Genomic DNA, 233035 nt, shown 5'->3' with positions numbered 1-233035 from the left:
CCAAGCAGGGAGCTGGACCTGGGCCTCTATCCCAGGACCCCAGGATCATGAGCTGAAGGTAGACGCTTAACTGACTTAGCCACCCAGAAGTCCTGGTCTCTTCAGACTTTTCTTTCATGGTTCAGTTCTGGTAAGTTACAGGTTTGTAGGAATTTATCCATTTCTGCTAGGTCGTCTAGTTTGTTGGCATATAATTGCTCATAATAATACTTGTGTGGTATCAGTTGTAATGTTTTTTATCATTTGTACTTTTAGTTGAGTCCTCCCCCACCCCCTCCTTGGTTAATGTAGCCCAAGGTTTTGTTTATCTTTTCAAAAAACCAAGCTGTTAGTTCCATTGATCTTTTCTGCTGTTTTTTTAGTCTCTAGTTCATTTATTTCTGCTCTGATCTTTGTATTTCCTTCCTTCTGCTAGTTTTGGGCTTAGTTTTTCTTGTTGTAGTTCCTTGAGTTTTTTTTTTTTTTCCCCTAAAGATTTTATTTATGTATTTGACTGACAGAAATCACAAGTAGACAGAGAGGCAGGCAGAGAGAGAGGGGGAAGCAGGCTCCCTGCTGAGCAGAGAGCCCGATGCGGGGCTCAATTCCAGGACCCTGAGATCATGACCTGAGCAGAAGGCAGCGGCTTAACCCACTGAGCCACCCAGTTGGTCTTTCTTGTTTCTTAGTGTAGGTATTTACTGCTGTCAACAGCTTTCTTAGAAGAGCATTAGCGGCATCCCATAAAGGTTGGTATATTTCCCTTTTCATTTGTCTCAAGATATTTTTTATTACTCTTTCTTTGACCCATTTGTTGGGCAAGAACATGTTGTTTAATTTCTGTGTATTTGTGTATTTCCAGCTTTATTCTTATAATTGATTTCTAGTTTTATATGATTGTGGTTGATACGATTTCAGTCTCCTTAAATTTCTTGACTGACTTTGTGGCCCAGCCGTATGATCTATCCTGGAGAATGTTCCGTGCGTGCTTGAGAAGAATGTGTAGTCTGCTCCTGTTGGATGTGTGAAAATTAATAAAGGGAAATCTTACTTAGAATGGCATTGGGAAGCCCTGTCAGGGGAGCTTTCCCACACATGAATTGTCTGTCACAGCTTACTTCATTCCTATGCCAGAAAAAGTTCACTTGATTGCTCCAGCAGGGGAAGGAAGATTTTCTAGCCCAGCAACAACCTAGCCAATGAGAAACTACCACAGTTCAGACAGTAAGTAACCATCAGCACCCTAAATTTCGTTCAAAGCAGCCCCCCAACTTCCTCCTTTTTCTCTATAAAGTAAGGTTTTTCTCCGTTGTTCTGCAGACTCTGCCTGTGGTTTGCTTGCGTGTTCTGAATTGCCATTCCTCAGCTATTCCTGAAGAAACTCATTTTACTGGTAAAAAGAACTTGCTATTTTATTTATCAAGTTCATGTTACTTGGTGCTCAGAAGTGGGATCTGAAGGAGATGAACGCCTGCGGAAGGAACAAGCCTCAGAGCCGTGTGCGATACACACTCGAGCCCTTGGTGCTCCCTGCTTCTCTGACTCCTCTTTTTTCTTTCCGTTGGGTAAATCCCCTCCCAGATTCAAGCTCCCTCCCTTGGTTGAGCTGACTTTATTTGGCATCTGGTTTGGTTTTTATGAAGGCACTCCCCACCCCGACCTGGTGAGCACTCTTTGGTTTCTGTTAGCCCTCTTTTGGTTCGCTGCACCTTCTTGGTAATTGACCCGTCCTGGTCCAAAGGGGGAAACACACGATTCCCGGTGTTTCAGAGCAGCTCTTAGAAAACAGGGTCCCTTGAAGGTAAGACACTTTAGGGAATCTAAAGGCATGATGGGTTTGCCCTAGCCCTTGGACCAGGCTCTTGGCCTCTGTGGAAAAATAGGCAAACTTTTGGATAATTTGGAATTGTAGTGGCCATTCTCGGAAACTTTGACTTAGATAAATCCACCTTAAGGGGTACCCTTATAGAGAGAGGATCCCAACCCTCTCAGAGACAATGGGGTGCATTCTTTGGTATGCAGAAGCTTTTGAACAACAAAATGATTTTTTTAAAAACCTCTCTAAGAAGGATTCTTAACAGCATGCAAATAGAAGGCCAAGCAAACGTCGGCCATCTAAGCAGGTCACCTTTCCGTGATCTGTCTGCCTGAAACCTAGCTTGGGTGCAGCCATTCTTTGAGTTTTGTACTTGAGACATGATTAAGGTTAAGGTTTTTGTTTTTTATTTTATTTTTTAAAAAATATTTTTATTTATTTGACAGAGCACAAGCAGGGGGAGCAGGAGAGGGAGAAGCAGACTCCCCACTGAGCAGGGTGCCTGCTGTGGGGGCTTGATCTGGGGACCCCAGAATCATGACCTGAGCTAAAAGCAGATGCCCAGACAACTGAGCCACCCAAGTGCCACTGCTTTTTTTTTTTTTTTTTTTAAACAAAAGCTCTTAAGTACTCTGTTTGTCTGTTTATGTATGTCTACATATGTCTGTATTTTTCTATTTACAGGTAGTATTGCCAAAATTAATTTGTAAAGAGCTCCATTTGATTGGCTTAAAGAAAAACAAGTGCATATATAAATTAAGTAAACTAACCCAGATGTCTCTTGGGTTCACACGTTCCCAGATAATCAGTAAATAAAAGCTAATTTGTTGATTTAATGAAGACAAACATGTCTTAGAATTATCAACATTGACTATAATGCAGACATAGAACTTTTATTCTACCTGGGTTTATTAGTCAGTATTTATGCTATCTCTATTGCAAAATCTGTCAGCAAGAAAATTTATTTAAATGGTGGCTGGCATTGTCTGATATCTCATGAAGTTTTTGTGAGCTAAACATGTGGGAACAACATGACTAGAAGAACGAAATGAGATAAGAGTTTTTAGGTGTAGTAATTATGTTTTTATGGCTTGTGTGGTTGAAAATAGCTTCCCCAGATCTTTTTGGGTAACTTTAAATTTGAGAGTTTTGCTGAGTTAAGTTAAATGATGGAATTTCTTTAGGTATCTGGGTAATTTTTTAAACAAGGTAAAATACTAAAACACTAATGAACATAGATGATCCACTTTTGGCTTCTTATTACAGAGAAACTAAAGGTATTTGAGTCTATTAGTAAACACACTTTATGCCACTCTGAGAAAGTGTTTTATGAGAAAAACACATGGTTCTAAAAATGATAAAATGTATTTATAAATCTGCTAGTCCGTAATTGCTTACATTTTCGTGTTTGCTATGAATTAAGGATTCTGAGCGTTAAGAATTCTAAATACCTGTAAAAATACAACTGTTAGAAACAATAAGCATGAAGGAAAACAACTATAAATGAAAGTCTTGCAGAGAAAGTAGGATATGTGTTTTTGGTAAAAGAAGGTATGAGGAATGGACATGTATTTTGTTGAGGAAAATGAAAATTATTTTCTCCTAAAGGAAAGCTGGCTGTTTCGGAAAGGGAAAGAAAAGAGCAAAGGGCAAACCGAAGTGGACAAGGAGAGTTGGAGAAGGTTTGTGGAAAAGGGGTCTCGGGAAAAATATTTTATATGTAATCAAGCTGACTAAGATTACAATGAATTCATTTAAAAATGAGTTTTAAGGGGAGCCTGAATGGCTTAGTTGGTTAAGCGTCTGCCTTTGGCTCAGGTCATGATTCCAGGGTCCTGGGATCGGGTCCCACGTCGGGCTCCCTGCTCTGTGGGGAGCCTGCTTCTCCTCCTCCCTCTGCCTGCCACTTCCCCTGTTTATGCTCTCTCTCTCTCTCAAATGGATAAATGGAATCTTAGAATTTTTTAAAAAAGGAGTTTTTGTGGTTTTTTTTTAAGATTTTATTTATTTATTTGACAGAGATCACAAGTAGGCAGAGAGGCAGGCAGAGAGAGAGAGGAGGAAGCAGGCTCCCTGCTGAGCAGAGAGCCCGATGCGGGGCTCGATCCCAGGACCCTGGGATCATGACCTGAGCCGAAGGCAGAGGCTTTAACCCACTGAGCCACCCAGGCGCCCCTAAAAAAGGAGTTTTGATAAATCAAAAGTATCCTGGTGTTCGGTGGTGGCTCAGTCAGTTTAGTGTTGTACTCTTGGTTTTGGCTCGGGGGTTAATCTCATGGTTGGTGAGATCAAGCCCCGTATAGGTCTCCATGCTCAGTGGGAATCTGCTTGGATATTCTCTCCCTTCGCCCATTCCCTTGCGCACTTGCTCACCCTCTTTCTCTCTCTCTCTCAAATAAATCTTTTGAAAAATAAAAATCAAAAGTATCCTGGTACATAGTTAACAATTTGTGGGGTTTTTTTAAAAGATTTTATTTATTTATTTGACAGAGATCACAAGTAGGCAGAGAGGCAGGCAGAGAGCGAGGAGGAAGCAGGCTCCCTGCAGAGCAGAGAGCCCAACATGGGGCTCAAACCTAGGACCCCGGGATCATGACCCGAGCTGAAGGCAGAGGTTTTTAACCCACTGAGCCACCCAGGCGCCCCATTTGTGGGGTTTTGACTGTTAAAAGGAAAAGCTTTCTTACACTATTGGTCTCTCTCTCTTTTTTATTTATAGTTGACATATAGTATAGTATTGGTTTCAGGAATAGAATTTAGTGATTCATCACTTTCATATAACACCCAGGGCTCATCCCAACCAGTGCCCTCCTTAATACCCATCATCCATTTCGCCCATCCCCCTACCAACATTCCCTCCAGCAACACTCAGTTTGTTCCTGCAGTTAAGGGTCTCTTAAGATTTGCCTCCTTCTCTGTTTTTTTATCTTGTTTTTCCTTCCTTTCCCCTATATTCATCTGTTGTGTTTCTTAAATGCCGCATATGAGTGAAATCATATGATATTTGTCTTTCCCTGATTTCGCTTAGCATGGTACACCCTAGTTCCATCCATGTCATTGCACATGGCAAGATTTCATTTTTTTTTTTTTAAGATTTTATTTATTTATTTGAGAGAGAGAGAAAGAGGAACAGCGTGAGTGGGGAGAGGGTCTGAGAGAGAACCAGGCAGGGAGCCTGATGTGGGACACGATTCCAGAACTCCGGATTGTGACCTGAGTAGAAGGCAATTGCTTAACCAGCTGAGCCATCCAGGTGTCCCAGATTTCATTCTTCTACATTCTTCTACAATATTTCATTGTATATATACCACAATTTATTTTTTAAGGTGGAGGGGCAGGATTGCAGCAAAGGGCAAGAGAGAGAGACTCTTAAGTAGGCCCCGTACCCAGCATGGAGCCCAACACAGGGCTCCATCTCACAAACCTGAGATCATGACCTGAGCCGAAATCAAGAGTCAGACGCTCAACCAACTGAGCCACCCCAGTGCCCCCATATACCATATCTTTGTTGTCTGCTCATTGATTGATAGACATTTGGGCCCGTTCCATAATTTGGCTATTGTTGATAGTGCTGTTATAAACATTGGGGTGCATGTGCCCCTCGAATCTGCATTTTTTATTCTTCGGATAAATACCTGGTGCAATTGCTGAGTCATAAGGTAGCTCTATTTTTAACTTTTTGAGGAAACTCCATACTGTTTTCTGGAGTGGCTACCAGTTTGCATTCCTACCAGCAGTGCAAAAGTGTTCGCAGCCTCGCCAATATCTGTTTCCTGACTTGTTAATTTTAGCCATTCTGACGGGCGTGAGGTGGTATCTCATTGCGGTTTTGACTTGCATTTCCCTGATGCCAAGTGATGTGGAACACCCCTTCATGGGTCGTAGTCTTTTGTGTGTGTCTTTTTTGGAGAACCGTCTGTTCATGTCTTCTGCCCATTTTTTTAACTGGATTATTTTATTTTTTGGGTGTTGATTTTGATGAGTTTTTGATAGATTCTGGATACTAGCCCTTTATCCATTATGTCATTTGCAGATATCTTCTCCCATTCTGTTGGTTGTCTTTTGGTTTTGTTGACTGTTTCCTTGGCTGTGCAGAAGCGTTTTATCTTGATGAGGTCCCAATAGATCAGTTTTGCTTCTGTTTCCCTAGCCTCCAGAGATGTGTCTAATAAGTTGCTGCAGCCGAGGTCAGAGAGGTGGCTGCTTGTTTTCTCCTCTAGGATTTTGATGGTTTCCTGTCTCCCATTTAGGTCTTTGAATTTACTGTTGCGTGTGGTGTAAGAAAATGGTCCAGTTTCATTCTTCTGCATGTGTCTGTCCAATTTTCCCAACACCATTTGTTGAAGAGACTGTCTTTTTTCCTTTGGACATTCTTTCCTGCTTTGTCAAAGATTAGTTGACTATAGAGTTGAGGGTCCATTTCTGGGCTCTCTGTTCTGTTCCATGGATCTATGTGTATTTGTGCCAGTACCATGCTGTCTCGATGATTACAGCTTTGTAATAGAGCTTGAAGTCTGGGATTGTGAGGCCTCCCACTTTGCTTTTCTTTTTCAACATTAGTTGGCTATTCAGGGTCTTTTCTGGTTCCATACAAATTTTAGGTTTGTTTGTTGTAGGTCTGTGAAAAACGCTGGTGTTTTGTTTTGTTTTGTTTTAAAGATTTTATTTATTTATTTGACAGAGAGAGATCACAAGTAGGCAGAGAGGCAGGCAGAGAGAGAGATAGAGGGAAGCAGGCTCCCTGCTGAGCAGAGAGTCCGATGCAGGGCTCAATCCCAGGACCCTGAGATCATAACCTGAGCCGAAGGCAGCGGCTTTACCCACTGAGCCACCCAGGCGCCCAACGCTGGTGTTCTTTTAATCAGGATTGTGTTGGAAGTGTAGACCGCTAGGGGTAGTATAGACACCTTAACAAAATTTGTTCTTCCAATTCATGAGCATGGAATGCTTTTCATCTCCTTGTATCATCTTCAATTTATTTCATAAGTGTTCTATAGTTTTCAGTGTACAGGTCTTAAACCTCTTTGGTTAGGTTTTTTTCCGAGGTATGTTATGGTTTTTGGTACAATTGTAAATGGGATTGATTCCTTGATTTCTCTTTCTGCTACTTCATTATTGGTGTATAGAAATGGAACAGATCTGCCCATTGATTTTATATCCTGTGACTTTACTGAATTCATATATGAGTTCTAGCAATTTTTTTTTTGTGGAGTCTTTGGGGTTTTCTGCATAGAATATCATGTCATCTGTGAAGAGTGAAAGTTTTACTTCTTTCTTGACCATTTGGATGCCTTTTACTTCCTTCTGTTGACTGATTGCTGAGACTTGGACTTCTATCACCATGCTGAACAACTGTGGTACGTTATCGATCTGTTCTTTTTTTTTTTTTTTTTTTTTTTATTCATTTATTTGACACAGAGAGATCACAAGTAGGCAGAGGGGCAGGCAGAGAAAGAGGAGGAAGCAGGCTTCCTGCTGAACACAGAGCCCGATGGCGGGGCTCGATCTCCGGACCCTGGGATCATGACCTAAGCCGAAGGCAGAGGCTTTAACACACCAAGCCACCCAGGCGCCCTTGATCTGTTCTTTTTTTAATACTTTTTTTTTTTAAGGATTTTATTTATTTATTTGACAGACAAGAGATCATAAGTAGGCAGAGAGGCAGACAGAGAGAGGAGGAAGCAGGCTCCATGCTGAGCAGAGAGCCCGACGTGAGGCTCGATCCTTGGACCCTGGGATCATGACCCAAGCCGAAGGCAGGGGCTTTAACCCACTGAGCCACCCAGGCACCCCTTGATCTGTTCTTAATAAGAAATTGTAAACAAAGTTTCTTTGCTTTTAATTTAATCTGCCTAGGAAACAAAGGTTGTGTGTTTTATCTTTTTTTTTTTCCCCCTTTCTGGAAGTCACTTGACTTTTTAATTTATTATTATTATTTTTTTTGACAATTTCTTCCCAAATTTTTATTTAAATTCTAGTTAGTTAACATATAATGTGAAAATGGTTTCAGGAGTAGAATTCTATGATTCATCACTTAATATATTCACAGCCAGTGCTCATCATCACAGGTGCCCTCCCTAGCACCCATCACCCATCTAGCCCGTCTCTCACCCTCTGTTTTATCTTGATCAGATCGTTGATTACTTAGAAAAGCTGAGTGTTCTCTATTCAAAAAAAGTTCCAACTTTTGCAGCTGTGTGATCTATATTTATACTTGGAATCTTTTTGTCAGTTTAGGTAAGTAGATAATTAAGTATTGTTTTTTAATTTTCTTTTGTTAATAACCTTGTAATAACCTTTTGTTATTCTTGACAAACTTCTCAAAATTAAAATTTTTAATGAAAATTTTTTTGGCCTCAAACTCATGATAAGACTTTCTAGTGGGTCCCTGGAACATCTCAAAATGTTCTCTGTTTATAAAAACAGATCTTACTCTAACTAGGCTTATTTGATATGTTAAATTACATGGGAAGCATTGTCTAATTAGGAATACTAAGACTTCTTTAGTTTGTGTTTGTATAGTTGTGTGTTAATATGTGTGTTCCAAAAATTACATGAAACTTTAAAATTCTGGTATGTCCTGGTACAGTTTTATCCACCATTTTTTAAAAAATTTTATTTATTTGACAGAGATCACAAGAAGACAGAGAGGCAGGCAGAGGGGGAGGGGGAAGCAGGCTCCCTGCGGAGCAGTGAGCCCGATATGGGGCTCGATCCCAGGACCCTGGGATCATGACCCGAGCCGAAGGCAGAGGCTTAACCCACTGAGCCACCCAGGTGCCCCTATCCACCATTATTTTAAAATGTATGTCACGATAAAGAAGATATGGAGTGTGTGTACACACACACACACACACACACAGAATAGAATATTAGTCATCAAAAAATGAAATCTTGCCATTTACAACAATGTGGATGGAACTAGAGAGTATTATGCTAAGTGAAATAAGTCAATCAAAGAAAGACAGTTATACAATTTCACTCACATGGAATTTAGGAAACAAAACAGGATTATAGGGGAAGGGAGGGAAAAAAACAAGACATAGAGAAGGTAGAAAAAACATAAGAGACTCTTAACCATAGGAAACAAACTGAGGGTTACTGGAGGGGAGAGGGGGGAGGGTTGGGGTAACTGGGGGATGGGCATTAAGAAGGGCCCTTGATGGAATGAGTACTGGGTGTTCTGTACAACTGATGAATCACTGAACTCTACCTCTGAAATTAGTAATACACTGTATGTTAATTAATTGAATTTTTTAAAAATAGGAACTGATTTGTCAAATGCATTAATACTAGCATTAATAGTAACTAATTTGTCAAAAGCTTTAATAACTAGTTAAAATAAATGTATGCCACAAAATGAAGCAAATGTACTTGTCAGTTGCATCACTGGTCTCTTTGGTGTGTGTATGTGAACTCTTACAGATCTTCAGTTGTGGCCATTTTTAAGTCTTTTGTCCTTTACAGTTGTTGTTTTAATCTGATGCTTTTACGACACATTTCTACAAAAGTGTTTCATCTTCAAAGAGATTCATGACAAAGGAATTGGACAGGTGCTCTAGAATACAGGTTTTCAATTACTTTAAGACCATAACATTGAACTGGGTAAGAATTTCTCAAACTCTAAAGGAAAACTAATGGCTTTAATGCTTTCTTTTCTAGATTTAAAAGATCCTCCCCGCTTCCCCTTCTCCTTTTAAGCTGTCTGTAACTTAAAATAATTTGTACCGATGATTGAAGCATTTTTTTTAAAAGGTTTTATTTATTTATTTGACAGAGATCACAGGTAGGCAGAGAGGCAGGCAGAGAGAGAGAGAGAGGAGGAAGCAGGCTCCCCGCTGAGCAGAGAGCCCTGCTCCCAGGACCCTGGAGATCATGACCTGAGCCGATGGCAGAGGCTTAACCCACTGAGCCACCCAGGCGCCCGTCCGTCCGTCCGTCCTTCCTTCCTCTTTCTTTCTTTCTTTCTTTCTTTCTCTCTTTCTTTTTAAAAAGATTTTATTTATTTATTTGACAGAGAGAGACAGTGAGAGAGGGAACACAAGCAGGCTTCACACTGAATAGGGAGCCCAATATAGGACTCGATCCCAGGTCCCTGTTATCATGACCTGAGCCAAAGGCAGACGCTTAATGACTGAGTCACCCAGGCACCTGTTTATCTTTTTTTCTTTACCTGATCTATCCAGAGTTTTGGAACTCATATTAAATAGTCGCCTTTTTCACGACAATATATTTGCATCAGCTCAGTGAGAATCTGTTCTTTCTGTATCAGGATGTCTAGTACACCTAGTCCCCTGCTTCCTTTGATCCACAGTTGGTAAAAAGGGATTTTTTTTGCAAAAGCCCAAACAAAGCCATGGGGAATAATAGCACTTTAGTGGGACAATCTTCCACCGTGTGCTCTTGGTAGATGAAAGCATTGTCATCATCTGCAGGCCAGAGACATTTGTCATTAGAAAGATATCTCCAGAAAGACACTTCAACCCCATGGATGGGCCCTGTCAGGGACTGTTAATCAACCCTTGTGCTGGCAGACTTCTCGGAACATGTCCTTGGATCCAGGTATCCCATCTAAGCAAGTGCCAAACCCTGAGTGGGCACACACTGTCTGGTGACCTGAAAGTAAAGGTTCCGGAAGCTGCAACAGACGCTAAAGGCGACCGCTTTCCCAAGGTGAGCAGACCAGGCCTGTATGCCTTTTTCTTGCTGCTGCTTGTTTCCTTTCTTCCCCTCTTGTTCGGGATGACAACGTTCTGACCCATATTTCCCAGCCTGTTGCCAAAAAGGGAAACCTCTGTGACTGTCGAATCTGTCCAGAAACTGACAGGTTCGTTATGTCCGACATCCTCCGTCTTCTGTGTCGCCAGTTGTCTTAGTACCAGATGCCACTGTTGATTGTACCGGCACATTCGTGGGCGTCACCTGTCGGATGAGGCTCTTTACAGTGCGGATTCTCCTTGTTTCACACTTCCTCCGGCCGTAACTGGACTAGGTCAGTCCAACACCTGCACCTTTGCCCATCGTATGACAGTGGCACCCCCACATTCTTTTCCTTCTCTCAGTACAATCCATTTCCCTGCAAGGGAGCTGCAGATGGGCTACTTGCTCTTTGGAAGACTTTCAGAAAAGACCCTTTCAGGATGGGATGGTCCCTCTGAATGTCATGCCGGTTCCTCTGATTCATGCCTTGAAAAGGTCAGTCGGTGCTGGGTGGCGCAGTTCTTAAAGTGTCTGCCTTCGGCTCAGGTCATGATCTCAGGATCCTGGGATCAAGCTCCATGTCGGGCTCCCCGCGCAGTGGGGAGTCTGCTGCTCCCTCTCCCTGTCCCCGCTCATGCTCTCTCTCTAATAAATAAAATCTTAAAAAAAAAAAAAATAAGGTCAATCAGGGAGTTCCAGCAAATGGATGTGTCACTGAGCGGACCTCAGCTGGGGCCCTCTGTACTCCCCCAGTTCCATTTTGGTTCACACTGGCTGGCATTTCCCATGGGTGTGTGAGCATTTAGATAGCTGGCAAGTCGGAGGTCAGGCCTTACCCGGATGTTTAACTGAAGCCTCCCCGTTAGTCCACCCCAGGAAACCTCCAGAGCCACCCGAAATGGGAACTTCCAGGAGCCGTACATGACTGCTGCAGGCAGGCCGCCCTCGGGAGGGCCGGTCTGCTCCACGGAGCAGCAGCCATCCAGCAAGGACCACCTGACTCACTGGCAGAAGTAGTTTTGGAGAGTTGGATGGCCCTTGCATAGCTACTTGATACACGCGGAGGGGTTTGTGCAATCACGGATCCCCCCCGCCCCCCTGTAACACATGGGTAGGTGCCTCCGGACAGGATGGAATCCAACTGTAAAAAGTTGGGGAGCAAACACAGTGGTTGCAGCAAGTTCTACCTGATTCTTCATGGTCCCTTGATCTGTTCAGTGGTGACCTTCAGGCCTAGGGTCCTAGTTCAGAGCCATAGTACAATTCGGAATTGTTCTGCTACCTTTTTTTCCCCTTAAGATTTTGTTTGTTTGTTTGTTTGTTTTTACTGTTCAGCAATTTTTTTTTTGGTTTTTTTTTTTTTGGTTTTTTTTTTCCAATTTATTTATTTTCAGAAAAACAGTATTCATTATTTTTTCACCACACCCAGTGCTCCATGCAAGCTGTGCCCCTTAAGATTTTTATTCAAGGGTGAGTGCGAGCAGGGGGAGAGACAGAGCGGGAGAGAGATTCTCCAGCAGACTCTGCTGAACGTGGAGCCCAGTGCTGGGTTCAATCTCGACCCTGAGATTGTGACCCGAGCCAAAATCAGGAGTTGGAGACTTGAAACGACTGAGCTGCCCAGGCGCCCCTGCCCTGCTACTTTTAATTCTACTTTATGATTTTAGGTTTTGTGCCTGTGGCCTGTCAAACCTTTGTGGAAATGATGTACCCAGTAAGGAGACACTGGCTCAGTGCCTCGAGCTGATCTAGTGTGTACAGCTGTGGCCGGATAGAGCCTTTGGATGGTTAGTGCCTGGGAGTTCTCCCTCCTCATCTTCTCGTTTACTCAAATGGGGCCTGAAGTGACATGTGACTGCTCTGCTTTCTGCCTCTGATGTGGGGCGTGACAACCGGGAAAAGCCCTTCATGGCACCCAGGGACAGAAGCCGTGAATACAGAGAACTCACCTCTTGATTGGTTAGGCTTTTGGAGAAGGATCTTGATCAAAAGGGAGAAATGTGAAAATAGAAGGAAACTTGATTTAGAATGGAGTCCGAACGCCCTGGAGGGGATGCTCTCACACGAACTTTCTATCCCAGCTCACTTCAGACGCCCAGGCAGGAAGAAGGTCACTGTACGGGCTCAGCAGGAGGAAGGTTTTCTCCTTGCCCGGCAGTTGCCTAGCTGGTGAGAAACCCTGTCACCACCCTGAACTCTGGCGCCCCTCTACAAGACTTCTGTTCTTCCTCCTTTTTTCTCTGTAAGGTTCTTCTTTGTTCTCCAGACTCTGCCTATGGTTTCCTATAGCTTGCATGGCTCAAATTGCGGTTCCTCTGCTAGTCCTAAATAAGCTCATTGTACTGGTAAAATAACTGGCTGTTTTATTTTTAAGGTTAACGAGTCCCCTGTTGCGATCATATTGCTGTCTCATTCTCCCTTGAGGTCTGTTAATATTTGCTTTATATGTTTATGTGTTCTGATGTTGGGTGCATCAATATTTACAAATGCTGTATTTTTTTGATGAATTTATCCTTTTATGATTATATGATGAACTTCTTTTGTCTCTTGTTAGTTTTTGGCTTAAAATCTACTTTCTCTGATTTATGTATGTCTACCCCTACTTTGTTTGGGCAGTTGGCATGGAATGTCTCCTTCCATCCCTTCACTTTCAGTCTCGTGTGTCCTTAAAGCTCAAGTGAGTGCTTTGTAGACAGCATATTTATGGATCTTGGTTTTGTTTTTTTTTTTTAATCCATTTAGCCACTGTGTCTTTTGATTGGGGGAACCGAGTTCTTTGATATTTAAAGTAATTATTGATAGGTACAAGATTACAATCACCATGTTGTTTTCTGGTAGTTCTGCAATTCCTTTGTTTCTTTCTCTTCCTTTGTATTTTGATGATTTTCAGTAGTGGTATGCTTGGGGGCTCATCTTCATTTAAGAATGTACTTATTTATTTGATAGAGTGTACCAAGGGGAGTGGCAGGGAGAGGGAAAAGCAGGCTCTCCACTGAACAGAGAGCCTAACACGGGGCTTAATCCTAGGACCCTGGGATCATGACCTGAGTTGAAGGCAGACACCTAACTGACTGAGCTGCCCAGGTGCTGGGTTTCATCGTTTGTGTATGTACTACAGACTTTTGTTTTGTGATTACCATGGAGCTTACATACAAGGTATGTAACATGGTCTTTTCTTTTCTTTCTTTCTTTTTTTTTTTGTAAAGATATATTTATTAGAGAGTAGGTGAGCAGGGGGCTGGGCAGAGGAAGAGGGAGACGATCTCAAGCAGTCCCACAACTGGAGATCATGACATGAGCCGAAATAGTCAGATGTTTGACTGACTGAGCCACCCAGGCGCCCCTGTAAATAGTCTAGTTTTAGCTCATAACAACTTATGTTTGAATGTCTACAGAAGCTTTACATTTATACATTGCTTCCACTTTTTTTTTGATATTCATTTGCAAATTATAGTTAATTTTTAGTACTTTTGTCTCTTAATCTTCACACTAGAGTTGTGGTTTACCCAACACTGTTAAGACATTAGAGTATTCTGAATTTAACTGTATGTTTACCTTTATGAGTGAGTTTTATACTTTGATAGGGTTTCCTGTTGCTAATTAGCATCTTTCCATCTCAGCTTGAAGAACTCCCTTTAACATGTAAAGCTGGTGTAGTGGGTCATGACCTCCTTTAGCTCTTGTCTGGTAAACTATCCTTCGGTTCTGAAGGACAACTTTGTGAGTGTGGTATTATTCCTGGTTGGCAGTTTCTTCTTACCAATTTGAATAGACCGTCAAGTTTTTGCTGACAAATCTGTTGGTAGTCTTACAGGGTTTCCTTTGTATGTTGCAAGGTTTTCTCTTCCTGCTTTAGGATTCTTTACTTTGGCCACTTCAGTTACACTGTGTCCGTGTGCATTTCTTTAGATTGGTACTTTCTGGAACCCTTCTGGCTTCCTGACTCTCTGACAGGATGAACTCCACTGGCCTGTTTTCCAAGTTTGAGGATCCTTCTGTTTGATCTAGTCAGCTGTTGACCCATCTACCGAATTTTTCAGCTGTTCCTGTGTTCTTCAGTTGTATGAGTCGATACTTAATTTTCTCATTGTTGAGATTTTTGGTTTGTTCGCGTGGCTCTGACCACCGGGAGCATCTGTAGAGCTTACTTCGCACTCTTGGGTGAGTCACTTCTTTCTATTTCATTACGGTTTGGTTTGGAGTTTGACTTTTGTTGAGACCACACTCCACCGTCTCTTCGTTTTCCTTCATGCTGTGTTGACTTCTAGCCTGTGACCGGGCACCTAGCCTAGGCTAGAGTGTCCTGGGTAGGAGGTGAACCTCCTCAGTCGGGCTGGCCCAGGCTCTTGGTTGCTTAAATTTTTGTGACCGTCTAAGACAATTGTTTTGTTCTTGGTGTTTGCTGCTAGTTGAGTGTTTGTCAAGACTACGTAGTGTCCCTGCGGGGAAGATCACAGCACACACACATGCAGTCTGAGTAGAAGCCAGACTCTCAGCCACTGGGAAAGTATGGAAGGTACGCCTCTTTCTGAGGTCAACTGTGAGATGGGTGTTTTTCCCATCTTCCCTAGGCCGAGTTCCTCTGAACTTGGCCAAGGAGGTTGGGGGGTTGGGGGAGTGTTGCTCCTGCGCCCTTTAAAAACCGCTTTTTCTCTTTTTTTTCTTTTTTCCTGCAGTCCTGTGAACTGAGTGCAAGCAGCATGGGCTGTCAAGGCTGCTCCAGGGATATGTTGGGAGGCAGCCACAGAAACTAAGGCCCAATGTGTATAAGCTCCTTCCGGGGAGATACAGGCGCTTTGGAGTGGGCTAGAGGGGAGTGGACAGAGGAGGCATCTGCTGGCTTCCCTGTTCTCTGGTGGCTTAGCAGGCAGCCCCTAGATATGTGCTAAATATAGAAGCTGGACTCTGAGACAACAGTTTTTAATATATGCAAACAGAACCTTTTCAGGGAAAGATCAAGAGAGAGTCCTCTAGGGCTGGTTAAGCACCATTTCCTTGTTAGTCTTCTGGGCCTGGGCTCATGGCTTTAAGCCCTGATGGCTTAAAAGAGATGTTTCAGAATGCCTGGGGGGCTCAGAGGGTTGAGCATCTGCTTTGGCTCAGGTCATGATCTCCAGGTCCTAGGATCGAGCCCCATGTCTGACTCCAGCATGGCGGGGAGTCTCTTTCTCCCTCCCCCTCTCCCCCTGCTTGTGCTCTGTCTCTGTCTCTCTCAAAGGAATGAATAAAATCCTTTAAAAAAAAAATAAAGCCATTTTAGGGGCCCATCTCTGTGTTAAAACTTGAGGCACTAAATGTGGGGTCCGATCTGTTCGGGGGGGAACCTTGGGGTTGGCAGCTTCCGACTGATTGTGTGGCATCGTGTCAGGGTTGGGGTTTATGGTGAGGGCTTGGCTTAGCTTTTCCTGCCCATTTCAGTGTGTAGAAGAGTAGCTCAGCCAGTTGGATTTTTTTACCATCAAAAATGAATCCAGGGGGCGCCTGGGTGGCTCAGTGGGTTAAGCCGCTGCCTTCGGCTCAGGTCATGATCTCAGGGTCCTGGGATCGAGTCCCGCATCGGGCTCTCTGCTCAGCAGGGGGCCTGCTTCCCTCTCTCTCTCTCTCTGTTTGCCTCTCCGTCTACTTGTGATTTCTCTCTGTCAAATAAATAAATCTTTGGGGGGAAAAAAAAATCCGTGTGTAGTGGTGCACGTGCTGTGTTCTGGGGAGGAGTTCAAGGGACTCCAGTGTCCCCGTCTTGGGCCAGAACCCTCAGCTCACTTCTTAACACGTTTGGATACGACTCAGTTCTTCCCCACCTTGTATTTTCAAAGACCTCGTATAAGTAACTCATTGTATATTGTTTTAGAGCTTGGAGTTTGATAGCTTCGTTTTTCAGTCAACTTAAATTCTAAGCAGTATTCTTAACATTCCACATCAGGACAGATCCCATTTAAAGATCAGACGCTTCTTATGTACTTTTTAGGTGGCTGCATCCTCTAGAAGGCTATGGATGCGTGACGTGTGATGCGAGAAGTCCCCGGCCCGCTCCCCCCAGACGAGACCCCCCGAACGCATCTCTGTTCACACCTTCTCCAGGTGGGTCAAGTTCCAGTATTGTGAGGAAGGCTGGGGCACAGGTTGGAAAAAGGATGTTCTTGGCCCAACCTGACTTAACTGTGTTTTTGTTTCCTCAAAACCCTCTGTAGTTTTATGCATCCTAATACTCATTTTGCGATTTTGCACAAACATCTGAGAGCAGATGGGCCCTGCCCTGGCTAGAGCAAGAGGTCGTGCTTTAGGAGAAGATACTAACAAGGGGATCGTCTCTTTTACATCTTCTAATAGTAGGACTATCCTAGCATTAAAAAGCCCTGAAGGGGCTTTTTTCAAGTTTTTTACTGTGGAATCTTGTCATTTTTTAATGAACTTAAATTGTGACTTTGTTTTCATCTTTTTCCCGATTTGGAAGTCAGAGTTCACAAGGCAGAGTTAGAGGAATGAATGGTTGCCACTCCGCCTTCTAGAGGTTCCTGGGCTCTGTGGCCCGATTACTGTCAAGACACTGCATGTGCTCTCATCTAGACATACTCCGTTTATTATGTAACTTAAACAGCTGCATAGAATGCTACAAAAGCAGAAGATTTTAAGTAGTGTGGCAAAGAGCATACTAATTGGGGTCCCGATTGTTCTTCTGCCAAGGATCCCGAGGTGGCATCTCAGCAACAGCCGTGGCTCAGTAAGTGACGAGGGCTGGTGGTCCTTACTCAGAAACTGCAGATGATGGAAAATCCCAGTGCCTGATCATGCTAACAGGTAAGCAAACGGACAGTAAAACAAGATCCCAAGTAACAAACTTAGCTCTGCTGCTTTTGAGAGTTAACTGTTAGATCGAGAGTGGTGGTGTCCCCCCGCCCCCAGATCTAGATCTTTTCTACCTTGGGTTCACAAAGGAGCCAGTGGAACATGGTCCCTCGGGAAGGTTCAGCATTGTTTTTACTTTCCCACTTAAGCTTTGTGTTAATCCCATATGTATAATTGCTTTTATTTGCCGACGCTAGTCAGAAAATTTGTATACTTCACGCAACTATAGCGATGGGGCGGCATCCTCCTAGAAACACGATTTCCATACACATGTGAAATCTTGATCATGCATACTGTTGAAAAATGACACCGTACTGCAGCCAGAGAAGGAAGAGTATTTATGTATGGTAAAAAGGCAAGTGAGTGAAGCTATACCTTTATTGCATTACTCTTAGTACATCCACAACTGTTTCCACCTAAATAGATCTTTAAAATAAGCATACACAAGTATTGACTATTATCTACAAATATTTATTGTAACACTTGAATAGAACTACAGGAAGCCCTTGGCACTGATAGAAAATATTGATTCACTGTTAGGTTACAAAAATTTATACATAGCAAAATTTAATGCTCTTTACATAAAAAATATTAGACTACTTAAACAAAAAACTTTCAAAAATTCCTGGTAGTAGCTACCAGAATTAGAAAAGTAAAATTAGGCTTGAGACACTGCCTGTTCTAGAACACTGGACTCTAACAGCACCTCCACTGCTGGAAAAAAAATATTTAAGTCTGTCATGCAACAGGAAAACAAAACAAGCTATTCTGGAACAACTGTTCTACACGGAAGAGAGCTTCTCCCAGTTAAAAGAAAAAAAGTCAAGATCCAAATAGGCATTTTTAGGCATTAACAACAACAACAGAAAGAATCCAAATGAAATACTATACTTGATGTTCAATTTTAATAGCATCTTGATAAAGGTATGCTTCCTTTCATTTTAATACATTTCTGCACATGTATATGTTTTAAAATCCAGGAAACAGCCAAACCACAAGTTAATTCTTAACATGAATATACATAGTTAACCCTATATTATGCAGCCCCTTTTAAAAAGCACTGATGCACCCAACAGTTATATGTATCATTTCATAAAGAACAACACAAAGTTTACCGTCACTAATATCCAGTACCTATAATCACTTAATGTTCTGGAACACAATGATTTAGAAGGCAAGTTTCTTTTGAAAATGGCTTAAACTCAAGCAGGTGTTTTTTTGTTTTTTTTTTTTCTTTTTTTATGTTGAACATCGAACTTTTATTATTCCAGGAAAGATTTTTAAAAATGAAATAAATACCAACCCTAATTTAAATCACTTAAGTATTCAAGTCTATAAAAGTAGAAGGAGGTCTGTGGTCTACTTGTAATTAGGTTTTAGATAGTTGGTATGAAACTGTAAACTTGCTATTCAGACCACATAGAAATGGTTGCGAATGGTGGTCATTTTAATAAGGTAACACTTCTTAATTAAGAAAAACATTGGTGGAACAAAAGTCTGTGAAGGATTTGGGGCCTTCTGTTGTAAAATAAGTTCCTAGAAATTTAAAACAAATACTCATTAAGGCAGAGCTGACATTTATTTCCCATTTATTTCTTCTTTAGAATGACAACTGGGCCATTTTATTTAAAGGAAATCTATTATAAAATTGATTCTGGAAAGCTTGTCAAGGAGTCAGAATCCAGCTTCTTTGGGGGCAGGTGTAGCAGAATTATAGCAGCTCCTTTTAGCATTATTGAAAAATAGATTTCTGATTGGGTCAGGAGATTAATGTAGGCTGGACTCAAGGGGTAGGGAAGGCAGCTAATTTTTAAAAAGTCAATTGTTAAGAATCACATTATCTTTGAGCCAAAGTTTAATAAATGTCAGCTGTCAGAAATGGAACTCCCCCCCCACCCCATTCCATTTTGTTCCCTATAGATGAAGTGACTGGTGGACAGATGGCGTATGTGAATTGATGGTCACGTTCCTTGATGCCGGCACAGCCTTGGTCCCTCTCAAGGAACAGGCCATGTCCCCATCGCCTGTCCTGGTAGGATCGCTCTACCGATAAACCTGAACATGCCACCAATTTCAGAAAGATCAACCATCCTTTTGTCAAAGTGTTGCCTTTTAAAATGGCTAACATGAAACCTCCCAACATCTGCTCTAAAGAAAAAGATTGACCTGCTGGAAGGTGTTCCTAGAAATACATCCCAGCAGCTGGAGCCAGACAGTGAAGTGGATAGGCTGTTTGGTGGGGTACACATCTGTACTGCAGAGCAGCTGTCTCGGCAGTGGGCAGAGCTGTCAACGCGTCGGCCGTAACGCTCTGGCAAACATTTATGTGTACGAATTGAGTTGTTCTTTTGACCGAGACTGGATATCTTGCAGTTCCTGTTCTTCCTTTGCTTTGACATCCTGGTAAGCCTGCATTTTGCTTGCATCCTTTAAGTAAGCCCAGTTAGAAGACAGTATCATGAGGAAGTGGATCTGGAAAAGAAGGGCGAGCGTGATGGCTAGTGAGCATGTCAGAAGGCAAAGCAAGCTGCTAGGCAGTTAGACGGTCTGTGCTGTCAAAGGGGAGAGGGTTATTCGGATTAATACTCATTCTGCTGTCAGAGCCATCAGACCTGGAAGCATGCTCTACTAGTATGCTTAAGAGTAAGAGGCTGAAGAAAAGTTAGTATACAAACACAATGAACTGAAAAAAAAAACGGCCAAAGTTATTGTTAAGAAAAAGCAAAAATGAAACAGGAGAGGGTTGTTTTGTCTTGTTTTTCCTTTACCATTTTGGGAGGAATTGTAACTAACGCAGACGTTGGAAGCACCTTGTGTGCTTATCTTAAAATCAGGGCAGTGCCAAGATCTTAAAAATCAATTCCCGGAAGGCCTACAAGTGAATACTTATTTTGAGTAACTCATCAACTGCGGAGTCAGCGGGAAAATTAAGTGTATGTCAAGACCAAAATGCAGACCTCTAGGCCCAGCCCGCTGTCTGCGTGAGCACGTGCGCAGTAGCGCACCTCCGGTTCTCGTTCTAGGCCTGCCTTAGTGCAGGTCACCCGGGGTACAGATCCTCCTTCTCCACAGTGGAGGTGGCCAACCCTTCTCGCCCGCTCCCTTTCCTCATCTGCCCTGCAAAATCTACATCCCCGGTTCCTCCGATTTCCTTTTCAACATATTTGAGACTTTCCGATCCAGGCCCCATGGCTCTTGCGCTCAGCACCGGACGTGCGGGGTGAGAGCCGGCTACGGGCAAACAGACACTCCGCACCGAAACGCACCAAGGCGAGGTTGCTGAGAAAGTGTGCTGCGGAGAGCTACACGCCCCACGTACAGATCCTGGTCCCACAGAAAAGGACAGGGTGCCCTTGCTTTTTTCTTCACATTGTCCTCTAGCTGGGTGGGCTAACTGGAGGGGCCTGTACTGGGTAGTGAGCCATGAGATCAGAAAAAGAGTTGTAGTCAAATTTACGGTGTGTTTGCCTTTTTTTCCAGAGTCGAAGAAAACGCGTCTCTCTGCCATCTCCTCTCCAGCACTGGTACTGGTTATCAAGCAAGCGACAATAACAGACAAGGCCGGTGTTACAAAGTTTTAACACTTCATTTAGAGATACTGCTCCAAGTTCAAGAGAATTAGTTTTTAACGGATGCTCACCAAGGTCAGTACATAACTGAATCCTTTTCACAACGTGGAAATAGCCAGATCTCATCTTTTTGTAATTCACTCAGGGTAAGTCATCTTATTAATCTACAATGCGAAATGAGTGGACTAGAGCTATTTACAAATTCCTGTCACCAGACTGCAGCAACCTAGGCTCGGCTTTAGTCAGGGAGAGGTCAGGCTCCCGAGGAGCGCTCCCTACGGCTCCTCGTCGGCCTTAAGCAATTTAGAATTTAGTGCAGCAATCTTCCCGACTCTTAAACTTCAAGACGGCATAGTTATAGGTAGTAGCCATCATGTAGATCAGCTGGTGGAAGAGAACAGAACGGACAGTAAGACAACGGCAGTCAGGACGGCCGCCCGCTCGGGACCCGCGGCCTGGCTTCTTCCCCATCTATCATCACCCAGAAGGGGGTCCTGCGGGGCACACAGACGTCCTCGTGCTTCATATGCACGCTAGTCCTGGCCTCTGCCCTCAGGCTGTTGATGCAGAAGCCTGGGAGGTGCTAGAAGATGAAAGCACCAGGGGCAGCTGGGGGGCCCGTGTCCCCTGGTCTTCCCCAGCCGGCCCCTGTGGCAGCATGGAATCCACCGCTGGCCCCTCGCTCAGCAAGAGCACAGGTCGCCCCCCAGGATGGGAAAGGCCGTTGTTTGCGGGGGCCAGAAAGTTTCCCTCTGGGGCTACCGAGCCTCGATTTCTTGAACACCCACAGCAAGCCCTCCCGACCTCTTGGCCGTACACGCAGGAACCCGGGGCCCTTTATACTTGCTCCTCCTTAGCGGCCGGTTCCCTATCTGCCCCTTTCCCTCCGTGTGACTGTCCCTGCTCGCGGCACGGGCCTGGTCCCCGGCGGACACGCAGAGTGGGGCCTGGGGTTAGGCTCCCAGCTGCGGTCAGCCAAGGCGCCAGCGGCTTGTCTCAGTCTCTCACGGAGCCGCCCTGCCGCAGGCGAGTCCGTGCTGGGGCAGGGAGGGGGTTTGCATTCTGTGATTTTGCTCTTTACAGGTTTCCTGACCACCGTGCCGAACGAAGGGCTCTCGAAAGTCTCCAGAGAGCGAGACGGCTCGGAGGGACCACGGAGCTTCCTTCAGGTAGGAGCTGTAGTGCAGACACCAGGAGCTCAGTGTTAACACCGCCGTGGTCTACACTAAATCAGGTATCTTGGAGCAGAACCACATCAAACAAGGTTATGTGGTGATACGTTTGAAAAGAGATGCACCCGGCGGTGGCAGAAAGTGAACCCTGTGTGTCCCCCTCGAAACAGCGGCTCAGTGGCAGAGGAGATCACCGAAGCGGCTCAACCGTCCCGGGCGGAGGGCTACCTACAGGCAGTGCCAGCTGGAAACGCAGATCTCTTGGCAGAGATGCCCGGCCAGTCCAGGCTCACGGTGCACCCCTGTCCTAGGCCAGGCCTGGGTACTACCCTGTCGTCTTCCAGCAGAATCCAAGTTCTGCCACCTGCGCGCTGGGTCTAACCGGCAGCACGCTCTGCCTGCGCCCCAGCCCGGGGGGAGATCTACACGGGTGATGTGGAACCGGGGCTCCGTCCCGGAGGCAGACCGCAGGAAGGCACGGCTGGCAGGAGAGCCTAGAGGGAGGGAGCGGCACTAGGTGGGCGTGGGGCCGCGGCTACTCACCAGCGCGATGACGGTGGCGCCAGCTCCGGCGCAGGCCACGATGAACAGGTGGTAGGACATGTAGAACTAGGAAAGAACGGCACCGGGTGAGCACTGTAGACGGAAGGGACAGGCCTCTACCTGGTCCTGCTCCTCTAGGGCTGCTTTCCCCCGGGCCGTGTGCCCGTGGCCACTCCCTGGTGGGGGCTAGGGGGCTTAGCTAAAGCTTCCTGAGGCCTGGGCTGTACCCACGACTAGTTAAATCTCAGGGGTGGGGGGTATAATTCTCCTCACGACTGCCCTGTGCCGCCACCCTTGGGAGCCCCTGCTTGGAACCAGGCCCTGGTACGGAAAAGCCAACTGGCCGGCGATTGGGGGGGGGCCGCTGGTGATTTCAGTAACTTGTGGCTTTCCCAAAGCAGGCTCGGATTCCCCGAAGGATGCGAGCTCCCCCTGGTGCCCTTGAGAAAACAGCTCTAACCAATGCCGCAAGCCTGTTCTGAGGCCTGAGTTTAAAGCAAAGTGGGTTAGGGTGTACTGCGAGCTAAGAGTGAGTGAGAAGTAGTGATGACTAGCTGTGACTAGATTGAGAGGAATTGGGCTTCTATACAAATTCTAGGGTTTTTTTTTTTAAAGGGGATCTTTTCTATATGAAAATTTGCATCTGTCCCGTGATAAATGTCCCACTTTGAAAAACCGTGTGAAGGCGAAAGAGAAGAATCTACGTGTGTTTTCTGATGGAGGCGGTTAGGGTCACTCTCAAATTAGTGCCCGAAGAGAAAGCTCTCGGAGTACTAAGGGTCCTCCCTGAACCGGCTGGACCATGCAGAAGGGGCATTTTCTAGGTCAGAAATGGGTGAGTATGGGTGAAGACAGACTATTGGTTTGATCTTAAAAAGTCTGCAGAGAAAAGCCTTCCTTCCTCACATCTGTACCACCTGCTGCTCTGTCCCGCCAGGAGGGCCCTTTCCTCAGCCGGCTCTGCCAAGCGGCCATGTCCAGACCCTGACAGGAGAAGGATTTACCTCATTGGTGTTGCAGATGTTCTCGAGGGCGGAGCCGCAGATCTTCCCTGGGAAAGCGTTCCAAGGGATGATTCCTGTGAGGTAAAGCCCAACAGAAGGTTAGTGGTCGGTTAGTGCCCCCCACCGCAGTGGCCCTTGCTCTCACTCGTCCCCGCCAACAAGACATGTCTGCCGACCAGGCCTCTGAGAATCAGCAAGAAGTCCTCCTTAGCAGGACAAGAGCCAAGTCAACTGGTCCTTAAGTGCTTTAAGCTGCTTCGTTCTCCCTGCCAATTGTGCTTGCTTGAGTTGACCTCATATTGTAAAAATTGATTTTCCAACCGGTTAAACAGCTGGAGGACAGCCACCTTCATATAGGATTTCCCAGTCCATGGACTTCCTACTGAAGTCCCAAAATTGAGGGTCTATACTCAAAGTATATGGAATTTGGATTCTGTAGGTCTTTTATATTCATTTTCACTGGGATTGGAAATCCAATTGGAAATTTTAAAAAATGGAAGCATGGTGGAGTCCAGTCCCCTGTACCCCCTGTACCCCCTGTCCTGCCTCTCTGCTGCGCCACGGCCCACCGGGTTGCTGGTCTCTGTGCCGTGTACTACGTGTGTGCTTTTAAATATTAAACACATGGGGATAAAAATAACATTATATGTTTATAAAAAAAATTTTTTTTAATTTTTTATAAACACAGCTCAAGCTACTCTTCTCCCAGGAGGTAAGGAAGGCTTTCTTTAAAAAGTCCCTTAGCCCTTCCATCCCTGCCATGGGCCCAGAGATGCTGGAGGAGAACGGGCCATGACAAGTCCCCACGCTGTCCATGAAACCAGTGATTTCACATACAGAAGACTTAAAAATAGGATCGCTAATGGCCAGAAGTTTTGAGTCAAATATTTAAGACGAAGGAAATGATATACATCTAGACATTCCCAGACACTTTTAAAAAATCATCTTTAGGCTCTGTTTTCAAACCATCGGGGAGACCAGTGCAGCTGAACCTTGGTGTTCATGAGAAAACTACTCCAGTGGGCAGTCCGGGGCAAGTTTCTCATTATGTTGTAAGAAAAGATGTTGAAGCCGAGCCCCATGGGAAAAACAAGAAGCACAAATGAAACCGTCCTCTCTCCTGAGAAATCTTGTCTTTAATTTTAATGAAAAGTACCCACCCCACCCCTCCACCGCCTTGCTGTTTCTGCCAGGAACAGGGTTCCTCAGCATCTTGGCAAGAAGCACTCATTAAAGTCCTGACTTGGGAGGCTGCCTCTCAATTTAATTGACAGGAAGAGCAATGGCCCTTCTGCGGCTTGTCAAAATGAACCAACCTTAGCTGCCCATTGCAAGTATCTCATTCATTAGAAAATGGGTTTGAAGGAGTTTCCAACAAGCCAGATTTTATTGAGTTCAGTCTGATGACTTTAAAATGTCTAGATTTTGTTGCGTTTTCCAGGAGAGCTGAAATTTAAGCAGTTGGTCATTTTAAAAGCCCGGATTGAAGAGTGGGACATGGAAATTAATTGGACTACAGGGTATACACAATATTTTGGATAAAGACTTGAATGGTACAAAACTGAAAAGATAAGCTTTTGATGTCCAGAAGATGGATTATAATGCACTGCTACTTGGTAACCCAGTTTGAAAAGTTTCCTTTGTTCCATACTTGAAAATACAACAAAAATCTGTATTACAACTAAGAGTGCAAGTGATGTTTCCCTCCAGAAAACAGAGCATACGTTAAGAATAACATATGACAGCGATCACGGTGATTCAAAAAGCCACCCGTGTAATCACTCCGGGCCAGAGGGCTGCGCAAGAGGCTAGAGGTTCCGCGGGGCAACGGAAGGGGACGGTACCGTATTGTCGGATGTCCACGCAGATCTGCTCCACAGCGGCCGTGCCGTTGGTCTGCGGCGACTTGATGACCTCACAGGTTGACCAGATGTTGTAGAACATAAACACGGGCACGGCGGAGAAACCAAACACACCCAGCCAGGCCACTCCCAGCACGTAGGTGAGGAACACGAACTGAGCAGACAAAGGAAGAACAACGATTACCGCGGGGGGACAGGGCAGGGTACAGCACCTGGGGGCGCAGCGCTCACACAGCTCTGGCTGGATGGCGAACCCGGGGGCTGCGTTCCCAGCACCGCCTGAGCCATGGGAGCGATGGGCCCGGTGACAGGGAGAGGGGAAGCGAGGGCTGGGCCAGGGCGGTCACGCTTTCCGGAGCTCCACGATGGACAGTGTGACCGCCTGTGCAGGTCCCCTTCTCAGGAGCTGGCCGCCCACCTGCCGCTCTTTCCTGGACTCGCCGTGCAGAGCGTCCGGCTGCTTTCACGGGCCTTGATGTTCTGCGCCGCAAGCGTAGTACGGGGACAGGTGCTCCAGGAAGCCCTTTCTTGAAAGGAACTTCCCTAGTTTCACAGGCCCACGAAATCACTAAACGCATTAGGTAACAGTCTGAAACAGCCCTAAACACAAGCTTAAGGCACAGTGTCTGGTACAACCCCTTTCCCTCTCCGCTGTTTCATCTGGAAGATGCGCAGCAGTTCTGGGCGCACGGCCGCTCTCCGGCCTGCTCTGCACACGTGGGCGTGGACAGCTTCGGGAAGAACCTCGTCCGGGGGCTTCGCTTCACCGCCTAACCTGCCTTGACTACCAGTTTCAGAGACTGGTGAAAAGCTGTTCCAAAAACGTCAGCTCAGGATCGTCCTGTTTTCAGAACGGGCACCCGCGGAGCCATGGTCACTGGGCACTGCTCTTCAGGCGATGCTCAAGACCTGCAGAGCCGGTGCCCTCCATCCTGCAAGAGCGCGCTGGAGGAGCTCAGGGCTGCTGGGGGGACAGGCTCGCACCGAGGAAACCGCAGAAGTCACTTTTGCTTGTATCTCGGGGCACTGATCCTTACAGAGGCATTTGCATTTCTAGGGAGAGTAAAGCCCGTTTCAGCAGTTTCACACTCCCTGTGGGCCCTGTGCTTACGGATGGGCTGCTCCAGACCAGGCTGCTTTGCCCGACCCACCCTTCAAAAGGATCTTCGCAGAGTAATTAAAAAGAAAAGACTTGAACGTGGCCTTCCAGAGGCCGTCCGGGCTCCGCAGGACACGCCTGTGGAGAGCTCCCCCTGCGGACCTATCCTGTCCTGGGGCCGTAGGCCTTCACAGGCGCTTCCAGAATGCGCTCCCCAGTAGCGGCTTTCTCCTAATGGACCGGTGAGCACCGGGCCTGCTCATGGACAAAGGGCAGCTTCGCTGTCCCAGGTGGGTAGAGCTCACGGAGCTTTCTGGCGGAAGCTGGTCTGCCCTAGCTGTCATCAGGGCTCCCGGTCACCTAGCATGCTCCAAGGCATCTCTGTTCCCCGGTCCCCTCGAAGGTACCGTCCTGCCTCCAAGATCCTGCCATCTGGTTCAGACCATCACAGTAAAGCGAGTCAATTTACTTTGGGGGTTTCCCAGTGCAAACTCCTGTTTATACTGTAGTCTGGTAAGTGTGCAAGAACATCAGGTCTGGAGAAGACAAGGTACTGACCTCTAAGAAAATATACTTTTTTGCTCAAAAACGCTAACCGTCACCCGAGCGTTGAGTGGGTCCGTGTTCCGGCCGGCGGAAGGTCGCTGCTGGCTGCGCGGCAGTGACGTCTGTGCAGCAGATGCCTCTTCCTTTCACTCCGCAGTGCTGCCCCAGGCCGGGCTGTGCGACGGCGTGTCACCCACCGAACCGCTTTCAGAACTGGACAGAGTCCTCTCCAGTGCCGCGACGGCTTCAGCAGGAGCCCTTTCCGTCACCAGCCGCTAGCGAGAGGTCAGCCTGCCCTTTGCGACTCTGAAGCCAGGCGCTGACCTCTCCCCTCCAGCTATGCAAGTCATCGGGGGCATCTTCTTCCAGTGGAAGGCGGTCTGGTCTCCAGTGGAAATCCGCGCTGCTGCGCTCGGCGCTCCGATGTGGTGGGGTCGGCTTCTCTCCTTAGCCCGTGAAGCAACCTCTGCTGGCTTCCCAATCCCTTCTGCGGCTTCCTCCCCGTGTTCCAGCTGGTCTGCCCTTCGGTCCAGAGAACTACAACGGTCTCTTATCGCTTGTGTGTTCACTGGACTAACACCTTCCATTTCCTTTAAGAACTTTCCTTCGCATTCACTCCTTGGCGGTTTGGCGCGCAAGAAGACCGGCTTTCCGCCTGGCCGGGCTCTCGACTTACTTTCCTCGCTAAGCTTGGTCATTTCTAGCTTTTGGTGGAAAGTGAGAGAGACAGGTGACTCTTCCTCTCCCTTGAACACTTAGAGGCCACTGTAGGGTTAGTAACTGGCCTGGTTTCAGTACTTTTGTGTCTCGCAGAATAGGGAGGCCCGAGGGAGAAAGATGGGGCCGATGGCTGGTCCGTGGAGCAGGAAGAACGGACCCAGCCTGTGTCAGTGACTGCCTCTAGCCACCTCAGACATCTCCACGAACAACAGAGTGATGAGAAAGTTTGCAGTACTGTAAGAAGTACCAAAATGGGACAGACTCGAAACGGATAAATACTTCGGGAAAACGGCGCCCACAGACGTGCTGGCCACAGGACTGCCGCAGCCCTTCCGGCCCTTCCGTGTTTCACCACCACAGCGGCCGTGAAGTACGACGTATGAAGCCAACCCGTGTTCAAGGCACCCAGGGTGGCTTTTCAACGTTTTGGAACAGAGATTTCTTGAATAAAACTGAACATGTAAAGGAGGTAAAAGTGAGCTGTGCTGGCGGCGGGGCGGAGGTCTTCACGCCTGACCTGCTGGGCCAGAAGTCCCCTGCACACCCGTGCCTGGTCCCCAAGAACCGCCCTGAGCCCAGGCCCCGGCACAGCTCTGGGGCACTCTCTACCGCCCTCCTATTGAATGCCTTTACAAGGTAAACTGAGGCACGTTAACATCTTTCGCGACCTGTGCAGGTGTGTGGGGACACACATCCGCTGCACCGGGGCAGCAGCGCGAGCGTAGGGAGAGATGTCGCGAGGGAGACACGGAGTCCAAATTCAGACCCCATGTCACAGGCTGCTAGTGCAGCAGCTGGCTCAGGGGAAGCCCACGGGGCACGGGGCATGCTGCTTCTTAAGTTTCCTCTTCTGGGATTCTAGCGCCCCGACTCTGGCTTTGGTTTCAGTTTGCTCTCACGGGCTGCCAAGGGATTAGGGCCACCTCGGGGAGTGACTTTACAAAGACTGTCCCCCAACATGCTCAACACCAGGCAGATGTGCCCTGCACTGGGGCAGAAACCGGAGCCCCCCGAGTGAGGGGGGAACCGGCTTGAGGTTCCCCCACACATCTACTTTCTGCTGCTCTCTCCCCTAGGCTCCTGACTTCTCTTCTTCCTCCTATGGTTGCTTCCTTCCCCGACCTAAGCACCACCACCCCCAAGTTGGAGAGTAGTTGTATCTTTTTTTTTAAATAAAACTCATTTATTTCCCTGTGCTGTGGACTTCATCTTAAAAAGCCAAATTGAGGGGCACCTGGGTGGCTCAGTAGGTTAAAGCCTCTGCCTTCGGCTCAGGTCGTGATCCCAGGGTCCTGGGGTCGAGCCCCGCATCGGGCTCTCTGCTCAGCGGGGAGCCTGCTTCCTCCTCTCTCTCTGCCTGCTTCTCTGTCTACTTGTGATCTCTGTCAAATAAATAAATAAAATCTTAAAAAAAAAAAAAAAGCCAAATTGAAATGACAGTCCCATCAGGACAGTCCCATAGGGGATGTGGAGTTGGAGAGGCTCCTATCATCCAAGAATTAAAGGGTTAAACAAGCGAGCGGGGGGCTCACTGCTGCACGGCATCTGTCCCACCCGTGCCCCTCTGGGGGCGATGTAACCGGGGACACGCCGTGTGCACGGGCACACACACGCATGGGGGCACACGCACACCTCCCTCCCCGCATGTGAGCACAGAGGAGGCACACGGATCCCACAAGGGCCCCGCCAAGTCCGAAATCCCAACAGTGCCATTACGAAGTCCCCCACACGCTGTTATTCCGGGGAGCTCACACGGTGCCACGGGCCCCACGCAGCTCCGTGCTGATGGGACGGCTCCCCGTGCGCACTATCTCCCCGGCCTGGCGCTGACAGGGATAGCGACACAGAGCTGCACCAGGTCCTGGTGTAAGACCTTGCTGATGGCAGTCACTGGGTACAGAGAGGCCCCCGGCTTCCCGCAGGAGCGCTGTCCATGCGGGCATCACGGCTGGCAGTCCTGCCCTCAGGACGACCGTCACAGGTACAGGCTGGGGGCAGCCATGCTATGGGAACTGAGGACTAGCCCAGCCCCTGATGGAGGACAGGACGGGCAGCCTGCCAGAGGGCAGAGCCAGGGCAGAACCAGCTATCAGAGAACTTTCCAGAGCTCACTGGCTCAGAGATGCCAGCCTCTGAGGTGCCACTTGCCATTGCCTGTGGGTTCAGAGGACTGGGAGGTGGGCATTCACCGCAGGAGTGACATGGAGATAGGACCCGAGGCTCTATCAGATGATTTGCACCCTCGGGGGGGCGGGGGGAGGGGACAGACATGTCCTTACATGCAGGACAGTCCTTACATCTCTGGCTGTTTCTCCTCCGTTCTCCCATGAAGGCTTCTTTTCTGGAGTTTTCCTGGTAGACCGTGCTTTTCCCCAGGGCACTTTCCTCCACAATTCTGTCCCCCTGTTCATGCCTACCACCGGTCTCTGTCATTTCCAGCCCCAGTGTTCACAGAAACCCGGACCCCAGGTTCTCGGTGACGCTGCACCGCCCCCCCCACGGCCTCCAGCGACTGCAGGCACACACGGCCCAGCTGGAGCCTGGCCGCTCATCCCGTCCTCTCGACATTAGTCCCACGGCCCAGTCCTAAGCGGCCAGCATGCCCCCACTTGGCCCGTGCCCCCCCTCCTTCCGCTCTGGCTGACCTTGCCTCCCTCTCAACCCCGACCCCATTTTCCCAGCCACTTGGAGATCGTGCTCGCCTTCGTGTGTGGGATGCCAGCGCTCCCTGTGCAATGGTGGGTTCTAAGCCTGGCACTCGGGGCCTCTCCTGACCTGGTCTCTCCCCTTCCCCAAGCAGCGTCACTTCCGTCCTTCTTCACTAGACCCTTCGGTTCCAGCTGGGGCACACTGCTGGCTCGCGGGGGCACCCCCCTTTCCTGGGGGACTCTGAAACAGCAGAACTGAGGGCCAGACAGGGAAGCCACAGGGACAGGGCCTTTCAGCCATTTTCCTAGGACCAAGGGTCCGTCCGGGGATGAGCAGCTGCACGGACACCTCCCCCCGCCCAGCTGCCCAACCTACCACCGAGTTTCCTTCTGGGACACTCGAGAAGCCCAAGGTTCCCCATGTCCACAGAAGGCCTGACAGGGACCAGGGAGGCTGGGCAGGCCACGCACCGGCCGTGTCCCAACCACTCGGCTCTGCTGGGAGAGCACGCGGCAGCACATGGCACACCAACTCACGCGTGGGGCTGGTGGCCAACACACCTAGGGTGCCCAGATGCGACTTTCACTTGGTTCCCGCATATAACCTTCCCCAGCAATCTAAGGATAGAAAACCATTCTCAGCTCGTGGGCCGCGCGGAGACAGATGACAGGCCGGATTGGGCCCAAGGGCTGGCGTTGGCTCTGAGCTGCGTGAGGACGAGAGCCTGTGATTTCCTCTTTGCACACCCACAGCGACTAGCAAGATCCGCAGCCGGGTGCTTAGTAGAAAAAGCACTCGGTATTTCCAGAACGAATGGGACAGTTTCTCACAGTACACCGTCTTTAGGGCCACAATCCACATTCAAACCCCCACAAACGCAAGGGGGTACAGAGATAATACCCAAGTGACCTCCTTTCACAACTTTCTGCTCGAAAACCCTCGGGGCCTTACTGCCTGGATATGCATAAGGGAAACGTTAGGACTCCAGCCAGGGATTTTCATTTACCATCAATAACATGCTGGAGGGTTTCTTCACGCTCCCCCCCCTAACACGGCGGGACAGCATCTGCGTCGTGGCCTCGCCATCCATGCCCGCTGGTCTAGCCTTCACTGAATACAAAGACCCACCAGAGGCGGGACCCTGGGTGCGCGGCGGACACCCAGAGCTCGGACTCACCATCCCGCTGATGCATCGGCCGCAGGCGGTGGTTTTGAACTCGCCGTGCAGCTCCTTCACTGCACTCGTGGTGTAGAAGCCTTCGGCCAGCAGGATGATCCCATACAAGAAGAAGAAGGACGCGATCCCGTAGATGACATACTGCATCAGCTGTATCCTGGGGGGAGGAGGACGACAGACGCCAGGGCGACATTCGTCACAGGGTGAAGAGTAGACACTGTGGGCCTCTGGACGGAGGGCGTGATGAGGCTGTGCCACGTCCTGGGAGCCCTTCTCACCCCGCAGCTGGCAGCCCTCGCCGCCCACCCGACAGCAACCTGGGCCAGACACCCCCGGGGCCAAACACTGCCTGACTTCTCGGCCCTTCCTCCTTCTGCCTTCTCCCCTGGGCTTTCGTTCTGCCTGCGTCCAAGTAAGCATTAACCAGAGGCCTCCCTTTCGTGCTAGCAGGGCCATCCCGGGGCAGTCACCTGGCGGGTGCCCTTCCCCGGGGAAGCCAGTACTTACACCTCACTCAGCAGGGCGTGGTCACTGGTGTTGGTGGAGAAGTGCTGCTCAAGGATCGCCACGGTGCCCGCCAGGGCCACGTGCCCGCAGCCACAGAACAGGGCGACCCCAGAGAAGCAGAGGATGGTGGCCACCAGAGAGGCGTAGGGGACCCCTCCCAGACACTTGATGCAGCATTCAAAGCAGCCTGGACCCAAAGGAGAGAAAAGGCAGCAGTTACGGGCGAGACGTGTCTGTCTTCATCAACACCAGCCCTTCGCAGAGAGGGCTCGCCCTTGCCGGCTCCCCTCTCGTGCTGTGCGATCAAGCTCTCCACGCCGAGGGCCAGTAGCGTGGCTGTCCTCGGCTCACACTCTGGTGGGGACGATCCCGGGGCTCCAAGAGGCGAACGTGGCTTAATTTACTCGGGGTGAGTAGCAGAGCAGCCACCCGACAACGAGTTCGGGAGTAAGTCACAGTTCTAGGGCTTCCTCATTGACCTGGGGCTCGTGGGGATTGGGAGTGCTGCTTGAGTGACAGGGAGGAGCGGTTATTCCGCTAACAAAGTCAACAGAGAGGACAGCAGTGAAGCTGGGTTCAGAAAATAATATCAACATGGGCATTGTGGAAGGGTGATCGGTTTCTTTGGTCCCTACAAGTACAGTCACCAACATCCACTCACTGGGTCCATTCAGGTTTCATTCATGTCAACATCAAATCCCCTCATCTCTTTAATAAAAACGTCTGCCCAGCCCAGACAACACCAGCAGTGCCTTATCCCTCCTCCCCCTCCTCCCACCACACTTCCACCGGCCTCCTTCCCCAAAATGTGTTCAGAGTAAGAATCCAGAACTGGTGGGTGACATTTAAGTACTTGAAGGCAAAGGAACAGAAAAGAAAAACAAAACAAAACAAAACAAAAAAACAGATAAAGACAAAATGAGCATCCATGAAGTGAAATGAAGAAAGAGCCACAGTTAATGGTTCATCTTAAGATTTTTCTTCATTTTCAAAATAAACTTTTACTGATGAGGTCCATAATGCTCCCCCCAAGGGACAGAGCCAGGTGAGATTTTCAGTATGGAGACATCTCTGCTTCATCTAAAGCAGTGGTGGCCTCAGGGTTAGGTATCCTGTTTGTATCGTCCAGGCCTTTAAGTAAATGGCTTGTCAGGGAAATCGAAACTGAATGCATCATGATGTTTGATAGCAATCGAGAGCAGTTATTTGCTTCAAGGCCAGCACATTAACCCAGCTGCAACCCCCGCCCCTGGAGTGGTCTTTCCAGTAGACAGGGAAGGACTGGAGATGGGCTGCGCCATTTTAAGGAGCATCCCATTCAAAAGTAGCATCTGTCTAAACCCACCACAAGAGAGGACTATAAACCAGATTCCTCTTCCGTTATGGAAAATAAGGAAAGGTCAGGGCTTCATAAGAAAGTGTGCTTTCTTTCACTGCAAAAAAGACAGCTAGCTGGCTGTCATCATGGAGACCAACCTCCATGAAATGGGTTTATGAAACCACGTACAACGGGAATCAGTGCGCGGAACAGTTCAAGTTCACCAGCAAGTCAAGAGCTTTGGATACTTGATATTTGGGAGCAAGGAGGATGGCGTTCCATCTTATTCTGTCATACAGCTCTCTAGGGAATGAGGGGAGGGGAGAAGTGGGCCACTGAAAGTACAAATTCTCTCCAGACTCCCAAAGCAAGAGCAACGACAACCCTCGGCCTCGTGTACCACTACGTAAGGAGAACGCAGACCCCTGTGTGGGGTGTCACTCACCCCTCCCCCCTTCTCAGCCTGTAAGATGGTGTGAAGATCAAGATGAACGCCTGCTTCCCCAGCTAACCAAGTCACAGCTGGTCCCCACTGGACCAAGAGACACGGGTGCCCTTGGGACCATGTTGTCCAACAGAGCGGCCAATAAAACAATTCCGCTCCTCAGTTGTCCTCTTTCACATGCTCATATTTCACATGCTCAACAGCCGCACATGCTACAGGCTACCATACTACACAGTAACTACGGAACATTCTATTCTCACAGAACTCTGCTTTGGAAGATACATTTTTGACTTGCTGCCTCTGCTATTTTCTGAAAAGTGAGTTGGATTCTTGGGGGTTTTAGTTCAGATTTCATGAGTTCGGTACTCTTCGGAGGCTTCCACAGAAAGACCCAATGTGCAGGCCAGGCACACAGCAGACATGCCAGCACGGACACATCAGCTGGGCCGATGTTCAGTGCGTCCCGCGGATGCATCCTGGGAAGACCACGTCCTTCCTCATGGTGGCAAGTGGGGGTGCGGTGCGGCAGCGTGTTTGCCCTTGAACGGCAACACTCAGCCTTCCAAGCCCACAGCTGCCACTTCAAAACAGTCTTTCATCCAAAGGGTTAGAGCATTCTGTTTCTTTCAAAGGAACGATCGCAGCTGCTCCCTGGCTCAGAAAAGACAAGTGGGGTTAGAAGAACGAAGCCATTCAGGCCCAGATTTACCAGCAGAGGAAGGCTCAAGTTTCTCTCTGAGTTCCTGCTCTGAAGGACTGCAGATACCCCATGCCGAGGGGCGAGTTTGGGAACAGCAGGGAAAACCAGGGACTGGAGGATTTGGGGGATCACGTCAATGAATGACATTCTCAGCACCCGCCAGTGCTCCTACGTTTGCAGCAAGTGATTTTATTTGTGGATGTAGGTACTGGTTCCCACACACGACAACTCACCACATCGGTCACTGTGGTTCCACACACACAGACAAAGCTCTTTAAGAAAAAAAAAATTCATTTATTTATTTGACATAGAGTGTGAGCACGCATGAGCCGGGGGGGGGAGGAGGGGCAGATGGAGAGGGAGAAGCAGACTCCCCGCTGAGCAGGGAGCCTGATTCAGGGCTCGATCCCAGGGCCCTGAGGTCATGACCTGAGCCAAAGGCGAGGCTTCACCGACTGAATCCCCCGAGGTGCCCACAGACAAAACTCTTATGGATCCTGCCAGCCAATGTGAGTAGAAGCTTCTGGAACACAACACAGGAAGAATATATAGGAAATCACATAGCTGGATGTGGAGCATAGTCTACCTCGCTGGTCAGTGACCTGCGGGGCTGACATTGCATGTGCGGTGGCCCCCTGACCACCTATGAATGGATCACCCCACTGGACTTTCTAAGTCAGTCTAGAAGCTCTCTCTAGCCAAGAGTGTAAGGTATCTTTACACAAGGGTGGTCTGGGCCTATGCCACACACTTATCCCAGGGAAACCTAAATGCTCAGAATCCGCTTTCTGACTACGGATAGCAATACTGTTCGTGCTCACGTTGACAGAACAGGCAGTGGGTGGCGGCGGAGGCCAGGGCAGTGACGTGTGCTCAGGCCAGCCTCCCAGGCACCCGCCCTGCACTCTTACGGGGCCTCGTGCTCAGCTGAATGCGCTGCTATTGCCGTCTTGACATTCGTCATCATCTTTGAACAGGAGTGTCGGAATCTTCCTTCTGCACTGGGCCTGCCACTTCCAGAGCCAATTCCGAGCGTAGGCATGTGGGAGGAGGCAAGAGGCCTTCTTTTCCCTTGATAGGCCCACAGGAGCATCCTGTTTCATTTCATAGTGTCCCCAGTACGGCCGAGAATGGCAGACGCCGCCTCGCTGGCCACGCCATCCTGAGCCCAGGGCCCCAGCTCTAGAGATACCCGTCAGGGCCAGAACGAAGGACAAGGTGCAACCTCCCACTCACAACCATCACAGTCAAGGCTCCAAGTTCTCCTAAACCAGGAGTCAGCAAACTACATACAGCCCGTGTTTTTGTAAATACAGTTTTCCTGGAACGCGGCTGTACCTCTTCGTTTACACACCGCGGCCACCTGTGGCCTACAGTGGCAAGTGCAGTAGCCAGAACCCACGGCACGGGGCTTGCAAAAGCTGGACTCGCTCCCCGTTCACGGAGAAGGGCGGCAGAGCCACCCTGGGCGGCCGTGGCACTCAGAGTGTGGTCCCAGGCGCAGCGGCACCTCTGCGCGTGCTCAACGTGCAGATTCTTGCCTTGCCGCACCCCCCTCCGGGGGACAACTCAGCTCGGTGCTCACGCAGACGAGAGAGACTCTTGCCCATGACCCCACTCTGATCACCACCTCCGTGACTGGGGTCTCCTGAAGGCCTGGTGTCCCCGAAGCTGTCAGCTAAGCGGAATCACAGGCATGGGGTGGATGACAGCAGGGGGACGGGGGGGGGGGGGCGACTGTCCATTCTTTCTGCTTCATTCCATCAGTGCACGGTCAGCGCTCACCAAGTGTTTCCGAAGTCCCAAGCACAGAGCCGGGTGCTGGGGACTCGGTGAGGGGCTAAGGTAGGCACAATACACAGTCTAATGGAGTTTAGTCTATGGGGCAAAGGGACATTCACGCAATGGCTTTACTTCCCAAGTGCTACAAGAGCAAAGAGCGGCGGCGATTTTTGGAGGCTTGGGGTGGGGTACAGGGATGGCTTCCAGAACTTAAATAGGAAGGATGGATTTGAATTCATTTGGTCAGGAGAGAGAAGGACGGGTAAGGGAGGGGTTCCAGGAAGGACTTAGAGCATGAAGAGAAGTTCTGTGGTGGAAACGAGCAGAGCACTTTCCCAGGCCCGCAAGAAGACAGAACGCAGAGCAGAGGGAGGCAGGACAAGGAAGGCGCGAGGGCTCTACCGGACCTGAACCAAGGCTGCGTTAAGGATTCTGGGCTTTAGCCCCAGAACCAAATGACGCCACAGAGCATCTCTGTCCGCAGGGGACAAACTGGGGTGGCACGAGAGCGGTCTGGCTGCTGAGCAGCAGGGGGGATGTGGAGAGGCCCGGGAACCCAGGGTGATAATGCAGGGGACAGATGACGGGGAGCCTGGAGTGGGGCAGAGGCCGCGGTCCGAGAGCCGTCTAGCACGTCAGATGGGCACAGCTCAGGGTGGATTCACCGGTGAGGCTGGGGATGGGCTGGGGAGGACCAAGGAGGACGCCTAATGTCTGGTGCGGGTGACCGGATGGGGGTCGTGCTGGTCCCCGAGCTCGGGCTGACCAGAAGACAGCCAGGCTTGGGGAACCGAGACGATGAGTTCCGTTTTAGACATGCTAAGTTTGAGGACACGGCACGTCATCTCAAGGGAAGCTTTCCAGGGGGCGACTGATTCCCTGGGTCTGTAGCTCCGAAGAGCTGACGTTGGAGCCTGTGAGCTGCTGCTGGATGGCAACAAAGAGCTTTCAGAGACCAAGACATGAGCGGACCACTTCTCACTCGCAAGTGACTCAGACCCTTTGCTTCGCAAAGTGTGGTCCTTGGCCGAGCCACAGCAACTCCACGGGGGTGGCGAGAAAGGCAGATGCCTGGGCTCCGCCCCGGGTCAGCTGAATCAAAGCAGGCATCCTCGAAAGCCCCGCAGTGACATGCGCGCCAGGGAGTCCGAGAGGGCCCGTTCCTAGCCAGCAGTCCCCTCTCCCCTCTTCTTGGTCCTGTGGCGTGCCCCCAACTCCATCCGAAGGGCCCGCTTTGGGGCTCAACCCCTGTTTGGGGTTTTCTCCCCTAAGAGGCAGCCCACTGGGCTTGGCCAGAATACTCCAGCCCCGGCCCATCAAATGCATGGCAAGTCCCAGGGTCTGCAGTGAGGAAGGACAGAATGGTCCAAGTTGTTCGGCTGTCTCGAAAGGAGAGCAGCTGGAGGGCTTCCTCTGAGCCAAGCGACTACTGCTCACCTCCGGGGCCCGGCAGGGCAAGGCCCGAGAAAGCCGCAGCGTGGTCCCCTCCCCTGGGCCACGAAGGGGACTGGACAAAGGGACTAGGTCAGGGACTGGGGCTGTCCCCAGGATGAGGAGTGGCAGGCGGCGTGGGGTTGGTGTCAAGGATCAGCCGAGCAGCCCCTGGGGGAAAGCTGAGGCTAGTTAGGGGACAGCAGCGCTTTTCTCGGACACTGCTGTGGTCCACGGACCGCGTCCTTCCCGAGCGTCACTCCAGCAGGGACGCTGGGTAACGCGGAGCTGAGAAGGCCAAGCAAGCAGTTTTTGACGAACGTGATCTTCTCATGTAAGCAGACGGAGGGAAGTGAAAAGTCAACGCTAGAGCTTCTAGCACGTTTTACCAGTCACGGTCAGCTCCTCTCAGCGAACCCCTAAAAGCTCTGCGAGGTTCAGAATGTCTTAAGCCTTCGTTGAGCTGGGCTCTGGCCAAAGAGATTTTTAGATTTTGATTCACACAAAAACCCCAGTGTGCATTAGCCTAAGACAGTTTAAATATAAACCACATAGTAGGGAGAGAAAACGCGCATCAGTGCCTCCAACTCTCAATGGCCATGTTGTCTCCGGCATCTCTAGAACCTTTTGTGCGGAACAACAGAACAAAACACGTCTTGTCCTCGGGCTGGCGGATGGCCGTTGCCATGGCTGAGTTCATAACAGCCCAGTGATTTGCCCCGAGCTGTCTGTGATCCTGGCTGCAGGAACAAGGGCTCAGATTCTTCCCCAGGGAAAGAGTGAGTGAGGAGAGAGAGAGAGAGAGAGAGAGAGAGAGGGAGAGAAGGAGAAACACATGCGGGCACTCTGGCCGGCTCTCATACACACCCTCACGCCCTCTAAACAGAGCCTTCCTTGCTACTTCGCTGATTTCCAAGGAGCCAAAAAATTAAGAAGGAAAGAAGAAACCAACGTTTGCGGCTTTGAAACAACAGGCACCGGGGAAACAGAAGCAGACAGAAACCGACTTCAAAGACAGAAGTGGCACCGGCCCGAGGCCTCCCTCCTGGATTCTGAAGGCCACTAAGCAGCGGTTCCCCCCCTCCCCGGGGGGGGACTGTGCCCCCCAGGGAACACTAGGCAACATCTGGAGAGATCTTCCATTGAGAACACACTGTGGGGGGTTGCTGCCACTCTCATGAGCAGAGGCCAGCGACGCCACTCGACGCCCTAGAGCTCACGGGACAGCCACATCACCATCAGTAGTACCGAGGGACAATAACCCAGAGCGTAAGCACAGAAGGTTACATCCAGGGGACTGATGGCAGCTCCCATCATTACAACTGGGAGTCCGCTACTGGCGTGTTGTAGGAAAGAGCCAGGGGCGCCACTGGTCACCCTGGAGGGTACCGCGCCGCCCTCGCACCGCACGCGGGGACACACGCACGCAAGGGATGTGGGGACACAAAACACCAAGAGGGTCAGCTGTGAGAAGCCCCGCCCTCAGGTGACACGGGCCGCCCTGGTCTGTGTCAACTTCTACAATTCAGACAAAAGAACGAACGCTTCCACTTCACTCCGTTTGAAGGACGGGACAGCCCAGAACGTCTCCAGTCCCGCCGCACGTCAGAACGATCCGAAGAGCATTTTCAAGCCCTGATGCCCAGATTTCCCCACAGACCCAAAACATCAGGATTTCTGAGGCTGGGGCTCGAGAATCAGAGGCTCTGGCTTTTTTAAGGACAAAAGTCAGCTCCTGAAACCATCTCCATGAGCATCCAAAGTTGGAGAACAAGCAGGACAGAGGAGGGGGAAGCAACCTGTGACCCGTGGGCCACGCTCCGCTCGCTCTATGGCCTGTAGGAGTAATAGTCTTTCTTATTATTTTTGCATGATATGAGGCGAGGAGATTCAGCTCTCGGTGTCCATAAATGAAGTTTGACGGGCACGCAGCCATGCTCATTAGGTTACGTGCAGCGTGCGGCTGTTTTCAAGCTGCAAAGGCAGAGCTGGGTAGTTGCCACTGATATCTGCCATCTGGCCCCTTAGGGGAAAAGTCTGCGGAGCCCTGTTAGGCAGCAGTCCTTCTCGAACTTTAACGTGCCTAGAAATTCCCTGGGGAGCTTGTTAAATGCAGATTCTGTTTAGGCAGGTGGGGGGCTGGCGGTGAGAGAACGTGCTTCTGCACTTCTCACCCACCCCCAGATTCTTCTATTCTGCGGGCCCCACAGGCCAGAAAAGGGAAATGGGGTTGGGGGGGGAGGAGCTGGGGCCTGGGCCGTCCTGGGAGACTGGGGGCTCTTTCACAAGGTCTGTGAGGTTAAACCTCTTTTTAAGTAACAGTAAGATATTACTCTTTTTAAGTAACAGTAAGATATTACTGTTTTTTGTGTTCTGGGTTTTTTTTTTTTTTTTAAGATTCATTTATTTTATTTTTGAGGGAGAGAGAAAGAGAGAGAGAGAGAGAGAACAAGCAAGCAGGGGTTGGGGCAGAAGGAGAGAGAGAATCCAAAGTAGACTCCGTGCTGAGCACAGAGCCTGATGTGGGGCTTGATCTCACCACCCTGAGATCCTGACCAGAGCTGAAATCAAAAGTCAGATGCTTAACCCACTGAGCCATCCAGGCACCCCTGAGATGTTACTGTTTTTACTGTGCTGACATCTGCCCGGTGACCCTGGCGACAGAGTAGCTCCCATCAGGCAGTAGCAGTGAAATGTGCTCAGCTGCCAGGCATTCTTCTCCAGCACGCATGCACGGTTAAAACAAAACAGGTAGGAGGGCGCCTGGGTGGCTCAGTCGGTTGGGCTTCCAGCTCCATTACAGGTCATGATCTCAGGATTGTGAGCTGGAGCCCCGTGTTTGGTGCCATGTTCAGAGGGGGGGGCCTGCGATTCTCTCTCCCTCTACCCCTTCCCCCACTCGCACTCTCTCTCAATAAATCTTTCTTAAAAAATTTAAAAATAGTTTTACTGAAAAAGGCCCGTGACACAGTAAAGGGATGAATTTTACCAAATCACAACCTCCCAAGGATACACCTCTCAAATAGTGTGTGTGATGAAGCCGGAGGGAGGCACATCTGTGGCACACCGAAGTGTGATGGTTGTCCTAATGGAAAGTTCTAGTGTGACTGAGTTGCAAGCCAAACAAGTACTTTTTTTTGTTTTGGAACATCATTTTTTCTTGAATTAGTGACAAACTCTAGCTACGAAGACTTGGGTATCCGGCAGACGTTTTCTCAAAAATGATCTAAGTGAGCCAGACAACCATTGGCGGGATTCTGGAAACCCTGTACCTGCCACAGTGAAAGTTCCAGCTTTCCCAACACCTAAAACCCTTCTGGGTGAAACTGGTGGCGATATTAACAAATGGGACTTTTTTGATGTGGCATAATGAAATGTGTCAGTATTTGGAAGATCTGCGTGACTCGGAGAACCAGTATTTTCTGCACGACCGACGTGTAAGGTTACACAGAGCCAACCAAAGTCCAATGGAGAGCGACAGAGTACAAAACAAAACAAGGTCACAGATATGTCTCCAGAGTCCACATTACAAACAAACTTTAGGAAACTACCACTTGTTGAATTTTAGTGTATTATCAGGAGGAGTTTCACAAATACATGGAAAGGCCATTAAACTGTTTGCAGGTATGTCGAGAGGTGAAGTTTTCATCACATACCTCAACCAAAACCAGTTATCCGAGATGCCTGGGGATGAACGCAGAGGCAGGCGAACCTAGCTGTCTAGCAGTGAGTCAGGTCTCGAGGACATTTATAAAAATCTAAAACCGTACTCATCTTCCCACTGAAGTTTTATTTTGTTCCGAAAAGTGGTTACCTTTTCTAAACATGATGTTAACTTGTAATAGATTTGTTATTGTTATTTGAAATAAGTTCATTATTTAATAATAAGTTGGTTATAATTTCTAATGCAGAAAACATTAACCCACATCAGCCAAAGGTTTTTGGGGGTCTTCAGGTATTTTTGAGAGTGTAAGGGGGACCTAACAGCCAAAAGCCTGTGAACCGCTGGCACGGGGCATGAAGAAGCTATCATGAAGTCAGTGGATGGGAAGCGTCCTGACAAAGCGCTAAATGAGAACTCACTCAAATGACTTGCTTCTCCATTCTCTCCCGACCTTCACCGACCCAAAAGTTCAACGGTCTAATGGGAAAAACGCTGCAACTATTTTTAATGATGCAAAGGAAATGGCTTTTCAACAGATCTCTTCAAATTCTTGTCCTAAAATTTATTAAATAAGAAATTTTCAGGGGCGCCTGGGTGACTCAGGCATTAAGCGTCTGCCTTCGGCTCAGGTCATGCTCCCGGGGTCTTGGGATCAAGCCCCGCATCGGGCTCCCTGCTCTGTGGAGGGCCTGCTTCTCCCTCTCCCATTCCCCGTGCTTCTGTTCCCTCTCTCACTGTGTCTCTCTGTCAAATAAATACATAAATAAAATCTTTAAAAAAAAAAAAAAAGAAAAGAAATTTTCATATTTGTGGCATGTTGTGAAAATCTTAAAAATAGATTAGCCTCTAACATTTGCAATATGGCACGAGCAGTACAAGATAATTATGATCAAAGTAATGATGTCTTCGTAAATTGAGAGTAAACAAATTCAAGAAACGGACACTTGTTGGTGTCTTCCTTTGCCTTTTGTGGGAACCGGCTCTGGTTTTCCTAGCGGTCACCGTGGGCGTGGCGAGTCGGGGAGGCTGACAGAGAGCCGGGGAAGCCAGCTCTAGGTTCAGGTGACCGATCGGACAAGCAGAGAGCTCTGCAGGAGAGTCAAGAAACTTGAAAACTACGTGTACGCTTCAGCAGCACTCGACCTCCACGAGCATCTGGGCGATGGCATCTGCGCGCTCCTGGTGCACTTTGCTGTGTGTAAGGGCCCGTGCTGGGGGCGGCGCGCAGGGGCCCCACTTGACAGTGGGGTGAGGGACATAGACAGGCAAGAAGCCTTCTACGTGCAAGAGAGAAGAGAAGTGACTCACGGACAGGGGTCGTGCGGTAGGGGCGGATCTCCCTCCCCTGGCAGGAAGGACAGATGGACAAGCGTGCAGGGGGGTTGGGGAGGAGGCCCAGGAGGACGAGGGGCTTGTGGGCGAGGTCAGGACGTGGCCGACTTTACGGAGACACTGGGGCAGCGTCACGGGAGAAGCCGGGGGTGCTTCCCTTGGCAGGCAGCGGGGACAGAGGCAGGTTCGTGAGCAGGCGAGTGACGTGGCCTGAGGGGCGCTGGTGAGGAATCCATCTGGCCCGGCTGTGTAGGCAGGACTGGAGTGGGTGCGAGCAGAACGGGCCTTTCAGAGCTTTAGTCAAAGGGCACAGGGTGTGCTCCACAGAGGCAGGAAGGATGAAAATCAGACAAGGTTGGAGCCATGAAGCAGCTGTTGATAGGAAAACCACAGGCCCAAAATGGCGTCACTTAGGCCAAGTCCCCAAGCCAGGGGCTTAACACCTCATCTATTTGCGATGTCAGCCTCTCCCAGAAATGCGGTCATAACCAGTCAGTCAGGAATTTTTTCAATCAGCCAGCGCCAAAGAGTCTGCCACAGGGGTCTTCTCCATCCCCCAAGGAAAGATGAGGTCATCTGCATGAGATGTCAGGACCCCTTGCTTTTCCCCCTAAGGGAAGAAGGGCCTTGCCTAGAACAATCCTTTCCTTCCGCTATAACATTTCTTGCCCCACCCTCCTTCTCTGAAAACCCTCCCTTTTGAACAAATACTCAGAGCCCCCTCTACTTGCTCGATGGGATGCCGACAGAGTCATCCATCATGTAACAGAACCAATTGGATCTTTACAACTTACTCAGTGGGATTTTTATTATTTAACACAGTCAGTGTCACACCACATTCTACGGGAATGGCTGGGTTCGAGAAACGGTAGGGAATGTATGTGAACAAATCATCAGAAGGGCCATTCCAGAAAATGGAAACTAACCCAGGGAAACAGAAAGCACATCGGCGGTTGGTCGGAGAGGGCAGGTGAGAGGGAGGGCCTACAGAGGGACCCGGGGACACCTGTCAATCGAAGGACCATCTGGCCTGTGCTGCTGGTTTCGCAGGCACATTCGTATGTCCAAGTTAACAAACGGGCCACTTTAAATGCAAGCTCCGTACACATGTCAATTATACCTTCCAAAAAGAAGAGAGACCTGGTTCTTAAGCTTGATGTTTACCAAAGACACTAGTAATTTTAAGAGGGTAGTGAATCTCTCTGGGGAACGAAGGATCGGCAGCAAAAGGCAGAAGCCACCCCCCACCTGGGTGGGGTAGTCTGGGGGAACAGATTCTGTGGCTGCAGAACCCACAGGCTCCTCTACTTGGTGACAGGAAAGTGAAGGGGCCACTGTACTCAAGGAGAGAAAACCACGCTCTGGGGAGAGGAAGGACGCACTTCTACCCGGAAACGTGTATATGGCTGTGGCAGGCAGCCTCCTAAGATACTCCCGAAGGTCCCTGCGCCTCCTGATGGTCACACCCTTGTGTGATTCCCTCTCCCTGAGTGCAGCCTGGACCTAGGGACGTGCTTCCCTGATGAGGTTTCCAAAGACCATGACTTCTGGCTTGCCGGAACTTTCTCTCTCATCCGCTCACTTGCTCTCTCTCATGAAGCCAGCTACCAAGTCATGAGGGATCTAGGGGAAAGCACATATGGCAAAGAATCCAGAGAAGTCTTGGGCCAACAGTCTGTGAGGGAGCAAGTCCTGCCAACAAGCATGCAGTGAGCCGGGAAGTGGATTCTTCCACGGTTGGGCCTTCTGATGAAACTGTGCCCTCGGCCGACACTTTTGTAGCGGCCTCACTGGACATCCAGAAACCGCTAAGCCAAGCCCAGACTCCCAAGCTGCAGAAATGGAGATAACAGATGCTGTGTCTAGCTGCTAAATTCAAAATTAACTTGCCACGCAACAGTAGATAATGAATAAGCAGCCACATCTCTGGAGTTTGCCAGTGACTCTACAACAGGATCCCTACATTTTTTAATCCAGAAAGACACAATGGCAATATAAGAACATCAAGAGGAGCAGTCGTCGAATTCGGAAGTGCGGTCTGCTACAATGTGGTGATTTAGTTTGGGGCATCTTGGTGCGTCAACAGGTATACAAGTTGCCTTTGAATTTCAATTTCAGAAAGGTATCTTGAACTGAAACGATACTTTGCCAGAGATGGTATAACGAGGATAGAGTTTGCTAACCAAGGTTACGACCCTCTGCACATACAGTCGTGGTGCTCAAACTTCAGAGCACATCTGAATTGCCTGGCGAACATATTAAAACATACCAAATTCCTGGGACCCGTCCCAAGGTGGGTGGGGCCCGGGAATCCGAATGCTTAACCAGCATCCTTGGTGATTCTGATTCAGGGCATCAGAGGCTCATACTCTGAAACACCACTTAGAGAAATGACCCCCAAGATTAAGAAGCGCACTTGTCCTGATGAGCACTAGGTGATTAAAATAAAAACTTAGAAAAGGGAAAAAAAAAAAAAAAAAAAAAAGACCCGGGATCCCGGGATGCCTGGGGGGTTGCAGTCAGTTGAACAGATGGCTCTCGGTTTCTGCTTAGGTCATGACCTCAGGGTCATGAGATCAAGACCCGCTCAGGCTCCGTGCTCAGCACTGAGTCTGCTTAACACACACACAAACACACACACACCCTCTCTCTATCTCTCTCTCTCCCTTCCCCCCACCCCTCTTTGCCACACACATTCTCACTCTTTCAAATACATAAAGCTTTTTAAAAAAATGACCCCCAATATTACACTGATTAAAAAGACACAGGCTTTATAGGTCACAGAAGAGAAAATCTGAAGGCTACTGGAGGGCACAGCTGATGAGAAGAACCCCCTGACATCATGTCACAGGACTTGGTTCATTACGGGGATGCTCAGAGAAGAACCTGAAAGAGACCAGAGGGGCTGAGCTTCTAGAAAGGGCCAAGGTGCCTAGAAGAAGGGCTGAGCCTTAGCCTAAAGCCTGTGAACAGTGGGTCCCCTCGGGGAGCAAGGATTCTGAAGCCTGGAGAGAAGAAAAGGAGGGATCCCAGATGATGATCTCAGGAAAGTGAGTGACTAGCCAAGTCTCTGGGTGTTGTCTTCCGTAAATAGATTAAATCTGCGACGTGGGCTAAGAATGCAAGTATTTCAAGTCAAGGGTTGGCAGGATTTTCTTCCCCTGTGAAGGGCCAGAGAGCAAATATTTCTGGCTCTTCAGGGCATGTGGTTTCAACCACTCGATTCTGCTGTGGCAGGAAAGTGGCCACAGACGAGCTGTACGTGAATGGGTGGGGTGTGTTCTGATAACATTTTATTTACAAAAAATGCGGTGGGCGGCATCACCAGCTCGGGCTAAGTCAAGTCCTCCCGGGAATGTCCCTAACCTCTGCTTATGACCACTAGGAAAGAGGACAGGAACGTAAACAGGGTTGTTTTAAGAGAACGAAAGGCTCATTTTGATCCCTTTACTTCCCCCTGCCTGACACTTTGCCACTACAATTATTCCTTGGGGGGAAGCACCATGCACAGAACTTTCCAGATAAAATGCAAGCATGACGGTCTTCAGAGAAAGACTCATCCCACCTACATGACTCTCTGACACGCAGAGCTTTCTGTTTAGCACAGAAGCCATTGTCTATAAGCTTTTGACAGACATGGAAACCCGTGGGTGTGTGTGGCTTATTTGTGAGTGAACAGGAGGGGGTGCCGGAAAGGACACGGCCCGGGAGGTGGGTGGACTTGAGCCTCCTGCTTCCCAGCATCTCCAGTTAGCTCTTAAGGGTGCCATAAGGTCGTGAAGCACAATTCATTTTCATGAACTCGAACGGAAACACAGCACACGAGGGGGATCGCGAAGGGAGTCAAGACCAGATGTCACTAATTCTAAGAGACGGGGGAGGGGGGGTCGCTGCTTTGGATAATCCAGGTCGGTGGCCCTACAACCAGATGCTGTGTCTGAGCGAAAGCTCCAGATCTTCTATACAGATCGACGTGCTTTTCATCTCTGCGTTTCTCTGTCTGCCGACTCGGAGGTGCGGGGACCAGCCACGAGAGCAAGAGGCAAAGGGAGTCCGGAACGTGGCAGCCGCTGTTACATAACCAAGCGCGATCACACACCAACAAGACAGCTGATAAAAAACGAACATTCATAAACAAGAAATTACACCTATTTGGCTGACATAATAAGAGCCTTTGGTAAATGAGCTCTAAAATCGTGACCCGCGGTCTGTGGCCCGTGTGTTGTGAGGACCGCAGGGGAGGCGAAAATGGAACAATGGACCCACGGCAGGAAACCAATTGCAAAGAGCTCAAACCACCAGCACCAGCACCAGCAAACCCCTCAAACCCTCAAAATGTCATCGCGGGGGCCTGGGTGTGATTCACTTGCCCTGCGTCCACGATGAACCCCGGTTTAAGCCAAAACGCACGAGGGGTACAGGCTGGAGATGTGAGGGGGGCTCGTCTTCCTGGGTCACACCAGGGCAGCTCCCCAGAACTCAGCCGTGACCATGGGTGAGAGGGCATCCGCGCGTGCGCTCCTTGGGTTTCTGGAATGATCTACGGCCCTCTCAAACCGAGCACCAGAACAGCTCGGATTTGGCAAACCCGCAGAGGGGCTGGTGACTGGAGAAGGGGGCGGTTTTGCTGCTGCTCGGCTCTCAGACTGGATGCTGAGCCGCGGGGGGCCGGCGCGGGAAGGGTCTGCCTTGGGGCATTTGCTCCGAGCCTAGAGGAAGTACCAGCATCTGGCGAGTCACTGGGGTAGAGTAAGGAACGCCACGAGGCATATTTGAGAGTCTCTCCTAAGCTTGCACCAGCGGTCCCCTCGCCCTCTCCTTGCCACAAGGAGACAGACCTTTCCTGCTAGTGCTACCCCTCCCCCACCCCCCTTCACCAAGACTTTAAACCAAGGTCCCCCAGGAGGCCTGGCCTCAGACAAGCAGAAGAGAGAATCCAAGGTCACTGTCCTTCAAATAACCAGGACTCAGGGCCTCGATGACCGGCCTCTCCACAGACAGACAGGGAGGAGTGAAGCCCCGGGGCCGTCCTCAGCCTTTGCAAAGAGAAAGAGACTTCTAGATCTTTAGAGGATAAAAAATCGCTTCTTCAGTTCCTTTCCAGGTCTCCCTTCTTACTACTTGGGCCTTCCTCTAAGCTAGTGCTTCTCAACTTTAACGCACGTTGTTGGAAGCATCTGGAAATCCTGCTGAGACGCGAGCTGCGAGCCAGCAGGTTTGGGTTGGGGCCCGAGACTCTGCATTTGTCACAGGTTCCAGGTGAGGCGGGTCCACAGATCGCACTGGCAGCAGAGGATCCCGCCTCCGGGGCCTCCACTCAGAAGCCTGCACCACACCGTCTACACCAGCCTCAAGTGGCCCCACTGGGAGAGCCAGTTGGGGCAGCAGGCAGAGGGGCTCGCTGCTGCCATGGCCGCACACAGGACGGGCACTTTCCTTTGGCAGAGATCAGCTCTGGAAAACTCTCCCCCACCCCGTGGAAAGAAACTGAGAACTCAGGAGTTGGGGGGGAGGGGGACACACACCAGAGCCATATGGAATTCTCTATTTTTTCCCTCACACCATCTGGTTTGGGATCTAAGTACAGAATGGCAACTGCGTTGATGTAAGAGCCAACAAACTCTCCAAGCGACTGGGAAGGCGCTCACTCGGCTGGGTCGGGTCCCCTCGCACCAGGGCCACGTGGCTGGGTCCAGCCACAAACCGTCCCCAGGGTGTGTGCCCAGGAGGCACGTGCGTTCCAGGGTCCGCAGTCAGTACAGATGAAAAGGTCAGACTATGTGCGCTTTGTAAAGGCCACTGCAGCATCTGGGAAGATGATTCTAGAAATCAGGTTTAGGGCTTTTGTTTTCTCGCCCTCAGACAAGAGCCTGCTTGCTTGTTCACAGAATTCTCACATGAAGTCTCACCGGCAAAGGGATACTGTCAGACTTCTGTGTTTCTCCTCAGAGCGTTCCAGAATTCCAAAAGCTCTGAAAACGCAGGATGGGGGTTTTGGTGCGGCTCACCCGGCAGCAAAACCGGTTCAGATCTGAGATTACTTGGCGCTTTCTAGCAGTTTCTGGGAACTTGGAAGCCTTCCTGTCCTGGTACCAAATATCTCTCCCCCACTCCGGCAAACTGTACATATCTAAAGGTCCTGGGGCCAGTGGGGGGGGCACTTTTTAAAAACAGCATGAGATACCCTTTACCTATACAATTCACCTGTGCCAAATGTGCAGTTCAATGGCTCTGAGTTGTGTGAACATCACCGCAATGTAGCTTTTAAACCTTCCCAACGCTCCAAAAAGGATCCCTTGTAACCATTAGCAGTCACGGCCCACACTCCCTTTCCTCCAGCCTTTGACAAACAGGAATCCATGTTCTGTCTCTGTGCATTTGTTAATTCTGGAAATATAATATAAATGGAATCAGACAATAGTTGGTCTTTTATGTCTGGCTTCTATCACTTGGTGTAATGTTTCTGAGATTCACCCACGTTATAAGACGTAGCAACATCTCTTTCTACTTTACTGCTAAATAGTATTGCACTATACGAATAGATCATGTCTAACAGCAGTTCTTCAATCAAGATTCCAGAACCCTCCCCATCCCTTCAAGGATCTGTGAGAACAGATGTCTGTATCACTTCTCGCTCGCTGTTTCTACCTGGACCGCGCGCACACACACACACACTGCTGGTGCCTGACGGCCGTAGGTCAAAGCTCAAAATGCGTAATTCGAGATGTAGAAATCCGAAATCAGACTTCATGTTAATTAACCCGAAGCCACAATATGGGTTTTGAAGGAAAAAGTTGTATTAAACTGATGATAGGTGTTAGACTTTGGAACTCAATGCATGCCTTGCACTGTACCTCGGGGTTGCTCTTTCTCGAATTGTAGATTCTACACGATCATTTCTGACCGACTCCTGAAAAAGTATGCAGTGCACCCATTTGGGAGAAGGAACACTAAGGAACACTAAGGAACACCATCCCCTTCTATCCACATTTGAAATAACTTGAAGTCCTCTGACTTTTCGCTAACTGAGCCGGGTCCTAAGATAGGTGCAGACTTTGGCAAGTGGGAGGGTGAGCGTTCTCCCCGCTTCTGGGCCCCCACGTCTCACTCCAACCTAGAACCATGCAGTCCTGGGAGACCAGTGTTCCTTGCGAGCGAGGAAACTGGAAACCAGACCCTTACCTGATGGGATCGAGTACAGTTATCCGATCCTCATGTCATGGGCTTGGATTTTTCCTTCTCAAAGACAATGATGTTCAAACAGAGTGCTGCAAAGCAGTGGGGCCGGGAGCTACCTGGGGACACTTCCCAGTCCTCTTGGAGCCAAGGCTCCTGGAGCGCCCTGGCCCCGTTCTCGGTGTTGTGGAGGAGGACACACGTGACACCCACAGCCACCCCCCCCCCCGACTCCCGCTACTGGTTCAGACATTCGCAATTTCGGAGTTACCCCCAAGCTTTAAGTCATTGCACACTGCTCCCTTTGAGAAGAGGAGGTGAGGGCAAGGAAAGGGGAAGGAGGGAGGAGAAAGAGGCCAAAGATGGGGTGGAATGGAGAGGAGGAGAGAAAAACAAAAGATGATTAAAAAAATCGTCAAGGGCCAATTCCACCCGCACCCCTGCGAACAAATTAATGCATCAAACAGAACATAAAATAGCACCACACTGAAAGAGCCATTACAAATAATATTAAAGGTAACAGTTGACTTGCTATTCGAACTCGGCCCGAGGCTGTATTTACCTGGACTGCTCAAGGGGCTAGCCCTGTCCCCCAGGGTCGGCACGGGACGGTACTGGTGGTTCTTTGAGCCTGGGTACATCCAGTGGTACCTGCCAATTTCCATTTCAGCTCTGCTGTTCACTGCCAATTTCAGGTGGCAAAGAGTCAGTGTCTCTATCTCCAGCAAAGGTTCTACATCAGCATTTACTCTCTTACCATACAGTTTAAGGAAACGATGAGTTTAAAAAACACGAGACTGAAATGCAACCTTTCCGTACCGGCTGATCACCGAGGCAGGAAGCATCGAGAACGCTGCAGTCTCCTCCGTTCTTGACGTTGACAAAACTCACCCAAACCGCCTTTTCCTTCCTTTCTGTCACCAGGATGTCCCCCCCGCCTCCACCCCGCCCCTCAGAACACTCACTTTGGGCAGACGCTATTTAGGGTGGAAATCTGGCTTCTCCCAAGACTGCTGGTCTTTCTCGTTGTTTCCCTTTTGGACCAACAGAGCGTCATAATCACGGCCTCCGTGGTGGGGCCCGGCTGCAGCCTTGAAAACCTGGCCAGTGAGCCCATGACTTGCTGAATCTTGGACCACACTCCTGTCCTCCCACTGACACCTGCAGCATTTTCTGTCAGCTCATCTTAAGCTTAGTACTTCGGAGTCCAGAATGTTCTGGATTAAATCCTGTTCTGATGACCTCCCAGTGTTTTAGAGAAAGTGGGCTGCCGGTCTTGGGCTCCAACCCCTGCTTCCTCACACACATGGTGACGAGTGGCCTTCTGGAACTCGGGTCCCTGTGTCATAAGAGGACTCTCTTTCCCACTTCTCAAGGGACTGGAGAGAAAGCTACGGGTCTGCCCGTGTCCCCGACCCAGAAAAGGCTGCTCGTAACTATGAGTGCAGCCACAGTCTTAAAATCCCTAAAAGCTCAGAAGGTCAAGAATGGCCAGTTCACGTATGCCAACCACACAGAACCTCACAAGGGGTTCGGGGGCACAAATATTTAAGGTGAAAAAAAGATTCTGATGTTGACAGCGGCCATGATTCCATCAGCAGGAGGTCAGAACGCTCCACAGGGCCCCAGAGCCAGCAGCCACAGACAAAGCAAATGTCTGACCAAGGGCACGGAGCACCTCGCAAAGCCTTCACAGAACCCCCTTGGAAGCGTGTGCGGGCTCCGAAAGCTCCCGGAGTTCTCTCCCACTGGTGAGTGGGGGCTTTTCTGGGTGCTGTTTCAGGGAAAGCCTTGATGGCTTCCACCAACTCTTAAAGGACATGCAAAGACATTTAAAGATGTTCAAAAGGGGTTAAAAAAAAAAAAAAAAGGATGCTAGAGCAAGGTCAGACCTGCTCAAGGACCTGCTCACTGCTGTCTGGTGGTCAGCCCGCGTTTACGGGGCGCTGGTGAGATGCCAGGCGCCACGCCAAGCACGCTGCACCTGTTCCCTCCATCATCCAAGGTCACGATGTCTGCCCCCACTGTCCTATGACATCGGGGCTCTGAGGAGTCTACCTTTCCAGATGGAGGGAGCAAGGGCAAGAAGAAGGCCAGTCGCCCACCCCCCTGATCATGCAGCTAGGGGAGGAGGAGCCGGGAGCCACGCCTGGGCCATGTGACAACAGAGGACAGGCCTCGAGACCACCAGGCTGGCCCCCTGTGGCGGGCGCAGCTGCTCCAAGTCCCTGTTCTTTCGCAGAGGCAGCGGTCCGCCCGACAAGAGATTCTCTGAGGTCAGTGTGGGGGTGAGCTGTGCTTCTGTGCCTCCCCAAGAAAGGGCACAGGTCCCAAGCGCCTGGTGTTATCTCAGGGTTCTGGAAAGGACTTAACTCTCAAGTTGCCCTGGGTGTAGAGCTCCTCGTCCCTGCCCAGGAGACGCTCTCTCGGAGGCGGGTTGCGCTACGTTGTCTGAGAGCAACGACGCCCAGTCTTCGCTCGAGCACTTTTGATCTGGAAATCTGTCATTGTCCTCTAAATACCATTTTTCTCGCCATGCCCAACGCACAGCAGGTGCCCCATCAAATGTCCGCTGGGGCAGTATCTGGTTGAAGGCAAGGCAGCAGCTCGGGACCCTGTGGACCAAGACATGGACCTAGAGGTCCCCCACCACACTGACCTCACCCAGGCCAGGCCATGCGTCTCTGCACGGACACAGCCATTCTCTGTTCTCCTCTCCTCATGCATGGGGAAGTCTCCAGACAGTCAGGCAATCAGGCACAGGCTGCTAGGCAAGGACAATAAAGAACCAGGGACTGCCCAAAGCTTCTAGGTTTTCTGACCAAAACATGGCGGCCATGCCAGACATGCTGAGCTCCGCGTAAATACTGCCTCTCCAGCAGATGTGGCGATGGGGTCAGCAAGTGGGTGGCTGTTTTCCAGTCCTTCTGGGAAGGCTTTTCACAACAGTAAATTTTTCCCCGTGAAAGAAAAGAAAATCCTGTCTATTTCCCATTTTGGAACCAAATCTTGGGAGACGTTAAATATAAGACTAATTCTAAAATGTCAAAGAGCACGGTATACGTTTCGTTTAAAAAGGCCAGGGTCCCAACGTTTATGAGGGAGTCACAGGATTGCAAGGAGAAGCCTTGGCTTGAATGGTCTGTTAAAACAGTGTCGATGTGTCAATGCTGGGCAGCTGGCAAGAAATGGGAAAACGTCCTCACACAGCCAGGAAGGTCCCTGCTGAGGCCCTACCGAGGGAGGACGGCAAATATTCCCGCCAGGGAGTGGAAGCCAGGGATGGGCAGGAGACCTCCCAAGTCGGTGACATCTGAGCTACTACGGACAGCTGGGGCTGAGGGGAGCCGTGGTGGCTAATGGTGACAGTCACAACCAGGGGCGGTCATCACCGAAGGTGGGTATGAAGCAGACAATGGGGAATTGGGGAAAACAAAACGATGCCTTGTACCTTTTTTTCCCCATTTACTTAGAGAGTGTGATGTATTTCTGCGACAAGGCTGGAATAACTGAACTGCGGGCTGGTCTACTTTCTGGCATCTATGAAATTATCACTGGAGCCAGCAAAGTGTCAAAGACTGAGCTTCCTTCGAGAGACCACACTCCCTAGGCAAGTTCTTCGAAAGCTGGATCTATCGTCCTTCATTCGTGGGTATTATTTCAAATATTAAAGGAAAGCCCTAACACCACCACGAGAAATGGCAGAGGTCAGCCAACGATGGCCGCCTGTTTTTGTCAATAAAGTTTTATCGGCACTCGGCCGCATTTATTGGTTCATATAGTATCCACGGCTGTTTCACGCTACCTGTAGATCTGAGTAGTTACAACAGAGACTGTGTGGCCTACAAAGCCTAAAATACTTATTCCCTGGCCCTTCATGGATGAAGTGTGCTGACCCTGGCTATGGAACGTGGCTGGTAAGGCTTGGATATAGAAAGAAGTCAATGCCAGTCGGCCTCCAAGACAGGAAGTTAGTTGATTTTCTCTTTTTCACACGTGTCTGGAAGAGACAGGTCCCTGGGCAGGCTGAGGAGGAAAGTTCTCCCCTCTGCTACTGTCGTCCTGCTATGGAATCCGCCACTGAGATGGCAAAATTATGGTTAAAACCAAGATCCTGCTATACGTAATGGTCCCTAAGAGGAGTTAAGGGCCCCTGTACTCCTGTGCAGCGTGCTGGGAAGATAGAGAACGGGTGATGTTTCAAAGGAGAGTATTATTAAATGAACGAATGAACGAACAACCAGGCACATTTGTGCTGCTGACACTGGAGCCTCCCTTTCTTACAAGCGAGTGTGTGTCGCCACAGCCATCCCTATTCCTGGCCGGCCATCTCACAGGGCTGGACATTCGGTCCCAAGGAGAAAAAAGCAAGAACGTGTCTCTGGAACAATCTCATCCATCACCAAGTCCCAGTGAGGGGAAATTTACATCGTGGGGACACTCACTGACTGTTTCACACGTTCTCTGGTTCTCTGATACATCAAGGCTCCCAAGTCATGCCATCAAGATGATTTACCCTAAATCTACTTGTAGTTTCAAGTCATAGAAAAACGCGATTCCTAACAGGACACTCGGAACTTGAGGTTTCCACCTAATTTCAAGCAAGGCAAATCTAAATTTCCAGAAAGGGGTTGGAATTCTTTGTCTCCTGAAATAGCAAGGCCAAGCCTTACAAAATATGCTAATGGAAGCAACTGTATAAAAGTAGGAGGTGCGCCAAATGGCTCATTGAGATCTTCACCACGCTTAACTTTCTAAAAAAATAAAGTAAAATAAAATAAGGTAAAAGCAAGCTGTCTCATACCTACCACATACGTCCGCACCATCTGGCCTGCCAGGCCTTTCTCTAAGACACCCTCTCTTCAAATGTCCTCCTTGGCAGATCCTTCGAGGGAAAAACTACATCTAAAACTTTCTCTGTACAGAACTCACATAATCAAGTTAGAAATGGTCAATAAAAGATCTCGAAATCAAATCACGTCTACATCACCAGGAAGGGCATGACACATTAAATGTGTCCCTCGGGGTTTTTAGCTCACAGGCCATATATTCTAGAAGAGCTTTCTTCCTAAAAAAAAAAAGAAGACTGGGCCCAGAGTGCACGCATTTAAACCGCAACAAACAAAACCCAACCTAAACACAGAAGACATGACATTTGCTCCAAAAATTTAAATGAATGTGTCAGTTTCTCTACCCAAGTCAACAATCTGAATTTGTTTCTTACGCTGCTCACATCCTAGAGTTTATTTCCAATTACACATTATTTCCCATTTGCTACGTTGTTCTTCCTTTTTGGTTTGATGCCTGGAACTCTCAAAATTTTATCAGTGGTAATTCCAGGCACTTTAACTACCTCGACTCTAATGGTTCCAGTAGATTCCAATTCCCTACATGTAATAAAAACAATTTGCATCACAGATTTTTTTTTTTTACCGCACAGCACAGCAATTGAATCAATTGTTTTTCTACCCCTTGACTGAGCATTCCCAGCACTGCGAGATGCACTGGTTTTCACAAATGAATGGACATCAAGTAATCCTCCACAGAAATAAATAGAAATCTCTTGATTGGTGAGGCCCATGATCTGGTTCTTTGATTCTGTCCTATTCAGTCCTTCCACTAACCTCACTTCAGTGAAACTCTTTATTCAGTCCTCATGCTTCAATGGGATGTGTCCCATGTAAAAACCGTTATTTGTAATAACCTGGCATTTCTTACAGCCATCTGAGAAGACCAGCTTGCTTTCCCTAAACATTTCTGAGTATCTCCTGAATACTTCTGGGGGAATTTTGACCATCTAAGTAGTGTTCTGTGGCAAGAGCCATGAGGCAGTTTCAAACACACACACACACACACACACACACACATATATTTTTAAAGGATTTGGATTATGTTTTTTGTTGAAATAGGAACAAAGTCCTCCCAATTTAAAGAAATAGCTCTCTTTGTCCTGCTGAAGGAAGTGAGGCCAACTAACGAAGTTGAGGTCAATTTATAAAGTTAAGTCTAATTTCTATTCTTAATCATAATCCAAATAATCCTCCAAAGAAGTAATGATCCAAAGCTAGAATTCCCACTGGGCAATAAGACCCCAGTATTTAAGAGGCAGATATAGCCCTTAGCACCAACTACTAAAAACAAATACGAAAGGAGGAGCAGAGAGGGGGAAAAAATAGATGTGCGTGAAAAACTGTGTGGGAAGTGACAAAATGTACAGGATTAGATTTCGGAAATTAAATCCCTTGCTGAAAGGCTTAAAAGAAAAACACAAAAAACCCAGATCCACCGGCTCAAGAATTATATAATGCCTTCTCCAATTATGTCAAAATTTTCAATGTACATTTCAAAGAAACCAACGTTTATCTTGTAGATTTCAAATGAAATCGGAGTGACAGGCAGACAGAAACATTTGTGACTGTCACTTCATGCCTGTGTGTGTGCGTGCGTGTGTATGTGTGTGTGCCCAGAATGACAATGGGCGAGCAAACTGGGAAATGACAAAGATGATACTTGTCTGGGTTTTTGACTTGGGTGCAGCTGGCATGTGAACTTGTTCGTCTAAATTAAGATGAGCAGATAAGCCGTCCTCCAGATCGGCATAAGTGGTCCCGCAGTGACCACAGCCCCCGTGGTGGCAGCGGACACACATGCCTGGGCCCGTGTGCTTACTCACGCCTGAATTCTACATGTGACGGCAGCTTGTGCTCACCTGCCATTTCCAAATGACCTCCACAGCTAGTGTTTATCCATGTTGGCAATTTTTAAAGTTCCTCCAGGCATTGTCTCTTGCTTCTGATTTTGTCTCTGAAACCGTGGCTAACTAGCTAACGAGGTTTTGCCTATAGACGGTCGATGCGGATAGTACAGCCTGTAGATTTGGTGTTAAATAGTATTTAATTGCTGTAAAATAACAGCCGTCCGTAACTAAAGGAGGATGAGCTATGCAGTTGTGCAATAAGGATTTTATCCTGGTTTCGTGCCCCTCGCTTGCTTTTGGAGAGGAAAACAAAAAAGGTATGGTTTTGCAGAGACCAAGATGGTTTTACTAATGGTTTTTCAATGGTTACTTTGATTTATTAATAGGGCAAATACCATATTAATAAAAAAAGTGGGCACTACATGAAATCATCTGTCTTAGGAAAACATCGCTGTGAACCGTGAGAGGCTAGTACGTGATTAGGCCCTTGCAAAGTTCATCTCTCATCATCACGGAAATCAATGGTTACTTTTATCTCCATTCCTCAGCTTCATAAATACTCCCCAGAGCTTCTCTTATTGCTCTTTGGCCACTCATATAAATTAAAAATACATACATACAAGAAAAGGCCAAGTTTCTGTTTTGTTTCATTGTGGGGGGGAGGTAGGTTTCATGCAGAGATTGAATTTAACTGCCAATTTTAAAATTACAATACTTAATGACACTGAAATACACACTTCAAAATGGTTACAATGGCAAACTTCATGTTATGCAGATGTCATCAGACTCTGAAATTTAATTAGTTGAAAAAATGAAATAATGAAATTGCGCTGCTTACGAAACGATGTTATTAAAGTACTGTGTACGGGAGAAATTCTGCATAAACACAAGCAGCTTTCTACCCAAGCCTGCTGTTAGGCTCAAGCATATGAAATTGCCATGTTTGTAGGTATAAAATGGTTGGCTATTTCAGACAGCTGAACCAACATCTTCCTAAGTCAAACGGAGTTGTGCTCCAATCACTATTGTTTTGTGCCTGTTGGTCGATCTCAGGGCCGTGGGAAATAACCTTGGCATGAAGCCTGGTGATATTAGAGCCATTGCAGGTGTAGTACACGTTCCTGCACCTTAGGAGAGTCTGTAACTTTGCCTGCGGGAGACAGGTGAGCGGCATCTCACCGCATTGTAATTTAACAGTGGCTGAGCGCGTTCTACGGGCTACCGCGCTTGAGATCAGTTTTTAACTAGGAAAAAAACAGATGAATTTTAACTTCTACTTTATGTCATTTTTTTACTGCAAAACACTTACTTCTCTAAAAAGGCCATTCCCTATGTCAGCATTGTGGTAAGATTCCCCTGCAGGGACAGGACCTTTACCAATTCTCCTCCTCCAAATCTCCAAGTCATAAACGGCAGCCCCCCCCACCCTCCATCAGCACCAGGGCCACAGAGCTGATGTCCCCTCTCTGAAGCTCCCACTGTAAATGGTTATCACATGTCATAGTCGGGACCCGATGCATGGAAAGAACTATCATATTCAATAAGAAAACTAGAAAATGTCCAAAATCACTACGGCATTAGCGGAACCAAAGCCATTTAGTTTGTGCCCCGCGCCCCCGCCCCCCCAGTTCTTCCCCAGCATTAGCAGAAAACAACGCATTCCATGCCCCTGGAATATAACATGCAGAACGTGGGACCTAAGTTATGACTCATTATATTAATGGAAAAAAAAAAAAAAAACACCAAAAGGACCGTTTTCCCAGTTCAGCTACCCAAGGTGACAAACTGCGGAAATCCTGGGAAATCCCACACTAGGTAAGAAGATCTGGAACAGGACTGGGCTGAAGGAAGGCTGCTCTATTAATTTAACATCAGCCTACAGGCAAAAACCACCCTGAAAGCAAGACCATGCCAGGGGGATTGTTTCAGAGCTATTTTCCAAGAGACACAAAACCGGGCTACCCCTTTGAAAGCACCCCAGTGAAAAGCTGGAAACAGGCTATTGTCAGAGCGCTGGGTACCTTTTCTCTCTTGGCTTTGTTCAGTATTTTCCTCGGCTTCAGTTTCCATGGCTGGCTTCATACCATCCACCAAAAATGCTTTTCCCCGCTCCCCCAACACACACTTTTCCCCTCCTCTTCCTTTTCTTTTGGGCTCCCCTCCGTCTCTTATTTACACCGCGTGATTGAGAGGTTCTGTTCTTCCCTACAGTAGATTACAGTCCCTTCCAAGATGCAAAAGGCTCGGCAGCGTCCGTTTCCCCTCTGCCTACTGGTCCACAAAGACGGCTGCCAAGGAGCCGGCAGGCGCACGTCAGCGAGGATCCCAGTTAGAACACGGCCATCCTGCGCCCAGTGCCACTGCGGCTCCCCGGGGGACGGCCGCGCCCCCGCCCGCCTGCCCGCGCCGCTCGCTCCCGGCCAACTGCACCCACTGAATGCTAATCAGCTCTCCCAGGGAGGAACAGATTTGTGACATCAGAGGACGGGATGTGGAGGAGAAGGGGAGGGAGGGGGGGAGAGAGCTTGTGTGAGCCCCCTCCCACCACGTGACTCAGCTGGTCGGGCCGTCTCTTCTCGCTGCAGAATGCCGGGCTTCCATCCCTGCAAACTCCTTCCTCACTGGGGGACCCCCTCGTGGGGCATCACAGGCTGCTCAAGTTCACGGACCCTACCCCAGCAGAATACAGTCAGAGGACCAGCCCAGGGTCTCTGTTGCATTCGCTTTCTTTAGTATTTGTCTTTCACGCCATCTCTAGCTAGCTAGCTAGACTTAAAGTATGTATATGATAATATTGGTATATCATTATATGTTAGATACATATCATAAGATACATATTAAAGGGGCACCTGGGTGGCTCAGTGGGTTAAAGCTCTGCCTTCAGCTCAGGTCATGATCCCCAGAGGTCCTGGGATCGAGCCCCGCATCGGGTTCTCTGGACAGCCTGCTTCCCTTCCTCTCTCTCTGCCTGCCTCTCTGCCTACCTGTGATCTCTGTCTGTCAAATAAATAAAATCTTAAAAAAAAAAAAAAAAAAGAAGCATTCACCATTTAGAAAAAAAAAAAGATATATATTAAAGAGGGGAGAAAAAAAATACCTAAGAGGGAAGAAAACCCATAACATGGCCACAGCTGTATGCAATGTGGCATCAGGATTATAACCCGTTCCCTGTCTGCAACCAACATTTGTGCCAGAAAGAGAAACTTGAGCTCGAGCCCAATTCATAAAAAGGATCCCTCCATATTTAAAAGTGAGCATGACACTCTCCAAGTCCATCCAGCTGACATTTTGGTGACTTTTTGGAATGAAAATGAAAATAGAATGCTTTTCCTTCCTGGCCATGAGTAGTTCCATAGAGGGTTTTATTCATGAGAACCGCTCCCTCAAGGTCAAACAGGTGTTTTCAAGAGCAGTCTCAATGTTCTCGCACCAATGACGGCTACCCGCTGGTTGCACGAGCCTCCCTGTGCACGTATCCAGACACTTTGGGACCACAGTTCTCAATGCATCCAAGCACAGAAAATCCTTTCTCTTGGTCACGAGCCGTATGTTTCCAAGCATCGCTGGTTTCTGTGCCATGATTTAAGGATTTGGTTGACCCACTTCCCTTTACTGTCTCTATTAAAGATATTTATAGAAACTCAAGTCAACTACAGGGATGAATCCTGAAAACCACAGGGTGAAGGGTTCTCTGACCCTAGCAGCTGGCCAGCTGGGTGGGTTGAGCGCCCACCTTAGAAGCAAACATCAAGACAAGTTAGAGGCCAACCCCCCCCCAAAAAAAAACTCTTCCAAGGTTTGATGCTTTGTTGCTCAACGCTTACAAAGGAAAAAAAAAAAAAAAAAAAAGCGCGAGATCCCAAATCAAAATCCTCCAACAACCTGATCTTTTAATGCCTTAGTGTGAGATAATCCCCTAAACCTTCTACATTCCATACCTCTGGCCCCTGGTAAGCCAGAAAAGATTTTGAAAACTCGTTTAGCCTGTTTCAATGTTTTCTTCTGATGTTACTTCTCATTTTTCACCTTAGCCACGCTCTGAGAAGTCCACACCCACAGTCAACTATTCCTTTAAATGATGGGTCTGGACAATTTGACGGTCTCCTGGCGAGAGCAGTGAGAAGCATGGCGGCCTCAAACTCCAGACAGAAAGAGATTCGTCTGTGATCTAACTACGTCCACGGGAAAACCTGATGATGCATCCACACAGGATGGCCTTATGCATTTTTGCAAAGACTACTTAAGTGCATTCGGAGCAAAAGATGACAATTGTGACTTTGCAGTGGGCTTCTCCCTTGGTAGTTTAGGGGAGAATGAAGACCAAAACAAAATGCAACTCGGCACCAAAAGGGGCGATCACAGCTAGCTATGCAATTGGTTTTCTTTAAAAAGCATGCAGCAAAACCACTCAATTATACACCGGATGAAACACTTTTGGCTCTTACTTAAGAATATTATTGTTAGATATTGTTAAAGGGGGAAGGCAGAATACAGAAGAGGGTATACATTAAATACAGAAGACATTTTCAATTTAAGGACAACTCTGGTTCTGTATAACAGTCTTAGAAATCAAAACCACTGGACAAAATGTTCACAAATTCTCTAGGTGATACCTTGATCTATGTTCCCCCAGAAGACAACATGCAGACAAGCAAGTCGCCATTTCTGCCTTGCTCACAACTTCCCCATGCTGTTTTCATTAGGCTGATAACAAAGGACCATTTGCTAAAAGTTACCTCTACCAACAGCCTCAAAATCTCTCTGATGTTTATGAAAAACCAACCGAGCTGGAAAAAAGCATGATAGAAAAATTGTCAACAGCAAGAAAGAAGAGCATACATTTATAACCTTTCTGGGGTCTGCCCCCATTTTTGGCTGGAATGATTAGATACATATAATGAGTAGGATGGGAGAGGTCTTCACAAAGCTTGAAAATATTCTTTGAGCCCCCTGAGTTAAGTCAGTCTGACTGAAGGACAGACTACTTCCGAAAGCCAAGACGGGAATAGCAAATACTGACACAAAATGGACCTATTAGATCAGACCACACAAAACTGCGAACACGGACTAAGAACAGAAGCTTCACAAGGTTCAACACTTGCAAGTTGTCTGCAGAATTCTAGCCAGTTCCATAAGCATGCATGGACTCGCCTTCCAAGCACTAACTTAACAAGACGGTGCCTGTCTCCGAGTCGCCCACAGACTGATGGGCCCCAGAGAAGCCTCTGAAACCAGGGTGATCCTACTTGCTACAGGTCCTCTAGTATCACAACAAAGAAGATGAGAGGAGGGAAAAAGAGAACTTGGGGAAAGCTTTGCTGAGCAGACCTGAGCAGAGCTGGCTACTGCTGTATGGTTGGGAATGGCCAGGTAAGAGAGGGTAGGGAAGGGTGGAGAAGGGAAGGCAAGAGTAGAAAAGGACGGGGCAGGGCAGGGTGGATAAGAGCAGGGAAAGGGAGAGAAGGGAAAGGTAGAACAGGGAAGGGGGAGAGCGTCCCTGGAAACACGGAAAAGCTCACAAACAGGAAAACGGTACTGTCGGCGTGTTGGGGAGGTGATTTTTCCGACAGAGGGTCTAAGAGCACATTGGGGGTCTGGAGCGTGTAGGAACTGGAGGGTGGTAGACCGGGAATCAGGTAGGTGGACCACCTTGCTGATCCCAGAGGCTGATGGGGGAGAGAGGGAAGGCACGAGAACAGGTCTGACCTGTGCTTTACCAAGCTCATCGTGTTGCTCACGAAGCTGGCAAACAAGCCACCGTGAGGGCCGAGCTCTGGCACCGGGAGACCCTGGTGACCTCACATTGGATACGTGCACCTGGGAGCGGAAAAGGCATGAAAGGCAATCTGGAGTTTCCAGCGTGGATGGGTGAGGACATGGTCTTGGTCCCCCGGCACACCGGAGGTCCTCTGCAAATATATTTTAAATGACAGGTGAACAAATGACCGGTAAGAGACAAAGATTAAAAACACAGAGATGAGAATTTAAGGAACACGGTCTCTTGACTATAAAGGAAAAGGGAAACCGTGAAAGGGAGGGTCAAAGAGGCTAAGGGTGGAAAATGCAAGAAGTAGGGGAACGAAGCTGAAGTGGAAAGAGAGGAATAGAAGACGGTCTGCGAAGGGCAGAGCGTCGATGTGGGATAGTCCCGTGCGGGGAGTGTCCCCTGTGGTCCAATACCATAGAAGGAGCAAAGAGGATTAGGACCGACAAGCAGAAAGTATCTTTTTACCACTGCTCAGTCACTGGAACTTCCAGAAGAGTCTGGGTTGAGTGATGGCAGGGAAGGAACGAGACACCTGGGGCTTCTCCACCGGCCTTCCTCTCCAGTTAGGATGCTCCCAGGGACACTGTCTTTCCATGACTACTTTCCCAGGTTTGTTACGAACGGTTTGGGCCCGCACTTCCGCCACGTGCTCGCTCGTGTGCAGAGTGGGCAGGGGAACCACACCAGCAAGCAGCCTCACACCAGCGGGACGTCCTACAACTCAAGTCAGTTCTGAAACTCGCTAACCAGGGGCAGCATTGGGGTCCCACAGGTTAAGGGCTCGGTCCCATAAGACTACCGCCCCCCACCCCCCGTTCCCCATCGCCACACACCCCTGCAAATTCAGGTGCCAATTCCAAGTCTGGGTGTCACTCAGCTACAGATCAGAGGCTCCAATGACCCACTTCCTTCTTGGATTCAATTAATTTGCTAGACCAGCTTCTGGAACTTAGAGGAACATTTTACCTACTAGGTTAGGGGTTTATTATAAATGATACAAAAGAACATGAATCAAATGCTAAATGAAGAGATGCACAGGGACAAGGTATGGGGAAATGCACCAAGTTCCAGGCCCCCTCCCAGCACAGGACTGTCCCCAAATCTCCAGGTGTTCACCGAACCCGGTCCTTTTGGGTTTTCATGGAGGCTTCACTACAGAGGCGCAATTGATTAAATCACTGGCCAGAGGTGGAGATTTGGGTTGGAGGTTGGGGGGGGGGCATGAGGCAGCGGAACGGGGATGGAAAGTTCCATCACTCTAAACACATAGTTGACTCTACTGGTAGCAGACTCCCGACCTTAGCTTTTGGAAGTCAGTCACCTCGTTAACATAAAAAAAGACACCTGTGTGGCTCTCCATTGCAGAGAATTCCAAGGCTTTCAGGAGCTCTGTGGCCCCGGTAAAAACCAAACCCGTGTATATATATATATATATTTTTTAAATAATAAATCACAATTCCACATGGCTCCTAGTAAATTTGCCTACGTATCTCATATGTCTGCGATCCAAACACGGATGGGCAGTGTAGAACGTAACAAGACCACGGTGAGAAATGCTCAGGTGGGCCCCTATGGACGTCGTCCTCGTCAGGTGACTGGTTCGTTCGTTTGTTCGTCCACATGTTCATTCATTCGTTCAAGGTTCATTAAGCACCCACCGCAGGCCAGAAAGGGAGTCACCATTCTATGTAACGTGGCTGTGACTGTTCAGTCAACTGGGAATTGACCGCGCGAGACTGCACAATGCTCTACTTACATAGTCTTAGCAAGGTCACGAGACTACCCATCAAGTTTCTCAATGCCTATTCCTTCTGATGTGGGAAACAGAGGCAAAAGAAAAAAATGAAATGTCCTTACTGCCCACAGCCCATTGACAAGTCCTTGCAACAGGCAGAGTGACCTCCCTCTAGAGACTCAGCTGCCTCGATGTTGACACTTTGCCAAGGGCAATCTTAGCCCACAACCTGGGATCCTTTAACATACAGAAATTCCTCTGGAAACTTCCTTGATCTCTACCACCTTGATCTCTACCACCCCCACATGTTACTGATCACCTCCCAAGCATACGGCCCGCTGATACACCTCTGAAAAATCCCACGACTGAGTTTTTACAAGAAACAGTAATAAATGACCTTTTCCTAACAATAGCTAGCCCTGTCAAGGTCCTGGAAACCTTGTTTCCAAAATACCTTGGAGACTTACGCTCTCCCTAACACCTTCCCAACTTGAAAGTATATAATCAGTCACCCATCACAACCCCAGTGCCGCTCTTTCTGCCCACGGGTCCTGTCCCTGGGCGTTAATTAAACCACCTTATTGCACCAAAAATGGTCAAGAAGTCTTTCTAGACCATTCCCTTCTGAACCCCAATAATTCCACATCATTTACACTTTCCTGAAATTATAGGTTTCTTCTGGCCTCAGAATGATTCCTCGGTGGGGAGTCATTCAGTCACCAAGAGGGAATGTTTCCATATTTATTCAAACTACTAATTCCTCTGAAATCTGCACATTTCCACCAATGGTTCTCCCCCCAAAGCCCAGCCTCTTAGTATCCGAGATGTAGCCTCCTAGTGGCCCCACATCTCCAGGGGACAGACCCTTCTTCCTCTCCTTCCCACTCTTGTCACTGGTTTTTTTTTCCTTTTCTTTTCCAAGACTTGAGAGAGAGCAAGCATGGGGTGATGATGGAGGGAGAGGGAGAGAGACTTTCAAGCAGACTCCCCACTGAGCATGGAGCCCGACGTGGGGCTCAATCTTGCAACCCTGAGATCACGACCTGAGCCAGAACCAAGAGTTAGTCACTTAACCGACTGTGCCACCCAGCTGCCCCACTGACAGTTTTCTTTACAGATCGTCTCTCTTCTCCAGGTGGATGGATGCTCCCTGCTTTCTAATGAGCCCGCAAGTCCCCTTCTTCTCACCCCCGAGTAAGGAGCTAAGACTGCATTTGTGGACATCATGATGACCAGCTCCAAACCAAGACAAGCAACTCGCAGCCAGTGAGTTTCTTCAAGCCCCATTCTTTCCACACGGTTTCTGGGACCTTCTAGGAGGCCTTCTAGGCCTCCACATGCCTCACGTAATCTACAGGCCCAGGCATAAGCCTTCCTGTGCCCCCCAAAGGAAATTGGTCCCCAGAGACAGCCTCACTTCACATTCTAGTGTGCTTGAATGGATGCATTGTAAGTAAACTGTGTTCTCAAAGAAATTTTGTGAAGTGACTCCTACTTCACATTACTTCCCATGATAAAATTTAAAGAGGTGTTCCAGCAGCAAGTATCCAAGCCTTGGAGGGAGAAGAATTACAAAGAGCACAAGAATTCTTTTTTTTTTTTTTTTTTTTTTTTTATTTATTTGAGAGAGAGAGACAGTGAGAGAGAGCATGAGCGAGGAGAAGGTCAGAGAGCGAAGCAAACTCCCCATGGAGCTGGGAGCCTGATGTGGGACTCGATCCCGGGACTCCAGGATCACGCCCTGAGCCGGAGGCAGTCGTCCAACCAACTGCGCCACCCAGGCGTCCCGAGCACAAGAATTCTTAAAGCTTACCTTTAAAGCAGAAAAGATACTTTTAATATAAAGTAGCAATAATATTCAACATATGAATGCATCTGTGTTCTGTGCAAAATGTCGCATAAATTAAAAACCACCAGAACTAGAAACAGAGAGCCGGAAATGGGGAACAGGATTGTTTAGAATTCAAAGCTTTATCGCTTTGGGCAAGACTTTGACCTCTCTTTATCAGAATGAACTTTCTGATTTCACATCCAGTGTGGATTTATAAGGCCTTTTGATTTTTTATGCTCTTTCCTGATTTCCTCAGTCCCTCCTCTATATTGTTGTACTTTCCTTTCTGGGAAAGGAAAGCCCTCTGAAGGCTCTAGGAGAGCGTCTTTCCCGGTCTCTTGTCATTTCTGGTGGCTCCCCCTAATCCCTGGGCTTGTAGATTCAACATTCTGGCCTTCATCATCACGTGGCATTCTCCACGTGTGTCTGTGTCTCGTCTCCTAAGGGCGCAAGTCACACTGGACTAGGGGGGCCCTCCCTAATTGAGGACAGCCTCGTCTTAATGGGACTGCATCCACAAAGATCCCATTTTCAAATAAGGGCATATTCACAGGTATCAGAAGTTACGGCTTTGACATTTTTTTTCTACGGGACACGACTGGGAGATGGTCCAGAGGGAAGAGCCTACGGGGAGGCCAACCACCTCAGGAAGTCGGAGGTGATCCCGGGCAGGGCCTGTCCCAGAGGGGGAGGAAAGTCTGAAAAGGAAGAGGTGGTCCACAGTCAAGGCAGCCAGAACGCGTAAACTCGGCAAAGGCCACGGACATGGAAAATTCCAGTTTCCTCACCAGCATCGACATCAAGATTAGAATGGAAACCAGCGAACTGAAGGGCTGGGAAGCGAAGAGGAGAAGCCAGGGCAGCCGGCTTTCTCAGGAAATTGGGTAGTGACAGGAAAGTGAGAGAAAAATGCAGGCGGATGAAGGGGGAACAGAGGAAGAGTCCCCGAATGTTTCATGCTGAAAAGGCAGCAGCGGGGGAAGGAGATTTAAGGTGCCAGTGGATGTGGATAAATGAGGACTCGAGATCCCAGGCGAGGGGGGACGCAGGCTGTGGGAGGAGGACGGACGCTTCCCCTCCGAGGTGGGAGTGAGGAAGCAGGAAAGGGAGTGAAGAGAAAAAGAGGTCCAGGAGGTAAGGAATGCCATCTTGGAAGAGGCGGCCGGGATGGGGATGGGGAGGTGAAAAGGGCCGGGGGCGGAGCTGTGAAGGGGCTTTTGTTCCTGGAGTCATTAGGAGTCAGAGCCCGAAGAGGGAGGGCCCAACAGCCCCCTGTTAGGGGTGACATAATGGGAGGGGAGGCTTGGTCTTGGAGACTGGAGTGGGGCTGAGTCTTTAGGGGATCGGGGACCCCAGGGAACACCAGGGATCAGAGAGCAGGAGGGGCGGGGGGGGGGTGGGGTACGGTGATAAGCAACACCCTTGCTCTGCGTCTCATCACACTGGAGGGAAGCGGGCCCCAGTGCCATGGAACCACACCGGAAGCCCAAACAGCAATGAGGCCCCGGATGGGAGGAGGTGGTTTTGATTAAAAAGGCAAAGTTTCTCCTCCTTCCTGAGCACACAAGGCACACATCCGGAGGCAGCTGATCTACTGAGAACGAGCTTCCTGACTAATTATCACGTCCCTGGGCAGCCCCGATCCCTCGCCAGGAGCGCCGCAACCGTCCATGAGCGCTCCCTGCCAGGGCTCCGGATGAACCCGGCCCCCCGAGGACAAGGACGGGGCTCCCGAGCTCCCGCGGCTCCTGGGGTACCAGGCACGTCTCCAGGGCAGCTCCTGCCCGCCTTGCCAGAAACCACGGGGGCTGGAGCAGCCTCTCGCCCAGAGAGAGCTGGTGGCTCAACCTGCCTTTCCTTGCCCCCCGCCCCGCCCCACGCAGGCGGGAGACAAAGACTCATGCCAAACCGGACCCCCCCACCCCCGCGCACTGTACCCCGCATACGGAAGGCGGGGCTCCTCAGACATTTTCAAATTCAAGGTGAACTCACAAGACACACGGGCTGTGAAAATCGTCACAACAGAGGCTGGAAAGTCATGGGATGGGTCTGGCAGCGGGGGAGAGAGCTGATGGTACCCCTTTAAACTCTGGGGCATCCCCGTGAGTTTAAGGGGGCCTTACTGTCGTCCAGACGCGGGACTCACCATCTCCTTGCCCTACCACGGAGTCAGTGTGCGGATTAGCAGGTTTCTAGCTGTTAGGCTGCTGAGTAAAGGCAGGAAGGCACACACCGCCCCCGCCCCCATGTACCTCTTGGGGGAATGGACCCCTCCAAACCCGTCCTCCACGGTGCCCACTTCCTACCCATCCGAGCAAGGGGAAGCATGAAGCGCGCTGGGGGCCGCCTCTCTTTTCCCGGGGGTGGGGGGCTTCATCTTTGCGCCTCCGCAGCTGTCTCCTAACCGCCCCCCTCTTGAGTGGATGGAGAAACCAAGACCAAAGGCAGCCTGAGGGGCTTGGCCAAGGTCACACGGCAGGTCAGAGGCTGAGCTGAACCTGGACCCAGGTCCCTGGAGGCCAAAGTCAACCACCCTCTGGTGAAACACAGGGCGGCATTCCTCCCCAGGGAGTGGGGTCCCGTGCCCGCAGCCGGACCTGCCAGCCCCTGCGGCCCAGCTCGACCACTGACCCACCTCCCAAGGCCACAGGACCTTCCTGGGCCTCAGCCCCGCTGCCCGTTCAACAGGCTCACAGAGAGCCTCCTTCACCAGGAGCCAACGACAGTGCATAAAGTCTCCACGACGCCCCTTATGTGGCACTTTGGAAGTGCTGTTATTTCTATCCTTCCAGATCTTTCCATGTCTCCCAGGGTGGGTGGGGGCCGCATTTCAGAGCCCTTGTCTGGCTTGACTGGATTTTTAAGGGCACTCCTGACTCCCACGTCCCCTCACACCTCCCCGCGCAGGTTCAAGTCTGTGATTAAGCTCCAAATAAATAAACGGAGCTAAGGAGAATAAGGCAATGAGATTAAAAAAGATGTTTCTCCAAGGGCACTCTTTAACAAATTGTCAAAATTGGTTTCTGGAATCTGGAGGACGTTGCTAACACCTGGGTACTCAGAGCCAAATTAGATTTGCCTCTGATTTTTATTAAAAAAAAAAAAAAAAAGGACACAGAGAGCCCTGCCCTCAAGAAGGGCCTCAAACTTTGTTTAATGCTCTGAGGTCACGGTCTCCAAATTCCGCATAATCTCATCTTTAACTCTGTATTTCGCAAGTGCAGCCCGATCGGCCAGTGGAGCTGGTACCCGAGCGGAGGAGCCCCGAACTCCTCGCCAGCCTCCTGGCACGTGGCATTCGCGATGGCCCATGAGCACAGAATTCCAGCGGGCCCACAAGGCGGGGAAAGTTCTGTGAGATTCCAAGGTAGTACAAGGGAAGGGTGTCGTGTTTCCTACTAAGCGAGCACGGGCTCTGCCGCTCGCCATCCTGAGGACTTGGCTTGTTCACACCTGAGCCTCTCTGCTTTCTCGCTGGTCAGAGATCGGACAAGATGCTTCGTGAAGCCTGTCCTGGTTCTAAGGTCCACAGAGCCTTAAGTGACCAACCAGTTCAGTAGGACGGTTGTAAGAAGTAAAAGAAGCTCGCGTAAGGACTCCACAGCACCCCCATTCTCCGTCACTGTTCCTGTCCACCTAAGTCGTGGACAAATGACCTTTCACCTGCTCGAACAGACGTCTCGACACCCAGCATGGATTCCACCCGGCTCCCGGCATTCTCTGGGGCGAGATGCCAGCAACTGGTTCTTTGGAAGCTTGCGGGGGGACAGCTCAGCTGTTCTCAGCTCTGATGTCACTGACCCGAGCCCTTGAACCTCTCAAAGCGGTCACATTATACTGATTTTCTTCATATGCTGAGAGCGCAAAGACAATGGAAACCAGTCAAACCATGACACCAAGACAGGGTCTGACAAAATTTAGACCGCTTATCACTCAAAAATACATTTCACAAACAAAAGGGATAAAACTTAGTGCCCTTCCGTAGACTAGTATGAAAACTAAACTTGACCTTCTAATCGGCTTTGGTCCGTCCTTCCCCCACCCCGCAAACACGAATCTGGTAGACAGGTTCAGTGGAAAATTGGTAAACCAGTTAATGATTCATGGACCAGGGATCACATTTTGTTGTATCCTCGAAACAGTCTATTTGTGTACTTTTTCACAAAGGAAAAAAAAAGGCGAGGAAGACTATGGTATTTGTTAGCCTTTGAACTGCTAGGAGGATTAAGGGGATCTGGGTGAGCATGTGGCTATCACCTTCCCCTCCTCTCCTCTGGACGTGACCTTCCTGAGCCTGCCTACTCAGATGGACGATGAACGACTCAGAGAAGCAGCCTCACCCCAAGCGATACTGAAGTCTGAAAAACCACTCACACACAGCAGAGTACGATTACCCAGAACAGAGCTTGGCAACCTCTTTGAAATTTGCCAGGAGGTAGCTTGACAGAGTCTTTGAAATTGACTTTCCGGTATTAGAATGCCTGCTCTTGCTAATTCGGGGAAACACTCTGGACCTGGAGATACGTCATTCAAGAGCCCTCACATGGAAGTCCCCAGAAACCCAATGCCTTGGTGGGTCAGCCACTGGCTGGGCTGGAGTTTGTAGAATATAGGACATGCACAAAAACATGAGCTATTTCATCGAGTCTACTGCTGATGAAAATCTATACTAAAGAAGATTCCTACCCCCCCCGCCACAGCCAGTCAAAATTAAGAAATAAAAAAAATTTAAAAACCCCCCAACCACATACTTTTAAACACACATTTTTTTCAAATGCAATATTTTATTAAATCGCCTCTTCTGTTTATTTTCAGCGATGGAAATTAGAAGCAGGAGGAACTCAGATAGGTCCTTCACTCTACCACTATGGTGGGCTCTTGAAGTCGGAAACCACTGAGACCGCTTGAAATAACCACCCATCCCTGCCTGGTCAGATGGAAGCCATCCCAGTGTGTAGAAAGGACCATCAATGGAGAGTCTAGGTGAGCAATCTCATTGAAAGCTACTAATACAGTATTTTACACTATTAAATCGCACGTTATGTCTTCCTACTGGGGAATATACAGATTCTGAATACCTCCAAGAAATGACTTCAGTATAGTTTCCGACCTCAGAATGGACACAGGCCACGAAGCCCATCAGCTGCTGGGTCTCCACGGCTGTGGCTAGGACACAAATTGGCCACACCGTCGCTAAACGTGAAAGTTTACGATTTTGTCAAAAATGGAAAATCGTTCCTCTAGACCCCAAAAGTGTACAGCAGGGTCCTGAGAGAACTCTTGGCCGTGACCGCAAAACTGCTATGGGCAATCACCATGAGGCCAGACAGACGCTGAGAAGGGACTCAGTGACCGTCCCACGATTTGAAGACAGAACAGAATTCTTCCACAATGACCCCACAAGCCACTGGATAAAACCCTTCCCCTGTCTGAGGGAGTAAGATAGTGTGTAATGTCGATGACACACAAGTATGCTTTAAAATGTGTTCATTCTAGGGGTCCCTGAGGGGTGCAGTCGGTTAAGCAACCTGACTCTTGGCTTCGGCTCAGGTCCCAATCTCAGGGTCATGACATTGGAGCCCTACGTTGGGCTCCACGCTGAGCACGGAGTCGGCCTGGGTTTCCCTCTCCCCCTGCCTCTGCCCCTCCAGCTCGTGCTGTCGCTCTCTCTCAAATAAATCAATCTTTTTTTAAAAAAATGTTCATTCTATGTTCTCCATCAACAAACACTTTGAGGTCACTTAATCATATACTCGAATGGAATCAGAATGGGCTAATGGGATTTCAAAGCGGCTGCCAAATGAGGGGGTCAATTCAGAGAGGAAGGTGACCACGTACTATGTCACTGGGCTTTGCTCTCCGTCTGCCACGGAGGTGGCAATGTCACCCAGGGCCCAGAAAGCACAAGCCATTTACCTTCATTTTACCACCTGGGCATTTAAGATGAAGTCCCTGTAATCAACCTAGAATTTCTTCACAAACGCCCCACGAGAAGAGTTTTGTTCAGTTCTTCCCTGATTTTCCGGTCCAGCTTAAAATAAATGTCACGCACACACAGAATTCTAAAAGCAGGAGGAAAATTTTTAAACTGTCTAGCTCTTCTCTCCTTTTCTAGTCTGTAATTGGGAAAGACGGGAGTAAAGATTCAGGTCTCTTGACCCACAGCCAAACATGCTCTTGTTTTTGCCTGATGCATAATTATCAAAGTAAATATTCTGTTAGGATGAGGCCCAACCGCCAAATCGGCAATGCACGCACTCGACAGAGAGAGATAATTCTTCCTAAAATACACATTACATCTTTGCAAAGAAACACATGCATGAATTTTACAAAATACCTTTTAAAAGTAAAATCGTACTGGGCCAAGACAGTGTAACGGAAAAGACAACATAAATCTTTGGAAATCAATGCTTGTTAACATCAATTTATCTCTTTAATGAAAAGCCACTGATAAAGCACGCCATTGGATTAAGTGAGCTAATGCATGCCACGGGCTTTGCACAAGAGCTGGGAACACTCAATAAAAAGTAGCTGTTATGATTAATAGGCAGGACCAGAGTAGGGTTGAAAATGCTTTTTTCACAAAGGCAATAAAGCTCCAGGATGGAACTTGTCAACCAGCCCCAGCCATGGCATAATGCATGGATATCGGTCACCTGCTCCACCCGCTCCCAGGGGAGAACTGAGGATTATGGGAAATGCCCAGCTCCCCAGCTGAGATCTCACTGATTCTTGCCCACTCAGAAAAGTAGATCAAAGTGCAAGAGAGGGAAGGCAGTGTATGCTAAGAACAGATGCATACACTAATCCCGATAAGAAGGAAATCTATGCACACCTCCATGCTTTCTTATTAGCAACAGATTGGAACCTCTCACCAAGAACTGTAGCGTGAGCCGTCCCATGGCTCAGAATGGCTGCTTTGGGGGCGCCTGGGTGGCTCAGCGGGTTAAGCCTCTGCCTTCGGCTCAGGTCATGGTCCCAGGGTCCTGGGATTGAGCCCCACATCGGGCTCTCTGCTCGAAAGGGAGCCTGCTTCCTCCTCTCTCTCTCTCTGCCTGCCTCTCTGTCTACTTGTGAGCTCTCTCTCTCTGTCAAATAAATAAATAAAATCTTTAAAAAAAAAAAAAAAAAAAAAAGAATGGCTGCTGTGGGGGAACATGAAATGCCAACCATCACTTAGAATGTTTTAAAAGAATCCAAGCTGCTGTTGCTGTTTGTTGTTTTATCACCAAAGAAGAAAGCCTCCCCGATGTTTGTGATGACAGAGAAAAATAAGCAAATTCCTGATTGAGGCCGATTCCTCGAGTCCCAAAACTAAACATGAGTTTGTAGCCTTGGTTTCTTAAATGCCTGTTTCTGATGGTTGGCAGAGAAAGGATAAATGGAACACGGTACTGTGAAACTCACATGTATTTAGAAAATCTAACATTTTAATTTTTTTCTTTTTTTAAGACGTGAGAGAGGGGTGCACACGGTGGGGGATGGGGTGGGCAGAGGAAGAGAGTGTGGAGCCCACCCTGGGCTTGATCCCACCACCTCTGAGATCCACAACCTGACTGGAAACCAAAAGTCAGAGGCTTAACCGACTGAACCACCCAGGTGACCCATGGACATTTTTATTTCTAATTGGCCACCCTGATAATTAGCTTGTTTAAAATGTCAAAAATCCTATTCGCTGTGTAACCTTTTCTGCTGCTCACAGAACAGCTTCATGGGTGAAAGTGACAGGTAATTTGTCACATTCACTCCCAATAGCTGATCAGTCGATATGTTAATTACCTGGTGTATTTATTCCTTTTTTAAAAAGTTGTTTCTTTTTCACTAATGACTGCTAATTTGGTAATATTAAAAAAGGAAGGAGATCTCAATTTCAAACCTGTTAACCCCAAACTTGTTTTAATACATTCAGTAGGGTAAAGACGGAAATTACTTCATAGTTTAAACTGTTATCGTGAATAAAAAGCAGTCAGTTCATATATCTGCTTTACTCCCTCTCACTTGGGCTGCCCTGATTGTTGTCGGTCTGAAACTTCTGCCTAAAATCTCACCTTCTGAACTTCTCAGCCAGAACATCTGTATTTCTTTCCCTTTGTTTCTCATTCAGGGGAAAAAAAAAAAAAATCCAGATACCTCATTATTTCTCAATTAAAACTATACTAAGGCTTACAGTTGAAGGGGCACAGAAGGTGATGAAGGCCAATTCTTTCTTTTTAAAAGACTTATAATTTACTGCTAGCAACACCAAAAAGCAGTTCCAAACCTTTTAACTCTTCCTACCTCTTTGGTTTGCTTGACACCCATTTCTCAAGCTCCAGTCATGTGCCAGGGATTGTGCGGGGCCCTGTGAGGCTAAGAAGAGAGTGGGGGTGGTTTGCCGTTGGATCAGCTGAGGGGATCTTGGGAGCAGAAGGACACAGACATTCGCTTCTGATGAGCAAATAGCAACCTACTCCATGGTGTGGGGGCACCGTCACCAGAATGGACAGTCCACGAGCACAGGTTTCACATCCAATTCGTTCCCCAGTACGGGCCCAGCATCATGGGACAACCAGAGGGACCAGGTTCTCAGCTTCCCAGAACACACACACAACCCACTGCGGGAGGGCGGGAGGAACTGGGGGGTGGGTGGCTACGGGGCAGTGACGGAACAAAGCTCATCTCCCAGGAGAATGGTGGTTAAAGGCTGGGGGCAGGGCGCCAGCACCAAGGAGGACATCTAGAGGAAAGGCGACCTGGGTGGGTACCTGAGGGATACGGAGCAGTGGGGATTTCACACTGTCTTCTTGAGCCCCAGACCCCACTGTACAAACTGGGAGTTCACCATTGTCCCCAAAGCCACCTGGGAAGCAAGTTCCTCAAAACCTCTAATTAGGACCCAGATCTTCACCTGCAGAGCCCGGTCATAGTCAGTCCACATACCTTCAAGTGACATAAGAGAGTAAATGAGAATGTAGCAAAGTGGGGCATTAACTGCAGGTCAGCGGAGATAAAAGCTAGTCCCTTACGCATGCCTTTCTCAAAGCCAGCATTATACAAGACTCCTTCCAAGCTGCCGTCATTATCAGAAGCTGCCTGAACCCTTAACTCTACAAGGGGTTTGTGTATCTGAGTTTCAAAACGGAGGCAAGAAGTCTCGTTTGCAGGGGTTTGCTTAACCCCCAGTTTCATTCAACTTCTACAGTTTAAAAAAGACGTATTTATTTGTTTTACAGAAAGAACTCATGGTGGGGTGGGCAGAGAGAGAGGGAGAGAGAAAGAATCCCAAGCCGACTCCAGGCTAAATGTGGAGTCTGACGTGGGACCCAATCTCACAACCGCATCTGATCATGACAGAAGCCGAAACGAAGTCAGATGCCCAACCGACTGAGCCATCCAGGGAACCCCTCAACTTTTGCATTTTTGTTGTGAAACGTGTGAGTGGATGATCACTGCTAGATGTACCAAAAAAATGCTGAACACGGGACACCTGGGTGGCTCATTCGGTTGAGCAAGTGACTCTTGGTTTCCCCTTAGGTTGTGATCTTGGCGTCGTGAGATCGAGCCCCACATGGGACTCTGCACTAAGCACAGTGTCCTTAAGACTCTGTCTGACCCTCCTCCCTCTCTAAAATAAACAGGATCTTTAAAAAAAAATTCTCAACAAGATTCTGTATCAACACACACACGCACACGCACGCACACACACACTACCAAGAACAAGGTGCTCTGGAATGCCGATCTCACGCCACGTGTCGAGGTTAAACAAATGAACAAACAAAACACGTGTTAAACCACTGCTTTCTGATGTGAGTTTGAATGAGACAAGTCCTGGGCTTGCCACCATCACCAGTTGGTACTTTAAGTCACTAAAATTAGGTGGCGGATCTGCTTCTTCACCGTGATTTCCTTGACCCACTGATTTTAATCAGAAAAACAGATTAATGGTGGCTGCTGAGCGAGCGGCTGTGATTTTACTGCGAAACCGTGCTTACCATACCAATGAACAAAACCCAGACCTTAACTGGAAGAAACAAATCCACAGAGCCTGTCATTTAAAACCTGCTTGCATCCAGTCCCGGAGCTACTTCTCTTGGAGAGGTGAGCCAATGAGCTCTAACCGGGGTTTCTAGCCAATGAAGTTCCCTGGGTGTGAATAACATCCCCTTGTTTACAGTGCAAAGATTAAGCAGCTTTTCTGAATTTATGGTCAAGAGAAACAAAGATGCCACCGCAATGGAGACATCCTATAATTCTGTTCCGCACGGAAGGCCCCTATCAGTATCTACTAAGCACTCAGCACAAACCGAGAATTCAATTAACATTCATTTTCTACCTTCAAACGGTGGTATAAGGCTCACGATCACGTGCGGCACAGCCGCCACTACAAGTATACATGACAAATATACAAATTGCCTCCAATGAGTCATGTGAAATTTCAATTGGGAAGCACTTTTGTTGGTCTTAATGGCTATTTGGCAATGCATGCATTATTCCTCAGTTATAAAATTCGCACATTTAAAGAACTAACTGAGCTAAACCATGCCCACAGGAATTAAATCAGTGCACTTCCCCGCATAAAAATCAGCCATTCGGAGCAGGGAGGAAAACATTTTTTCCTATTGTTGAACGTGGGATTCCACATCTAATACTGTCTTCTCACTGTACAGGGATCCCGGCGAACTCTGCCACCTAAAAATCAAAGTTGAACACAGACAAATCTAACTACACATCCAAGGACAGCACCAAATGACTAAGCTGAAGACAAGACAAAACAACAAATTCAAGCGCGAGAAGGCTGCCTTGGCGAGCGCAGGGATCTGGATATCCCTGCAGTCACGGCCTTGACTTAATCAAGTTTTTGCCATTTCAAACAGCCCATTTCTTTTTTTCTTGGCTCTGCCTTGTAAGTTCCCTACCCCGCCACCCTGAGTCCCTAGCACACAGTCTTCCTGCAAGGGGGGCGGCCTCAGTGCCCTGGAGAAGCGGGCTGTCTGGCAATAAGAGGCAACGCCTGGGTGGGGGGTTGGAGGACAGAGCAAACCCATGAGAACCCACTCAGCTCCGGGCAGCCCGCGGCCTTGGGGGGCGTCACGGGTGAGCGGAGCTGCCGCCCTATTCATCCCTTTTGTCCCTGCACAATACGGACCGGAGCCTGCTCCATCATCATTCATATTGCAGCGATGACAGGCCCAGAGAAGACTCGGGAAGGGAAATGGGCCCCAAATTAGCATATTTCTCCCCTCCACACAAAGGAGGCTTTTAAGCTTCTGTTTTTTAAAACCAGCGGAGGGAGAGGAGGAGGGGAGAGGGCTGGGCTGCTCTTAGCAACAGTGTCTGAATGTAATGATTTGCCTGCCTCAAAATGACTTGCGAGTTGTTCAATTTCCTTACAGCAGGTCTCCTCTCCAATGGCCTCGAAACTTAGCAGAAAACATTTATTGGGCCACTAGGTAAAAAACGTCTTTCCTCTCATTATTAAGTTGCAATTAAACTCAGATTTCAAAAACTAATTATAAACCCTAAAACTTCCTTTTGTCGTGCTGTGGACTAGGGCACCTCCCTTGCTCCTGGAGAAATTGACAAAAGGAAGAAATTCACTTACTGTAATACTTATTGCGGGGAGGGAGGCTCGGAGGGGACGCCCTTGCCAAGTTTATTTGTATGTTTTTGATCTTCAGTAATAAAAAGGGCAGGGGGTGGGCTGAAAGGCACCAGGAACACCCTGATGACCTTGAGACGACGGACCATGGGCTGGGAGCAATGACTTCACCTTGCCTGGCAGGCTGTGTCCCTGTGTTTGCTGAAGACGTCACCTTCGTCTTTGCTAAAGGAGAGCCCTCAAGCAGCAACAGGCTCGGGCTGGCAGAGCAGACAGGAACGTCTGAAAGGTCATAAAAACCGTATCAACCCAGTAAACCTCTAAGAGGCCAAAGAAATGATTTGTGTTTCACTCCACCAGATATTAATTCTCCAAAAGATGGAATCTCCATTCAAGGGGGGAGAAATGACTTCTCTGGCTCGGAATGAATGTTTTGAAAGGGCTCTGCCCCTTAACAATAACTCCAAACCATCAGAGGTAATTAAAATGACGCCCTACTCCACACAAGCTCTGGTTCCATCCTTATGGCTCAGGCTGATCTTCAAGGTCCCAGGGGAGGGAAGGCCGGGGAGGCTGGGCGCAGTTAGGGCTCCTTCCTGAGGACCAAGATGGAGCCAGGCACCCGCCTGGGCTAAGCTTGGCTCTGGAAGGCGGCCCATGCGCTCCTGCCTTCTCTCCCTTCTGGAAGGGAGAAGGAGGAGGCTGAAAACGATGGTGGGGCCATCTGCTTTGCCTCCCAACCATGTCCCCACGGAGCTGGCCTAGCATCCTGCCTTTAATAGAGGCCTAGACACTGCCCCCTCCCCTAGGCTCATTTTCTCCAAAGGACCCCCAACCCCCTGGCTCCCACCTCCATCTCACTCTCTCCTGCACAGCACCCACATGCCCTCTCGTCTCTCTTTACTGCTGTCTCACTGGCCTACACCGCCCAGCAGCGTGGGCCTCCCCTAAATTCAGCTCTGCTAAGAATGAGAGCCCAATTTAAAAACTGATGTCCGTGAATCACTAGATGGTACACTTGAAACTAACACTGTATGTTAACTCACTGGAATTAAAATAAAAGCTGAAAAATTAGAAGGAAAAAAAATACAGTATTCAAAAAAACACCTGATGCTCAAAACCATAGCTTAATTCTCTCCAATCTGAAATCTGAGCTATAGGTCCAATTCAATCAAGTCAAAATCCTGACCAGCTTTCTGTAGCTACCAACAAGCTAACTCTCAAGCCCTTCTAGAAAGGGTAAAGGAACTAGAAGAGCCGAAATCATTCGGAAAAAGAACAAAGTCAGAGGACTCACATTACCCAATCTCAAGACTTACTCCAAAGCCACACCAATCAAGGCACTGTGGTTTTGACAAAAGGACAGACACGGATCAGCGGAACAGAAGAGAGAGCCCAGAAATAGACCCACATGAATACATTCACTTTTGAAGAAGGTAATTTTATGGGGAAAGAATATTCCTGTCAGCAAATGGTGCTGAAACATTTGGCCGTCCATATGCAAAATACAAAGTCAGACACATATGCGAAGAGGAACTCAAAACGGCTCGGAGCCCACGACATTAACCTATCAAACTCCCAGAGGAATATACAGGCGGAAATCTACCTGATCTTGGGCTTGGTGACAGGTGTTTCCATCCAACACTGGAAGCAAGATCGACAAACCAACATTCTGCCAAGGTACACTTTATCAGGATGCTAGCTTAGGGAGGCGCCTAGTAATTGGTGTAAACGCTTTTAATGCCTGGGCTTCACCCAGCGGATGAATTTGCGTGAAATACGTCCTCCTGGACGCTGCCCCAGCAGGGTCGGGGCCCTGTGCTGCAGGACAAACAGCCATTACTGCCCCTACCCGGACTCAGAGCTGACGATCCTCCTCGGGGACCCCTGTAGCCGGACCCCCGCAGCCACACGAGCAGGCCCACTTTCTCAAGCCACGCGTGTCCTCTCGTTCACCACCGGTGGCCTGAGGACTTGGTGAGGGCTGGCTCCGCATGGGAGACTTCTGGGGTCCCCGGGGCCCCCACTCAGTGCCTGGCGCACGGGCGTCCAGTCAATATTTCTACCAAACCACTAACCCAACTACAGGCCTTGCTCAGGCTGCTGTGTCCACTGAAGCGTGGCCTAGCACGCTGGCCCGCTCCAGAAGGAGTTCCTTCTCCTTGGTCTTCCTCCTCCTTGGCCACCCCCTATGCTCACCCATCTGTGAGCGTGTAAGAGGCTCGGAGAATTAAGGGTCCAGCCTCTTCTGATAGAGTAAGGTGGCTCCTCAAGACCCCTCGACACGAATTCGGGGGCGACTCCTTTGCGAAGCTCCCGTGGCTCGTTCACAACGCACACACATGTACGTTTCAACAGAAGGATGACGATGTTTCGATGAGGTCGAGGAAAACGAATTCGGCTTAGAATACTTTGAACTGTGACAGATGTAAAACATTCAAGTGAAACTGTGTGGATGGGGCGCCTGGGTGGCTCAGTGGGGTAAGCGTCTGCCTTCGGCTCAGGTCATGATCTCAGGGTGCTGGGCTCGAGTCCCACGTCAGGCTCTCAGCTCAGCGGGGAGTCTGCTTCCTCCCCTCTCCCACTCCTCCTGCTTTGTGCTCTCTCTCATACTCTTTCAAATAAATAAAATCTGAAAAAAAAAGTATGTGGGCGTATATATGCCTGTGTGTACAGGTGCGTCATATCAGGATACACATATACACATATTTGCACGCACGTATATGTACATGCAGGCAAAAACCCCTCACAGACATACGCACTCACAGATGTGTGCGCGTGTGTGTACGCATAAACACGTGCACGTGCAAGTGTACCCGTATACCCTCCTGCACGTGCACACACACGGGCGGGCACATATGCGCATAATCATATTCATATATACACGTACTTTCTGCGAAACATTTCACATCCTTCTAAACTCAGAATGTGCTAAGTTGAATTCATCTTCTCCACCCCCACCTGATGCCTCCCTCATCCTTCCCAAGCTCTCCCTTGCTGTCAAAAGCATCACCCTCATCTGAACAACTTACAGCTTTTAGGCATTCAGAATTCCAGAATTCCATCTCCTCCGTACCAGGCATTTAACTTCTACCTCTCTGGCCATCCGTGCCCACATCTCTACAGTGATCCCGACAAGACGCCACGTCAACATGCTGTTTGGAAGAGTCACTCGAATTCAACAAAACCTCTCTATATACCATATGCACTCTCTTTCTAAAATATATAGTCGTTGGCTCAGACTTCTGCACGCTGGGTGGGTACTGGCTTGTGTGGGTTTCAGTAGTTCAAATCCATCCTTGCCCCTTTATCCAACCTCTCCTGGCCTGAGGCTTGGATGAAGGCCAGGGCCTTGTAGCTGATTCCCAACCCCTACGATTTCCCCAACTCAAAGCTCATCTGTCCAAACCTAACCCTCTTGCTGAGTTGTTCGCTCCATCTCCAGTGGAATCCCTGCCTCCTAGGTCAAGGTGGCTCTCACAGACCCAGGGGGATCACCGTCCTTCAAAGCCAGTCATCGGCGCTCACCGGAAGTGCTTCTCTCCGTCACCTACACGGCGCCTTTTGCCTCTACTTCTTGGACCCCTTTCCTTCTCCCTCTTCCCTCCCTCCTTTCACTTGTCCTAATTCTATTCACTTTCATGGCCTAACTCCAAGGCTACAGCTTGTGGGAAACCCTCCCAAGGATTCGGTTCTCAGACCATCTCGGGTCTATATCCCGCCAATTTACCGCATGACGACATCCTAGCTTTCCCCCAAAGCACCTTTGTGTTTAAGTCTTCCATTCCAAAATGACTCTGACCTCTGACAACACAGGGACCTTACAGGCCCTTCTCTGGTGCTATACCAGAAACACCTAGCCTAGGTTTAGAAACATGTGCTCACATTCCATGAGAACTCATTGGGTGCTTCGGTCCAGTGGCTTCTAAAATTGGAGTATCGGGGCGCCTGGGTGACCCAGTGGGTTAAGCCGCTGCCTTCGGCTCAGGTCATGATCTCAGGGTCCTGGGATCGAGTCCCGCATCGGGCTCTCTGCTCAGCAGGGAGCCTGCTTCCTCCTCTCTCTCTCTGCCTGCCTCTCTGCCTACTTGTAATCTCTCTCTGTCAAATAAATAAATAAAATCTTTAAAAAAAAAAAAAAATTGGAGTATCATTTTTCTATCTTAAAAACAAAAATTGGGGCACCTGGGTGGCTCAGTGACTGGTTAAAGCCTCTCCCTTTGGCTTGGGTCATGATCCCAGGGTCTTGGGATCGAGCCCCACATTGGGCTCTCTGCTCTGTGGGGAGCCTGCTTCCTCCTCTCTCTCTGCCTGCCTCTCTACTTGTGATCTCTGTCAGATAAATAAATAAAATATTAAAAAAAAAAAAAAAAAGGACCGCATGGTACCACCTCTTTTAAGAAACTGGTAAATAAGCAGCACTCCATTAGTAAAGAGGCGAAATTTGGCCAAGTATATTACGGAGCGCAGCGCAAACCTGCAATGCTGACTGTGTTACGTTGGGAGGGCACGATGTGTAGAAACACTAAGTGGTTTTAATTTTCCACCTAGAGTTTGTGACGCCCAGGGGCCCCAAATGACCTCAATGTTGAACAGGAGGCACATCCATCTGCCAGCAGTAATTATTTTATTGACCTGATTAAAGAACAACTATTTTCCATGGTCAAAAAGATCTATCCAAACACATCAGCCTTAGGCACACAATGGCAGTAATTAGAAATGCATATTTCCCTAATTAAAATAGGAGTCAATGGGCAGAACATAAAATAATGTTTTAACATTTACTCAGCATATTTCTATCCCTGGTTATGATGTATGATTAAGCCAAAAACCATTTTTAAAAAGCTTTGAGCGATTATTGACACACCATATAATTCAGCCATTTAAAGTGTACGATTTAATTGTTTTTAGTTTGGTTTTTTTTTTTCTTCCTTTCCACTTGCTCAGCTTCTGCGATTTACCCATCACCATAATCTGACTGTCAACATTTTGGGAGCCCCTAAAAGAAACTCCGATCCTATTGGCAGTCACGCGCCCTTCCTCGCAACCGCCAATCTACCGAGCACAATGTTTTCAGGGCTCAGCCATGTTGCAGCAAGTATCCAAACTTCCTTTTTTTAACTGATAAATATGGGACTATATACCACATTCAGCTTGTCCACTCTTCAGCGTGTGGGCATGTGGGCTGTTCCCACTTTTTGGCTATCATGAATCACGCTGCTATGAACATTCATGCACAAATTTGTGTGCGGATGTAAGTTTTCCTTTCTTGTGGGTCTATACACAAAGGTGGAATGGCCAGGTCACATGGTAACTGCATTTAACCACCTAAGGAACTGCCAGTGTTTCCCAAAGCAGCTGCACCATTTTCTATTTCCACCTGCAGTATGAGAGGGTTTCACGGTTTCCCATTTCTTGACCAATTCTTGCTATTGCGTCTTTCTGATCCTAGCCGTCCTATCCGAGTGCCTGTGAAGGGGTAATCTCACCGTGGTTTTATTTTTTTTATTTTTTTAAAGATTTTATTTTATTTATTTGAGAGAGAGAGACAGTGAGAGAGAGCATGAGCGAGGAGAAGGTCAGAGGGAGAAGCAGACTCCCCATGGAGCTGGGAGCCTGATGTGGGACTCGATCCCGGGACTCCAGGATCACGCCCTGAGCCGGAGGCAGTCGTCCAACCAACTGAGCCACCCAGGCGTCCCTCACCGTGGTTTTAATTTGCATTTCCCCAAAGACCAATGACGTTGAACATCTTTTCATGTGCTCTCTATTTGCATAACTTTTTAAAAGAAATGAGTATTAAACCCTTTTTTTTCTTTTCAGGTTGTGTTTTTATTACAGAGTTCTAAGACTTTGAAAATATATATATATATATATATACACACACATATATGTGCATGTGTGTGTATATTTAGGATACTAGTTTCTTAGATGTATGATTTTCACATTTTTTCCAGTCTGCCAGGTGCTTTCTTCAGTCTTGATGGCGTCCTTTGCAGTACTAAACTTTGTATTTTCGATAAAGTCCAATGTATCTATCTTTTTCCTTTGTTGCTTATACTTTCTGTGTTACATCTCAGAAACCACAGTCTGTCCTGCCATCATGAAGATTTACTTCCTTGTTTTCTTCCAATGATTTTGGTTTTAGCTTTTACGTTTAGATCTGTGATCCATTAGGAGTTACTTGTGTGAATGGTGTGAGACGGGGTCCAACTTTACCTTTTTTGGGGGGGGGGGCATGTGGCTATCCAGTTGTCCCAGTATCGTTTGTTGAGAAGAGTATTCTTACCCTGTTTTTAATTGTCTTGGTATCTGTCAGTCCATTAGGGCTGCTTTAGCGAGCTACTATAGACTGGTGGGGCTTAAACAACACACATTTATTTCTCGCAGGGCTGGATGGCAGCAAGTCCAACATCCAGATGCCAGCAGATTCCCTACCTGGTGAGTTCCATTTCGTGGTTCATAGAGGGTCCTTCTCCCCGCATACTCATACAACAGAAGAGGTGAGGGAGCTTTCTGGAGCCTCTTTCATAAGGCCACTAATCCCATTCATAAGGGCTGTACCCTAATGACCTAATCCTCTTCCAAAGGCCCACCTCCAAATACTGTCCCACTGGGAATTAGGTTTCAACACATGAGCAGGGTGGTGGGGGGTTGGGGGGTGCGCATTTATTCTAGAGCAGTACCCTTGTTGAAAATCAACTGACCAGGGACGCCTGGGTGGCTCAGTTGGTTAAGCAGCTGCCTTCGGCTCAGGTCATGATCCCAGCGTCCTGGGATCGAGTCCCACATCGGGCTCCTTGCTCGGCAGGGAGCCTGCTTCTCCCTGTGCCTGCCTCTCTACCTGCCTGTGCTCACTCTCTCTCCCTCTCTCTCTGACAAATAAATAAATAAAATCTTAAAAAAAAAAAAAAAAAAAAGAAAAAGAAAAAGAAAATCAACTGACCACAAATGTAAGGGGTATTCTGGGGATTTCCATTTTATTCTCTTGCTCTATCGGTCTATTTTTAGGCCAGTACCAAAATGCCTCGATTACCGTAGCTTTGTAGTCTGGGGGTCATTAGGCTGTTTGGGGACCCCCAAATTCCAATTTGGTAGAATCCTATTTTAACTCAAATGCTGGTTATATTAGAACTGGCTGGAAAAACCTAAATTCACATCTGACTGTCTAAGGGACAGTGCCTTCATCTTCTGACTGTGAAAAGTGACCCAGTCACGTACCTAGCCAACGAAAAGTCAAGCATCCCATTTAACAATTCCCCCACTTCAGTACATTCAAAATTATCTGAACAATATCAAATTAATTTTTTCAGCTGGATACGATGAGATGATTGCCAGGCCTCAGACAGATAGACTCGGAGCCCAGGGAACTGAAGAATGCCATTCTACAGGTCGGTGTTGGGATCTAGAAGGATCCTGAGACTGCAGCAGGGCAAAATATCTCCCGGCGTTTGCCAGTGGCCTACTGCTACAGGCTGTTCCCCCTCGAAACCTATCCGCATATCTCCTAGTGTTGGAAAGTAAGAAAAGAGACAACTCGCTATCTTTAACGGCAGTGAGACCAAGAAAACTGGGAAACATCTTGCCTCACTTACCTGCGATCTTCTAACATTTGCCAGAATGCTTTTCTTTTCTACAGCAGAAATGCAAGCACCTGAAAGGCTTCCAGTTCTTTCTGTATTTGCTTAGGATAGAATGGCATTTTCCATCTCACGGAATTTGTGTTCGCTTGTATGAAATGGCCTTCTTTCCAACCTATGCCGGCAACCATTCCCAAAACAAAAGGTTTCTTATTACAAAGAAGATGGAATCTGTTCTTCCCTACAGGAGGAAGTTAAGAGCAGCAATTCTTTCTCCTCTAATACGTACTTTTGTGTTTCTGGTCAAGTAAAAGTTCTTTGGCTTTCAGCGTACCGTGAGTTATAGATTTATAAATCAGTTTGGGGGGTTTTGTTGAAATCTTGAGCATTCTACCATTTCAGTGGGATGCTTTAGCTGTCTGCAGGGACAGCCAGCGACTGTGGAGGGCAGGTGTAAAATTTTCAGGGCCACGTGCAACCTCCAAATCACGGACCCTCCCCTCATCATGCCTTTTCTCAGAAACTTCCCCTCTCCGTGCAGGGAGCGACATCCTTCTGAGGATTCTCCCCAATCCACGAAGAGGCACTATGTCCCAGTTGGTGGGTTCTCGGAGTGGGGAGGAAAGAATGCCAAAAGCCCTGCTTTCCACCCTCCCTTCCTTCTTCCCTTCCGCATTTTCTGTCCGTCCTTTCCTGTGCCATGTCGCTGCTTTCCTGCAACATCTAAACCTCTGGTTTTTCCACCTGAGCTCTGTTCCTTTCCCATGCTTGCGTTTCCTCTATGGAATTCAGAATTTCCACACATTGAACTACTATAGCTCCCCATCATCCCCAGAACCTCTACACTAGTTTGTCTGGTTCTTTTTTTTTTTTTTTTAAAAGATCTTATTTATTTATTTGACAGACAGAGATCACAAGTAGGCAGAGAAGAAGGCAGAGAGAAAGGAGGAAGCAGGCTCCCCGCTGAGCAGAGAGCCCAATGTGGGGCCCGATCCTAGGACCCTGGGACCATGACCTAAGCCGAAGGCAGAGGCTTTAACCCACTGAGCCACCCAGGCGCCCCAGTTGGTCTGGTTCTGCTCTGCATTCCTCGGCACTATTATCCATGTCCCCAGGCCCTCCCTGAACCAAAAAAAAAAGACTCAACACCCAGTACTTACAAAAAGGCTGCCTTATACTCACTGGAGGTCGTATTTCTGTTTTCTTGTCCCGTATAGGCAAGGATAAAGACAGTGACATTCATCAGCTGGAGCAAATATGGATTTCTCTTTCGCCAACACTTTTTTTTTTTTTTTTTGTACACTCACTTTTCTTCTTCTTTGACTAATCATCATTCCAAGAACTGACTCATACTTTTGCAGCAAACATCAGTACCCTAGTGGGCCGCCAACACGTAGAGCCGTTGCTCACTTTCTGGTCCCATCGGAGGCATGGACAGGAAGGGTGAGCACCTTTTCTCAACAACGCCAACAAGACAACTCCTACTGGACATGACAATCAGATGGCTTGGATGGTCTGTCAATATGTCTCTGGGTATTACGATCTATCCCCCAGCACTTGTCATGTTTCAGATTGCCAAAATTATCAACAAGGTCCTAGAAATCCCAAATCCTTAAACCAGTAATAATATAAAGATGAGACCTGATGAAATGACTTAAGATAAGCACAAATATCATCTTTGTGTGTCTGCAAACATCCTTACACACGAGTCACTGCTGAAGTTCTGTGCGGCGAGCAGAAAAAAATTTGGCAGAAAATCAGTGGAAAGAGCAGTAAGGCAATTTGTGCTAAAGTCCAAACAATTTTTAATGTAATTAAGTATTCTAAGACCGAATTTTAACATTTACCAAGAAGTTTCGCTCTCGGAGTCTACTTAAACACCTAAGGATTCCCATCCTTTATGGATTTCAGAATATGCCTTCTAGACGCAATGCCTAACCCTCCCAGCTACACTCGAATGCAACACTAATCCCACCTATACTTTTTGCATGGTTTGAATACATGAATTATGATTCTAGTCAGCCTTCTTTTTGCTGCTCTGGCCTTTGTGATACCCATTTCTTTATAGAAAATGGAATGGCTTGCTAATCCATTAGTCACTCAGCTCTAAGTGGATTAATGCTGGCTCCTATGGATCACATCAAATGAGTCATTTCAATTTTGGACTTTATAATCAAGCCCAAAGGCCCCTCCAAACTATAGCTTTAACACTCGCTTCGTAGTAGGCTTCTTTTACAAATGTTATGAACATTGTTATTTAAATATTAACTGATTTTTTAAAATACCATTCTTAAATTTTGTTTCAAGATATAAAATGTAAAGAACAGAGTAAACACATACATTTTCTCTCTACAGTGTCAGCCTAGAACTACATGAATCTTCAACAGCCATTACAAAGACATCAGGGGAGCTACCCACCAAAACAATAAACTAAAATCTTCAGTCACGTTTCCTGTTTACTCAGGCAACTGCCCCACATTACATATGCCCTTCACCTTGCAAAACTAAATGTGAGGATGAGATAGTACTTCACAAGAACTAGAGGGGCGCCCGGGTGGCTCAGTGGGTTAAGCCTCTGCCTTCGGCTCAGGTCGTGATCTGGGGTCCTGGGATCGAGCCCCACATCGGGCTCTCTGCTCGACAGGGAGCCTGCTTCTCCGTCTCTCTCTCTGCCTGCCTCTTTGCTTACTTGTGATTTCTCTGTCAAATAAATAAAATCTTAAAAAAAAAAAAAAAAGAACTAAAATGGCCATCACCAAAAAGATAGTAACAAGTGTTGGTGAGGATATGAAGACACCAGACCCCTCGGACACTACCTGCTGGCAAGAACCGAAAACAGGGCAGTCGCTTGGGGAACCAACATGGAAGTGTCTCAGAAAGTTAAAGAGAGTTACCACACAGCAACTCCACTCCGAGGTATAGACCCAAAGGAAATGAAAACGCAGGTCCGCACGAAAACTTAAATGCGAAAGTTGAGAGCAGCGTTAATCTCAATAGCCAAAAAGTACAAACAACCCAAGTGCCCGTCAGCTGTGAAAATGGATAATAAACAAGAAGTGGTCCATCCACAGAGTGGAATATTATCTGGCAATAAAAACAAAGTGCTGATACATGTGTCAACGTGTATGAACCTCTGAAATGTTACGTTCTGTGAAAACAGCCAGACGCAAAAGAATATACAGAAGTGCCTTTATATAAAATGTTCACGGGGAGCCTGGGGGGCTCAGTCAGTTAAGTATCTGCCTTAAGCCTGGATCATGATCCCAGGGTCCTAGGATGGAGCCCCACATCGGGCTCCCTGCTCAGCCGGGAGTCTGTTTCTCCCTCTCCCTCCGCCCCTCCCCCCGCTTGTGCGCATGCTCTCTCAAATACATCTTTTAAAAATAAATAAATAGATAAGTAAATTTTTAAAAAATATAAAATGTTCAGAAAAGGCAAACAGTGGACAGAAAGTGGATTCGTGGGTCCCCAGGCATCCTGGGACAGGGGATAGGAACAGGGCCGAATGGTAAACTCACGCAAGGCATCTTACTGGGTGATGGAAATGTTCTAAACTGGGATTGTGCTGCCAGGAGCCGTACAACCTGGCAAATTTACTGAAAGTCATTTAATTCACTTTAATACCGATGAATGCTATGGGACGCAAGTCCTACCTCTATGTCAGAGAAGTCATCAGGAAGCAGGTACAGTCATTTGGATCAGAGACAGGGGTGGTCTGGGCCAGGGAGGAATGAAATTATAGTAAGGGGAACTCATTCAAGCGAAGCTCAGAAGACAGAACGGTTGGGATTTCCACAAAGTCTTTCCTTACCCACTTTAGCATCGCGTGAACTCCCACGGCACCAACACTCAATCCCGCTCATCTGGACACAATCACACCCTGCCTTCCATGATCAATTGATTGAGTTGTGCACACTGTCTTTGCCTAGAGGCCGGATGTGTCTGTGGGTGCACCACAAACACGCAAGAACACGTGAATGGTGAGCCAATGGGACAAAATCAGCCCCAGGCTGAATATCATGGAATATTCTGGATTATATTAACAGCCCTCATAATGTGAAGACAAGAGAACTAGCAATTACCTTCACAGAAGAGTTTGCTAAAGTTGGCACCACAATAACAGAGTCAAAATCGATTTGTCAGAGAATAACCACCATAAATTGAGAGCAAAAAAGGGAAAAGAAAACACAATCAGGGAGTCAGCCAAAAGCAACAGGTGCAATGTATGTATCTTGAAGGAAAAATTTAAATACAGGAATATTTTGAGGGACAGTTTTGTCTTCCTGAGAGTCTGTCCCTTTACTAAGTCAAGTCTTAAGCCCATGGAGAGCAGGAGAGAGCAGAGGGTCCAGAGGGTAAGAGTCTGGATCGTGGGTGAACCCAACTTACTTAGGTAAGTGTGAACGATAAATTTGCTTAAGTTCTGTTAACAGCTGGCTTCCTTGAAACCAGGTCCATGGAAGATATCAGTGAAATTATGTCCAGCTCTTAGGACAGGCAATGAACACAAGCATTACCGTTTTTATTGTGGGGCTGACCTATTGCAGGGGTGACATTCAGCGGCCATCCAGGGTGATGGACCTTTCTGGAACCATGGCCACAACTTACCCAAAGACTCGGTTGGCCACATTTGGGCACCATGCCAAGGTGGAGCTGCTCTCTCCGAGTCGGAGCTTGAAAAAAATAGCCAAGAGGGTCAGACTAGTAGCTTCCAACGGCTCACACTGAAGGAAGCTCTGCTGTACGGCGTGGTGGCTGGCGGTTGGATGGGTGGATGGGTTTTAGGTCAGTGAGATCAGAGGCCCGCATGCCATCACTGGCTGGGATGGCTCAAGACTGATCTTTGACGTTAGTTTATATTTGGTTTCCTGTTTGAGTGTTCTTGGACCATGTGTGATTAGAGTGGTATTTGCAAAAAAAGAAGAAGAAGAAGATAATGTATTGCCCCCCGCCAATGTCTTACTGCTTTTCTTGCAATTTTTATTTAAAACATTAACACTGATCCAATTTACAAATGAACTGAAGCTATGGAATACTCACTTCTTGGACAAAATTTCAAGGTTTATTTGGGGAGAGTTCTACCTAGTAACTAATCTCTGTCCCACATCATTCCAGTACTGGGACCAGAAGAGAGATTTTGAGTCTGAGCTGGGTTCTCTCATTTCAGATCTGCCACTTACAGGCTGCATGACCTCGGGAAGTAGCTTAAACCCTCTCAGCCTCGATCTCCTCACCTGTAAAGAGAGGATGGTAACAGCCCCCTAAGGTCGATGGGAGGTTCAACAGATCTAGGACGCACAGAGAGCCCGGTATCTGCTGCCTGTGACACAGCAGGTCCTGGAGGACCAGGAGCCACCATCACTGTTAGTCACATAAAATCACCATCATTAAAGGACATGCCTTGCTTATGGCTCTACACCACCCTTTTGCTAACCACCACATGTCTCGAAGAATAATGCATTTTGTTCTGCAAGAAGGAATGGAATCTACCCAGACATGCAATTGACATAGAGGGAAGATTATCCCATCCCAGACTTCAGTTTCCCTGGAGAGGCACAGTTACTGCAATTTTTGATGACATGAAGCTTCAAAGACAACATCTAGCCAGGGTACCAAGGCCAGGAAAGTGGCCTATTCCTTGTCTCAGAGGCATACAGATTTTTAGAAAAGAGATCACTTGTTACTTTGCTTAAGATTTCTTGTGACTGGTGTCACCGATGGACTAATGCACCTTTGTAGAGAAGAACTCCTCTCTAACTAACTCCCTCCCCCTACACGGTCACACACCCAACACAGCACACCCCAAATTCCAAGGAGATGTGTTCAAAAGTTTACTAAAAATTGTTTTTTTGAAATGACTGCCATTGGCTTTACCTATTACAAATGAATGACCACATCAAATAAAGACACATCCAGAGATCTTTAGGGCAACAACTTCCATCAAGAGATGGAAGCCCCTTTTTTAAAGTTATTGTGAACCCAATCTATGATACGTTCAGTGAGAGTAAGAGAATTCCCTTTATCTAGCCTTTGTGTTTTGGTCTACAGAAAGAACATCTAGTTCCTTGGAAAGATAACGAAGTACATTGAAAATTTCCTTTCTGTACTGTATTCATTGATAAAATACAGAAAGAATAGGACCACTCTAAGTATTTCATATGTGGGCCTGAAGATAACAGAAAGACAGTTCATAAGGAACCCATCTTAGTCGGAGGTCCTTCAGGAATGGAGCCTGAAGGAAAGCTTGCTTGCAAGTGGCCCATTTGGGAGTAGATCCCTGGAAATGTGGGTAGGGGAATTGAGAGGAAAGAAGAGAAGGTAGGCAATAAAGATTCATTAACAAGCAAGTTATCACTAAGGGTGACTGGTCTTAGTCCCACTACAGAACTCTGAGAGATGGGAAAGACATGCTTCAGTTATCTCACCATGGGGCAAGGGAGCTGGGGTATTTATACACCAATTGGAGGCGGCTACTCCTGGATGGCATTCATTTTCTTGACACTTCTGACCTGCCAAGAGAGAAGCAAGGCAGAATCTGGCAGCTGAAACCCTCGGGCAAAGAAATGCGGGTGCTGGCACTTGGAAGTCGACCATTGTTCACTTCAACAGGGGCAGGACCCCATGACATCTGCTATAGATATGTTACTTAGGCTTGTAAAAGAAATCCCAGAACAACATATACCAACATTAAGGGCTAGAATGCCAATCCCTGTTCAAATGGAAAATGAATGGGAATGGAAATGGAAAATGAATAGAATGGAAAATGAACTGGATATGAATCCCAAGAGTAGTGATCAGATTTTTAATCTGGTCATCTAGTGCTTTTCATATAAATACAGTATCTTCTTATTTGCTTTTTATCAAGTATATTATGATCTAAGCCACAAGTAAACAACATGATGGGTTCAGTGTCATGAAACTTGTTTTGCAGAGGGCCAGAGAGTACGTATTCTAGGCTGTGTCAGCCATATTGGTCTCCATCCCACCTACACAGCAATAGACAATATGGAAGAGGACAGGCATGGCCGTGAGCCAAAATGTTATTTACAAAAACAGGTGGCTAGGTGGTAGGCCATAGTTTTTTAAGGAAAGGGAAATGTGGGGGCGCCTGGGTGGCTCAGTGGATTAAAGCTTCTGCTTACAGCTCAGGTTATGATCCCAAGGTCCTGGGCTCGAGCCCCTCATCAAGCTCTCTGCTCAGTGGGGGGCCTGCTTCCCCCTTGCTCTCTGCCTGCTTGCGATCTCTGTCAAATAAATAAATAAAAACTTAAAAAAAAAAAGGGAAAAGTGAACTTAAAGATTATAAATTATGAACTCAAAGATTTTGGGAGGTGCCTAGGTGGCTGAGTGGGTTATGTGTCCAACTCTTGCTTTCGGCTCAAGTCATGATCTCAAGGTTGTGAGATCGAGCCCCCGTGGCGCTCTGTGCTAGCACGGAGCCTACTTAAGATTCTCTCTCCCTCTCCCCCTGCCCCTTCATCCCCCCCCTTCTCTAAAGAAAATACAAATACGGTTGTTCTTATTTTTGCTTGTAATAGCGTGACTTTGATATACCACATCTGATAGTGAGTCTTCTCAGCCCTTTTCATTTTTAATTAATTTTTAAAAATTTAATAGGTAATACAAGGACAGGATTAGCACATCAAAATGCAAGGAACTGTGCTTTGGAAATTCTCACTTCTCTGGCTTCTGTTCTGTCTCACTCGTCTCCAAAAGGTAACCATTTTTTAATAATGTACTCTCTCCACCCTTCCTATGTGGAGAAAAAAAAATAGTGCATTTACAATTTTGTACCTTTTTTTTTTTTTTTTTTAAGATTTTATTTATTTACTTGACAGAGATCACAAGTAGGCAGAGAGGCAGGTGGGGGCCGGGGGCGAGGAGAGCCTGCCTAAGTTTCTGCCTAAGGAAGCCGTCAAAAGGTTCTGGCTGGTCACGGAGGGACAGATCCAAATCCCAGCCTCCAGGAGGGAGAGCAGGGGTTCCGACCCTACTGTTTGGACAGTCGAGCCCCGCCCCTCCGCAGCCCCGCCTCCGGACCAGCCTTATCAGCAAGGGAATGTTCTGGATCTGTGTAGGGAACAGGCCCCATTAGGGAGAGCAGCCTCAGGCCTGCCCCAGAGACTCTCACCCGCTTCTGTGCCCAACAGGATACAACTGTCTCCCAACACCATTACTAGTTATTTCAAGCTGCTGCTTTGGGAAAAAAAAGAAAAAATGACCCCATTCTTTCATTCTATAGAACTACAAAAAGCCAAAGAGGCATTGAAGGCCGGGGCCGGCTTCATAGATTTCCCTGCAAGAACGGCTGTACTAGGCTCAGGGAAAAAGCCAACTACCGAACAGATGGCTTTTGGGTTACAACTGGGATTTAAATATCCACGTTCCAAATTTCTGACCGGGAGACTTCTCTCTCCAGCATACATGTTTGAAGGTTTCTGTGAAAGAACCCATTTTCTCATGCAATCTATCTATGTGCCTTTAAGATAAACCAGAACACTGAATTCTTCAGAGCCTGAGGAGTAGGAAGGCTTGTGAGAGGGTCCCGCCGTCAATTTTTTTTTAAGATTTTTTTTTTTTTAATTTATTTGACAGACAGAGATCACAAGTAGGCAGAGAAGCAGGCAGAGAGAGATAGGAGGAAGCAGGCTCCCCGCTGAGCAGAGAGCCCGATGTGGGGCTTGATCCCAGGACCCTGGGATCATGACCTGAGCCGAAGGCAGAGGCTTTAACCCACTGAGCCACCCAGGCGGCCCGTCAAGTTAATTTTTAACTGAAATACACATAAATGCACGAAGAAGCACACATCTCACTTCATTTTCACAAAATGGACATCCCCGTGTAAGCAGATCCCAGATTTTAAAAAGACAGGTCTCCGGCACCCAGGATCCCTTGTCCTCGTGCCCCAGCAACCCCTCAAAGCGAGCCACTATTCTGACTTTTAACACCCCTGATACACTTATTCAGTTTCGACCTTTGTAGCAACAGATCACGTGGGCTGGTCTCTCTCACGCCCGGCTTCTTTCGTTCAGCCACTTGCTCGCGCGACTCTCTACGTTGCCATGTGTGACACTGGTTGATTTATTCTTGCCACTGCATAGAAATCCGCTGTATGAACATGCCCTAGTTTCTTTATTTGGTCCACTGTGGAAGTACACTTGAACTGTTGCCGGTTCGGGGCTATCATGGAGTCTCTCCACAGTATTTTCAAAATGCTATTAAAACACCTTTTTAATTGATGAGCAGACAGACAGCCGAGGACACAAATTCAAAGCCTCCAAGTGGACGTATTTCACACTCGCGGGCACACACCTGCAGAACCAAACCCCAGAGCAAGATACAGAACACGCCTGTCCCCGCAGAGACGGCCTCTGTCTTCTATCACTTCGAAGAGCAAAGCAACGGCCCATCTTTAAAACCCGCAGCACAGCCTCCGCGGAGGGAGCAGGACGAATCTGGTCAAGCCACGAGTTCTACTCCAGACTCTGCCATCTGCTTGGAACCTCACAAAGGTCACGCTCGGCCCATTTCACCCCCTGGGAATGAGGAGGTGGGGCGAGCTGGGTCCCAGGGCCCTTGGCAGGTGCCCAAAGGCACACCTCAAAACCACGGTCTTCCCAATCCCCAGTTCTTTCTGCATTTTACCCTGTGGTCGGCTCAGTAAAGACAAGGAGCAGGTAACCACCGTTTCCCACTCATTAGCTCTTGCGTTTCTGATGTGTCATTATTAAATCATCCCCCAGCCTTCTTTTCCGCCGGTTGAGTAACTGCAGGTCTTTTATGCTTCCCACATGGGCTCTGCTCCAAGTCTTCGTAGCTCACCACAGAACGTTCTCGAATTCTCTACATGCCTCTAGAAACTAAGCAGCCTCAACAGGATACAGTATTTTTGCAAAGCTGACCAGAGGTGGTTGAGGAGACAGAAGCCCAGGCAAATGAATGCCGCCTCCAGAACCTTCCTGCTCAAAGTGGGAGTGGCTAGCAGGAACACCTGCATCCCCTGACCTCCGGGGACAGCTACAGAGGCTCACACTCCTCCCCAGGGCCCCCGAATCCGAGTCTGCATTTGCACAAGATACTCAGGTGATCCTATGTATGCTGAACTGGGGAAAGCATCACGTCTATAGGCAGAAGAATCTGTACCCGATGTTCAGAGCAGCAATGGCCACAGTCGCCAAACTGTGGGAAGAGCCAAGATGCTCTTCAACGGATGAATGGATAAGGAAGATGTGGTCCATATACGCGATGGAGTATTATGCCTCCATCAGAAAGGATGAATACCCAATTTTTGTAGCAACATGGACGGCACTGGAGATTATGCTGAGTAAAATAAGTCAAGCAGAGAGCGTCAAGTATCATATGGTTTCACTTCTATGCGGAGCGTAAAGAACAACATGGAGGACATTAGGAAAAGGAAAGGCAAAGTGATTGGGGTAAATCAGAGGGGGAGATGAACCATGAGAGATTGTGGACTCTGAGAAACAAACTGAGGGTTTTGGAGGGGAGGGGGCTAGGGGGACCGGTGAGCCTGGTGGTGGGTATTAAGGAGGGCACGGATTGTGTGGAACATATGGTGCATAAACAATGAATTCTGGAATGCTGAAAAAAAAAATAAATAAAATGGGGGAAAAAAATCCAGAAAATTTCTAGACCACCAATCACTCCGTAGTGTGATGTGCAGCAATAAAGGACCCACGGCTTTAAGCCCACAAACTCTGAGCTTTCCTCCCTTCTTAGAATCCTATCATCTCAGACTCAGGAGAAATCATGACAGGGAAGGGCTTCAGTTTCCAGATCACAGAAAGAAACTGAAGTACAGAAACAAGGACGTGAGCCCATGTTTCACACAATCCAGGGTTCCCGCTGTTTAATACTTAAGGCAGCCTGGGTTTGTTTTATTGAACAGAATGTAATTGATCTTTTGATAACTGCATGTTATCAAAAAACTGGAATCGACTAAATTCGCTTGTCATTTCAATGAGCATAGTAGCAGGTGCTAGGCTACACCAGGAAACAAAATTCCTGGCTGTTTTGGAGTTCACACACAAGTCAGTTTGTTTGGAGTTAAACACACAAGTCAGTGAGACTGGCACCACGAGCAAACAGTACGAGAAACACAGTGCTCACGATTAGGTGGTGACTGCCTTCACACCACTGCCGGGCTGCCCTCCCAGACTGCTGGCGGGCACACAGTGAATGGAGGACCAGGTCGGCCCCGCAAGCGCTGATAATTCAGGTATTGCAGACATCTCAGAGAAGTTGCTGAGGCAAGAGGAAGCCCCGTTTACTGAAGGTCTGAAGATACCATATTTCACGCAAGACTTGCTAACTCCATCCGCCCTTGGGGATAGGCGGGCTACTGTTCTAGTCCTTGTGCAAACAACCAAAATGATCCCGTTCCTCTTCCAGGATTAAACATCTGTGCCTCCTTGCCCTCCGTGACAGTTTTCTTTTTCTTTTGGCTCTCTCAACACCCCCCCAGGCACCGCTCGATCATTCTGTTTGCTCCCCTCTCTTTCAATTTCATACCTATTTCCAATCACTATCTGTGGTGTGCCGGTAAACCGCTAACAACTTGCTCTCCGAGGGGTGGGGGTCCCAGACCTACTGTGTTTGTCCTTTTTCATGTTGTAAATGACAAGCCTCATGGTCCTCCACCCTCGGAGTCTTCCCAGCAGGCTCCAGGTGGTCCGTGTCACTGTGACCTCTATGCCACTGCTTGTGTGATGTCCAGGCTAAGCCAGTCAGCCCTTCCCAAGTCTTCTCTGTCAAGACCGTTCCCCCGCCACTCCTATCCCCACTGAATCTCCTCCCTTCTTTCTGATCCATCCAGTGCTCAGCTGCACTGCACACCTGGAATTCTACTTGTTCATGGGATTTCTCGAAGGCTTAGTGTAAGTGAACGGTCTGCGCCGTCCCGACAACGTCTGTAAGAAGAAGAGACGAGTAGCGTAGGTCCCTGCACATCTTTTGCAGCGGAAAGGTGGACAGAAAGTGCTCAGTAGCACCTGCTTAATTTCTTCTTTGAAATAATCTAAATAGCCCCAAGACCTGTTCTAAAATACAACAATACCAACAATCATACAGCCTTACAACTTGCAGAAGGCTGCTTTTTTAGCTTTGAGGTAGAAGTTATAGGCATTGAACTTGGTCTATTTTTTTAAGATTTATTTTTAGAGAGAGAAAAACAGACAGAACCTGAGCACAGGGAGGGGCAGAGGGAGAGGGAGAAGCAGACTCCCCGCTGAGCAGGGAGCGCGACGTGGAACTTGATCCCAGGACCCTGGGATCATGACCAGAGCCAAAGGCAGATGATTAACTGACTAAGCCACCCGGGGACCCTAAGCTTCCCTATTTTTAAGTGTACAGTGGGATGAAATTTAGCAACTATAAGCAGTTGTATAACCACCACAATTGAGACCCAAAACAGTTCCCATACTTGGCTACGGCAACCACCTACCTACTTTTTGTTGCTCGAGTTTGGCTTTTCCAGACTACCTATTGGTGAAGTCTTACGGCATATTTGCATGTACCCTTTTCACTTAGCGTGATGTTACCGACTCTTCTAAGGTCCTGTGTGTATCCCTAGGTCTTCCTTTGCACTGCTGACTAGTGTTCCACAGCATGGAGAGACCCGTTTGTTAAAATCTGTGTTCAAATCAGTGGAAAGATATTGGAGCTGTTTCCAGTTTGGGGCTCCCTATGAATAATACTGCTGTGAACATTTGCTTAAAAGTCTTTGTGTACATGGATTTTACTTTTATTGCTGATTTTTTTTTACATCTTTATTTAGTTTTTTTTTTTTTAATCAGGCAGTTATGAATGTATTATACTGACCATCTCCTTTAATGTTAACATCAACCCCAGGGGGGCACCTGGTGGCTCAGTGGGTTGGGCCTCCGCCTTGGGCTCGGGTCATGATCCCAGGGTCCTGGGATCGGGCTCTCTGCTCAGCAGGGAGCCTGCTTCCCCCTCTCTCTCCACCTGCCTCACTGCCTACTTGTGATGTCTCTCTCCATCAAATAAATAAACAAAATCATTTTTTAAAAAAAATCAGCCCCAGGGATTGGGTACTTTTAAGTTCATCATTAAAAAAAAAAAAAAAAGTGAAGTTGCCCGTGTTTACACAGCTAGGAAGTGGAGGAGTCAAGCTGGAAACCCACTGTGCCATGTGCTTGTCATGGATATTAGAGTAGTTCATGCACACCACGGTGCTTGGAACAAGAAGATTCAAGAGAGGTTAGCTCTGGTGAAGATGCTCTCCCCCCAGACTCCTACCACCCAAGGTGTATTCAGTCCTATTTGAAATGAAGGCTCAACAGGGACGCCTGGGTGGCTCCGTCTGTTAAGCATCTGCCTTCAGCTCAGGTCATGATCCCAGGGTCCTGGGATCGAGCCCGGTGTCGGGCTTAGCGGGAAGAGGGGGGTGGTTCTGCTTCTCCCTCTGCCCACTGCTCCCCTTGCTTGTGCTCTCTGTCAAATAAATAAACAAAATTCTTAAAAAAAAAAAAAAAAAAAGAATGAATGAATGAAAAAAGAAAGGCCAGACAGCTACCGATGTAGCTGAACGAGGCACTTCAAGTATGCCTGTCGGCTGGGCTTGTCGCTCTCCCCGGCTCACCTCCCTCTTCTTCCCCAGCCTCCATGCCAGGCTCAGGCTGGAAAAGGAATCCGGGTCTCCTCACCTCACCTCGGCAAATGGTGTCACGTTACAGCAACAACCCAGACATCACTCCATCCCAACACGCGCGCAAGACACACACTTCGGTGAGCTGGAAACAAACCTCTGTTAGGTGCCCACGTGGTGTGTACGCAGGAAGGAACGTTAGAAGGCACGAGAACACTCACGAGGTTGACTTTCCATCAGCCTCTTTCCTCCCTCTAGTTATTTCCGTCTCAAGGACCGTGAGAACCGAGCCCCGCAACGCCGCCTCTACCTTGCTGGGAAGAGTGAACGTGTCCGCGGTTAAAACCGCCGGGCGCTCGGGGCGCCTGGGTGGCTCAGTGGGTTAAGCCTCTGCCTTCAGCTCAGGTCATGATCCCAGGGTCCTGGGATCGAGCCCCGCATCAGGCTCTCTGCTCAGCAGGAAGCCTGCTTCCCCCATCTCTCTCTGCCTGTCTCTCTGCCTACTTGTGATCTCTCTCTCTGTCAAATAAAATCTTTAAAAAAAAACAAAACAAAACAAAAACAAAACCCGGGTGCTCTCAAAGCACTCCGGTCCGGGGAGAGGTTCGGTATAACGGATGGCTCCCGCGTGGAGCCCAACCCGTGCAAAGCCCGCACTATGATTCCAGAAAGTGCTTCTTAAATAAAAAAGACAGTCACATAAGCTAAGCTCTGGGGAAAACCCGGCAGCGAGGAGGTGCGCAGCTCTGCTCCTGACGTCGGGATTCTCCACTCTCACCTTCTCGCTGCTTTCAAGTAGACATTTTGGCAACTGTAAGATTTTCCCCATGTGGATGAGACCATTAACACAGTCACAGTCAAGCCCTGAACATATTTCTATCAGCTTTTATTTATTTTTCTCAAAGATTTTATTTATTTGACAGAGAGAGAGATCACAAGTAGGCAGAGAGGCAGGCAGAGGGGGAGGGGGAGGCAGGCTCCCCACTGAGCAGAGAGCCCGATGCGGGGCTCGATCCCAGGACCCTGAGATCATGACCTGAGCCGAAGGCAGAGGCTTAACCCACTGAGCCACCCAGGTGCCCCTTTATCTGCTTTTAAATAAGGGATTTCTTTCCTCATCTTTGTTAAAAATAATGCAGATCAGAATCCGACGCCAATCGTTTTCCTCTCATGGAATTTTGGCTCTCAACACTGGCTTTCTGGCAACCCCAGGGACACATTCTGGCACTGAAAAGGTTAATTGCAAACACTCTGCTTTCAACCGCCCTCTCAGCACTCGATATTGTACTTAATCAAATAAGAAAAATCCATTTTAGACTCTTGGTCTTCTAATTAATTTGGTAATTGAAAAAGTAACCGAAACAGATGCAATTAACAAAAGTAATATATGTAGATGGAAACAAAATGGAAATGAAGACCACATAGTACAAGTAAGTCCCTCGGCAAGCGCACCGTGGAAGGTACAAAGCCCTATAGACCTGTAGGCAAAACCTATACACGCTTGTATTGCCACTTTTCAGGGTAGGCAGTTTAGAAGTTTCCAACACATTCTTCAAGTGGTCTGTGACCCCAAAATGGTGAGAACCAGGAGTCTGATTCTCAGTATAGCTCAGTGGGTCAAGTTTTAGATCAAAAGGGTATGGTGTGTGTGTGTGTGTGTGTGTGAGAGAGAGGGGGGGGGGCGGTCATGGATTAAGTTGTCAAGTCAGTAGATATGCCAAAAATGTCACCAACTTAAAACCACAGAGTCTGTCAGGGAGATCTTGGTCGTTGAAAGCTCACACCAAAAGGAAACATTTGTCTGCCTTCAGCGGTGGCCTCCCCTTCCAGCGGGCAGAGGAGTCAAGATCCAGGTGGAAACAGCGGAGAGACTGGGCAGGGGAGCCTGGGGAGCGGAGCCTGGGGTGGGGAGCTTGGCGGGTCTCACTGTCCTGCCGAGGTCACATGCCTGAGTTCATGAGTTAACTGTGCAACAGGGCGGGTAGGTACAACAGAGAAGATATAAAAGCAAATGGTGATAAATAAAGGCACCTTTTAGAGCTTTAGGAAAATACCCATGAGAAAAGTATTGTGAATGCTACCCCCCAAAGAGCTCTTCACTTCCAACCTCATTTGTAGAAAAACTGTTTAAAAACTGGCATAAACCACAGAAAGCCATATAACCTTAAAGTAAAGTAACAGCCCGCACCCCATCGCAACCAGCCCTGTTTCTCCTGGATAGGCAGCAAGCAGAATCTTCAGGAACGGTATCCTTCCCAGTTCTCCTTAGATAAGGGACTCTGCACATGTTTGCATACTATACAAATCATCTCAACTAAAGCATCCTCCACGGGCCATCTGAGACACGAAGAGCTAAAGCTCTCATTTCGCCCAGTCTCAGTGCGGCTTATTTCTGGAGAGGAACGAACGCCCTCCCCACGTGCTGCGTCCATTCGAGACTGAAATTTCCTGAACCCTGTTTTGCTCATTTATGCCACAGTGACTGTTTCCTATGAAAATGGTGGATTACAATTTCACAATGCCCGGTGGTTTCAAAGAAGACAGACTCAGTGGAAATTGTGTTTGAAAGCCCCAGGGTTTCAGCCTCAGAGAAAACCACAAAAGCTAAACCACCGCCTGCAAAAATAAGCTAGTAGAAGTTACTCAGCCGTCCAACTGCCAATTGTGCGACCTCTTTCCATGGTGGTCACTTCCCAGGGCTCATTATGGGAAAGGTTGTTCTTTCTCTCTCTCTCCCGAATGAATGCAGCTTTTGAACCCTTTTCTAGTTGCATTTGGTCCCAGCGCTGAAGGATTATTTTAGCCATCATCTCCTAATGGGCAACTCACTCCCTCTCTTGCGAGAGAAAGAATGGTCTTGTGATAATTCTAGCCGTTTCAGAACTTCAGGATCTGTGGCAGTTTGAAAGGAAAGAGATGAAGTCTTTGGCAAAACAACACAGAGAGAATTTCCCTTTACTCCCTTCCTTGTCCCTTTTCTTTGGTTTGTGGCGAGGTTGTGAAAGGCACCAGAAATGCGCCTGGCGCGCTTTCCTATTTGTATGGCATGCGATCACCAAACTGGTATTTTTTGTAAAGCAGCTCCTGATGGGATCTCGCTTTATTATAGCCCGCACGGATGACAGGCGACAGCAGGATGTGGCCCATTTGCTTCTGGGAAGCATCAGGGGTCAGGGAAGGCAAGAGAAAAGGGTGCCATACATTGTATCAATAAACTTATATTAAAAAGGTCATCTGTCGCCTGCTACCCCACCTTGTAGTACAAAGGGACATTGAGCATCAGCTGGGGACTCTTGACACGTCTGAAAGAAATCAATGCACACCCTTAACCTTCTACCCATCTCTCTGAGCACATGCGTGCTCACGTAAATAAATCACTGAAGCAAATCCGTGCAGCGCCTTATTCAGAGGGGAAAAAAAAAAAGAGCTGATGAATTCTAAATCGCCTGGTCTGGCCCTGCAGCCCGGTCCCTCCTACAAAAAGCAGCGAAGGAGGCCGCTCTCCTGGACCGAAAGCTGACCCCGGGTCTGAAGCCAGTGGAGGGAGCCCGGGAAGGAAGCAGCCTGGTCCTCCGCCCCCAGACACGGGCCCAGCACGGGGAGGGCTGCGGGCTTTGGGGTCTCCAGAGGTTCTGGAAATGGCAAACTTGAGTCCAGGTCAGTGTTTTTAGAAGAGGGGAGCTTGGGGTGATCAGTCAGTGAAGTGTCTGCCTTCCGACCAGGTCACGATTCCAGAGTCCTGGGATCAAGCCCCAGGTCGGGCTCCTGCTCGGCGTGGAGTCTGCTTCTCCTTCTGCCTCTGCCCCTCCACGCTGCCTGTGCTCACTCCCGCTCCCTCTCCCTCTCTCTAATAAATAAATCTTTTAAAAAAAAAAAAAAATGACAACTGCTTTAGAGGACTGGGATGATCTCCAAAAGGCGACTCTGGCCATCATCAAGGAGCCCCAGAAGTGCTGAAGGGGCGGGAAGCTGGAAGGCTTTATAGGAACTGCCCTTCTCAGGTACCGCGTGTTAGAGACAGAGAAGGGCACATGGTCAAGGACAAACAAGGATCCCAGAGGATAAAGGCAGAACCTGGAGCTCGCAGGGCGCGGCAGTGCATGTGTTAAATGCAGCAAAGGCTGTGTGGTGAGAAGGCCGGCAGGGGCTGCTATGCGCTGGTGCCATGAAGACTTGGGAGGGGACAAAAAAAAAAAAATCACTCACCCCTACGTGTCACTTACCGTAAGTTCAACTCTGCTTCCTCATTTCTAAAATCGGGTAGTAAAGTCACTGGCTTACAGGGTGGCTGTAAAGATCACACGTACTTGAGAGCGCTTTGTCAACTCTAAAGCAGTTCGGGCCATCGTGGTCACCAACAGCCAGGAGGTCACGGACTAAATTCTAATAGGTGAAAAGAAATGCTTTGTCTATCTCTTGGACGCCATTTTGCTTCTGACACACGGACAAGAACAAGGACCCTCAGCCAAGAAGGAGTAGGGAAAAAATACTCAGAATAGAGCACCGAGCCCCAAACTGATTAGAAGATGTTCTAAACGGACTTCTACATTACAGCAATGACCGATCACACTGGGTACTTGCAGAAGTGGAAGAGAAAAGAGTTCAGTCCTCCCCTGTGATACCAATGGAGTCTGGGGAATATATCTGCAATTTTCATTTGGGAGAAAGATCTCTGCCCCAAAGACTACGGAGTACTGAACTTGCTATACATCCTAGTCGAGGGTCTGTGAGAGATTATTGGAGAAGATCTTGTGAGCACTCAGGAGAGGATGCGGTGATTACTGGATGTAAGATTAGCCTCTCCTGGTTTTCATCCAGTGAAGGTAATTCAGTTGTAAGGCTGGGGGAATTTTCCAGACAAAAACTATCTGGATAAGGCAAGGCACCCAGAAACGTCTTTCAAGCGGCCCTTCTTTACAAGAGATTGTGGAAGAACCGGCCTTTAGTGATGTCAATCACCACCAGATGTCCGGGCTGTGCCAGGGGTGGTGAGGAAGTTTGAAGCTGCCAGGCAGCCTCGGGCTGGCCCTTTCCCTACTGAACCATGGCCATCAGTGGCTCACACAAAGGTACTGCCACCTCCCATCAGCAGGTGACACAAAACCAAGAAGCAAGGCCAACCCCCTTGATGACAAAAATCATCAGATGCCAAAAGGAGCTTGGTCCAATGAGGAAACTCTTTCCGGAAAGGTTAAATATCACAGGAACAAAGGTGAGATTCCAATTTAGCTGTTAGAAACCAAATGCCAGATTTCCAGAGGGGGTGTGAGAGAAGGCGGTAGAAGGACAGGCTCATGAGTGACCCACAGAACAAGGCTGAAGGCCCTAGTTGACAGGAACGCCAACTTGAGCCCAAAATAGGTGGGCCCCAAAAGGTCAATTCAAGTTTTACACTGACTGACCAAAAACATGGAACCAAGACATTTTGTGTTTGGTGTCTAGAAGCCGCACTTCCAGCATGACTAGGAATCCAGTTACTGGGTGAAAGGCCTGGTGGCAATATTAGAAATTATGCGCTAAGTACCTCACACAGCCAGGTATGCTTAGATTTGGTGGGAGGTCTCCATTTCCTCTCTGTAGGACAGCCGAGTCCCGAGAAGATTCCAGTTGGGCAAAGGATTTTCCAGAAAGTGAAAAGCTCTTCACAGACATTAAAATAGAGTGTGTGGGGGCGCCTAGCTGGTTCAGTCAGAAGAACATGTGACTCTTGATCTCGGGATCCTGAATCTGAGCCCCACGTTGGGTGTAGAGATTATTTAAAAATAAAAACTTTTAAAAAATAAATAAAATAGGATGTGTGTGCTCACACGCGTGTGTATAAAGGTCCTCCTAGAAAAGAGTCATTTAAAAGATGGAAAAATGCTTTGTATTAAAAATAACTTTCACAGAGCATTAACTGACAATCACTAGGTTTCAAAAAAAGGTCAACACCTCAGCAGAGTAAGTTGACAGCTTACTCGGTTTCTGAGTTTTGAAGGTAATCTTCACAGCTGAATGTAACTATAGGATTTTAAATTCATACCTAAAACCAGAGTCGGATTTTTCTTCCATTTCCTTATTTCCCATAACTTTTTGCTAATAGAACATGAATTAGATATGTAAATCAGCTCTCACTAAAAATGGAATACAGGATCTTAGTCATCTTTTCTTAGATAAAATTGTCTACTGTTGGTTATTAACCAGCCTACATAGGAAAGAATAACTTTTGAAATGAGATGGTTGCATAAGAGTTTTCCTTTACCCCTTGGGTCAAACGAGGGGAAATTCCATGGCACAGGATAAAATGTATGCTGTTCCCACAGACCAGATTCTGTTTCCACCAAGTTTGGCAACAGCCTTCTTGGACAACAATATCTTTCCTTTCTCACACTTATTCAATAAAGTAATTCACTGGGCAGCTCCCTGAAGTGGTGATTATTGATTTGGACCTGAAACAATCCATGTTTTCCTGTCCCTCTCTGTGACCCTGGGGTCATTCCCTGCCTCAGTTCTAAAGATGTTTCAAAGTGGCTGATCATGTACGTAAGTAACAGGCACCGCAGGGGACGGTTGGAGATGGTGGACACACATTATCATAAGTCTATCTTCTGGAACAACACATGCATAGACCATGGGAGCCTGGGAGAGTATTCTACCTTTGGATGTGACCAAAAGCCATCAGAGTGATATCCAGAAGATACTAGATGTCCATCAACTGAGGCAAGGATATGCTAGATGTGGAACGTACCCATACAACGGATTACTACTGGGCCCTAAAAAGGAAAGAAGTACTGACAAAAGCTACAACATGGACAGATCTCAAAAACACTAGGGCTACGTGAAAGATCTCAGACCCAAAGAGATCACAGAGGAGTCCATTCAAAATACATGCCCAGAACAGGACACGCACAGAAGATGACGTAGACAGACAGGAAGCAGATGAGCGGTTGCTTAGAGCCAGGGCAGTGAGTTGGGGAAAGTTCAAGTGACAGACATGGGGACGGGTGTTCTTTAGGAGGATAGAAATGTTCTAAAATTTGATGTTGGTGAGGGATTTTAAAAAATCCTTAGGGATTTGTGATGAAACTATGGGGTCACCCAATCATCATCAGGCTGCCCAGTGTAGGTACTTGGTTGAACCAACGGTCTCTTCTTGGGCCTCTGCTCCTTCCAGGATCGCCTGCTCAGCGACATTTCAACTACTTCCCACTCCTTTAAATCGAATTTGTTTTTTTTTTTTTTTCGTTTTTTTAAGAAACTACATTTTTTAAAAAAGATAAAACCTATTTGACAGAGAGATCACAAGTAGGCAGAGAGGCAGGCAGAGGGGGAGGGGGAAGCAGGCTCCCCGCTGAGCAGAGAGCCCGACCCGGGGCTCGATCCCAAGACCCTGGGACCATGACCTGAGCTGAAGGCAGAGGCCTGACCCACTGAGCCACCCAGGCGCCCCTAGATTTTGTTTTTAACCATGCTTTGGGGAGAGAGGGATTGATAGAGCCCACCCTCGCTGATTTCCCCTTTCTGCTGGACTCTTCTAGGCACATGTAGATTCATCGGACGGGTTGAAGGACTTAAGTACAGAGAGCCGGGCTGTCGAGGAGTTGGGTGCTTCCCGAGCCCGGGTCCGGGGTGCCAGCCTCCCCCTGGAGCAGTGTTGGGGCTCTGCTGCTCCTACAGCCCTTCAGCTGATAACCCAAGTGTGCCAAAAATATTAGACAGTTTCTCTGTGTGTTTCTCGTAGCTTCTCCTTAGTTTAACATCTTACATAACTACAGACCATTTATCAAAGTTAAACAATCAACCTCGATAACGGTGTTATTGACTAAAGCACAGAACTCCTTTGCATTTGGCTAGTTTTTCCGACGAACATTCATTTTCTATCCTAGGATCCAATTCAAGACATGACGGCGCGTTCCGGTGTCTCATCTCCTTAGGTTCCTTCCACCTGTGACAGCTCCTCAGTCCTGGGCTTTCATGACCTTCAGTCTTCATGACCTTCAGTCTTCCTGTCAAGTGTTTTGTAGAACAACCCTCAGTGCAAATTTGTCTGAGGAGTCCTCCAGATTTGCTTCGGGTTGTGTGTGATGGGGAAGGAAAGCAGAGAAGCGAGGCCGGGTCCCAGGCAATGCATCGTATGGGGAGGGCGGGGGGACGGTGTTGAGATGTTACCCTCTATCTCCCTCGGCGAGGGTGGGCTCTGCCGAGACTCTCCACAGATTTAACATTTAAGCCTTATTTCCATACACTAAAAAAAAAATACGGGGGCGCCTGGTTGGCTCGGTGGGTTAAAGCCTCTGCCGCCTGGGTGGCTCAGTGGGTTAAAGCCTCTGCCTTCGGCTCGGGTCGTGATCCCAGGGTCCTGGGATCGAGCCCCGCATCGGGCTCTCTGCTGGGCGGGGAGCCTGCTTCCTCCTCTATCTTTGCCTGCCTCTCTGCCTACTTGTGATCTCTGTCTGTCGAATAAATAAATAAAAATCTTAAAAAAAAAGAAGTTGATGTTAGGGTACCTGGGTGGCTCAGTGGGTTAAAGCCTCTGCCTTTGGCTCAGGTCATGATCTCAGGGTCCTGGGATCGAGCCCCACATCGGGCTCTCTGCTCGGCGGGGAGCCTGCTTCCTCCTCTCTCTCTGCCTGCCTCTCTGCCTACTTGTGATCTCTGTCAAATAAACAAATTAAATATATATATATATGTGTTCACAGTTCGCCCAGTGCCAGAGAGAACGTAAGCCCCTATGGCAATGATGCTTATTCCTGTCTACAAGTCAAGGTGGTCTGCGAAGCCTTTTAAACACACACATCCCTGCCTCAATGTCTGGGGATTCCAAGCCAGTAGGTCAGAGGGAGGTTTCCCAGGAGATTCTCACAGTGGCCCGGCCGGAGTGGCAGAGAGGACAGTGGCCCCAGTCTGGAGGAAGACAGGCACAGAGACGAGTCCCCAGTAATGATTACCTTTCTTTCTTCTTCTTTTTTAAAAAAGATTTTGAGAGAAAGAGAGGGAGAGCACAGAGGGAGAGGGAGAGGCAGACACCCAGAAGAGCAGAGAGCCCGACGCGAGGCTCGATCCCAGGACTCTGAGATCATGACGGGAGCCATAGACAGACACTTCACCCACTGGGCCCCCCCACAGGCGCCCCAATGATAACCTTTCTAGTGAGGTACCAACTGAGGGCTGTAGGAGCAGCAGAGCCCCAACACTGCTCCAGGGGGAGGCTGGCACCCCGGACCCGGGCTCGGGAAGCACCCAACTCCTCGACAGCCCGGCTCTCTGTACTTAAGTCCTTCAACCCGTCCGATGAATCTACATGTGCCTAGAAGAGTCCAGCAGAAAGGGGAAGCGAGGCCAAATCTGCTCGGCAGCTTCAAAAGCTGTTTAAAGAAGTCAGAGCCTATTCCAGCCTTTAGCAGCGGCAGGAGATTTGGGGTGAAAGGCGGGGAGGGGTCCCCAACGGGGACTTCAGGCTGGAGAGGAGTGGGCCCCACACAAAAACCCCGGCAGCTGCCTGACTTGTCCTCACTGGCTCGTTCCCCATTTTGTTACCCGGATACCTTCAGCGAAGTCTTGTCTGGGCGCGTGTTACGTAACTGTCGCCAAAGGCCCTTGCAAAACATACGTGTGCCCAGAATATTCCCTGAGCTCCTGATTTACCTGTGTTGGGCCAAGGCCTGGGCACCTGGCAGGTTTTTCAACCTTCCCCAGTGTGGTAAACAGCTTGGCCTCGAGCCTTGCTCCTCCGAGTGTGGTCTGCGGAGCAGCCCCATGGAGATCCCCTGAGAAACTGTTAGAAACGCAGGCTCTGGGGTCTTGGGACAGACCTCTGGAGGAGGACTCTGCCTTTTGTCAAGATTTCCACGTGAGCTGCGGTGCCCACTAGGGACACACGGTCATTTAAATTAAAACTTACAAGTCAATTCCTCAGTTGCCTGAGCCCCCTTTCAAGCACTCACGTGGGCAGTGGTTATCCTATTGGGCCACAGAGACCTAGAACATTTCCATGGGGCTGAAAGTCCTATTAGCCCTGGGCTCGTGTTAACAGAGCAGCAGCCCTTGAGGACGGAGGTCGGGGAACAGAGGTGGAGGCTGCTGGATCGAGCTATTCCTGCAGGCGAGGCAACCTCCCCTCACCCTTGGAAAACAGGATTCCTTGTTATCAAAAGAGAGCGAGCCAAGATGGCACTACCTTCAGGCAAAACCATAGGGAACGGGATTTTCCGCTGTTGAATTTCGTATGCCTGGGGACATTCTACCGAAGCAGAGGCTTTGGGGAGGAGGGTTTGCAGTAGCGGACCAGAGGCCACTTTTAGGAGTGCCCAGAGGACTCTGCAGGGCAGCCAGGGCAGACGGTGGAAGGGAGAACAGGGCTAGAACTGTGGGTCTGAGAGTCCTCAACACACAGACGGGAGAACGCGCAGTGAGGGGGACCACCAGCTGGGTGTACGGGGTGAGGGAAAAAGACAGTCACGCACAGCCTGTCACTGTCAGGGGCGGGCAGCCCGGGAGCAGCTACAGAGAGGCCGGAAATCAATGATCAGAGACAAGAGGCAGAGTCGGAGGTGGAGGCTCCTCGAAGTCAGTGGAGGGAGGGAAGGACCAGTAGGAATGACTGAACGTGACCTTGGAGGAGGTAAGGGCAAGGGCAAACGGGGCAAGGGCAGGACCTGCTGAGGGAGGAGAGCGACCCTGAGCCCACAAGACCTATATAGGGGATGCCTCCTATCATTTCGCACCCTGGGCATCTCTCCGGCTTCCCCCTCAGCCCAGCCCCAGTGAAGGAGCTGGAAGCTTCTGAGAGGAGCGCAGGAGTGCTGTGACGGAGAGATGTGGAGGTGGAGTACCACTCAGGTCGTGATCTCGGGGTCCTGGGATGGAGCCCCACATCGGGCTCCCTGCTCCACAGAAAGCCTGCCCCTTTCTCTCCCACTCCCCCTGCTTACGTTCCCTCTCTCTGTCTCTCTCTCTGTCAGATAAATAAAAAAATATCTTTTGTAAAAAGGGGCGAAGGACTATGTGCTTCATGGGGTGGTCTTGAGATTAAATGGGTCAATCCACATTAAGCAATTAGAACCAAGTGGGATACACAGGAAGCCCTCCCATCACACCGATTACGATTACGATGCAGGCCAGCTGCCTCATTCCACGGAAGCACCATGAAAATGCACTCAAGGGAGCGGGACCATTCAAGTGTCTCCATTTCTGCCTAATGGATGATTTTAAAACAAGTATTTTTATTTAAATGCATACTTCCTTTTAAAATGTATCTCAAGTATCCTGTCCTCCACATTTTCTATCATTGAAATGGCAAGTTCCCATTTCATTTAGCTGTACTTTGTCTTTTAAAAATTAAATAGAGCATTAAAAAAAAATGAAGAAGAAAAACTGGGCTTCTTTAAATGACAAAAACCACTGTGTCATCTTTTCTTACCCTGAGCAACAACACAGGAGAATACTTAATAGTGCATATTGTGCAAAAAGACACATTTCAAATCAAGCTGCCAGCGATTTACAATGGATATATTAATACTATTTTTATCCAAAAAGAATGGGATTAAGGAAGACATTATGAGGCAGTCAAAGGCTTTGTTTCAACGGTTTGTAAACACATGCAAGTAAAGATGGAAACTCTTATCTGGGAATAAATCGGAACAATTTCATAAAGAAAAGCCTACAATTTTCTGAGACTTAAGGAGAAAGATTAACAAAAAGTATGTGGGGGAAAGTTAATGCCATCAATGGCATATTCCTCGGTCATCAAATTTGACAAATACGTCCTAAGGCGTACACTCGATGATTTCAACAGGGTGCCAGGGGAAACACACGGGCTGGGGAGCAGCTCCGAAAGCTGGAGGTTCATCAGTAAGGCCTGTGATGCTGGTACACTTACACACTGTCGTAGGCTGAATTGTGTCCCAACAAAAATTTGTGTTTGGATCGTAACCTCCAGGACCTACGAATGTGGCCCTATTTGGAAATAGGGTCTTCACAGATGAAATCCACTCAAGATGAGGTCCTAATGTGGTTCGAGTGGACCGTAAGCCCGTGACTGAGGTCTTTAAAAGCAGAGGGAAATTCAGACCTAGAGAAGAGACACAGGGGAAAGTATAAAGGTAGAGGCAGAAATTGGGGGCAGAAATGCTTCTGTGGGCCAAGAAATGCCAAGGACTGCAGACGACGTGAGAAGCTAGGAGAGAGGCATGGAACAGATTCTCCCTCAGATCCTTCAGAACGAGCCAACCCTGCTGGGCCCTTGTTTTGGACTTTTAGCCTCTGGAACTGTGAGAGAATAAATTTCTGCTGTCTAAGCCACGGCGTCATGGTACTTCGTTAGGACAGCCCTGGGAAATGGATATACCTGCCATCTTGGCCATACCCTCTCCAAGGACCACAGTGGTTGAATAGAAAAGGGGTCAAGGGCAAAGGCTGGGAAGTCGGAATTGACCTTGCCACACAAGAAAGAGCTGTGTGGCCTTGAGTCAGGTGCTACATCTCCCTGTGCCTCAGTTTCCTTGTTGTTAAGTAGGAATAAAAGAATCCACCCCACATGGTTGTCATGAAGATTCAGTGAGACCAAAGTCAAGAAGGCAGCATTAATGCTATTATCATCATTCTGCCAACTTTTATTTCTGCTCTGTATGCATCCTAATCCCTCTCCTCAAACTCCGTTCCTCTCTTTGGCCTACTTTTTAACTCTCTGATATTTTAGCATTTCAAATATGGTAGAACCTATCTATGAGGCCGAAATTTCCACGAAAACCTGAGTTTGGGGAGCAACAGAATCAAAATCTGTTCTTGTGACCTCCAATTCAAGGGTTACTTGAAGAGCCCCAAAACAGAAAGGCAAGAATAGTACCAAGTGCATTTGAGCACAAAGAACATCTATCCATCTCCATCCTGGAAAAACAGGGCAGACACAGCTGAAGAGAGGAGAAGGCCAAAGTGAAGTTACTCTAGGCAGAGCTGAAGGAGAGGCGCTCCTTCATAGGACAGTCAAGGACGGGCAGGTCATGGGAATGGATATAATGTGGTAGAAGAGGGTTGGCAGGAGCAGAAGAACCACCCGTGGTTAAGTTCAACAACAAATTACCCTATGACCCAGCAATTTCACTCCTAGGTAGGTACCTATGCAGAAGAATTTAAAACAGGTGTGCAAACAATTTGTACTCACAGGTTCACGCCGTGGACTATCGATGACAGTATCCGTACCCTTCATCACCAACGCGTGGATAAACAGCATATGGTCCAGTTGTAGAACGGTATGGCACTGAGCCACCAAGAGCAATGAGGTACTGCCATGCTACAGCACAGCGCAACGTTGACAACGTGACGCTAAGTGAGAAGAGCCGGACACAGAAGACCACGCGTTCTAGGGTTTCTTTTGTAGGAAATATCCATACTAGGCAAAATCACGGACACAGAAGTCAGATGAGTGCTTGCTAGAGGCTGGGAGGGGCCTTGTTTTGGGGGTGACAAAAATATTCTAGAACCAGATGGTGGTGATGTGTGTACGACATTGTGACTGCGCCAAAAGCCACCAAATTGCAGGCTTTAAGATGGTTAGTTGGTCAACTTTCTATGTTTTCAACTATAAAATAAACTAAATGAAGGGCCTAGAAGCAAGGGAAAATTCCACAAGTGCAGAAGCCACAGTGAGAGTGATGTGTTCTGTGGAAAGAAAGGAACTAATGGTAATTCATTTGTCACAGATTACTTGATATAGCACCTAAGGTGATCTTTTTTTTTTTTTTTTTTTAAATAAAAAAAAGGCAAGGGAAGAGCTATACCCAACAAACAATGGCCATCCGCAAGCCTCCACACAGCCTCAGACTACATACTGCGTCCTTCGCTACCTGTGGGTCCCTCACAAGAATGTTCACCGGTCTTTAGAAGGTCACTGAGAAACTGCTGATTGGGAATCTATCAAGGGAAACGCACTGGGGACACGTGAGACACCTCCATCTTCGTCTGCAAAATGTTTAAGCCTCACTTGTTAAAAATTTCTCCATGCCCGTGTTCTCTCATGAATGCCCACCAGTCCTGCGCGTTCCCAGCCTAAGTGGTCACAGCCTAAGTGGTCACCCTGGAGCGGTAAAACACAAGCCCCTTCTGAGCAGATAATGTCGCGTGGACCTTGAAGCTGTTCATGGGAGTATCAGGGAACAAGATGCCAGCACGCAGGGCAGATGGAGGGATGGAACTGGTCCGATGGCCCGAGGTGGTCTGGAACAAGCCAGCGTTGTGAAGGTGGCCTGCTGCCGGCTCTGAAGGTATAGGCAAACTTCTGCAAGCCTGTGCAAACTCAGGCACAGCACAGCTACCTATAATCACTGTGGCCAGCGGACAAGACAGTGGCCGTTTCCCAGCAGGATGTGGCCTCCATGACAGAGGGCCATAGGCGCCAACTTGAGTGGGTCTGTTGTCTGACAACGTCTGAGATGACATCACGCACATACCATGATGCTGTGTCACCCCGTTAGTCCCTGGAATAATGGACAAGCCACTGGGGTAATATGGGAGAATGACCTCGTCTCCCAAGCTGGAGGGGTGGCAAGCCTGGGGTTCACAGGAGCCCACAGGCTAAGACTATTTTCTGGGTGACATAATTTCCAGCTGTGTTGCAGTGTCCCTGCAAGGCCTGGGTCATTAGGCAGGAGAGGACACTTTGCTGACCACACTGTCCCACAGAGTATCTCCTTGCCGCCCCCACACAGCTGAAGATCACCCAGCAGAGGCCTGCGGCGAGAACCACAGATGATGGTAGCGCCTTCCTTCCAGATACGGACCGCTCGCCTTCTGGAAGGGAGACGGGGCTGTCAGACGTTGAGGAGGGGACTGTCATACGGGACAAAACAACGTAACAGGATCTCAACAGTCTCTGAACTGGGAAATCGTAACCCACCAAAGAGCACTGGGAGCGTGCAAACCGGACAGGGGTGCTGAGGTGGAGGGTTTCCTTAGGGCGCCCCATCGAGCGTTAGAGTCCCTTCCCCAGCAATAGTTAAAAACGAAAACAAAAACAAAACAAAAATTCTCAACACACAACAAGATGCTCGGCATCACTCATGATCAGGGAAATGCCAACTAAAACCATAATGAGGTGTCTCCCTTCACACCTGCCAGAACGGCTAAAGTCAACACAAGAAACAAGTGTTAGTGAGGATGTGAAGAAAAAGGAACCGTTGCGCCCTGGGGGAAGGCGGACTGCAGCAGGAGGTGTGGGGCAGTGTGCGACAGTCCTCAAGACGTTCAAAATGGGGGGGGGGGGTGCCTGGGTGGCTAGGTTTTGTGCGCGTGCTCTCTCACTCGCTCTCGAGTAAATAAATAAATCCAGGATTTCACAAGGGCCTCAACAGCAGACAGAGGCTTATTGAGAACACAGAGAAAGACAAATCAAAAATTCAACTTTATTTAATAAAGCAGATCTAAAAAAGACAAATGAAGTACCCAGACTACTGCAGATTTTTTTTTTCTCTTTTTTTTCTCCTATCTAGTGTTTAGAGGGAAATAGGAACAGATGGTCTGGGGCAAGAAGGGTGTTTCCCTCCGCCACCGCGTGCGGATGCTCTGGTTCTGTCCACCTCCCCATCTGCCCCAGGCAGAGACCGCCCACCAGTGGGGGTGCCAAGGCACACGGCAGAGGAGGGTAGGAATGAGAAGGAACCAATGTAGAGATTTGGGGGCACAAGTGTTGCCTGAGGGACAGCCCTGTGCCAGATATTTTCACACACACACCTCACTACATGCTCAAAGAGCTCCTTCAAGACCACTCGCTACCCCGCTATAAACAGCCGAGGAAACTGACAGACAGGAAGTTCAGGGACCTGCTGTGTGGGCACGGCCCCTCCCCCTCCAGAGATGTCCCCATCCTAATCCCTGAAACCTACCACTGCGTCACATTATACAGCAAAGGGGAGTTTGGGGGGCAGATGGAATTAAGGTGGCTCTTCAGCTGATCTTAAAATAGGGAGATCAGCCTGGAAGACCCGGTGGGCCCACTGTAGTCACGAGGTCCCTAAATGTGGAAGAGGCAGGCCGAAGAGGCAGGGTGTTGGCACGCCCGCCATGGTTGGCTTGGAAACTGGAGGCAGATGGCCACAAGCCAAGGAATGGGGGTGGCTTCTGAAGCCTCGAAGGGCAAGGAAAGCGTTTCTTCTTCTCTACAGCCTGTAGAAAGGAATGTGGCCTTGTTAACATCTTGTTTCTAGCCCCGTGAGACCCTGGTTCGACTCTGACCCCCTTCTCCTGAATGTAAGTTCACGAATTTGTGTTTTCAGCGACTGTTTGTGACAATTTGTTGGAGCAGACACCAGAAACTCATGGAGCAGGAAGAAAACCACATTTGCTTTCACAGTATTGTTTGCAGTGTTTATCTGTCATTCTCCCCTATTTGACACAGAGACAGAGATCACAAGTAAGCAGAAAGGCAAGCAGAGAGAGAGGGGAAAGCAGGCTCCCCGCTGAGCAGAGAGCCCGATGCGGGGCTCCATCCCAGGACCCTGAGATCATGACCTGAGCCGAAGGCAGAGGCTTAACCCACTGAGCCACCTAGGTGCCCCTGTTGCTTGTCTTTTGTTAAGGGATTATTTGTATCTTCTGCTTTAAAGAAAAAGAAATTATTCTTTCTGTGTCAAATAAACAAAATCTTAAAAAAAAAACAAAAAAAACACATGTTTTCAGTTGCCCATGCGTGACAGTCTGCCCCACAGCTGCCCTCCTGTGAGTGTTTAATCCCTGGGTGGCTCAGGCCACCTGCCAACCTGTCGGGGGGGGCTCTTCCTCGCTTCTAAATGATCTGCTTGTCTGAGGCCTTTCGGGGGGCTATTACAAACGCCCACTGACTGGGAGGCTTACAGATCACAGAAAATGTATTTGTTCTGGTTCTGGAGCCTCGGAGGTCCTGGATCAGGGTGCCAGCAGGTGCCGTGTCTAGGGAGAGGCCTCTTCCTGGTACCTAATTGGGTACCGAAAACATGGTTTTTAAAGGCAGGTACACTGCGGTCAGTTGTTCTCAGGAAGAACTTTTATATTTTTTTATTTTATATTTATTTTTATTATTTTTAAAGCAGGAAATGGTCGTCTGGGTGGCTCAGTGGGTTAAGCCTCTGCCTTCGGCTCAGGTCATGATCTCAGGGATTGAGCCCCGCATGGGGCTCTCTGCTCAGCAGGGAGCCTGTTCCCCCGGCCCCCACCTGCCTCTCTGCCTACTTGTGATCTCTGTCTACTGAATAAATAAATAAAATATTTTTAAAAAACAATTAATTAATTTAAAAAAAATTAAAGCAGGACAGCCAGCGGATTCTTCCAGTTTAAACCACAAAATTCCACATAGGAAGGACCTAATTACTTCAGTTCTACAAGTCTGAAAATTCTGAGAAGCAATCAGCCCAGGAACCTTGTAAATATTATGCCATCCAGGAGCATCTGATAGGAAAAACCGAAATAAAGCATGAACAGCCTCAGTCACAAAGAGCCAGATGCAAACACTTAATTCCATGAGTTATCCAAGTGCTCAGCACCAAGTCGAACGTACTACTCCCAGCAACCATCTCTAGCAGCAGAAGCCAGGGGGTCCCCAAATTCCACGGTTTGTTAAAAACAGTGTTGAGTCCACCCCCCGAGTTTCTGACTCCATAGGTCTGCAAGGCAGGGACCCAAGAATTCGCATTTCTAGCAAATTCCCACCTGATGCTGGTGTTACTTCTCACTTATTGAGAGCCACCCGTATGAATCGGTTATTCTTACCTGAATACCAATTTCACGGCGGGGAGGAGGGGCATGGGGGTCAGAATGAGCTTTTCACGTATGAAGGACAGAGCTCGGCCTTGTGAATCGTTACAGACAACTTTTGGCTTCTGGGAGGATTCTTCTCCTTCGCTTTGCAGAGAACACCCACCGATTGCTTACACACCCACTGACTGTCCTAGAAACGTGCAAGCACGTGCATGGTTATGGCATCGTCTGAAATAGCAGACCACAGTACGGGACAGGCCTCACTACACACCTGTACGAGCAGAAAATGAAGGCTCGTGGAAGCCGGGGTAGGTGGGGGGGGTGCCAGGAATGAGGAGTCGTGCCCCATCTCTTGTTCTTGTAGAAAACCGACAGTGGGGGACCCCTCCCACTCCCATAAAATGCAAGGAAGCCAGAGGGCCATTTCCAAAGGCAAAATGGATCCCGCTGCTTTCCCACCCCGCATTTTTTTTTTTTTTTTTGCTCTTAGAATAAGGTTCCAAACTCTCTTCCAGGCTCTGCAAGGTCTTTGCGATCCAGTCCTCACCAGCTGCTTGACTACATCTCTAACCTATACTTGGTCTACACCCCAAGCACACGAGTCGGCTTTCCATTCTTCAAATACCTCAGTTTCTACCCACGGCCTTTACCACTCACCATTCCCTGGGCCTGTTGCTCCTGCCCAGATCCACACCAGCCGCAGGGCTTAACTCAAAGAGTGCCTTGTCACCTCCACCGTGAGGTCTGCCTTGATTGCTTATCGACCCTCTACCCCAACTCTTCAGTCACACTAACCTGTTCTAGAGATGAGCTCATTTCCCCACATGCTTGTTCACTGCCCATTTCCCTTCACTAAATGTAAAATGTAAGACGTGACAGCAGGAATCTTGTTCATCTCAAGGGGTGCGTGGGTGGTGTAGTCAGTCGGGTGCCCAACTCTTGGTTTCGGCTCAGGTCATGAGCTCAGGGTCATCGGATCACGCCCCACTGCTTGAGATTCTCTCTCGTCTCCCTCTGCCCTCCCACTCCAGCTTGCTCTCTCTCTCTCTCTCTAAAATAAATGGATAAATCTTAAAAAAAAAAAAAAAAAGTGAGACATAAGGTAACTGATGGAATTTTCAACGAGAATAATGACCATTTAAGAACTAATGATATCATATAGCCACTCACTGCTCAGTGCTGATTTAAGTCCTTCGTGTCTATCCGCTCATTTAACGTTCACAGCCCAGGACACAGTTACTATTCCCTGCCAGCGCATGCGAGGGAAGAAACTTAGGCATGAAGATTAATCTGCCCAATACCACAAAGCTAGTTAGTAGTGGGGCAGGGACTGGAACCCAGGCACAGTAGCTACAAAAACTGCATACTAGAGTGTAGTATACCTGCCTCCCAGCGTCACTGGGATCTGGTTTTTCACAAGCGCAGGCTGGGGAAGATGCCCTTCCAATTCACCTGCAAACATTTTTAGACAGGTAGCCTCTCATTATGGTCCTTGGATGAAAACAAAGATTTTTATACGCAAAATGGTTTAGTTCCTACTACCAACTGTTTGAGGTTTCTAGCATATTTCTTCTCAAAGAACTCCTTTTCTCAACGTTCACGTCAACTGTCTAAATCAGGGCAAGAGTCTTGATTAATTTCTCACCACCTGGGTTTCAAAGAAGGAAGATCCAGCGCTTTGTTATCCAATAGGGCAGCCACCAGCCCCATATCACCACTGAGCACCCGACCGGGCCGGGCCCAGGCCCACTGAGAAGGGTTTTAAAGGTCAAATTCACACTGGACTTCAAAAGATCTCATATAGGGGTACCACTCCTACCGGGGCGCCTCTCTGAGACGCTCTTCCTTCCCTTCTGCCTCTCCTCACTCACATACAGGCACACACTCTAAAAATCAATCAATCAATCTTCTCCCTCCCCCCCCAAAAGAACTTACATGAAAAACAGTGTGAGGGATGCCTGGGGTGGCTCTGTTAAGTGTCTGCCTTTGGCTCAGGTCATGATCCCGGGGTCCTGCCTTGGGCTCCTCCCTCAGCAGGGAGCCTGCTTCTCCCTCTGCCTGTGCTCAGTCTCTCTCCCTCCCTCTCTCTGGCAAATAAATAAAATCTAGAAAGAAAGCAAGCTGAAATGTCCCAATTTTTTAGATTACATGTTGAAACACATTTTAGATGTATTGTTAAATAAGTTATATCACTAATTTTACCCATTTTTCATCTTTTAAATAATTTAATAGCCTTTTAAAAATTACATATGTAGTTCACACTCTATTTCTATTAGACAGCGTGGATCCTGGATATTCTAGAATCGTTTATATTGAATAAAATATCTGAAATAGTTTTCCATGTTGGCAATGCATATTTTCTTCTTCTTCTTCTTCTTCTTCTTCTTCTTCTTCTTTTAAGTCGGCTCCACACCCAACATGGGCCTTGAATTCATGACCCTGAGATTAAGAGTAACGGGCTCTAATGACTGAGCAGGCCAGGTACCCCTCTTAATCAGGTTTTTAATCTGGAAACAAGTATCTGATTTGTCTAGAGTCTGGATGTCAAATAAATTCATCAAGCCTCCTTCAACTTAGCCACATGCGCAGGGCTGACTCATGTTCTACACTTGATCTATTCCGGGAGTCGTGCAAGTAGTGGCTATACAGCAAATTCTACATTGTTCTGAAACCAAGAAAAAATGATTTTACAGACCTATCGACTGATAACGCCAACTCCCTAACCTACAGATCCTGCAGCTCTTACCTCATCTTTATTTACTTGCATCCAAAGAGGCTGGGACCCTGGTGTAAGAAGAAGTAACGAGCGCTCTTCGTTTTCTTGCCACATTTTTTTTCCCTTGAGAGCTACAAAATAATGCAGCATGTCATTAAGTGGGCTGAGCTTTCCCACAGACATTAGGATAATTGAGGCCGATTTCCTGACCAAGGGCTCCAGATCAAAGAGACAAAAGATGTAAATAAAAGACAAAAGGAAATATACACTCTCCACCCTGGAAAACACGAGAGGATCCCTGGGGTGATGGGCCCAAAGGATGCGACCCCTTAGAGGGTTTGGCCCACCCTGAAATTCAGAGGGGGGACGAGACCCAGAGGAAGGGACAGGAAACTAACATTTGTTGAACATCTACATATAGTTTGCGTATGTTGCCAGGGGCCATGAGTCACCACAGAGCACTGGATTTGGCCTCCACACCCTCCTAAAGACACAAAGGGGCTTACAACCCAGAGAGCTTATAACTGTCCTCAAGGAGAAATCAAGTAACTTGTTCACCACTCTGCGTTCCCAGGAAAGGGTATCTTCTTTAACCATTCTGTTCCATTTTTTCTAACAAAGGCTGTATAAACTGTGCATAAGTAAGCTATAATTATACATAGAGAACTGGGTTATTATAAAGTATACAGACACTATGTAAAAAACGAAGTTTCTGCGACTTTATTTCATTCCAAACATATTAGCTAACACAAGCGACTCAATACTCCATTGATCATCTTGCTTCCTGCCGGAAAAGCGAGAACGCTTTGCTGTTCAGATACATGTCCGGGAAGTGTAAGCCCAATGCCCTTCTTTTTCCTCCAGTAAGTTACCCCTGGGACGAACAGATCAACCTCCCAAAACATCTGCTAGAGTTTTACAGTGGTTGAGGCACCAGGAAGGTTTGCTGGGGGAAGGGAGAAGGCAAGGACCTCCAGAAGTGGCCCTACTCCCCATCCTGCCCAGCCCTGGGCTATTCCCGCTTCCTCCTTCCTCCTTCACAAAATCTCCAGAGGCAGGGGGAGGGCAGGGCAGGGCAAGTGGTAAAGGCAGTGGGGTGCGGTCACCACCTCAGGACTCAAAGGTGCCCATGACCCTTTGCATCTGAAAAGAAACTGCAGTGGGGAGGGGGGAAGCACACAACCTCCCCTGCACGTCCCCCCCCCCCCAACCGGCGTCACTGACACAGACAAGAGTGACGGAGAGTGACAGAGTGAGGGAAGCGCAGTCAGACGTTCAACAGCAGGGAGTGAGCAGAGAAGGCAAATGCGCATGGCAGGGACACAAGGCTTGCCTTATATGGGAAAACCATACAGCAACTCTATAAAATGCTGATTTTGAGAAGTTCCAGTTTTTCACCCCCATCACTTCCAACTGTTATCATAATGGGCCCTTGTGAAAAACGGACACGGCTGTTTTTTGCGTTTTTTTTTTTTTTTTTAAAGCTAAAACACACAGAGAAAGAACATCTGAAAAGCACAAAAGCTTACATTGCACTCTTCCCGGGATATACTTGTAAGTGGTTAAATGAGCAACAGAAATGCGATGCTGACCTTGTTATCTATCCCCTTCTCCTGATTCTACAACTCCCAGGCATAAAATGCTTATTGTTTTTCCCATTAAGTGCGACCAAGATCAGTATTCTGCATAGGCATCAATGCAAATTTATTCAAATTTTAAATTAACGAATTAGAAAGCAAAATCTCATCCTGAATTTTCATATTTAATCAATGATTCATTTCACCCAATGCCTTTAGGAAGTCAACGGATCTCTTTGTAGGCTACCACGTTTTTCTCTGGCAAAATCTTGGAACATTCCCCACAAATACCGCATTCCTTCATCTGTATGTTTACAGTACTGTATGTATGAGGATACAGCTCTTTACTTGAGCATGGGAAAAAATGCTTCCATTATACATCCACAGTATTTTTAAGTTCCCAGCACTGTTGACGTTACAGGACCTGGAAAGGACAGAGCCCCTAGAGAAGCCAGCCTTCTGTACTCAAATTTCAAGACCTTTCCCCTCTCGGCCTTCATGAGGGAGGCCATCAAACCCTAAGCTCTCCTCCTTCTGCTGACATCGTCACTTCCCCAGCTCTCAACATGACTAACATTGAACTAAAGAGAATGACTTCTTCCAGGTCCCATTTCTCTCGACCGCAAGTCACTGCTGAATCAAAGATAATGACAGCAGAATATAGAAGCCCTTATCCCCGATGGTCGGCGCATGAATTGGGGTACTAGGCTGCGGATGTCCCCCCCTGAATAGTGAGTGGCCTTCGTCTTCCAACTCCATTAACTGCAGTCCGATCCGTATTTAGTGTGTCTACTGATAAATGCCGAGTGTTTCCACTGCTGGTAACAGACAAGTAAGTCAAGCTCAAATGATGATGAGCAAAGTGCAAAGAACTAGTTCTCCTCTCCCGGTTGAAGCCAAGGGTGGAAAGAGCAACTTGCAATGCTGGGAGAGAAGGATGGTGCGGTGATGCAGTGACGCTTCATGCTGGCTGCGCCTGAGAATGGGGGAGGGGGCATCCAAGGTCCCCAGCCAGGCAGCACCTCAGAACAATTAAATCCGAATCCCTGCCTGGGGGGTGTGGGAGGTGGGAACCAGAGAGCAGAAGCCTGTGAAGGCTCCTCAGCGGATTCTAACTGTACAGCAGAGTTTGAGAACCCGTGGTGTATGGGGCATATCAGAAGGAAGGCTTTTTCGGTTTCAACGGGAGCACCCCTCTACCCTTGAAATTCACGCATCATGGAGCCGATGCGCCTAACTACCGTGTTTCATATTCTATGGGTTTTTCTCCAGAAAAACACACGGAGAACCACTGAGTTAGAGAATCCCCAGGGCCTCCTGTACAGCACTCAGGGTCCTTTTTCCTGGGATGCCAGGGGCGTCTCACAGGACATATATGGAACATAATAACTACGAATGGAAAATGTCACAATTTTAAAACCTTTCTGCAGGCAGCCATGGATTTCTGTGAAGTCCACTCTCTTGCAGAAAGCCATCTGGTTATAAGCTCAGTACTGGGGGGGAAAAGAAAACCTTTCCATCACAAGGGCTCCTCCAATGCTCCCACAGAACTCTGGAAGGTGAAATTAATTACCTTCGATGGTCTTTCATGTGAAGCCGCAAAGGATATAGAGCAAGACACATTTCCTTCCCTCTCACCCCAGTAAATGCAATCAGGAGTTGCGACTGTCACATGGTTTCCAAGCAAGCCAATATTTGGCAGCTCAAACTCTGCCCTGTCAGCCGTATCTATATTTCTTTGTTCAGCGGAGGCTGTAAGCTCTAGCTCTCAGCGAGGGCAAACAGGAAACACATTCTTTTCTCTGCAAGAGAAAGATGTAACTTTCTGCCTTCTTTTTTCCTTCTGCACAGGGCCAGATTATTTTATTTCATCCATACACGCCTTTCCCCACCCTGTTTTGCCTGCTGATGGTTTTAAGAAACCGAGAATAGAAATGAAGTTGAAAAAGAATGCCTTTTTTTTTTTTTTTTTTTGCTTTTGCCTTCTGTCTCCCAAGCCAATTATCTACAACAGAATCACAACTGATTCTATGGTAACAATACGTCTTTCTCTGTAAAATATATTCGCGTGGCAGACCGCTCTCCAGCCGCCGGATACGTACAGCACTGTCCTTCGTGTGGCGGTCAAGAGCTCTCCGGGCCAGCCAGAACGGGATATTAACCAGAAAGGAACGGACAGACTTCTCAGACCTGGAGAGGCATCAGGATCAACTGCTCCAGGGGATTCTAAGTGAAGGCAATTCCCACAACATCAGAAAAACAGTGTCTGGCCCCAAACTCTCCTCTCCACCTTATTAAATCTGAATGTGTGATTAACAACCAACTCCCTTTCCCAGCGAGGTTAACATGTATGGTAGTAGTAGGTCCATCCATCCCAATGAGTATCCCAGGCAATCCGGGCACTTGAGTGGCTCAGTGGGTTAAGCCTCTGCCTTCAGCTCAGGTCATGATCCCAGGGTCTTGGGATCGAGCCCCGCATCGGGCTCTCTGCTCATCAGGGAACCTGCTTCCCCCTTTCTCTCTGCCTCTGTGCCTACTTGTGATCTCTGTCAAATAAATAAAATAAAACCTTAACAACAACAACAACAAAATCCCAGGCAATCCATGCTACGCATTGGGGAGACCGTGGGCAACAAAAGATACAGTGCCCTACCCACATAAGGCTGATAGTTCAGTGATCATCACACGAATCTGGAGGATTCTGAGCCACGGACAGGTGCTGGGAAGAAACACGAGTATAAGAACAATGGGGAACGGGGAGGTGGCTTCACGTTAGAACTGGGCAAACATATGGTTTTTATTGATCAACCAGTGATCTCAGAATCACAGATTTTTGTTATTGTAGTAAGATATGTGCAACACAAGCTTTTTGATTCAGAGGTATTAGATATATCCACAGCATTAGAGATCCATCTCCACCATCCATTTCCAGAACTTTTCCATCACCAGAAGCAGAAACTCTGTACCATGGTGGTCCACGGCGCAGCAGCAAGGGCATCGCCAGGAAGGTGGTCTCGGGTCCCGCTGCAGACTTACGGACTCCTATCTGCAGTTTTAACTAGATCCCCAGGCGATCCGTACGCACATGCCAAGTGTGAGAAACACTGCTCTAGAATTAAGGAAAAAAACAGTACCTTCTCCTATGAGCGGTCATGCTCATCTTGTCTTCCAGCCGCACAAAGTAATTCAGAAAAAACAAAATAAGGAAACAAAAAAACCAACCTTACAAAGGGTCATTTTAATTTTTTTAATTTTTCTTTTTTTTTAAGATTTTATTTATGTATTTGATAGAGAGAGAGAGCGCACAAGTAGGTAGGGCAGCAGGCAGGGGGAGAGGGAGCAGCAGGCTCCCCGCTGAGAACTGAACCTGATGCAGGAATCGATCCCAGGATACTGGGATCATGACTTAAGCCAAAGGCAGACGCTTAACCCACTGACCCATCCAGGTGCTCAACAAAGGGTCGTTTTTAAAGGGCTGCTTCTTGAGTTGCCCCCTCTAAGCCCAAGAGGCCATACTTTTGGGGGCGGGAACAGCAAGGGAGAAATGTGTCATGTTTGCAGTTGTGGACATTTGTCTGAGCTCGAGGTCCCCCAGAGGCGGCCAGGCACACTGCTGTGCGCTCCCTGGGAGCTTCATACATACTTGCTGGCTGCCTGACTGGCCCAGACATGAGAATCAAGTGTGTTTCTCAGGGCGCCTGGGTGGCTCAGAGGGTTAAGCCTCTGCCTTTCTGCTCAGGTCATGATCTCAGGGTCCTGGGATCCAGCCCCGCATGGGGCTCTCTGCTCAGCAGGGAGCCTGCTTCCTCCTCTCCCTCTGCCTGCCTCTCTGCCTACTTGTGATCTCTGTCTGTCGAATAAATAAATAAAATCTCAAAAAGAAAAAAAAAAAAAAAGGATGTTTCTCCCGGAGTCAGAGGCAATCTGTCCTTCTAACCGTTCCCTACGGTTTGAGGCAAGCAATGCCAAGTGTGCTGGTCCCTAGGTTGCGGAAGGCAGCGGGGCCAGGGGAAGACCCGAAGAGCCAGAGGCCAAAAGAAAGAGGCTGGGCCGAGCACAGAAGGCAGTACTGTACTCGCCGCCTGAAATACACAGGAGGAAAGCATGCGATCGCGGCATAATGAATTTGCTTCTGGCTGCCAGAGTAGGAGCCACGGAACAATGAACAATTTGAGCGGCTTCGGTTTCCACAATGCAGCCTTGTGAAGGTCCACAGGCAGAAAATTGTGCCGACCATGCACGGGGCATTTTTCTTTCTGGGCTGTGCTCTAGACCTAGGCAGCAAATTGTGTACCTAAGAAACAATTCGTTACCGGGCTAGGAAAATGAGCATTTGACCCTCCTGTCCAGCCGAGTCCCTGGGTGGGAGACGGGATTTTTCTGGCCACCATCTGCATCAGTAAAAGCAAGCATTCACAGCGGCAGTGAATTCTGGCCCAGGGAGAGGACTTCAGGACTCTCCTTGTCAAGGAAACCCTCTCCCAGGCATAGCTCGTGCGGAACCAGACGCCGCTGCCTTCGAGTCCTCGACCATTATTTGTCGACTAATTGGACAAGGCGTCGGCATCTTCCAGGAATGGGCTCTGACAAGCCGTAAACTAGATGGTGATTAAAGAGCCCACACTATCAGTTTCTGTGCTCGATGCGGGAGCAGGTGGCCTGCCCAAATCGTCTCCCAAAAAGCCTGTTGAGAAGTTTCTTCGCACAAAGACTGGGGTCTCTATGAACGCAAGACGAATTTTCATTTTGTGCCTCCCCTGTGAAGCTCCATCCCCAAAACAAAATCTTTCCTTCTCCAATGAGAGACTCACACATGCCTGAGTCAAAGACTGGCCATATTACTCCGCCTACCCTCAGTTCCGTTTTCCTCCTGTGAAGGCTAGGTTGCTGGAGGGTGACGAACACGCCGTGATTTCTAGGGAGACAGGCTCAACAGACACCTGTGAGGCTCGACTGTGATGAGGGCGGTCCTTGGGGAAACATACATAGGCAACACTTACAGACCCGCTGATACCTTTTCCCTTCCCTGGTCAAATACAGAAGAGCTTTGGTCCATTCAATTTTCTTTCCTTTTTTTTTAAATAAAGATTTTGCTTATTTATTTGACAGAGAGATAGCGAGAGAGGGAACACAAGCCGGGGGAGTGGGAGACGGAGAAGCAGGCTTCCCGCTGAGGAGGGAGCCCGATGCGGAATTCGATCCCAGGACACTGGGATCATGACCTGAGCCGAAGGCAGACGCTCAACAACTGAGCCACCCAGGCGTCCCCCACCCTTTTTTAAAAATAAGATTTTATCTATTTATTTGAGAGAAAGAGAGCATAAGCAGGGGGAGAGGCAGACTCCCCACTGAGCAGGCACCCTCCATTCGGTTTTCTTGAAATCATCTATGGTAACCTGTCTCTCTCCTCCCCTCCCTCCATTTGAGGCTCCAGCAAGGTCCATGGGGTACCAGCTGGCTCCACAAAGAACTTGGGGTCTCTTTCCCAAGGCATCTGTCCAAAATAAATGGTCTTCTATACAGCACACAAGGGTCAGAAAGTATACACTTTTGCCCCTTTTCCCAACAGTCTCCCCGATTTGTTGTAATTTTTAAAGTAATCTCTATTCCCAACATGGTGTTCAAACTCATGACCTCAAGATCAAGAGTCGTATACTCTACAGACTGAGCCGGCCAGGTGCCCCCCTCCCCATTTTTTTAATTTCTATGCCTCTATTACTTGGGAATAAAAACTCATAAATTCCCAGTACCTGCAAATTGTATATCATACATTTAAAGTACCAGAAACATATATGTTAAATATAAATAAAGGTTAATTTTGTTTTCAACAAAGAACAGAGGTGTGTGTCCTTCTTATGCCCTAGGAACCACCTTGTGCATCCCACATCGGTGACCATGGCTCTCATCTCCCACATTCTACTCAAGTGTGTCCCCTGGGTACAGATAATTTGAAGCAATGAAAGAGAAAAAAAGGGGTGCCTGGGTGGCTCAGTGGGTTAAAGCCTCTGCCTTCAGCTCAGGTCGTGATCCCAGGGCCCTGGGATCGAGCCCTGCATCGGGCTCTCTGCTCAGCAGGAAGCCTGCTTCCTCCTTCTCTCTCTCTGCCTGCCTCTCAGCCCACTTGTGATCTCTGCCTGTCAAATAAATAAATAAAATCTTTAAAAAAAAAAAAAAAGAAAGAGAAAAAAAAATACGAATCTGTGCTCTGATTTCTGGCATAAAAATTTAGTTTTAACCTTAAATGCATTTCGGGGCATTTCCTTTCCTTCACAGAATGTTCTGCTGTAGAATTCCAATTCCATTTTCCTTATAGCACTTGGCTGTGCAGTGCAGTGACTTATTAAGAGGGGAAGGGGGTGCCTGGGTGGCTCAGTGGATTAAACGTCTGCTTTGAGCTCAGGTCATGGCCCTGGGGTCCTGGGATTGAGCCCCGCACCGGGCTCCCTGCTCAGCGGGAAGCTGGCTTTTCCCTCTGCCTTTGCCCCTCCCCCCACCCCACTCATGCTCAATCTTTCTCTCTCTCTCTCTCTCTCAAATAAATAGATAAAATCTTTAAAAAAAAAAAAATTACCAAGTGGGGAAGATGTTCACATTCTCACCACTCATCACTTCAAAGTCTGGTCCAATCACTAAAGCAGAAAGGCAAGGACAGGCTTAAGGATAAAACTCAGGAGCTCAGAAGGATGTACTAACGTTTCCTCTTCCAGAGACTGGAGTTCCAAGAATGAGCTTCTGCAAATACAGAAAGTGTTTATTTTTTTTTTTAAGATTTTATTTATTTATTTGATGGAGAGAGACAGGAGAGAGGGAACACAAGCAGGGGGAGTGGGAGAGGGAGAAGCAGGCTTCCTGCAGAGCAGAGAGCTCTATGCGGGGCTCGATCCCAGGACCCCGGGATCATGACCCGAGCCGAAGGCAGATGCTTAATGACTGAGCCACCCAGGCGCCCCACGAAACATGTTTAGTCTTCCATCCTAAGCACTGAACGAAACAACCAGCTGATTTAATGTACGTGTAACCAATTGTCCATCACATCTGGGTTAATTAAGCACCTCATCATGGGTCAGGCTTGGGGCCCCATTTAAAAAGTTGCAACCCCTGCCCTTAAAGTGCTTCCAGGCTCGTGAAGGAACTAGAAAGGGACCCAAGTAATCGTGAAACTACATGACCTGACGGGTAAGAGAGGCCCCCCCCCTCAGCAGAACGCTGCCACAAAGGAGAGAATATGAAATTGTGTATGGGCGGGGTTGGGGGGACGGTGACCAGGAGAGACTCTGAGAGCAGAAGAGAGTAGGGGGTAGTTAGGCCAGCAAGGTAAGGAAGGGAACGGGAACAGAATATGCGAAGGCAGAGTGTGGTGAAAGATGGGGGCAGGCTTGGGGAGACAGGAATGGTGAGAGGTAGGGCTGGAAATGCAGGGCTAAGCCAACGCAGACTTGTAAAAAAAATAATAATAATAAAATGCATCTAGGTCCTTTTTTCAATGATGATCAAATCGATTTTGGAGATCTTTAAACAAAACTCCCAGCATGGCAAGGAGCAGGAAATCGTGCTCCCAGTCACCAGTTTAAGGTTGAACCCTGTAGGCATAAGAGAAAAATGAAAGGCCTCGTGGGCCAAGGGAAGGATGAAGAGAGGACTTTGCCCTTGGGCGGCCAGAAGTGAACTTCTGTGGGAGTTTTCGCCGGGAGGTCCCCTGTTACTTCCCGGGCCCCTGACTCCTGACAGACACCTGCAGACAGAGCGGCCTCACAATGTTCCCGCCTTCACGCAGCCTTGTCCCGAGCGGGGGTTTCGGCAGACCTACCCTCGGGCAGGTACCCGCTCGCCACAAGCAACTGTGCCCACCGCGATTTCATTTGGAAGGTCATCTAACCAAGCGTCACGCAGGCATAATCGGGATCGCTTAGGTCAGGGGTCCGTGAACTCCTCTGGTGAACAGCCAGACCGTAAATACCCTGGGCTTTGCGGGCAGAAACAGCCGCAGATGATAAGAAAATGCAGGGGCCCGGCTGTGTTGCAACGAAGCGTTAGCTAGTGAAATGTGCATTTCAACCACCTAGAAATGTAAAAACCATTCTCAGCCTGGGAGCCGTTCAAAACCAGGTGGCGGGCCAGATTTGGTCCACGGGCCGGAGTTTGCCAAGTGCTGGTCCAGATGGTCATTTTATAACCAGATCTGACCCCTAAATTACATACCTCAGTTGGCAGGTGTGTGTACCCTAACTTCTGCCGAGCCAAAGATTTCCACTCTAAGTGTAGCACTTCGACATGGTCCCAAGGATCCTCGGGATCTCGTGCCTGAGCAATTCCATCTGAAAGGTTTATTTATCATTATCTGAGTCTCTCCAATAACCAGATTGCCTTCCTGGCTCAAACTGAGTCACCAGCTAGCGTGGGACTCCCACGCTGGCCACACGGACTCAATCTACAACAAAACAACACTCCGTCAAGTACTGGCTTCCCCCTTCTCTCGGACCAGCACATAACTGGAGTTGATGATGATTTACAGAAGGTCCTAGCCTCACTTTCCCTTCTATTCCCTGCTCTGTATCTGAGGGCCGATCCTAATGGCCAAAGAGGTGGGCAGAGAGAAGGAAATCCAGGACCACCAAGTGACCAAGATTTCAATTCTCTGCAAGTAAAGGCTCGGACCCCAGAAGCTACCCACTAGCTGGAGTCTTTACTTTCACCCACGAACTGGAATTCCCCAAGTCCGTGCGGGGCCACCATGCACAGAGCTGCCTTACTGCCCTCCGCACAGACGCCTTTATCATTAGGATGTTGCACAAGAGGGGCGTTTGCCCTCTGTGCGGGGAGCGGGCCTTCTCCCGGAGGTCGCTCTCCTCCTCTCCCCGGGGTCTTAGGCCTGCCGGGAGATCTAGAATAACAGGCTGTGACCCTGCAGGTCGGTCACTCCCTCTCTCCAGTCCTCAGCGGAGAACTTGCTGGCGCAGGGCCTGGATCCTCCCCAGGGGTCAGCAAAGCGGGTTCTAAGACTGCAAGTCACCATCACTTGGGGAGGGGGTCTCACTCTGGGACATCTCAGGGGACACCATTGTCACAGCGCAGAACAGAGACAAAGCAGCAAAGCCTGGACACTCTGATCCTTTCCAGGCGACCCAAAAACATCCCTGCCCACTAAGCCTTTAAGCAAGGCCACAGATTAAATGAACACGCCTCACAGTCACCGCATGAATGACACAGAACCCTTCCTCTCCAAACTAATCCCCCACTCTGGCACCAAAAGACTTGGTGGGGGGGCAGAAAACTACGTTATGCTGTGGTACATTCAGACAAAATACTGTGAAATCTAGCGTATCAGACAAGCTAGACAGTGAAAGTTCATCATGCAGTTGCCACCCAAACTTGATCTGTGTGAGTCTGTAGAAGGCACTTCTTTCCATCCATGGGTCGGAAGCATCTATTTCATTTTGTCTTATGGTTAGAAATTAATATCCCTAATTGAGCACACTCTTCCGAAATAGCTGACTCACAGACTGGGCTATGGTACTCTAACTTTCGACTACAAACTAAATCATAGCTTCATACATCCATCTGCCACCGATTATTTCCACCCAACAAGAATTCGCAAAACCTCATGAGAGTAAGTAACACAGCAGATCACCCAGTTGGTCAGAAAGAACAATGTTGGGTTCTTTCCTGGAAGGTGATTTGCTCTGGGACAATTTTACAGTTTATACCTTGCTTCTGCAGCAAAAGAAGTCTGCTGCTTTTAACCTATTGAAAGGAAAAAACCTACACATTTGCTCAAACGTGGTTTACATAAGCGAGGGCCAAAGCAGGCCTTCTGGATATCCCCACCCTCCCCGGCCCCATCCTCTCCAACAACCTCTCGGCCCTCAGAGACAGAAAGGAGAACAGTGAGCGAGTTGCAGTCTCTGCTTTTCCTGAAATGTTACAACATCATTTTGGTGAGCAACGAGCTCATCGTTACTTGCCATGCAAATATTTTCTTTTGGGGATTTTTCTCGTAATGGGAGATCTTAATTTGAGAGTGTGTGCACTGGGGCATCTTGGCTGCTTTCTTTACAGCTTCTAAATAGACCCACATAATTGCAACAGCCCAGAGGGGCCAGTAAGCGCCTTAGCATCTCCCTGCTATGACCCTGCTCCACAGTAAAGGCACGGACAATGGCCACTATTGAACTTGCAAACCTCATTTCTGCAGATCCTCATGTAATCTGGGTTGGGTTTTTATTTATTTTTTTTTCATTTTTAGTTGTTTTAAGATTTCTAAACTTGTGTTGAAACATGCTGCTTTCATTTCCCTGGAGGGAAATAATATTCCTTTAGCAAAATTCTTAGGTCAAGCCCATGTGTATTTTGGAACAGAGCAAAAGCTGGGGGAAAAAACACAATCATCTAGGGGGACAAAATCGTAGCCAATTAGTAATAAACCTTTCTGGAAAGTGACTAGCATGGAACAGGATTTTCCAGACTGTATATAAAGGGCTACAAGTTCCAAGAGATACTGATAGGTATTTCACAGTTCATTATCTTCCAAAAAAATTATACGATTTCTATCCCTATCATTGAAATTAGTAATGGACTTTAGGAGATTAGCAGCAAACCAACTGTTTTTCCAAATCTCAGTGTTCCAGAAAGTTCTGTGACCTCAAAATCCCCATTATCCCTCCAGGAATAGCTGTCAATATCTTGAGATTCTAGTCCAGTTGATGGAACAGAAAAGCTGAGATACGATTAGGGCTTTCTTTTTTCTTTCTTTCTTCTTCTTTTTTTTTTAATCTTAAGTATAGGGCTTATGAACAAGAATTTAAAAACATATAGAGCGAGAAGATAAGGAGTTCGTCACTTTAAAAATTAAGAGAAATGAGACCTCCAGTTGCCTGGAAAATAACAGAATGAAGCATGGTGACTCACGCATTGTGAAGTTTCAAGTGCCAGCCCTAAGCGAAAGGTGTTACTGGTATGAAACCGAGATGAAACACACAACAGGCAGAGCCAGCTCTTCAGAAAAACACACATTATACCTACATATTACTTGCTCCCTGTGCTTCTATAAGCTATTTTTAACACAAGACTTAAAATACATCACTAAATATTAGACTGAATAATACCGCGGGGATGTGCAACTGCTGATTCCGAACGCAGAAGCGGTCACGCGCTGGCCATTTCCCATGGTTCAGTGTAACGGGGGAATTACACAGAGACAGGCAGACAATAGGGTAGTCTAGCATTTTAAAAATTAAACAAGAGAAATTGTGATGGTTCAGCTGATTAACTTGATGCTACGGGTGGGAACAAAATATAAGGAACATTTATTCCAGATGACAAAGTCACCTGTTCAGCAGACTTGTCTTTACCTGCGGGGCAAAGTCTGCGAGGCTTCACAATCCTTGCCCAAGAGCTGAGCTCGGTCTAAAAATTCCACTGGCCTTAGGAGTTGTACAAACTGTATTTTTCGGACACAATTCCCTTCTTCGAGGTTAACAAGTTGTAGAATCATCTTAAATGAGCCAACAAACCTTGTCTCCCTCCTAGGAGAGGATCAGCATTATTCAGTTCACACGAGCTGACCAGCATGTCATGTCCAAGAAAGACTCTAGTTAGAGCAACCTTACAAATATGTCACAGGAGCAAATTGCACAATATTAAAATTCTTTGAACCCCAATGGAAAATTACAACTAACAGAAAAGAACTTCCCAACAATCCATTCTCACATGAGCAGGTTTATGTCTCGCTCTTGCTGTTTGAAATGACTCACATACAAACTGATCATATCGCTCTATTTAAAAATCCAGGGTACCGTGGGGGTGGGCAGTCCCTTAAGTGTCCAACTCTTTGTTTCAACTCTGGTCGTGGTCTCAGGGTCCTGATACCAAGCCCCATGTCAGGCTCAACACTCAGCGTGATTCTCTCTCCCTCTCCCGTTCGTGTGTGTTCTCTTTCTCTTTCAAATAAATAAATAAATCTTTTTATAAATAAATAAATAAATAGTCCAGATGCTGCCCTATGGACGTCCCACACAGATATCAGTCTGTACTTGTTAATCTCTCAAGGGGAAAATCTTCCATAGTCAATTATGTCAACTGCTCAAGAGTCCTCAATTTGTGGATAGTAACACCACACCACTTTCCTACCCAGCGGCAAGTCATCTTCCAGAATCCAAAGGAATGTCCCAAGTCTCTCCGAAAAACATCCAGATGGGCTCCCTTGCCTCACACTCCAGTAAACAGTGGCAGCCAAGCGTGCACTGCTGGGTCGGGAGCCCACCACATTCACACTCCACAGAGGAAGGGTCTCCTGCCACATGGACCTGGAGGTCTTCCCTGAGAGCTCATGATTCCAAGTGTTCTCTTTTCATCTACTTAACTGCATTTCTTCAGATCACTGCTCATTTCCTTCCCCGTGTTAAACTTCTAGACATATCTATTAATGCCAACCGCAGAGCCCAACCGCCCCAGACTACTTGGGGCTACCACGCCACATCCATCTCACTCTGGTTGGGAAGGAGAGGAGGAGTTTTTTAGGCCACCGCGCTGCCTTACTGGAGGGGAGTGTGTAGTTTCCTTCAGGCAGGGGTTTCCTATGTAGGCACTGCTGTACCCCTGGAGCCGGATCATTCTCTGTGGTAGGGGAGCAGTCCTGCATGCTCTAAGAGGCCAGCGGCTACCCTAGACTCTATCCACTAGATGTCAGCACCACCCCTGAGATGGGACACTCCCAAATGGCCCCTGGGGAACAGATCACCCCCAGCCGAGAACCACAGATTTCGACTTTCTGGAAGAACAGACTACTTTGAGGACCCTTTGTAAACCGCCTTTGTGTTCTTTCGGGATATTGCTGCTCTAAGCGTGCCCCCCCCCAGACCAGCAGCAGCACCTGGGAGCCTCCAGAAATGCAGATTCCCAGCCCCCCCCCCCAGCTCTGCCAATGCAGAATCCGTTATTTCAACAAGATCCACTGTGGAGGCTGATGTGCATTAAAGTCTAGAGAGCACTCATCTCATACCCTCGCTTCGAATCTATTGTGCAGGTTCTTACCAGGAAGACGGTGCGTGACTTAAGGTGCCAAATACAGCTAACACACCAGAGGCACTTATCACTCAATGGTTGATTTCTTCCCATTTGTTTTTGGCTAGGTGTGAAGGGACAGGGGGAGAGAGAGAGAAGGAGAGAGACAAAGGGAAGGAAAGAAACTGAGCAGGTGAGAATCACGCCCTGGCTCTTCGGCCGGCTCTCACGTAGGGATTAGCTCGGTGTCACGGTTACTAACTGTATAAACTTCCCCACAAGTCTAACTCACAAGATACTGGGAAATACAACCCAACAATGGTTCTCATCCCCCACAAACTCAAGTATATTGTTCTAAGGTAGCCTGTTATTAATTTCAAAAGGAGAGTTGTGGAAAATAATTGAAGATACGGAATGTGCGCTTTCAACAGGGGCAAGATCACCATTACCTCCAGTGGGAGGAATATGGGTGGAGAGGCAAATACCATCTCACTCTTTCTCTCTTTAATGTACAAATACACACACCATACTTAAACACACATACCGTGTACCCATGGTACAAAGATTTCACGGGGAGGCAATCAGGAAAAGAAATCCAGAAAGTCTCCTTACAGGGGGTTAGGGGTGGAGATAAATAAAAAGAATGAGAAACACTGATTAAAAAACTGATCTCGGGGCACCTGGGTGGCTCAGTGGGTTAAAGCCTCTGCCTTCGGCCCAGGTCATGATCTCAGGATCCTGGGATCAAGCCCCACGTCAGGCTCTCTGCTCAGCAGGGAGTCTGCTTCCCCCCTCTCTCTCTCTCTGCCTGCCTCTCTGCTTACTTGTGTTCTCTGTCTGTCAAATAAATAAATAAATAATCTTTAAAAATAAAATAAAAATTTAAAAATGATCTCTTAAAAGTCAAAGTTTTCAAGGCCCCATCTTGGGTAAACGGACTGTCAAAAAACACGCAGGAACTCACTAGTCTTTTCCGTGGCAGAGGCTGGGAAAGCACGAGACCCGGTGGGAAGCCTGAGGCTCAGGAACCAGGAACAGTGTGGGGACCTCAAGGTCAGCCCTCAGCGGTCACTGCCAGGCTGTAGGGACCCTGGGCGGTCTCTCCACCTCTGAGCCTCCGTTCCTGACCACCTGAGCAGGTTGCCATGAGGATGACATGCAGCAAATGTCCAACACGACCGGGCACGAATAAACATTTTCCTGTTGAATCATCCTCTCCAGCTGTAAGATTTTTAAATGTTGTTAATTTGGGCGTTTTTGGCAAAGAAGTCTATCCCTTCTTATTTGGATTCCAAATAAATCAGAACTTTAGTACATAGTGTTATAAAAGTATTTTCAGTTCTGAAACAACGTATTCGATAGGGTCAAGTCACATGGAAGGTTAAACACAAAAGGATCGTACATCCCTTGTGCTACGGTGCCACAGAGGCAGGACAGGAAAAAAAAAAAAAAAAGAATCATCACTTTTTTCCAAAGACACAATAAAAAGCCCAGGGCTTATGGGGAAAATGGGGATAGGGATACAACACTCAAAAACATCATCAGTTAAAAAAAAAAAAAAAAAAAAAAAATCATCAGTGACACATATTAAAAAAAAGACAGAAATCCAATAAAAATGGTAGTATCAAAAAAATGGTAGTATCATGTTACACACAGTGAAGGATTAAGAAATACAATGGTAAGTGTGGGGCACCTGGGTGGCTCAGCCAGTGACGTGGATGGCCCTTGATTTCAGCTCAGGTTGTGATCTTAGGATCATGAGAGATCAAGCCCCACGTTGTAAGCCAAGGGAGTTCGCAGAAGGAGCTGCACACACGTGCATGTCTTGTGTTTTCCGACTCTGCTCGGGTCAGAAAGGTATGGTTTTCTGCTTTTACCTCGTGCTGTACCAGGAGGAAACAATATAAGCAAATATGCAATTCCAATTATTATTGTTCCCTAATAGATCAGTCTCACAGGAACACATTTGCGGTTTCCAACAAGAGAAAGAAGAACGGACCATATGTTGAGACTGCTTAACTTCTTAATCTTCGATGTGTGAAACTAAGGGATCCTTCTTCTGAAAGATACTTTAATTCAGTTCCACGAACTACAGTCAGAAGCCTCCAGAGGGGTCTAGCCCATTTTCGGTCTGACAAGGCTTCTAAGTAACAGTGTTTCATATCAAACTAGAGTTTCCAGAGTTCAAGAACTCACAAAAGTAACACTAGGTGTGGAACATGGAAGGCAGCTGTGAAGAGGGTTCTAGATTCACACAGAAGAGTCTGTATACTAACCCTTCTGTGACCTGTGACGTCGCTTCACCCCTCTGGCCCCATTATGCTACACCTCGAAGCTAAGGTTGCTTTCAAGAGCAGATGAGATCAATAGATCTGGAAATTACCTAGGCCAGGGCTTGAAAAATATCAATTGAATGTAGATCTGCTTACAGACGGACACACAATCATGAAGGAAGCATAATCCTCATCCTTCCAAGAGTTAAGGAGCACCATATCGAAAACATCCTTTATTCTACTGACTTGCCATAACGGTTACTGAGATGGCTATAAAAATGCAGGGGAGGAGCGCTTGGGTGGTTCAGTCGGTTAAGCATCTGACTCTTGGTTTTGGTTCTGGTTGTGATCTCAGGGTTACAGGATTGAGCCCCACATCAAGCTCCACGCTCAGCAGGGAGTCCGACTGTCCTTCTCCCTCCAGCCCTCCCCCTGCTTGCACTCACATGCTCTCTCTCAAATAAATAAATAAAATCTTTTTTAAAAAAAATACAGAGGAAACAGGGGCGTGTGGATGGCTCAGTGGGTTAAAGCCTCTGCCTTCGGCTCAGGCCATGATCCGAGGGTCCTGGGATCGAGCCCCGCATCAGGCTCTTTGCTCAGTGGGAAGCCTGCTCCCCGCCCCGCCCCGCCTCTGCCTGCCTCTCTGCCTACTTGTGATCTCTGTCAAATAAATAAATAAATAAAATATTTAAAAAAAAAAAAATAGAGGAAACAGAAAATAAACATCCCAAACACTAAGGTAGTTTACAGACACAGAAAGGCATAGGGGAAGCAGCAGCTTCTAGTGACCTGTAGAGAATTGCATTTCCTCCCTCAAGATTTTACTAGCGTTCACCTCTCCCTGGCTTCTTGGGTTACAGTCTAGAATGTCCCACTTCCTTGTCTAAAAAGAAGATGCAATCTCCTGAGTCTATAAAAATCCTTCTTGCTCAATCCACTCCCCCTGCCACAGTGTTTATGGCGTTTGAGGGAGTTCCAGAGCATCTGCCATGGTTTCAGTCTTCCCTAGCCCTGCCAGGAATAAGGACCTCTTGTTCCCAAAGTCCAGCCAGACACACAGGGTCAGTGCTGCAAAATCCAAAGAATTTGGCTTGCTTGCTTTGGGGACTCCACATTCAGATCTGCCTCCGGAGCAGAGAACACGCACTTGGTCCTGAAGATGGACACAGACCACAAGACCTCGGCTGTGAACTCAACGAATTGTCCTTACGATTACCCTCCCCTCAACCAATGACTGACATTCAGAGCCTAGAAAGCTTTCGCAACTAATAAAGAGATGCTTGGAAGGTCAAAGGCTGCTTACTGATTTTATTTCCCATTACAGATTCATTAAGCGACCTCTGATTTTAAGTTTTATTATTAAAAAAGCATTGCTAAGTGTCACACAGAAGCCAAAGGCGATGAAGCACAAACTTCTAGTATCAAGACTTATCCCTTGTTGGTCAGAGTTCACAGTTCCTCGACCATCATTAAGTTATTAATGGAGGCAGAAAACTAGCTGACTGTGTAACAGGAATCCAAGGCTGTGTTTTCCCTGATAGACTTGGTCCACCAACCCTGCAGCAGAATCTTCCGTAACACATCGCCTTCATGGTAAAAATAGGAATAGGAGCCTATTTCATAATTATTCCTTTCTGATGATTGGTACCTTCAAAAACCAAGTAGGAAATACGCCAGGCTTAAATACAGAAATGTTTCCCCTCAACTGATTGTTAAGGTGATTCCATAAATATGGATTTAATTGGGGCGCCTGGGTGGCTCAGTGGGTTAGGCCGCTGCCTTCGGCTCAGGTCATGATCCCAGGGTCCTGGGATCGAGTCCCACATCAGGCTCTCTGCTCAGCGAGGAGCCTGCTTCCCTCTCTCTCTCTCTGCCTGCCTCTCTGTCTACTTGTAATCTCTGTCAAATAAACAAATAAAATCTTTAAAAAAAAAATATGGATTTAATTTATTTTCCCGTTTACAATGACTGGCTCTCACTTGACCATTTCAGCCACTCTATGCTAGAGACAGGACTCATCACCTGTTGTAATAAAAAGGCTTGCCTACAAAGTGACATCTAAGCATTGCTTCACTCCCTCCGCAGGGAGGGTACAACCCCACTTTTGACGAGTTCTCTCACACACACCAGGATTAGTGGCTTGCCCAAGATTACCAGATACTCAGGAGAAGTCCTGGGGCTCCCACCTAGGTCTCCCATCCTTAGTCCAGCACTCCTTCTCCTCGGCCCAAGAGCTCCCACCTGAGCTGTCTGAAGCCTAGCAGAAAATCAGTAAGGAGGCCAGAAGAACCTCAGGCTTCGGTCTCCCACTCTAGTCGGGGCCCGTGACCCCCCCTCACACCCAAATGCCAAGCCAGTCACAGAGAAGCCAGTCTAATTTATCCAGACAGCCTTGGGGATCCCAAAGACAGTTACTGGCGCCCTCTCCCCACCCCAGGGAAATGATCTGCAGAGTCACACAGTGATCTGCAGACAAAATACGAAGGATCAGGCTCCGTGGGATGGAAGGAGACTCAGCTGGGTATTACCAGGTATGCCCATAGTTTGGCTCTACTGGTTGATGCTAGAACCATCCCAGGGCTCTCTAGGGCTGGACAGTAGTTCCCAGAAATGACCAGCAACCACATGCTATGGGCATCAGGGTCAAAGTTCACCAAAGAGGACCTCCCTGGGGAAATCACAGGATGGGACAGACTTGCTTTCTTGTTGTCATGGCCATTCTGTCCAAGAGGTCCTCTTCTGGACCATCACTGCCCATGGTACTCTGCAAGGTGAAAGCCCCTTGAATCCAGGCCCCTGGTCCCTCCATCCCTTGATCTCCCACCTAGGGTTTCAAGGCATCTCTGCGATTCATAGGGCCAGACTAACTCCAATACCCAGTGACCAACCAGCCCAAGCAAACCCTACCTGCCGGTAACTGAGCATTTGCCAGGCGCCAGGCCTCCCGCCAGGCATTTTTCTGGGAGTCAGCTAAGTACAGTGCCCAATTACAATGAGGAAATTGAAGCTCAGTGAGAATAAATGGAAGTATTTGCCCAAAGCAGGCAGTTAGCACAACAGAAATGAGAGTGTTTTATCCCTAACGTGGACATGATCGATTTGCCACGCAGGCCCTTGGGTCTTCCCCAGCACAGGGCTGGGGAAGGAACAAGGTCACCATCATTTAACTGCACGTTACCCTGCACAGGCTTCTCCAAGGGCTGGAAGAAGTGATTCCTTCTCAAATGTAATAATGGACACATTGGATGTCAGAGGTGACTGTCTCGCTAGGGCTAGGCCATAAAGAAACAAAGGATTGCAATCCCACCGCGAGGCGGAGCCAGATGTGTGTCTGTGCCTGGGACTTAAGGTCGCACTGGCCACAGATGTGGGAAGAACGGGGCACATCAGGGCAGAGCAAGAGACGAGCGCTCCTCAGTGGCTGGGAGCAGAGGGACAGCATCACCCGAGAAGCGGGGTTCTTGTGAAACAACCCAGAAGCAGGACGGAGCCTCTGCCCCCTTTGGCCATTGGCCCAACCCTCTGGATACCTTCTGAGAATAATGTGCTGACTGCATAGAATAAAACACAGAGGACTTAGAAGAAAATGAACTGACGTCCATCTATCAAAATTTAAGCAGTTTGAAATGTATATAAAATATACCTGATCACATAACGTACTTGTATGTGCCTCCGTAGTAGGCATGTCCTTTATCAATGCTGGGGAGGGCGTAATGTACGATTTCAAAGGAGTGATGGCTGGAACAGTATTTTGAGGTCTCTGCCACACTATAATGAAATATGAATAGATCTGTGGTTTCTATTAGTGACAAAGTCACAGGAACTGCTAAAGTCCCTGTGATTTGTTGCCCACTTCCACAAGAACACAAACGCTAAGTTTTCACTGGAGGTTAGTGAAAATACGGATGTATTTTTTTCCTATCCCAATTCCCTCTGAGTTCTATCCGCAGGGGCCCCTTGGAGGCCTATGGAGCCCTTAAGAAGCCCTTGATTTAGCCCAGGGGTCAGCAAGCTCCAGCACAGAGGCCACATCCCGCCTGCTGCCTGTTCTTGTAAATAAAGTTTTATTGGCCCACGGTCACGCCCACTTGCGTCCAAATTGTCTAGTGCTGTTCTTGCACAACGACGGCACAGTTGAGCAGTTGCGACAGACACTGACTCTCTGGCTCTTTCCAGAAACAGCTGGCTGATCCCTGTGTTAGACTCAGTGAGCCGGGAAGTCTCTGTCTGGGACCTGCCGCCGCTCGGGCCTGAGACTCTGGGGGTGGCAGAGGGCACAGAGGATTCCAAGCAGATCCTTCGGGCTTGACCAGGCCAGCGCCTACCGCCTCATCCAGCCCCAAGGCCTCGGGATCTCTCTGCACAAGAAGCTCGCCTCTGGGCCTGAGGGAGCCCGAGGCCAGAACCGGCTTCCTGCAGCCCCGGCCGGCTTCTGCCTTCAAGAAAAGTCCGACTATGTTGCGCAGCCAGGGGAGGCTACGGCCTTTGGAAGGGCCCATCAACCCGGACCCAGTGCGGCTCTGCCTGGAACCCGGGTGGGCTCTCTCGAGCTTTTCAGACCCCGCGGCTGCCATGAAACACTTCCCAAATACGAAGATAAAACCACCCGCCGGACTGGGCCACCTGGTCAAACACAGCACTTGTTCCCGGGGCCTAAGAAACGGGAGGACAGAAGCGGGGCACACGCCCAGGCCAGCCACGGCGCGGGCAAACGAGCCTGTGCAGGAAAGGGCGGTCTACGCCAGCGAGCCCCTCGGCCTCTGGCGTGTAGCCCCAGGGAATTCGGATTCCGTCCCCTGAAGCACACTGAGGCTCCAGCCTGCGGCTGTGCCCGGCTCTGGGCCACGTGCGCGTGTCGCTCTGCTGTCCCAAGCTTCAAAGCCCCTAATACACCTCGGAGATGGGAAGACCCGGCCCAAGCCAGCTCTGTCCTCCCTTTGCGAGACAAGGGGGCAGGACAAGAGACAGCAAAGCAAACCCGGCCTGCAAGGTGGCCCGCACAACAGGTGGCAATTCCGAAGGCCAGCAGGGGCCGGTGGACTCCAGTCCCCGGCCTCGCGTGGGCTCCCTCATGCCTTCATCCACCGGCCTCGGGCACGCCCCTCATTTCATCGCCGCCCCCCCACCCAAAGAGCATCTATTCAAAAACTCGAGAGTGATCAAATGCAGGGCGAGGGCTTCCTCTTTTGATCATCAGAGCAGCTGCGGCGGCCGAACTGTTTTTCTTCCCCCCACTTTCCCCGGGTTTTCTCTCCCGCAGCTGCCTTTGTTTTTTGTTTGAGGGCCTCCTCCCACTTCCCCTCCCCTAACTGGTTACAAAGTTGGGGCCCTGGGCGGGGGGATGCTGAAATACAAAGCTGCGCTTGTTAAAATTTTGAGTAAATCTGGGCTAATAGCCAAATTTAATTCTAAAGACCCATTTTGGAGGCTCAAGCCGAAAATGGAACCTAGTAGAGGTCTGGCTGTTTCTAGGACACCATGTCCCTATCGCGTGGGGGGGGGGGGGACGGGACGGGACAAGAGCTTAATTTGATTCTGTTGGCCACCATGTTTTGAAGATTTGATGCATATTAAAAAGAGAGCTAAGCTACAAAGGTTTTTGGTTTGGAATAACTTTATGATTACCTGAAATTTTAAACTCAATGGCTGTACCACACCTTCACAGGATTCTTATATTTTCCAAACCACACCTAACCAGATCCCACCTTCCTAGAAACAGAGCAGATCCAGCATTTCTATGGGGTTTTTTGTTCCCTTTTGAAGAAATGTGCAACCTACTGCTGTCCACATTGCTGTTCCCAAGAACAGAGCAGCGGCTGGGATAGAAAATCACCACCCCGGGCGCCTGGGTGGCTCAGTGGGTTAAGCCCCTGCCTTCGGCTCAGGTCATGATCTCAGGATTCTGGGATCGAGTCCCACATCGGGCTCTCTGCTCAGCAGGGAGCCTGCTTCCTCCTCTCTCTCTGCCTGCCTCTCTGCCTACTTGTGATCTCTGTCAAATAAATAAATAAAATCTTTAAAAAAAAAAAAAAAGAAAGAAAATCACCACCCAAGTTCATAAACCGTTTTCTATGATCACATTACTCCCCAAACTGATGCCACAAAACAATTTTAATAAGCTAATCTCAAAAGGTCCTCCTTTTATTAGTAAGTTATGTGGTGGTTCTGCAAAAGATGCTCTTTTGTGGTTTTGCAGTTATTCCCAGGAAGATTCTGGAACAATGGTCATAAGGGTAAGACTGCTAACTTGAAAATCATCTAACTGCATTTAAATTTGAGGGAATAAATGTACCGAAGAGTTTGAATTTGGTGGGGTTTTTGGGGGCAGGGGTTGGTCTGTTTCTAGGTTTTTCCTGTTAGTTCTACAACCCACTTGCAGATTCATTAGGACATAAAGCTAGTTGTTTACTGTTTTGTTTTTTAAGATTTTATTTATTTATTTGACAGAGAGAGAGAGCGCAAGCTGGAGGAGTGGCAGAGGGAAAGGGAGAAGCAGGCCCCTACTGAGTGGGGAGCCCAACATGTGGCTCAATCCCAGGACTCCGGGATCATGACCGCAGCCGAAGACAGACACTTAACTGACTGAGCCCCCCAGGTGCCCCTAGTTGTCTACCTTTGCCTGTTCTGTGGCGACCGTGGCCTGATGAAGCTAAATAGCTTGTTAGTAAAGGGCAATACCAGGATTTAAATCCAGGTTTGCCGGACTTCAAAAAACGATGCCTGGGTGGCTCAGTGGGTTAAAGCCTCTGCCTTCCGCTCAGGTCATGATCCCAGGGTCCTGGGATTGAGCCTGCATCAGGCTCTCTGCTCAGCAGGGAGCCTGCTTCCCCATCCTTCTGCCTGCCTCTCTGCCTCCGTGTGATGTCTGTCAAGTAAATAAATAAAAGTGTTTAAAATACATTAAAAATTCTTTTGAAAAATAAAAAATAAAAATGACTCCTAACCATGTAAAGTTCGATTCAAATCCAGATTTGTCTAGCTTTAAAATGGATTATTAAACACCTACTTCCTTCTGAAAGTTAACAGGGGAAAAATGGGTTTGAAGAATACCTATTAATGTTCGTGTACTTCATTTTCAGGGGACCCTCTCAAGTCCCAATTTATACCCTATGCATTTTTACTTTATATACAATGTTAACAGCTTGATTATCTGCTTTAGCAACCGCGATTAGTGGCAAAACTCCGAAAATGGGGAGAAGGCATCCGTGAGAGTATAAATGAGATTAAAGAGAGAAAATTATGAAAATGATACTGAGAAAGCCCAGCTATCTGAAGCCACTTTCAGGCTCGGGCATAAGTCTTCCTGTCTCATTCTTCTATTGCAACATAGCACGTGAGTGTCCGTTTTCGAAGATACTTACAAAAGTCGATCAGAATCCACAGATGCCTCCGTTAGCCAAATGATGCAAGTTAGTAGCAGCAGCAATGAGACATACTGATAGCACTTGTCCTCGGCCCCAACACCCGGCAAAGGGCAATGACCTCAGACACCCCATGGTACTCTTCTTCCCCAAGCGTGCAACCTCAAGCTAACTGGGACAAACCCGAGGTGAGAGACAGGCTACCAGGTGTCTGACCGGTTCGCTTCAAAAGAGTATAGGTCTCGAGAGAAGAGGAGAAAGTGAGGAAGCGGCATCAATCAGAGGAGACTAAGATGTCATAGCTCACGCCCGTGTGGAATCTGAAACCCGATCTGCAACAGAAAAACGGCATCAGCGGAGAAACCCATGGAACCCAAATGGATGCCGTGCTTTAAGTGAACGGCGACGTGCCCGTATTCATTTCCTGATTTTGATCATCGTCCCCGGGCTGTGTAGCCTACCGATGTAGGGGGAGGCTTGGGGAATGACATACAGGAACTCTGTTCCCGTTTTACAATGTTTCCCTAAAATTATTTCAAAATAAACAAAAATTTTCAATGGACCAAATTTGGTTCCCCATACATATGGAAAAGAGAGCCTGGAAATCTCTGCTCCCAAAATATTTAAAACAAAAACATCCTGGTTCTTGATGAAAGGGATAAACTTCCCATTTACTGAGCACAGAGTTGGCACACAAATGTGTGTTGAAAAATAAATAAATCTCACTTCCATTTAACAAGGCAATACCACTGTGGCAATACCTTTTTTAAACCAACTTTTTATTTTAGGACAGTTTTAGATACAGAGAGTTATTGTGAAAACAGTACAGAGAGCTCCCATATACCCCACACCCAGTTTCCCCTAGTATTAATTGATGTCTGATACGACTATGGTATATTTGTCAAGATTAATAACAAGCCTCACCCCAGATACTTATGTCCCTACAGTGGCTGACCCTGTTGGCTCTTTGGGCAGACTCGTTATGCGGATGACACCGAAGATCAATTTGGCGCTCATCATGTGTTTACTGAGCACTTACTATGGGCCAGGCGCTGTGCTCGCAGTCCGCATACATCATTACAGGTAATGGTCACAATAATGGAATTAGGTGCCTTTTATCTGTCCTTCAATATAGTGGAGACTGAAGCCCAGTGAAGCTACGGGACAAGTTCCAGATCACCCAGGAGGAAACTGGGGCAGGATTCAAACCCAGGAAATGTTTCTAAGTACGTGCTTCCAATCACTGCAGCTGTCAGCCAATGGAAATCTATCCCCAGCCATTAGTCTAAGCTTTCCATGCCCTATATGTGTTCACTTGGCTTCATTTACAGTAATTGAAAGGCTTCACGTTTCTTCGTCTTCGACTTGCCCTTAGATGCACCCACCCTGCCCTCTAACTTGTCAGTAATGTCGCTGGCACCTGTCACCTAACATTTCCCCTCTCCTTCCAGCCTAACTCCGTGGTCCACAGATCTGACCCAGATCACTGATAAAAATGAGGACCTCGAACAGGACCCATGAAAATGCAGCAGCTACCTCCCTCCGGGGTGGTGTGGATCATGACCCAGGAACATTTGCGCCACACTTCAAAAAACGTCCACTGCACCGCACCAGGTAGAGGCTGGCCCGGGGGTTCTCAGCCCTGGCCGCTCATTAGAATCCCCGACGGAGCTTCAAAAAGCCCGTTACATCGGAATCTCCGGGGGCAGAATGTAGGCATCCACATTTTTAAAGCTTGCCCGGTGGTTACAGGGTGCAGCTGGGTTTGAGGACCGCTGGGCTGTACATTTCCCTTCACCCACAAGGAGACCAGGGATTCAACCCAGTGCGGGACTCGGAGTTCTGGATCATGACGTCACCCTTGTCACACGGTCAGACTGCCCACTGACAAAGGATGCTAGCCACCTGTGGGGTACGAAAAAAACCTTTACGAACAGAATACTGGCCCCCGTGATTTACTTCGCGATCTCTGGAACTGGAGAGACATGAATGTAAATATCACCAAAAGAGAGGCCGCTCCTGGAATTTCTCAGTATTGACATCGAGCTCATTAATTTCTTTTACACTGCTAAAATATCAAAGACCCAACCTCGAGACTGCCACACTAAGTAATTTATTCCCCAGATGGGCTTAATTTATGCAGGACAGAGCACGGAGAAGTGACGATGTGGAATATTTATATTCAGGTGCAGCAACATGTTGCAAAGAGGTTAAAAAAACAGAGAAAATACCAGCAAACTGAAAACATCATTTGTAACAAAAAACAGGTGATGGCACCTTATACTCTTTGCATATGAAGTAATAATACAGTTGATCCTTGAACTGCAGTTTGAACTGCAGGAGTCCATGTATATGCAGACTTTTTTTTTTTTTTTTTTTTGTATATACAGTACTATAAATGTATTCTCTTCCTTATTATCTTCCTAGTAACCTGTTCTATTCTCTAGCCAACTTTAAGTATATAATACATATAACATATAACATACAAAATCGACTGTTACTGGTGATAATAATAATAACAGGGGAGCCTGGGTGGCTCAGTAGGTTAAACGTCTGCCTTTGGCTCAGGTCATGATCTCCAGGCCCTGGACTGAGCCCCACGTTGGGCTCCCTCCTCTGCAGGAGCCTACTTCTCCCTCTCCCTGTGCCCCTCCCCACAGCTTGTGCTCTCTCACTCTCTCAGATAAATAAAATCTTTAAAAAATAATAAAAGCTTAAACATTGAGTATTTTCTGCGGCCAACCACTGCTCTACATTCTCTCTCCCTCTCTCTCTATACACACACACACAACCATTTACCACTCAATCGTACAGAAATGTCATTGTCTCTGTGCTTCAGAGTAGGACATCAAGACCCAGAGAAGTGCTCCGGTAGGTAACTGGCATGTAAATCCAGCAGTCGGACTCCAAAGTCCACCCCGTAAGCACAATACGACACTGTGACATCAGATCGTCGTGTTAGTTTCGTAATACACATGAGCATACGGGGATACTGACGCTTGGAGTGGTCCAGAGACAACCTCACAGAGCTTTGAAGGGCTCAGATCAGAACAGAATCCTCTCTTGCCTTCCGGTCCAAGCCTCCTCCTTGCTCTACCATAATTAGTCTTCCTCGGGTACCTCTCCATAGACTAGCTCTGCCCAACAGACTTTTCCACAGTGACGAGAACATACGAGACTTGTGTTGTCCAATGTAAGTAGCCTCTCGCCACGTGTGACCGCTGAGCATTTTCAATGTGGCTAATGTGTCTAAAGAAGTGAATTTAATTTAATTTAACCTAATTCAAATTGAAATAGCTAGGGACTGTCATACGGGAAACACTGTGAGAGAGGCCACGAAAGGTCTCTCATTTTCGCCTTTTACAATTACTTTGCAAACCAAATTCACTTCCAGGCTCTGCTTCCGAGCTCATTTAACAGCTCATCAGCCCGGCTCAAGCTCTATTGAAATAAAAGGCCACCGAGGGCTTTATACAAGCACAAGCTCTGTGATCTCACTGGGTATTTGTCTGGGAAAATCACCACAGCAGGCTCGGCCATAAACTGGAATGTGTGACTCACAAAATGGAGTAAAGGCAAGGAAAATATTTGCTGAAGAAAAGCCATTATCCGTTCCCTTGCATTCGGAAGACATAGCTTGTTTCCATGAGCTGGAAAAGGTTTCAAGATAAGCGGAGTGTGAACTCGCTGACCCGGAGCCTGTCACCCAGCCTGGGCCTGCCTGGGACACCGCCCCGAACTGTGAAATTGAAGGCATTATGGCCCCAGGCCCTTCCCAGGGGTGCTAACCGCATTGGGTCTTCATGACTTCTTTAGTCTTCCACCATCTTCCTTCCCGAGCTGCGAAGGCGCAGGCCAGAGACAAAGGTGAACAAACTTACCAGAGTCACATGCTTAATCCAATTTAAATCCGAGAATAAAATTCAAAATTTTGGCTTCCTGCTTCTAAGACTGAATTCTGGAATGCACTGCTTTCCATTAAGGAAAAGAGGCCAATTCCTCTGCAGTTTCTCTGTAGTTCAAAGAGCAAAGTAATGCTGGATCAACAGATTTCACTGTTGTCACTGTTGAAACCTGGTTTTACACAGAATGCCTTTTTAGCATCCAAAATCCAACTGCGGAGACCGATCGTAGCCCCCCAGATTGCCTGACCCCCATTACTTGTGTTCCTTATGATGGATGTTTATACAGAGTTTAGATGAGCAATTAAATAAGATGCCTCCGAAGCAATCCCTTTGATAGACAAAACTGGAAGGAGGTCACTACTCTTTCATACTTGAAAGAAAATTTAATTAGAACGATCATCTAAATGGGGAAGCCAATAATGTGAGAGCGAAAGAGAAGACTGAAGACAGATGATCAAAGGAAGAATTCTGCTTTAACGGTGGAACGAGGGAGCACTTTAAGATGTGGTCACTGGGGTGCCTGGGTGGCTCAGTGGGTTAAACCGCTGCCTTCGGCTCAGGTCATGATCCCAGGGTCCTGGGATGGAGTCCCGCATCGGGCTCTCTGCTCAGCAGGGAGCCTGCTTCCCTCTCTCTCTCTGCCTGCCTCTCTGTCTACCTGTGATCTCTCAATGTCAAATAAATAAATAAAATCTTTAAAAAAAAAAAAAAGACACGGTCACTAACCCTCACGTGTGCCCCTGACACAGCCATGGCTTTCGATGCTTGGTCCTGCTTGGGTTGTTTAAAAATGGCTCCCCACGTGGTTACTGTAAGAGGACGACGGAAACTTCCTACTTTCATCTATTTATTTTGATTCTACATCTTGGCCTGAAGAAAACTCCATATGGGGTCGGCAAAATTACTGACCCCATCCATCCTATTCTGTTAGTGTGAGGGAAAATATACTATCTTAGTTCCTTTTATTTTTTTTTAGATGAAAGATATTAAATATTTATAATCCAAAGTTGAAGCGCTAAAAGCTATATGCTAATATGAGGGAGACGCTAAATATTCCCAGGACAGGCCAGTCCTTCTGTTCTCTCTAGACCACCACACCTGATCTTGAGGCAGCGTTGTCTCAATGTTGCATGAAACTTCAAAATGGCATAATTTTATGTTACCAAATGTGTTCTATCTCAATTTACACCAGTCAAAATGTGAAATGAAGGCGGAGGTAAGCCAACACTCTAATGTAGTGCTCAAATGGTAACAACCATTTCAGTATCTTCTTGTTCTATCTTGTTTACAGTCTTAACACTGGAGCATTTCACAAAACAAGAAAATTTCTATCCAAAATGTGTTAACCTTACCAAGCACTCAAAAAGCTCTTCCTTTTCTCTATCCTGGCTGTAATGGTGATAACATCAGCTACACAGATTTTTTTTTTTAATTTTATATTGATAATGTTAATACGAAACCTGGATTGCTAGTGTGTCATTATTCTGAAAGAAAAATCAAATTATTGGGGCGTCTGGGTGGCTCAGTGGGTTAAGCCGCTGCCTTCGGCTCAGGTCATGATCTCAGGGTCCTGGGATCGAGTCCCACATCGGGCTCTCTGCTCAGCAGGGAGCCTGCTTCCTCCTCCTCTCTCTCTCTCTGCCTGCCTCTCTGCCTACTTGTGATCTGTCTCTGTCAAATAAATAAATAAAATCTTTAAAAAAAAAAAAAGAAAGAAAAATCAAATTATTGCCACATTTGAGGTTTTTAAAAATCTGATAGTTTACAGGATATGTTCTTCACCAATTTTACTCTTTTCAATATATATGGCAGATGCTACTTCCTGTTTCCCCAGTATCTATTGCCCTCCTCTTCTACAGTAACAGTATTTTTAGCTGGCTGTCCAGCAAAAGAATACCTTTCCCAGAATCACTTACAGTTAGGTGTGGTCATATGACCCAAGTTCCAGGCACTGAGATATGAACAGAAGGAACACATGCAACTTCCACAAAATGGCCTTAGAAAGTCTGTCCCACCTTTTGTTCCTCCTATTAGCAGGAATCTGAAGGCAATGGCAGGAGCTGCGGCAGCCATCTTAGACCAAGAAAAGAAAGCTAAGTCTTAAGTAAGACAGAACAGACAGAGAGGGCCTGGACCTCTGAATCCTTTTTGGAGGAGAGCCACCACACCAGCTGGCACTTTTACAACAGAAGGATGAAAACTGGCATGCAGAAGTTATTATTCACATTCGGGGGTGGGGGTGGTCATTATAGTAGATAAACCTATATCCCAGCTAATCACTATGATAACAAAGTAATGAAAATTATGTTTTACTCTATTGAAAAAAATAATTATAGAAGTATACAAAGAACTGTTCTTCTAAGTCATCTGGCATCTGATGGTGTTCTCCAAGTATCTTCAGAGAGGATCAGAGATTTACAGTATTTTTATGGGGTCCCAAAAATGGCAGTCCTCTGAACAGTCACTCACCCTACCAACTGGAAATCGCCCAATAGACTGACCACTTTTCAAAACCTAACCCATCATCAAAAATGCGTCACCACTGAGATCACTAGAACAAATGAGCAACAGACTTCCCTATTCCCTCTCCTGCACTGGCAGAAGAAAACAAGTAGGAGAAATGGCATTCTCCATATCCACCCCCCACCCCACCCCACCCGAGGGGCCCCTGTGCCTATAAGCTCCAAAAGCCACCAGACAAAATCCACCAAACCAGTGACTGACATCAACTGTGGCACCTGTGTCTAGCAGAGGTCAGGAAGACCGAGACGGAGCTAGAGAGCTTCAGTTCAAACACTGGCCTTGCTACTTGCTGGCTCTGGGACCTCAGGGGTGTGCTCTGTGAGACCGGCAAGGATTGCACCCGTTGATGGAGGAGGTAAAGCACTTAGAATGGTGCCTCCACCCAGCAAGGAGTGAGTGAAGCTCTCCTACGTGTGTAAGTTGTACGGGAGCCAAGTAGGAGCAAAATCGGCCAACCCAACATGTGCCTCTGCGACATCCTGTCCCCGGCTGCTTATTTTTAACAAACTGTAAACCCTGGAGAGGCTCTGAAAAGCAAGAATTTGCCCTTTTGTAAGGGACATTTACATGTATTAGGGAAATCTCCATCTGTAAGAGTGTCTCCCGCGGCGTTGGGTGGGCGGGGAGACCTCAGTCTCTAGAGACTTAGGCTCGGCGAAGACCAGGACCGAAATCTGCGTAACAACACTACCGGTTTGTGGCGCTTTTCTTGGGGACCTCCCAGGACCGGTGCCCCACCCACAAATCTTTTGCCTTGGGCCAAAGATGGTCTTTAAGGTAGTGGCCTCAGCCGTTCTGGGGAGTTACTCAGTTTTCCGGGGTCTCTCTTTTATATACGGGAGATGGACAGGACATTAAACTTTTGTTTGATTTTCTCCTGTTGATCTGCTTCATGTCAAATTTAATTATTAAAGCGACCGGAGGAACCTCAAAGGGTAGAGAATTTTTCCTCCCCCAAAAGTGTGTATGTGTATCATATAAGTGTTACGCATGTGTGTATATATCAATACGGTTATATGTATACAACAGAAATATAGGTTATACGTACAACAGATACACGTGCATGTCTGTCCACACACATGTCCATTATATAAAACGTACCCATTTATATATCTATAACGGGGATGTACGTATATATGTACTGGGGGGGTCTCCATTTCTCAACTATACATACATATATTCAGATTTCTGAGAAACCCAAGTTGATCCATAAAAATAAAGTGTCCCTCTGTCCCAAGTTCAAAACCTTGTAAAAGCTTATTCTCCTGCATTTGTAATAATATACCTCATGATTAAGTCCATCTGTCACTTACACGTCCCCTAAGGAGCTCTGAAAGGCCCAGCAGGATTTTCAGCTGCTCTGGCACAAACCCAAGGGGCGGATGTGACAAGCGGGGACAGAGCAGGAAGGGCACGGCACCGGAGGCAGCAGTCTCTGGACCTGCCTCGCGGGGCTTCTCACTGACCAAGGGAGTTTATTTGAGCCAGCTAAGAAGGATGGTAACATAGAAATACACTCTGCTGATGAAAGAGTTCCCGAAGAGCAGAAATGGATAAAAGAGCAGCTCACACCACACCCCAGGTTCTTGGATTGGCTGTAAAAGAGGGGCAGCACTGTCACTGTCTTTGTCTCCAAAACGGGACATATTTCCATCACCAGTGTGGATACAGAATGCAATCTGTGCGTGCACGGGCTACACAAATTGTTATTCCCCACTTACGCAGCATCTGAAATGTTCTGGAAGCCTCAATCATTTGCAAAATAGTCAAGCATAAAAAGACTGAGTGGCCAACAGATGCTCCAGAGCCCACTCCACAAAGAAGGAAACAAAGCCCTTGGGCACCCACTCCAGGCTACTGCACAGAAAGGAAGGCCGAGTAGGGCACTGCTTCAATTTGTTTACAAAGAACATGTATTCATGTATTAGCTTGTGGAGAGGCGGAGGCGGGTATGTGTGTGCTTTAAGGGGGTTCCACCTTCAAAAATAAATAAATTCGGGGGCAGTCTGGCTATAATGGGACCTCCAGGAGAGCAGAAGGGAGATGGAAGGAGACTGAAATATTCAAGCCCAGTGTTGGGGGGAGGGAGGCTGCGAAGCCAAGCTACCCCATCTTGTGCTCAAGTACGACTTCTCCCCAGGTTCCTCCGGGATCTAGAAATGGTCCATTAAGGTTGTTTCACTCATTTAAACGTGGCAAGGACACAAACATGCTATGGGTAAACATCCCCATTTAAAATGATAGACATTTAAAAGAATTTCCACGCTTCACAGTAAGAACCTCTGGCATTTCTCAAAACAACTATGTGATCAAGTCATATGCTGAAAAGCCAGTTACATGAGGAGTGACTCACCGAACCTGAGAAAATTATGTGTAGGGATTTTTATGGCAACATAACTGTACTTCATTCTAAATCGTGTAAGCAACAGCCTGCCATTTTAAGTACAAAGTTACCATGGCAACAGTAACATACACCTTATCTCCTGCACCCTAAAGATAAGTATTCATAGGTAATACAATCGGGGAAATAATTAAGGTTTTCCACTGCAGACTCAGCTGGGAGAGAGACTAGAATTTGCCAGGCGGTCGGGCAACATCTTCATGTTGGGGTTCCTACGATGGGGTCACCAGGCTTCTAAGGAAAGAAGCACCCCATAATGAGGTCATTACACTATGTTACAATAGCTACTGGCATCATCTGTGGCTTATTCTGTGACCTAACCTGGGGTCTGGATCAGTTTTATTACCAACCATGTCTATTTCCCTAATGACCTTGAATTATGAACAATAATTTGCAACATTCCGAAAATGTCCTTTTGCAAAGGGGTCTGATCCTCCCCCGCTGGGCATGTTCCAGCACAATGTCCGCTCACGAAAGTAACCACACACAGCTATCTCTGAATCTGAAACTTGTTAATACCGTCCTTAAAAATACCCAACGACTGGGGCCAAGGAGAGAAACAGCACCTGTGAGGTCACGTAGGTCGTAGACGTGCAGACCAGCATCGGTACTATTCGATCGCTAGAAGAAAAGGCCTTTGTGAACACGTTTCTGTTGTCCTGCTTTTCATCCCTGTCGGAACGTCGCTGCTCACAGGTGTCGCTGACCCACCACTCTGGGGGCTTTTCTTCAAGGCCAAGGACTCTCTCGAGCACCATCGTGGTTCTCCTACACAAAACTGCACTTGGGCAGGGAGTGCGCACCATGAAAACCCAGAAGCGGGCTGGGGAAGTGAGCCTCCGAGGAAATCAACGAGGGCAGCAGATGATCTTTGGGGGGGACAAAGCTTTCTTTTCTCCACTCCCTTTACTTACTTCCTTGGAGAAGCACCAACACGCTCTTCAGTCTCACAGAGGGGTCAAGAAGCCAAACCTTTTCATCACAGAGATTTCAAATACCAGTATGCCCAGGACAGGAGACACACAAACACACACCCCCCCCACGAGAATGGGCGCAAAAAGGCCACAGGTGGGGGCGGTGGGCCACCGAGCGTTTTCTTGCCTGGCAATTAGCCAGCTCTAGGATTTCCATGTGGTAAGACTTTTGTGAAGAAACACCTGTTTTCAAATATAACGATAAGCGCTGTAATACACGGGGTTCTGATTACTTGCTGTTTCCTAAGAGGATGAACTCTCGGTTCTAGGAAACCAAGATGGGTCTCACCATTCTTAATGTCATCCTCAAAGAGCAATTTATTCAGTTCAAGGAATGTTCGCGAATGCTTAGCAGCTTTATAGAAATAACACAAAAGAGTAAGACTTTCTAATAAGCTGTAAAAAGCCTCAGTATGTGAAACTATAGTGGCTTTTTCTCACAAAGATGTTAAAGATGAACCAACCGAACATTCAAAAGAAGAGAGATATAAATATGTTTAGGAATAATGAAAGGGCATGGACATAAATACGTGATGCTTATCTAGAAAGGCCGTTTTTACCAAGTTCAACTAGAAATAAGGAGGAAAAACTTTTTTTTTTTTTTCCAAAGATTCTATTCGTTCATTTGACAGACAGATCACAAGTAGGCAGAGAGGCAGGCAGAGAGAGAAGAGAAAGCAGGCTCCCTGCTGAGCAGAGAGCCCGATGTGGGGCTCAATCCCAGGACCCTGGGATCATGACCTGAGCTGAAGGCAGAGGCTTAACCCACTGAGCCACCCAGGCGCCCTGGAAAAACTTTTCTTGCAAAGATTCACTATAGGTACTTTTAACTGCCAATATCAAGCCACTAAGAAGCACTTAATACATTTAAGCAAACAAACACAACGAATGTGACTGACCACAGCTTACCCCACGTCACTGATACTTAACCACTGCCCACACAGGGGTACTGCACACCTGAAGAGAATGTAGCACACACAAACCCACATTTCCCGAGCAGATGAACTGGGGCGGGATTCTCTGCTTTAGCAAGGGAGAGGTCAAAGGGCAGTATTCTTTAGGTAAGTGTCTGTGAGGGAAACCCCAGGTTTGGGGACAGAGAAACCAAAAGCCAGATGCCTCTGAACACTGTTCAGAAGGAACCCAGAGCCACCATCTGCGATGCTTCAGGAAAAAAAAAGAAAGAAAGAATGTAAGAAGGAAGGAAGCAAAGGAAGAAAAAGGAAAGGAAAGGAAGAAGGAAAAAGAAATGAATGTGGATTTCTTTTGTCTCCCTACAGAATCAGGCAGGAAATGGCCCTTGGGAGGAAATATCCTTCTTAGAATAAAAAGGTTAACCTTGGGGCACCTGGGTGGCTCAGTGGGTTAAGCCGCATCAGGCTCTCTACTCGATGGGGAGCCTGCTTCCTCCCCTCTCTCTCTGCCTGCCTCTCTGCCTACTTGTAATCTCTCACTCTCAAATAAGTAAAAATCTTAAAAAAAAAAAAAAAAAAATTAACCTTACTGCTTAAAATGAAATGGAGAATGCAAAAATAATTGGTTCATGTCAATGTTCTGCGCTCTTTTTTTGTTACCGGAGTACTGGAGAGTTTGTTAGAACGAGGCTGGTAATAAATAAGACTCCTCAGGTAAAAAGAATTTTCTGAATCTAATGATGATCCATTTCTTATCAGACACGTAACCATTTGTCTCGTCATTGTGTCATATTGTCACCATGAAGAAAGCCTTGATTGTGGTATGAATTCAGTGGCCATCAATGGAATTAAACTCCCAGGTCCACAACAGCACCAATAATGAGTAACTTCTAGGACTATGTGCGTCCAAGTCAGAGACGCTCGTCCTGAAGGCTCCCCTTCAGAAAGGTACCTTGTGAAGCCTGCAACTCCCACGCCTGGGCCCCTTTATTTGGGGTCTACAGTTCCTCGCTCTACCTCAGCCCCAAACCCAAACCTTGCCACAGCCTATTATTTTAAAGGTTTGCAGTGAATGTCTTTCGGGACTTCAAAAAGTTCAGTCTGCGCCTGGGCTCCAGGTAGAATGTCTAGCACCATCTCTGGCCTCCACCCCTGGGGGGTAGTAACCAAAAATGGCTCCGGACATTGCTAGCTGTTCCCTGGGGGCGGGGGGGCAAAACTGACCCCAGAGCAGAACTATTGGACTAAGTGACAAAGTCTTTGAACACAATAACTTGTTGCTTCTTAAAGAATCTGAGGCCTCCACAGCTCACCAGTCTCTGAATAAGGGAGGCTCTGACTTTCCAAATACTACCTCTGAGCACTGAAGAAAGAGTCTACCCAGGCAGCAAGTCTAACATCTTCAAGCCACCAGCCAAGCAGTGCTTTCTAATGGACAACCCACTCTACGTCATGGTTACTTTGATCAGAAGTTTGAGTCTTCCTTTTCATGGTATCTCCTGTGTCATGTTAGGCTGAAAAAATCGAATGCACTCAAAAAGCAGGAATAGGGCGCCTGGGTGGCTCAGTGGGTTAAGCCGCTGCCTTCGGCTCAGGTCATGATCTCAGGGTCCTGGGATGGAGTCCCGCATCGGGCTCTCTGCTCAGCAGGGAGCCTGCTTCCCTCTCTCTCTCTCTCTGCCTGCCTCTCTGTCTACTTGTGATCTCTGTCTGTCAAATAAACAAATAAAATCTTTAAAAAAAAAAAAAAAGCAGGAATACCCCCATTTGTGTTCAAATCGCTAAATGATCAAATAAGAGGACAAAAAAAACTTAATTTCACAACCAAATTTAGATTTCAATTGTAAAATTCTAGAGTTTCTATATTAAGAGACCAAAACAAAAACACATGACAGAAAGGTGAATTTTAAGAATGGACTCTCATGAGCAGACTTTTGCAAGATTACTCAAATCTTAAATGTATGGAGGTGGGGCGCGCCTGGGTGGCTCAGTCGGTTAGGCGTCTGCCTTCGGCTCAGGTCATGATCTCAGGGTCCTGGGATCAAGCCCCGCATCAGGCTCCCTGCTTGGCAGAGAGTCTGCTTCTGCCTCTCTCCCTCTCCTTCTGTGCGTGCTCTCTCGTGCAAGTGCAAATTAATAAAATCTGTTTAAAAAATAGAAATAGGGGCACCGGGGTGGCTCAGTGGGTTAAAGCCTCTGCCTTCGGCTCGGGTCATGGTCCCGGGGTCCTGGGATCGAGCCCCACATCGGGCTCTCTGCTCAGCAGGGAGCCTGCTTCCCCAACCCCTCTCTGCCTGCCTCTCTGCCTGCTTGTCATCTCTGTCAAATAAATAAATAAAATCTTTTTTAAAAAAGCAGAAATAAATGCATGGAGGTAGTTTTTTGCTCCTTCTTTCTAAGTAGGCTCTACACTCAACATGCCACCTGGGTTATGTCATGAGTTCAAGCCCCCCCATTCATGTAGAGATTACTTAAAAAGAAATAAAAACTTTTAAAAATAAAAATAAATGTATGGAGGTATATGTGTGCACTGGCTGGTGGGGAAGGGAGCCCAGGGAGGGCAGTCAATGTGTAGAAACTGTCCAACAGTCCAGTCTTGTTCTGGCCATCACCAACAGTAAGGGAGTAACAACCATCTATTAAAAACTATGTTCCCTAAAATATCCTAGAATTCAAATTTGTGATTTCTGTTGCCTCCAAATAGATAAACAAACGTTTGAGGCCTTGTGGCGGAATATTTCTGTGAAGTGATGGGTAACAGCCATGCACGTAATCTCATTTGACGGCTGAATAAATCACTTTCTGGAGTAAATCAAGTTTGCACTCCAACCCTGGGCTGGCCTCCTCTGCATAGGGTGAACAGCTATGTGAAAATATTTCAGGCAAACTTTTCCATTAAACTACTTAGGGGAACTGGGTAATCTTGAGTCGGCCATGAAAAAAGTTCCTTTTCTCGAACAACATCACCAAATGTGGAAGTAACCAGCCACCAGAATAGCGATGTTTAAACCACTCTCGGATTACCTTAGCTGCATCACTCTAACAGATGAGTGGAAAATTGGCTTTTCGTCTCTCCCAACCAAGAATCTGCATCCTGAATATAAACTTGGTCTTTGTAAGGGAGCCAACTGGGTCATATTTTTCTTTAAGAAGAAATCCCACATCTGGGGCCCCTGGGTGGCTTAGCTGGGTTAGGCCTCTGCCTTCAGCTCAGGTCGTGGTCCCAGGGTCCTGGGATCAAGCCCTGCATCAGGCTCCCTGCTCAGCTGAGAGTCTGTTTGTCTCTCTCCCTCTGCCTCTCCCCCGGCTTATGTGCTCACTTGTGTGATCTCTCTCTCTCTCTTGTTTTCTCTCTCGTTCACTTGCTCTCTCTCAAAGAAATCAATGAAATCTTTTAAAAAAGAAGGAAGAAGAAGAAGAAATCCACATCTTCACATATCAAGGGTTTTCTTATCTAATTTGACTAGAGTATGTCAGGGCTCCGTTTTAGTACAAATACCTCACTTCACTTGTGTTCTTATGAGCAGGCTGGTACATGGTAATGGAGAATACGCTTCCCTCTACAGCCTCCATGTTTGTGTGAAAAGTGTAACCATTACCTTGTACTTCCAGAAGCCACAGGTCTGTGGAAAGAAACCGTGACATCCCATGGAATTAGATTTGACACCAACTGATTTACTGTTTCCTTTTCAAAAAAAAGCCACAAAAACTAGAAGGGATCTATTAAAGAACAGATTTTTTTTTTTTTAAAGGTGCATGAAAACATTATTGGGGGATATAAAGGAGATCTAACTGTATGAAGAGCCACATCCCTTATACTAATGGAAGATTCGACATGGTAAATACACAGACTAGCATGGAAATTATCCTGTAAATTCCTCCTAAGCCCACCAGATCCTAACGGGGATGTTTGCGGAACATGAAAAGCAGATTCCAAAAGTACACCAAGAAGAAGAAAAGAAAAAAAAAAGACTACCTCGGGTACTTTTAAAGAACAGCAAGAGAAGAAAAATCCTCCTAGGAGATACCCAGGCTTATTATACATCTACAACAATCAGGACAGTGTACTCTGAGCACACAGATGGCAAACACAGAGCCAAGAAACAGAATAGAGTCCAGAGATGTACACACACTATCAGTAGGGAAATTTAAAACACAAGAGAAGGCATTATATAAAAATCAGTGGGGAAAGGATGAACCATTAATTACACGGTGGTTTCTGCACAGAAAATATAAAATAAGAATAGATTTCTATTGCATACTTAAACCAAAAAACTAAAATCCCAACAGAATAAAGACTGAAAAATGAAAAGCATACTTAAAAAAAAAAAAAAAACTTTACAAGAAAAGATAGAAGAACAGAAGAACATCTTCATGGCCTTGGAGATAAAGACAATTTTTTTTTTTTTTTAAGATTTTACTTATTTATTTGACAGCACAAGTAGGCAGAGAGGGAGACAGGAGGAGGAGAAGCAAGCTCCCTGCTGAGCAAAGAGCCCAATAAGAGCCCAGTGTGGGGACTGGATTCCAGGACCCTGAGACACCCAGGCTGCGCCCCCCCCCTTTTTTAAGGAACAATTTTAAAATAAGGCAAAAATAAAGAGCACAAATCATAAAAGAATAAAAGATCTGTTAGGGTTTATTATAACAACAACAAAAAACTAAGTACAACAAGAGATACATTCCTTGAAGTTAAAAGATAAACCACAGAGAGGAAGAGGATGTTGAGGACACATTTAACCAAGGACTAATATATCCAGAATGTATAAAGAATCACTATAGGGGCGCCTGGGTGGTTCAGTGGGTTAACGCCTCTGCCTTCGGCTCAGGTCATGATCTCAGGGTCCAGGGATCAAGCCCCGCATCGGGCTCTCTGCTCCGTGGGGAGCCTGCTTCCCCCTCTCTCTGCCTGCCTCTCTGCCTACTTGTGATCTCTCTCTCTCTCTGTTAAATAAATAAATAAACTTAAAAAAAAAAAAAGAAAAGAAAGAAAGAAAAAAATCACTATAGACCAGTAAGAAAAAACAAGGTTGGGGCACCTGGGTGGCTCAGTTCGTTAAGCATCTGCCTTCGACTCGGGTCATGATCCCAAGGTTTTGGGATGAAGTCCCCCATCAGGTTCCCTGCAAGCCACGGAGCCTGCTTCTCCCTGTCCCCACTGCTTGGGCACACGTGCATGCTCTCTCTCAAATAAATAGAATCTTTATAAATAAATAAATAAATAAATAAAAGAAAAAACAAGGACATAGGGGCATCTGGCTGGCTGGATCAGGAGAACACACAACTCTTGATCTCAGGGTTGTGAGTTAAGCCTCAGGTTGGACATGGAGCCTACTAAAAAAAAAAAAAAAAAAGAAAGAAAAGAAAAAACAAGGATATAAATAGAAAGAGAAAACTCAAATAGCCAATAACCTACCAAAAAGTTTCAACCTCTCTAAGGAACTCCAACATAAAAAACAACAAAATACCGCTTCCTACCTAATAGATTTTTGGAAAAGTAACACTGTTGACAATACCAAACACTGGCGACCGTACAGAGAAACACACGTTCGCACACGGTTGGCGTCCGTGTGACGGATACCACTACTCGGGGATCAGCGAGGACACTTCGCTCCACGTGACGACAAAGCATTCCTTCTGACGACATCATTACTGCGGTCAAAAAGAGGACAGAGCTCCTCACTGAATGAATGAAGGCAGATGCTTACTCGTTTAGGTCCAAACAACACTAGAAGTTCATTCAAGCAAAAACACTTCTATATCTATTTCTAAAACTTGTCAGGATGAAAACCACAAGTCATCCCAGGCCTTTTGTTCCCAGCATTGTGCTGGGAACAGCCAGCCACCAGTTTACGAGCTACTATTAATTTAGACAATTTATTCTTTTTTTTTTTTTTTAAAGATTTTATTTATTTATTTGACAGACAGAGATTACAAGTAGGCAGAGAGGCAGGCAGAGAGAGAGGAGGAAGCAGGCTCCCTGCTGAGCAGAGAGCCCGATGCGGGACTCGATCCCAGGACCCTGGGATCATGACCTGAGCTGAAGGCAGCGGCTTAACCCACTGAGCCACCCAGGCGCCCTAGACAATTTATTCTTAAAAGATTTTTTACGGAGAGAGAGTGAGAGCGTGTGAGCGGTAGGGGGAGAAGGAGAGAGAATCTTAAGCAGACTCCACACTGAGTGCAGAGCCCGACGCAGAGCCCGACGCGGGGCTCGATCCCACGATCCTGAGATCATGACCTGAGCCAAAACCAGGAATCCAATGCCAACCGACTATACTACCCAGGCGCCCCTAATTCAGAAAATTCTTAAAACACCATCTTCTTTCAGTAACTGATTGGGAAGGGGTCTCAACATCTGTTACATCCTTCCAGCTCGAAGCCATAAAGTAGCTGTATCGATTACATCTGAAAAAAATACGCTAGTCTACAAACACCCCTTTATTTACAACCTCGCCATCGTGTACTTTCCATTTCCCAGGGGGATAATGGGGCTAGGCTACCTTATCTCTGTAATCTCTTCAGCCACGTGTATGTTTTTCCTGTACTTGTCTCATTGCTCATCAATTATTCTCAAAGCCCTTCTCACACCTGCTGTGTCAATGTTTTCCACTGAAAACAGAGCGTAGGAACCAGTGGTTTATGGACTCCCTAGAACACCTCTATGTATCAAGGCATTTTGTAAGTGCTTTTTTTTTTTTTAGAAGATTTTTTTTTCTTTTTTATTTATTTATTTATATGACAGACAGAGATCACAAGCAGGCAGAGAGGCAGGCAGAGAGAGACGTGGAGGCAGGCTCCCTGCTGAGTGGAGAGCCCGATGTGGGGCTCGATCCCAGGACCCTGGGATCATGACCTGAGCCGAAGGCAGAGGCTTAACCCACTGAGCCACCCAGGCGCCTCTAGTAAGTGCTTTTAACCACAGTGATAGAAGCAGTTCTATTTTTCAGACAGAAAACATCACCGAGTTTTAAAATAATGTTACTAATGGTGATCAAAAGCTGCCAGACCTAAGGGTTTATCCTGTGTGGTTCCATTTATATAAAGTAGAAAAACAGGCAAAACTATGTTGGCAGAAATTAGGAGTGGTTACCCTTGGTCGGGTGCCTCAAAGGGAGCTTGTGGGGAATTTCTGCAGCGCTGGTAATGTTTCGCTTCTTAATCTACATACTGGTTAATTTGGTAAAAAGTTACCAAGCTGGGGCGCCTGGGTGGCTCAGTGGGTTAAAGCCTCTGCCTTCAGCTCAGGTCATGATCTCAGAGTCCTGGGATCGAGCCCCACATCCGGCTCTCTGCTTAGCGGGGAGCCTGCTTCCTCCTCTCTCTCTCTGCCTGCCTCTCTGCCTACTTGTGATCTCTGTCAAATAAATAAATAAAATCTTTAAAAAACAAAAACAACAAAAAAAAAACTTACCAAGCTGTCTGCTTACGGTTTGCCCACTTTTAATGTATATATTTTACTTCAGTAGCAAATTTTTAAATGATTTTTATAATACCCATGCCTCTTACAAAACACGTAAAAGTATTTGTGACGAGAGCATTTATGTAATAGAGCTCAGACCCATTTTTGGTAATCCAGGACACTGGCTTTGCGAAACGGTAATAATTCATGAAATGGAAATTCATCTCTTTAATGTTCTGAATTCTGTTTCACTTACCATGGAAACTGTCAGAATATGCCACATGAGAGAACTAAATGGAAAATATAAAATAAAGTGCTGCATCAAATAAAGTTATCTTCAGGGTCTGAATTTCTTTGCTAATTGCATCTCCATTCTTTGCTCCTTGTGTGAAGAACAGATGCCTGAATTCAAGCTGCCATTTTAAAACCCTCCGTTTAAACATTCTTTTCGGGGAGTTGTGAAACATCACATTCTTAAACCTAACAGAGGGACCCGATACACATATAGAACAGCCAGTTTCCTAGGCTCCTTCTAACCGGCACTTCCAACGTTCTTGCGCTTTTTACACCAGAACTAGTTTCCAAATGGCTCAAACCTCTCTGAACAGACCAAGTTAAGTTCTCTGGCGGGGCTGGGGGCGGGGGGGGGGGGGGGGGGACACACAGACAGAGTGGGGCACGGAGGGGGCTGCAGGGAAATATACGGCTGTGGGAAAGAATTTCTGTGAGCAACAAGGGGGAAATCAGTCTTTTCTCTTACAACGCCTGCATCTCTCGAACACATGGAAAAATGTAATGAAGTCAGAACTACGGGCCCTAAGGACAGGACAGGACAGAACGGAACGTGCCGGAAGGTTGCCTTAAAGGCTTAATCTGGGTAGATTTGATTACAGCTAAGGAGATAAATTCTAAATATGGAAAAGCCATCAAGGTAATTACGGATATTAAAAAAATGGGACTAGATCCTTGATGTCTTTCTGCCTAATGAAGAGCACAAAAGATGATGTAAGTGATTTTAGTAAGCAAGGCCAATTTCATATAGATTTCGACCTTTCAGAGGTACGTGCGCTGAACAGCAGAACAGGTTACCAAGGAACGCAGGACACTCTCCATTCCCAGGGGGGTTTGGTCTCATTAATCAGATTGTTTAGTTACCATTTTACTCCAAAGAAAGAGTGAATGAGGTGGTCTGCAAGGGCCCCCATTCTATCTCGATTCTCTGATGATCTTGGAAAAAAGGCAACTTCCTTCGGCTAGAAAAATCAAGCATCCCTTTTGGAAGGCAAACGCCCTTTTACAAACCAGAGGGCTTCCTGTTCAGCAAATGTGCTCAACTAAGTCCTCAGTGATGCTCCTGTGAGATTTTAGAATACCGGGGGAAGCACCAAAGGTTTTCAGTCCCTCTTATTCCACAGCCAGGGTTCTTGACATGGCAGGGTTTTGCCCCTCGAGGATTGTTATTTCGCCCCGTCTGGAGACATTTCTGGTTGTCACGACTAGGAGAGTGTGGCTAGCACAAAGTAACCAGGGATGCTAGTAAATATCCTACAATGCACAGACCAGCCCCTCATGACAAAGAATGGTCTAGCCCAAAATGCCAATCACGTGGAGGCTGCGATCGAGGGGGAAGGAGGGGTGCCTGGCTGGCTCTGTGGGTCGAGCACATGACTCCTGACGTCGGGGTGGTGAGTTCGAGCCCCACACTAGTTCTAGAGATTACTTAAAAATAAAATATTTAGGGGCGCCTGGGTGGCTCAGTGAGTTAAGCCGCTGCCTTCGGCTTGGGTCATGATCTCAAGGTCCTGGGATCGAGCCCCACATCGGGCTCTCTGCTCAGCAGGGAGCCTGCTTCCCTCTCTCTCTCTCTGCCTGCCTCTCCATCTACTTGTGATTTCTCTCTGTCAAATAAATAAATAAAATCTTTAAAAATAAAATAAAATAAAATATTTAATTTTAAAAAAAAAGAAAGAAAGGAAGGAAGGAAGGGAGCCTTCTTTTATTTCAGTATCTGTCTCCAGCAGTCCGAGAAGAAAACAGAATTTAACAGTCCTATAGAAAACAAATAAACAGGCAACGAAATACTAAGCAGTAAGTCTAACTCAACATCCTCTACCATACATCTTGTCACAGCAAGTTCAAATATAATGCGTTATACACAGCCATGAAGGATAAGATTCAAAAGATCAGTTTTAAATACATTTTCCTTTGGCAGATTTTGTTTTCTAACAAAGTAATAAGCAGTTTTTATTCTTAGACATTAAAATCCTATCTTCTAATTACTAGAAAATGTACTCCTTTTTTATTAAGTGATCAGTTCATCCAGCAGATGGAATAATCAGATGTAAGCATCAACCTATCGAGATAAATTTTAAAATAAATCCCCAAGATTGATCGAGAACAAGAGAATACAACTTGCCTACATCATGAGGAATAAGTAGGGGACTATCACTACAGAGACTGAGGAGGATATCATTCAACAGTTTATACAAGAATATTAGGAAAACTTTATGTCCATAAACTTGATAACTCAGACAAAACCAAAGTCCTTAAAAACACAACCTGGAAGAATTAAACAAAGGGAAAGAGTAAATCTGAGTAGTACTATCTCAGGGGGCGGGTGGGGGGGGCATAGAACTTCAAACATTTCCACAAAGAAGACTCCAGACCCAGATCACTTCACTGGCGAACTGTTTCAAATATTTAAGGGAAAAAAGCGCCACTTTTAAGATCACTTATCAAGGGCGCCTGGGTGGCTCAGTGGGTTAAGCCGCTGCCTTCGGCTCAGGTCATGATCTCAGGGTCCTGGGATCGAGTCCCACATCAGGCTCTCTGCTCGGCAGGGAGCCTGCTTCCTCCTCTCTCTCTCTCTGCCTGCCTCTCTGCCTACTTGTGATCTCTCTCTGTCAAATAAATAAATAAAATCTAAAAAAAAAAAAAAAAAAAGATCACTTATCAAATACACAAGTAGTCAAGACCGTTTCTGTTTCTGTTTCTCATCTCAGAAAGGCTCGCACTTCTTTCCTTCTCTACTTTATCCTTCAAAAGGGAGGAGGCCATACACAATATTAAGAAACATTTTTTTGCCAGATCCCCGTCTATGTGCCCAGTTGTAATTAAAACGCGTCTGGCCCCTGTCTTATTTCCTACTGTTTCCCACCCCCATTCTCTGCTGGGGCCACGCCAGTTTCTGCAGGATTCCACCTGGAACTCTTGCCTGCTCCTTCCTCTGTTCCACGGCACCCTAAGCCCTTCCGCTCTTCTCAAAACACCTCAAATCGGAGTCTCCACCAGAAGCTTCAGAGAAGCTACAAGATCTCACCCTTCTCACAACTCCTAGACTTCCATTTGGAATTTCACAATTAGACACTGCCGATTCTCTAGCTCAGGATGGTATCTTTTCATCTCCGATTGGCAGTTCCACCCATCCCTTCCCTGCTTGAAATGTCTTGGTAATTCTCCCCAGCTAAGAGGGTGACATGAAGTTCTTTGCTGCTCTTACCTGTGGCCCCGCCCCACCGCAGGTCTCGGGGGCCCCCACACCCAGGCCACGCCTCCCCCACCCCCACCCCCAATCCAGCAGCCTTCCCGGACTGCCGGCTCCTGCAGATCTATACCCAGGGCGTAGGACAGCTTCTCCTGGCCACTGCCACCCTGTCCTCCTGCTCAACCTTCCAGACTTCCCAGGGAACCCCATTCTGAAATACCAACACCAACCCCCCCAGCCACACACACACCTCCTTTTCCTCAGAAAGAGGAAATCATTCTACAGGAGCTATACCTACTTCTACTATGATTTGTCATCGGTCTCTCTGAGATGGCTGTGCTGCTCTGAGGACAGAACTCAGTTTAGGGGGCTTAATTTTTTTTTTTTTAATTTTTTTAAGTTATCGCTACACCTAAGGTGGGATTCGAACTAGAACTAGACCCCAGAGTCGCAGGGCATTGCAGTGGCGCGCGTTGAACCCAGCTGCAGAGGAGAATGGAAACGCTCCGACCGATGAGGAGTCACCTTTCCGTCCCGGCAATAATGATGAATTTCCCCGCAACGGTGTTTTCACTCCAAGCTGCCCTAAACTTCAGAAATCTCACGAGAGGGAAGTACTTTTCACCAAGGACAGGAAAATATTTTAAGACACCAAAAGAAAGAAGAAGAAGAAGAAAAAAAAAAAGCTGAAGGCAAAAAAAAAAAAAAAGTAATGACACAACATTCAAGCCGCAAACATTCAAATTGTTTTTGTGTCTGCCTGTGGCAATCAGATTACTTCTGAAGCGTCTTCAAGCTCTGAATTCCGTTATTCTGTGAAAATCTGTGCTGAAAGTACTCATGTTATTAAAGAACAGTACTTGAGGTCCTTCGCCCTCTTTCATTTAGTATGATTCATCACAGTTTTATAATACATCGATATAATTTTACATACCTTGTGCTCTGAGCGTTGATAACACAGATGACCTTAACAGAGCGTTTACCCCACAGACGCAGCCAATTCCTCTATTATCCTCTACTCCTTTTATAAACCACACTGACCACTGTCCACAGACTTCAAGGCCTCAAGGCTATTCTGTAGTACATCTATAATGTATAGAATATATTGATATATATTCTATGTTATATATGTAATTATTAATATAATATATAATATATATTAATATATAGAATATATAAACATCTATATTCTGTAGGACATCTGGTGGACACCAGCCACCAGCGGGACTGCGTACCTAAGAGTCACTTGTATTTGCTTCCCAGCCTATTGATGTCCACTGTGTTTGTTACTGAAATTATGAAATTTGATTCCATGCTACACGGACTAATAAAACGTGTGCAAAAGAAAGAGCTTTTAGTTCTTCGGAACCGAAGCTCACTGCTTTGGCAAGTCTTACAACTGAGTCACTTGCAAAAATGGCAGCCTAAAAGCACGGACAGGACGACCGCAGAGGTGTAAGGGGAGTGAGGGAGAGGACAGAAGAGAATTCCGCCCAGAGACTGGCTCCCCAGGCCCCGAAGCGCTCGCTGTACTTTGAAAGAATCTGAAACTGACAATCAGAAGCCAATGAATTCGGGCTGCGACTTCAAGGAATCCCAACCAGGGCTCACACGGAAAGCCAAGGCCTCAGCTCTGCGACAAAATACTGGCAAATTAAGGTTAAACAGAATGTCCAAGGCACACGTGTGGCACTTTGGGTGAGTCACCGGTTCGGCATTTTCCAGAAACCATCTAACAGCTTCACCCGGGGACCGGCTCTAAAATCCTCACAGGGGTCAAGTGGTTTAGGCCACAGCTTTCGCTGGAGCAAAAAATATACTAATTAATTATTTCCTGTTGGTCGCAGACATAGCTCAGGGCTACTGGGCTACGAGGGTTGTTTAAAATTTCAGTTTGCCGCGGGACTTCAAGGGAGCTCTCTCCAAGACCTGAGGTTGGGCTCAATGTCAGATCTTTGCACTCACAGGGAGGGAGGCTAGAACAATCTGGAAATACTTCCAGCGCAGCTGTTCATCAGGAGACCCTTAGTGCGTCTGGATTTCTGAGCAAACTTCTAGAACCAGACCCGTAGGTATGCCTGTCTGGCTCCTCAGGGGGCTTCCTTCTGAGTCTGGCCTCCGAAGGTGATGGGGGCCCCGGGCGTGGGGAGGGGAAAGGTTCCTGGAGCCGCCAGCTCTAGGGAGAAGAGGGCAGAGGAAGCCAAAGCTGGAAGCACCACAGCTCGCTCCACCAGGCTCCCTGGAGGGGGGCCAATATTCCTGTTGGCGGGCACGACACGGTGCCAGCATTCAACCCGGCTCCAGTAAGTCCTGTGACGCCGCCTTCACGGACACAAATAGTGTTTAAACAATTAGGGAGCTGTTTTCTCCCTATTTTTCAAGCATAACATTACCCTCTCCTTTCTTTTTTCTAAATTACACCCCTTTAGATCTGTAAGAGCCCAGAGAAATAACTTCGTCACAACCTTTTATTCTGATGTAAAGGGAGATCGAGAAGCGAGAAAAGGATTTACCTAAGACCACAGAGCAGATTACTGGGGCCCACACGTGGCTTCCACCTGCCCTGTTTTTCCTCAGTTCCCCCACCCTGGGGACCTGCTGCACCGGCACCAGCAGCACCCCCCGGGGAACTTGCTAGACCTGCAGAATCCCCGCTCCCCTCCAGGCCCACTGCAGGACAAACTGCTTTTTTAACAAAATCAAAGAGGGTTTGTCTGCACGTTAAGTGAAAAACTGCTCTCGGAACCAGTCGCTGGCGATGCTGTTCTGTGAAATGACTGTTTAAATTCACGACCCTCACAAGAACTTCCTTAACTACAAAGTGGATGAAAACCAGAAGTTATTTTGCTGTCTCTAATCATTTCATATAGAATTTGCATTTAAAACGACAACTAATGAAACAGAAGCAGCGTTTCTCTCTGGATACGTGAGCCGTGTCAGAGCAGGGTCGATATTCCCCAGATGCCTCTATCGGAAGTTATTACACTGAATCCGAGCCATTGCTAAGGTCGTCAGGGCTGTGAAGAAGGTAACAGTAAGGGTTCTGGGGGCTCTTGGCTGGCTCAGTCCCTACAGCATGGAAGTCCTGAGCTCAGGGTCCTGGGTTTGAGCCCCACCTTGCGCCCAGAGATTACTTAAAAAAAAAAATGTTAAGCAACAGGAGTTCCCAACCGAGAAAACCAAAGTAAAACTGGGAATGGCTGTGCGCATGTGCACAGGTGTGCACTGGCCAAGTGCGGAACCCTGCAGCCAGGAGAGTTAACTCTTGCCCCGTTCACTTAGGTCGCGTACTGCGTACAAATGATACATCAACAGTTTCCCACTGGGCAAAAACCACCAAAGTTACTGAGTAGTCAAACACACTGCAAACATCAACTGGCTCGTTGCATTTACAAGAACTGTCCAGAAGAGGCAAATCCCTAGACACAGAAAGTAGATTAGAGGTTGGGGTGGAGGGATGGGGGGGGTAGGATGGGGTGGAACTTCCAACGGGCACAGGGCTTCCTTTTAAGGCGGTGACACCCTTAGTGGTGGTGGCGGCACAACTTGAAACACACTCAAAATCACAGACTTTGTACACTTGAATGTGCAAACTGTGTGGTTTGTCAATTATATCTCAACAAGGCCCTAAAAAACCCACAACTCCTTCAACAAGAAGGGTCAAAGTGCATGTACCACTCCTGCTCAGGAATTTTTCATCTTAAAGATGTTGAATACCTTAAAATTTGAGTCCAAAGGGGACTTTATTTCCATAAACCTCACCCTTTTTACCAGTAAGTGAACTAACACCAGGTTAAGGAAGTGACTTGCATAAGAACCAAAGTCCCAACTCAGTGCACCAATGGTGAGAATTTTCCCAACATTAAAGCATTTCAATTAAAACATTCATAAGCGTTGGCTGGGTAATTAAATACATCTGGAAAAATAAAACTAGTTCGTGGCCTTGTGGTGTATTTACGAAGAATCTGCCAAGGGAAATCAGGGTTTCCTTTTGGCATGAAGGGCACTTTTTTTTTTTTTTTAATGTAAAAACTAAAAACTAAAACCAAGGATACTGCCAGAACCAGTAAGGTATGCACAAATTAACATAAATTGGCAACTGAAGTGTAGAACCAACAATTGTCCCAGACACAAAGTACTTCCTTGAGAACAGGCCTCTGGTTGGGTATTTGCTTCATGAGAACCTCCGCACACCTTCATCTCACCTCCACACCTATTTAAACACTAAAGCCTGCCCCCAGTGAGGCCCAGGTCCTGTGACAGCCATCCTCAAGAAGGTGCCGGTGTGGTAACTCGACGCTCCATTTTGAACTGGTACAAATCCTAATGCCTAGCATTAATGAACCAGAAATCACTTTATTTCAGGAAAACCAGTTAATGCTTTCCCGTGCATTGTAGTCCTCGAACTTCAACATCTTTGTGCCAAGCATTGCCAAAATCATTCCATGCTCAGCGGCAGTCATCTGATTTTTGTGTCTGAACCTGACTTAAAAGGGAGCATTAAAAACGGGGTGGGGGGGGGAGGGAAGCCTTGAGGGGTGCCTGGCTAGCTCAGCTGGTGGAGCGCGGGGGGGGGGGGGGGGGGGGGGGACGACTCGATCTCGGGGTTGTGAGTTCCAGACCCACCTTGGGTGTAGAGATTACTTAAAAATAAAATCTTAAAAAATAATAATAATAAAAGGGAGCATTGAGTGATGAGGTCATGCAATTCTGCCCCTTCTAGAAGGATTTTATCCTAGCTCTCCCCTAACTTTCTGGTAAGAAATTTTCTTTGCGGATTCGGGGGCCTTGTTTCCTTTCATATTTTGATCATGTAGTAAATTAAGAAAGAATTAACTATACAATTCTTTGCTCTTCCCTTTATATTCAACATAATAAGCTGTCCGTCACCAAAATGACAATACACACAAAATTACACCCCCTCACTTACTTACTTACACACACACACACTCTCTCTCTTTCTCTCTCTCAACAGCACAGGGATGCAGACTGGGTAAGAGGCCAGGAGTGGGGATGGGGGACGGGCAGCGATTCCCAAGCCCTGACCACGAGCCCGCAATGGTTAAACCCACGGCGTTCCTCATTAGGCATGCTTCGGCGTGGCTCCTCAGTCTGTGGCTTTTGTGGCTGCAGCGTGGCTGCCACAGAGAAGGATTAACAAGCGGGGAGAGAACCCTCTCCCAGTCACCGCGCTCAGACATTTCCAGGGGTGCGGCGGAATTGGGTTGTTAGCCACGGCATTCCCGAGTTCCCATTCCGATGGGGTCCCCGTGTAACGACATGTTGCTGACCGCAGCATTTCGGGGTGTTAGGAGGGGACGGAAAGAATCCCGCGGCCGCCTAACATTCGCCCCGGGCCAGGCTGGAGCTTTTCAGTCTCCAGAATTGGGCTTTCACCGTTGCTCGTCGGTCCCCCCACCCGCACTCGAATTCGCTTGGCAAACCGTCTCCACCTGCGCCCGGGTCCGCATTTTGATAGTTGCAACGGGGGACAAAGACAAGAGGCTGACCCTCTGACCCGTGCCGTCCCTCTCCCCTCCCCCACTCCTGGTTTCAAGGGTCCTGGCTCCAGAAAGGGCTCTCGGAAGACCCCAGCCTTGGGGAACCCGGCGTTTGTTTCGTTGGGGGGGGGGGGCAAGGCAGGAAGCCCCCGGCAGGGTGGGACAGGACCGGACCGGGAGCTGAGAGCTCGGGCGACGGGGAGAGCGTCCCGGGAAATGAGCAAGAGACTCCTCTCTCCCCAGCCTTCAATAAAGCCGCCCGGGACGCCCCGTCTGCTCGCGCCGCAGCCCCTCCCGGGAGACCGGCTCTCGCCCTTCCGCGAGCCGCACGCCGGGGGTTGCTGGGGGGGGGCGGCGGCGGGCGGGGGGCGGCAGCAGGCGGCGGGGACCGGGACGCCCCCGCCGCGGGGCAGGGACGCGCACCTGGGCGTCCGCGACACCTGAGACGCGCCCCTCCCACCTCCGGCCTCCGGGCGCGGAGGTGGCCCCGGAGCCCCACCTGAGCGGGGGGGTGGGGGGGTGGGGGGGTGGGGGGGTGGGGCGGGGCGGGGGCCGGGGCCGTGGTCGTGGCGCGGGGCCAGCGCGCTCGCTTACCCATGGCTGGAGACTGGCGGGAGGGGCGCGTGCTCCCCGGGGACGGGCAGAGCCGGTGGCACAAGTTTGCAGGTCTGGCGGGCACGTGCGCGGGCCGGGCTCGGGCGGGCTGCTGCGCTGCTGGGCTGGCGGCTGGCGGCTGGCTCCTGGCTCCTGGCTCCTGGCTCCGGGGCCGGGGTGGGAGCGCCGCGCGGCTCCGCCTGCACTGGGGGCCGGCCGCGCCGAGAGGGGCCCTGACGTCAGCGCCGGGGGCTTTGTGCGCCCGCAGCGAGGGCCGGGACCCGGCAGCGGGCGCGCCAGGGTGGCCGGCAGTGCTGGCGGCTTCCTCTGGGACCCCCCAAGCGGGCGGGCGCGGGAACGCGAGAAGCTGGGGTGGGGGTGGGATTCGGAGCGGGGGGAGTGACGGATCTGGGGGCGCCGACCCGCGTCCCAGAAACGAACTGTTTAACAGCTGCAAGGGGCTTTGCAATCCTAGTCTTCACCCATTGCGCAGATGAAGAAACTGAGGCCCGTGCACCGACCCAAGGACGGCCAGTGATTGGCATTTGCCCGGTCCGTAGTCCCGGATCCTGTATGAGCTGCAGGTGATTACTTAACTCTGTGGGGCTCAGCCCTGTTTGCACATTCCACCCAGCTGGGGAGCTTTGAAAACCTGGTTGCAGTTTTTCCAGGTGATTCCAGTGTGCATCCAACGTGGCCAGCACTGACTTGGGCTACTTGTGGGCAACAGTGATGTGGGAAGGCACGGGCGGCACCCTCCAGTCTGGGGTGGTGAGAGGTTTAGTGGCGCCCTTAATCGGCCATCTTGGTCCCTGGAAGGCCACCCCTGTCGGGCTCTGGGAGACTCTGCAGACTCGCCCCCATCCCCGCTTCTCCCACCGCTCGGGCCTTGCACGGGAGCCTGGAAGTGAATTAATGGTTTTACAGTGGCCGGGGCTTCAATTCCCTCTGTCGCCTTAGCGAATAATTTTCCTGTCTCCAAAGGTGTTAGAAAAGCTCTGAGACCCTTAGCCATTTGTCCACAGCTGATACTTTTTGAGACATTTGTGAGCTCGAGATTCCCCGCCCCCCAACACACATAGTTTATGTTGTGTTTCGTCGTTTTGAAGATACATCCTATTACTTGAACAGAGCGTCACGTAAACTCTAACAGTCCTAACAGTCCGTAGTTAACACCTAAGCGACATTTAACCCCAGAGAGAGAACCTTTAGGATTGAGAAGGGGCGGAGGGAGCAAACATCTCATCTATTGAAATTTATTGTATTAGGAAAGATTTCATCAAGGCAGAGCTCTAGAAAACCTAATGATTATTTTTGCATAAAGGGGGAGAGATTTGTGCCAAGGAGATCACTGGCTCATTTTCACAATCCCAGGGGAAGAGTTAGTCCTAACCAATCTTTACACATTAATAAAACAGGGAGCTTGTAGGTTTAACTTTTTGTCCCGGGGTTACAGGAAAGTAATCACAAGGATGCAGGAATCCCCCGCATCTATGGTGCCGGGGACAGGAGGGGAGATGGCTTGCAAAGGCTGGAGCCAAAGGTGGAAGTGAAGGAGGGCAAAAAGGAATTCTAAGTCCTGGGTTAGAGAAGAACCTTGGCTTTGGTTGCTTCCTGCATCTTGGGAGACTCCTAGGAGATGGTGAAAGCAGCAGGAGACTCGGGCATGACATTCTGAAATCATTTTGGCAAGCTTGGACCTTAGTCTGCCACTCTGCGACCAAAACTTACAAGGTTTTGTGCACCAAGATGAAAGTCAACCCTTTGGTCCACTTTCGGTCATTCCCTAGAAGTCTTGGATTTTTTTTTTTTTTTTTAACCAAAGAAAAGAAATAACAGCTGTCCAAATATTAGAGAGAGCCACAAGGGCATGCTGTGATAAAAACCGAGTTACAGAACTTGTGTACACAATGTTGAAGGAAAGCCACATTTTCATAGAAATTTTTACTCACTTTGGAAATGTCACGGACTTATTTCAACAAGTAATTGTCCCAAACACCCGTAAGAAGAAGGAGAAAAAAGAAGAAAAACAACCCCAGCAGTTGGGAAATTAGCAAGACCACTACAAACAGGGTACAGAAGATGGCTAATAAGCATATTTGACTATTACTCAAAGAAATGCTAATTTAAAATAAAAATAACATTATAAAATAGTTGCATTGAATAATAAATAATTATAATAAAATGTATATTTATAAAATAGAACTATTAAAAATAAATCATAAATAAATAAATACATTTTCTCAAGTAACAAAAACCTTTAAAAAATAAAGCAAGATTTGGGGCGCCTGGCTGGCTCAGTGGCTAGAACATGTGACCCTTGATCTTGGGTATTTTTAAGTTCAAGCCCCCCACTGGGTGTAGAGATGACTTAAAAATAAGATATCTAAAAATATTTTTTAAAAAGCAAGACCACTTTGCAGGTGGGCAAGTACATTGGTAGAGCTTTTCTGGAAAGTTATTTGGCAATACCTATCAAGAGACATAAAAATATTCATAACCTCTGACCTAATAAGCCAGCTTCTGGGACTTTGTCCTAAATAAATAATGACTGTTTCAGTCAAAATTACTGTAAAAAGATGTTTATCGCAGAGCAAGATGTGAAAGGAAACATAAACTAAGAAAGGAAGCAACTCCTATTCAATAAAAGGGGGAGAAGTTACATAAATTATTGTTGCTCTAGTTTAGTGGCTCTGAGCCATGGACGGTTTCCCCCGGAGAGACATTTGGTAATCCCTGGAGACAGTTTTAGTTGTCCCGTCTGGGGAGGGGTTGCTACTGGCTCCTGGTTAATGGACATCAGGGATGCTGCTGAACATCATGCCGTAATTCACAGAACAGCCCCCACCACAACGAACAACCATCCAGCCCCAAGTGTCCATCATGCTGAGGTTGAGACACCCTGATCTGTATGCTAATACATGATGCAGCCTTGCTGGCAAAGAATTATGTGGGGAAAATGCTCAGATATTTTGTTGTCATTTTTTAAAGCAGAATAAAAAGCTACACGTACAATATAATCCTTGTCATGTGTGTATGTACATATGTGTATTTTAGAAGACTGAGAGAGAATGTACCATTAGACGGGACACCTGGGTGGCTCAATTGGTTGAGTGACCGGTGAGGTTTCAGCTCAGGTCGTGATCTGGCAGGTCAAGGGGTTGAGCCCTGTGTTTGGGCTCCAGGCCCAGTGGAGAGTCTGCTTGATGATTCTCTCCCTCTCTCTCTCTTTTTCTCTCTCTCTCTCTCAAAAATAAATAAAATAGGGGCACCTGGGTGGCTCAGTCGGTGAAGCATCTGCCTTTGGCTCAGGTCATGATCCAAGGGTGCTGGGATCGAGCCCCACATCCGGGTCCCTGCTTCTTCCTCTCCCTCTGCCTGCTGCTCTTCCTGCTTGTGCTCTCTGTCAAATAAATAAATGAGACCTTTTTTAATAATTTTTAAAAATAAATCTTTTTTTAAAGATTTTTTATTCATTTGAGATAGAGAGTGAGCATAAGCTGGGCAGAGCGGCAAAGGGAGAAGGAGAAGCAGACTCCCCGCTAAGCAGAGAGCCCAGTGTGGGGCTCGATCGGAGGACCCCAGGATCATGACCTGAGCCGAAGGCAGACGCTTAACCGACTGACCCACCCAGGCACCCCAATAAATAAATCTTTTTAAAAAATAAGATAGAAAAGAAAATGCACTAGTAGAGACTATTACTTAATTTACCAAACATAAATTGGCTCTCTGCCCACATAGCTGGACTACATTTCCCAGACTTCTTAGCAGTTAGGAGAAGCTAAGTGATTGAGTTCTAGCCAATGAGGTCAGAAGTACTGTCCACCACTTCCAGGCCTTACCCATAAAATCTCCAACTTGAATGCTTATACTTGCTCAGAGGCTCACACCTCCCTGCTCCACTGACAGCAGGGAGCTGACCTGGGCACTCACAGGAGCCAAAAATAAACTGCTGTTATGTTTAAGCCATTATGTGTTTGGGGGCTTATTTGTTATAGCCGAGGTCCTACCCTTATTAATATATCAATATAGTAACACATATCAAAATATGAACAAGGTTTATCTCTGGGATTAGTGGAGTTTTTAGTTTTATTTTTATACCCTTTTGTGTTTTCCCAAACATCTACAGCGAGCAAGAATTACTTTAAGACTTGGGACAAAATACATAGTTGTACCTTACTCCACAGTAGAGATGGTCTCCTAATTATTTAATTTTAAACTATAAGTGAAATCACATTTCCAACTGATTTTATACAATTTGACTGGTTTTACTGATGCTCAATGCCTCGTCGAGGAGTCCAAGTTCATTGTAAAATGTAAGGACATAATTTGTCTGCTCGTCTTTTTAGGGTGCTTAATCATGTATGCCCCACACCCCTTTCTGTTTCATAATTACTTATGAGTTTTGTCCATGGGGCAAAAGTCTCCTTATGGGTGGAATCTTGGCTTGATGTTTGGTTCTTAAAATCTCTCTGCTTCTTGCTTACTAGAGTTACTTTCCTGACACATCAGGCAAAATTTCTAATTTTTTTCCAAAGGATTTTTTTTTGTTTGAGAGAGAGAGCATAAGTAGGGAGGATCCCAGGACCCCGGGATCACGACCTGAGCCAAAGACAGATGCTTAACTGACTGAGCCACCCAGGTGCCCCCATCAAGCACAATTTCAACACTGTACAGCCTTCTCCCCTGTTCCTCAGGAAGATGGCTGCTTTCTTGAACCAATGGGAAGTCCATGAATTGGTCTTCAACTTTATAGTCACCTTATGGACAGAACAAAACACGGAGCTCTGTTTGCAGAACTAAATGAAAATGTTAGCAAACTCTGACATGTTTGAATATGCCAGTGAAAGCACAGACAACACAAAGGGGAACGTGAAAGAATATGAATGAAAAAGCAACACCAATAATGCTCCCAGCTGCTCAAGTGAGGGTCGAAAGATACTGTCAAAGTTTGATGGAAAAAGAAATAGAGCTTTGAGAGGAGGGATGATGTAAGGGACATAAGTCCTCATGTTTCATGTCAAGGAGCCAGTAGATATTATCAAAAGTTGGTGAAGAGAGAATTAAGCGTATTACCAAGATGAGAGCCACTGTTACGACCTTATCAGATCTAATGTCATTTATCAACAAATATTTATGATGCCCCGTTGGCTCCCCAAAAATGAAATCCAAATTAAAGAACCGATCAGTATAACTCCTAAGATGCCAGCCGATTGAGGTATGTTGGACTGGGCATTCGAATACCATCAGTGGCCTTGCCATCAGTGCCGTGATATTTTAAAATGGTGAACAACTTGGTAAATTTCCAAGCAAAACAAAGTGCCGTCTTCCCTCAATTTCTCCAGTAACTGCATTCCTGAAAATAAATAAATAAAAATCCACGTTGCTTAAAACCACCGCAAAATATCCTGTGTAAATTTATATATAGGTTGGACTTATTTTTTAGGGGGCAGACCCTAGAAGCAGATTTTTCATCTACGTAACTGTTCAGAGGACATTAAAAAATTGGTCAGGAGGGCGCCTGGGTGGCTCAGTGGGTTAAGCCGCTGCCTTCGGCTCAGGTCATGATCCCAGAGTCCTGGGATCGAGTCCCGCATCGGGCTCTCTGCTCGGCAGGGAGCCTGCTTCCTCCTCTCTCTCTCTGCCTGCCTCTCTGCCTACTTGTGATCTCTCTCTGTCAAATGGATAAATAAAATCTTTAAAAAAAAAAAAATTGGTCAGGAATTGGGGACATGTCTTCATTGTGCAAGACTCTCCTGTGCACTGCTGAAGGCCCATCACCCCGTCCTGGGCCCACTAAATGCCACTGGTGTCCCGGTGAAAACCCAAACTGCCTATGCGAACATCCAAAATACCTCATCTGGATCGTGGAAGTACTTCCAGGGAAAGTCCAACAAGAGATAGTTCGAAGAGATTGCCCCCAGTTGGGAGAGGAGGGCTAGGAGACCTTTCCATCAAGTGCTACCATTCTATGCCCTTGTTTTCACATGTATGTGCTATGACAGCTGGATATACTTAAATAAAGCACCCATGCACGTCGGGTGGTTAGCTCTATGCCTTCTGGGCTCCTGAGACCTTATTTCCAGACATAGCCCATCCGTAAAATGGGTACAATCACAGTCCCCGCCTCACTTAGTTGTTATGGGAAACTGGGTCCGGAGATGTGAGGTCACGTGACCCGGGTCACATCCTGAGCACATGGCAAAGCCTGATTTAGCTTTGAGCCCAAAGAACATAGCTTATCTGACAGTGGGTCTTGGGTTTTGCAGATGAGATTTAAAACTGAACCATGTGGGGCGCCTGGGCGGCTCAGTGGTTAAGCCGCTGCCTTCGGCTCAGGTCATGATCTCAGGGTCCTGGGATCGAGCCCCGCATCAGGCTCTCTGCTCAGCAGGGAGCCTGCTTCCTCCTCTCTCTCTCTGCCTGCCTCTCTGCCTGCTTGTGATCTCTCTCTGTCAAATAAATAAATAAAATCTTAAAATAAAAAAAACTGAACCATGTGAGGAGCTCAAAATTATTTCATTAGCCCTTAATTTTCATTTGCTGACAATGATTTCTCTTACTCTTCCCACGCTTCCCACATGCCTGGTAACAGTGAATTTGGTAGCCTCTTAGAAAAAAATAGTGTGACTTTGGGCTAGAGTTTTTCTCTCACCCCTCCCAAGTGATATTTGAAAATGTTTCACAGAAATCTCTGAGTTAAAGGGAATTTTATAATTCAGTCTGACTAATCCTCCACATTCAGGAATCTCTGGTGTACTATCTGTGGCTGTCAGCCATTCAGGTATATTTGACTGCCTCTCAGGATAGGAGGCTCACTACTGTAATTTCTCAACAAATATGATTAAAATGTTTTCCATCCCAAAGCAGAAGACATGAACGGACATTTCTGCAAGGAAGACATCGAAATGGCCAACAGACACATGAAAAAATGCTCCACATCACTCAGCATCAGGGAAATACAAATCAAAACCACAGTGAGACACCACCTCACAGCAGTCAGAATGGCTAATAAAATTAACCAGTCAGGAAACAACAGATGTTGGTGAGGATGTGGAGAAAGGGGAACCTTCCTGCACTGTTGCTGGGAATGCAAGCTGGTGCAACCACTCTGGAAAACAGCATGGAGGTTCCTCAAAAAGTTGAAAATAAAGCTACCCTACGACCCAGCAATCGCACTACTGGGTATTTACCCTAAAGATACGAACATAGTGATCCGAAGGCGCACATGCACCCGAATGTTAAGCAGCAATGTCCACAATAGCTGAACTATGGAAAGATCCTAGATGTCCATCAACAGATGAATGGATAAAGATGTGGAATATACCTAGACAATGGAATACTATGCAGCCATCAAAAGGAATGAAATCTTGCCATCTGCAATGACGTGGATGGAACTAGAAGGTATAATACTAAGTGAAATAAGTCAATCAGAGAAAGAAAGACAATTATCATATGATCTCTCTGATATAAGGAATTTGAGAGGCAGGACAGGGGGTTGTCGGGGGTAGGGGGGAAAAATGAAACAAGAGGAAACCAGAGAGAGAGAGACAAACCATAAGAGACTCAATCTCAGGAAACAAAGAGGGTTGCTGAGGGGTGGGGGGCGGGATGGAGTGTCTGAGTGATGGACACTGGCGAGGGTATGTGCTACGGTGAGCGCTATGAATTGTGTAAGACTGATGACTCACAGACCTGTACCCCTGGGGGAAATAATGCATTACATGTTAATTTCCAAAAAAAAAAAAAAAGTTTTCCATCCCAAACTACTGTGCGCCTCCCAGCCTCCACTGTCCATCCCTGAGGGAGGCTCTTTTTATTCCAAGCTAGGTCAAGCTCCTTTAACTGTTCTTCCTTCCGAAAGTTGTCAAATTCTCCCAGCCTTCTGGTTGTTCTATCGCTGACGTTCTGTCATTTTGCGAGGTTCTTCTTCAAGTAGGGGGCTGTGATTAAGATGTAAATCTCCAGCTGGTTAGGTTGGAACTCTTTCTTCCCTTGAGTTGGAAACACTTGAGGTAATAAGTATTCTTTGGTTTGTTTTCATTGAGGTAAAATACATACAACATAAAATTAACCGTTTTAAAGTGTAGAATTCAATGACATTGAGTGCATTGGGGTGTGGGGCAAACCTTGTTTAGTTCCAAAACACTGTCACCAGCCCAAAGGGAGGCTATCCCGTTCCTCCTCCCCCAGCCCCGGCGGCAAACACTCAGCTACTTTGTGTCTCTAGGGATTTGCCTATTCTGGATGTTTTCTTATAAATGGAATCATACAACAGATGACCTTTGTGTCTTGGCTTCTTTTGCTCAGCGTAATGTTGTAGTAGGTACCAGCATTTCGTTCCCTTTTCTAAGGCTGAATAACATTCCATTGTGTGGCTGGACTACCATCTGTTTATCCACTCACCCATGGGACATTTGAGTGGTTTCCTCCTATTGGCTACTGTGAATTATACTTCTATGAACATTGGTGTAAAAGTAATCTGTTCTAGTCCTTGCTTTATATCCTCCTGGGTATATACACCTAGTGGAATTTGCTGGGTCATGAGGCGATTTTTTTTTAAAGATTTTATTTATTTGAGAGAGAGAGACCACAAGTAGGCAGAGAGGCAGGCGGGGTGTGTGCGGGAAGCAGGCTCCCCGCTGAGCAGAGAGCCCGATGCGGGGCTCGATCCCAGGACCCTGAGACCATGACCTGAGCCAGAGGCAAAGGCATATCCTACTGAGCCACCCAGGCGCCCCATGAAGCAATTTTCCGTTTAACTTTCTGAAGAGCCGAGAAAGTGGCTGCACCATTCCCTATGTCCGTGGCTGAGGGTCCCAATTTCGCCGCATTCTTGCCAATACTTATTTTCCATATTTTAAAATCAGAGTTGTCCTAGTGGGTGTAGGATAATCTTTTTTTTTTTTTTTTTTTTTAAGTAGGCTCCATCCCCAGCACAGAGCCCAAGGTGGAACTCGAACCCAAGAACCCGAGATCAGGACCTGAGCTGAGATCAAGAGTCAGACACTCATGGGGCGCCTGGGTGGCTCAGTGGGTTAAAGCCTCTGCCTTCAGCTCGGGTCATGATCCCAGGGTCCTGGGATCAAGCCCCGCATGGGGGGGGGGGTCTCTGCTCAGCGGGGAGCCTTCTCCCCACCCCCTTACCTCTCTGCCTACTTGTGATCTCTGTCAAATAAATAAAATCTTAAAAAAAAAAAAAAGTCAGACGTTCAACTGACTGAACCACCCAGGTACCCCTGTAATCTATTTTTTTTTAAGATTTTTTTATTTATTTGAGAGAGGAAGAGTACAAATGGGGACAAGGACAGAGGGAGTGGGAGAAGCAGACTCCCCATTGAGCATGGATCGCCACGCAGGCTGGAGGGATCATGACCTCAGATGAAGTCAGACGCTTAACTGACTGAGTCACCCAGGTGCTCCCCCTGGTTAATCTATTTGTTAAGACCCCTTGACATGGCCTCCAAGGCACTGCCTAGACCCACCTTAACCTCCCCCTGCCTGTCCCCCCTCTCTATGCTCTTGCCTTGCTCCTCTCACGGGCCCACCTGCCCAGTGCAGGACTTTTGCACATACCCTTCTTGCTGCCTCTTTGCCCGGCTGGAGCCCACACATCATTTGGCCCAAAACCCGAGCATCATTTCCCCAGGGAATCCCTCTCTGGCTTCCCTACTAAGTCAGTGAGTGCCCCAGCTGACAGTCTCCTGGCACCAAACACCTCCCCTTCCTAGGATCCGCCACGGTTGGAATTTTACTTCTGATTATGTGAATAGATAATGTAGATTTTTCTCCTCCATTGAGCCATAACTATAGTGGGAATAAACTAAAATGCACTGACGAAGAAGGAGCTGATATTTGAGGAACCTTGTGAGATTCTGAACTTGTGCCTAACTAAAATCTGGATGTCTTTTGAACATAGAGTTTCTAAATTCCTTCCCCATCTCCTCCCTCCAGGACTCTAGTCCTATCATAATAGACTTCTGTCACTCCTGCATCATCATTCTGCTGAAACTGTTCTTCTCAAGGACACAAATGATCACCACGTGGTCGGATGGGACTCTTGCAGTAGGAGAAACGTGTTCTAGAAACATGTTCTTATCTCAGCTTCTATGAAGCCACACATTTCTGGTTTTCCTTTTACTTCACTGGATGCAGCTTCTCGGTCTCCTTTGCTACTACTTAAAACGGTCTTGTTAATGACTATGTTTATTTCTCCTTATCAGGTTCACCCCTTCACGGAGCATCCAATCTCCAGGTGGGCGGGAAGCTTGTTTGTCTTCACTGCTGTAACCTCCATGCACAGAATGTATCAGATGCTCATGTTACTATTGAATAAATGAGTATCTTCATTTGAACTTATATAATTTCGAAACTAAGGCTCTGAAAAATTTCTTGTTTGTATAAAAAGTATCATGACGTCTTAGAAGTATCATTCTGAGTTTTGATTCTTCTACCTAAAATACTAGCTACCCCTCCAACTTTTGGTGAACAGGCCTTCTGAATTTTCATCCATCTTGTGGATAAAAATATTGATTTTGACAATCTTTTTTCCTTCTGGTTGACCTCAACGTATTGATCAGCATTCTTCGAGCATGACTTTTTTCAGCCAACTTGGTAATCCACGTTTGTGTTGACACCCACACACATCTCTGTATGTTGTCCACAAGGAAATAACTTGTGTTGTGGAAAAAGACCATCTTCTGTTTAGCACACACAGAGTTCTGGGTGGATTCAGCTGTTCAGCTGGGACAGGCACCTGTTAACAGGGTGATTTCCAAAATGCACTGTGAGCAAAGGTCCATTTAAAACTCAGAAAGAGGAACAGATGCAAGAATTACACAGCCCTTGCATATTTCCATGCCCAGAAACTGCCTCATGGAGAATGAACCTGTTCTCGTACCGGATTGAAACCAAGGTCAAGGAGCACTGGCGGTGCCCCAGTTTCTGCTGCTCTGATGAGGCCATGTGATATGGTTTCAGGACCCTTCTTCCCTCTGCTTCAACTGTTCTCCCATCTGGAAACTTTATCCAGCAAAGTAATGAAGTTGGGGGTGTATGGGGGGGGCAGGGGACTGCTGTACCTTAATATATGCTGTTCCCTCTTTCCTTTAAAGAAGCTCGGAGATTCTCCTTGTCACTCGACCATACATCTGTAGATGCACACTACATACACATACATGTATCAGTGGATTCATGAAACAGAGGTAGGTAGGATTTGCATTATCAAAATTTTGCCAAATCATTCAGACCAGGAGTGGTGTAGTACGTGAGCATGGCTGTGAGACTTGTGGATGATCAGAACTAGAACTTGTTGACTGAGGCCACAATGACTCCTTGTCAATTTCCCTTCCCACCTGCCAATATCAGCGCCCTGTTTAGAAGTGTGTTGCTGAGACTAGGCCACCTGCTGTTTTCTTTTGGGCAAGTGGTCTAAGGCCTTTGAACTTGTTTCCTCCTGCTTGAGAGGCAGAGAAGGATGCTACCGGCCTGTGCTACCTCATAAGATTTTGAGGAGACTCTTGATATTTGAAAACACGTGGTTTAAGGTAAAGCCCTGCCTTCAGTCTTGCTATTTTTGTTATTGCCAAGATCTGCCAAACCGATGTCTCTTTCTCTCTCCTTCCCTTTATTTAAGATGGAGACTCCTGCTTCAATCCAGTTTCCTGGTGTATCTTGACAGGATACGAAGGGTCTGTGATCATACCTGCAAAGCCCGAGCTCAAGTCCAAGGATGGAAACTGACAGGCTTGCAATCCTGGACTGACCTTAAAGGAGGAGTAAGAGGTGTTCATTCCCAGCTTACCTGGAGATACGCCAAGGACCAACTGGACTCTCCTCCCTGTGCTCCTCTGTGTCCTTAGTGACTCACAGATGTTTGTTGAGTGAATGAATGAATGAATGAAGGAGTATCAAGAGCAGACAGCCCTGGGATCAAACCTCAGCTTGAGCCCTTACTAGCTGAGCCTCAGTTTCCCATGCCACAAACTGAAGACTTGCAGCGTTGGTAAGAGGATTTAAATAATAGCTACTCGGGGGTGCCTGGGTGGCTCAGTGGGTTGGGCTGCTGCCTTCGGCTCAGGTCATGATCTCAGGGTCCTGGGATCGAGTCCCGCATCGGGCTCTCTGCTCGGCAGGGAGCCTGCTTCCCTCTCTCTCTCTTTCTGCCTGCCTCTCTGTCTACTTGTGATTTCTCTCTGTCAAATAAATAAATAAAATCTTTAAAAAAAAATAATAGCTACTCGGTATTTTTCTCTTTCCCCCATTCAATTTACCCTCAGTGCCCCTTTCATAATGGTTATCAGCTTTACCTTTGATTCCTTTCAATTTTTGCTCCTTTTTAAAGGCAGAGGCAGACTAGGAAGTGGATAGTTCTGCCTTCTCTGTCATCCCACCTGCTCCAAACCTTACTTCTATCCAGTCTTTGTCCCTCTTTTGTCTAGTCATGAATTAAAAAATATCCTTTGTACTTTGTGGGTCACAAATAAAAGCACAGCACACACAAGGATAAAATATTGCCAAATCAGCCCACCTACATAATGTCCTTTTTTTCCCCCATAAGGCAATCAAAAACCGTAATTCTAATTCTAAGAAATAGCACTTTCCTTTTGATTTCTTAGAATGCAATTGAATTTGAGATAAAGAATCAAAATCCTTTGATTTTGAGAATTACACTGAAGTTGCCTTCTATCTCCAAACAGGTCATGTTTTAGGAGCAATCTCCCAATATGTAAAATGAATAATGATTGCTTTAGAATAATCATAATTACATCCCGAAAAGGGAATTTTATCTCCGTTAATTTTTTTCTTTGTACTGTCGAATGACTGATTCTGAAGCAATTATTTTCCACCACTGAATAGCACGCCCATTACCCTTCACTAGGGAACCTGTTTCCCTGCCATGTAGGCATTTGAAAACAGTGTTTTCGCGATTTTAACTTAATCAAGCAAAATGCCATTTCAGAAGCTGATCTGCCAATTGACCTTTGAGTGTGTGTCTTTGTATCACAGCGAAGGGCGGGGGAGATATGTGGGCGTCCAGTGCTGAAGGTACAGTTAATCCTCTCCCGGTTTGGCTTCCACTTTCCTGCAGAGTTTTGCGTGGGTGGTGGGACCAGATTGGCCATCATGAAAAGCCAGGCTGCTTTTCTCTGCATGGAACAGAGTCTCCCCTCACAGCAGTTGTGCGCGGGGGGAGAGCAGGGGTTCCTTTGCGTGCCCTGGGTATGACTTGGCATCTTGGGTCCGTCTTCAGGGCTGGGTCCTCTGGGGCTCTGCCTCCCCACCTCCTCCCCATGCCTGTTGCTTTGGGTCTTGCCTCTCCACGGGTCCACTTGAGCCTGGATCCCTCCTTGGAGAACTGTCACATCCTAGTAAGAAGGGCAAGTGGTGATGGGGTGCCAGCGGGGGTCACTCTGTCCCAACAAAGCACACGCCTCGGTGGGGAGGTGTGACCCAGGGTTTCGCTCTAAGCATGGGCTTTGAAGTTAGAGGGGCTGGGCTCACTCTGGCCCTGGCTTCATAGAAGCTGTGGGACCAGAATCTGTTTGAGCAGCCGTTCTCCTTTGCAGAATGGGAGAACCACGCCTGTCTTACGGATTGATTTTTTAAGTCGGCCCCACGCCCAACATGGGCCCTGAGCTCAGACCCCGAGATCAAGAGTGGTGTGCTCTGTGGGCTGAGCCAGCCAGGTGCCCCTGGAATCATTCCTCTCTTGAATGAATTGTTCTGAAGACTCCATGAATTAATACACTTAAAGAACATGGTGCAAGGCCGCACTTTCCGAAAGGGCTTGGTCAATGGTTAGCACGCTGGCAGAATGGCCCTGGGAGGTCCTTGTGCTTGGCTTCTTCAGAAGGCACTGGTTAGTGACTCCTTTTAGTGTGTGTGTGTGTGACCCAGAAACACCTTCCAGCTACAGGGTGACTTCCAGAGCCGCAGAGCGGCTTGGTCCCGGTCTTCCGCCCCCGCCGCCGAGCATCCTTGGCGCGGCTGCCCTGCTCTTGTCTCCCTTGTCCCTCCTGCATCTTACTCATGATCACGGACTGTTCTCAATCTGGCTCTTCCTGATTTCCTTCTTCCTGGTCCTCCGCCTCCTCAGTATGGTTTTTGGGGGAGGCTTCCATTTCCTTTTCGGATTCCCAGCAGCCGCAGGCCGACAGCACATGTCATGTGGCAGGTTTGCCCCTCTTAGGCCATTCTCCATGCCCACCTGGCTGCCCAAACCGCTAGGACTTTTTCCAGGCCCAGGGCCAGGAGGGAGCATTTCTTCAGGTGCACTCTTCCCAGCCTTTCTGCTGCCTGGGGCTGAATGATGTCATGTGTCTCTTGGTCCTGAGGAGCAGGGGTCTGTGCTCTCTGCAAATGCCTTGTATGGGTCGCCAGTGGGCAAAGCCCTGGTGGCCAAACCACCTGTTTCGTGGTCGCTGGGGTTGACAGACTCCAGCCCAGTGAGTGAGCCCTCTGTGTGATGAGCTGATGAATGCCTTGGTGGAAGAGGGCCTCAGTATCTCTCTGCCAGTGGCCTGCCCAACAAGGAGCTCCCACTCAGGGGGCCTCTCAGGTTGTATGTGTCTCTGAGTGTGACCAGAAGCCATTTGGTACAATCAGCTGGGGACGGTTATGCAAAGACCAGCTCTTGACCTCTTGAATCAGAAGGTATCTGTCAGTGAATACGGATTATAACGAATTCTTTGGGCCACTGCTACTCAGAGAGTGGACCTGTACTCGCAGGATCAGTCTCACTTGGGAGTTTGTTAGAAATGGAAATCCACGGGGGCGCCTGGGTGTCTCAGTGGGTTAAGCCGCTGCCTTCGGCTCAGGTCATGATCTCAACGTCCTGGGATCGAGTCCCGCATCGGGCTCTCTGCTCAGCGGGGAGCCTGCTTCCCTCTCTCTTTCTGCCTACTTGTGATCTCTCTCTGTCAAATAAATAAATAAAATCTTTAAAAAAAAAAATGGAAATCCACGGCCTCATCCCGATCTCTTGAATCAGATGCTTCAGGGGACCACCACCAACCCCCCCCACACACACTGCCCCAGGCTCTGGGTGATTCTGATGCCTGCTCCCATTGGACTGGGTTAAAGCCGTATGTTCCTTTCTTCTAGCTGCTGTGACAAATTACCACCAGGTTAGTGGCTTAAGACAACACAACTGTCTTCTCCTACAGTTCTAGAGTCCTAAAGTCTGAAATCAGTTTCGGTGAGATGAAGTCAGGGAGTCGGCAGGGCTATGTTCCTTCTAGAGGCTCCAGGATAGGATCTGTTTCTTAGCCCATTTCAACTTTTTATGGCTACTTGTATATTTCTTGGCTCGTTTCTCCATCTTCAAAGCATGTCTCTCCTTCTGACATTGTGTCTCCTTCTCTGACTCTGCCTCTCCTGCCTCCCTCTTAGAAGGATGCTTGTGAGGACCCTGAGCCCACCAGGATGATTTCCCCTCTCAAGATCCTTGACCCAATCACATCTGCAGAGCCCTTTTTGCCATATAAGGTATCATTCACATGGTACCTGGGATTGGATATGGACATGTTTGGAAGGGAAACATTGTTCAGCCTTCCACGGGCAGTATCCAAGAGGGTCCTCGTCAATATATAACTGTGTTACCCAAAAGCCAGTGGACCAGTGTTTTATTGAGGCTCTGGACTGTGCTCATCCTTTAATGTCTGCAGTTCCAAAGCTAAGTGAGTGAAATTCCTGATATAGTCCCTCGGAATGAGTGCTCGGGTGCTCTAAGCACTTCGCAGAGATTGTCTTGATGATTTCTCAGGACAATCCTGTGAGCAGTAAGGGTGGTGAGATCGTCCCCAGACCTGCTGACTCAGAACTCACATTTTAACAAGAACTACTATTTCAGACAGCCAGGGAAGACGAACAGTGCTACACCACCTTGATTCTTTTCTACAAGGGAAAAACACCATCTTAATTCTTATGATGATTAAAATGTACTAAATTATTCTATCCTAAAAGTAATGACACTCAGGATGCCTGACTGTCTCCGTCAGTTAAGTGTCTGCCTTCGGCTCAGGTCATGATCCCAGGGTCCTGGGGCTGAGTCCCGCATCGGGCTCTCTGCTCAGAGAGGAGCCTGCTTCTCCCTCTGCCTGCTGCTCCCCCCCCGCTCATAATCTCTCTCTGACAAATAAATAAATAGTTTTTTAAAAAGCAATAAAGCTCATTATAGAAAAATGCTGAGAAGAAAAGAAAAATACCACCTGTTCTCCCAAGCCCATAACGTAAGCACTATTTTTCTACTTGTACACGAATCTGCATAGTGTATCCACATCACGTGCTTCATTCTGTTAGAAGGCTTTTTCACCAAACCTGGTCGAAACAGAGTCACATCGTCATTATGTCAGTGGCTTTGTGATAGTGGAATGGTTTATTTCACCATTCTCCAATTTTGGGCAATTTTCCCCTAATCTAAGCAATTTTGTGATAAACATCTTTGTGCACATAGCAGTTGGTGTACATTGAAGATCATGTCTTTAGAATGGATTTCCAAGAGTGGAATTACTGAGTCCTTGGTAATAGAAACTCAAAAAAGCACATTTTAAGATATCAGTGGTCCACTGTTTGTAACTGTGTGTGTAAGTGTGTGTTTGTGTAAGCTGGGATCTTGTTTTGGGAGCACATAAATCTAACCTTTTTCAGCTGGATCCCACAATAGAGTGATAATGTCTCACTCCTGCCTCTTGGACAACTGGGCCTGGGTTCAGTCTGTGACAGTGAGTCTAGCTCTAGGAGATGCCTAGTGACATTGCCCTGAGGATGCACCCATTCCCAACCTGGCATTTTTGTCCTTCCAAGGCAGTGACCTTGATCATCAGCATCATCCATGACAAAGTTGGCCCTGGCATGTGCTCACCCCTCTGGTCCTTTATGCCAACAGTGCTGGTTTATGGAAATAGATGGGTGCTGATTTTAGCTGTTTTGATGGGGCATGTTAGAAAGTAACAGTGACTGAGTCACTGTCATTTGACTTCTGTCCCTTCATTTTTCACACCAGTCAGAAAGCAAAAACGGGACAAAGATTTGGGTGGTTTTTCTGGTGCACCTTTTTAATTTTTAAAAAAAGATTTATTTATTTATTTTTAGAGAGAACGAGCAGGAGGGGCACAGGGAGCAAAAGGTTTTTTTGTTTTTTTTATTTTTTTTGTTTGTTTTTAAAAAGATTTTATTTATTTATCTGACAGAGAGATACAGAGAGAGCACAAGTAGACAGAGCAGCAAACAGAGGGAGAGGGAGAAGCAGGCTGTCTGCTAAGCTGGAAGCCCCATGAAGGGCTTAATCTCAAGATCCTCAGATAATGACCTGAGCTGAAACCAAGAGTCAGAAGCTGAACCAACTATACCACCAAGGTACACTTTTTGGGTAAATTTTATTTTAGTAATCTTTACCCCCAAGGTGAGACTCAAACTCATGACCCCAAGATGAAGAGTCACATGCCCTAGGGTCACCTGGATGGCTGACTTGGTTGGGCATGGGATTCTTGGTTTTGGCTTGGCTTGAGGCGGTGGCAACAAGCCCCGAGCTGGGCACCAAGCTGAGAACGGAGTCTGCTTGAGGATTCTCTCCCTCCCTCTCCCTCTGCTTTCTCCCCTCACTTCTGCACGTGTGTGCACACACTCACTCTCTCTCTCTCTCAAATAAAATAATTAAATCTTAAAAAAAAAAAAAGAAAAAGAAAAAAGAAAAGAACAAGAGCTGCACTATCTTCCAACTGAAGCAGCCAGGCCCCTCGGTGCACTTTTCCCTAAGTGTACAATTGAAGTAGTTTTAAACAGCAACTATCACCACCATCGATTTTATAGCATTTATATCACCTTAAAAAAAAACCTAGAGCGGGACGCCTGGGTGGCTCAGTTGGTTAAGCAGCTGCCTTCGGCTCAGGTCATGATCCCAGCGTCCTGGGATCGAGTCCCACATCGGGCTCCTTGCTTGGCAGGGAGCCTGCTCCTCCCTCTGCCTCTGCCTGCCATTCTGTCTGCCTGTGCTCTCTCTCTCTGACAAATAAATAAAATCTTTAAAAAAAAAAAAAAACCTTGAGCAAATAGCAGTCACTTCCAACTGTCCATAAGCTTCTCCCTCTGCCCAGCCACCCAGATAATCACTAATCTAGAGATGAGTTTCTAGAGATTTGCCCATCCTGGACATTTTATAGAAATGGAATCATTCAGTATGTGACCTGTTGTGACCTGGACTCTCACTCAGCATCGTGTCTTCAAGGCTCCTTCGCGCTGCAGCGTGCCCGTATTTCACTCTTTTATGGCAGAACAGTATTCCGTTGCGTGGATGTATGGCTGGACCATCTTTTGCTTACTCATTCATCTGTTGATGGACATTTGGGGTGTTTCCAGTTTTTGGTCATTACGAATAATTCCTACTATGAATATTCGTGTGCAAGTTTATGTGTGGAGACGTTGCATTTCTCAAGTGTCTAGGAATATAATTGCTATATGGGTGCTATATGGGTAGTATGGGAAGTCTGCTTTTCATTTTTTGAGGAACTGCCAGACCGTTTGCCAAAGACGCTGCCCCATTTTACATCCCCACCTGCAGTGTATGAAGATTTCATTTTTTTCCACCTCTTCACCAACACTTGTCTGTCCTAGTGGGTGTGGGGTGATGTCTCACTGTCGTTTTGTTTTTTGTTTTTTTTTAAAGATTTTATTTTTATTTGACAGACAGAGATCACAAGCAGGCAGAGAGGCAGGCAGAGAGAGGGGGGAAAGCAGGCTCCCTGCTGAGCAGAGAGCCCGATGCGGGGCTCGATCCCAGGACCCTGAGATCATGACCCGAGCCGAAGGCAGAGGCTTAACCCACTGAGCTACCCAGGCACCCCTCACTGTCGTTTTGATTTGCATTTCCCTCACTGTTATGGGTGTTGAACATCTTTCGTTGTTTATTGGCCATCTGTGTATCTTCTTTGAAGAAATGTCATTTTTTTTTTTTTTGAAGAAATGTCTTAACTCCTTTGCCCACTTTTTTAATTGGTCTATTCGTCCCCTTATTAGCAAGTTGTAAGAATTCTTTGCATATCCCGGTTGTAAGTCTCTTACCGGCTAAATGATTTACAGATATTTCCTCCTAGTTTGTGGGTTGTCTTCACCGGTCCCTCTTTTTCAGTCTCCACATAAAAGAAGCTGTAGCATTTGGAAATTTACTTTTGGTCTTTTTCCAGCCCTAGTTTTCTGTTGCGTGTGCGCACAGGTGCACGCACACACGCTTGTGTGTGCATGTGGACGCAGGTGCATGTGCATTAAATCCAAACATTCCGCAGCATTATTTATTTATTTATTTGAGAGAGAGAGAGTGAGAGACCGAGTGACGGAGTGAGCGTGAGCATGAGTAGAGGGGAGGGGCCGAGGGAAAGAGAGAGAGATGCAGACTCCCCACTGAGCACGGAGCCCGATGCAGGGCTTGATCCAGGACCCTGAGATGATGACCTGAGTCCAAGTCAGCCGGTTAACAGACTGAGCCACCCAGGTGTCCTTCAGCAGCATTTCATTTTATTTTTAAATTTGTTTTTTAAGAAAAGAAATCCCAATAACAAAAGTGGAGAGCCAGAGCCAAAGCAGACCATTTGTTTGCTGATCTGATTCTCACAGTCAGTGAACCTGAACCAACACCAAAAATGACAGTTTCTTTTCTCTCTCCTGTGCCCCCAGTCTTCCTACCCAAACAGAGATCTCCAGAGACGGAAGGATGCAAAGAAGAAGCAATGAATCAACTAACATCTTGGCATGCTCATCCCACAAATAACATGATCCCTCAGCTGGGAGGGTGAGTCTATCTGTTGAACCTGTGAAATCCACTGCAGAAATGTCTTAATGGAAAAAATAATAGACATTTTCAGAAAATTAGCTCCACGGTGACAGGAAAGAGGACTATTCCATGTGTAGGGCAAATGGTCCTTTCCGAAGAAAAGTGCTGGTTCTTTCCCTAATGACACTTACACGCAGGTTGTCTTAAAGCCCTGTCTGTCTTCCAGAGGCCCCCACCATGTAACGGAGTAGTATCAGGAGAAAGATGGATCTCGAAGGTCCGTCCCTTTCTTTCCTGGCTGCACACATGTCTACCACCCAACCCTCAAGTTCAAGCAAGTCTCATTTCTCTCCAGCAGCCCGTGCCGGTCACCTTGTTCTCTGACTGCCCCTGGGGCCTCCTGTCCGCCACCCACCCCCCGCCGCACACACAACTCTGGACTTGCTTCTCTACTTCCTGAGACTGTTTTCTTTGTGAACATCCTGTCTCCCCCATCTTCCCTCAAGTTTCTAAGGCCGGAGGCTCTTGTTCCTTATATACGAAGAAGGGATTCTATAAATGTCTGTTGAAGTGAGGGATACTGTGACCTGTAAGGGTGGGAAACATTGCCGGGCCGGCTCCCACCGTCTCATATGGCTGTGCTTCCCCGCGGTTCCCAGGGTTACTGGCAGAAGAGGGGGCCAGCAGGCCTGGGGGCCGCTGCTTCTGTCAAGGCACTATTTGGCTCTTCCTCTTTGCATTTTCCCCTCCTGTGTCTCTGCTGTTCGTGCCCTTTAAGTTGGTTTTTTTTTTTTTTTTTTTGGAATTTCTGTCCTTCCCACTAAATGACAAGAAGAAAAATGACGGTCACGGAACAGAAAGGAGAGCTACAGAGAGGGACGCCTGGAGTGATTTGTTTGGTTGGTTCTCATCTTTCTTTTTTTCTTTTCTTGTTTGCACTTTGTCCAACGTGGCCACATGAGAGTTGTGGATGGTGGAAGAAATTCGGGAGAGGTCATGCGGCTGTATAGATACCTTTACGATGAAGAAATGGAAGTTCAGAAAAGTGCCCCAAATAGCACAGCTATTTGGCAGGGTCAAGGTTAGCACCTGGGTCTCCGTACTCCTTGTCCAGTGCTTTTGCCCCTGTCCCTGGGGTGGGATTTTTATGCATATGATGTCTGGTTCATAAGGAAAGGATGTTTGATAAATATCGTTATTATTATCGCAGTCAGCAATATCTTCAAACCTACATAGGTCTCCGTTAGATCTGGGCTGATTCAGAGGTCTAAAAATCTCGGAGTCAAATTCAGCAATAGACAGAAAGAAAATAATGCATTGCTCTGACAGTTTTCCTAAAACTCATCAAGGCAGTTTCCTAAAACCCTACAGCCTTCCAGCCTGTAAAAGCGTTGGCTTATTCTGGCAGACGATTAAACCCCAAATCCAAGGCAGAACCAGAACTTAGGAGCTGAAAATTCAGAAATGCGCCTGGAGGTCAAGAGGCTTCTCCTAGCCTCAGCCTCTCCATGGCTCAGCCTTCCCACAAGCAGCTTTGAGTCAGGCTGTCCAGGGCAACTAAGTCACGTTATCTGTCGGGAGAGTTCCAGATTTAGCAAGAAATGATGCTGTAGGAAAAGGCTCCATGAAATGGATCCATGTCATGGGATTACATGAAATGTATCTGTGTGAGAATCAGCTGATTTTATGGAGGCGAAGAAGGGGAACATCGTGGTCTGGGAAATTCTCATCATGCTGCAAACAGACACAGATAGGGCCACCTTCCAGCAGAAGCCCTAGGATTAGCTTCTTCTACTCTCATAGACAGTGGAAGCAGCATTCTCTGGGAACCCTTTCTTTTAGTATAAAAATCCCGCTTAAGGGATGCAGCAATGCTAGAAGAAATAACAGGAGAAAAAACCCGGAACCCAGACATGGAGATAAAAGGCGGAGCACAACGTTGTGGTCTGATGTGTTCTGAGAAGTACTGTGATCTGACTAGATTTTTACTTCTGTCATCGTCATGATGGCCGAGGCCGTTGACTGCAGTAAAGTCGGCTGGAGTGCCAGATGAAACCGCTCCCAGGACAGTGGAACCCAGAGCTGGAGAAGGAATGTTGTTCGGAATCATGCGACATGCTGGGTGTTGGGGAGGTGGCCAGTGTGGGGATCCTGGGAGCCTGCAGCCCCAAATCTTCTAGAACCTCCTAGCTCATCAGTGCACTCCAGGGGGGCGGGCACAGCCCGCCCCAGAGCGACGCGACACCCCTTCAATCCTGTGTCCTGTGGTTCCTATCTTATAGCCCTGAGAGGGCCCATGGTGGAAACCTCAGGGCTTGGGGGCCTCTAGGTTAACCTTTTCTGATGTTACGAAGAAGGAAATCATGGGGCTCCAGAGGCTCATTGAGATACTGACGAGCTGGAGGCCATTTGTTCCCTAAATTCTCATGGAGCATCTGTTGGACGACCGGCTCTGTGTGAGAGGCTGCTGGGGGGGCAGGACGATGGGACCCCAGTCCTCCAGGAAGTTCCTGCCCGCCACTGGGAGGGAGAGTGTACAAGGGTTGACAAATGTCAGTAGGCCCGTGCTCGCTCTGGGCTTCTCCGGTCCCCTCCCATTAATAGGGCCAGGCACAGAACGCAAGCTGAGGTAGGAAAGGCAATCCGGTGGCTTTGTTTCGTCCATGGTTTGTACCATGGAAAGATCCTGGCTCGCCTCCGGTTGAACCGTGGGGATCTGTCTTCTTGCCTGATCGGCCAGAGAGCATCGAATGCATAGAAGGAGAGAGAGAGCAAGGGAACGAGGGAGCGAGAGCAGGCGCGAGAGCATTTACACAGATGTCCAGACAGTCCAGTGTGCTCGGCCTTGAGGTTTAATTAGGGAGATCTGTCATCTCAACCCCACACAGGCTGGAGCAGCGGTGTCAGCCCGGCTGCCCACGAGAAGCCCCGGGGCAGCTCCTCAGACGTGCAGATGCCCAAGTCCCAACACAGAGGAATTAAATCTGAATCTTTGGGGGTGGTTCGCAGACATCAGGATTTATTAGCATTTCCCCTGCTGAACACTCATCAGACGACTGAGGATTTCTGTCAGAGGATTCAGGAGGACCAGATATGATTTGATTTGACTTTTTAAAGAAGATTTAACGGACAGGGGAGTAGGGGGTGGCGGAGAGCAGAGCGACATCCCACAAGGCGATGTTGTATTGGGACGTCTGGGACAAGAGGATGGCTTTAGGGAAAGAGAAGAGATGACTTTCCTGAGACGTGAGGGATGATGGGTAGCTTGCCTGGCAGCTCAAGGTGGGGATAGAATAGCAGGACAGGAGTAGGGTAGGCTCAGAGGCAGGAAAGAAAGAAATTCCTACATGGGCCTCCATCTTGCCATCATCCATCAAACGCCATTAAGAAACAAGACAAAACAGGGGGCTCTAGGCCTATTTCCTATTTCCTCCTAGGGCGGGGTTGGGGGAGGGTTTGGGACACTTCTTCCACAGGTGACTAAGATAGAAGCCTGGTCTTTTAGGAAATTTCGGTCTCAGTGGGGGCTCAGAATGGCGCTCTGTTACCGCCATGTTTTCCTTTTCAAAGGGCTTTTTCCTGAAGCAGATTGTTGAATCTTCGATAACCCAACACAAGACGAGCCCAGAGAGAGGAATGAAAGCATCTCACTCCACGTCAGTAGCCAGAGCAGCAAGCCTGAGGCCTCAAGCTGGCAAGAACACCCGACGGCTGTAGATAATTTTGCCATTTATTAGCGTCGTTGGTCTTCATAAAAGCTTTGTGAGGTGGACGAGAGGAGACAGGCAATATGACTCCCACTTTTCTTGACTCCAAGGGTCAAGTGACTGACCTGCAGTGAGGAGGTAATGAATTGCTCTAGAACCCACATCTTCCTAATCCTCATTTCATCTTTCTACATATTTCTTTCCTTCTGGCTGAACGCCACCTTGTCACAAATGTCTCCACGCCATACCATTTACAGAGCAGAGAAAGCTACTCCTGGAATAACTCAATTTGAGGAGAATGTCTTGGGCCCCGGTTTAGTCTCTTAGCAACCACATATATTTAGTGGTGACTACTTCTCTGCCCATAGAGCATAGCCAACATGGGCTTGGTTTCATATGTATCCGTTGAGCTGGATCATAATTTAACTACAGCTTTGGTTTCAAAACTCTAATGATCCCTTCATACTCAGAATCTTCTTCTTCACCCTCTGTCCTCTGCCTATGATGGATGAAATCCTGACACTTTCTCATTTTAGAGAGAGACTTTCCTTAAGAGGATGATGCTAATGAAAGCTATTATTTCCCCTTGAAGGTGGTTTATGACTTCAGTAAACTTAAGGGAATTTATCTAGGTGCAACCTTTTGGGGGAGCAGTCTGCCAGGGAGACTCAAAAACCTAAAACACCTCCTCTGACTTGTCAGTTCCACCTCTGGACTCTGTCCTATGGGAAGCAAATCGAAAATGATTTTCGAAAATTGATGCGTACACATCGGCATCAATGCATTATTTAGTGGACTGGTTGAGTTCAATTTTATACAGTCAAAAAATAGAATATTATGCTTTCATTAGAATCAATCATTCTTTTCGTGGTGGAATACTAATTATATTAGTTAAGAAAGCAAGCAGAATACGTACATGTGGATTATGAACCCAGCTGTGTGAAACCACGTGGAGGAGAGAGAAAATCACCAAAGTGTCAAAAATGGTTCTATCTGGGAGGCGCCATATTGGTAAATTTTCTCTCTTGTGCATATTTTTCTGTTTCTCTCAGGTTTTCAGCAGCAAGTGTGTGCTGTTCTTGTGATCAGTAGGGGAAATGAGCTTTGAAAGGCTCTGCTTCTGTGTCAGTGGAGGGTTTTCACACGCATCTGCTTTGGAGAGCTCGAAGAATGTGCTCCAGGGAACGAAGTGGGAATAGCGGAATCTTTCTGGCACTGGCCTCCCCGCTTCTCCCCTTGATTCCCTACAGCTCGTTTTCCGCACAGCAGCCGGAGGGATGCTCTTAAAATGTAAGAACTAAATAAATAAATAAATAAATAAAATAAAATGTAAGAACAAATTTCACTCCTTCAGTCAATATTCTCTAGTGGTTTTCCATCTCATTAAGGTGGTGTCTGTAACCGCTGACAAAGCCCCATGGGATCCTCTGCCTCCTCCCCACCACCCATGCTCCCCACCTCCACCTCCTCCAGCCACACTGCCTTCCTTGCTGTCTGTCCCTTCAAGAGGCCAGGAAAACTCCTGGAATGTTCCCTCTGCCTGCAAGGCTTTTCCCTCAAACACCAGCATAGCCGGCCCCCGCCCCCATCTGCACACCTTCCCTAAATATCACCTTCTCAGTGAGCCTTCCCAACCACCCAGTTCAGATCCTAGATAGCCGTCCTACACTCGCGATCCCTCTTACCGGATTCAATTTTCTTTTGTCTGGAGGACACATCATCTTTTAATATACTATGCAGCTCACTTAGTCATCACAGTCTTTAAGCTGTAATTGGCAAGGCAAGAGATAGAGCTCTCCCAGCTCACTTGCACTGTGATAATGTGCAAATCACCTTTTGTGCCTTTGCCTCTTCCAAAAAAAAAATTTTTTTTTTTGGCAGAGAAATGAGCACCTTATTTAATCTCCCATCTGTCTATTTGTGTACTACAACTGGACATGTAAAGCTACATCACATGAGCCATTGTATATGATTTAGGTCTCTTTGAGTCATTGTCAAGTACATTTCCAAAATGGCCCTAACATAAGGATATACTTAATTTCATTGAAATTTAGGGGCACCCGGGTGGCTTGGTCATTAAGCATCTGCCTTCAGCTCAGGTCATAGTTCCAGCGACCTGGGATCGAGCCCCGTGTTGGGATCCTGCTTGGTGGTAAGCCTGCTTCTCCCTCTCCCGGTCTACCTGCTTGTGTTCCGTTTCTCACTATCTCTCTATCAAATAAATAAATATATAAAATCTTAAAAAAAAGAAGAAGAAGAAATGTGTATTTGGTTTTTTGAAGGGGTAGTGCGCATATCTGGCTCAATCATCCAAAGATGGAAAAAGGTAGATGGTGAAAAATTTCATTTATATCCCTGTCTCCTAGTTCTTCAGTGCCCCTCGCTAGCGATAATTATTGTTAGCAAGTTTCTTGTGTATCCTTATAGAGATATTTTATCCCTATCAGAGTAAATTCATACCTGATATATAGCTCCCTTTACTGCCTGATAGCAGCCTACCGTATACACCATTCTCTACCTTGCTTTTATGCCTACTGTATCTAGGAGGTCTTTCTGTAGCAGTACATAAAGATCCTCCTTATTCTTTTGTAGTGGCCTGTTAGTCCATTGTTTGTAAGCACCAAAACAGTTTGTAAAGAACTTATTTTTAAAGATTTTATTTTTAGGGGCAGCTGGGTGGCTCAGTGGGTTAAAGCCTCTGCCTTTAGCTCAGGTCATGATCTCAGGGTCCTGGGATCGATCCCCGCATTGGGCTCTCTGCTCAGCAGAGAGCTTGCTTCCCCTTTTCTCTCTCTGTCTGCCTGTCCGCCTACTTGTGATCTCTATCTGTCAAATAAATAAAGAAAATCTTTAAAAAAATACATAAAGATTTTCCTTTTAAATCCTCTCTATACTCAACTTGGGGCTCCAGCTTACAACCCCGAGATCGAGAGCCCCATGCTGAGCCAGCCAGGCACCCCCTACATGTGTCCGAATTCACTTAACCGTCCCATGCTGGGAGAGATCTGGATGCCTACATGGTACTTGCGTACAAGTCAGTTTGTACATATACCGCTTCATCTGTATCTAGGGGTAGATCAGTTTGTCGCTTTGTGCTTTTATAGTACTACTGCGTATCTTATTAGATGTAGATATGAGGACGCAGGGTTAACAAGACATCGTTCTCTGGGTCACCTGGCTGACTTGTTCTGTACAGCGTGCAGCTCTTGATCTTGGGGTTGTGAGTTCAAGCTCCACTTTGGGTATGGAGATTACTTAAAAAAAAAAAAAAAAGTGCCATCTTCCATAAAGTAATGTGAGATTTCAATGTCCTTCAAATCAAAATACCTATAGGGTCAGGTCCTGGAACTGTCAGTCAGCTTATGACACACCTTGCTCAGAGAAACAGCCCAAATCTCACTTTGCCCACAAGGCCCTCTGTGATTCCTCCTGTTACTTCTCTGACCTCATTTCCTCCTCTCTCTCTCTCTCTCTCTCTCTCATTCGCTTTGTCCTAGGCACACTGACCTCCACTGGCCTCCTACCTCAGGGCCTTTGCATGAGCTGATTCTGCTTGTCGGTGTGGTTTGTTTTCTCGCCTCACCCGCCATGTTCTCAATGAGGCCTGTCTTGATCACCTGATTTAGGACTTCCCCACCTCCTATCTTCCTTCCCTATTTTGTCTTCCTCCATCGCATTTGACTGATCTGGACGCTGTGTGCATTTGCTTTTTCATGGAGCTAGAACATAAGTACCAGGTGAGCAGAGGTTTTCCCTGTTCTGTCCACGGTTGTCTCCCTAGGGCCTAGACCACTAGTTGCCCAGTCAACATTTATTGATTTAAATAAGCATGTGAGGATAGTGAGAACTCTTGGGGGGGGCAATTAATGGGTTGGGGGTAGTTATTAGCTTTCCTAAATAGTAAAATTTGTTATAAAGCAAAAAATAAAGCAGTTTGGTTCCTGGACCAAGAATAAATTGAACAGAACAGAAGAGAGTATTCAAAAATAGACCCAAATCCATATGTGAATCGGAAATTTGAAGAAAGTCACATTTGAAATCAAAACAAGAAAAGATGGGTTATTCAATAAATGGGTTTGGAATGCCTCTCTAGTCACTTGGAGAAAATAGGATGAAAATTCTATGTCTCCTTTCACACCAGAGGATCAAAGATACACATGGAAAAAATAAATCCCCCCCAAATCCAACACTCAAATTGGGGCAATTTCTACACAGGACACAAGATGAAGATGAGATGTAGGAAAATATTTATAAATTTCACAAAACCTGAAAAAGCTCCGGCAGGGAAAATTACCATTAGTGGTGTCAAAAAACAACACATACTAGTGAAAGCTTTTCAAGATACCTGACTGATGACTAATTTCCTAAAGTTGCAAAAAGCTCTTATAAACCAAATGAGAGAAAGATAAAGAACCTGACAGAAAAATGGGAAAGGACATGAATAAGCAGTTCTCAGAACAAGAAATCCCAGGGTCAATAAATAGTGACAAAGGGCTGACTTTCATTTATACCTTTACAAAGGCAGATTAAAATATCAAGAAAATACATTTTTCCACATCGGATTGGCAATGATTCAACAATTTGTTAATAGCTCTACTGGCAAAGAAGAGAAATGGGCATTCTCACCTGCTGCTGGGGGCGGGCAGTTTCCAGTCCTCTCCTGGCAGAGCGCTTTGGCCAAGATCTCTCAAAATGAAAGCTGGGCAGCGCTCTCCGACCCAGCAAGTCCACATCTAGGAACCTGTACCACAGAGACAAGGAGAAAAGATCAAGGATGTACACCGTGACATTGTTTGCATGAGAAAGTAAAACCTGGGGGGCGTCTGGGTGGCTCAGTCGGTTGAGCTTCCAACTCTTGAGTTTAGCTCGTCATGATCTCAGGGTTGTGAGATCGAGCCCTGCGTTGGGCTCTGGGTTGGGTATAAACCCTGCTTAGGTTCCTCTCTCTCTTTCTCTCCCTTTCCCCCTACTGCCCCCCTGCACTGCATGTGTACTCTCTCTGTAAAAAATAAAATAAAATAAAAACAATTCAAAAATAATGGGGCGCCTGAGTGGCTCAGTGGGTTAAGCCGCTGCCTTCGGCTCAGGTCATGATCTCAGGGTCCTGGGATCGGGTCCCGCATCGGGCTCTCTGCTCTGCGGGGAGCCTGCTTCCTCCTCTCTCTCTCTCTGCCTGCTTCTCTGCCTACTTGTGATCTCTCTCTGTCAAATAAATAAATAAAATCTTTAAAAAAAAAAAACAATTCAAAAATAAAAACAGGATTATTCAATAATAAGAAAACACCAATTAGATATAGAAATGTTTTATTTTATTTATTTTTTTAAAAAGATTTTATTTATTTATTTGACAGACAGATCACAAGTAGGCAGAGAGGCAGGTAGAGAGAGAGAGGGAAGCAGGCTCCCTGGTGAGCAGAGATCCTGATGTGGGACTCAATCCCAGGACCCTGAGATCATGCCCTGAGCTGAAGGCAGAGGCTTAACACACTGAGCCACCCAGGCGCCCCAGAAATGTTTTATTTTAGAGAGAGAGTGGGCATGCGCACGAGCAGGAGGCGGGCGGGGCGGAGGGAGAGAGAGACAATCTTAAGGGGCTGGATCTTAGGACCCTGAGATCATGACTTCAGCTGCAATGGAATTAAGGGTTTAACTGACTGAGCTGCTCAGGGGCCCCCAAAACACCAGTTAAATAAACTGTTCCGCATCCATACAGTGGAACACTCTATAGCCATTTAATAAATGACTTGGGATCTTACATGTGATTATGTGATACAAGATACAGTACATGCCAACCACACGTGTAGTGTATTTCTATTTGTGACAGAATGGATACCCATGTATATTATTGTATCTGTATAAAAAGTGTTCTGAATAGATCTATAATGTAGCGGATGGTGGGACTCAGGTCTGTGTTGGGGGAGAGAAAATTTTGCCTCTCATTTTGTAGCCCCTTCCCGGTCCTCATTTCTTGCAATGTGCATGCGTCACATGTATTGTAACAAAATAAATAAATAAATAAATAAGTTAAATTTTACTCTAAAAATTGTCCTCATTCTAAAGACTGAGGTTCAGCTATAGATTGAACTATGGGTTGAAGGCAGCTTACTCCGCATCCCTGTTATCTTTGTTATAGCCATGGCAAGAAGAGCTTTGGCAAGGCTGGAGGCTAAAATTAGACGAGAATCTGTGGAATGAGGATGTGACTAGGTTTGCGCTCCCTACCTAGGACTACAAGGTGATCCAGGAAGAGTTCGTGAATCCCTCTGCCCCAGTTACTAAGTGGTATATAAAGCAAATCCCAAACAACACTGGCTTCGAAGAGACAGGGCTGTCTGTTTTCTCCGACAAAAGGTAACTCGAGTCGTGTGCTCCGTGGAAACCGTGAGATAATAAATTTGTGTTTAAGCTGCTAAATCAGTTTGTGGCAGCTGGTTAGTTACACAGCTCTCGGGAGCCAATACAGAGGATGGTAGAGCTCGATTCTTCTAGATCGGGGCTCAGCCAACTATGGCTTGGCCCACAAGCCAATTCCAGTCCATGGCCGCATCTTGTAAGTGAAAGGTTTTATTGGCACATAGCCACGCCGATCGCTTTCCGTAGCCTCTTTTTGCCTCTGTCTGCTTTTGGGCTGGAGAGCTGGAGTTGAGTAGTTGCTATGCCTAAAATATTCAGTCTGGTTCTTTATGGAAAAGGGGTGCTGACACCCTCCCCTCCACCCCACCTCGCCCCACAAGGAGATCTTGAGAAAACCACCCGAGATCAGCGGTTTACTTGGGTGGTGACCCCTGGCAAGCACCAGGAAGTGGGGGAGGTGAGACGGGCAGGAAGGCGGGCACTGAAGAGCGTGTTCTCCAGCCGGCTGTCCTGTGGGTGACGGAGGCTTCATCCCACTAGACAGCTCTGCGAAGGGACACAGAGCTCGTGCCTCGGTTATCCATGTGACAGGCAAGGGAGCTGGAGTGTTTACCAAGTCCCATCCCTCGTTGGTTGCTGGCTGCCCCTCCTGTAGCTTGGGAGAAAACCCTTGGGCAAGAAGCTGTGAATACAGGCAGTTGGAAGTCAGCCTTAAGTGGTTAAGTCCCAGCAGGTAGAGGCAGGGCAGAAACAGGGTCGGCTGCAATGGGGAGAAGGACCGGTGTAAGAGTCCAGCTTCTCTCCACGGCCCACCCCACTAAGAGAACAAAATAGGGGCACCTGGGTGGCTCAGTGAGTTAAAGCCTGTGCCTTCAGCTCAGGTCATGATCTCAGGGTCCTGGGATCGAGCCCCATCGGGCTCTCTGCTCAGCGGGGAGCCTGCTTCCCCCTGTCAAGGAGCTGTCTTTTAAAGGAGGTGACTGTCAACAGCCATGGAACCCTTTTGTTCATACTTCATTAGCTGGAATGTAGTCACAGCTGCACCTAACTGCAAGGGAGGCTGGGAAATGTAGTCTTTCAGCTAAAAATCAGCGTTTCTACTACTGTGAAAGAAGGGACTTTGGATATTGGGGGAACAGCTGACAGTCTCTGCCACAATGAGCTAGAAACCAATCACCGGGATGTGTCCTCCATGTGCTGGTGCTGGTCCCGAAGGCTGATCCCTAGGATGGGTGCCAACCTCCAAAAAAGTACTCACTGGGCTCTGTTGAAATGTAAACAAATCTGCGGGCGCCTGGGTGGCTCAGTGGGTTGAGCCGCTGCCTTTGGCTCAGGTCATTGCTCAGGTCATCGCTCAGGTCCTGGGATGGAGTCCCGCATCGGGCTCTCTGCTCAGCAGGGAGCCTGCTTCCTCCTCTCTCTCTCTGCCTGCCTCTCTGCCTACTTGCGATCTCTCTCTGTCAAATAAATAAATAAAATCTTTAAAAAAAAAAAAAGAAATGTAAACAAATCTGTGCAGTGTGGTTGATTTCTTATTAGTTATTTTTTAAGGGACTATCCATGGGAATGTCTGTGGAGCTCCCTAAGACCCTGTCCACTTCTGCCACCCTAGGACACAGAGGGAACATTCTTTTATGCCCACGTCTGGCTGCCTGAGACCCCTCTGCCTCAGACCATGGGCCGTATTTTTTCTAGAGTCTTGCTCCTGCCATGGGATTCCACCCAGGAGGTGAGACACAGTCTCCTCTAGGATCCTTGCGGGGGGTCTGCATTAATTAGAAAGCTTTTGGCTGCAAGGCAAACGGCCTAAAAGTATGGATTGAATCATCTCATATGACAAGAAGGTTGGACTTAGAGAGGCTACTTCCTTGCCATTCTCTTGGCTTCCCGCCCTTCGTCATAAAATACTTGCCATGGTGCTAAGAATCACATTCTCTCATGACCCCCTCCAAGGCAGGAAGGAGTTTACTTTCTCTCAAGGAGGAAGAACTCTTTCCAGAACGCTCCTCCTCAGCAGCAACCTGGGGAGAACCGGGTCACGTGGCGCCTCCTCGCCCACCCACTGGCAAAGGGCAAGATAACCGTGGCTGGTTTAGAACAATCATGATTCATTCCCTGGAGCTCAGCATGTTGTCATCCGATGACTGATGTCAGGGTTCAGGACAACCTGTGGTGTCTGCCACAGCTTCTTTCTGTCCTCTCTTGCTTCAGGCTTTTCTGGAGGAGGGCTTATAAAACCCAGAAATGTATCTGCGTGGGGAACCGCCCATCTGACCACTGTTCCTCCCAGGGAATCATCACCTGGTGGGGAGGAATGGCCGAGAGAGTGTGACAACGCACTGCTGAAATTGATCTCCTGTTCTCCAGTCTCTACGCCATTTGCGTCTCTGAGTTCCACTTACTTCCCTTGGGAGTGAGGCGTCGTGGAACTCAGAAGTCCAAAGAGGACTCTTATTTTCCCTATTTCTGGATCTCATCTCTTCCCAGAGTAAATGAAAGACCAGCCAGAGTTAATGCATGACAGTTACAGGGGAGGACACTTTCTGGTCCCTTTCACCTGTAACCCCAGGTAGACAGCAGCTCCGTGAGGCCAGAAGCTTGCTTTGGTACCCCAGCACCTGCCAGCGAGCGCTCAAGCGGTCCTGATGGAAAGGAGAAAAGGCGTCTCCTTTGAGCAGGAAAGGAAGCTGTCAAGTAAGTCGGCAGGTTTGAATACGCACAAGTCAAGAGAGATGACATTTCAGCTCACCAAAGAGTATTATCTGAGTCACTACAGGGTTGATCAATCATGTCTACTTCACAGAAAGGGCGTGGAAAGAGGCTGTAATGGTGGGAAGTGTTCAAGATGGGAGGGATTGTCCCCAGTGCTATGATGCCACCGGATACAGGGGAGAACTTGGTTCCAGAATCCTTTGAATTCATGCAAATTGGTCTGCTCCAAGGAAGAGCAGCTTGAGAGTTAAAGCTCACCTACGAAGAGCCTTCTTAACACAGGGGATTAGGAAGCTATTGTCTATATTCGGTAGAAACTTAGAAACACATTACATTAATTGCAAGCGTACGACATAGTGATTCGATGACTCTATATGTTACCCCGTGCTCACCACCAGTGGCCCTACCATCTGTCACCAGGCAACGCTATTATAGTATCATTGACTACATTCCCTACGCTGTACCTTTCGTTCCCGTGACTGATTCATTCTGTAACTGGGAGCCTGTGTCTCCCTCTCCCCTTCACCTGTTTCGTTCCTCCCCTCACCCCACTCCCCTCTGGCAACCAGTAGTTCATTCTCTGTATTTATGGGTCTGATTCTGCTTTTTGTCTGTTTATACATTTTTTTAAAGATTCTATTTACTTAGCAGAGAGAGAGCGACAGAGAGAGAGTGTGAGCGCAAGTGGGAAGGGCAGAAGGGGAAGCAGGCTCCTTGCTAAGCAGGAAGCCTGATGCCGGACTCGATCCCAGGACCCTGGGATTGTGACCTGAGCCGAAAGCAGAGGCTTAACCCACTGAGCCACCCAGGCCCCGTGATAACAGCTTTATTGAGATATATTCCACATACTGAACAATTTACCCACTGAAAATGTACAATTTAATGACTTTCTGTATATTCACAGGGTTGCACCTCCATCGCCACGATCAATTTTTGAACATTTTCCTCATCCTGAAAAAAATCTCCTCCTCATTAACATTTCCTTTTCCTCAATCTCCTCAGCCCCTGGCAACCCCCAATCTACTTTCTGTCTCTATGGATCTACCTATTCTGGACATTTCATACGGATGGAATTATCCGATATTCAGAGACTGTATGTGGCTGTGAATTTCGTCACCCTCATAAGCAGTATCGCCACAGTGAAACAGACCAAAGAAACCCATATTGATCATGAAATGGGCATAATCACATACGCAGGCCATTGTCTGGTCATATACAAAAAAGATATGGAAAGATCACTAATTCCCTTAAAATACCTGTGCTATTTGGAAATGAATACAAACATGGTAAGGCTATATTTTTGGCTTAGAGTGTTATGAGTGTCGTTTTCACCAAAAATGTTGTTCCTGGTTTTGTTTTTATTTATTTATTTATTTATTTATTTATTTATTTTAATATTTATTTATTTGACACACAGAGAGCAGCAGGCAGAGGGAGAAGCAGGCTCCCCACTGAGCAGGGAGCCTGATGTGGGACTCGATCCCAGGACCCTGGGACCATAATCTGAGCTGAAGGCAGACGCTTAACGACTGAGCCACCCAGGTGCCCCTGTTCCTGGTATTTCTTTTATCCTTTGAGTTTCCTGCAAACTTACAAATTTGGGCCCTTCCATTCTCTGTGTGCTCACTTCCAAGGGAAGAGCTGAAAGGCAGAAAGCAGAGCAATGAACAACCTCTTCCTGACTTCTGCATTTCAAAAGCCCAGCCCCTGGCCCAGGTCTGTGCAGAGCTGTTAGGTGGGCCTTGTTCCGTGGCACTGTTGAGGCCCAGGGTGCATGGACAAGGGGTTGTGTCCCCCACCACGGGGAAGAAGGGCTGCTTTGGTCTTAATGTGCGCCGAGATGCCCTATGGGCTGGCTGGCAGCAGCCTTCTCCTAAGCTAAGAACAGAAAGCATCCAGATTTGGCCACAGATGGAGGAGAACACCCAAGTCAGAATCAGGCTTCACACACAGAACCCGCACACTGATGTGAGAGGGACTCGCAGAGGTGAGACCATATCCCCCCCCTTTTAAAAACATCTGCTTGGTTCTTGATGCTTCTGGTACAAATCTGTACTCATTTCCTCCAATGGCCACGGCAAACCAAGACCGTCCGGGAGAACTGGGTGAGATGATGGAAATGTTCTGTGCAGTAGCCGCTGTGCTGGACAGCGCAGACACTGAACATCTCCTTCACTGAAGCCGTTTCTGTTAGAGAACATTGTTCCTTCAGAGACCAGCCCTGAGACAGGGTTTGGAATTTATTGGGAAGGGGCAGGGAGGGTGGGCAGCCAGAAGAGAACATGTCTGCACTGGGAGCGCGGGCGGTCAGCGCAGAGCACACGGTGTTGATCTCAGAATCATCCGGGGTAATTGATCGATGTCTTTCCCCCACGAGTCCCCATCAGTCATTGATTGAGAGGGGCTCTCGGGGGGCCTTCATTCTCGACCATTTACACCTGTCTGCAGCACGGTCCGAGAAGGCTCTGGGGCCAGAGGGAGACTTCAGGCCAAGTCACGGTGGGCAGTGGCCGGGGTGGCAGGTGGAACAGAGCACTTGGGGCATCAGCAGTGTGCCCCGCCCCCCTCCCTCCCTCAGATAGGATCACAATGTTTCCCGCATATCCTTAGAGACAGCTTTGCATATACAAATAGGAATATACACGATACCTGTAAATCTGTGTGTATTCCGTAGTTTTCTGTTCATACAAATGGGATGGGATCGCCCCATACTTACTCTCCCGCACTTCGCTTTTTTGCACTGAACGGTATATCCTGGAGCTCTTTCGTAGGAGCTGTTGCTTTAATTTCCGGTGCTTGGCTGTCTTTATCATGAAAGAGTTCAGACTTAAAGAGAAAAAGAGCTGCAGTGACTTGGCTGAAAGAATGCAAAGAGGTTTGTGTTCAGCTTATGGATTGAAAAGGCAAGCTGTTTGTTGAGACTGCAGAGTTTGGTTCAAGGCATTTCAGGATGGTGTGATTTTCCTGTTAAAAACAAATCGGAATTTGCTTGGTGCTCAACTCCAGAGGCCTGTGGGCTGAGTAGACAATAGAGCTTGCAATCAATAGACGAACCTTCTGGGTTGCTGCCGGGAGCCTAAAGCAGCTGTCTTCAGGGGTATTGTGAGGCCCTGTTCTGTCCCCAGCCCTCCTGGTGACCCGCTGTGTCACTGTGGAGGCTTCTTGACCTCCAAGGGCCGCTGTTTTCTTGTCTATTCAGTGAGAACAGCAGCACACACCTTACTCTCTCTGGATGGCTTTGAGGCATGGACTGGGGTGCGGATTGCAAACCCAAATGCCTTCGGGGCTCACCAGCCCGCTGGGAAGTCCCTGAGGTTGCTGCCAGTCAGAAGGAGGAGTGGGGACTACAGCTAAAAGGGGTCGAAATCATACACAGCCCATCTCCCGGGTTGAATGAATCTTTAAAGGAATCTAGATCTTGGCCCAACCGAGCCTAGGCATGGCCTGCTTGGCGCCCTTCGGCAAGAGCGTGCACCCTGTACATGGGAGCTGTGGTCTCGGCCTGGAGGAGGTGGCACGAGTGTGACCTCCTCTCCCACGGCAGGGGTCCCTCGCCACACCCGTCAGGGCAAGCGAGGTCGGGCCATGGGAATGACTCTAAAATGGGAGCAGCTTTAAACAGCGAAGGTTTACCTCTTGGTCACACGAGGTGTCCCTGGAGGCGCCGGCAGGCACACGGCGGGAGGCTCCCCCCACATCCTCCCCTTGCAGTCCCACGGGGCTGACCAGCCAGGGCTGCGCTGGAGCCCCACGCCGGCGGGCCGGGCTTGGCAAAGGAACGGAAACTCATGCATGGGGCTCGTGAAGGCTGCCGGCCAGACGGGTCCTGCGGTGCGGGCACCCTCCAGGGCAGTCTTCTGCTGTCTGGAAGAACTGGAAGTATCTGGGCACAACCCCGATGAGGCCCATGTCCCTCGGACAGCCAGCCGAATGTGTGCGTTCCTTTCTTCTGTTTCTACAGTTTATTGGAGAAGGCTATTCCTCATCTGGCTCTGTTCTTTATTCTCGGTTTTGGAAACATCCAGAGTGACATTCATCGCGTCTCCGGGACAGGTCTTCTTCCTCGTTGCCATGACACTCGATGCCTGAGCTCGTGCCAGCCGGAGCTGCGCCAGAGTGGCGACACTGTCCCCACTCCAGCTCCTGCTAGAACTGTGGGTCCTTCCTTTGGGGTCCATTCTCTGGCAGGTTTTTCTCCCGACTTGATTTTTGTACAGTCGTTTTAGGTTTACATGAAAATGCAGAGAAAGTTACAGAGATTCCCCATATTCTGCCACCCCACGTGCATAGCACCCCCCCCCCGGCTTTCCATGCCACTCGCTCCGGCCATACCTACGTTATAGGGGACGAGCGATCACGGACACATCATCGTCACCCAGAGTCCGCAGTTTACCTTAGGGCTCACTCTCTGTGGTGTACATTCTGTGGCTTGGGACCCATGGATAAGCCACGTAACCATCATTATCGTGTTTTTCTTCAGCACTGAGTAACGGTCCATTGTCTGGAACGACCACGGTTTATCCACTCGCCTGCTGAAGGACACCCTGGTTGCTTCCAAGTTTTGAAAATTATGAGTAAAGCTCCTATAAACATCTATGTATAGATTTTTGTGTGGACATAAGTTTTCAACTCCTTTGGGTAAATACCAAGAAGCATGATTATTGTATTATATGGTAAGAATATGTTTAGCTTAGTGAGAAGCTGCCAAATTGTGTTTCGAAGTGGCTGGACCGCTCTGCCCTCCCACGGGCAATGCATGCGAGTTCCCTGGGGCTCCGTGTCCTTGCCAGTGTTTGCTTGTTGGTCTGCGTTTTGGCCATTGTCTAACAGAAGCGTAGTGCTTGCTCACTATTGTTTTAATTTGCATTTCCCTAATGGTAAAGTGATGTGGTGCATCTTTTCATATGCTTATTTGCCATTTGTATATCTTCTTAGTTGGGGATTTTTGCATCTATGTTCATGTGACATGTTGGTCTGTAGTTTTCTTATACTGTCTTTGTCTCGTTTTGGTATTAGAGTAATGCTGGCCTCATAGGATGAGTTATGAAATATTCCCACTGCTTCTGTCCTTTTTTTTTTTTTTTAAAGATTTTATTTATTTATTTGACAGACAGAGATCACACGTAGGCAGAGAGGCAGGCAGAGAGAGAAGGGAAGCGGGCTCCCTGCTGAGCAGAGAGCCCGATGCGGGGCTCGATCCCAGGACCCCGAGATCATAACCTGAGCCAAAGGCAGAGGCCTAACCCACTGAGTCACCCAGGTGCCCCGCTTCTGTCCTTTGAAATAGACTGTAAACACTTGGTATGGTTTCTTCCTTAAATATTTGATAAAATACACCAATGAACCCATCTGGGCCTGCTGCTTTCTGTTTTGGAAGATTATAATTATTGATTCAATTTCTTGAATTGATATAGGCCTATTCAGATAATCTATTTCTTCTTGGGTGAGTTTTGGAAGATTTTGTCTTTTAAGGAATTGATCTACTGCAGGTAGGTTATCAAAGTTGTAGGCACAGAGTTCTTCAAAGTATTCCTTTATTATCTTTTTAATTTCCATGGGATCTGTAGTGAATATCACTTCTGATATTAGTAATTTGTGCCGCATTTTTTTCTTTGTTGCATTTTAATCTACTCATTCTCTGCCTTTTGTATTTTTTTTTTAAAGATTTATTTTTCTCTTTGCCAGAGAGAGAGAGAGACAGAGACAGAGACAGAGATCACAAGTAGGCAGAGAGGCAGGCAGAGGCAGAGAAAGAAGCAGGCTCCCGCTGAGAAAGGAGCCCAATGCGGGACTCGATCCCAGGACCCCGGGATCATGACCCGAGCAGAAGGCAGCTGCTCAACCGACTGAGCCACGCAGGCATCCCTCTGCCTTTTGTAGCTTTAACCAAGCATTTTATATGAGTCTATTTCCTCCCTTTCTTTTTTTTTTTTTTAATATTTTATTTATTTATTTGACAGAGACAGATCACAAATAGGCAGACAGGCAGGCGCAGAGAGAGAGAGAGGAGGAAGCAGGCTCCCCGCTGAGCACAGAGCCCGACACGGGACTCGATCCCAGGACCCCAAGATCATGACCCGAGCCGAAGGCAGCAGCCTAACCCACTGAGCCACCCAGGCGCCCCTATTTCCTCCCCTTTCTTAGAATATCAGTTATACATTTTTTAAAACTTTTTTAGTGGTTGTCCTAGAGTTTGCAATTATATATTTACAGTGAATCCAAGTCCACTTTCAAATAACACTAAACCACTTCACATGTAGCATACTTTAAAATAACAAAATAATCCTAATTCCTCCCTTTCATCTCTTCATTACTGTCCTTCATTTCACTTACATAGAAGCATACATAGGTGTGTACACTCCTAAGATATATACATGGTATACTTAATTGAATACATTGTTGCTATTATTTTGAGCAAACTGTTACCTGTTAGATGAAGAATAAGAAATGAAAATAAAAAATAAAAAAGTAAAAGAATCTGACACCATACATAAAAATCAACTGAAAGTGTATTAAAGGCTTGGATATAAGACTTAAAACCACAAAACTCCTAGAAGAAAACATAACACGTAAGCTCCTCAATACAAGTCTTGGCATTGACTTTTTTGGATTTGACACCAAAAGCAGAGGTAACAAGAGTAAAACCAAAAAATGTGACTACATAAAACTAAATAGGTTCTTACAGCAAAGGAAACTATCAATAAAATGAAAAGACAACCTATGGGATAAGAGAAAATATTTACAAGTCATGTATCTAATAAAGGATTAATATCCAAAATACACATGGAATTCATACGGCTCAAGAGAAAAAAGCCCAATCTGTTTAAAAATGGACAAAAGATGTGAATAGACATTCTTCCAAAGAAGGCATACAGTTGGCCAACAGGTGCATGAAAAAGTGTTCAACATCACTCATCATCAGGGAAATACAAAGCAAAGCCACAATGAGATATCTTTGTGAGATGTCATCTCACATCTTTTAGAATGGCTAGTATCAAAAACAAACAAACAAACAAACAAACAAATAACTAGCGTTGGTAAGGATGTGGAGAAAAGGGAACCCTAGTGCACTCTTGGGGTGGGAATGTAAATCGGCACATCCACTATGGAAAACCTCAAAAAATTAAAAATGGAACTATTCCATAACCTAGCAATCCCACTTCTTGGGATATATCCAAAGGGAATGAAATTACTGTCTTGAAGAGATATCTGCACACTAATGTTCCCTGCAGCATTATTCATGAAAGCCAGAACACAGAAACACCCTATGTGTCCACTGATGGATAAATATACAATGGAATATTATTCAGCCAAAAAAAGAAGGAAACCCCGCCATTTGCAACAACATGGATAAATCTTGAAGGCATTACGCTAAGTGACATAAGTCAGGCAGAGAAAGGCAAATACCACATGATCTCACTTATATGTGGACTGAAAAAAACCCCAAACAAACCCCAAATCCCTATAAACTCATAGATACAGAGAACAGATTGGTGATTGCAAGAAGCAGGGAGGGGGTGAAATGGGTGAAGAGGGTCAAGGGTACAAACTTCCAGTCATCAGATAAATGGGTCTTGAGGATCTTATGTTAACAATATGTATGAAAGTGGCCAAGAGAGTAAATCTTAAAAGTTCTCAGCCTAGGGGCGCCTGGGTGGCTCAGTGGGTTAAGCCTCTGCCTTCGGCTCAGGTCATGATCTCGGAGTCCTGGGATCGAGTCCCGTGTCGGGCTCTCTGCTCAGCGGGGAGCCTGCTTCCCTCTCTCTCTCTCTGCCTGCCTCTCTGTCTACTTCTGATTTCTCTGTCAGATAAATAAATAAAATCTTTAAAAAAAAAAAAAAAAAGTTCTCAGCCTAAGAAAAAAATTCTAACTATGTGGGCTGATGGATGTTAAAGTAAACTTACGGTGATCATTTTACTACATATACACACCAAATTATTATGTTGTACACCTAAAACTAAGACAGTATTATATGTCAACTACATTGGGGCGCCTGGGTGGCTCAGTGGGTTAAAGCCTCTGCCTTCAGCTCAGGTCATGATCCCAGGGTCCTGGGATCGAGCCCCACATCGGGCTCTCTGCTCAGCAGGGAGCCTGCTTCCCTTCCTCTCTCTCTCTGCCTCTGCCTGCTTGTGATCTCTGTCTGTCAAATAAATAAATAAAATCTTTTAAAAAAATGTCAACTATATCTCTTTTTTTTATTTAAAAAAAAAAAAAGTAAAATTAAAAAGAAAAAGAAAGAGTGAGACCCCTGTTAGAATTTAGATTCCAAAAGAGGTAGCTGGATAGGTTAACTATCATATACATACTGCTGAATCACTATATTCTATACTTGGAACTAATATAGCACTGTGTGTTAAGTATACTGGAAATAAACTTAAAAGATAACTGCTAAATGATGGATTTTGTTTTCAAATGATCACATTTCAGATCGGTTTCTTAGCCCATGTCTCACACGTGACTCGTTAGCACACACCCACAGCCATTTTGGTGGGATGGACTGCCGCAATTCACAAAGAACCTGACTTTTAACTTGGCAGAATGAACGTACTCAGACATTCTGAATTTTTCCTTGGGGCAGACCAAGATTCTAAGTCCCCGTTGGACTAATGTATCACAAATATTTTAAAGCAAGAGGGGGAATGTAAAGCATAACCTAATTCTCTTTCCTAGAGAGATTCTATTTTACTTAAACTCTATTTTTACACTGGTTAGAATCCTGGTCTTTGGCCAAGCACTTGCCTTGCACGTCTGCCCTTGCAGAGACTGGGGTGGATCGCAGCATGCTAATTAAGGGAGCTAGAAGTAGTTGGCAAAGCTTGCTCGCTCCTCATTTTCCCATGATCGCCTCCATCAAGCAGCCCTACCACCAGCTGAGGGAACAGAGATTTTCAATTCAGCTGGGATAAATGTTCTGAAAGGCTGTGCCCAGAGGAATGAGCAAATAGGCAGTGTTTCCCAACTACTTGAGTGTTTTTTTTAAAAAAGAAATGTTCCAGAATAAAACAATCTTACCAAGATATGCACAGAAAATATTTAAAAACAACAACAAACACATTGCTGGTCATGTTGGAATTTGACAAAATCATGTTAAGATAGAAGCTCTTAGTGTTTTGTTCAGGAGGGAAATGAACCACTTCACATATCCGCACTATCTTGAACAATGAAACTGCATTAAAACAACTAAACTTTACTTTAAAAAATTAAATAGGTAGGTAGGTAGGTAGTTTGGGGTGCCTGGCTGGTTCGGTTGGTAATCACGTGGCTCTTGACCTTGGGGTTGAGTTTGAGCCCCACAGTGGGAGTAGAGATTACTAAAAAAAATAATAAGCGGACTTTGAAATTAAAAAAAAATACAAAAAATGTTTATATTTTACCTTGACTGATTCCTTCTTTGATGCTCTTCCTTTCCCTGTGTGGATCCGAGTGTCCAACTGTACCATGTTCCTTCTTTCCGAACTTCTGTTAGCATTTCCCGCGAGGCAGCAAATATCAGTTTTTGTTTGAGCAAGTCTATTTCTCCTCCACATTTGAAGTCCAATTTCACCAGGTACAGAATTCTCAGTTGGTGGGATTTTTCCCTCAACACTTTAAATATTTCAGTCTACTCTCGTCTTGCTGGCAAGCTTTCTGAGAAGTTGGATATAACTCTCTAGGTAAGGTGTTTTTTCCCTCTGACTTCTGGAGTTTTTCCTTTATCTTTGGTTTTCTGTAATTTGGAAATCATATGCCAAGGTGCAGTTTGGTTTTGCTTTTGGCATTTATCATGCTTGGTGTTCTCTGAGCTTTGAGTCTGCGGTTTGTTTGGGGTTTCCATTACTTTGGGGGAAATTCTCAGTCGTTACTGTTTTAAGTGTTTCTTCGGTTCCTTCTCCTTCTGGAATTCCCATTATGTGTACCTAACACGTTTCGTAGTTGGTCCACAGTCCTTGGATGTTATGTTCTGGTCCCTGCCCTCACCACCCCACCCCACCCCCCAACCCGGCCCAGTCTTTGGTCTCTGCGTTTTGCTAGAGGATGGTGGAGAGCTCGGAGATGGTTTTCCTCAGCTGTGTCCGGCCTACTAAGCAGCCCATTAAAGGCATTCTTCGCTTGTTCCAGGCTTGTTGAGGAGGATTTCCCTCCGTCTGCTGTTCCTCCACGCCATGGACTTTACCCCTGAGGGCCCTTAGCATAGGAATCCGAGCTGGTTTTTAAGTTCCTGCTCTGATAATTCCCACATTCCCGCTCTGTCCGGTTTGGGTGGTTGCTCTGTGTCTTGGAATTGTGCCTTTGTCCTTTGTGACGCCTTGGAAGTTTTTCTGGCTCTCTGGACCTGAGGCACCAGCTCAAAGGAGCTGCTCTAATAGGCCTTTGGGCCTGTGGCGGGCGAGGAGCGCCTTTGGGGAGCCTGCGCCAGTCCTGCGTGCGATTAGGTCCCTGTCTGGCAGTGGACCTGGGCCTCCGGGCCGTGGACAAGTGTTTCCCAGTGTTTGCTCTCCCCACGGAGGCGGGGTGGGACGGCCGGAGTGGGATTCTTTTCCATCCCAGGTCGGTTAGGTTTTGATACTACCCCAGCAGGTGAGGCTGTGGTGAACTAGCTCCCCGCGAGGCATGCCCTCTTAAGAGACGCACAGGGCTCTCTGGCTTATTTCAAAATGGTTCCTGTTCCTTGTCCCCTCCTGGAAACCCGAGGGGATTTTCCTCCAGTATTTATTTTTGCAATCTGGCCAAGCTCACAAAACTGTGGTGCCGCCCCCCCCCCCACCCCGGAGTTGTCCACACGAGGCCTCGGGCAGTTTGTCAACTAGACTTCATGTGTTTCCACCCCCGACCCTGGGGCCCAGACCCTTCCTTGGGCACCGCAGTCCCTGCTGTGCTAAGCCACACCTCGCCGGGGCCGTCCCCCTCCAGGCTCCCTCAGGCCCTGCAGGTTGGGTTCACGTGCCCTCCCGCCTTCCCTTCTCTTCCCGATCCCAGGAGACTTGCTGGGTTTTTCAGCTGTTCAGCTTCGTACTTGTTATTAGGATAGAGCGGGGACTCCCAAGCTCCTGTGCGTGTTGAACCAGCCTCTGCCGGTTTTAAATCTCCACAAACAAGTGACTGAAAGGGATACATGCAAGTAATTTCAAAGTCAAATAATCCTCAGAAAAGCAGCAGTCCCGGAGCCCGTCATTCCACACCTGATTCCATTCCTTGGAGACCACCGTTGTCAGGTGGTTTTAAGTGCTAAGGAGGAGATAAGGGCCCTGGGGGTGTGTGTGTGTGTGTGTGTGTGTGTGCGTGCGTGTGCGTGCGTGTGTGTGAGAGAGAGAGAGAGAAGCAGTGCCTTCCTGGTGGAGGGGCTGCAGTTTTCGAGGGGACATTCAGAAGGTGACACAGGGGTGAAAGAGGGAGGCAGTGATTGCTGTGGGTACTCAGAGGGTAAGCTGTTTGGCAAGGGGAATGAATACCCAATCCTGGGGGTAGGAGTGTGCCGGGCTGTTCTGGATCACTGCTTCCCACGACGATGTGTGGTGGAGTACTGGGGGTGGGGGGGCGGTGTTAAAATGCAGATTCCGGTTCTGCAGGTCTGGGGGGGAACCCGAGATGCGGCATTTCTAATGAAACGAGCAGGTGCTCACGTTGCTGGTCCAGGAAGCGCACTTGGAGTAGCAGCATCCTAGAAAGTGGACGTCAGAGCAAATAGAGAGGTAGGGGGAACCGATGTCACCAAGCCCACAGGGGACCAGATCTTGAGATGCTTTAAAGGCCACGGTAGGAAGCTGGGCTATTGTTGTGAAGGAGATGGGAGCAAAGAGACGTCATCTGGCTTCTTCTTTAGAAGCATCTCTGCAGGGGCTGTGCTGAGAAATGATGGCAGGAGGGCAAAGGCCGGTGCACGAACCCAGAAGAGCGAGGGCGGTCCTCCGGACCTGGAGGCAGCCGTGGGAATGGGGGAGAGGCGGCGGCACTGGGCGCTCGTGTGGCGGACCGGCTGCCCGAGTGCAAGGAGAGTTGCTTGAACAGAGTGGCCATTTCTGCCCCATCCCTCACATCCACCTTCTCTCCAGTTCCACCGCCGCCCCTCTAGTCGGGGCCCTTACTTGTCATCACTGCGATTGTCCGTGAGTAGATACTGCTAACACCTTCTCAAGAAGTGCTCCGTTCAGTCCAGGCCTGGTAAAGACCTCGCTGTTGCTTACAGAGTCCATGGCCTAGCAGGAAGAGCCTGCGGGAAACCGGCCCTTTCCCACACTTCTGGGTCATCACTGCCTTTTGTGACCCCGTTACCGTAGCCCAGGGCTTCAGGACCCTCTCCCTAGCAAACGCCGTGGGGGAGAGAGCGCTGTGGGGTACTCGCAAAGCCTGGCGGGGCTGCCCTAACACCGCCCCGTCGCCTCCCATCCCACACGTTCAGCCACCTGTGCTCTCCCCCGTTCCGGGACGGCTGTGTCGCATCGCTTCTCTCAGTGCTACTCAGTACGGAGTCCAGGCGCTGGCAGCGTCAACACCTGGGAGCTTGATAGGAAGGCAAGTTCAAGGCCTCCCAGCAGACTACTGATTTGGAATCAGACAGCAGAGCCCAGGAGCTCCCCTGGGGATTCTTACACACGCCCGAGCTTGAGAACCGGTGATTACCCCTGTACTTCAAGCTGGACATCAGTACGCCCCTACACCGTGTTTGCAAAAGCTGATCTAGACCACTGGGCTCACCCCCGGCTGCACATCTGGTTCATCGGGGCGGTGGGGCCCGGGGGCGGGGTGCAGAGATCCACGCAATTCCAATGTGCAGCCCGTCTGAGAATCTCGGGAGTTTGGCAAATGGGCCTACCTTGTTTCCCACACACAGCTACCTTTTCTGCCTCTCGCTGGGCGCTCTACCTGGAGTGTGTGTCTGTGCCACTTGCGTATTGTCTTGACTATCCATTCTAGGGACAGATGGAACCCAGATAGTTTCTCCTCCAACTGGTCTCTGATCCTCTTCTTTGAATTTCCTGAAGCCCCGTGGGTGGCTTCTATGGCACTTGTCGCCAAGTAAGACTCCTACATTGTTCTTTGTTAAAATGTAGCCTCATCCAATGTACTAGTGTTTCTCGAACTGTGTCCTATGGCGTATTCATGTCCTGTCATAGACAAACGCCCATTTTGTGGGACAACTGTTCTTTGGTCAAAACATAAAAACTGAGGGGTGCCTGGGGGGTGTGGCTGTCAGTTAAGCGGCCAACTCTTGACATCAGCTCAGGTCTTGATCTCAGGGTTGCGAGTTCAAGCCCTATGTTGGGCTCCAGTACTTAAAAAAATAAAAATAAAAATTGAGAAATACTGCACACCACTTGATTTCTGTACATTGCGCTTTGGGTTTTTCTCCCATCCCTAGACAACCATTTCTTCATGGAGCTGAAACTCATAGACCACGAGAACAGCCATTTCGAAGTGAACAAGTTCCACGGCATTTAGTAAATTCACAGTGTTGTGACATTTTGATCTATTCAGTTCCAGAACGAGATTTTCATCACCTAGAAAGGCAACCCCACACCCACTCACAGGCACTCCCCATTTCTACCTCCCCTCTAGTCATTAGGCATGTTCTTTCCTTTTTACTTTGACTCTATTTGCTCATCAGAAAACTGGGGATCAGACTTCACTGGGTTGTTAGAAGAAACGAGGCAGGTAATTTGTGTACCAGGATCCAACCCAGGATCCCACATGGTAACTAGTTGTCATGTCTCCTTAGTTTCCTCTGTTGACGATTTCTGTCCTTGTTTTTCATAACTCTGAGGGTTTTGAGAAGAGCTAGGTAGGCATTTTGTAGAATGTCCCTCAGTTTGGGTTTGTCTGCCGTGTTTCTCACGATGAGACTGGGCTTCTGGGTTTTGAGACCTACCACAGAGGTGAAGTGCCCTTCTCGTCACATCAAATCACATCAGGTAGCACGAGGTATCCACAGAACTTATTACTGGTGATGTTAACCTGGAGCGCTAGGAGAAGGTGGTGGCTGTCAGGTTTGCCCACCGAAAGTTGTCATTTTCCCCTTTCTATCCTCCGTTCTTTGGAAGCCAGTCACCAGCGCAGCCCTGACTTGGTAGAGGAGGGAGAGTGAGGTCTGCCTACTAGAAGGGGCAGTATCTACAGACACCTGAAATTCTTCTGTAAGGAAGACTTGTTTCTTCTCATTTATTATTCAATCATTTGTGTATTTCTTTTCTACTTTGGGTTACAATCCAGCACTATGTCGTATATTTGTTGTTCAAATTGTTCCAGTTTGCCCACTGGGAGGGAGCTCTTTCAGACTGGCCCCGGTATCCCCTTGCCACGCCTCAGTCCTTCCCTGCCCCCACCCCAGCATGTTAGCTTTTGATGTACAATTTGGTTTTCTTCCCCACTTGTGCACTGAAATTGCTTTAAGGTCCTTTAGATTACAGTGGCTTCTAGATTGTCAGGCCAGCGTCTGATTTTCTTTTCCTAGTTTACCAGATCTTTCTGTGACAATACAATTCATCTCTTTCTTCCAAATTGCATTTCATTTTCTACAAACTTATTATGGCATTTTCAAACACAGACCAAGCTACATAAAGAGCATAACGAATCTCCATGTGTCCATTTCCCAGCTTCAACACTTCTTAACATTTTGCTCATCTTGTTTCTCTGGTCACCTCTCACATGCTCTGTCACTGGAATGCTTTATTTTTACTTTTATTAGACGGGGGGAGGGGGTAGAGGGAAAGAGTCTTAAGCAGGCTCCACGCCCAGTGTGGAGGCTGACGCTTGCCTCAGTCTCATGACGGCTTGAGATCATGACCGGAGCCAAAATCAAGAGTTGGATCTTAACCGACTGAGCCACCCAGGCACTCTGCCACTAGAATACTCTAAAGGAAATCCTAGGCAGGGGTACCTGGGTGCCTTAGTTGGAGGAGTGCGTGACTCTTGATCTTGGGGTCATGAGTCGAGCCCCATGTTGGGTGTAGAGATTAAATAAAACTTAAAAAAAGGGGGGGTGCGACTGAGTGGCTCAGTTGGATAAGCAACTGCCTTCAGCTCAGGTTATGATCCCAGGGTCTTGAGATCGAGTCCCGCATTGGGCTCCTTGCTCAGCAGGGGGAATCTGCTTCTCCCCTCCCCCTGCTCATGCTCTCTCACTCACTCTCTTTCAAATAAATAAACTCTTAGCAAAAGAAAGAAGGAAATCCCAGAATCCTAGACATTCTAGGAGTTCAGCTGTAAAGAGTAGTATCGTTAATAGGTAAGAACTTTAAACAAACAAAAACCACCAAAATACTATTACACCTAACAAAATTAGTAATTCTTTGATATCCTCTAACACCCCATATTCAAATTTCCCCCCAGATTTTAATAATTAATTTGCTCAAATTAGGATCCCTACAAAGTCACACATTACATCTCATAACAGTCTCCCCTTCTTGCCACCACCCCTTCTGCAACAAACTTTTTAAAAACCCAGTTGTTGGGCGCCTGGGTGGCTCAGTGGGTTGAGCCGCTGCCTTCGGCTCAGGTCATGATCCCGGGGTCCTGGGATCGAGTCCCACATCGGGCTCTCTGCTCGGCGGGGAGCCTGCTTCCTCCTCTCTCTCTCTGCCTGCCTCTCTGCCTGCTTGTGATCTCTCTCTGTCAAATAAATAAATAAAATCTTTAAAAAAAAATAAAAACCCAGTTGTTGAAGAAACTAGGTTTCTTTTGTCCTATCAAAATTCATATATTCTGGAATTGTTTCATAATGATTGTATCTTTGTATCTTCATAGTGTCTTTTAACATGTTAGTCTGAACTTCCTGCAAACTGGTACTTAGTCTTAGATTCTGTACGTGTACATGTATGTATCTGCAATATACTTGAGATCCCTCTTTATAGCTGTGTATCTGTGTCTTTGCAAAAAAATACTACATCAGTGGTGAAGTCCACTTCCCAATGCATCACAGTAAAAGCCATATTGTCTGGTTGTCCCACTTATAATTTTCCCTTTTGAGACACCCATAGCTCCCGGCTTTCCTCCTCTTCATTGTTGCCATTTCTTCTCTGTTCCCTTCACAGACTTTTATGTTTTCAAGTCATTGTTCTTCAGGGCCCCGCTGTCACTGGCCTATATATAGATGGTCTATACGGTCCCCTTTTCCAGATTCCTCAGGCTGAGGATTCAAACATCTGTATTTTTTTTTTTTAAGATTTTATTCATTTATTTGACAGAGAGAGATCACAAGCAGGCAGAGAGGCAGGCAGAAAGAGAGGAGGAAGCAGGCCCCCCGCTGAGCAGAGAGCCCGATGCGGGGCTCGATACCAGGACCCCGAGATCATGACCTGAGCCGAAGGCAGTGGCCTAACCCACTGAGCCACCCAGGCGCCCCAAACATCTGTATTTTTGATGCAGACCCTCTCCACTGAATTCCAAAGGCCAATGCCCAGTGACTGGCAGGAGGATGTCCCTGTATGTCATGAGCTCTTCAAACCCTGTCCTGTACGGAATTTGTCCCAAACCTCTTTTTCATTGTCTTCTTTACCTCAATGACTAGAACCACCATTCAAGACGGAAACCTGAGCCACCCTAGGCTTTTCCTCACCTGCCCAAATCGCTGAGCCACAGAACATCTAGATCCTCGATATCTCAAGTGTCTCTTTTCTTCTAGCTGCTCTAGCCTCATTTCTCCAGTTCAGACACAACGCAAGTGCGCTACCCAGGGTCACACATTCTCAAGCAGAGCTAGGACTCGTACGTAACCCCATGCTCCAGCACGAATACACTGGAATCTTGCCGAGGGCTGTCATCCGCTCGATTCTTTGCTATGCTTTGGGTATATTGTGCTACATACATCTTGTGAATATGGTTGTAGAAGTTGACTTCAGCGGGGGGAAGCAGCCCAGAAGTTTAGGAGTCAGAATATCTGGATTTCACCCACTTCCACCACCCAAAGTGCACTCGGTTAAGTTGGTTAACTTCTCTGTACTGTTTCCGCATCTGCAAAACAGGAATCACACCCCCCTCACTTTTCTGAAATCCCCAAAGCTCTGGAAACTGTTGTGTGTGTGTGTCTGTGTGTGTTTAAAATAATTTGTTTGGCTGCCAGACCTGACTTGACGGTAAGGATTTGAGGACAAAACCTGACCTGAATGAAACGGAGGATATTTATGGTTTTTACTTATCCCGGTTAGAATATCCTTCCATTCTACTGCACAACTGTCTTTGATGACAGGCTGCCCGCCCAGCCTGCTGGGACAAGTTCTAGAACATGCTGTTGTACTTCTGAAAAGTACAACAATGTCTGTATTCCACAACACATCTGACCTCAGGGTTTTGAAAAACAGGTTTTATATCTGAAATAGCTGCTTTACAGGTTTGTCACGCAGGCTGGTTGCTAAAGCAGTTCGTATTCGTAGAGCAATTAGAGAAGTGTGTGGCCGTAGTAAGCCCCACAGGAGCATTTAACGTTTCAGGTACCAGTTAACCCTATGAATGCAGTGAAAGATAAACTGTATCAGAACAGAGTCTGAGGGGCGCCTGGGTGGCTCAGTGGGTTAAGCGTCTGCCTTTGGCTCAGGTCATGATCTCAGGGTCCTGGGATCGAGTCCCGCATCGGGCTCTCTGCTCAGCGGGGAGTCTGCATCTCCCTCTCTCTCTGCCTGCTTCTCTGCCTACTTGTGACCTATCTCTCTCTCACCCTTTCTGTTAAATAAATAAAATCTATACAAAGAGAGTTTGATGAATTTGGGGGCTTCCGTCAAAGTGGGGTTCCTACCATAGCTTTTCTGTAGAAAGAGAGGAGTATCAGAGACGGGAAATGCCCCTTCCGAACGGCCCTCCGACCCTCTCCCTGCTCAGAAGCAAGCACTATGCTGAACCTGCATGGATCTTATCCGTGCAGGGTTCTTGATTTGCAGACATGTATACGCATCCATAGTATGTATTTTTGTTTAGAACGAAGAACGACCCAGCCCCGAGAGGCGGAGGGGCCCGGCCCTTCCCGTCCTCGCTCCCACTGCTGCAGCTCGAGCGCAGGCGGCCTGCACACCCGCAGGCTCTCCTCCTAGCAGGCCCGTTCCCCGCGGGCAGGCACTAGGCCTTAGCTAAGTGGAACAGAAAGGACTCAAAAACCCGCTAAGTCCACGAACAAATCAGTCACGGGTCCCCCCCCCCAGACCCCAAAAAGCCAAAGGCGCCATCTGAGGAGCGGACAGGGAAACATTTCTGTTATTTGGAAGAAGTTTCATGCCCAGGGCTGCTGCCGGCTCTCTGGCAATCTGTGAAGGCAGGGACGCCAGGGCAACGTTTCCTCAGTCTTGCCCACGGGGCCAGCACTGTGTTTGCCAGGCGGACCCCACTCGGGGGCATCGATACCCCCGGGAGAGGAAGGCCAAGCGGCTGGCCCGCCCGCACCTGCGGCCTGGTCTCTCCGGGGGAGGGAATGCGAGTCCTTTGTCAAGGGGATGGTTCACTCTGCAATAGCCAAGAATCGGCTGCAGTTACAGGCTTTGGTTTGCATTTGTGCCCGAGCCACACTTATTTTCTACTTTGCTGTAGGAGTTTCACAGAAAAAAAAGCGAGAGCTACGAAGGCTTTGAAATTTTAGTCATGTGTCACCTCAGGGGAAGTTAATTCTGATTTTTGTCGGCAACATCCAAGCACAAATCACAGCTCCAGGAATACAATGAGCGCTTGGGAAAATAAGCACCTGGGGCTGGTGAAAGCAACGCATTTGTCTCAGGGCGGGGGGAGAAACACGTCAATACTCAGATCTTTTCCCCAACCTTTGATGGATGTGCTAATCTTCTCGGGTCAACGTGGGCTCACCCTGGCAACATACTGTAATAACTTATTTAAAAGGCAGCTGGCTTTTATAAATGGACTGTTCCATCAATTTTTAGATTTTTATCCTCAGAAATGCATTCTCTTCTCAAAGCAACATCCGCTATACACAGTAAAAGCTCAATTATACTTTCTCTACGACAGAGGATACTGCAAAGGTGAGCAGATTTGGGAATGACTGTTCTTTGCTCTCAATTCCGAGCGACATTCAAGCTCTGTAGAGATAATGAGATAACGGGGAGAATGTCAAGACAGTTCTTCTCATTCCATTAGAGCAGCCGGTTCGCAAACTACTGCCCATAGGCGAAATCTGGCCCGAGGCCTGTTTTTACAAATAAAGTTTTGTCAGAACGCACCCATGCCCATTTGTTTACTTACCATCCAGAGCTTCGTTCAGGCGGCAGGGGCAGAACAGAGTGGTTGCAACAAAGGCTGTGTGGCCTGCAAAGCTGGAAATACTCACTCTTTGCTCCTTTACAGAACACGCACGCTGACCTCTGCAGTGGAGAGAAGTGGGGTCTGTCTCACGGGGTCACTTTCAGCGGGGACTAAAGGAGTTTGAGTGGGAGAGGACATCTGACTCATTTAAGGCACGTGTGCTTAAGTTCAGGTGGGTTTAAGACAGGACAGAAGAAAATAGAAAAAGGCCAAAAAAACTAGGCGGTGTCTTTAAGTAAGGACTTTAATGAACTGGAGAGTATCAGTGATATACATGAAAGCACGATATACATGAAATTATCATTTTGGATCAACAGAAAATCTTTCACGTTGGCAACAGCACACATCTTGCTGACTTCAAGTGGCCAATGTGTTACATCCAGCCCTGAGACAGGCCCCCTGGGACTTTGGTGACATGCTGATTTCTCAGTATAAGAGAAATTTCCCTGAGAAGATGCACAGGAGAGATTCAGTGAATCCAAAAGGAAGGGGGTGATGGCTGGGTACGCGGCGCCCCGGGCTCAGAACTTGAGCGGGATGACCGGCCAGTACTTGGGCTGCTTCCTGTCACAGTGCTTGTCGAAGCTCAGCTGCACGGCGGCCTCCATGGCCTGGATCTTCGCGGCGCTGTCCCCATACAAGCGCTTCATCTCGGCCTGGCGCCGCTCGCCGGGCCTCTCGGACGGGGGGTGCACCGAGCGGTGGGTGCTGTAGTACAGGTCGTGGTCGGCGTTCACGTAGTCGTCCAGGCGCTGGGCATCCAGCTGCTGCTGCCGCCCTGAGAACGAACCGACACGGCGGTGAGCCCGGGCTGCGGCGGCCGGCTGCCTGGCCGGGTCGGGCCGGCGGCGCCCGCCCAGATACCCGCACACCACTGCCCGCATGCCTAGGAAATGCACCGCTGGCTCATCCGGGAGGCGCCCCTGCCAGAAACATGTTACCCAGCACCGTCGAACCTGCGCACTGAGCCCCGAATACGCTCTCCCTCTTCCGTGTGCGCGGCCTAGCCACCCACAAGCCGCGCCTCTGGAAGGGCTGGCGGAGCTCGCCTCGATGCACACACTGTGCCAGGCCAGCAGGGAAACGAAACGCTTCCTACCAAGTCCCGGGTTGCAAGAAGTAGTAGTTCAGCCCACAAATGAGGTGCTGGGAGAAAAAATCAGCCCCGCGTTCGAGGTACTGGTTTTAAGTGATCTGGAGCAGAGCAAGCGCTGGTACTAGGGGATCCCAGCGATGATCCCTGGTCCTTCTACACGGAGGCACGGCGCACGAGAGGAAACGGAGTCACAGAATACGACACTTACCCAAGCAGACAGGGCCGAGCCAGGCTAATTCTGCCAATGGAAGGAAGAGCTTCACAGCTCAGCTTAGGCTAAATTTCAAGTGACAGAGCCATGTGATTTTAGTCCTACTGATATAAATGGATTCTTGTAAAGCAAGAAATCCAGTGTATTCTCCCCTGTACACGTTTTCCTAAAACAAGTCCCAGGATCAGAACTTCTATTCTTATGTATACGGAAACAACATATCCCTGCATAAGGTAAAATTTAGCCAGCTGACAGGTTTGTGTAGGCCACTGTCGGGACCAGAGAGACGGACTAGAATGCACACGACGTACCCATCTGTAGCTGCTGCTGTTACAGAGGAAGGAGTGAAGATCATTACAGGGGATAAAACAAGGACATAAACCACGCTTTCCTTGTGAACCCTAAAGCGAGCAGCGAGGTATGCCTGTGGCGAGGCAGTCACGCTCCTAAGTCTGTCATTCGCACGTGTCCCCGTGGAGTTGGAGGGAAGGAGCTTTGGACCCCCGGGAACACGAAAAACGTGGGCGGCCACTTCTGAGTGAGCACATCCGCAGCTTCTTTCTAACTGCAGGAGGTCACCTACAGATAGGTAGGCCAAATGACTGCCAAGCAGGTAAGCGCAATGTAACTGCTCCCTTACCCACAAACGAGAGATGTGGCTGACTTGCTGTGAAATGCCGAACTGAACCAAAGCACTGGCGTAATGTGCAAACGAATGGGAGGTCAGTAACCACTTGTTTCTCGGTTTTGGTCTTCTTGCCAGTCTGAACCTTTAGGATGTAAGCTGTTCCGTTCCCATGGGTGTTTACATTGTATATCCCCACCCTCCAAAGACCACTCCTCTGAAAGCGGGACCTTTCCACATTAGCCAGGGACAGCTGTTCCCTCTGCCACCTATGGGAGCCCTTGGGCTGTTACCAGCCCTCGGACCCGTTTCCTCCTGGGCCAGGAGGAAACAATCCCGTGGTGGGGGGTGGGGAGAGGCCTGCGGGGGGCCCAGGGCCTGTGCATCTAGAGGACAGAGGTTCCCAGACCGCAGTCCTTTTACTTTCACATTTGTCCCAAGACTATAATCAGCCTCACCGACAGATCTAGTGACACAGCAGATGTTCAACTTCCTGTGTGAGTCTGAGGCTTCACATTTCCAAGTCTGAATAAACACCGGATCCACACTATCTTACCAAGTGTTGCTCTCTGCCGCCAGGATACGTGAATTTAACCTTCTTCCTTTCACATCTTTCTTTCTCTTCTCCTGCTCATTTTTTTTTTTTTTTAAAGATTTTATTTATTTATCAGAGAGAGTGAGCACAGGCAGACAGAATGGCAGGCAGAGGCAGAGGGAGAAGCAGGCTCCCTGCCGAGCAAGGAGCCTGATGTGGGACTCGATCCCAGGACGCTGGGATCATGACCTGAGCTGAAGGCAGCTGCTTAACCAACTGAGCCACCCAGGCGTCCCTCTTCTCCTGCTCATTTACCATGGTTCTGCTACTCTTCTGACCAAAACTATCTTACAGGTAGGAAATCAGTGTAACAATTCTACATCGAGATGCTTTCTTGCGGCTGACATCTGTCGATGAAGCACTGTTCAAAGGAGCCAAGTGCAGCCGCCAGTCCACATAGCCAGTGCAGCTTTCCAGGTTCACACCCGGCACGTGCTCACAGGGTACCGTCACTGGGTTTCAGCTTATGAAGCTCATTCCGTGTAAGAATAACAGAATAAAAGACACAACCCTCTGTTCTCAATTCTTTTCTTGTATCTCCTTCCTACTGGGTCTCCTTATGAAAGTTTAAGACTCAACCCTTGTTCTCTCCCGGCCTTGAAACAGGCTTAGGGCTTTCCTGGTTTCCAGCATGGTGGGTAGGTGCCCTAAAACACAGACCTAAAGGGCAGGGAGCCTGTCCCCTGCACTGACTGGCCAGTGCTAAAACCCGCCTGTGGAAGTCATGCATGGGAAAAGGGCACTGTCACCTTCACCAGCCCCCGCCGTCCCCAGGCCCAGGAGGACACAATGCCTGACACTAAGCAGGTGCTCAGGAAATGACTGTTGGGAGAAAATCTGGACAGAGGCCATACGTTATTTTTTGTAAATGGCTGTTTCTTCCAGATGCTGCTAAAGAAGAATGATGACAACGCAGGGAGAGAGAAACAGATGGTCAAATCTCAAAAGGTGCCAGGCAGAGCTCCCCTCCAGAGGGTTCCTCAGAAGCCTCCACGGCAGAGAGGCTGAGGGAGACGGGGGCACCAGTGAGATGGGGTCTGATCTTGTTCCTTTACTTCTGAGTCACCGTGCCTCTACTTACTTAAACAATTATAAAAAAAGTCCTATGGCTAGACTACAAATTTGAAAAGCGGTCAACTTAAAACCAAATGCGCTCAGACGGGCTGGACATGGGAAGCTGCCGCTAGCTTCTGGAAGTACTTCAGCTTATACCGACTTAGGGGACAAGCAAACTTCAGAACAGAATATACTCGTTCGAAGGCATCACGTATTCTGTTTTCTATTTATTGTTCCTTCCTCCCAATGAAGGAAAGGCTTCTCCATCACTAGCAGTTTTTCTCTCTGTCAAAACAAGGTGAGGACTCAACCAGATGGGAATCATCGGACTGAAGCAGAGGAGAAGCTCACACTTCAGACAGAACAGGTGCCGTGTCACGGAGCCGCTGAAAACAGCTGTGGGACTCAACGTTCCCCCAGTGCTTTTTCTCCTATAGGCTATTCTAATAAAAACTGGGATGTATTATTAGATTTCAGGTTGAACGCAGGGCTGGAGTGGGTTGAATAGTGTCCCCCCCACATTCAATTCACATCTACATGGAACCTCAGAATAGACCTTTTTTTTTTTTTTTTAAAGAAACAAGGTCTTTGTAGATGTCATTGAGGATCAAGATGGGATCATACTGGATGAGTGTGGACCCCAAACCCAATGAGCGTGTCCTTATGAGAGACAGAAAAGGACACACAGAGACACAGGGGGGAAAACCAGGTAACCAAGGAGGCAGGACTGGAACTATGTCCCCACAGACCAGTGAACACCAGGAGCCACCAGAGGCTGGGAAGAAGCAAAGTCCCAGAACCTTTGGAGGGAATGGGTCCTGCTGACACCTTGATTTCAGACTTCTGGCTTCCAGAACAGAATAAATTTCTGTTGTTTTGAGCCCATTTATGGTCATTTGATACTGCAGCCCTAGGAAACTAATATAAAGGTTAATATGCATATAGGGTTAAAACAAGAAAACAGAACATCCTATATTAAGGACAAACGCGACCGGGTCCTGTCTGGGTTCAGGATATATAACCTTGCTGTCTTCCCCCTCAATCTATCAATTTACATGTTGCTACTACCAATGTGGACTTACAATTAACAAAGGAAAACAAAATCACGAAGAGTGACTTAGATTTTCGAGGACCTGACCTAGCGGGAAAACATTCATTCAGTATTCCAGATAATCAGCCCAAAGGCAGAACATTCTGGAAGACAAAGCACTAAGACAAGTGAGTTTTAATGTTATTTTTCCTCATTTTTCTAGGATCAGCATGTCCTTCTGATTGTATTCTCTGCTATGTTGCCAGAATTAATGATTTTAGCACAACTGAGCACAAGCACAGACTTGATTTATGTCACAAGAGACTTGCTTCTGGCTTGTCACTCCTGACTTGTCAGCGACATACCCGGAACACAGGCGCTTGCCGGCAGACCTGGAGCCGTTTCTGCTGGGCCTTTGTCCTCACCTCCCGTCCCTCTCCCCCTGACAAATGAAGTCAGTGGATAATTACCGTTTTCAGAATAAGAGCGCACTTCCATCCTGCCCTTCCACTTTTCTTCAGCCTTTTATATGCATCTTCTCTCCGACTGGTTTTCCGTACCTTGAGCATCGGGACTGGATGGGACACGGGCGCGGTTGGAACTGGGTTCGGTCAGGAGGACGGCACAGTGGCTCACTCAATACCGCGCCGTTCACTATATCCTCCATGTTTTCCCCAGAGGGTGGACTGCGGGCGAACTGGCTGGGGTTCCAGCGGACTGACGGAAGGTTTGGTAATGAAAACGGGTCTAAACCTTCCAACTCTCCCAGCTAATGTCCAAAAGCACTGCTGGGGGCGCCTGGGTGGCTCAGTGGGTTAAAGCCTCTGCCTTCGGCTCAGGTCATGATCTCAGGGTCCCGGGATCGAGCCCCGCATCGGGCTCTCTGCTCGGCGGGGAGCCTGCTTCCTCCCTCTTCTCGCTCTGCCTGCCTCTCTGCCTACTTGTGATCTCTCTCTGCCAAATAAATAAATAAAATCTTTAAAAAATGAGAAAAATTAAAGACAAATAAAAAGCACTGCTGGGCCCTGTGGTAAGAACAGCATGTTGAGTGCTAAGGGGGGAGTGGACTTACCCACTTTCTTTCTCTCTTGATCCCAATGGACCCCATCCCTCAAGCCTAGAGCATACTCCATTTTCCACCACTACACCGTGAAATTTCTCTCATGGCTGAGTTCACAGACTCCACTCGTCATTGCAAAGGTACACACGGACCAGGCCACAGATGGCTCTTCCAGCTATCAGGTTTTATTTTATTTTTTTAAAGATTTTATTTATTTGATACAGAGAGAGCACAAGCGGGGGAGAATAGCAGAGGGAGAGGGAAAAGCAGGCTTCCCGCCAAGCAAGGAGCCCGATGCGGGGCTCGATCCCAGGACTCTGAGATCATGACCTGAGCCGAAGGCAGAGGCTTAACCCACTGAGCCACTCAGGTGCCCCTAGGTATCAATTTTAACTTGACTTTGTCTCCTCTTCCCAACTAGGTTTAAGCTCTTTGTGAATATGTCTCTGTTTTGACCCAAAGGTTATCCCCAAAACGCAGAGGATAATATCTGATTGGCTCAAGCCTGAGACAACGGTGGTGGGGTTTGTTCCAGAGGCTTTCTGCACTGGGAATGATAACTTTCACTCATCTCCCTTCTAAGTATTAGGACCATATCCTTGCAGTCTCTACTGATGGTTATTTATGACTAAAACATGGTACTTTTCTTAACAATAAACATTTTTCTTAAGAAATAATTGAAAACATAGCTGACCTTTAAAACTCCGCAACTGTCTACTTTCCCATAAGTAATGTTACCAGTGAAGTTTTGAATAACGGAAGTATCTCATTAGGAAATGACATAGAACATAATCAAAAGCACGTCTGTTCCCACCACACAGAAAGAGTTCTTTATTTTCTTACTTAGTTTTTTTTTAATCACTAAAATATGTTAGAGATTATCTGGAAGAGCAGTAATCATAAACAAGAACATGCTGTCCAGTATGAAGGATTTTATTCTAGGAAAACATTAAATAAGACTCCGATGATGATGAATTATGTAACATATAGACTCCTGTGGAAGTAATACCGAAAAATAGAATTAAATTTAGCTATGTTTTCCCCTGCTAGTGATACATTTCATAAAATTCTGTGTTCTCTAGATGATCTCTATTCGAAGCTGAATTTGCCTTTATTGAGTAAGTAGCTTCTAGTGGTTCAAAGAGCAAAACAAAGCAACTTTCAACTAAGTAGTCACACTACTCAGGTCCCTAATCACTCCTAAAATATATCCCAACTGTGTATGTAGCGAAACGTCCATGAACACTTCTAGTGAAGGTAATGGGTCGGACGGAAAGCACCTCGGACACTCACAGCGCTTACATCTGAGTTCCATCCCTCAGCATTGCTCGAGGGAACAGCACGGGGCAGTATTCACCGGGGCAGTATTCACCCTACGTGCCACGGAAAGTGCTGGTGAAAAAAACAATGCCCATTGTTTTTGGTGGTACAGGGTCAGGCCCCGGGAGCTTCTAAGTCTTTACTAGTCAGATAAGACTCTGACCCCACAGCATGTTCTCGCCCTTGCCAGACCATCTCCTCTTCTCCCAAAGACCTGGTAATAGTTCCAGGGCAGACCGCAGGACACAAAGGCATCGCGGAGACCCTAAGACAAGCAGTTTTCAATTATGCTACAACTACACATTCACAAAGCACGAAGAAACAGAAGCTCGAAGTGTTTGGTGCTGTTATTAGTAATATGGAGGTGGGTTCGTTTTTCCGTGCATTTTCCTATATTGTTACATCAGGCAAGACTGTCCTTGAAATGGACTAAAAGTTGTGTTAATGACTACTTTGATGAAACTATGTTAATGACTAAATAGCATCGACACCGAAACTTTAATTCTTTTCCTTTTTCACGACTCAAAGTCGATTTAAGGATTTAGAAAGTGCAGAGCAGAAATGACTTTGTTTTGAAGCCACAGAGCACCTTTACTAAAAATATGCAGACTCCCAGTCAAGCGCTAACTGACACAGCATCGGAGTAAAATCCGTATTTGGTTCATGACACACACTGAAGGACGAGTCATCAGCAGCTACCCCTAACTGCGCTTTCCTGGGCACGGACTTCGTGCCAAGCATGGTTCGGTCACTTATCGTTATTAGCTCACTGAATCTTCGTAATTACCTCTACTGATTAGGATCCCCTTTCACAGGTCAGGTGACTGAGGCACAGTCTGACCAGGATAGGTGACCCACAGGCTAAGAGCCTCCGGCTGATGAGTGGCGGGGGTGGGGGGGACTCTAACGTGAGCGCTGCCGCCACAGCTCGCTCAGTATCATGCTGTTAATAGTAACGTTCCCATGGCAGAACGAGGTTGAAGATGAAGGCTGTATGGGTTTTCACAAACTTCCCTTTTTTATCGGTCTGCTGTCTACATCACGGTAAAACAAGTACGTAACAGTTTCTCCAAAGGGATGGGAAGACCTGTGCGGTTCAATTCATGTCCCCCTCGCAGACTGCGTGTTGGGACAAAGAAAATTCTCACAGGGGGACCGCATTAGTTTCCTAGGGCTGCTGTAACAAAGCACCACAAACTGGGTGGCTTAGCACAACAGAAATTTCTCATCTCACGGGTGTGGAGGCCAGAAGTCTGAGGTCGAGGCATGGGCAGCAAGGGCCGTGCCCCTTCGGATGGCGCTAGGGAAGATCTGGTCCAGGCCTCTCTGTTAGCTTCCAGCGGCAGAAGTCCAGTCTCTAGTCGTACCGGATCAGGGCCCACCCTAAGGATCTCATGTTAACTTGCTTACCTCCATAGGGACTCTATGTCCACATGAGGTCACATCCTGCGGCTGGAGTGGGGGAGGTTAGGATTCCAACAGATCTTTTTTTTAGGGAACAAAATTCAACCCACTGCAGTGATGACAACAGTGCAATCTGGAGCCTTGGGGTCAACTCAGCGGATATGGGAATAATATAAAACCAGATACGAAGTTCATCAAAGCCTAACTCACTTTGTAAAATGTCCCGCAAAAGCACAGCAAGCTTAGCACTTTATGGGATACTTGAAAACCCTGATTTAAGCCTCATAATTAATACCAAAATCATTCACTCATTCAAAAACAGTATTAAGTGTCAGGCACAACTTAGCAGGTAATTTTTATGATTTTTTAAAAAAAATTTACCTAGAATTCTACCTGACCAAGGCAAGAGGAAGAATGGTTCTTAGCCGTATCTGTAACTGAACTGCTGACGTCAGGAAGGCACACTTCGTTACTCTATTTTCATTATCATCACATCTATTTTTTATTGAATAGCTATGTGTCAAGTTTATCTTAAATGAGCAGATAATTCCAAATGGCCTTTAGGAGGCCTGGGGTTTGCTTCCGTCCCTAATTAGAACTGCTATCATGTACGTATCAATCTGTGGAGGGAAACACGTTATTCTACCGTCTGGTAAGGACAAAAGAAAGAAACCCCACATCCATCGTATTTTTCCCAAAGCTATGAAAAACCGGCATTCCAGCCGAACGTGGCCATGCTGGAACCCCTCCTCTCCTTCGTCACTGTATACTTTTCAGACACTAACAGGCACGATACCTTATACAAAGCCCACCTCTCAGTTCCTGGCGCCCTGCGGGGATCGATCAGCCCATCATCAGGAAAACACAGATCAATCAAAGATGGAGCCCCACCTTGGCCATCCCCAGACTTCCATGTTTCTGTTTATCTTGTTTCTTTCTATTTATTAAAAACATTCTAAGTAAGTATCATATAATTAGAACTCAATGAAAACAATATTGAGACTAGATACTGGTTATAAGGAGAGAAGCATTTGTGTGTCTGTCGGAGACACTTCAAATGTAAACAGTCTGGTGAATTTTCATAGTTCTAGTTCTTTGTAGGAACTTGGTGAGAAATTATTTAAAAAAAAAAAATAAAAAAAGGGAAATTCCTGCTTTGCCATGGAAGAGGGAAAGGCATTATCATGTTTCTATAACCTTAACAGCAGACTGCTTCGATGCGGGGTCGGACCAGAAAGGTTTGAGTCCCAGACATTTTGTGGCTGTTCAGGTTCACACTGACCTCTGCTCTGATGCCGCTTAAAAACCAAGGCCTGGTAGCTCGCTAGCAAGGGAAGTCTCAGAGCCGTGTAGGCGTGAGGTGACAGCAGTATTTTAAAAAAACGTAGCAGTCTCAGGGACAAAACCTAATCCCTAAGTTTGTGCTAGAGGAAGCAGCACAGGAACTGGGCGTCAGTCAGACCTCGATTTGAACCCCAACAGCGCGTTACCAGCTGCGTACCATGGAGTAAGTCAACGGACCTTCTGAAAGGTGACCTGCCTCCTTTGTGAAGTGGGTGGCACGGCCCCGCGGGGCTGGGGGTAGAGCGGGGAACACAGGCACCCCGCCGCGCGCACCCCCATCCGCGGTCTGCTACTCAGGAGCCGGCACAGGCACCACCGGGACAAGCCTTGTCCTAGAGCTAAGAGAAAGTCCGGTCTGAAAGGACCTCTG

At 47.5% G+C, this 233035-nt stretch overlaps 2 protein-coding genes across 7 annotated transcripts in view; both read right to left on the bottom strand.

Annotated features, from left to right (window-relative positions):
* Positions 1-17698: 17698 nt before the first annotated feature.
* Positions 17699-171272, bottom strand: GPM6B (glycoprotein M6B). Of its 6 annotated transcripts, XR_006382572.1 has the most exons (9): positions 58753-59121; positions 50597-50716; positions 32187-32373; positions 31680-31836; positions 25471-25642; positions 23627-23700; positions 22623-22688; positions 20979-21291; positions 19723-19810 (listed from the first exon to the last, which is right to left on the bottom strand). XR_006382572.1 is itself a non-coding variant. In XM_044235929.1 (8 exons), exons 1-8 carry the CDS (start codon positions 58811-58813, stop codon positions 19661-19663), a joined length of 987 nt encoding a protein of 328 aa, XP_044091864.1. In that variant the 5' UTR covers positions 58814-59121; the 3' UTR covers positions 17699-19660. The 6 variants fall into 6 exon arrangements, 5 of the variants coding, with proteins under 5 accessions (XP_044091864.1, XP_044091867.1, XP_044091866.1 ...); XM_044235929.1 differs by lacking the exon at positions 20979-21291 and having other exon boundaries at positions 17699-19810; XM_044235930.1 differs by lacking the exon at positions 19723-19810 and having other exon boundaries at positions 20906-21291.
* A 51878-nt stretch (positions 171273-223150) lies between these two features.
* The window catches only part of GEMIN8 (gem nuclear organelle associated protein 8), a 19039-nt gene continuing 9154 nt past the window's right edge, over positions 223151-233035 (bottom strand). The window contains exon 5 of the mRNA XM_044234933.1: positions 223151-223702. Within this exon, the coding sequence (XP_044090868.1) occupies positions 223446-223702 (257 nt within the window). The 3' untranslated portion in view covers positions 223151-223445. The remainder of the gene's footprint in view (positions 223703-233035) is intronic.

This window comes from Neovison vison, chromosome X, assembly GCF_020171115.1.
Source record: "Neovison vison isolate M4711 chromosome X, ASM_NN_V1, whole genome shotgun sequence".
Taxonomy (NCBI): domain Eukaryota; kingdom Metazoa; phylum Chordata; class Mammalia; order Carnivora; family Mustelidae; genus Neogale; species Neogale vison.
The sequence above is the reverse complement of the archived record's forward strand: the minus strand, read 5'-3'. Positions and strand labels throughout refer to the sequence as shown.

Bases quoted from the DNA above. Each gene is read 5' to 3' on its own strand.
- GPM6B (XM_044235929.1), bottom strand. From the start codon at position 58,813: ATGAAGCCAGCCATGGAAACTGAAGCCGAGGAAAATACTGAACAAAGC. The intron at 50,717-58,752 runs GTACCCAGCGCT...TGAAATTGGCAG, and splicing joins ACAAAGCCAAGAGAGAAAAG to TGAACAGCAGAGCTGAAATG. The intron at 19,811-22,622 runs GTGAGTAGCCGC...CTTCTTTTCCAG, and splicing joins GCGCCACCGTCATCGCGCTG to ATCCACTTCCTCATGATACT.